At 39.5% G+C, this 288,358-nt stretch overlaps 1 protein-coding gene and 3 long non-coding RNA genes across 5 annotated transcripts in view; all 4 read left to right on the top strand.

The window, feature by feature from the left end:
• On the top strand, positions 23,647-27,759 carry LOC110398473. The gene is made up of 3 exons (XR_002438403.1): positions 23,647-23,678; positions 24,095-24,235; positions 25,056-27,759. It is a non-coding gene; the product is annotated as an uncharacterized LOC110398473 (long non-coding RNA).
• On the top strand, positions 72,902-211,447 carry FAT4 (FAT atypical cadherin 4). The gene is made up of 17 exons (XM_021395427.1): positions 72,902-78,181; positions 144,583-144,714; positions 148,574-148,835; positions 150,790-151,140; positions 155,789-156,711; positions 157,450-157,624; positions 171,519-171,699; positions 175,377-175,627; positions 178,473-182,822; positions 190,622-190,726; positions 191,670-191,977; positions 195,690-195,775; positions 197,142-197,321; positions 198,192-198,316; positions 199,432-199,649; positions 204,186-204,447; positions 208,067-211,447. The coding sequence occupies exons 1-17, from the start codon at positions 72,902-72,904 to the stop codon at positions 209,941-209,943; spliced, it is 15,066 nt and encodes a 5,021-aa protein (XP_021251102.1). The 3' UTR covers positions 209,944-211,447.
• Positions 234,710-236,972, top strand: LOC110398980. The gene is made up of 4 exons (XR_002438789.1): positions 234,710-234,859; positions 235,725-236,035; positions 236,348-236,370; positions 236,569-236,972. It is a non-coding gene; the product is annotated as an uncharacterized LOC110398980 (long non-coding RNA).
• LOC110398824 overlaps positions 272,158-288,358 on the top strand; it is a 122,389-nt gene continuing 106,188 nt past the window's right edge. Inside the window, exons 1-4 of one of the 2 annotated variants that reach the window (XR_002438648.1) lie at positions 272,158-272,302; positions 274,103-274,169; positions 274,391-274,578; positions 281,462-282,093. This is a non-coding gene — a long non-coding RNA (uncharacterized LOC110398824). Of the gene's footprint in view, positions 272,303-274,102; positions 274,170-274,390; positions 274,579-281,461; positions 282,094-288,358 lie in introns of those variants that run through there. The other variant, XR_002438647.1, reaches the window with a different exon arrangement.

Here is a 288,358-nt window from a genome sequence, read left to right as displayed (position 1 = left end):
AATATAAAAATTGAACAACCTCAGCCTATGTTTTAAAAAGAGAATTAAGTTTTGATAATATGGAAACTTTCCATTTTAAGATAAAGCCCAAACTTCTAGTGCTCATAGTTGGTGAGATTAAAGGAAGTCAGGTCTGAATAAATAAGGTGGAACTTTAAATGGGATTTTAATCAAAGAAAAACAAAATGCCCTTCAGAAGAAAGCCATCTCTCTGATTATTCTCCAGAGCTGCATAGTTACTCTCCCTTTTAACGTGACTGTTCAATTTGGAACAGCCTTGATTTTACAACTGAGAAAACAATGTATAGGAGAGACGTCCCATGAGATGCTGACTTTGTTGACAGGGAAGTATGCCCATGTCCAGTAGATAAACTAAACTGTAAATTAATTTTAACAGAATTGAGATTTCCTGGAAAAAGAAATCTTATCTTTCTCTAACAGAACTTAAAGCACTTTCTCTGCTCTGCATTGGCAATGTCTCTTCTTCCACTTAGCATTGCCCTAGAATAGTTTAACTTTCTGGATAGCCCTTGTTGCCACATTTCTTTATGTGACAGCATTTATGTGATCTTTAACTTTCAAACACATTGCTCTACATTTACTGCTGGATCCTTTCTTTTCTGATCAGCTACCCTGGGAAAGCTATAAACAGTAAATAAACTTCTTTCCTCTTCTTTTCAACATAATAATATTAGTTCTTAATATGATGAAGGAAAAGAAATCGCACATCTGTGATATAAGCTACTAAATGATAGTAAATCTAAATAGAAGAAATGCAGGCTGGACATTAGGAAAAATTTCTTCTCCCAAAGAGTAGTGATGAGTTGGCACAGGCTGCCCAGGGAGGTGGTGCAGTCTCCATCCCTCGAGGTGTTCAAGAACCTTGGAGATGTGGCACTGAGGGACATGGTCAGTGGGCATGATGGGGATGGGTTGGGGATTGGATTATGAGTGATCTTAGAGGGCTGTCTGACCTTGATAATGCTATGATTCTATGAAATATTTTAACTAGAGCCCATATTAACAGAACTCCAGCAGCAAGAATTACAAAGCCCATGAAGGACTACTCCTGCCTTTGGAAAAAAGCACCCTCACCCTAAAAAGAAGCCAGTGGCAACTCAGAACATGTATTGACAATAGCTGCATAGCATTGTCAAGTAAAATAACCACAAAAGGCAAGTGATTTTTGCTTACTTGACTCTTTCAATATACTGTACAATTAAGCTGGCTGTTGTATTTTTTAATCTCAGCTAAACAGGTCAAAACATTCAGAGCGGAGAGGCAGAAGTAAAAACTGACCTGAAAAGTATCATATAAATGGAACTAAAAAATGCTGAAGTTAGGAAAATTCGGAGGGAAATGCTAACCAAAATTACATACTACCCTGAGAAGAACAAACAACTATTTTTTTCTCAGTTACCAAAATTCCTCCTCCATGGAGTAGTGCGTGGTTTATATTCCAGGTATTCTCTGTTCACTCACTTCACTACTGAACTAAGGACATTTTGTCTGCAATTTATTTCATACAGGTTGATGACTGAAAGCAACAGTTATGCTGATTGTGACAAATTACTTCATTTGCTTGCAATTGCTGAGGTGGAAGCAGCTGGAAAATAAATGTAACAGCAAGGATTTTCCAAGTAAGTGGCAAAAACTTGCACACGTCAGTGCATGATAGTTCACCTGCAAGGTGGTAGTAGTGGACAAACCTCTACCCAAAACGCTGACTGTAGCTATTGAAAGGAAATGTCATGCTAAAGAAGAAAACGAGGTGTGGAAAGTAAAGGCTGAGATTCTCTTGGAAGTCCTAGTTCTTCCGAGGGCTGTGTTTGAAGTGGCCAGCTTGTAAGTACTGTTTGGAGTGATGTGCTGAGATGTCATAAAATCACTTTTTTATTTGGAATAATTGCACTTTTCCCACAAAAATGACAATGTTTTTAATGCAGCAGGAGAACATACATGCCAGACTAGAGCAAGCCAAAATCAGCAAAAGCCCATGTACCACTTCCTCTGAGAAGGCCAAGACATTGCCTCTCATAACCTCATCAACATCAATCTCTTTGAAAGCGTATCTATTTTCTTTTTTGAAACCCTAAGCTCATTTCAAGCACTGTCTTATAGGGACATTAGGACATACCCAAGGTAACTGTGCTGCACTGCCTTAATGGAGATCCCAAGGTGCTGTTTTCTGTTCTGCTGCTTGATTCTTCAGTTCCTCACTTCTGTACACTGATATTAGTTACACAACACATACATTGATTGCTAGGTGTTTCACAGTAACGCTTTTTGCATATGGGTAGAAATTACATCTGTGCTCAACCTCCTGACCCAAATCCATAGTCCTGACCTGAGTTTCGTCCAACGGGAAAAATGTTTGTGTAATAAAGATATGTCTGACCTCAGATCTTAATCTGGAGAGACATGAATCAGAAGTCAGGGCTCTGGAATGACAAGAACTAACTCATATTCTCATGTCTGGCAACTGCTTGCCCTGTGACCTGAGGGACTCATTTCTTCCCTGTGTGCCTTATTTTCTCCACGTAAACAGAGGTAATGCTTACCTTCACAAAAGCAATTTGAGGTTGATCTCTAAAGTCTGCTATGCACATTCATAACTGTCTGGGAAAGTTTTTACTTTGATTCTCAGAGAATGACCTGGATAGCAACTTCTACATTATTTTGAGGTACCTACGTGTACCAGTTCAAATCAGCCCACTGCTAATACAAATCTGATTAGGTTTCTGAGGACCTCTGTATATTCGTTGCCCATTGATGGGCACTACAATTAGGTTGCAAATACAGAAATAGGCTCATATTTGGATCTCCTGCCATAGTTTCACTGTTACAAGGAATTTCTACACCAGTCACCCCATTGCCAGCAAGGCAGAAATGTTGGGGAAGGAGGAGAAGGGAAAGAATATCTTACCAAATACAATTTGGTAACAGCCCTGATACATCTCCCTGCACCCAACTGCTGGAGCCCTTGGGGCAGACCCTCTCCTCCATCACCAGATCTGCTAAGAAAAGCCCTGAAAGAGTCTTCATGATGCCAGGCTAGGTGGGCACCACCCTCCATGGGTACACATTTGCTGTGACCACTACACCCACTTCAGCTCAGTCTTGCCCTCCACCACATGTATCCTACATGTATATCTTTCAAAATTCATATGTCTTTACCCAGGGAAGTATTGTTCTGCCGGCAGAGAGCTGGACTGATGTCTGCAGCCTCTTTTGTGGGTTGGCTGCTGGTGACATGTCCTGTCACAGCTGTGTTCATACAGCTAACCTCATCTGAGTCACTGACCCCAGGCTGGGTGGACAGGATGCAAGGCCTTCATTACAGGAACTTGGTCAGCTGCAGACACTGTCTTTCTTCTTTCTCAGACTTTGAAGTGGTTTTGTGGTCGTACCAAAGCTGTTTAGTCAGTATAGCTTCCCTGCCAGGCAGCAAAATAGTTATTGGGATCAGGGATGGAGTGTCAAACAGACAGAAAATGTAATTGTGCATTAATTTGGAAATTTTATATTCATCTATGCATCTTCCTGTGGGGTGAGAAGCCTCTTAAAATTCAGTTTGGACAGCCACCATCTTCAGCCATTACCATTCTGATCTTTGGGGCCTGAACTGCCCTGGGTGTCTGTGCCCTGGGAAATAGGGCAGAGCTGAGCCACAGAGTGCAGCTGGAGAATATGGACTGCCAGCACAGGTGGCACAAGCTGCTCCTCAGTTGTGTGCAGTCTCCTCTGCAACACAGGAGACCTGTACTTCCATTTACTACTTCAGTTTACTAAAACCAGTTCTGGCTGTGGAGATCACCTCTTCCTAGGTTTCACTAAATTACAGATGTCATTGTTTTACAGGTTCACTGCTTCCTGTTTGAGAGACATCTGAAAATGCAAACAAATAGGACAGATTCTGCAAAAGGTTTTCTACATATGCACATTTCTATCAAAGTCATGAGGCTTATGCAAATCAGGAAAAAGTAACAAAACTCATCTGGAAAAACATTTTTCTAACGCTAAATGCTCTTTGAGTTTAAAGCAGTCCTTTCAGGGGATCCATTTTGTATGCCCCCTGCCTCAGTAGATCTTTGGTCTTAAGTTGAGATAGATCTCTATAATTTACAGGGCCTTTCATTGAACAGGACACAGTCACCTGAAACCTCGTCAGGGGATTCAGACCCTGGTTGCTGGGGGAAAAACAGAAAAAAAAGAAAAAAGCTTTCTGGGGTAGGTGTGTTGAGCAATATTGGTGTGTTTCATTATGGGGTCTTCCTGGTTCATAACTCCAGATCATTCATTTTGTGAAAGTTTCTGACAAGAGGAAAGAGAAAAAAAAAAAAAAAGGAATGTAATAAAGCTGCCTGATCAAAACACTGAAAACAGTACTTGCAAAGCAAGACAGAGTTTTAATATGAGGAAAGTCACCATCTTCCTGGCCCTTCATCTGGATGCAAGGTACCACCTGTATCTGTAAAATTAATATTTATTTGTGATATTGTATTGCTTAAGTCATGAACCAGAAATGCTATGTTACTTCTTAGCAACTACACATAGAACCACCGAGTTTTTTGTCACTGCAAAATGTGGATTTTAAAGGCTCGAATTAAAAAAGATGACAATGCATCATCTTCATTCCAGATCCAAATCTCTTTTAACTCAATCATTCTGATACCTTAAAGGTTAAAGTAATGACCTTTTGTGTTATGTAGCTGATTAGTAGGTGTTTCTGCCACATTTAATCAGTGTTTTGATATAGATTTACATGTGAGAAAGTTGGACTTTGTGAATGAAAAGGCTTTGACTGTATTCATTCACCACCAGAAGATCCTATTGGACTAAGAAGTACATACTCAGAAGATTATGACTGATTTTAAGGACAGTCGGAGTTTTGCACATCATTTTTTTCCTTCTCGATTTGGCTTTTCTCTGCTTTCTTTTCCACTCCCTTGGTTCATTAGTCTTACCTTTTCCCTCTTCTCTCCTTGCCATTCCTCACTATGTGCTGCCTTCTGAGGTTTTCCCATTTGACAACTGAAAAAGAATAAGGAGAAAATAGTTTTGCTGTAATTTCTGACAGTACAAGTACAAGCCAAAAGGTGATAAGGCTTCAAATAACAGCCACCGGTGTCTGTCAGATTTTCATTTCTCTTGATTTGGGAGTAAAAAGAAATCAAATTGCCCGATGTTTCAACATTCTCACAAAGACCACAAGTGAAGAGAGGCATTAAGGAAGAGTGGCATGGCCACAGCCCTGCCTGTGATGCAGTAAATCACAGGGGCTGAGGCTGACAACATGCTGAAGTACAGCACTGAGCTGAGCTAGTGGGGCAGGTGACAAAATGCTCCTTACTATCTCTGAAGTTTAAGTATTCTTCTTCATCTCAGAAGTCTTCATGATGAGAGATATCTCTTAGGGACATCATTTATTCTGATGTGAAATTTAATTCTGCCCAGGGAGGTGGTGGAGTCACCTTTCCAGGAGGTGTTCAAGAACTGTGGAGATGTGGTGCTGAGGGACACGACCTGTGGGCGTGGTGGGGATGGGCTGGCGGTTGGACCAGATGATCTTAGAGATCTTCTCGAACCTTAATGATTCTGTGATTCTATTATTACTCCCACTCTGCTGATTTCAATCAATTCACACTAAAGAATAAAATCCTTGAAGATTTAAAACACTAGATAAATTAAAAGATACGAAAGCTTCTTCGGTAGGCAAAAATGGGATCCTAGGAATTCTGAGTGTTTTTTTCTGATGTACAAATGAATATAATGCCTGTTAAAATTCAGCATTCTGGAGGTTAAAGTCTTCTGCCTGCCTGCTGGAAGAGGAAGCAGCCTGGAAAACCTTTCACACAGCTCTACCACTGCTGGTCTTCAGCTGGAAAGGAGCACTTCTGAGCATGACAGAGCTGCTTTATGAAGTGGCACAGCCTGGCAATATCTGTGTTTGAACAGCAGCATTTCTCAAGCAGTGCTGTTGTGGGGAACCAGTGTCCATTTGGTTGAGATCCAAGGTCCAACATCAGGGCAGAACCCTGCTGATAGTGAACCTGCCTGTCTTCCCAGCACCTTTGTGTGAGGCTTGGTTCAGTGTTAGTGCTGCTTTAAATAGGAGATTTCAGCAATGGCTTTTTGCTTGTTTTAGGTGTCTGAAGACAGCTCTTGTAGAATTTGAGTGCTGATCCAGGTCCCTGCCCAGGTACCACTCTGACCTTCATTCAGAAGCATCACTTGCTCTCATAGTATCTCTCTCCCTCCCCCAGCCTGGACTTTCTCTACAGGCAAATGCTGCTGGGCTTAAAACCATCCCTGCCCTGCAGCTGGTCTTCCTGTCACAGCCAACTTCTTGGTGCTGGGTGTTGCAGCACAACGGTGGGGAATTATTTAATATAAAACCACAGACTGAAAATGAATTCTTTTCAAGCCAAGGAGACTACTCTCCTTCAAACAGGACTTGGAATCGTAAATAGTGTCACTTGTCTTTATAGAAAAGATGACACTCAGTTAATAGGGTGGCAAAGTTCATCCACTACCCTATAATTAAAAAACAAGGGGAAAGATGAACCACATGAAAGGGTTTCCCACTGTGGCAAATTCTGTGGATAATAACATTTTCATTCTGTTGTAAAAAGCAACTGCTTTGGCTGTAAATCCTCCAGCAAGGGTAATGAGCAATATAATTGGCCTTTCATTTGTTTTGTAGTCTGATGCTCAATCTTTCCTGAAAATAAAAGCACAATGCCCGGACTGCTTGATCAATTGATCCAAAATATATCTTAAAGAAACAGCTTTGCTTCCGCTACAGTACCTAATTTCAGCTGTGTAATTAAGGCAATAACATTTGCATTTCTGAGGAATGCATCTTTTGGTCTGCACAAAAAAATATAATCTCCATGATTTATTTCTTATCTTTATTCTCTGATGGCTCACTTTTCATATCTTTCTGTACACTGACCTTCAATAATAACAATAACAACACCACCAATAATAATAATTATTATCATATAATAATAGTTATTATTACTACTATTACTATTGCTATTGTTAAATTGAATGTCACAAATCCCCTCCCACTATAAATTTTGATGGCAGGGACAAAATTCTTGCCTCATCTGCCAGCAGCCTCTTAGCACATGACTATGGATGAAGAGCACTTCAGAGCAGATAGCTGCTTCCTAATAGGCTCAACTTTTAAATTTCTTTTGCACCTTTGTTAACAGTTGTATGTTTTTTCTTTGTGGAACAGGAATATAGCAAGCATACAACTTTTTTTTTTTTTTTCATAAAGTATAATGAAAAAGACTCCCCCATTTCCTCCCATTTCCTCCTGTGATTAATTGAAACACAGTCCTCTAAGCTTCCACTAATTTGTTTTGAAGCTAGCCATTTCCTCACACAGTTGCAAAAGATGGAAGCTGTTGACAGGAAGCTGCTAATGCTTTTCTCTCTTCCATTGCTACATGCCAGTTAAACCCCCAGCTTCTCTCCTCTATCTCTTTACAGCTATCTCTAAGCTACCATGGACAAGATCCACTAGGCTCAACTACACATCCATTTGACCTGTGGGAGGCTTGGTTTTCTTTCTGTGTAACTGTTTGATGACAGGCTGTGAATGTAAACACTGAGATGGAGGGAGTAAGGAGTGCAGTGTTCAGCATTTAGGGTTATCACTTACCATGCTGCTTCAGGGGTCAGTTTTTTCCATCCTTTCCTGCCCTATGCAATCAAACAGTGGGCAGCTGCTGCCAAGCAGGAGGGTAGTACAACTGCATGGACATGAAGCAGGTAGCATGGACTCTGTTGTTCAACTTGCTTAAAAATACTGCAGGGCATGTTTAGTTGGGGTTCAGGGCAGCAGTTAGATGGTCTGGTGTGGAGGCAGGAGTTGGACTTGATGATCCTTATAGGTCAGTTCCAACTTGGGATATTCTATGATTCTGTGATAGGGAATAATTCTACTGGGGCATTGATTGGGAGATTAATGCTTTCCTTTAATATGTGCATGGCAGTACACTCGCTAAAACTATTTGCTTCTTGAAGGCCACGCATGACTGGATTGCTCAGACAAAGCTCCTGTTCTCTTATTTTGGCACTACAGTTAGATTAACTTCATCTGAGTCATTCGCATTCTCCATGCGTCATGCTCTGTGTATACTTGCTGGCAGTTTTACATCCTAGGACAGTTGTGTCACAACTTTCCATACTTTTTTTTCCCCATTTTCAAATGTAGACATTTTCTTTTGGGGCCCAAATCCCAGTTTCTGTTGGTTTATTGTTGTCCCTAGGTTTTGGCTGGTTTGATATGAGGCTTTTGCACCATCCTGCTGGGCCTGGGGAAGCTCAGCTACAACTGATCTGGTACTTGACTGATGTACCATGTTCTGTTTCATAAGCTTTCCACACAGCTGACCATAAAATTAAACCTACACTTCTAAAGCTTTCAGACAGCTGTAAGAATCCCCATTATGCCCATTTATTTGCCGTATGGTTTTTTTAAATTGTGTTTTATTTTATTTTTTGTGTTGGTCTAGTGCTTTGCATCTCAATGTTGCCATTAGTGAAACATAAAAGGGGCATCTACGGACCACATGAGCAGGGAGACGTAGACACCAGGCTCTGAAACATGTTTTTTTTCCTGCTTTTGTTTCCACTGGCATTGGTAGTGTTCATAGCTCAATAGAATCTGTAAGAAAATGTCTTCAAAGTGCAGTTCTGTTGCTGCTTGACTGCATTTGTCTGTGGGTTTTTTGGCTGTCACTGAAGCATTGACTCAAGAATCACTGAAAACTAACATTAAATTCTAATGAGCAAGACTTTACCAAGCAGGTATTTAAACAAAGAAAAACAAAAACTACTTTTCTCTCCGCTCCAGCTGCTTTTGATCCCATTGAATACTGCCAGTTAGGTTAGAGTCATGCATGACATTTGCCATTTCTGATTTGCTGACATCACCTACTTCACCATACTACATGCTATGCATCTTCAATGGTTTTACAAAAACGAATTAAAATTCATTGAAGGATTGCTGTCTGGCATGTAGTAGTATTATTCTCACTTGCAGTTGGGAAAACCAAGGCAAAATATTTGTTTACAATTAGAATTTTTGCTTTTGGCAAATATGAACATTTCAACAGGGGAATAAACATAGCCAGTAGAGCATATTCAGCCTACTGATTCCAATACAAGTTTGACACTAAAACGTAGACTTCTACTTAGTATAGGCTGTGCTTTTATGTATATAAATATGCAAGGGGTACAAATGTTTTGTAGGCTCACAGTGATATCCAGACTTTGAGGCAGGCCAAGCCTGACCTCCTTGCCTTCCTGCTTTCTAAAGTACACTTTTCACTGTACATGTGTGTCCTTGTTTCCTTCCAATTCCTCCACACAGGGCCTCAGCAGCTCCACCACGAGTGATTCCAGAGGGAAAGGGTCCAGCCTCTTTCTAGGCATTTTCATAAGCACGTTTTCCTCAGTATTGAAACACCATATGCAGTAACTGTTGCATTAGGAAATCCACTGTAGTCCATGGATCCATGCATCTCCCAGATTCCTTCAATATCCAAAAGGCTCCTCAGGATTGTGTTTAGCATTGTACTGAAAACTTTTTTTCCCAAGATATCTTTGCCCTAGAGGAGAATAATCAAGAAAAACACTAGATCTCTTGGCAAAGATCAAGTTTGTGTATCAGAAATGTCATTATACCACTTAATGGTAAGAATATTCTTGTTATATATAAAATAACCACACCAGGCACCACAGTATCACTATTTCATTGTGTTTAGCACAATTTTTTCCACTATATTGTCATAAATAAGACAATATACTCATTGAGAGTGGCATCACTATAGTAAGAAATTGAGTGAAGCTACATTTTGCTTTTAAGCTTCTATACAAGTACAACTGGGGCACAATATTAAATGACAAAGTGGAAAAGTTCCTTTTTAATTTAGTCTCTTTACCCGATAGAAAGCAGTTATTTTCCTTGGACAACAATTCTTTGATAATATCTGTCTGTATCCAACTATCTGATAAGCTGGGAGCTGGAGATCCAATGTCACCTTTTATTTTATTTATTTATTATTCTGTTAGCAATACAGGGATCTGGGGATGCAGTTACTCACAATTTGAACTGTTTTTATTAATATGGATTTTATGCATTAATTAGGGTGCTACAAGGGCATAGCATTTTGAATAGACTGCTAAAAGCTCTGTTAGAGTGTTCAAGAATTAACTGGGCTAACATGCACTTCTTGTCTCCATAGAAATCAGTGGTTACCTCATTGCTTATAACAAAATCTGGGTCTGTTCAGCCTGGGGAAAAGAAGACTGAAGGAGGATCTGATTGATGTTTATAAATATTTAAAGGAAGGTGGGAGGCAAATGAATGAGGCCAGGCTCTTCTTGGTGGTGCGTAGCAATAGCACAAGAAGCAATGGCTTAAAATTTGAACATAGGAAGTTCCATAAAAATATGCGAAAGAACTTCTTTGTGGTAAGGGTGACGGAGAACTGGAACAGACTGCCCAAAGAGTTTGTGGAGTCTCCTATTTCCTATGGAGATATCGAACACTCGTCTGGCTGCCTACATGTGCAACCTGTTATAAGGAACGTACTTTAACACTGGGGTTGGACTTGGTGGTCTCTTGAGGTCCCTTCCAACACCTGCAGTTCTGTGATTCTGTGAAAACTTTGTGAAATGCCTTGGACTGGGATTTTGAGATGCATCACAAATGATTTTGAGATGCCTTCTGGGTAGGGCTGTTCACCTGCCTGTATTTTAGAATGTTTAATGTTCTGCTTTAAATTCAACCTTGCTACTTCAAAAGCAAAAGGCCTGGGAAGGCGATTTAAATAAATAATGACCAGTCATTTACTGTTATTGAGGGGAGATTGTTACATATTTTAAAACTGAAGGGTTTAGGCAGTGAAACTATTATACTAACAGTAGATAATAATGAAACTATTGTAATTACGACAACATCACCATTTAAGACTATTTTTGCTACTGCGTGTATATAAATCATAATGTTTTCCAGAGATCACCTGTGTAGCTTCTTATGCTATGACTTGACGAGATCTTGCCTTTCCTTGATGATCACACACTGATTTACAATTATCTACCATATTTAAACTTTAACTTTAAAAAGGCTACCAGGAACACCTACGAGCATGCCCTCTCAATGCCTTTTTATCAAACCAAATCAGCATGAAGGAGGAATCGCAGGAATCCTGCTCTCGGCTTTGCTAGCCATTAAAGCTTGACCTGTGACTCTGTAGCATTCCTCACGTCTCCTCTGCAGTCATTCCTTTGCTGCCACAGAAACTACCCGTTATTGCTGGTAGTAATGGCCTACTGCTTTGATTGCCTGCCTTGCTATAGGGGAAAATTATGCACACCGCTTCAGCACAACTACAAAAAGAATACTTAGTGTTTTTCTAAGCCTCTTTTGAGGTTATTAGTCTGGTCACTAACAAAAAATTTCTCCTAATTTCATCATTATTTCCGTTCTTTTAAATATTAAATGTTAAACCATTTCAAATATTAAAAATAAATAAATAAATACTTCCATTCCTGAATAGTGAATCTTTGTCCTTCAAATTTGATTCAAAGGTTTATTCCCAAGCTTGTCCTTTATCTTGTGCCATATTTTCACAAAATTGTGCATTATACTTTTAGTATCCTTCATATGGTTGCATGGACATTTACATATTCATTTAATGAATTATTTATTTCATACACATTCTTTTTTTCACTAATCATTTAAGGTACTCTAGAAATACATTTCATGAACAGAACCTTATAAATGCTACTGAGTTATAAACCAAAACAAGTTATATAATAAATGGAACCTCAGTAGCGCCAAGATTTTATTTTCTGCTTTGCACAAGCGAAGTTTTTCTAGTTAATAAAGAGCAAACACACACACAGCGCACCTAGCTCCTGCAACATAAATTTAATTTCCTTGGAGCTAAATAAAGACCTAACAAAACTGTTCTTGTTACAATTCTGATCTTCAAAGGAGTTTATTTATTTCCTTTTATAGGTCTGGACAGCCTTGAGCTTTCTATGTTTAGATTAAATCAGCTCCAGAATCCTCCTGTTCTTTTTTTGCTGTAAACAACACTGAAATATGAATGATAATTTAAGATTAAAGCTGAACCTTCTGGATCAGTGGGATTAAGTGAGAAGATATTGCCAAGACAAAGGAGCAGCCCTGCTCTATACTCCCACAGTCTGTACCCATGCAGGTCTCTGTCCCTGGGCAAACCACTGGAAAGAAACACCACAGTGCCCTGTTTACTCATTGGAATGAATATCTGTTCAGCCTGCTCTTATGTCTCTGCCAGAGGAAGTCTTTGGAGCAGGAACTGCCTTTTTGTGGCTCTTGGTGAGGTTTCTGTTGTTGTGGTGGTATCACAGACTCATAGAATGGCCTGAATTGAAAAGGACCATAATGGTCATCTAGTTTCAACCCCCCTGCTGTGTGCAGGGTTGCCAACAACTAGACCAGGCTGCCCAGAGCCATGTCCAGCCTGGCCTTGAACACCTCCAGGGATGGGGCATCCACAACCTCCCTGGGCAACCTGTTTCAATGCATCACCACCCTCTGTGTGAAAAACTTCCTCCTAATATCTAACCTAAACCTCACCAGTCTTAGTTTAAAACCTTTCCCCCTTGTCCTTGTGGTACTGAGAACAAGTATGAGCGTGTCAGTGTAATCCTAACTCCACGTCTCAGCATCATCCTCCCAGCTGGTGAAGTGGCTGTCACTAGAATGCATAAAGTCACTGGGCACAGTACTGGTCCTGATCCCACACATGCACATGCTGGGGAATCTGTACGATCCAGTCAATAAGCCCCTTCATTTTTCTGTCTCTCTTCAAACCAGGAGATCTGGCTGCACCTCCAAATTGCCAACATTTTGACAAAGATATTTTTGTCCACTTCTTTCTCTTTTGTAAATATTTTCTCACACCTGCAGGTTTGTAAAACACATAATCACTGCATCAAGATGAAATTTTGACTAGACACTAGTATTCCTAGTCTTTTCTTCAAAGAATTTAAAAAAAATGTTTACTGAACCTGTAAGATGTCCACAACAACAAAAAAAGCCAGTATTTTTCCTAAAAATACTATTTTGTTATGCTGATGCTGAGACTGAGCAAGAGAAAGGAAGACAATATTATCTTTGGCAAGAGTGACAATGAAGGTCTGGTGGAGCCGTGATGAAGCATGATGTTCTAAGGACACTGGAAGTAATGTAGCAAGGGGGAATATAGTCTTTGAGGTCAGTAGGTATAGAAGGGAAGCTAGCACCAGAGCACTCATTTCCATTGCCACTAAAAGCTCAACTGTTTACCTAAAGCAGACCATTTGGCTAGACTGCTTGCAAACTTGGTTTTCACGATTTAGTAGAAAATGTTACTCAAAGCAATGCTATTTCCAAAGCCTATTATTATACTGATTGTTCCTGTGAAGTCACTTGAGAGACTAGCTGAGATTGTCTTTGATGGATGAGCAATGGTTTGTAATCCAGGACCTACGTTCCCTCTCAGGTCTGAAAACCTCAGTAGCAAAATATCCCTGGAAGCTGTTGCAGATTAATATTAGAAAGGAAATTACAGTATAACACAATATTATGATCTATACTGCAATATCCTCATATTGCCACTGCTGGTTGTTAGGATATTGCCATTGCTGTTTCTTCCAGTGAGGAATAATTGTCTGGACCAAGCTGCTGCCTTTATATCTCAGATACAAACTCCCACTATAAGATCACCCTTATGTAGTCCTAGAATTTTCCAGCCCACTCCCAGACTCCCAAGGCAGAACATCATTTTCCATGACCAACTCCCCAGTAAAACTGTATAGCTGAATACACATGGAAAGCAACCACTTGAAAGGGTGTGAGCAGGACTAAGAGGTGACTGCTGTACCTTGCAGTGAAGTAATGAAAAGAGAAATTTTTTTGCCTACGTCTCTTGTTAGTGCTGTGTGCAGAACTTGAAACGACATATGTGCACATTCTCTTGGCTCATATGGGGAACACCCATCCTGCATGTACATGAAGTGGTGCACTGGGGAGTAAAGGAAAACCTCACTATCTGCCCAGCCCTAGTCCCAGCTGGAGGGAAGAGTGTCATTCTGAGGACCCATATCCTCCTGTGGTAATGATGGTTCAGCAGGGGGCTGCCATGGCAGTGCACATTCCCCGACGAGTGGATCTCTAGGACGTATCAGAAAGCTTTTGACCTTGGATATCCCTCTGCTGATTACTCCTCCAGTGTGGTCCGAATACTGGCACAGACTCAGCGTGTTTGCTGATACAAATATGTCCCCTCATGAGTACAAAAGAGCAAGTAGAGCAGACCACACGCCCTTTGGCACATACGCTGGCTGCTATCTCCCACGCTTGGCTGTGCAGAAAAGTGCCTTGGCATTCCTGCAGCGGCTGAAGCAAGGCCAGGGTGTGGGCAGCCTGCATCATAACACCCGGCTCAAGACTTCTCCCTTGCCAGGAACAGAAACAAAATAATCACGTTTAAATAAATCCCTGGTGGAACACAGGTCATGCAAAATGACCTGCTCGCATGCTTTCATTAAATCACTTTTCATACAAGTAAAATAACTCGATAATAAATAAGCAGGATTGCTAGCAGTTAACACAAAGTAAAACAATGTTTATCAGGAAAGCTAAGATCAACTATGCACTAAACTCTCATTAGGAAAAATGAAGAGGGAATTTACTATTTCTTTTGAAGTGAGGATTGGTTATATATGCATTCGGTTATTTTTGGAACGTGTTCTGGTAAACACAAGATAAGCTGCATTAATTTATACTGGATAGCTGTTTAGCTGTTAAATAAATATTCCAATTAAAATGAGATGAAGTCTGGTGAAAACATGCCCTACACAGACTTCATACAGAGCCCTGTCAGTGGGAACTGTCTGCCATTGCGCTGTGATGAAAACTGGTCAGAAGAAACAGAAAACTCACACTAAGACTATGCCTTGTTGAGAGTTCTCTGCTTAAGAGAGCAGGTTAATGAGGACCTTGGTAGTATTTCAGGACCTAAAGAGAACATAATGCCCACTGAATAGTTTTTAAGTTATTTATAAAGTGTGTTAAAAAGGAACTAATTCTCCTTAGATTATACCACTGTGTAAAGAATTCTGTTCCCTAAAAGCCCAAAGACATTTCTTTTAATGAAAGTGATGATTAATTTATATAGGCAGAATCAATTTAAAACACTTTCATTTCCATTTGTCGTTATTACTGTCACAAGTAGCTGATCTTCTGCAGTATTAAAAAGCCAATAAAGGAGAACATCTCCACCAAGTTTGTCACTAATTTATACCATTATATTGAACATGTTTTGCAGGTTGTCTGCTTGTTAATCTCTTCTTGTAATTGCAGAAATAGTTGTATCTGCCCCTCTTTGCACAGTACTTTCAGATCCAATAGTGAAAGGACCGTAAAAGCATTAATTATCATCTTACTAATGGCAAGCATATTAAAAATGTCTTCAAATATTGCATGAAGGAAATGTCTCCAAATCTGAATGTAATTTTTATTGCATCCTGTTCAAATTATGCAGGCAATAATGTATCTGTAATAAAGCTGAAACACACTACTCTTTTTATATTAGATGTAATTTTGCAATTCGTTCCACAGGATAGCTCAAGAGAAAAGAGAGACCAATAAAAGTATTTAGCAGTTTCATCTCTAGAGTTGATGACAGTTCAAACATTGCTAATCTGAATTTACAACTATCTCCTGAGACTACAGACTGGACACGACGATGCTGCACCTTTCCTGGAGAGGTCTTCTACTTCTACCCACCCCACCAGAACCTTGCCCGATGCTGGGGGCTGTGGAAGTCATGCACCCCCTGGTGAAATGGACCGCTTTCTTTTCATAGGGCTGAAGAGCAGGAAAAGTTGGATGCAGATTGGAAACTTTTCTGAAAGACAAATTTAGTTATAAGGAAGGTTTCAATGTGATAACTCAGAGGAGGAAATCATATCAGTGTGAGCAAGAGCTAGAATAAACAAGTCACTACAAATACTTCTTTCCTCTTTAATAAATATTTGACTAAGGTCATCAGCCTCATGTGAAGTGGACTCATATTTGACAATGCAGCCCATTCCTCCCTCTTAGAGCTGAAAAATGGCTTTGCTTGTTTTAAAAGTCAGAGCTGGCAAATATGTTTGCACATGTTTTTTTTTGTCCTGTACATCAGCAAGCTATCAGGAGCTGTTATTATCAGGTGTATTATTAAAATCTAACAACATGGTCTTTATTCTCTTTAATTAAAGCTAATCAGATACATTTCTCCTTCTGTCCCAGTCCACCATTTAAAACTCTTTCTGGAAAGTAATGCTAGTAACAGCACCCAGAGCCACATAACCATGAGAGACAGACAAACCAACTATTGGCACCTTACAGCTCTGCCACAATGACATGCTCCTCACCAATGATCCCAAAGAGTTTAGATGATACACCCCTCCATCTGATTTGTCTCAAAGAGTTCTTTTTGTCCATGATCCTTTCAGAAAAAAAGCATGGCAATGCTTTCTCAAATTTTGCAAGTTGTCCATAATTGTACCATGTTCTGCTCTGCTGTTTAAATCACAGAGCAGCTGATAGCTTACGAGGAAACTGTTGGGACTCCTGGTAGCTAGAAACTACAGCAGCTTTGTTTTCCTGACAGTGCTACTGGTGCACTCATTTCTAAAACCATTATCTTTAATACAGTTTTCTGCATAGTCAAGTATTTCACAGAAAATGCGGCAAACTTTTTCTAACTCTATATATGAGGGAAGCAGAGACACACATTTAGTCCTAAGGGCCAAAGAAAATGTGGCACAAATTGTTTAGCTGTCCAGAAGCCAATGTGTTTAGTAATTTTCTCATCTCAAACTGAGTCCTGTACGTTAGCCATAAAAAGGGTTCAGACATCTCCAGAGTTTGCAGCTTAAAAAGCTACCACCATTCATTATAGCAGAGTAGAAGGCACTACAGTCTAGCGGGAATCTGAGATGAAATTATCATGTCCTAAAATGTGCTTGGTGTCACAGCCACTACCCTGCCATATGCAGCAATTCCCATTGACTTAGGCTTTTCAATGGGTGTTGATGTTCGCAAATCTCCAGCCGCCCTAGGCCAGTCATGGGAACCAAGTAGGCAAACTCCCAAAATGTGAAAGAGTATCTGAAAATATACAACTGCCAACTTTCACCAGGTAGTGTGTACCATAGACACTGGAATATTATACTTATGGCCTCCAACTGATGGCAGGATGCCCACAACTGTGCTATTTTGCTGCTTGAGCCGCCAATAATAAACATATTGAAAAATGAAAACCAGTGAAGTTGTTGAGAGAGAGGTATGGACTTAGATTTCTTTTAAATAAACTCAAAATACACATTAGGATCAACTTCTACAACACCATGACACATGCATGGAGTTGAATTCTTCAGAGAAACAAGATTTATCAAGCATTCTTCTGCTGTTATATTTCTTCTCATATAATTTTTAATCTTATTCTCAGTATGTTCCTGTGCAACCAAAAACAAGAGCCTTTCTGTCACTAATCTAGTGACCATAAATTCTCAGACCATATTAAAAGTTTGTGTGACCTCACGGATAAAGTGTTCGCTTCACATTTTGAAGTCCATAAATTCAAATACTGTTAATAGTCTCCCTCGATGAGATGTCTCATAGCTTATTTTCAGCAGCGTAATTGAACGCTAGGTCAGTTAATTATTACTGAATTTCTCCAGCAACAACAAAAAAGGAAAGCTATCCACTAAAAACAACTTACAAAGTAATACTTACAAAATGATTAGCAATTTAAACAGTCCAATTAAATGATGCAATTAAATTTAAGTAGATTCTTCACTAGAGTAATTTTCTGTACTCATAACTGTATAAAACTCTTCTAAGGCTTTTTTGTGAACTGGGAATTCTGAAGCACTTCTGTGAACATGTGTGCTATAACTGGGGCTCACATGTTTGTGTCTGATGAAAGAATTTAGGTATGGGAATTCATAAACGCGCATATGGGTGATTTCGGTCAGAAAGAGTGATCCATTCTCTCTAATATTATCTCGTTTACCTTATTGACAGACATAACACAGGTCTATCCTGAGTTTATTTGAAAGAATTGCCCTGTTCTATACCATAAGAGCAAATTACACATTGCTTTGAACCAATATTTCTAGAAGACAAGAAAACATGACACAAATAAAAATAGGTCTGCATCACTCTAATATTTTACATGGAAATACTTTGCTTCTTTTGTCTTGCGAGGCCATATGCTTGTTTCTCAGGGCTCAATGGTGATGCTCTTTCTTTACATTGAATAACACTTGACACGATTAAAAAAACGCAGGGAAAAGATTATGATAAAAGTACAGCCATGTGTTAGTAGATTAGTCTGGACCTTTTGGATATATTTTAGGATATTAAGGAGATACATCATTATTAATTGTGCTTTATTCCCTAATGACTTTTTTGTTTATAAGTGTTGGATAGATACCATGATGCCAGACAGCATGGCAGTGACTAACTGAGCCTCTCCTTGGAAAGCTTGCCCAGGGGAGCCAAGCATGACCTGCCTAGCCACTGGCTGCAATTTCTGGGAGACCCAGAGGAGGCTCTGCCTTCACTATCAGGTGTGTGCCAAGAGCAAGCAGAAAGCTGGGGAGCGAGGTCTGCCATTGTTCCAGAGGACTGTGGCTCTGCTGGCAATGCATGGGAGTGGAAAGGATGTGATGCTTTTGCTGTCCTCCCCTTGAGAGGAGCTGTAGGCCATCATGAGGCCTCCCCTCAGCCTCATCTTCTCTGGGCTGAACAAACCAAGGGTCCTCAGCCACTCCTCACATATCTTGCCCTGCAGACCCTTCCCCATCTTCATAGCCATCCTTTGGCACTCAAAACTACACACAGTGGTTGAGATGAAGACGCACCTGCACAGAGCAGAGTGGAGTGATGCCTCTGTCTCCATACTGCCACAGGGAAGAGATTTACTTCATTTTTTCTTCTTCCAATTGGTAGCATGCCTGTCATATTAGCCCATAAAAAATCATAATCATGCACTCAGCAAAACTCCTGTATAAAAGCATAGAGTCTTCTATTTAAAATGTCGGTTTTGATGTGCTAAATCTATACTAACATGTCAAAATTTAAAATTAAAAAAAAAAGTAAGTAAGGTCACATGTAAAAAAAGCAAGCACATTCTTTCCAGAGACAACTTTCAAGCTAAACTTTGAACCATTTTTCTGGAAGCTCACTTCACTGCATTTCTCACATACTAAGCACTAAGGTGAAAAATGTGTTTTAATTATTTTGTATGGGTTAAGTAAAAAGACTTTAAACTTTCTCTCTACTATCTACAGACAGTAATACACAAAATTACTGTTATATAATATGCAGTAAGAGAAACAGCACTAGCAGTATGGGGCTCAAACCCAGCATGGGCTTCAGCACTGAGAGGAGAAGACATCAACTTTTCCACGTTGAAGTAACCCCACAAGGCAAGGTTTGTGTAAATTACTTGTACATGTGTCTTGCAAATTACAGATGTTAGTAGCAGATATAAATAGAGGAGAGAAAGCAGCAGTTAGCACTAGTAATTGTCAATTCTGTTGATTGTTCCACAGGGGAGGATTTACTTTCCCAATCTGTGATCTCATTAAAAAAATGTGAAAATACTCAGTTGTTATCTCTATCATATGCAATAATGGCAGAGGCAGGAAAGACAGTTGCTGTAAGGTCTGCTTTTTCTTGTCTGAGGCAAAAGTGGATCTGTGTTGCAGTCTTAGTTTACCCTCGTGAAGGGCTTCAAACAGAGGACCTCCCTCCAAATTGCTGGTTAGCATGGCAGTCTGGATTGATCTTATGCATACAGAAGAGTACAAAAAAAAAACACTTTAAAATTGATCAGCGATGAAGAATTCATCAGGCTGAGCTGTGCTATAGAGATACTGAGTTTTTTATTTGTGATCCAGAATAACAGCAGGGAAATACAGACAGCCCAAGGACAGTGAATGGCTCTTCAGAGTGCTCTCTTGGAAGGCAAGAGCTTTTTTTGCATACCTCTGTAAACCGCCATATGCAAATCTGCAGTCAGTAAAGGCAACTTCAGCGTTACATTTTCACTGCAAATCTTAAAGCGCCTTTTATATTCCCAGAGGTATCGGACACATCCTGTGCATTTGATGAAAATTCATTTAGTTTGTGAGTTAACAAGCTTTCTTATCTTTTAGACGTAATTAATATGTACTTTTATCAACAACTAAGTTATTTGCAAAATCCACACACTCGCAAATTTTAATTTACAGCACACTATTTATCAAATAAATTTTCTTTCTCCCTTTTGTGAATGAGTGCCATATGATTGCTTTTTTGTCCAGAACAAGTTTTAAGTGGCAGAAATTAGAGATGACATGCTAATAGCTGAACAGAACAGTGCATTAGAATATAAGCTGGGAAAAATTACTCACCTGGCTGCCTAAGAGGGCAGTCAGCTAAGAAAATGATATTTTTTATTTTCATCCTTTTATTTTATTCTTTTTGTTTTTGTTCTCTAAATCACAATTCAAAGAGATTAAAGGAAGAAATTTTAGAAAACTTGGAACACAAGCATATTGTGTTCCATATATTACATATAATATAATACAATACATATAATATAATATATGTACAATATAATACATATATTCTGTACATATATGTACAGAAACCTTTTAAAATTCTTCTGTGTTTTTTTGATCTTGATATGGATGATCATGACTGGAGTTATAGAATTTGTCAGCCATTTGAATAAAGAAGAAACATAACCTGAGAAAAATATCCTGGCCTTTGTCCCCCCAGCTCCAGAAAATGCAAGTAAAATCCAGAGCAGCTGCACTGTGTTATGAAGTACAAATCTCAATATTAGTCCTATCAAAACCAGTTATTATACTCCTCTATCAAACTATGGCTAAGATTATGGCTCTCCGAGAATAAATTTATTTGCCATTTTGCATAATCTTTGTTTATTTGTGAATTCAGTATAAATCCGGTGAATGACTTCAAATAAAATAATTATGAAAAGTTAATTAGACCAAGCAGTTGAAAAGAGCAATTATCACCCCATGGCTCTCTGCAAAAAAAAAAAAGATGCATTTTTATCTTTGGAAAATACAGAAAAATAGCAGTAAATTGGGGTTTCTAGCATATCTACCACACAAGGAAAGAGCATTCTGAAAAAAATACGCTGCAATGAAAAGAATAACTGCACATAGACTCTCATGTGGTAGCTCTACTTCATTGTAGATGTTATTTACTCTGCATCCAGTAGTATTTTTGCCAGCCAATAAAAGCAAAGAAAAAGTTAACAGGTTGGTGTGGGATGCAATAAATGGAACCTACGAAAAAATTGCTTGTGAAAAATGAGCAGTTACTTACCATATTCATATGAATAAGATTATAGATGTTAAGTTTGATTCCAGATAAAAACTTTGCTTTAAAAACATTGAAGTGAATAAATGAAAGGCATTAAGAATGCCTTCTGACTGCAGTCAGAAGTAGAATCAACTTCTTTATGACTTTCATCAACTTTTAACCTTCAGTTTCCCATTTCCTATATTTCTGTCACGAAACAAATACCAACTTCATGGTCACTTATATGTAACAAAACTGACAACCTTTGGCATGTACTACTACAGGAAAAAGGAAACAGGTTCTTAACTCCTTAAGAACTGAGCCATCAACACCCTATGAAAACACAAAGAATAGTTAAATATGAAGGAAGAGTAAAAATGAAAAACAAGCATGGAGACAGAGAGAAGTCAATCTTGCAAGGCAATGAATCCACTTCAGAAAGAGGAGAACCTATGAAGTCTCACGTGGCTGGAGGCAATGCTAAAACAACAGCAAGGCCATAGGAAAGGAGAAACAAAACAAAACAATTAAACCCAGTGCTTTATATTTTGACCTTCCTTTAATCCAGTAACATGCCAATCATCAGCAACATTGTTTTTAAAAGATGCAGGAAAACTTTAAAATCTGATGTGCATTGATAAGCAACAACCCTTGAAAATAAGCCTGAACTAACAGTTTAAAGCTAAAGAATAGCAGGGCCCAAATTAAAATTCTGGAAAGGTTGTAAGGTTAGGTCAATGAGTTTACCGGCACCTAGAAAACGTGCAGCTTTCAGATATCTGTTGCAACACAAAAAGTCCATAGAACACGATACCATACTCTTCCTGAGAGACTGAAAAAGAGGCTTCCACCTACTCCTCCACAAGGTTTCAGATGTTGTATTTAGTGATGATTTTTTGCAGAATGGGTGAACAATCTTATGAAGAACAAAATTCCTGAGAGCTGCAACCTTTACACTAATATAGAAATATCCTCTTTCCATTTGCTTCCCTTCTACACAAAAAAGACTCAGGGACAAAGCAGGGGAAGGGGTTGCCATTGCTGCTGGAGTTTTCCTGCCTTTGTAGAGATGCTTTGACAAGAGACGTCATGCTCTCCTGATGTTTTTGTAGCCTGCAATTTCTCCCATTGCTCTGCTTCTTCACATCAGCCTAGAAATCTAGGAAAAAATGTACATCCTGATATAAATGCAAGAGGGCCTTGAATCAAGCTTCTGATGACAAATGCTTGAATTGCTGCATCTGGCTCCATTCGGGTTCATGTGGGTATCAGAGACTGTTTCTAGGTCCTTGAAATTCTTATCTGCTTGTCTGCCCTGTGTGAGAGCACAGCTGCAAATGACACAGAAGATAATTCATTGCAACTGTAAAATCAATGTAAAGCCATAATGTAAGGCTGTTTTACTAATATGGGTATTGCTCTAGAGGTCTTCTAGAGGTGACAAATAGACTGTACTGAAACAGCTCAGAAGCCCTTGGGTTTGTGTATTACCTCTCATTATGTAAAATTAGCAAACCTAACAGTAAATCACTCCATTCTGATCCCTGGGCTGGGTAGATATACACCATAAGCACATCTGAATCCAGCATTCTCCTGGATTTGTCAAATAACTCTTTCAGGGATATTACTTGTGGCAGCAAAAGTTAAAAGAATTCGATGTTTGAAACCTATAACAGTTGTCTATCTCTCTATTCTCCTGTTGCATCATCATGGAGAAGGGCGCTGTGCATTCAGAGGATAGAGGGGAGGCAGGAGTTGGACTCAACGATTCTCATGGGTCCTTCCAACTCGGGATATTCTTTGTTGTATGATAACTGCAAGACCTGATTTCTTTTAATATTTTTTCAGAAAAACCATGAAGTTTTATTTCAACGGGACCACAAAATCTATTAAACATAAAGTTCTCTTAAACTAAGACTACCACCTGTTAAAAAACAAAATAGCCCCAAAACCTGAGAAACTCCACACTAGAAACTAACAGAGGAGAAAAAAATAAATACAAAACCAAGAAACCCATTCTGTTCTTGTAGCAGAAACGCTAATTCACAGCTTGAACCAGTGACTGAGCACCTGGTGGGAAGGCAGGGCCAACCCAGGGGAATTCAGGTGCATGCAATGCATCTGAGTGATCGGAAGGGGTGGATCCTGGCTCCACCGCTTCCCAGACCTCATTTAAGGGTTAGCAGTGGAGGTGAAGGTATTTTGCTGGAAATCCCTGTATACCTGAGGTATTCCAGGAGTAAGCACATTTTTCCTTTAGTTTCTGTGTCTATGGCTGCTGCATTTGAGAATAACCTTACTTGCTGCAGCCTAAAATTTTGCTACTTTGCTATCATTGTTGCATTTTCCATCATGTTACAGCTCTGAACTATCCTTTTAAGACTTTTAATTCCCACCCACCATCCTAGGTGAAGGCTGTATGGTCTGGAGTCACCTTGCAGATGTTGTAATATGTGTATAGTGTACTTAGGATAGGTAAGAAAAGAATAATGCTTACCTGTGAGGATGAGGTAGAGTGAATGGAGAAGCTCTAGTATGCAGTTATGATTAGAGGGGTTGGATGCCAAGGTGAATTTCTTTTTCTTTAATAAGAAAATCTGAAAAAAGAGGGCTTACATGAAGTAACTTTATTTTTGTTCTTCTTTCTCTTAAAAGAACTGGTTTTAAAAGATTTCATTCTCACAATCGTATATTGAAGAAATACCATTTTATCTACTGCGAGCTTCTTTTATGGCTACCTTCAAGGAAAAAAAAAACTACAAAGGAAAGATGAAGAACAGTTGTAGCAAAAGCAAGGTAAGACTAGTAAGTTGTGTAACTCTCCAAATTTTCTTATTGATTTGTGCTAGAAGATAAATTTCTCTTGTGCATAGTCCGAGGACTGTTCCACATATGCATTCAGTGTATGTTTAAACTACCATAACTATTTTTGGGCTATACAGTAGTTAAGGTTGCAGCTGAGAAGTAAGAAGTTAAATGCAGGATTTAATTGATATAGAGATAAGTTATAATATTTCCCTATTGTTCTACTACTCATTCTAGTCTGTCTCTTGATGCTATGATATTAAGTAACAAAGCAGCTTCTGTAAACCAGTATGTAGGCTCAAAGAAATACAAGAAAACAAAGCAGTTATTGTATATGTAAATATCTGGTTTTTATATTCTGAGCATAGTAAATGTTTTTTCTCTGATCTGAATATGAGTATAGAATAAAAAGAAAAATGTTAAAAAGGGCTATTTCATTAGAGCTGTATTTTCTCATAAAGCTTTCATACAAACATACCAGAAATTCATTGAAGTTCAAATACAGTACAATTGTGAACAGAGTGACTAAATTACAATTTAAAATGTGAGCCATCTGTACTGCATTGTGAGTTATAGTACTGTGCTGGGAAAATTGATGATGAGCTTTGTATTAAGTAATAAAATGAATTCTACTGAAGCTCTGCCTATCTTCTAGTCCCTTCAACATTTGCTATTAGTAGAGTATTCCCCTTGGCCTTGTCTAACTCTTATTAGAATATTGCACTTGCATGGCTCCATAATGGCTTCAGAGGCCTTACAGAAGTGAAATGTAATGCATTTTACCTTATGTATCCATTTCCTAAATTCACAGCTGAAACAAAAAGAACATAAAAAACACAGAGCTCATGAACTTGGAGGTGAAAACTTCAAATGAAGAAAACAAATCAGGCTGGAGACTCTTCAAAACAAACAAGTTCCTACCATATTTTCACTCTTACTCTTGCAGCAAATACATGACAGTGTAACAGCTGAACTTAAGTCTCTGGGAGTTTCTGGTACTTTGGTAACCTTTGGTGCTTTTTGACCTTGAGAGAAAGGCATAGGAACTGTACCAGGAAAGGATAGCAGACTATGTAATCCAACAGATTAAACTCATTTGCTGTGGTTTCCTTAAGCAGAAGAAATTATAACTTCCCTATTAAAACCAACATACAGCAACACTTCTGCTTTCCCTGTCTTCAAGATCATAACGCCCTTGAAGACCAGTGGGATCAGTGTGGCTGTTTGAAGGTTATGTTGTGGATGCTGCAAATACCCTTCCTTACAGAGGCTTTTTTCCAGAAGTGACCAAGAAGAATGTGCTTGCCTACAGCTATCACTAATGGGCTACAAAACTTTAATCTTGAGGAGGAAATACTTTCAATTTGCTTCTTTGTCAGATCATAGCATGCTCCTCTTACTCATTTTGCTTGGTGCCAGAGCAGAGTATTGTAATTTGATGTAATGGGGGTCCAGTGGTATGTTGATGGGCAATACTGTATGGTAGTTTCCTGCTACCACTTGATCCTGCTGCAATTTGTACAGCCGATGGGTTTCAGCAGAGTTTCAAGCTAATTTCAGGAGACTGGGGTAGAAGGGAGGCGAACCAAAGGACCATCAAGGGCTCTAGTAGGGAGAGAGGAATTATTAAATGGGAGCATTCTCTGAAAGGAGTGATCAAAAACTTGTAAAAAAGGGGGATATGCCTTCTATGCATTCTAAGAAAGAAGTAGAAAAGTAAAAACAACTTAGGCATTCTGAGCTATGCAGTTCCAACTCTTGTTAAATCAGAAATGTGGTCTAAATGGGTACTTAGCAGAGTAGTTCAACCCAACTTCTCTCTGCTGAATTTTGCCTGTAAAACTGACTATAAGAAGAATTTATCTTGTTCTCTGAAGAGACAAAGAGGGAAACTCTCAATTGTTTTATACTGTATGTGTTTTGGAGGTGTGAGCTTCCTGAAGGAACAATGTTTCTTCCTGGACCGTGACATTAATAATAAACAAAAACCCCACCTAGCTTATTCTCACTTAAATTCCTGAAAAACTAATTGCATTTAGAAGAAGACTTAGATTCATTTGGATAGCTGATGTCAGCATAGTTTAAAAACTAAAACATAATAGTTGTAACTCTTGAGAACACGTCACAGCAGAGCACTATAGGAAAGGGAACTAAGCTAACTCAAACAGGAATGACAATTTTCTTTTGTCCAATATTGCTTAAGATAAATAGTTACTGCTTTTAAACATAATTATTCAAGGCTAAGTTACCTTACCTTATTTTAAGGGAAATTCAGACTGTTCTGAGAGTATAGTAATTTGGTGCAATCCAAAGTTCACCAAGGCTGCCCTGAGAGATCCCTGTTGTTGTATCCATCAGGGCTCCTTTCTTCTAATTCTTTCTGAAAGGAAATATTTTTACAGGCTATTGTAAAGCTTCATAAAGCTAAGTGTTTTCTTTAAAATAAATATTGAAGACATAGGAAACTGGTGCAGAATTTAAACTCTGGATCAAATCTGTGTTATGAAATAGTTACAGGGAAGTCTTGAAGAATTAAGAAATACAACATGAAAACTGTGACAGCAATCCTAGGTGACTGGTTCTGTCTCAGCTGTGGATACGTCTGGCTAAAAACTTGTTCTCAATTCAAAACTTGTGCAAAAGATAAATGATTACACGAGCAAGTTCTGAGTACACTGAGTAAAATTAGTCATGAGCAGAGCTTCACTGAACAAGAAAATTGACATAAAATATTACAGGTCTATAAAATCTACTAAGAGTAATGCATTTCTAGTGTAGTTTCAGTGGTGTTACTGATAACAGGCAACTCCAGTATTTCTCACTCTGAGAGAATTCCTGTGGTATATATTTGTTGAGGACCATGATCCTATGTGCCTGAGTAGCCATGCTGCTACTCAAAACAGGGAGACTCCTAAAAAGTACTTTTGGAGTGGATTTGTAAATAAAATATGTGCTTTACAGAAAAATTAAAGTGTATTTCTACTGAAAAGCTCAAGTAGGTAACTCATGGTAGTCAAAACAACAAACCACGTAGACCCACAAGTTGTGGGAAGGAGTATAATAGTTATTGCTTCCTAATTCTGGAGTATTGTGTTGGCATGAGTGTATGGGTTTGGTAGTTTATTTTTATCAGTTGCACCTGATGATTCATCCTCTTGTATGCATTACAAATATTTAAGTGACTATTTCCTTATGCATGAGTAAACATTTCCTAGGACTGGGTGCGTGGAGTAAGTCCCACTAATGCTATTTATTTTGCTACAGCAGTGCTAATCTGCAATTTATCCATTCTTAGACATGTGCTACAGAACATTATTATTAAACTGAGAATGTTAATTAAAAATACATTGAACTGGCTGTTCTAAATCCTCTTTCCTATTTTAAATGAATAAGGGAACTTGATGCTGTTCTTCATTGTGAAATATGGAGGTAGAGCAATTTTTAATGAAATGTACTGTTTGTTTTGAAGAAATATACTTTCCATATCTCATTGAGATTATCATACATAGTTTGAATAATAAATAATGCATATTCCAACTAAGCTGAAGAACTGTTGGCAGATGGAAACTTGATTAGTAAGACATCTTTGTTTTTTTCTACTTAGACCATAATTGTTATCTGAGCAGGGTCTCTATATGATATACTTAGTTAGTTCTCATGTTTCAACAGGTTTTTTTGTGCAGAAGTTGGAATGCAATATAGCTTTACTTGATAGGAAGCATCTTCCAAAATTAGCATGGTCTGTTCTTTCTATGTTAAATACACATCATAATATTAAATAATAAGGAGATCACTTAAAAAAGAAATGGAAGGGAAGAGAACTCATAAGGCCAGCTCATGAACTCAATTCATATGATCTTTTTTACAAATCTCATAGAAATGCAGGTAACAGATAAATGAAGATATTTAGCCTACTGTCTAGGTTTAAAATTATTTCCTATATCCTGGTTAGGTTTTTTTATATATGCCTCTATTACATCTTCCTGTGGAGTGCACTCAGAGCTGGAACATTCATCTGTAATGCAGTGCTGTTATACCAATTTTTGATTGAGGTCATTATTGCACCTGCATGGGGAGACTGAGACATCAAAGGCAACACATGAAAGGGAGAAAAAACAGTAAATTTAGGGATTTGATTATTTGTGTAAATTATCATAGATACGGCACCTCTCTTTGATGTAGCTGGCACAGCAAAAGGTGGGGAGGTCACACTTAAAATATAAACTGCTTTCCACCTCTTCCATGGTCCTCCTCCGGAACAAGGTTTTGGTGCAATGCAGTCCCACTGGCTTTCATTTTTCCCCCTTTTCAAAGTTTCCCTGCACAGTAGCTGCTCATCCATTACTCAGTGGCTCTGCTGGTGAGAGCAGTATCAGAAGGATGTTGCTGTAAATACCAGTCTCCCTTTTGGTTACTGATATCTTCAAATATATTTTTATCAGAGGGTACTTCTATAAAACTGTAATCCGCCTCTTGATATTTTTAAAATCAATCTAGAAATGTTGCAAATGGAAGTGATGAGTTTTGAAATGCAGATCCTCACTGGAGAAAAGCAATCCCAAGGAGGGGTGCGCTCACCTGTGCTGATTGAACCTGGGGGATACAAGCAGGGCTCATTGTGCTGAGGTGTAGCCTCATGCTCAGTGTAGCTGAGATTCCTTTGATTCCTAATCTCAGCCATAGTAGATCAGGAATGTTTTGTGTTAATAAATAGTAAAGTTTACTAGTGTTCAGAAACTTTAAATAAAAAGCATTTATTTTAATCATACTTGATATATAGCACTAGATCACTTGTTTAAGCTCATTAGCTGCTATAGTGTTATAGGGATACTGTTATAATTTCCACCAAGGAGTGTGGAGCTTTGTATAAAGATCTTCCACATGCCACCATAGGATTCATTCCCTGACTTAATAAGTTCATTGCAAATGGTTGAGTTGTAATGCTTGGATCTCGTGTATGGCATGAAGCACGCATGGCAAAAACAAGTCTGTTATGGGAAACTTGTTGAGCAATGATTCCATATTACAACTCAGGCACACTTTGTGCTCATTCCTGCAAACTCCTACTTGTAAAAGTGACTTTGAAATTAGGAGAATTTGTTTAGTGAAACGCCTCTGACATCAGTATTTTAAAGCTGTGATGCTATTCTTGCATCACAGTTTTTTCTTTTTGTGTAATGAAATGTAAGTTGTTTTTTAACTAAAAAGCATTTTTCAAATACATAATTTTAAGGCTTTTCTCTCCAAGGCCCTTCTTACATTTCTGCTCATGGTATAATGATGTAAGTACCTTAGAGCTGTGAATGTGAAGGAATGAAGATATTCCTCAAGTGGAGATTCTTGGCACTTTAGTCATTATTATTTTGTCACTACTATTCAGTAGGTACCAGTGAAATACTAATAATCCCTTTGGGAAGCAGTATTTCTAAGCTCAATTGTTTAACAATTGAAAAAAAAATGCATATATGAACAGGCAAATTACCCACAGGATATCCCAAAGTAATTTATCCCGTGGGGCTGTTGAGTGGATTAATTAGTAATGGTTGGTGAAATAGTCACAACTAATGTACTTTATTAGCTTGAATTTTTTTCCCTCCCTCTCCCCATGAAATTGCCTGCAGAAGCCTACAGATTTTTAAAAACGTGTGTAATTGGAATAACAGTCCATCTGGATTTAAAATGGTTATCCAGCAAAGCAACCTTCCTGTCTGCTCTGTTGCATAGAGATTGTGCAGACTGCAGTCCCAAAATGCTGCTGAAAATGTATTCCTTCATTTCTTGCCCTGCCTTCTTAGTTAGGCACTTAGCTGCAGGAGCGCATCTGAGTTAATAACATCTCTGAGTGCGCCTGGCTCCAGGACATGCTAGCATATTGCTCTCTCTATGAAAGAGGATGGTTGTTCACTCAACCTGCAGAATCTGCTGTATACTGTTCTAATCCCTTTCTTGCCCACTTTTTTTTGTTAGTGGGGAGTAATGATGAACGTTAATAGCCTGTTAGTCCTCCCCTATGGAGCAAAACAGATGATCTTTCAGATCAAACTATTAACAATTTAGACATCCTGTAAAGTTATGGTCTAAAAACCAGAATTCCAGGTGGCTGTGAGAGGAAACTGCAATTTCCTATCCCATAATAATGCGTTATTACTTTAAAAAAAAATACTTCAAATGCATCCTGAAGCATAGAAAATTATCCTGTCTTGAATAAAGATGAAGCACAAAACATGTACAATAAAACAGGAAATGTGTTCTTTGAGTACCGTGTTTCATGAATTTTTGGTTCAGTGAAAAAACTAGATTTTCTGCATTTCTACATCAGTATTAATTGTGCTGACTAATACAGCTTAGGATGTACACAGAAGCCTGTGGGGCTTTGGAAGATAAAATGTCAAGTACTTTTCTTTATAGGAATGGGGTATTTGTGCTAAAGTGTGGTAATAAGAAAACAGCTACACCTACATCACTGATATCGTATTTCAAAGCAATAAACTGGGACTCTGTGGTGTTCATTACACTTGAAGTCTCATGTGGTGGAGGAACATTAAATAATATGCATGAAAGCAGACCAATCACCATCATTTTGGAGAAAATGATCCCTTGATGACTCAGGAAGGACCTGGGCTCTTTAGCACTTATGGGCAGGTGGTGTGTTGTGGGGGGATTAAAGTTCCCCAGTGAGTCAACTGCTCAGGATTAACTTTTAAATTCCATGAAAATTACACCTAGAAGTGTGATACAGTGTGAGTGCTTATTTCTGGCAAAGTCATTTATTCCCACATGGGCATATCATTAAAGGCAAGATCCAGGATGGAAATGGTACCAGCAGCAAGAAAACTGCCTCAAATATGCTCTTTTTCCCCACCCTGGGAAAGTGGCAATGAATTCACAGATTTGAAAACTTTTTTTGTCAAAAAATATCCTATTTATATTTTCTTAATCCTGTGATAAATAGGTTCAGAAAGCCTATCAGAACACGAAAGTGATGAAGTCTTAGAACATCTGTATGCGTAGCGAGAGCACCGCTTTTCAGCAGCAGTCTTGCAGGAGGAGATGGAGGGTGTGAGCCTCCCCACAATCACAGCTGTGGGATTTATTCCAGCAGAGGCTCCGTGGTTCTGTGTGGAGATCTGTCTTATCACAGCCAGGTTTAAATTGGCAGTGCTGTTTGTGACAAGGTCCCTCAGCCTTTCTGGAGGGGGGATGCTGGGTCTCCAAATACTCCCTGCTTTGAGGCTGTCAATCTGCTGCTGTTCTACAATGCGCTGATTAGTTTTGATGGATGAATTGTTTTGGAAATAGCATAATACATCAGTGAGCCTCATAGACCTGATTATCTTTGTTCCCCACTGGCAGTGTTCTATCGGAGAGGAGTGAGGCTGAATGACCAGCCCATGCCACAGCTCACCCCACTGCACCAATCTGGGGGGGCCAGCAATATCAAAGGATATGGCAGATTTTATTACCAGTACTCCAGGTAGCAGCTTTTGAAATATCTGGGGACTGCTGCATATGAATGACTAGAAACGATTACCTTTTCCTACTAGTATTTCCACTAATTATTTTCAATCAGTTTCTCTAATAAGGAAAATCACAAAAGGGAAATGAAAACAAAAGCATATGCTCTGTGCTAGGTAAAGCTCCTCAGCTGTAAAAAGGGTAGTTTGAATTGTTAGACCATTTCTTTCTTTCTCTCTTTTTTTTTTCTGTTTACGCAAAAGTATAAAAGAAAACATGACAAAGGAGCCGAACTAATAATTGTTTTTATGTCAGCGCTGTAGAGACAAAATCCTTCCTGAAAACCCCGAGGCAGGCTGCAGGGACAGAGCATGGCCACTTCGTGTCTGCTACTTCAGCCCCGGAGCTGGCGGAGCAGCTGTTACCTACAGCATCCACGAGGGAGCCTGTCTCAGCTCATTGTTTTGCATAAACACAAAAGGTCTTTTCCTCAAATCTCCCCTCAAAGGCAGCCTTGTAAAGGCTGGCAAGAAGCCTACCTTCCACTGACTAGGGCTCTTTGTGGGACTCCTTTCTGCTCTGCTGCAGATACGCTTTTACAGCGCTGCAACGTTGCTTGTGGAGTACATTCAGGAAGGCAGCTCAACCAAGATGCTTTGTATAAGTGCTGCTAACTGCAGCAAAGCAGTTGGATTGTAGGTAGACCTGCGTGCAACAGCAAGAGACAGGGACTGGTCCATTTTACAGCCCTTCCCCTGGTGGCTGCACACTTCTGGGTGGATATGCACAGTTTGCCCTGTCGTGGCAGTTTAGAGGTGCGTGAGCATCCTATGGATGCTTCTCTGTTCAAAAAGCTACTTTTCTGAAGGCTAATTCATGCTTATGCTATGTAGGATCACAAAAATGGGAAGGGGTTATGTTCAAGGCCAGGTTGGATGGGGCCCTGTGCAGCCTGATCCAGTGCCCTGCCCAAAGCAGGGGGTTGGAACAGGATGTTCTTTAAGGCCCTTCCAGCCTAAGCCATTCTATGAAAATAGGCCTTCTGTTTATTCCTTGCTTATATCTATGTGCAATAAAACCACATCCAGTTCCGCTTTTCTTACACTCAGAACAGAAATCTACCAGAAAGCAATGCCTGCTTTCCAAGATAGTAGGAATCAAATTATTTTTGAGTGATTGTAACTTTCTCTCAACCCTGCAGTTTTCCCCTGGTGAAGACTCTGGCTCACCAGCAGCACATGGCAGGCTGTGCTGTGCTCTGCACGGCTCCCTCAATGTCTGTGCTATCAGGCTCACTGAGAATTTTTTCCAAGAGATTCTGGTTAGCTGCAGCTCTCTTCCCAGCTCACTGCTGCCCTGTCCTAGGGGATAGTTTTGTGAGGGTCTCCTGCAGCTACTCTGATGCTCAGGATTGAAAAAAAATCAAATATTATCTATTGCTTTTTTTCCCTCCTCTAGAACTCTCTATTCCAAAGAAGTGCAACCAGATAAATGGATTTTTAAGCACCTTGTCCTTGTTAGAGCAAATATTAAAATGCTGATGTTTTCAGCAGAGTTGTAGTTTTGATTTTTCCACTAGCTGTACAGCATTGGCCAGATGGCCACCACTGGGCAATCAACAGGCTTGATATTTCTGCTCAGGTCTGGTGTCATGAATTTGCTTCCCTATGATTCCTCTAATCATGATGGCTTCAGGATGGCCAGATCTGTTTAACACTTGGCAAAAATGATGGTCATCACTCATTTATTTCATGAAATGAGTCTGCTTGGCAATTTGAGGAAGAAGAGCAGGTTGGGGAAAGAAATAGAAGTGCTGCTGCTGTAGTGTTCCCCAGAGCAGTCCTGGCTCTGGAGTCTGGCCAGCTGGGGACTATAAGGCCCATCTCCCACACAAGGACCAGTCCCTAGGGCAGCACCTTCACCAGGGGCGTGCCACTGCCTTCTCACATTACTCTATTTGTGACCATGTCTCAGGGCTGCTATCTGAAAAAACCTAGGGTAGATGTATCCGGTTAATCTGATAGCATGTCAAAATACTTCTGTGTATGAGATAATTATCTGCAGGCTTCCTACGAATGCTCCGTGAGAAGAATGGCAGCCTTGTTCAGAGAAAATGCCGGGATAAAACAGTGCCTTTCGAAGCAGGTAATCTTCAGAAACATACTTTGATAGACCAACAATTAGAAATGAGCTGCAGAAGAGCACCCACAAACAAGAATCTGCATGCCGGAACTGTGAAAAGCAGCCAGCTGCTCTATGTAAAAAACAATGTATACTCCTTGTGCCCCTTGCAGCTATGTCCTCTCTCACCAGGTGAGCCCATGAGCTGATGTAATCAGAAATGATGTCTTGAGGGGCTGTTTTAGGCAGAGCAAAGAAGGATGATGGGTGGTTGGGCTGCCTCTTCTTACATCTACCAAGTGCCTTCAATCTTATAGTTTTCATTTCTTGTAAATATATTTAACCTACATACTGAGCTAAAATTTTCTATTCCAGTTGTCAACATTCTGAGTTTCTTACTTGCTACTTATTCCAACAGAAACAGTTCAGGATGTTCAGGTTAGATACTAGGAAAAACTTCTTCTCCGAAACTGTGGTTAGGTAATGGAACAGGCTGCCCACAGAGGTGGTGGTCACCGTCGTTGGAGGTGTTCACTGGAGGAGGTACTGAGGGACATAGGTTACTGGGCAACATTGGAGGTAGGTGGATGATTGGGCTAGATGATCTGAGAGGTCTTTTCCAACCTTAATGATTCTATGACTGTAATCTTAATGAGAAACTGCAGCATTTTTCTGCATTTAATTATTTTATTAATTATTTTCCCCAATACTCTTTGGGGGAAAAAAAAGACAAAGTTCTCCCATTTGGGGGATGGAAATTTGTATTTCTAGAAGGAGTGATATCTTAATCACATAAGTTTCCTGACATGGTATACTTTTTTGGTATGACAGCATAAATAGTATTATACTATTATTTTCAATGTAGCATCATTTATAGCAGTTCAATAAATAGTATTACTTCATTTCCATTCAGGCCACTTCTCTTCTTTCATTTTGGCCCCTTATTGACAAAGACATGCAGGGAAATGCCACATATAAGAACTGTAAATTGGAAATAAGACCTTGCTGTAAGACACTGTTTCAAACATGACTTTCTGCATTTAAACCTCAAACTCATATTTTACGTGACCTTTTCCCTATGCAAATTGTTAACAGAGCACCAACAGTAAGGATAAAAAAAGATTAAAATTTTAAATATTTTCCTTCAGGAACTCCCTGTAAATCAGAGACTGCCTTGTAGGCATCTCAGAATTGCCCATTGTAGGTTTACGTGCACTTCTGTCTTCTGTCAGAGACTGGGTATGATGAAGCAGAACCAGGATGACGATTGTGTTAACTTTATTTTTTAGTTCATTTTGAACTGGAATGGAAACACAAGATAATCCTCATGTTAGTGAGAAATTAGGTAAACTGAATTGGATTTAAACTCTGGTTTCTTTTTTGTTTGTTTGTTTTTCCTACCGCCTCCTGTTTTTTTTTTTTTTTTTTTAATTAACAAAGACAAGTAGGATGATGACACTTATGTGTCACTAGAGTATACTCCAGTGAATCCAGAGGGAAGATGTTTCAGCATCAAATGTACTGCTGAGGGGCAAAAAGCACACGGCAGTGAAGAAGCTTATTTTCAAACTAAAAACAACCGTTCCTTTGGGTGCTTGAGGAGCAATTCTTCACATGGGAGAAGAGCATCTATGTGGTGTTCTAGAGATACTTATTAATAACGTATTGTAAGCCTAAATCCCCTATGATTCTCATATCTGTTTTATTAAAGATGAAATGTCTGAGACAAGGGACAGCAAATAAAGACTCTTTTATATATCATATGCACTGGAAGTTTCAGATAGTCTGGCTTAGATGCAGCTTTTTCTTTGTAAGGAGAGCTTTCAGTATATGGCTGAGAGGATTAAAAAAAAATTACATCTTTCCCATGTTGTTCTGGATTGTCTGTACTTCCTTTTCATTACCACAATCACCTAATTACTCCCTGTCCATGTGTGTTTCCTCTTTACCCCCCACCCCACCATCTCCCTGCTGCATCCTTTCTGGGTTTCCCCCTCCATTTGTTTTCTGCTTCAGCCCTACTCCTGGGCCTACCGATCCCAACGTCCTTGTCCTAATTTCTTTTCCAGACTGAACTCATTTCCTTTCTTGGCCATATTTCTCCTGACCTGTTCCAAGCTTCCTTTGCACCTGCCCAGAGCTCTTTTCCTGCCAAACCCCAAATACAGTAATTGTGCTGTGGAAGTCTTTTAACGAGGCCAAATAGTGGAAGATGCAGAAAAATGACAGTGTTGTGCACTGCATAGCTCTGCATTTACCCAGCTTCTAGTGATCAAGGTATGGGTGCCACTGAACACCGTATCAGCTAGTGGATACCATGCATCTCAAAAACAATGTATCTGAGTATAAAAGGGCAGATGCAGTATCTTAGAAAATTCATGTAGTTCAGTTGCAGTAATAAAATATGTGATCCCAGATGTGGATTTGATCCCTGGAGAAGGAAGATAGTAAGAGATGATGATACAAAACGCACTGTTTCTTGTTTGTTCTCAGTGCAATAAACTTCCAGAGCTTCATTTTGCAATATGACCATATTGCTGGCATGTCTGTGCTTTATCCCGCAGAAAAAGAAAATATTATCTCAGTCTACTCTGTTTAGTTCTGAGCAGGAATTCTTCAGTTTACACTGCCCATTTTTGTTTCTTGTCTCATGCTTGGAACTCTGGTTTCTTTACTCACTTGAGTGTAAAAATCCCCTAAAGGTCAGTCAAAGAGTAAGCATTAACAAACATAGATCTAAACAGGTCTTGTAAAGGTTTATACCTCAGAGCTTCTCCTGCTTTAAAATTAGGTTGTGCGGTGCTTCCTGCATTACTTCCAAAAATAAAAGCAACGTAGGAAACAAGTTACTATTGGAGGTTTCTTCATAGTATTAAAACTGGGAGAGGCATCTGTGGTCAGAGGTTAGCTTTTGTTTTAAATCTAGCTGAGCTAACAGAAAAGACATACAGAAAATGGCCCTTCCCTCCCCCCCCTCCACACTGTGCTGTGTATGTCATCTAAGTACTGGTGATGGCTGCAGATGGTAATGTATGTTGCAGCCATGGTGTCTCAGGCTATGATCTTGCCACATATTAAAGTAATGGAGCATTCAGGCCTGGTCTGTACTTGAGAAACTTCCAAAGAAAACCTAAGTGTTATAATAAGTGACACTGGTGATTTAAGAGGTGACACTTTCTCCTCTGTATTAATCTTAAGCCAATGCCTCAGCATGATGCTAAAGAAAATTATTTCTAGAGGTGTTATGCTTTGGAAGAGATGCAAAATGGTGATCCGTTGCTCATGTCTTTACTTCCTTTCATTTTATGATACCCTATGTGGAAGTTTTGTTCCTTAAAAAGCAAAAGCAGCTTAGAGACCATTGTATTTATGCAGCATCGAGTTTCATGCTTGTGTTAGGTCTTTGAAGTGCATTAGAGTAATATTATTTTCTTATGACATGTCACACTTACTAAATGAGGTTGCCACTGGCTCTTGGTGATCTTTAATAAAATAGGGAAAAATGTCATTAAGACTAACTTGGAGAAGACATCTAGTCGGTATCTAATCGCCCTTGCAAACCCTACATTTTATTTAGCAAGCTGAAGTTTTAAACCATAGATCTCGTCTTATTTTCCTTGGATATTTATATGTGCATACCATGCTTTTGAATGCAAGTAGGTACCAATTCACACAAGTAGTTATTTTGTCTGCATGCACATAAATGTTCTTACTGCACTGCTGCTTCAAGATGCATCTGATGGTTCTGTCTGGAAATGCATCCTATCACACTGCACGTATCTATAGGCAGATAACAAATAGTTGGGAAAAGCACAAGTAGGCATTTGCAGAAGGAGACCAACAATGGCTCTCTGGTGGTTTCTGTAAGATACAGATGAGGGAAACTGTAAGAGATCCTAATTGATTGTGGCAGAGAGATCTAGACAGTGTGAGAAATAAAAGGTAGTAATAAGCCAAGTATTTATTTCCCACTCAAAAGAATGACATGTACTACTACTGGAAAATACGGGATGACAGAATCAGGTAAACATTGATTCCACCCTCATTTCCAGCTGTTTCATAAAATCTCACATGGTTGCTTTCAGTATTTCCCTGCTCCCCAAATACATGTTGAAATTGATAGAATATCTCCTGTTGGACTGCACGTGTCCTGTAAATTCCCTCTACTATATCAACACCTCTCAGCGATGAAGATCAGCTGTACCATATCCCAGATGGTTATAGACTAGCCAGTATCTTGCTCAAAACTCATTGTTCTTCTTGGCGCTTGAAGGTCAGCGGATGTTTCTGAGATTGCTTTCTCTCCCTCCAATTACAGATGACCAATTCTCTTCCAGCCTTGGAAGTCCTCACTTCCTCTGGGCTAGAAGCCCAAAAACCTATAGTGAAGAAAATCTTATGGTATAAAACCACTGTGGACTGAAGTCTTTGTGTGCTTCATATTGATGAGACTTTATAGAACATCAGCGTTTCAGTGGGCTACAATCACAGAATAGGACAGTGTGAAGAGCACTTGCAGAGGCAGCTGCAAGATTAGAAAAGAAAAAGAAAAAAGAAAAAAGAAAAAGGAAAAAGAAAAGGAAAAAGAAAAGGAAAAAGAAAAGCAGTGCTTCATAGAAGATTAATCAATCAGCAGGTAGTAATTACAACTGTTATATATAGATGCAGGCTGTGTAAAATGAAGTCATGGAAATCAAGATTGCAACTTCTGTGTTTTTATTGTGGCTGGAAAAGGGTTTTTAAATTGCACTGTTTCGAAAGAAAGAAACCCTCCTGTTTTTAACACATTTTCTTTCTGAAACTTCTTTTTCTGAAAATGATTTCACCTCCGTATGTCATAGACATTCCTCAGCAAAGATGTATGATAATATTAAAACATGCACGTGAAACATGGGCTGTGATACATGTTTGAATATAATACAAGTTAATGCTCTCAGCCACCATGCAGAACTACAAGGATATTTTGAGATACATGGTCAGCATCAGCTGTGGCTTTGCCAGAAATCCAGCATGCGAACAACACCTTACTACTTTGTCCCAGGAGCAAAGGGCAAATCCCCATCTAGTTTCCTTGATAAATTCTATTGACTCCAACATTATGATGTGTTGTTGCCGACACAGGTCCACATTCTGGTGCACTCACTGTAGAAGAGTAAGAATCCAACCCTTGTATGGCATACTTGTACTCCTTACTGCCCTTATTTCTCTTAGAGTGAAAGAAGAAAATGTTGGGCAAAAATTGAGCCTGACTACTGTGATAGCAGATGGACATGGTTAGACAGTAAAATAGATGTAGTATGTGTTACACTTAATAGCTAAAAATGTTATGACACATTTTTTCTGCCTTGCTGCTTTAATCACAAAGACTTTATGCAATGAAAGTGGCATATTGAGTTCCAACCAGATCAAACAGCAACTTCAACAGTTAATATAAAACAAAATGTGGTGTAAAATGTTTTATGGCTTTCAAGATAACACGATAGCTACGTTTACAGCAGAAAAAAAAAAAAAAAAGAAAGAAAGAGAAAGATCCTACCTATGAACTGATTGCTAAAGCCAAGAAAATTCCTGATCACTTTTAAGGCAATTTCAGATATTCATGTCAACCCCCATTATCCTGTTTCTTATTCTGTAGGAAATTCCACTTACATCATTGACTTCCTGCTGCTGTGGAAAATAGACATTGCTAATGTCTTAGAGTTAGAATTAGCCCTGATCTGTCTTGTTCTCCAGTCCTCAGCTATGTCAGTTTAATTACCAGAAATGATCAGTGCAGTCTTTTAGTTTTTCCTCCTTTCTTTCCCCAGCATTTCTCCTCTATTAAACAAAATTGACTTTTTGCAAGCTAGAGTAAAAGTAGGATTTAAAAATCCTACTGAGCCTAAAAGCTATAGCAGGGACAGGGAATCCCAAAACTGCCAGGAAAGCCCTTGGTTTCTACTATTGAGAAGTACTGCGACACTCCCCTTCAGAGCTTTAAGGCGCAGTAGCAATACCGGCGTTATCAGAGCCATGGGGAAGCAGATGTTTCTCACAACTTCAGCCAAAACACAGCCATGTGTGTGAGATTAGGATTGTTGCTGCTGAAAATCAAAGCACCTGATAGGACCTGTCCATTTTTCTGTCTTCTGACAGTTTCCAGAGGTGCCACACTGTTGATAGGCTGGTGGGAAGTTTCTGCTGGTTAAGGATGCAACTATGACCTTCAGTGGACAAGTTTAGGAGTAGATTTTTTTTCTTAGAAGACATGCAGCTGAGACATTGGAGTGTTCAAAGTATATTGAACTCACACAGGTATATTCAAGTCTTGTGCTTCATCCTCTCTTCTCAGTCTCACTGCTCACAACAAAACGTATTTGTTGCTTGAGTCTGACAAGCATAAGAAACAGAGAAAAGGGTATGATCCCTACAGTACTGGCAGTCATGCATGCTTTTTACTGTGTTTCATATATTCATAATGTTATCAGGGATATTATCTTAAGGTAATACAACATCAGAGGCAGCTGATCCTCTTACCTCTTTGACTGTTGAGAAGTGATTCAGAGCCTTAAGTGGCAAATATAAATATTATTTTCCCTGAGAGTACTTGCTTTTCATGTTGTACATTCACTTCCCCACAATACACTTCGGGAAGGCAATAGCTTCATAACTTAGTTCTGGAATGACTGTTGTTGTGCTTTGTATTTTTTTTTAAAGGAACATTTGACAAGTGAGGGCACTTCCACGGGAGGAGGGTGTGTCACGCCTATCCATTCTCACTCTCTTTTTCAGTTTCTTTTTCAGCTGTCTTGCCAGAAGCTCATTCCAAGGGCTGAGCCTTCCAGTCCAGGCTTCGTTCTTGTTTGCTCAGATTATTTTGCTGAGAAATGCCCTTCTGTGATGCCAAAGGAGAAGGAAACAAAGCAGGAGATTTGATTAATGAGCCGCCCGTTGACGTGGGGATGTGTGAGCAGATTAGGCACAACAGCTAAACTTGGATGCTCAGAGAGCTTCTCAAAGCATGAGTATATTTGCATGTGCTTCATTCTCTAGAATGGCATCTTAATTCAAGCTCTTAGATGCAGCTCATTAATAGTGAAACTGGGAGGGTTTGCCATTTGTCAGTTTACATGGGTAATAATTAGCCATTAGAGTGTGGACATATTTTTTGTAATTAACTTAGTGTCAGAATTTCTCTGTTCATTATCTGTGGAAAACACTCACAAAACAATCAACATCCATTTCACTGGAAGTGCTATCCAATGTCCTTGCTTTCTTCAAGCTATTTCCTTCTGATATTCTCCCAATTGCTGCTACTGCTTGCTATCTCCTTTCCTAACACGCTTTGGAGAGATTGAGGATGGTGTAAATTTGAGGTTTTCCTTTGTATAATCTCTGTGAGCACCCCTGAATACTTACCAAAACTCATTCAGTGCAAAGTTATGACACATAACTTTACTAATCTAGCAGCAGTGTTTATAGTCATACCTAGAGGCTTAGCATACCTCTCTCTATACTCCCGAAGCGAAAAAGACAGTGAAGCAAGGCATTAAACAAGGCATTAAACTGGCCCTGTTGTTTAGCCCTACCAAGATGCAAATGTTGGTTAGTGGTCATGGATAACTCTGCTGGCCCGATGCACCCTGCCCTGCTGATATTATCCTACAGAACACGCAAAGGTTAGCACCTTCTGAAAGTGAATGGTGGAGACAGGGCACTGGTTCAGAGCGCTCTCCTTGTTTGATCCTGGGGGAAATAAAGCTTTGTTTGCAAGTCAAGGGTGATGCACTGCATGCGTTTTCTCCTGTACCCTTTGATTCTCAAGGGAAGAGAATTTAACACACTAAATTCAGCTTTTCAGACTGTTGTTGAGAAACAAAGGAGGAAGTGGGTCATTTGATGCGCTGATTGCAGACAAACACTCAGGGAGCTTCTCCTTCCAGTGAAGCACTTTTCACATCCCCAGGAATCAGGTATTACAAACATTCAAGAGTCTGAAAGACAACGGAATTGATCCCACTCCCCAAGTTTACTCTTCTCACTCCCCATTCACCGACTGGAAATAGGCAGATGGCTAGGCAGTGGAAAAATACTCATCTCTGCAGGGACAGATCGTCATAGCAATAGACAGACTTTTACTCCCACACTAGGCAAATCCATCCTGCGTATGATCACTTCATTACTGAATAACAAGAATTTTACCAGGAAATGGACTTAGTGATGGACAAGTCAGAAATGCACTGAGGGAAAGTTTAGTTGACCTAAAGGATATTTTTTACTGCCAAATCAGAAGCAAGCTAAGGAAAAACTCTCATGAGGAACTGAGTGTCAGTGTTTCTTGCTCTGGGGTCCCAGGGGTGCCCTGTGCACTGATGAGTGAGATGCCGGGGGGTGGTGGGGGGGAAGGAAGGGAAGGAGCATGCACCCTGAGCTTTCACAGCAGTGATCTCCCTTCCTTCAGTCATTCACAATCACATGCCTTTCCTAGGCATCACCTAAAGACAAAGTGCACACAGAGAGAATCACACAAAGAGTGTAACTTCTAGTTTTCACAGCCCCATCCACAAGAAGATTAATGTTTTCTTTCAAGGTTTCTCAAGAACTGTTGGGTATACACACACTAGAGCCACCTATAAAGGAAGAGCAGAGGTCCCTCTATCATCTTGCTCTCACTCCTCTCTGTCCCCACCCTTTCAAGCCACCTGCTCAGTCCAGAGATTGTCCCCAAATGCTCATAAAGGAAAGCCACCAAGGAGACTTGGAGCTGCTCCTATGTAACAGCTAGAGAGAAAGGCAGAATATAGGGATGTTTTTGCTTTCAGGTGAACATATTACCGCTTTATAAAATCAAATGAAGTCTTTAATAGATCTCATCCCCCCTCATTTAAGCAACAGGCTGTTACTGGCATTAATGCTGTCAGTAACTGTAAAAAGCTTGCCCAGCATAACACACATTGGCTCACAGGAGTCACAGGGGCTGAATGTAATGGTCCATCAACTCTAATTTTCTGTAAAAGTGGTTGGTATGAAGTGCATTAGAGGAGGAAGTTAAAAAATCCACGTCACACAGCTATTTGCTTGAACTGCTCTCCCAGAAGGCATTTTTTTTTCCTGCGTGAGTACTCTGAAATGCACCAGTTTCCTTCTTTTCCTGGTAGTCTCTAGGGTAGGGAGATAATGTTATTTTTGAAAAGTTCTGATCATTCTTTCAATAAAAATAAACTGATTTTTTTTTTCAATTGTGCTAAACTTCTCAAAATGTCTTGAGGTGATGAATTCCAACAGTCACTGTGTGGTCTTTGGTCCCCTTTAGAACATGGCGAACACAAACCTCACATCCCCTGAACGCCCATCAGTTTTTTTTATTTTGTATAGAATAGGCCAGCCTAGCTAGTCCTTTTATTTCCTTCTTTATTCTGCTCGGCTACATGTTTTCTTTCAGTTGTCTCCTCTCTAAAGCACAGTGGACAATCTCCTCTGTCGCTCAGAGCAGCTGTCCCCAGCCCTGCACACTCACGCAAGGGCCATTTGTGGGCTGGCCCAAAGCCACTCGTCCTGCTGTAAGATATGTTCCCATCTCCTTGAACATACAGCAATTGCTTTAAAATCAGAGGCTTGCACTTGCTTGCTTCAAAGGAGCAATTTCTTGGCTGCCTCATTTCTAACCCTGTTCTCCCAGCCAGCCTGACATTTGAAAAGAAACTTCACTTTAATTGTGGTTTTTGAGGTGAGTAACAGATAGGTTATTTTGTAAAAAAAAAAAAAAAAAAAAAAAAAAAAGCAGAGAAGACCATAAAGCTGTAGAAAAGTTTTCCCATTTATTGCAGAACACCTTGTATTCCTGTTAGTGCGAAGACTAAAAGACACAAAGACACTCTTTCCCTATAATCAGGTTACAGCATCACAATATGGCTCTCTTTATAGGGGTCATTAGGTCTTTTATTTGGGGAAGAGAGTTCTTTCCGTAGCTTTGGTGAATTAACTCTTTTGTTTGTAGCAGAAGGTTCTTCCCTCAAGCAAGCTTTTTTTAGGCTCTACAAAGCAGTCTCAACTGCCTGGAACTTGCATATTTATTTTACTCTCTTTGTTTGCAGAAAAAAAACCTTATTTTTCTGAAGAAAAAATTACAGAAACTTCATACTATCTCAAGTGTCCTTCTTTAGATATTGGTCTGCTGTTTATACGCCAGTAGCCCTTGGAAAAAAAGGCTGGAATAGCTACTGCAATATTCAAACAGTGTGAAACTCTACAGGAAGGCCAGCAATGAAAACTCTCTGGTATTCATTACCTAACCTAAATTCTGCGCGGCAAAGAGAATGTGTTCGAATTTCTATTCAGTAAAGCATCAATTCAAAAAAAAGGAATGCTTTTCAAAGTAAATCTTGTCTTCATTCAGTGGAGTGGAGTGTATATTGGCTAATGTTACAGGGATTTTTTTTTTTTTCTGATTTACAGCTTCTTTCCACAACCCTAGCTCCCATCAGAGCGCAGCAGCTGCTGGCAGCACTCTGCAACAAGGATTACTGGAGACTGACATATGTACATGTATAGAGAAGGCCCTTACTATGGCTTTCCATGGGGAAATAGGCAAAAGAATGTTGCTGGTACCAGCATCTATATCCACTAGCTTTTCATGTCCAAAGAACTCTTCTTCTAAAAGCGTTGCTGAATTGAAAAATGTTAAAGTTCTTCCTGGTTGAGGTTTTTATGTCTGCTCCAATTAACACTATGGAAAAAAAACAACACATGAAGTTTTTTATTTCGGGGCTCATTTGTTACTGAAACCATGTTTCCCCATGAAGCCAAATGAAGCAACTCCTTTCCGAAAAGAAACAACACTATGATTTAGCCAACAGAAGAGGTGTTTGGAAAGAACTGCAGTGACCTTCATTCAGGCAGCAGCCTCCAGTAGGGAAACAAATGAATCACCTTGCTGGTGCATGACTTTATGACAATTAGTAGATTTTACCATTGCCCCAGATGTTATCTACAAAGGGAATAGCATCTCATTGTGTCATACCCAGAGGGTATAAAGCTAGCTCATGCCATTGATGTGTACTCACTGCAGGGAACAGGAAGAGATCCAAGGTGTTAGACTCTTTGCCTGTGCTCTGCTGTTGCAGCGTTGGTAGGAGAACCCAATGGCATCAGAAGCTGAGATTGGGTGCCCAGAGGGACATTGTGAGGGAGGGCAGTTTCACAGTCACTCCACTAGCCCCACAAAGGTGAGAAGAGCAGCAAACCAAGCACTCTGAGCAGGGCAAAGAGAATATCAGCAGGTTCAAATCCTGGAGATTTGAGGGCAGGAGAGCCAGCCAATACTGGCTAGTGCTCTCCATTGCTCATCTCCCCATTTACAGTAACAGAACCAGCCAAAGAGGAAATGCAAGAGTCCTTTCCAGGGAATGTCACTCTTCTGATTCCCTCCTTTTCCCTGCTTCCTGCTGTCCACTCCTGCATATAGTATTTTATCTGGTGACTTTCACCTGCTCCAAAAGATACCGAATGCTTTCACTGCTGTGAAGTGCCAGGGCTGGATCAAAGATGGCAATCAAAAGTCTACCAGCACCTATTACATATATTATATTGTTCAGTAGAGGGTAAAAAAAAAGGGGGGCTAAATATGTCCAAAAGAAGATGGGAAAGGCAAATTGAAGAGACTACCTATTTATTGAAGAACTGAAGATCTTCAGTTTTTAAACAGGCACTCCTAAGCGTCCTCTACACCAGAGCAAGATGATGTAGCTTTAGTGGTTGGTCACAATTTCCTGTCCATATATAAAAAAAAATATAGGCATTGGAAGAACATGGATAACTGGAATGTAGAACCTTCTCTCTTTTCACTGACAGTACTTGTCACAAGTATTTTTTTTTTAAATTTTAATAATATATTGAATAATTGACAGTAGTACATATAATACAATGTTTAAAAATGATTCCTGAGAAATTAAAAAATAATTAACTAGTAAGAAGTGATGTAATTCAGGCCTCATTATTTTCTCTGAGAGGAAGATGCCCTATCCAGGCTCCTAATTTTGAACCCAATCTTTTGATCTTGCTTCCTCTCAATAATGGGTTTTGCTAGCAAACTATATTAATTATTATGTCATAAACTGAACAACCCAAAGAAAACAGATCAGATCCATACTGGCAGCAGAAAATAAACAAAAAAGCCATGGCAACACAACAGAAAAAGAAATGGGCTGCTCTTCAAAAGTCCTTTCAAAACCGATATGGCCACATTGTGCTCATTCAGTAACCTTTTAAAGAACAATCCTTTTTTGCCAAACGTTATTTTGGCAAGAAAACTTAGGGAATAAGTTAATAAATCTAGCAACATCTAAGAGTCTTTTGAAGAGTATTTGCTCCCACTTGCATCTCCTCCTTATCCCGTTTTTCCAATTTTAATTTCTGACTTCTGCTTGTTTCACGTAATAAATAATAGGGTTAATCGGTAGCATGCTATGAGACCTTGGTACAGCATCAGGCTCTGTGAGAGGCTGACTCAGATGTCTGCTGGGTGGAGAATGCCTATCCCAATTGCTGGCAGCCCATCAAAGCCTGTGAGCCTGTCCCCTCTGCGGTGCGCACGTATCTGCTGGTGGAAGAGCTGCAGCGGGGACGGGAGTGCACATGTTGCAGAGATAAAGCCCCCGTGCTGATCTCTTCTCCCCCTCTGTAGCATGACAGCAATTGTAGTGGCTTTTCATCTATGAAGACACACTTGTATCATTTATTTATAATTCTTTTGATATATCATAATATGTCAAACACAAGTCACTGCATCTGGAGTCATCCAAGAAATTGAACTTCAGAGTGCAACCAAGCATGAAATTAATCAGTCAGCGCAGAGAGCTTGCACAAGTACCAGAACAGAGATGAGGAAGCTTCCTCCCCCAACTCCTAGAGTTTGAATAAAGTCAAGATCACCACCTTCTCAATTCATAAACACACCGATCTTCATACTGGTAAAAAAAATGACACTAAGACGTAATGCCAGCCCTTATAAAGCACATAAGAATAACCATTTCTCCTTAACATAACTGCCAGAGAAAAATCAACTTTAAAGATGTCTTTGGATTTACAAATGTTTTGCCTAAGTTTTGCTGATGTCAGTGACAAAAGCAAGGCTGTGGGTGGAGGTAGCCAGACTTGAGCCTGGTAGGGAGGGAGAATGGAGAGGAATTGCCTGCCTGGATGTCATTTTATCACCAGCACCAATGAACAGCCCCAGGCTGAGCAGGACTGTTCCCACTTTGCTTCTGGTCTATGGTCCAATCTTTTTACACCTTGCAGTTACATAGAAGTTGTTTGAAGACAGAAGTTATCTCAGGATTATTAGGTCTCCTTTCCATAGCCCCAATTCTTGAAACTTGGTTAGAACTCAGAAAGAGGGAATTTAATCTACTTCTTCACCTGAAAAATGTCAAGTCAAGCCAAAGGAAAATTAATACTTTTACCTTCACAGCTACTGTCTTCTTTCTCAGTGAGACAGCTTTACTGTTCCAGACCATTGGTTTTATTATATTTACTTGTTTCCTCAAACTCATTCATTACCACAAGTAACCTCAGGTTTACCTCTCGATGATCACAAAACAAACTATCAGAATACCTGGGGAAAACAAATGTTCTGGAATTACCATGCTTCCAGTGAAATATTTGTAGGGGCCGTATTTACCATTTTTTTGTAGGCAGGGATCTGGAAAAAAAAGCTAACCACTCTTATAAATTTTTATTAACCTATCCATCACCTGAGTTTAAGTAATAAAAATAAAATGATGATAGCATTTAGTAGTGGTGAACCACTTCTTTATGCAAATAGTCATAGATTCTGACTTGTGTATAGCTTCCTTACCAACTAATGTGCACGCTCAAGTCAAATGGTGCAACAGGCCACTTGTGAGCTCACCTTTTTGTGCTGACTTAAAATCATGTGTACTTCACCTGACCGTGGTTGAAATTAATTACCATTAGTTCAAAAGTTCTGGCTCTGCAATATGCCCTATTACCATTTACTTTTCTATGTTATTAAGCTTTACACTATCAGCTATTTTTTTTTTTTCTTTATGAAAGCGTAGAAGCAAGTATTTCTTTCTCAGGCCCAGGCCAGCTGATTTCCTTTTCTAGGGAATGTACAAAATTTGGTGACCCTAATTAAGACAGAATAGCTGTGGCTACAAAGTAGACAATTTCTGATAACAGCTTCTTCAGTATCTTGCTGTCTATAGCATGAACACAAGATCCATAGCTTTTATCACAATATCAGATACATTTGCTAATAGCCAAACAAAATAATAACCCTAAGCCTGAAAATAATACGTATACTAGCAACTCTACAAAGTGTTACACTGACTGCAGACAAATACTTGATGTTTTGTTTGAGTTACAAAACAAAACAGTTGTGTTAAAATAAGAACTGCATTGATTCTGATACTTCATTTTTAGATACTCCTTTGATATTTGGAGCCACGTACTTCTAAAAACAAAGAAGAGAGGTAAACTAGAAAGAAGCTGGCCAATAACTTCCCAGACTTCATCTTTAAAATAGACTTTCTGCAGCTAGGTGACAAACAATTTATTGTCTGACTGGATTATGCAGATGTTCAAAATATCACGAGGGATTTTTGGTTCCACAGAGTCCCGCAAAGCTTTTTGGGTTCACCTCCACAGTTCTGGGGTTTGGCCAGCCTGGCTCTCTTGGCCTTTTTGATGTTCATATGCTCTGTTGAGCTTCCTGGGATTTGCATCTTCCTGATTAGGAAATCTAAGAACTTTCCCAAGCCTGGTGATTCCTGGCTGAATGAACCAGTGTTACTTCATCCCCTCAAACCCAAGAGCTGCCCCAGCCTCAGCAGCCAGCACTGACCTCAGGGGGCTGTCTGAGAGCTGCTGATGGACTGGATATGTACAGGAAAAATAATAATAATTAAAAAAAAAGGATGCTGTGTAAGGAGTGAAACAGTGACAAGTAGGTGACATCTGAGCAAACACAGCAGAGGACAGAATAATGCATGTTTATAGAGCTGTTCTTTGGGATTTTTTCAGGCAAAGGCATTTTTCACACCTCCTTGTTCGTACTTCCAGATTTTCTTTGTCATCTCTGCCTGAGCTTCCTGTATGTGCTACACCTTGTCCTGCCACCCCTTGATTTGAACTAGAGAGAAGGTTCAGCCATGCCCCACAGCAGCAAATGCCAGAAAATACTCCTAAAAAGAGGAGCCTGGCAGCGTGTGAGACACTTTTCCCAGCACTGGTGGTAGTTGCTGCAGTTCTCAAAGGAGAGTGAAAACATTCCTTGTTTGGAGACTGAACTGTGCTGAGTCTTCAAGACAGGGATCAGAGCTTCCTTGGTTGCAGTTTCTGAGATTTACAGGGAAGGCAAAACATGTAAATGGTAAGAAACAACAAGAAGAGTTGAATCCTAATTTATAGCGTGAGGTCTGCATGGGGATCATCTGTCTGGAAAGCAAAAGACTTCTGAAGTGTTTTGCAGGAACATAAGCTTTTAGCACATCTCCTCTTTCTTCCAGCAAGCCTGATCGCAGTGTGCAGGTAGTGGCACAACTTCTTTTCACCAAAAAGGACAGAGGAGTAAAAATACACCAGCTGTGACTATCTGAAGAAAAGCCCTATTGATTTACACTGAAACGCAGCTGTTACTTGCTGGCTGTAGTCAGTAAAGCTAAAGCAATAGGACGTGGTCCTAAAACACTGCAGGGTACTTTAACTGCTTGCAAAGCTCCTTGTTCTGTTACAAGCCCCCATGGACAATGCAAGGCTGTAGGAAGAAAGCACACCCTAGTGTCACCCCTCTGCATTTACACTAGCTGAAAGTGTAGGGGCTCCGTGTGCTGGGAGGGCATGGTGGGATCAGATGCAGAAAGGTGGGGAAAGGAGCACTGCTGAGTGTAAGCGGTGCTTTAGCAAACTCTTGGCAATGAGGGACAGTGCTCGGGCACTGAAAGGTGTGGGAATTGAAGGGTGTCCCCATGAGGCTGAGATTTTGGTGATATGTAGGTGTTTCAGCTTGCAGATTCCAGCTCAGCGACAGCTGACTTGTGGAATATCATAGAATCACAGAATCGTGAAGGTTGGACAAGACCACTAAGATCATCCAGACCAACCATCAACCCATCTCCACTACGTCCACTAAACCATGTACCTCAGTGCCTCATCTCCATGTTTCCTGAACACCTCCAGGGACGATGGGTGACTCCACCACCTCCCTGGGCAGCCTCACCACACTTTCTGAGAAGAAATTTTTCCTAACATCCAACCTGAACCTCCCTTGGTGCAGCTTAAGGCCATTCCCTCTAGTTCTATCACTGTTACCTGGGAGAAGAGGCTGACTCCCACCTTGTCACAACCTCCTTTCAGGCAGTTGTAGAAAGCAGTAAGGTATCCCCTGAGCCTCCTCCAGACAGAACAGCCACAGCTCCCTGAGCCACTTCCCTTAAGACTTGTGCTCCAGATCCCTCATAGCTCTGTTGCCCTTCTCTGGACACACTCCAGGGCCTCAATGTCTTTCTTGTAATGAAGGGTCTAAAACTGAACACAGTACTAGAAGCGTGGCCTGTCTGGCTGAATATCTGGTGTTAAACTGCTGCTTTGAATTTCACTGGGGATGTGATATGTAATTTCTACATGCAATTCTGGGGGTTCCCAAGTCCTGTGAAACACGTAGGAGTATGGAGTAACGTGTGTCAGAGATAGAAGGGAATATTTCCTGAGTGCTAGTTTTCAGTTCTGTGTAAAACAAACACTTTTTTCTTTAGCACTTCTCTCAACTCCGTTTTTGAATTTGTTTTATATCTCCCTCCATTTTTGCTCCAGCTTCAGTCTGCTGGCTGTGTTCTTTGCCAAGCCAGCCCAACACTTGCATGAGCTCCATTAGCTATACGCTCCTTTATGGGCAAAAATACATGTTTTTCTGTGCTGAGCTTTGTTTGCCAAATCTAGGCTTGTTTTCATAGATAATGACTTCCTTTTTGTCTTTCTCTTTCTGTGTCCCTTTTTCCACAAGTGGTCTTTTCAAAATGTGATGTGACTCTCATTCATCAGCTTTATAAACCCAGCATAGTATGGCTGATGTTATATGAAAATTCACGCATGTAGAGGCAGTAAGTAAAAAAAAATCTTCCATTTTTCTCAGGTACTGAGGATACCCCTGTGCCATTCAGAGTCAACTTCTTTTTCTACCTGAAACCATTAATTTTAATAGTGGTATATATCGCATAACAAATAAAAATGTCTTTTTTTCAAGATGTCATTTTTCATCTTGAAGGGCAAGATTCTCTCATTCTTGCTCAGAGCCACTTTTAATTTGGAAGTATATTTGTATGCAGTGCTATAAAACACGTGAAATCAAAATAGAAAAAAGGGAAAGTTAAATTTGTTATCATTTTAGTTCAGAAAGTACACAGGAGCTCTAGCCTGTTTTTCCTCCTAGTAATTAAAAACTATTTTGGAGGAATTCAAAAAATATACTTTTGGGCTAATGTTCATAGAATCATAGAATATCCCAAGTTGGAAGTTGGATTATCATTATGGGACCCATAAGGGTAATCAAGTCCAACTCACGGATCTACTGCCCCCAAATTAGATCATTTGCCTAGTTCTCCTTCCATCAGACTTCGGATACCTGAATGCATTCATTCTCAGAGTACCCAGATGCTGCTCCCCCTGGTGGTCATCATAGTCATTTTTTCAGCGTTGTGTCTGTATGCTAGATACGGAATTGTTGCCAGTGAGCTCTTGGTAAACTGACTTTTGCCATTTTATCAGCACTCAGCTTTGCAGCTGCAGCCAGCAAAGGTTTAATTTTGGAAATGAATTTTCTGAGAAGGGCGTTAGTTAAGGACCCCCTGATAATGCTGGGAAAATTTTACATGGGGGCAGGAATTATTCCTTCTCAATGTGCTGTGGTTTCTAGAGATGGGTCCCCAGCAGAACACAGGGGAAGTTTGGGTCTAAGCATTACAAGAGCATCTATGGTGCACAGGGGGCTATGAGGTTTCAGCTGGTTATATTATACTCCTGTCTATTGATACTCTCTGATAGCATCTGGGATTTCTGAACACTACAGGGACTTTTGTAAATGAAGTCGCCTCAATGATGTTTGTCCTAGACTGAGCGCACCGAGGCAGACAACTGATAAGGGACCTACAAGCTTGACATCAATACACAGTTGCTCTGTCATAACAATACAACAGCTACCTCAGCCTCTAGGTTACGACTCCTCAGAAATAAGGAATGCTCATTAATGTGGAAGATAGAAGCAGTTTCCTAGAAAGGAAAGCCTCTGCAGGCAGCTGCAATGTAGAGGGCAGGCGTTTACAATGATGGCATTGTTTAGAACCTATTGACGTCTGCAAACAAAAATCTATTTCACTCTAAGAAAAAAAACTCACAACTGTGTTGTTCTTCCGCTCCAAACAGAGCCGACAGAGATTCAGCAAAGCTACCTACCTCCATACATAAAAAAAGATTATGTTTCTAAAGGCATTAATATGAGTGCCACAGGTTTACTTCTAGATAATTTCTTCTCCACCAATAGATGTGTGCCCAGTAATTCTTGGCAAATATCAGAAGTAACACAGGGCCAGAGCTGTAGACATATTTTTCAGCAGTGTCTGTTGCAGGATGCCACGGTATCTTTCCACTTTGAAATATTAATAATTAGATTTAAATGAAAATATTTCTTTGAAATATCATCATCATCATATGTTTCTGATATTAAAATTAAAGTTTTGTAGGCAGTAGATGAAGCCATTTATTTAAAGAACTTCTACCTAGCACTAAGTAGTCTGACATATAGACAAATATCTCTAGTATATAGACACAGACACAGACACACAGATAGGCAATCCTGACTCAAGAGCTTTTCATTTTTTTCTTTCATTTCTGAAAATCAGAGCCTGAAAGACCTGCAAGCCAAGCAAGAATTTCTCGGAGCCATCATTTTTATTTGTAATTATTCTTTCTAATACAACAACAGAGATCACAGCCGTAGTCTTTGGGCCATATCCTGTACTTGCTTAGTGCCTAATATAATTCTGCCAGGGGATTTTTATGTTACCCTGTATTTTGGATCCCTTATTATGAAGAAGGTAGAGAACAATTTACGTTTCATTACTGCAAATTTTGTAGCTGAATGTGTGACAGATATAACCCACTGTGGTATGTACTGCATTCAGACAGACTGGAAGACTCAGGGCATTTGTGAAGGTATATGATTTCTTGGCCCTTTTGTGTCACAGTCTGGGACAATGCTGACCGGTACATATAATGTCTTAGGGAAGTTTCTGCCAGGAGAACAATTATGGGTCAACAGCTCAGCCCTCACTTCTCTGATAGCCCTCTCCAGAACCTAAAGGAAACACGTTTGGGAGGCCACATACTGACATTTCAAATGCTATAACTTAGGTAAGCTCATGTTTCCCTCTCACCCAAAAAATTATATAGATGGAAGAAAATCCTTGACAGCCGCTGGTTGTATGTCAGCATGTCCAGTATGTTTAACACTTGTTAAACAAAGAGGTAGATGTAAGATGAATGCTGTTTTGTTTTTATGCCAGAGCTATAAATAAGAACAAATATGAAAAGAAAAAGTATTATGATATTCTTTCACTTTTTTGTCCCTGAGGATTTTTCATTGGATGTTCTCAAATGAGAACCAAAAAAAACCAAACAAACAAACAAACAAAAAAACAAAAAAAAGAGAGAGAAAACAAACAAACAAAAAACAGAAAATACTTTTAATCTCATCCTTTACTTTTAGTCCTTCTGTTTGGTTAATTATGGAGTTTTATAGACTGCTGTAGACAAATCATGCTTCCTTTTATGAAAAAAACAGGGAAAGAAGAACTGCACCAGGTGGGTGCTGAGTGTGGGGCTTCTCCCCCCACAGATCCTCCCCTACCTGCCACTCTGAGCAAAACATTTCAATGTGAGTCTGCTCCATCAAATGCTCGGAAAGAACCAAGCTGTAAAACCAATGACATGGAAGTGGCTCAGTGCTTTTCCACCATTTTCTGTCGCTTAGTAAGAATCTCAATGCCAATGGGCATCAAAAACTCTATAAACGGGGAAGACTTGTAGCAGAAGTTCAAATGCGAATCAGTCTTCTGTTGGCTCTCCCAGAAAAACTTTATTTTTTCCTTCTCTGGGAGTGTTCATGGGTAGGAAAAAGAATGATTATCATGATGGTAACATCACACTGGGAGACCCTTATAGCATGTTTGTCAGCAAATTTGGATATGAAAACACCTAATCACTCTGCTCTTTCAGCCTCTTCTCACCTGACAGCTGAGATGGTCTCCCCTGCTACATTCACAACATACACCTCAGCCAACTATACATTATTAAAGAGCTCTGGATAAACATAGGCTACTGCAGTCTCTGGCTGCACAAAAGACGTTATGGAGCTGAAGCTCAGTTACAGTAGACACCTCCTTTTGTTTCTGCCCCCTGTCTGAATGAAAAGGAAACTGTAAATTTTGATAGAGCTACATCTGGGATCTAGGAGTGTAACCATGCAGGATTTCCCATTTTTAATGAGGGGTTTTTCATGTCTTCTCTGACCATAAATAAATCTAATCTTGACAGATTAGATTATTGCGCTCTTAAATGCTATCAGATAATTTCATTAATCAACTCTAAGTCACAAGAAAGGAGGTGAGGATGTGCAGCCCAGTAACTTAAATGGTATATATGCAGGAAGGAGATGATAGGAGGAGTCCTTTAAGCTTTAGATATCCCACTCTTTAGCCTCAGAGACTGACTCATCAGACTCAATGATCGAGCGTAATTGCTGCATTTTGTTTGGCTTTTGAACAAGCAGTCAGTGCGTTGGCAGTGGAGAAGCCAATGTACTTGGCTGCCAGTGAGAGGATGAAGCTGCAGTATCAGAACCTCTTCAGGAAAAAAGCACACGTGCATCGATATAGCTGGCTCTCCTACAAGAACCACCAGGACAAAGAAATAAGAGAACAAACACAAATAGGTTTGTCTCGGTCTCTGTCTGGAAGACTGTTAGAAATGACTGAATTTTATCATTATCTGTTACTAACTCCTCATGGACAGTGGGGAAAGCATTGCAGGAGAAACATAGCTGAAGGTGTCAGTCGAGAAGAACAGCTCAGAGAGTCAGGGCAACTCTAATTACAAGAACTTGATCTCATCTGGAGATAATTCTTGCTTTCAGCCTTTCAACCCCCCAGCTCAGAAGGGGAATCAGTACATGCTGCTTTGTGTACTCCAGGCTGTATCTCTCTTCTATGGGTGACATATGAGTTAAGGTACACCAAATTTTGTCTGGCATTTGCTTCAGAATTAAGCATGCTGCTTTTTTATTAACTGTCATAGAAATTTAATACTGACTTGCAAATTTTTGTAATTATAAGAACCTACTGGATACATGCATAAGGTGAAATCCTGGGATTTTTTCCATTAATTTAAATAAATACAAGATGGACCTTGATTCAGAAGAAAAAAGATGAAGATGATATCTCCTTAGGAATTTCCCTGTCTTTTGAAACCTTTCCTCTATCTCATAGTATTTCACATGTGAAAATACACAAAATCTTATAGCAAGCCCTCAACTTATTTAATCATATCTACCTTTTTTTTCTTTTTTAACTTGTTATAATTTGACATATGGAAATGCTTGGAAAAGGAAGAATCTCCATAAGTTCAGTGTTGCTGCAAATTTTCTGCACCTAAGAAACAATGGTATAAATATGCCAGTCAAATTCACACTCAAATAATATCTGGTATTCTGCTACACTGAAACATGCAACACTCTCATTCCTCTCTAGTCACAGTACAGACATTGATTTTGTGTTATCCTTACAGCCTTTACTATCAAATGTAATTTGTTTTCCAGATTCTGAAGCCAGATGCTATTCTCTTGAAAAACATTTGATGTATGTAAGTGTAACAGCCAATCGTACTAAACATTTCATGAATTCCTGTGTTCCAGTGTAGCTTTGACAAGGTTTTACTAATTAAGAAAATCTGTTTTGCCCAAGGAAGAAGAAAAGGTCATCAATATTAATAATAGCAAGATCTTTTTCTCATAATCTGAATCTCATATTTCATAATAAGTATCATAAAACGATCTATCTATTCTTTGGAGAATAGAAAAAAAATCAGTTTTAGCAGGCATCCACTGAGCAAAGATAGATGAGTGCGCTGCAGGCTATACTGAGCAAAGTATTTGTTGTCAAAAGTGGGCATATGGCAGCGCAGGCTTTCAGATAGGATTTCAGGCTCTAAGAGGAATGATCAGAAAGCTCTGCTCTAAAACACCAGTTAACATGTAGCTAGCATGGAATATAACAGGGCTTTTCATTTCTGTGATGTTGCATTCCCAAGAATCTTGGAAATCAAGAAGAAATTTGTCTCAACAGAATTAACTCCTGATGAAATTGGAGGGAAGACGTTGATGTCCAATTAGCAGACATGGAGAGGTGAGAGCCATGTAGAAGAATGAAAGTGCACTGTCCCACAGCACAGAATCTGTGTCAGGAGGAGTGAGACATGCTCGCATTTGGCTGAGCTACAGGTTTGATGTCCGCAATGCAGAGCATCCATGGGGTATTTCATGGTCTCTGGTTTTTTCTTTCTAGTAAAAAAGGGGTGAATTTAGTCTAAAGTAAGCCATTACAAATCCAAAGATAACAGGAGGATCAAAATTAAAGATTGCAAACTACTGTTCAAGTAATCAGTTACAATTTTTTTTCTACATTTTGTCATCACTCCATATATATTGTATTTCCTCCAGAATATTGCATTTAATGCTGGTTAGAAAGCTGGTGCGCACACGTTGTGCTTGCTACAGGATTTAATTGTGCCTCGTGGATTCCCTTCTGTCAGTGTTTAGTTAGATATCGATCCACATAACTGGAGGACCTTTTTATTGATTTTTTAAAAATAATTGATCTATAAACAGATATTTGAAGAAAAACACACTAGGCAAGAAGCACTTTCATCTTTCAAAATTCTGCAAGTAGCAAGTCTTACTATCAATCTATAGCTATCTTGGACTACGTCTTTTATTGATGGACAAAATTGAATATTATTTCAAGGAGTTAAATGAAATCATAGGATCACTGAATCATTAAGTTTGGAAAAGACCACTAAGATCATCCAGTCCACCCACCATGAACATCCATCCCCACCATGAACACTGACCATGTCCCGCAGTGCCACACCTCCGTGCTTCTTGAACTCCTCCAGGGATGGTGACTCCACCACTTCCCTGGGCAGCCTGTGACAGCATTACCAGTGCATTCTTCAGAAAAGAAGTTTTTTCCTGACATCTAGTATCTTGATATCCTAATATCCAATGGCCTGACTCTTAGATGAGCAGCTGTATGCAAAAGGAACTAAGCTTACGATTAAGTCTTAACTGATATTGATGAGAAACTGAGTCAGCAGAGGTTGTTTAAGATGTAAGTTACAGTACATGTCGAGTCCACTAAAATAAAGAGTTTCTCTGGTTGTTTCTGTTTTATAATACACTCCATTACTTTTGTGGGGCACAACAGGTGCTGGGGAGATTATTCAGCCTAGGGCAAAAATTCCTAATCATAGGGCTGCTCTTTCGATGGCACAGACTTGATTACCCAAATGTCATGGGGACACTGAATATGTTTGCATAATTAGGACCCTGGCTAATGGTAGAGCTTTTAAGTGTAATTAATAACTTTCTGGGGATATTACTATTTTGAAAAATGGTAGATTGTGGTAATTGAACTTCAGAAAACTGTAGTAGAACTAACAAGAGCTGGCATGAAATTATTAGGGAGTTATGTGAAATAGCAATTAAGAAATACAAAGTTATCCTTCTTTTTTGAGGTTATTACAGAAGCATATCAGCAGGAAACTTCCAGTCACATGATACGTTAAATTCAATAGAAAGTATAAAAGAAAAATTACATTTAAAAGATTGAAAAAACCCCGCTCCACAAAGATGGAGAAAGGTGGCTTTGTATCCAGTGCGGGCTGGAAACATAGTCCAGCTTTTCACCTGCTCAAATCTGAGCAGGCAGCTAGGAGGAATTTACATAGATGCTCCAAGAAAATACTGAGGGTATTAGTTTCTGCAAAATCCTTAACTTTTTTTTCCCCCTTTTTAGAAAATAACAGAGAGCTACTGTACCCTGCTGAGACCAACATCTGTGCAGACAATTAAACCCTTTTAGACCTCGAGCAGGGGAAACTCAGAGGAACCAGCCCTTTTCTACTGCATCCTCTGAAGGATTACAGATAAATAAAAGATTTTGCAAGCATCTAGCCATATACATAATTACAAAGAGGTCCTGCTGATTTATTTTTAAATAAATTTGGTTAACAATGAAGTTTTATTTCCTGAAAAAATACTTACTGATATTGGCACTTGGGTCTGAAATGCAGCTCTAACGTCTTTGTTGTGTACTCCCTTTGGAAGGAGGCCAGATCTCAGGTAACAGAATGAGCGGCTGAAGAAATCCTTGGGCTTGGTTCTTCAAATTTCACAGGAAGTAATTTCTCAAAACTTGCTTCATGATGATATGACGCCACAAACTCATTAGATGACATTCTGGTTTTCTTCTCCAAGTCTTTTCAATCATTTAGCTAGGGTTGGACAAATGATGCAGAATATTTCTGCAGCTTACATTTATACCTGGGAACGTAGTTATGAAGGAGGCTCCAAGCAAGGGGGGATGCCAGTGTGTCATGGGTAGCTTGAAGGTGTTGTGAGTTCAGTCCCTGCTCTGAAGGACTTAAAACTTAAATGAACAAAGTGAGCAAGGAAACTGAAATGAAGAGCTCTGCAAAACGAAGACGAATGAAAAAGACACATTTGTAGATACCATTTTAATGGCACTTTCTGGGGGAAAATGCTTCTGCTGAAATTATTCTGACCCAGGGCTGTGTATTAACAGTGTTAACCACTGTACTTTCCCTAGTGCACTTACCACTCTGCAGGAGCAAAAGCTCATACATTTAACAATGAATGTTAGGTTCTGAGAAATCACCACCAGGAACTCAGGTTCCCAGGATAAGAAAAAAAGAAAGAAGAGGACAGAAAAAAAGAAATGAAGAAAGAAGGGGACAGGCACTGTAGCCTGTAGTTGTGACAGAACAAGGGGAACTGGTTTCAAACTGAAAGAGGGGAGATTTAGACTGGATATAAGGAAGAAGTTTTTTACAGTAAGAGTGGCGAGGCACTGGAACAGGTTGCCCAGAGAGGTGGTGAATACCTCATCCCTTAAGGAATTCAAGGTCAGGCTGGATGGGGCTCTGAGCACCTGATGTAGCTGTAGGTGCCCTGTTCATTGCGTGGGAGTTGGACTAGATGGCCTAGATCCCTTCCAACTCAAACAATTCTATGCTTCTATGAAAACAGATTGGTTGGCTGTGGTTATCCCTCCCCGCATCCACCCTCAGCTTTGTCACAGGTGTGAACACACTACCTCTGGGGACAGGCAGCAGGTGAGTGCTTCTCATGTGGTGATTTCAGCAGTGCTTTGCTTTGCTCTGATAGATGGAGGGAGTGCTAAGAAAAAATACACCATGGTAAATACGTCCCCCTTCAATGTGATGATAACACATGATGGATGTGCTTCCTGTCGCAGAGAGGACACCTGAAGAAACTTGACCTGTTGAAGCTTAGCCCCTGGCACATAATAGAGTAAAAGAAGAAGATGTCTCTTATGTCACCTTGTTGTTTTGTTTTTTTTTTTTTTTTTTTTTTTTAATGCCCTGTACTCATGACACAATATTAGGAAACAAGTGTTCTGCTGTTTTTAAATTGTCAAAAACTGTACATTTCAGAAATCTATCAGGGAAGTTGTAAAGTAAATTTGAAGGTAAAACATAAGATTATTAATGTTTGGGTAGGTCCCCCATGCACTCTGTCGTGTTAGAAGGACAGTGCATGTTCTGGAGCATGGCTGGCCTCTGCCTGAAAACCCAAGCTGCGCAGGAAGGCTGCATGGGAAGAATGTAGCAGAAATGCTAAGACAAGCCTTGAACCAGTGCTTGAGCACCTGGTGGGAAGGCGGGACCAGCCCAGGAGAGCTCAGGTGCATGCAATGTTTCCGAATGACCAGAAGGGGGGGGGAACCAGGATCCACCCCTTCCCAGACCTCATTTAAGAGTTGGCCGTGGAGGTAAGGAAAGTCTCATGTGTACCTGAGGTTTTCTGAAGGTAAGTAGTATCCTTCGTTTATTTCTGTGTCCTTGGTAGTTGCGTTTGAGCAAATCATCATTTGCTGCAGCCTAGGACCTTGCTATTCTGCTGTCATTGCTGTGCTTTCAATTGTGTTACAGCTTACAAACAGGGAGGCAAATGCTCCTTTCTGACAGCGTGGTTATGCTTTGAATTTGACTTATACTCCAAGTCTGGCCTGATGAGCTATGGCACCAAGATATAAACAGTGCTGGTTTCAAGAGCCATCAAAATGGCAGCAATGAAAATATTTATTTCAGTGTGTAAACATGTACTTTTCTAATAATTACTGTGTATTCCACACATAGTGCATGCCTAACCATCTATGCTTCAAGAGAGGACTCCATTGGTTGGGACCTTTTGCTTTGGGGTATACTTAGTACAAAATAAATGGCCTGTGCACAGGCCACAGCTCACCACTGCAGTATTAGCTTCCACTAGCTTTTGCCAGTGCTGAGCAGGCAGTGGAGGCAAACTTGTCTCCTCTATCTGGTTCCAGAACCTGATGTACTCAGGAAGCATAATGGGGGAAGATGGAAAAAATGAGAACAAGAGTAACAGTTACATCATAAGTAGGGACTTTCATTCTCATTACTCCCAAATTAAATTGAGTAGTCAACTGTAAAACAGAAGATGGGTCAGATGTAATGGACAGTGGCTCTTCTAAATGGTTAATTAGTCCTTGAGAAATAGAAATAGCTTGGCCTCAAATACAACTAACATATAAACAAAAAACAACAAAAGAACATATTGCTAACCTGGGTGATCCTATATTATAGCAAAAACTTAAAGGCAACATTTTGTCTAGGATAATGCAGAATATGTACAGCAGTCTGTAAATAAAGTATTCCTTTATGATTATTGAGGCAGAAATGTTGATGACTACCACTACAAGAGCATTTGAAATAATGAATGGGGGCAAAAATATTATGTACTGGGATCATTCTTCCTCTTCTGAGTTTCTGCTTCTGTTGCTGCTGCATTCTTTGATCACCCAGCCTCAGCACCCAGACTTTGTTGTTCCACCTAGACAAGTTTCAGCTCATACTTCATGAAGTGGGAGACATCTGAGCCACAGGATTGACACACAGAAGGGACTTGAGTCCCCATCAAAATGCTGCCGTTTCACTGCTATTGATTGACAAAGGTGGCACTGTTTAATCTAGGGAGAAAGAACATGCATATGCGTATCAGCCCAGGTATTGCTTGGTTGTGACCAATCAATGCTGAGATGAGCTATGAGTCTGAGCCCCTATGGTCACTGGCTGGGTGCTGGGGCCAGTGCCCTGGATTTTGTTGCAAAATCCTCAGAGGATTTCAAGACTCAGCTAGTGGCTATTTCTTGGTGCTAGTGAGTTAGTGTGATGCAAATCCTTGGATGCAAAATCAGCATATCCCAGCAAAAATCACAGTGATAAACAAAAGTGGGGCAAATGATCACATCCACCCACCTTTTGCACTTAGTATCAACCAAGAATTTATCTCCTGGTTTAAAGAAAAAAAAATAGCATGACAAATGAGCTGATTTAATATCAACACCGTTGAGTGCTATGCTGGAGTAGCCTTTATTTCAGTGCTTCATAGACGATGATCCATCCTATAACTAGCAGATAAGGCCTCACAGACCATTAATTTTTAGCGGATGTGTCTCTTCCAGTACTACAGTAATGTTCAGCAGGAAGGTGGACTCACTGCGTAAAACAGATTTCTTTATGATATTCTAATGTTAAAGGTTATATGGAAACCCAATGTTTTGAGGGGAAATCCTTGTTTGCAACAAATACTGCACTTAAACCTTGTGACTAGCAGGCCTCACTTCTAAGTGACTCACCACAAAATGTAGCAGAACATGCTGTTTTCCCATAACCTGAGAGTAAGGATGCACCCCAGCTTGCTGCTGTCCCTATTGCCCAAGCAGAATCACAGATGTACTGGGCTGAAGCAAAGTCAGGGTGCTCATTCTTTCTACCCTATTCCTGATACTAATTTGGCCAAGTGTTTTTGTGAGACTAAATAGATGATTTAAAAGCTTTGTTGGACGGATTCAGCCCCTGTAACCTTTCAAAACAATGCAGACAGGAAGCTTTCTTTTTGGCCCTAGCAAATAAGAGATTCCAGAAGAAAAAAAAAAATGGAGCAGAAGGAAAAAGTGAAACAAGTAACTTAAGTTTATACTGAAATATATATATATATATTTGATGTCAATGCCTCCATATTACTGGGCTAAATTTCTGATTTTGTAGTTCTACCATATTGTTTTATCTTGCATTGTTGCTTTTTGTTTGTTTTTAGATGGCAATGATACACATTTCCACGCCATAAGAAATACTATAACTTCATAGAATTTGTAGGAAAAAAGTACTTTGTAATTAGTTCTGTAGTTACCAACAACCCTTAGTAATTTTTTCCCTAGTAAATACTTTCTGCAGATTTTATATAAAGACTTTGTATTTGCTAGACTTTTTTGCTTACTGTAGTTCACTAACTTCATCATGAAATGTATTTGTCTCATATTCAGTTTTGTAACATTCTGCATCCAAATGGTTTGGCACAGAACTCATATGAGGTCAAAGTCAACCAAGTAAAAATATTGTTGAAGTGCATTGCATAGGCGTTATGTGCCTCGAGACTACTCAGTATGACGGAGGAGTAAGCAGTCTCTAATTTTTTTTTCTGTAATCGTCTCTACACCCTAATAGACATGACTTAATGAAAAGGAAATCTTCTGTTTGAGGTCTTAAAACTAAGGCAAAACTAGCTTGTGTACATTAAGTCATGATAAGGGCACCTCTCCACTCAAGTTCATGTTATATTGTGTGCACTGGTGTGCTCATATATATATGCAGACATGTATATGAACATCTTGAACACATTTCAGGACGAAGTTCTTATTTTGCTCAACTCCAGATTAACCTATCATCTAGGTATTACCAAGTTCTGCTTGTGCTCCTGAGAGCAGACTGCATATAGAATCATAGATTCACTAAGGCGGGAATAGACCTCTAAGTTCATCCAGTCCAGCTGCCAACTCATTCTATCCATACCCACTAGTTATGTCCCTCAGTGCCACATCTCCATGGTTCTTGAACACCTCCAGGGATGGTGACTCCACCCTCCCTGAGCAGCCCATTCCAGTACCTGAACGCTCTTTCTGAGAAGATTTTCCTAATATCCAACCATGTCAGTTGAATATCAGCCATGGCTGGATATTAGCCTATGTATTTCTCTGCAGATGACTATCTCAGGAGTTATGTGCAGCCCTGCCAGGAGGATAGGAATCTGGGACACCAGGGGATATGTGGCCACTGGACTGTTGGCAGTGTGACCACCACTTGCCTCCCAGCTCTGCATTGTTGCCATGCTCATGGGTAGTAAAGCTCCTGGCATGGTGCACCCATGCATGAACACTGCAGCTGCTTCCTAAGCCATAAGTAACCATTCCTCATTCATTGACACCCTCTGTAAGTACCGACTTCCATTTTCAGTTCCCATTTAGCACTTAGTTATAACTTACCTCAGAGTAATACAGGTACCTAAGGATCCCTTCATAATACATTAGAATTTTAGTATTACTGGCTCTTTTGTAAAAATAAAATTCTACCTTAGTGATTTAATCAATAAAACTCTGTGATCTGTTTCACCTTCTCTACAGCCTGAAGGCTCCAAGGTTTCTCTTTTTACTGTAAAAAGCCTTCATAGTAAATCATTATATCATACTAGAAGTAGAGGTGTAAAAGTCATGTTCCGTGTTATTTTGAGCCTGATTTAATTCTGCGATCTCTTTTTTTTTATTGAGTGTGAAATAGAACATTTTGCTGTAAGGGAATGTAGGACAAAGCCTATACAACACTTGCATCTCATACTACTTTGTGCAGAGCCTATGTGCATCACAGATTTTTGAAGGTGTTAAAAAGTAATAATGTGGGAGGGTTTTCTGTTTGTTTTTTTTTCTCCTATAGCGAACACACATTTTTTTTTTTAATGTTATGAGGATTCTGTTTTTTTACGTAAATTCACCTCCTGCTGTTTCTTCACTGATTATTACCTACTAGTAATTTGGGTTGGGCAGATAACAACCAAGTATCCCAATGATGAGCCTGGGAAGTTAATTAGGTGGGACTGAGCCTTGTACTACTGTTATCTGTCGCTCTATAAATAGCTTAATAGGAGTTCATTTATTCAGGTTTATAAGCAGCTGTAAGGAAAGCTCTGTAGGAGGGGTTCACAGAGTCAGATTGTTCCATGACTTTCATGCTTTCTCTGCAATGCCTGATCAGGGGATTGCTGGGAAGCGGGAGCTGCTTTTGGATGGTGCTGTCAGTGCTGCAATTGCTGTGGAGACATATCTTCAAAGTATATAAATATATGTCAAAGATTTTATTTTTTTTTACTACTTGCCAGGCTTCTTTCCAACTTTTTTCCTTTATCCTGTAATTACTTCTATGCTGAAATAGCTGCCAATTGTAGTTCCAATCTGTCTCAAAATTTCTTTCTTTTGAACTCAAATCATTTTAATATGAATGGATTTTCTGTTTCAAGAACCGCATTTGAAATGTTACAGGTATGTTATTTCTCTTCCTTGAGCAAATGGCATCATGGCAAGTGTCACTGAAGTAACACTTAGTGTCAGGAGGACTATTAACAAAGCTGCCGGGCTCCAAAGGACAGATTTAACTTTCAGATTTGGTGGTTTGCTGGGCGGTTGTACTAGATGATAGCCTATGCTTCAGGTTTAAAACTATCTTTTTATTAAGAAGAGGGAGTAAAGGTCCAGCAGCTCTGCAGTAACTGATTACAGACTACAAATTATTGATGAAATATATGGGATTCAAGACAAATAGTTTATTTTCTCAGTATCTGACTGTCAGTGGTTGCATTCCACTACTAAACTCATCACACAAGAAAACTGTATCCAAAGCCTGTAATACACATTTGAAGGGATAATATATATATAATATATATATAATGATAACGAGATGCTCTCATTCTTGTTCTTTAAATCAGATAACAAAGCTAAATGAGCAATGAGAAGTTCTCCGAGTGTTCACACAAATTATGGAATAAGAAGGTTGAAATTCTGGGACACTAGCAAAATTAATTACTAGTTATTTAATTAGTTAGCAATGCTATCTGCTCATGGCTTAGGCAACAGTAAGAGTAATAATGCTAATTCCTAGCTGAACTCTACCATCTGGTGAGTACCCAGGGAATTACAGTTTCAATATGAAAACTAGTATATTTTTCAGTCTAAAATTGCTGAGAATATTGATGTTTTCTGTAAGTGGCATGCTATGAATGAAATACTGCTAAAGCTTTTCTGTAACTTACACTTTCTGTTATGAATATTCCAAGCACTAACAATAATATGTACAGATCCTAACTTCTAACTAGTTCAGTGCAAGTTTTACAGTGGGGGGGAAAAAGTGATACAAACCTTCAGTTGTTATTTAGACCTTTAAAATCTTGTGACAAGGAAAATACTGGAAGGAAAAAAAACAAGAAAACAAGATAGGAAAGCAGCACTACTAATCACCTGTAGAATTCCCTTTTTTTTTTCTCCTGGTCAGATCAAGTATCCTTGGGGAGTGATAAAGTGGAGTGTTTGTTTAATGTTTTTTTCTATGATTGCTTGTGTTTTATTTTTGTTTGTTTTTCCTTCCCTGTTCAGAAGCTACACTTCATAAGGTTAGAGCTTTGAGGAGAATGGTGCTGAATTCTGCTCCTCAGTTGTAGAGGATGTCCTAAAACACCTTTAAAAATGTGCCAGCTGCTGGCTAGCACACAAGCTATTAACAGCAACAACAAATAAATACAATTTAAAATTAAGAAAAAAAAAAGCAATGATCACCATGTACAGTGAAGATCTCTGCTAAGGACTCTGGCTGTTAAAAGGAAACATTCTTTTGCAGATCTTGCAAAATAAAATGACTGGGTTCAAACCAACGTATTCCTAGGCTATAAAGCTTGTCTGAAAAAATGCTTTTATTTTTCCAAACACACCTTGTCTATTAAGAGCTAAATATCAAAAGACCTATTCAGCTCTCATTAGTGTGAATGAAAAAGCACCTGAGAATTGAATTGGACTCAGAAGGGCTTATCCTGCTGTCTCTGCTGAGGGTGCCATGATCCTCAGTAACACATCATGAATTATTCCAGCATAAAAATCTTCAGTATCAGAGCAAGTAAGCCTTGAAGGAAGATTAAACAAGGTATCTCTAAACAAGGCCCTGGAGGTACTCAAGGCCAGGCTGGATGGGGCTCTGAGCAACCTGATCTAGCTGTGGATGTCTCTGTTCATTGCAGGGGAGTTGGACTAGATCATCTTTAAAGATCCCTTCTAACTCTAAGAATTCTATGATTCTATGAAGGCTCCATGATGAATTACCCATGTGTTGTTTTTGGCTTTTTTTTTTTGGTGAGCAGGCTTTGCTTACAGTGACAAGTGAGCCATTGCAAGCTCCACTGCAGCCTTGGCTGGACACAGATGCTATCCTTTGTGTAAGGCAGAGGAGATGGCGGTGGCTGGGTAAGGGAATGAAGGAAACACTGACTTCTGTGAGGGTTTTTGCATCCAGTAAGAAGTGGGTGTGAACAGTTAAGAATAAGAACTTTGCACATGTCTGCAGGAATTCCCAGGTTGCATCAGTTTCCAAAAAAGACTTTTCTCCATTGGGCCCCATGGATGTGTTTACAAAAGGCTCTGAGTGGAGCCAGTAATGCCAACCTGGGTCCCAGGGAGCCAAGGGTACCTCTGTTCTCTAGGAATAGTAGCAATTATATATACTCACATCCATGAGTTCTAACAATTTATTTCAGCTGATAACATGTGGACCTCAGGAGTGATCACATTGAGATGAATGACATCTGAAAGTCTCTGTGAAAGGAGGCTCTTGTAGAAACTGTAGATTATCTGCAGTGATGCTACTGCCTCACTTGCTCTTGTCTATATGTTGCCTTGTGTGAGTTCTGGCTCATGGAGAGCAAAATGACAATCATGCGAAGGTTGGACTCGGTAGCTACTAATTTAAATCAACATTGTTCTGACTCTGTGACTGACAAACATCTTCCTGAGAGAAATATAGTATATTAATATGCTATTATAATATATGTGTTAATATACATTTGTATTTCAGTTAGGGGCAAAATGGTGTTTCAAATTCGGATGCAGTTAGTCAAAGGAAGCAACAGCAAAGTCTCAGGAGAAGAACTGAAAAGGATTTGGTTTAATCATTTAATGAACTGATGCTGAATTCTCTTAAGGAAGAGCTATCTCAGATGAGGCAGAGAAGTAGCATGAGCAAATCCATTTTTCAGGTGAAAAGCTAGGAAAGCATTCTAGGAAATCATAAAAAAAAATCAAGAATCAGGAGAGAAAAGGCGGGAAGTGTTTGTCCTTGGCAATTGGACATTTAAAACAAAAACAAAAACAAAAAACCTCAACAATTAATAGAAACCAGATTTGCTATCAAATTTTGTAGTGGGAAATTCACTATGTTATTATAGGACTTAGAATTTCTGATCACCATACTGGGTTAGGGCCTGAAATAGCACTGGGGAGAAACAGATTCCAAGAAGTGCCTGTGACAGAGAAATCTGAAACCTGACCTCTCAGTCTTTGTGGATGTCCACAATTCTCAAGCAGCTTGGTTGTCGTAGTACCTTCCATAAAGTCCTGCCAAAACACAGAAGTATCACTTCTGAGGGGTTTTATAGGCCAATTAAACAAGCTGGCATGGTCTGGCATTAAGGCATGGAACATAAGTTTTAACAACAACAAAAAAATAATTATTACATGTTGTTTTATGTGAGTAATGGCAAGATTAGTCCTGAGGTAAAAGCTCCTGGAAAAACTTACACTCTAACACTGCCGAGAAAAACATTTGTTTGCTTCAAACACAAGGCAGAAGGATATATAACAAAAACCAATATTTACAGTGCAAGTCAAGAACTATAAACTCTCATCTTGGTTGCAAAATGATACTGCTTCACATAGCACATGGAACTGCAGTTAGTCACAACTGGAAATCTACCCCTCACTGCCTGAAACCTCTTCCTCCCACGAAATCAACAAAATTAATTCTCTACAGAAGTGGTCATTGCTATAGAAAGCTTGCAGGCTTTGTCCCTGTTTAAGGCAATGTGCCAGCACAACACAAGGAGTGTGGTGCTGGGTGGCTGCGGTGCTGGGGCACTGTGTCGGATGGATGGTGACTGAGTCTACTGCCCTGGTCCAGCCCTAGTGAAAGGAGTGCAGACAACCAATTGAATATAAACTCCCTTGTTTAGTGATAGTTTAGAAGCCTACGCAACACTAAGATTATAGGATAGCATGACTTGAAGTGTCTGTATGTTGATATGATACATGAGTTTTTACAATTCTGCCAGGAAAAAACCCAACATTTCTGACAGCTTTCAGTGATCTGAAAGACATCTTCCATTCTTGGTAGCTATGTTACATTCAATACGCAATTTGTCTCTTTTCCCAGAATCTGATGATTAGGTACACTAATATCAGCAACGATACTACTGTGGATTCTATGCACTTTAAACAAATGTGGAAAAAAAAGAATATTAGGATAACTCTCTGTGTGCAGGACCTGAAATGTTCATTTTAAGGAAGTCCTTATTCATACCGGTTAAGTACTAAGAGACAGGCAAACTGTGCATTTAGTAAGGCTGGAGAAGGCATGCTGGTTAGGCTGCTGTCTATCATACAGCCACAGAAGGCTCACATGCTGTGCAAGAGCAGAATTTGAGCAATGAATGCCAGGTTGCTTCCTAAGATATTTTAAAATAGGCTTTATCTAAGAAACAAACAAGAAATTGCATAAAAGCTCTGTTTGTTAACCATTTTGCAGAAGCCGTTTTTGTAAAAAGAGTTCTTTACAGTATTTAACTTAGGTTACAGTATTTAACTCATGTGGGATATTAGGAAAAATTTATTCTCAGAAAGAGTGGTGATGCCTTGGCGCAGGCTGCCCAGGGAGGTGTTGGAATCACCATCCCTGGAGGCGTTCAAGAAACATGGAGATGTGGCACTGAGGGATGTGGTCAGTGTGCATGGTGGGGATGGGTTAGAGGTTAGACTCGATGATCTTAGAGGTCTTTTCCAACATTAACGATGCTACAATTCCTATTCCACATGAATCTTGATAGAAGAGCCCTGCTGAGAGAGACTAACTGAAGTGAAATGATAGTCCTAAAAATAATTGTAAATAGTGAGGGTTGATGAGGTATCCTTGTCCTGCCGGGGTGTTTCTAGTGGCTCTCCCAGGAGCCATTCTTGGTCAAATACTGCACTGGATCTTTACCAGCAGTCTGGGAGGAAATGGAATTCATTTTGATAAAAAATGTCAGCCAACAGAAAAATGCATGGTATAGCAAAATGATATGTCAGTTATCCATTTCTAATGCTTTTTAATCAAAGTATAGCCTGTACCATATGAAAATGGAAAAATAACTGGTAATATTCCCATAAGAGCTGCATTCCTGGTTATCTTTACATACTGGAAATCTGAACTTGGAGAAACACACGTTTTAATATCAGGTAAAATTGCTTGTATAGGAGTAGGGAGTGTAGGTCACACTGACAGGGAAGCTGTTGGTGTATCTTTGGGTCAGCCTGAGAATGAAAAAGATATCTGCCTCATTTCCTGGCTACAAAACTCCACAGCGCAGTGCTAACGTTAAGAAAATGGATTCAATTGCTACATGCAGGAGTACAGGAAAATCTTCCTGAAGCCATGTGGTGAGAGTTCCTGTATATATCATGGCAGTGAAACTAGTGAGACTGGGAGCTACATCCAGGAAAAACCCAGGCAGTCCCCTGGACAGCGTCCAGCTCTGCAGGAGCAGCATCATGCAGGCAGGGACGTCCTTCTGCAAAGGGCTCTGACATCTTCCATAAATGGAGCCACAGCCCGCAGGTGATAGAAATGTGCAGCTGCCTGCGAGGGATAGGGAAAATGCCAAATGTCATGTCCTGCATTGCTCAGGAGTGTGGGAATCAAACAGGCAGAGGTTTTGTGGTCTTGAATCATAGAATCATTAAGGTTGGAAAAGACCACTAAGATAAAGTCCAACTGTCACCCCATCCCTACCATGCCCACTAACCACGTCCCTCAGTGCCACATCTCTACATTTCATGAACACCTCCAGGGATGATGACCCCATCACCTTCCTGGGCAGCCCATTCCAGCACATCACCACTCTGAGAAGCTTTTCCTAATATCCAACCTGAACCTTCCCTGGCACAGTGTGAGACCATTCCATCTCGTCCTATCACTGTTACCTGGGAGAAGAGGCAGACCCCACCATGCCACAACCTCCTTTCAAATAGTTGTAGAGAGACATAAGGTCTCCTCTGAACCTTCTCCTGAACTGTTGTTCAGACTGAACAATCCTAGTTTTCTCAGCTATTTCCCATATGACTTGTGCTCCAGACCCTTGACAGCTTTGTTGCCCTTCTCAGAATGTGCACCAGTGCTCCTTCAGTGCAGCAAGTAGAGAACACAGAAAGCAGCCCACCAGGTTTGCTGAATTCCTGATTGCTTTCTGTTCTGGCTACAGAACACAGTTCCGTTCCTCTTGCAATGTCTTATTCTAGGCCTGAGACCTCCTAGGACTCTGTGTGATAATAGCTACATATCCAATTTTTGTTTAGTTGACACAGGAAGAAAACATGCTTATAAACCTATAACATGTCAACCCAAAATATGAGTGGTTCTTACTTCATTCATCGGCCCTCCACATGCTTCCACACTGCCTGTGCCTTCTGGCACAACACTTCAGCGATGTCAGTGGCTACTTTGGGCAAGACAGCGCTGGGAGCACTGTAAGCACAGCAGTGCTGATCTGTTGTCACCATGAGGGCATTGATAAGTATTTGCAGTGCTGAGATTAGATTGCTTTTCTGTATCTGGAGGTGAGAGCCTGTGGAAGTGGTGGGCTGCGTTATCAACAGAATTGCAGACAACATGAAAAATGCAAAATGACCTTTTCTTCACTTTATTTCTGTATTTACGAATTGCTAGCGGGTTCCTCATGACCACTGCTTTCAAGGCAGGATAGGGGACCTTGGTGCAGCTGGTTTTGTTCCCCCTGCGTCAGGCCTGGCTGCAGGAGGGTACTGAGCGTCACCCTGTGGCTGCCTGGCAGGGTTTCCTCTCTGCCTTTCTGCTTCTGTTGTGACCTGTCTTTTTACCAGCAGAGTGCGTGTTGCATTCACATCCATACGAACAAACTGATCGTTTATCAAGAAGTGCAATCAGGGGTAGTGACAGGAAGGAGCTGATCCCAGGGAATCTATGATACTGTTGCATTAACTCATTTAGAGCATGGCTTGCTGACACTGTTTTCAATGGCTTGATTTCCTAGCCATTAAAGTAACTTTTTGATAAAATAATAATAATAATAATAATAAACTAAAATTGTTATTGTTACAATATCTGGTAACTTTGAATACGTATGAAATAGCAGCCATGGCTCAGAATATGGTACAGCTGTTTTAAGGACGTAATCAAAATTTTCTGCCTGAAGTTGTTTTGAAAGTCAGTTTTAGAAGTTTGTGCAATTTCCTGCATTTTAATTACAAAAGCACTATCTGAATCCTGTGAAGTGGAATTTGGATGTACTGAATCACTTTGGGAATATAGCACAGTTCTTCCGTGGCCATGGCGGCTCAGCTCTAGGGATACACCGGGGTATCAGTTGCTTTATTCTCATGCACGAGTTACGAAGCGTTTATCGTTTACGTTAACATAATGTTTGCTACTTGTTTTGCTACCGGGTAAAACAGCATAAACCCGGTGCTGTGAAACTCGCCATCTAGATACTCCCCTGTTCCTCAGTGAGCGCTGCAGCCAGGGGCCGCCCTGCGCCTGCGAACGGAGCTCGGCGTCGGGGAGCGGCGCCGTCCGGCGGCAGGGTGGGCACCAGGGGGCGCTCCGGGACCGCGGTTGCGGCGCTGTGGCCGCGGGGCCCCATCGCGGCGCCGCTCCGCTGGGCCGGGGTGCGCGGCTGAGGGTTTTGCCGGGGAGGAAGGATAGGAGCCCGCTGAAGTTTGTTTCGAGATCTTCATTGAAAATAAAGAAATAAGCAGAATTTTAAAAGAAACGAAAAGTTTAAAAAGTTAAATAATCACGCGAAGTTAGGCGATAACGATAAAAATAAGAACGCAGGCGTCCCAAGGGTCGCCCCCTTCCCGCGGGGCTCCGGCGGCCGCGAGCAGCGGGACACAGCGGACGCCTCCTCACGCAGAGCCGTCGGAGCCCCACCTGCCCCAGGTGCGCGGCGGGCGGGCGGGCTGCGGGGCGGGGCGGGGCTCGGGGCGGTGCGAGGCGGGGCTCGGGGCGGGCACTGGGGCGGCGCGGCCAATGGGAGGCCGGGGGGGAGCCCGGCCGGGCGTCAAGAGGGACGGGATCAATGAGCGCCGCGCAAAGTTGGGGCCGGGCGGCGGTGGGCTCCGCGATCGTGGATTACAAACTCAGCGGTGGAGGAGAAGGAAGCGGCGGCGCTCGGTGGCGTCTCCCGGGCTGGGCATGGTGGCGGGGTGGCGGCGGCCGCTGAGGCGCGGCGGAGCACGGGGCCCCCGACGGCGCGGCGGCGGCTGCTGAACGGCGATGCGGTGCGGAGTCCCCGGCCGCCCCCCGGCCCCCGAGCGGCGGCGGGCGCAGGACGAGCGGCGCGGCCCTTGAGCGCGACGGACGGACGGCCGATCGGGTCCCTCCCCGGCGGGGCAGGGCGAGCGGAGCCTCGGCGGGACAGCGGGAGGGAGGGGCCGGAGCGAGGAGGCTGCGGGAGGCGGCCCCCGGCCAGGGGGCACCGTTGAAAGCGGCGGCGGCGGCGCCGGGCCCCTCCGCGGAAGCGGCCCCCGGGTCGCTATGGGCCGCCCCGCCGCCGCCCGCCGGGCCCTGCCGCCCCTGCTGCTGTCGCTGCTGCTGCCGCTGCTGCCGCTGGGCGCCGCCGCCGAGCCCCGGCAGGTCTTCCAGGTGCTGGAGGAGCAGCCGGCCGGCACCTGGGTGGGCACCATAGCCACCCGGCCCGGCTTCACCTACCGACTGAGCGAGCACCACGCCCTCTTCTCCATCAACGCCACCTCGGGTGCCCTGCACACCCGCGCCTCCATCGATCGCGAGAGCCTGGCCAGCGACGTGGTGGACCTGGTGGTGCTCTCCAGCCAGCCCACCTACCCCAGCGAGGTGCGGGTCCTGGTGCTCGACCTCAATGACAACGCGCCCGTCTTCCCCGACCCCTCCATCGTGGTGACTTTCAAGGAGGACACGGGCAGCGGGCGGCAGCTCATCCTGGACACGGCCACCGACGCTGACAGCGGCACCAATGGTGTGGACCACAGCTCCTACCGCATTGTGTCTGGCAACGAGGAGGGACGTTTCTGCCTCAACATCACCCTCAATCCTAGTGGCGAAGGTGCTTTCTTGCATCTGGTCTCGAAGGGCGGGCTGGATCGGGAGGCCACCCCCAGCTACCAGCTGCTGGTGCAGGTGGAGGACAAGGGCGAGCCCCGGCGGCGCGGGTACCTGCAGGTCAATGTTACCGTGCAGGACATCAATGACAACCCACCCATCTTCAGTCAGACTCTTTATCAGGCACGCGTGCCCGAGGATGCACCTGTTGGGGCCAGTGTTCTGCAGGTGGCAGCGGCTGATGCTGATGAAGGTACCAACGCTGACATCCGCTACCGCCTGGAGGGAGGCGACGGTGGTGGTGGGGAGGGGGCCAGCAGCCTCCCATTCGAGGTGGACCCTGAGAGTGGGGTGATCCGCATCCGGGAGCACCTGGACTATGAGCTGCGCCAGCAGTACTCACTGACAGTGCAGGCCACAGACCGTGGGGTGCCTGCACTGAGCGGCCGGGCTGAGGCCCTCATCCGCCTGCTGGATGTCAACGACAATGAGCCCCGGGTGAAGTTCCGCTACTTCCCAGCCACCTCCCGCTTTGCCTCTGTGGATGAGAATGCGGCACCTGGCACTGTGGTGGCCTTGCTGACGGTGAGCGATGCTGACTCCCCCGCTGCCAATGGGAACATCTCTGTGTCAATCTTGGCAGGCAACGAGCAGCGGCACTTCGAGGTGCACAGCAGTAAGGTACCCAACCTCAGCCTGATCAAGGTGGCGGCTGCGCTGGACCGGGAGCGCATCCCTGCCTATAACCTTACGGTGGCGGTGGCTGATAACTATGGGGCCTCACCACCACCCCCGGGCTTCCCCACCTCTTCCCTTTCCCCTGATGGGGTGGTGGCAACTCCTGTGAGCCGCTCTTCAGTGGCTAGCCTGGTGATCTTTGTGAACGACATCAATGACCACCCACCTGTCTTTGAACAGTCAGTGTACAGGGTGAACATCAGCGAAGAGGTGCCTCTGGGCAGCTACGTGCGGGGCTTGAGCGCGACAGACCGTGACTCGGGCCTCAACGCCAACCTCAGATACAGCATTGTCTCAGGCAATGAGCTGGGCTGGTTCCACATCAGTGAGCACAGTGGGCTGGTCACCACAGCTGGTCCTGGGGGTGGCACTGCTGGGCATGCTGGGGGTGCATCCATCACCAGTGGGCTGGACCGAGAGACCACTTCCCAGGTGGTGCTCAACATCAGTGCACGTGACCAGGGGGTGCAGCCCAAATTTTCCTATGCGCAGTTGGTGGTGACCATCCTGGACGTCAATGACAACAAGCCTCGCTTCAGCCAACCTGAGGGCTACCAGGTTTCCTTGGCTGAAAACTCCCCATCGGGAACTGAGCTGCTGGTCCTGAGTGCTGTGGATGGGGATCTGGGGGACAATGGGACCATTCGTTTCTCCCTTCAGGAGGCTGAGCCGGCAGTGGTGGCAGTTGGCTCCTCTTCAGTGGCCCCTCGGCAGGTCTTCCGTTTGGATCCTGTGTCAGGCAAGCTCAGCACCATCTCACAGCTGGACAGGGAGGAGCAGGCTCACTTTTCCCTGCAGGTCCTAGCCACTGATTTGGGTTCTCCTCCCCTTTCTTCGGTAGCCCGTGTTAACGTGAGTCTTTTGGATGTGAATGACAATAGCCCTGTTTTTTATCCTGTCCAGTATTTTGCTCATATCCAAGAGAATGAGCCAGCTGGAACCTATGTAACTACAGTGTCTGCCACTGACCCTGATCTGGGGCCCAATGGGACCGTCAAGTACAGCATCTCAGCTGGGGATACATCCAGGTTCCAGGTCCATGGCAAGACAGGGGTCATCACTACAAAAATAGCCCTTGACAGGGAAGAGAAAACCGCTTACCAGTTGCAGGTTGTGGCCACTGATGGTGGCCATCTTCAGTCTCAGAACCAAGCCATTGTCACCATCACTGTCTTGGACACTCAGGACAATCCACCTGTTTTCAACCAGGGCATGTACGGTTTTGTTGTTTTTGAAAATGTTGCCCTAGGTTACCATGTAGGTACTGTTTTCGCTTCTACTAAGGACCTCAATACCAACATCAGTTACGTTATTACAGCAGGTGACCAAAGGGGTGTGTTTGCCATCAACAGAGTGACAGGGCAGATCACCACAGCCAGTATTATTGATAGGGAAGAGCAAGCATTTTACCAGCTGAAAGTGGTGGCTAGTGGTGGGGCAGTAACTGGAGACACTATAGTTAATATTACTGTCAAAGATTTAAATGACAATTCCCCACACTTTATTCATGCAGTGGAAAGTGTAAATGTGGTTGAAAACTGGAAAGCTGGTCATACCATATTCCAAGCCAAAGCTCTGGATCCTGATGAAGGTGTTAATGGCATGGTCCTTTACAGCCTTAAGCAAAACCCAAAGGGCTTGTTTTCAATCAACGAACAAACAGGTGCCATAAGCTTAATAGGGCAGCTGGACATAAATGCTGGGACTTACCAGGTTGAAATCCTGGCCTCGGATATGGGTGTGCCACAGCTGTCCTCTACTTTCATCCTGACTGTCTCTGTCCATGATGTAAATGATAACCCTCCTGTGTTTGACCAGCTTTCCTATGAAATTACAATTTTGGAGTCAGAGCCTGTGAATTCACGGTTCTTTAAGGTACAGGCTTCTGACAAAGATTCGGGAGTGAATGGTGAAATAGCTTACAGTATAATTGAAGGAAATGCTGGGGATGCCTTTGGCATTTTCCCAGATGGTCAGCTGTACATAAAGAGTGAACTGGACCGTGAGCTTCAAGAAAGATATGTTTTACTCGTTGTTGCCTCTGATAGAGCAGTAGAACCGCTCAACGCTACTGTGAACATCACAGTAATTCTGGAGGATGTAAATGATAACAGGCCATTGTTCAACAGTACAAACTATGTGTTCTATTTTGAAGAGGAACAGAGTGGTGGTTCCTATGTGGGTAAAATAAATGCTGTAGACAAAGATTTTGGGCCGAATGGTGAAGTCAGGTATTCATTTGAGCATATGCAACCAGATTTTGAGCTGAACACAATAACTGGGGAAATAAGAAGTACTCATCAGTTTGACAGGGAAGCTCTTATGAGACAGCGAGGAGCTGCAGTATTTAGTCTTACAGTAATAGCAACAGATCAGGGGTTGCCAAAGCCTCTAAAGGATCAGGCAACTGTACAGATCTACATGAAAGACATCAATGATAATGCTCCCAAGTTTTTGAAAGATCTCTACCAAGCTACCATATCAGAATTGGCAGCAAATTTGACACAGGTTCTGAGAATTTCTGCTTCAGATGTTGATGAAGGGACTAATGGATTGATTCACTATTCCGTGATCAAGGGAAATGAAGAAAAGAAGTTTGCAATAGATAGTAGCACAGGCCAAGTGACTTTAGTAGGCAAGCTAGATCATGAAGCTACTGCATCGTATTCACTTGTCATCCAAGCAGTAGACTCTGGTGCAGTTTCCCTAAGTTCCACTTGTGCATTGAGCATTGATGTATTGGATGAGAATGACAACAGTCCTTCCTTCCCTAAATCAACCTTGTCAGTGGATGTCTTGGAAAACATGAGAGTTGGTGAACTTGTTTCCTCAGTCACTGCCACTGACTCTGATTCAGGTGACAATGCTGACCTCCATTATAGCATTACAGGGACAAACAATCACGGGACCTTTAGCATCAGTCCCAACACTGGTAGTATTTTTCTTACAAAGAAACTGGACTTTGAGACGCAATCTTTGTATAAGCTAAATATAACAGCAAAAGACCAAGGAAGACCACCAAGGTCATCTACGATGTCAGTGGTAATATACGTTAGGGATTTTAATGACAACCCTCCTAATTTTCCTCCAGGTGACATTTTTAAATCTATTATTGAGAACATTCCTGTTGGTAGTTCTGTCATTTCTGTGACTGCTAATGATTCAGATGCGGATATTAATGGGCAGTTAACTTATGCAATCATTCAACAGACGCCAAGAGGTAATCATTTCCGTATAGACGAAGTCAGAGGGACAATATTTACCAATGCTGAAATAGATCGGGAGTTTGCTAATCTCTTTGAATTAACAGTAAAAGCCACTGATCAGGCTGTTCCTGTGGAGTCCAGGCGGTTTGCTTTGAAGAACGTGACTATTTTAGTGATGGATCAAAATGACAATGTTCCTGTGTTCATATCGCAAAATGCTCTAGCAGCTGACCCTTCAGTCATGATTGGTTCAATCCTAACAACAATTGTTGCGGCAGATCCTGATGAAGGAGCCAATGGAGAGGTGGAATATGAAATAATCAATGGAGATACCAAAACATTCATTGTGGATCGCTACAGTGGAGACCTAAGAGTAGCATCAGCTTTGGTGCCTTCTCAGCTCATATACAATCTCATAGTTTCTGCTACAGATCTTGGCTCTGAAAGAAGGAAATCTACCACTGAGATGACTATAATTCTACAAGGTGTTGATGGGCCTATATTCACGCAGCCAAAATATATAACCATCTTAAAAGAGGGTGAGCCTATTGGGACGAATGTGATATCTATTGAAGCAGCCAGTCCACGGGGTTCTGAGGCCCAGGTGGAATATTACATTGTGTCCGTCCGATGCGAAGATAAGAGTCTGGGGCGCCTCTTCACCATTGGACGCCATACTGGTGTCATCCAGACTGCTGCCATTTTGGACAGGGAGCAAGGAGTGCGTCTCTACTTGGTGGATGTTTATGCCATTGAAAAATCATCTATTTTGCCCCGCACGCAACGAGCAGAGGTAAAGCTTTTATTCAGTAATTATTTGTGTGTTTGCTTTCTAAACAAGCTGTTTCATGTACTTGCTGTTACTTGAGTGTTCTGTGAATACCAGTGTCAGCAGAAGACCTGGACTTTTAAGTCTGCTGATTGATTAAGGGTAACTTTTCAACCAGTATGCTTCAAACTGTTTTCCTCAAAGCTACCTCTAGAAACTTGAGAGGGGCTCAGGCAAAGTGCTTAAATTTGGAACTAAAGGCACAATGTTGGCCAAATACCTTCTGAATAAAAAATGCTATAAGTCCTAGAAGCTTTAATCACAAGCATATCATGAGTTTTGCAAAGCTTCTCGTTTTAGCAATCATAAATTAAGCCTTTCTATTCTTGAGTGAGTTACAACTGAACGTCCTTCATTGCAGTCATCGTGTCAGCATTTGAGGATTGGCCAGTAGGGGATTGCTCTCTGAACAGTTCATTTAGTGTCTCCGGTCTGGACATGCTTGTTCTCCCGCTGTGTGCTGTTCCTGGTGAAGTCTCAGATAGATCTCCTATCTACCGTTACTTCTTTACCCGTACAGATGAGCGTGAAATGGTCTTGTTTCTGTTCTGTTCTATGACGGGCTTTAAAAGTGTAACAGTTTAGGAGGCAACTTTCCTTATCAGAAAGCAGCTTGCTTTGGTGTTGACTGAAGGATCTTTAAATGTTCTCTGAATGACTAGTTTGAGCAGCAAAGGGTGCAAAGTAGATCTGAGACATCAGCTGTGAAGTGCAAATATTTTAATTGCCCCTGAGTATGCTAATTGGGCCACAGAGCTGAAAGCTTACACCATTATTTCTGTCTTCTGTATGAAGACAGAGAAGCCTGTTGTGAAAGGAGGCCTTGTGTTTGTGTTAGCTTGCACCATGTTCTGGAGCTGCCTTCTGCACTTTGCTGTGAGTCATTGAACTTTCAGTCGCTGAAAGTTTGGGGCTGACACCGCTCAGTAGGTCAGCCAGCAGGGAATGCTGGAAGTGCACTGGTTCAGTCATTTCCCCTGCTGGCTAAGCGCATTACCTCAGCATTGTGCAGCCTCCTGTGTCCCAGGCAGTACCCCCATCTCTATTTCCACTAGAGAATTACACCTTTGTATGAGCCACTGAGGATACTGTGGTATCTTGGAGGGTTTTATGTTTATTTATTTATTTTTATTTTAGCAGATGGGGTATTTCAAATTCTTACTTGGCGTCTGTAGCTTTTCCTCTTAATTGCTACTTTTGTTCTTGTTAAAGTATGGTCTGTGTAGATATATAACCTAACTTTTCTATACTGACAATGATTGATGCTCTACAAAGCATTGCTGTTAGGCAGGGAATTTGAGCAGATTCCAAACTCACATTTCTCAGTGTGTGTGAGAGAGTTTATCTAAACACGTGTGCTGTTTGCTGTTGGTGGTTATGTTCTGAAGAGTAACAGTGTATCTGAACATGACCAGTTTTAGTTGTGATGCTGGTTTAAATAATGCATGCTATTTCTATGAGAAGATTCCTATCATATGGTTCTATGTACCCCTGCTAAAAATTCATAAAAGTTAACAGCAAAAACTGATAAAAGTTGAATTGTTAAGTCATGTACTTTCTTAAGTTGCTTTAAGGGTTAAGCCTTTGTCAGTGAGTATTTGGGTCACAGTCCTGTGACTGAAGAGGTTCTTGACAGAAGAAAGGCTTACAGGAGGCCCCATGGTTGCTATAGGCTCTTACGTTGTAAAAGTATTTAATATGAATATTTGGTGAGCAGTGAAGAGAACAACTATTAAAACTTTAAACAAATTTTACATTGTTGAATACAAACCACTCCTGAAATCAGAAACAAATGTTTTATTCTGTGAAGAATATTGAGAGCAATGGTTTGGAGCTAGGATTTCATATTATTAGTTACATCTTTATAGCTTCTTAAATGCTTCTTCTCCCAAACATGATTAGCTTACAGTGCTTCTTTAGAAATATTTATAAATTATAATCGGCTATCAACCTTAAAAAATATAACCATATGCAGTATTTCTCTCGACTGACTTCATTTATTTGGAATGGCTTTTGCTATCCCACACTTGAACAAGAAGTACTACAGTAAAATTCTTTGCACAGGCTGACTGTTGGTGGGTGCTGAATAAGCAATGCAGCTTTTCTCTGTGTTGCTTTTGGATGATAACTTTTTGGTTCGAAAAGTGTGCACTTCTTACAGTCTTAGTTTACTGCTAGGTTTCTGTTGTAAGAAGCAGCCAGTACTAAAGTACATGAATGCCGTCTTTGAGAACACAAAGCACACTTATGCTGAAGTCTTTAGAACGCGTATCAAGAAGAATTTCTTCATGGAGAGGGTGGCCAGGTATGGAATGGACTGCCGTGGGAGGTGATGGAATCCCCATCCCTGGAGATAATTTAACAAATTTCATGTGGTGCTTAGGAAGACTTGTAGTGATGGTTGGACTTGATCTTAAAGCCTTTTTTAAAGTAGATAATTCTATGACTTAAGAGTCTGTGGATTTTGTAGCACTTAAATTTCATATTTGTGTATGATTCGGTGCTCATTCTTTCTATATGGAAGAATGCAGGTTGAGATAATGCTTAAGCTCAAATGCCAAATAGTTTGAGTTTTTGTAATGAAAACACAAGTGTTCATTCCATTGTATTTTACAGTTAGATTGTGTAATTTTGGATAGTTGTTATTGAATTTGAAGGCTGTTTTTTTTTTTTTTTTAATAATTTTGACAGCCTATTTCTGTGTAGTCTACAGGGACAAACCAGGCTATTTGACACTGTATGAAAGTGCTCTGTGATCATTTTTTTTTTTTCCCCCCACTTGTATTAATCGGTAAGTGTTGCACTGTTCTTCTCTGGGAGAAAAATAATGCAGGTGTCCTGAAGGGAACCCTTTCTTTTATCATTTTGTGTCTTTTTACATACTTCAGCTGGAAATACAAACAAAAACCCAGTTGCTTAGCACCTAGCTGTTTTTCTTTTTTTTCAGCATAAAATCTCTTAACCTCTTTAGGCAGGGGGGGAGGACTTCACCATCATGATCCTATAGTTAATATAGAATGGCTAATGCATATTGGTATCACTTGGAAAGCTCATGACTTTATTCAGTCTTGCCTTCTAAAACAACAACTATATGCTGTATGATATATTGGGTGATCATATGTTGTACTGTGTGTCTGGGGTGGCAGTAATGTGAGGAACCTAGGGACAGTTCTCTGTCATCTGTGCCACATTACTAGGGATTAAATAGAATAAGGCAGAATCTCTAGTCTGAATGTTTAATCCTTAACTGGGCAGCTCCTTTGGGAGGAACAGTGGGCTTTTGAGGGACCAGTGGTGCCAGTGTGTCTATTGCGTGTGACAAATTAGAAAGTAACAGAGTGCTGAAGTACTTGGTTCTGTTAATCTTTTATGTACTTAAAGTAGCTTCAAAGGAAGGGAGAAAAAGGTATAAATGAGGAAGGTGTGTGAACTTTATAGATATGGTGATGAAATTGAAGATGGAAGTACTTGGAGAGGACTGCAGGGCAGATCAGTGTTCCTAGTATCGCCTTTTATCTGTGGATGTTAACATGCTCTTAGAAGAGGTATGAGTGTCTTCATTTACTGGTGGAACACAAGACTTTCAGTTTTCTATTGCATTTGTACATTTGTAGCTTCCTCTTGTGTTTTTTTTTTTTTTTGTAATTAAAAACTGTTATGAAGCATCAGCTTCCACATCAGGGGAGGCTTTAACCCCCAGATCCACAGTCTGGAAGGAAATGTTTGCAAGATACGGGGATTTCAGACGACACAGACTGCTGGCATGGTAAAGGTCTGGAAACTAGTGGAGACAGGCAGAGTGAATAGCCCTCTCTCCGTGGAAAGAAAATCATAACACATTTTACATTGACTCTGTGTGAACTCCTGCCATAGCCATAAAACCATAATTGCATGGTGTAATGAGTTGGTGTGCAACTTTTTGACTCAGCCCAGCTTAGGTCCTCTGGCTTAGCCATCTTCCTGTCACTCCAGTACCGCGTGGGTCCTTGCTGGTCCCAGGAGTGAGGTGTAGGAGTTCAGAGCTGAAATATTCTACATAGTCTTTATCTGGCATGTCTTTTATTTACCAGTGCAAATAGGAACAATGGAGTACTCCTTGTATTCATACTATTTATAAATCGTTTTATTCTTTAATGATACATGGCATGTTAATTGTAGCTTGACAAAGGAAACTACTTACGAAGCATTTGAGTAAACAATGAAAGTCTGCCTTCTTGACCCTGTTCCAAAGCCATTTTTTTTCCTAGCGCTAGTACTGATTCTGAGAAATGTGTAATTAAAGGTATCGCTGTCATTTGCACTCATCTGAAAAGGGATCTATATGCTCTCCTCAAACTAGTGTGAGATGAATGTGACTTATGCTGAAAACAGTTCCAAACCAATTAGTGGGTTTCAGTTCAAAGTTATCCTTTCTTAATTTCTCTCATTTCTTTAATGATTCTGTCTTGCTACGTTTTCTCAATATCTAGAATTTCTTATTTCTTTGCTATTTTTGCAGCTTTGGGGCATTTTTACATGTGAGGTCACTCTTAATTTTTATGTTAAAAATCACTAGACTTTAAAAACAACATTCTTTATTATGGAAAATATTATTTTTCATGTGTCCGTAATGCAAACACTAGAAATAATGGCTGAAAACCAATGTGAAATGTTCTTGTGTTTATTTTTGCTAAGTGTTAAATTCTTCATACAGATCTCTACACGATTCTTAGGTTCCATTGATGTTAATAAGCCAGTCCTTTTCCATGTAAAATGATATTCCCTAACCTTCTGGAGTGCAGGTTTCTTTCTGTGTGTTGGTGTTATGTGAAGCAATCAGTGGCTGTTTGTTAGGAGGACTTCAGAACTTGCTCGCTGAAGCATTCATTCCCTCTTGGTCTCTCCAGCTCTCATCCTTAGCTTTGCTGTGGTAAGACCACGTTGTTGTTGGCTCCTTCAGTCTTTGTTTTTGTCTCTGCCTGTTTCCTGAGCGTATCTTGAACTTGGAGGCAGCAAATGCCACACCTCATCAGAGGATGCGTGTATCCTTTTGAGTGATGGAAAGAAGGTCCAGACATTTTAGTGGCCTTTTTTTTTTGTCATCTTCATTGGCTGAATGTTGCTAAAACACCACTCTAGGGGTCATTCCCTTCCTCTCCTCCCCCAGTTAAAGAAATGCCTGTTTTATTTCTAACAAAGCATCTCCTGAGCATGACATAGTTATAGTATTGTAGTTTGTTTTAACTGTGTCTAGACTAGGGAGTAGCATTACTCTTAAGTCAGTTTGGTTTGTTACCCATGTAATTATGTCTGTGCAAAACCTGTGTGTGGACAAGGCCAAATACTCTAGGGTTCTAATTAGAAACAAAATTTACTGTGAATAAAATTGAAGTAAAACAAAGGCTTTTCCTAACACATAGTCAGGAAAAGTGATGCCAGATCAGTATGGTACATCATATGATTTGTTTCAGTAAATTTATAGCCTTACTTCACTGTGCCAAGAAAAATACCAGATATGTTAGGGAAACCGTGTCTTTGTTTTATTATGATGTTTCTCTCTATTCTAATAAATCTTGTATTTAATTAGACCACTCTAGTCTAGACTGTCACTGAGCTTTGTTTTTGTAGTGATGTATTTTTGTTTACTCCCTCAGAGTGATAACATACCAAAAGGACAGTAGAACAGATGGAAACTGATATCTGTGATTATACTGTAAAAATACATATAGTCACATTAGTTAATGCAAAGCAATTTTGAAGAGCCTACTATGAAGTGGTAATTTATGTGCCAACAGCTATGCAAAAAGTAATGAAAACAAGTATTTGCCTTACTATTTCATATTCTGCAGTCTTCATATGTGCACACTGTAAGCAGGCTATTGTTTGTATTGACATAATAATCTTGAATAGTAAAGTTCTTCTATATTTAGTGCCGACATCCAGCTTTACAGACAGGCAGGCGTGCTTTTGTTGTGTGCTGAAAACATGCAACAGCCTTTGAGGTTCACACAGATGGAAGGAGCTTCAGGGACTCAATCTTGTGGAGCAGAGCATCTTCTCGCGGTGCGTCACCTTTCTCCTCTCTCTGTCCTGTAGCTTGGAGGTGGCATTCCCTGGCCAGGTTGGGGGTCCGTGCAGTAACCAAGCAAGGGAAACTAACTCCTCAGAGCCCCATGAGGTCTGTCTGAAGAGGGAATGTTGAAGAGCGTCTTGGAGAGAACTTGAGAGAACTAACAGAGAAGGTCCTCATAAAGCTTGCCTTTTGCTGGTGCCCAGGAAATGAACAAGGTCTATTCACAGGATCATAGAATCATTAAGGTTGGAAAGACCACTAGGATCATCCAGTCCAACTGCTAACCCATGCCTGAGACCACTCTAGACCATGTCACTCAGTGCTACATCTACCCTTTCCTTAAACACCTCCAGGGATGGTGACTCCATCACCTCCCTGGGCAACCTGTTCCAATACTTCACCGCTCTTTCTGAGAAGCAATTTTTCCTAATTTCCAACCTGAACCTCCCCTGGTGCAACTTAAGGCCACTACCTCCTGTCTTATTGGCCACCCCTGCAGGTTGTTCATGCATTGGATGACATTCATATTCTGTTCCCTGTGATTGCCATGGTGGAATCATCTCTGGGGGTCAGATTTGTCTGTGTCCCTGTGGATGGTGTGTTTATTATCCTCTGCTCAAGCTGTAACATGAAGGAAGGATTTTTCTCACAGATCTGTGTTAAGTAAAACAAATGGAAATAATTTTGAGATGTGCCATGTGGCCAATATGTGAAGTATCATCCATGTTAACTTGGAACTAACAACCTTGACTTCAAATATCCACATTTTCCAGTCTCTTGGCTAGGTGTACTTCTCTAAATATCCATGCACATGCGTGTGTCAAAATAATTCTCTCTTCAGCCACTCTGTTGGATGTGTGTAGAAAACAACCCAGCTGAGTCGAGCAACACTGTAGTTTTCTCTCTTGCATCCACCTGTACTGTTTTTGGTTCTCATAATGTACCCGTCTGGACTTCTGTTGAGCACGAGCCAAGCCTCAAGTTGTCCTAATAAGCACAGATGTATCTTAAAGGTGAGGGAACATAGCACTGTGACTTGGTTGTGTTTGTTTCTCCTCTTTATCTTACTTCCCATATGAGTTTCCTAAAAACCAAGAAGGACACAAGATATGCAGTGAAGTTTCAGAGTAAAGTTACTGTATTTTGTCTTTGTTAGGGCGCAAGTGGGCCTGTGTTGTAGTACAGTATGTCCCTGGTAAACTGAGCTTGACAGATTTGGATAAATAGAAGGCATATGAGAGAACAATAAAGCTCTTGCTTCAAGGATTGGCATTGATAGATGTCTTCAGGGCATCTGGTGCCTACTTCTCCCAAAGGTCAAGTGCTCCTTCCTCCCTGGGAGCTGTATCACAGAGCTCAGCCTCCTGTGCCTCATGTGCTTCAGGGGCACATCTGTACCTTCTTACCTCTGCTGGGCTGGTTTCTGGAAAGCTTCTGTGCAATTTAATCCTGTGAACTGATGAGCTGGAGATGTTCTGTGTTGCACAAGTTGCTTTTGACTCATTTCCAGACCCTGAGTTGGACATATATGTTTATGAGATAGCCTATTAGTACAGAGTGTAAGTATCACCCCTCACTGATGGGAAGGAGGAGTGGTTCTTCATCCCTGTCCCCACTTGCGAGGGCACAGCAGGGCCAACGCAGGTCACAGCGGCACTGTGGAAGGTTCAGCCTTTGGGATCCAGGTCTGAAATCCTGCCAAGTGCTTTCTGCTAGGCCACAGGTGTAGAGTTGCTCTGAGCTGATACACAGCTTTGCTCTGATACTGCTGCTCATGTGCTTTTCATGTCTGCTGTGAAGTGAGGAGTGAACAAAGGGCAATTCTCTTCCAGCAAATTGTGGTAGCGAGTGGTAATTTTAGTTTTAAGGCTTTTCCCTTAAGGATTCATTTGCAGCTATATTCACTTTAAATGCTTTTGAAGCCATTTTGAGATGATTTGTCTCAAATATGCATGAGAAAAATATTAACTTAGGATTTCAAGCAGAGGCTTCCTATCTACACATCTTTGGGCTTTTAACTGAATAATGCGCAAGTTTGGGCTTTGGTAATTGCGACATTTCTTGAAATATACTTCAGGAGAAAAGTATTAATTTGAAGAATGCTTATATACTGTATTTAACCTACCCAAATTATTGTCTCCTTTTAAACCTGTGCACAAACCCTATATACTGTTTGTCCCAAATTAATTTATGTAGTAGTCAATACTAGACAGTGCTGAATTAAGTTCCACAATAATAATTAATTATCAAAATAAGAATTTGGTGTGTAGCATCCTATAACAGCTGGAGAAAGAAAGTACTAATCTCATATTATAGTACATATATATATAAATATTATTTTCAATTTCAAACTAGAGGTGTGGGTTTGCCACAGGCACTGTATATGGGAAAGTATGTAATTTTTGTTTCCCTTACAATGTACCAGGACGTAAATTGTTCCTTGGAGAGCTCAAGAGAGAGCAGAGCTAAGGTGAGGGCTTTTCATGTCAACTCCTTTTGGGTCATTTTGGTAAATGAAGAGAATTCTGCTGAAATAGTTCAGAGGAATATATAAGATGCCTGAACTATGGAATGTGTCTGCAGTATATGTGCTTAAAGCTTGTATTTTCCATAGGGGGTTTCTCATATCATATTATACTCTAGGATTCCTGGTGTTTTTCCCCATTTCACATTCTTTATTCCTTTCAAATCTTTTTAATCCATCAAAATGTCATGCTGTCTGAAATATGGAGACATGTAGCAATTACAAGGCTGTTCAGAAACAGAAGGCAAACTCTGTGGTTTATTGCACTCTTATTCTTTAGAGACCTATATTTTTGTTTGTGTGTTTATTTAAATGAGGTGGGTTTTTTTGTTGCTGTTGTTGTTTTTGTGAGCATGATTCTATTCCCTTTGGAAGCAGCTTAATAAAGTCTTTATGCCTGTCTGGTTTGAGGGGGAAAAAAAATTGGGCCTTTATGATTTTGGTGAACAAATTAATGAAAATCTTAATTTTAACCCCAGCAGGGTCATATCAGATCATCTGGAATCTTAATTATGGTGGTGGTGATCTTAGATGAAGATTTTCTTTCCAGTGTTTTTTCTCTCTAACAATTCTCTTAACTCACACACTTATAGCTTTCAAGGATTCAGCTTTTATTTTGTTTTTACTTATAAATTTCTTAACACCAAATAATTCCCGTGATCAGCACTGAAGGTTGTGTGTTTTTTTTTTTAATCATCTGTTTATTGCTCTGTGCTGTGTTATCAAGTGAGGTTTCGGTTACTCACAATAATGTTAAGTGATCATGTTGATCTTGTAATTAATTAAACACAAGCAATGATGCCTTATTATTTTAAGCCCTGCAACTGACAGATTCAGATGTCTGCCCGAGCTGTGCACTGGTGGAGAGAGGAGGAAGTGGGAGTGAACGTTTTCTCTGCAGGGCAGGATGATGTTGAGTAGGAGAAAGCTGCACACATGCCTGCCAAAACACTTGGATCAGACAGACTAAGGGAACACAGATGGCTGAGGCTGATAAAGGTGTCTCTTATTGTTTTTGCTGCTCAGTGCTGTTTTGAGTTTGTGTGTGAGAGAGAGAGAGGTAAGAGGGGAGGAAGAAGACTACACGAGTATGTTTATTTTAATGCATTTTACAGTGTAGGGAAAAACATGTATAAATGCAGTAATCCTGCCATGTCTGAGCTCAGTAGGACGCCATATGCTGGAGCTAAGCCTTTCTTTTAGGTTTCGGTAACAAATGAACAATAACGAGTCCTAAGGGATTTACGCTGCAGTTCTACCACGTCCTGCTGTCTGACCTTTGGTTCTTATCTCCTCGTAGGAAAATCACAATGCAGGGCTGGAAGCAGCCCCAAAGAACTGGACTAAAAGCTGCAGTCGCCCTGCAAGCTCATAACCAACCTGACTGCTAACTCTCCTCTTGCACAGTCCCTCCTTGTTGCCTTAGTCCTTTATTACCATGAGCATTTGCTGTTGCTTGTCTGGGTAAAGTCCAGTTGTTGTTCTGTTGTTTATTTTTTGAGCATTTCTTTTGTTTGTTGTTGTGGAAATTAACCAGCTGTCACTATCTAGTTAGTGCTTTGTCTAACTTTAAAGTTGCTTGCAGAAATCAGTCATTTTCACCAAATACCGTGGTTGTTCCAAGTCCCTTGGATCTGTTACTCCCTTAAGCAACATCCATCAGTGCAGGGCTGAGGAGAAGGGAGTAGAAACAAGGGCTTTTTTTCCACCATCTATTTAAGGAAGTCTTAACTATTTTCATTAAAAGGATTTAAGAAAGATTCTTGTTTTGTAAATGTAATGTTTTCCTGCTCATGACAGCTGGAAAACCGAAAGGATATTCCTACTGGTGAGAAGGAAGGAAAAAACGGGACTTTGTGCTAGGGCAAATGAGTTTCATTTTGAATGTCTTTATCAATTTGCAATCATTAAATTGAGATTGCAGTTTTTTTAATAGAAATTAATATATTCAGTATAGTCCTGAAGTTATACTGTAGATAAGTTAAATGTAAGTGACATAATATATAAGTTATAATGTAGATAACCAAGACTAAACTTTGTCAAAACTGGCTTTATTTTGGCCAGTTGTCTTCTAAATGCTTTTTCTTTCCTTCCTTGATCGCCCCATGTACATGTGTTTTTAAAACAGACATTGAAATACATTTTTGGTGGTGTAAAGCTGCCCAGAACTGATGGAGTGAGACAGTGTTTTGTTCTAAGATTTGCTGCTATAAAATGCATGAGCTTTTATAATTCCTTGAGGTCACACATGTGCAAACAGTTCCTTCTATAAATACAGCATAATGTTATGAATATTAATTGTGGCTACTACTGTACAAATAGAAAAATAAATACAATCCAGATACATTCTCCCTGGAAAAAAAAATAAGTGTGTGAGCATTAGAAGGCAGATTTTCTTCCATGAAAATTCATCATTGTTATTACAGCTTTGGATCTATGAAGGACTTATGAGCATAGGAATCTGGGCTTTATAAAAGGGATACTTAAGAAAAGCCTTTTTTTTTTTTTTAGTTATGCTAAGTTTTTCAATCCTTTTTTCAGTTAATGAAATAGTGCTTCGTTTATATTGATATACTCAAGCAGAAAATGAGGCCCCAAATAAATCTGAAAGACCTTCTAAAATCTTAAAATCTATATTGAAAGTAACACCAGGGTAAACACCAGAGATCTAGCAAAAACTTGCTTTTGCCAAGGAAATAAGGACAACAAGACATTCTGCAGTCTGTAATTAATGTTTGTAACTCTGTATAAAGCAATGTAAGACAACGGTATTAACACATTGTCCTCAATTAAAAGAACTAGTGAGAAGTTACAGTGTGAAAGAGGCTATTGGACAACTTTATGGAGCACAGTTCTATATAAACAGCCATTAGGAAGCCGATTAAACTCTAGAAATTCATTTTTAGGCATATGCCTTGGTTATTGTTTATGCAATTTTAAAAATAAATGGAGCTTTATCTAGTGCTTGCTGTTGAAGAAATAGTTTTCTTATGGGGGGAAGATTCTGATTAAAAAATGCATTTATTGAGAAACTTGAGTGTTTGCATGCATAAAGATCTTACATTGGAGACAGTGACCAGCAAAGACTCTTAGCACGCTTGAGAGTAGGGTGGCAGTTGAATTCTGTGTTCCTCTTCCCCCCCCCCCCCCCCCCCGGCCCTGTGTTCAACTGCAAATGAAAATGTATGAAATGGGCTGTGTATTCAGTTCTTCGGAAATGTTTAACAAAGTTCACATGGCATTTTCTCTTTAGAAGAAGCTCAGTTTATTACCAGTTCCATTTTAATTTTCAATCTGGAAAGTTTTTACTGAAAATAAAGAATTGTTTCAGTATGCTGAAAGATACTATCTTTCTCCACTGCTTCAAAATACATTTTAATGGTAACAAATCTGTGTGGCTGTGTACTTCTCCATTAAAAAAAAATAAAACTCTAGTATTTAGAATAAAGGATTCTGAAACAGGGAAACATTGCCTTAGGATTTCCTCTGTGACATCCACAGACATTGATTAATTGCGTCAGTCAGCGTGGCTCTCTTTTTAAAAAGAAAAAGCTTAATGATTAACTAATTTCTTTTTCTGTCCCTCCTACTGAGCATATAAAAGGCTTATAGAAGAATGTAGAAATGAGGCAGTTAGAGTTGTTGTTGTGCACAATAGAAACACAGCTGAATATTTCCCAATGCGCTATATATAACCAGAAACATTAATTTCCATGTGATAGATGTCAAGATCTGAATATAATGTGTGCTCCAAGTCATTGAATGTTTTCTGGAGAGGAAAAAAACCAACTCTTTTTTCCTGGGGTGTGGATAAAGCATCACCTCTATTGAACGATATAACATTGGTTGTTTTTATGCGTGTTACACCATCGCATCTGAAAATTGAGGATTTGTTAAGTTTTTACCAATTCAAAGCCAAGTGACATTGCTCTGGCTTGGCATTTCTAAATGCTTGGTGAAAGGTAGTGAGACTGGAGACATGTCTGTTGTGAACGTGTAAATTCTTTTGTTGGTGTACCTGGGGATATAAGGCATTTGTTCCATAAATAAGGGGATCATAATACAGTTGGCAATGGCTTTCATCTTTCATGTGAGATTCCGTGTAGTTGGTGACTGCCAGACATGGTGGTAGCATGGTGAAGCATAATTAAGCATCTCTTGAATTATGTCCTCATAGTATTCGTAGTAATTATAGCATAGCATAGTAATTATGTTTTCAAACTAATGGATGAAATCTGTGCATATGCTTTTGAAAAATATATTCTTGGTATTTGTTATATTTTGATATTTTCCTTCTTCTCTGTCTTTCTAAACTGGTATTTGGCTAGTATAGCGATATATGGGATAGTGAGAAGTTTTAAGTGTTTTAAGAAATAATTAGCTTTTATATCATACAAATCTTCTCCTATGTCATGTAAGAGTGCCTCCTTTGTGTGATGGAGCTGGTGGAATAGAGGTAGACTCGGGAAGGAACAGGACGGTGAGAGTTGAAGAAGATCAGTAAATCCTGCACAAATTGGATTGAACAGGAACAGCCCGAGATATGTAATAGATGCAGAGCTTTTTTAGATACTATGTTATGTGGGGCACCACTGTTTTTTCTCCATTGTGATCAGTTGCATTTCTCTGTTCTAAATCTCTGTCAAGACCCCTGATTTATGATTTACATTCTGGGATGTAGTTTGCTCTTCTGGGGAAGAATTTTCCTTGTATTAGCTGGTAGCGCTTTGGAAATAGTAGGGATTTTTTATTCTTCACGTGGCTAGGAAAAGAACAATTGTAGCAAATGTAGCAAATACCACAGTATTTAAAATACAGAAGTTTATGCAATTTTTGGTAAGCTAACAGATGTTCTTTTGATCGATGTGAAAGTTACAGCAGCGTAGTTTCAAGGTGGTTACTTTAGTTTATATATTTTGAAAGTCACATCCTTCATAAAACTACCTTATTAATGTTATATTATGGGTTTACATTATCGGTGTCTGTCAGTAGCATGCAGTTCAATGTTCTTAATGTAATCAATCCCCTAAAGTCATTTTCCTCCTAATAATCAGTGTTAGCTTGCTAGGTGCAAGTTTATGTTCACCTAAGTGTTTGAAATTTAGTGTTACCTTTATGGATGCTAGAATTAGTTCTGTTACGATATGTGAATAGTGTTGTCAGGAAAATTTATGACTTTAAGTCCAAGTATCCTTTTGAGGGAGTGTTGTTTGTGTTACAGGCTGATAGGCTCTGTCTGGCTCCATTGGCTTTCTGAAAGGTTAGTGGGCTGGTGGCATGATGGGGTGATGATCTGGGGATCTTAGCTCAAGGATTGAATTTCTTTTGAGAATGTAAATCCTGATCCAGACTTCTTTGCATTTATTGTGATGGTGGCATGATTTTCTGATGGTAACTTTCACTGGAATTTTACGAGCCTACATGTTCCTTTCCAAATAGACAATTTAAGCAAATAGATGGCAGGTAGGTATCTAACGGGGGCTACTCATTGCTGTCCTCATTCACTGTCTTGGCACAGACAGTTGTATCAGCACACTGTAAAGTGGCTTAGGAAACAGATCCTGCTGAAAAATAGTCCCAAAATAATTATTTTTCAACTGAGTCAATTTTTCTAATCCATGTTACAGCCTAGTGATGCAGCTTATGCTGGTGGGCAGTGAGGGACTGAGGTTGAAACACTGGGGATGGAGAAGGGAGATTAGCAGTGATGTAAACCAAGGTAGCTTCCAAAAATTTTATCATTTTGATTATTTTTTCCCTCACAGAGTGTTTTGATACTATTGAGAGTTTTGTATCTAACTCCAGGCATTTGTATCCAAGCATTTAATAGATGAGCATCTGGGCATCTTTTGGAACTTGATCCCTGTCCTGTGTGTATGGGAAAGCATGTGTTTCATTAACTGCATGTAATTGGAGCCTTAGAAGACAACATCATTTACTCTCCAATGTTCTATTTTCTAAGTTCTCATCTATATAATCTACTTTATTTTTAATAAAATCCTGTTTTCTGTCCTTATATCCTTTTTTTTTTTTTAATACATGCTTATCTTTTTCTGGCTTTCGCAAATAGACAAATTTTTAAAAATGATGCAGAACATGGTCAACTTTTTGATTTAACTGCTTTTATTTTGAAGCTGAAAATGCTAGAAGTCATGTTTTAACAATGGCTTGCAGAAAGTCTGCCAAAAAAAAAATAACGAAACTATCTAAGGATTTAGTTAGTAGTGAAAATGTTCCTTCATTCCAAATGCAGACTGTCCTGGGTGAATAATGGATTACAGGAATGAGTGGAATGAAGGAATGCAGCTGGATCCTGCAGCTCCAGAAGCTGAAGTTGGCCAAAGCCAGGGTGTCTGTCAGTGGTCACTGAGGAGGAGCACTTGGCAAACTGCAAAATGATCATCCCTAGGCAGAGAGGTTATTGAGCCTCTGGTACAGGAGGAAGATGAGCACACATTTCCCTCTCCCTGAGTATAAAGCCTTTGCTCTGTGAGGTAGGAGAGCTGGAGAGAGATATTCATGGCAAAGTGTTACTAAATGGGGTGATGCATTGTGCGTATCAGCTTTCCAAGGGAAGAGGTGAATCCCCGCTTGATCTAGCCATCTTTGCTCTATTTTTTTGCTACCTTCTCTACTCTGCTACAAATCCTGTAGCCCACATCTCTAGAGCATTGTCTTGGGAGGTTGGACAGGCAGGTTGTGGACTCGCTGCACGTGTGTACATTGATGCTGTGGTGTGAAGGAGGCTTGTCCCAAGGGCTTCCCTGATGCCTGTCACTTCTTTGGTCTTATGAACTACTTACTTGAGCACTTAGCCAAAGTAAAATCATTGCAAGATAACTCCTGAGGTAAGAATTCAGGTCTTAACTCAGAGGAACACTTAAAAAATTGAGAAGAAAGATGCTGTCTTTTCTTGCACTTTAGTTTTTTGTCATTGTCCGCATCTACGAGTACTTTCCTCTTCTGTTAATTTCTGAATGTAAATTTAATATTTACACATATATATGTGTGTGTGTTTTAGTGTGTAGTCATTTGTATTTAATGTTTTTATTTAACACTTCTTCCTGCTCTGTTATTGGCAGCAGCATTTGATTCATTTCTGTGGTTAATTCTTATCCTTTCCAAGCTCATGGAACCTTTAAAGAAGAAGAAAGAAATCCAAATAATAATAGTAGCATTCAAGTTCCTTTATCTTCATTTTGTTCCAGTGCAGTGGTGGATATTCCAAATTCTCCATGGTAATAGAGAAGTATTTCAGAAGTAAATATCTTGCCAGATCTTTGCATTTTCATTACAATTATTGCTAAGGAGAAAGCGTACTTTATCAGACGTAGGCTTTGTAGCACTAGAACATAGATGTTTAAAGCTGATGCAAATTAGTGTTCTTTCATTGTGAGTTTAATGCTGAAGTAGTGCAATTTTTTTTTTTAAGAACCAAAGATCTTTTCTAAGAAAGAATTCACTGGCATCTCTTTGGTACGCAAGCAGTGCAATGCATCCCTGCGGTTTCTTACAGGCCTAACAGAAAGATCTTCTTTACTCTGCCTATTTTGTTGCTTGTGGATTATGTGCATTAGCTGTTATCCCATTATATGGTACATTCGTAACTGCTCTGTTCAAGGTCTGAAGTAACCAGGTTGGGACTGTGTACAGTCCCACTAACATGAAAAGAGTACAGGCTAAAAAACTAGTGTTTGGCTACTGGGAAGACAAATAAGGAACCAAAGATTTCTACTTTAATTGGTTCAACATTTCTTTCTTCTTTTATCTTTACCTTCCTGACCGCTGTCCTTAGGCGGTTGTCTCCCTTCTTTCATTTTGCATGTCATATCTGACCTAAGCCAAGAACAGTTTGTTGCTCCTGAAGGCTATGCCTGGTTTTACAATAGCTTTTCTATACTGCAAGTCTGACATAAACAAGGGAGCATCATGAAGCTTATCAAAGAACTAGTTCCAGTTCCATTCTGTGAGGGAAAGGTGGTTCCTGAAGCAGTCCTGGGGAGCCTGACTGCCACAGTGCAAAGCAGGTGCAGTGCTCTCCCTGCCGGAGCAGCTCTCAGCATGGTGAGCACAGTCATGTTGCACTAACAAGTTCATTTCTTTTCCTGCAGTAGTCTTGTAGTTTCATTTTGTTTCATTCCACTAATTTAATCCCATTGTTGATGTTCTATTTAGGACTGAACTTAGAATTAGCAATTAGAGTATTTAACTATTTTAGTACCCAGCTTTTCTACTTGACAATTTATGAGATAAATACACTATCCTTTCAAACAAAATAACTTCATGGGTTTTTTTGTTTGTTTGTTTTAATATAAGCCTAATTATATTAAAATAGTTTTTGTTGAGTAAACGGTAAGAAAGAGTGCAGAACTGTCTTTGTCTGGGCTAATTATTGTATGCTTCAAATTATGGATATTCGTCAAGTCAACCCAGGAAAAAAGTAATCTAATGAAAAATCGTGTTCAAAGCCTTTCGTCTGTGTTGAGATTATATACATAAGGCAGTCAGAAAGCACTCACCTTCGTTTACTGACATTTAAGAAATTAAGTAGCTTGGTGCTACACTTAGAACTGTTACAGTTACTTAAGACTTGTTAAATTACTGTTTGATATGTCTATAGGAAGATTAATTCTGGAGAAGTTGCATATATAGCTGATTTGATATTTAAGACTTAGGTAATTGAATACCTAAATGATTATTAGCAGTGAAACTTTTGTTAAAGAGTAATGGTAGTCATAATTAGCATCATAAATTCACTGTATAGTATGGTATGATATCTCATTGAAAGTTTTTCCATCCACTAAATTTTTCCTGTAAGGCAGTGGGGGTTTGTGAGAATTGGGTAGATGGAGGATCTAGCCACACAGTTAATGGCTGACAAGTGGAATAAAGCAAGGAGAGTGCATAGAATTGTATGCACTTAGATCAATTCCTTTTGGGCAACTTTTCATTAGACTTCACTATGGTTTGATGAGCATTCCTAGTAACATAAGAATATGCATATAGAATGGCAAGAAGTAAGTATTAAACGGTGTCATGTAATTGTAAGGGTTGGACCTAGATCAGAACATTGCAGTCAAGTGCACTGTGTCCTTATAACAGCTATGCAAACAGAATAATACATAAGTAAATGGAAAGGAGTTATTTCTCTCCTTATGAGCGTCCCACATTTATGAATTTCCATATCAATGGATTTTTGAGACATTCTTTTTATGTAGATACATTGAAGATTTCAGACCAAATAGTGGTAACAGTTGCCAGATATCTTAGGCACAGCTGCATACAGTACTATTGTGCAGAGGACAAGCAAGGTACAGACGTAATGCACCTGTCATCAACTTATAAGAGATTTGTATGACTCTGGAGGTTGTCTGTCTGCTATGCTAGTGAAGAGGATAACATGCCTTTCTGTGGATAACATATAGATATCTCTTGAAAGTGTTTCTGTCTGTTCTTTATACTGTTATCCTGACAGCTTTCTACCACAGCCAGGAAAATTTAACACAAGGGCAGAAAAATGCTGCTAGAGGGAAGGATCAGCATCTCATCAAGGTTTGAGATATTAGGCATCCATCCCATTCTAGACTCTGTCATGCTATGAAGCTTACTCAATCTGTGCCATGACAGTTCCCTCAAAACATCTCGGAAATATTAGTTACCTGCTGGTTTAGATTAATGAACTTTACTAATTAATATCTGCCAGGTTTGGAGAGATGATGCTGTTTACTTTCTCTGAGAAGTAAGTCACAGAGCAGTAAGGCCACTGCCTAAGCCAGCACACAAAACATCTGCATCTGCGAGGTTGGCTGGGGACTGGTCTGTAAAGGTCAGGGTAACACATAGCCATGCTAAAGGCCATTTTATCCCCCTGCTGTTGGAAAGAGAGATCATTTGTGTGCTTTCTACTGTGTTAATATCACTGCCAGGGTTGAAATGATGCCTTATGGCATCAGCAGTGTTGGTGCCTTGGTGAATGAGTGTGTTCAGAAAGCTGAATCACATACCCTTCTAATTAATAAAAGATGATGTTGTGTGGATGTTACTATCTTCAGTGGTTTGTCGGTGTTGATAAACTGCATTTTTTGATGAAACTTGATAAAGTATTTGTCCTCATCCTCATCCTTCATTACTATGAAATGTAGAGGTTAATCTTGATGTTTCTTCTATTTCAGTTAAAGTTTTGTCTTAAACCATAACATATAAAAACAAATGCTTGGTTTGGAGGTCTTTTTTTTCCCTCATGTGAGATCGATCTTACTGTTTTCAGAACCATAGTTCAGTGTTTTTCTTGTGAGGTGCATGAGAGCACTCATTTCTTAGAGGCAATTGAGTTTTTTCTTATTTAGCTTGATACTGACAAGGTTTCTTTTAAAAAAGTAATGCCCTTAGAAGGTCATTTGACTTTTGAGGGTTGTTCACTTTGTTAGCCCAAACACTAAAACCTTGTGTCCTTGGGTTCTGATTACTGACACTTTGATAAAGTCATTTGAAGTTCTGCAGACTGAATTTTCCACCTTTTCTAATGTTTCTATGGTCACAGGGAAGCGACCTGTATTCAATCTTTTAAATGCAAATCTTTGAGAAGTTACTGTGCGATTTTGTGTACCAGACTTCTTCATGGGTTACAAAGTGCTTTTTTTAAACAGCTACAGCAGTGTCTTTTCTCTTTCTTTTCTATTTTCCTCCTCTCTTTCTCTCTCCTTATGTGACAGCAATTGACTAAACTTGGGTCTTTTAGGGTAACAAAAGACTGAGAAAAATCTTAAAGGTTTTTATTGCTCTACTTTTTTGGCTGGGCCAGAACAGACAAAGGCCTTTCCACTTGATTAGATAATAAGGCTAACGTAGGCTTTGAGTGAAAAATATCTTTACATTCTCTTCTTCTTTCTCTTCCAACCCCCAAAGAAAGAAAGGGAGGGGGGAGATGGAAATAAAAAGAAAGACATGCTTAATCAGCCACAATTAAATCTTTCATGGCAAACTCACTTTGGAGAAATAAACGCATTTTGTATTGCCTAACAACTCGAGTGAACATTTACAACACGTGAGAACTGGGCGGAAGAAAAGTTATGGTCATCTCTTTGGTTCACAAGAACCAGGGAAGGCAGATCATTGACTTGATTTTCATGGGAAGATTGACTCTGGAGTGCTCGCAGATTCAGGAGCAGAGCAAGCTGGTATTGACAACAACTGTGATTCAGGGAGGGGAGCGTTGATTGTGCCATGGCTTGATGGGGAAAAACAAGGGAAGACCTAAAACAAAGTGCAGAAAGGGAACAGTGGTTGCAGTGTCCTGGGGATGGCGGGGCAGCTTCTAGTCAGTGCTGGGATAAGTGTAGCTTCTTGACTTGAGAAATATTAGCATAATTAAAGAGGCTGCCCTTACGGGAGAAATAGTTTGCTCTTAAGCTGAAGAAGTTGTACCATGCTTCCCTGCTGCATACTGTGATAGGCTGCAGGAGATGCTCTTGCAGAGGACAGCTCATGCAAAAAAAATGTAGAAATCCAAATGTGCTTTTCTGAGGTAGCCTGTAGGCATAATAGGAAAAGAGTCACATCTAAAGGAGTTTTTAATTATTATTTTAAAGACATATTTTCTGACACGTGTTCTGTATGTAGACTATGAGTAAAAACACTCTGAACACTGAGATGTGCTCACATAGGTTCATCAGTCCACTTATTACCCACCTGCATAGGTTCTGGCTTTTGTCTCACCTGGGCAATGAGACTGCCCCTTGTTTATGCTGGAAATGCAGATAAGCAAGCTATCTTCTCATATGTTCCCCTGTGAGGGAACTGCGCACCCCATCCTCTGCTCATTGTGTAGCTCTGCTGCCTCTGCCACGCATATGGCAGGCACTTTCCTCTTCCCCCTCCCCTCCACTCATGTGTACTTATTCCCAGAATGGTCACAACCCTATTCACTCGCCACAAGACTTCAGAACATCATTTGTCTCCTTTTACCAATTAATCTCTTGTCTTTCTCATCTCTCCCTCTACCTCTGAATCCATTGTTTCCTATTCTTACGAGTGCCAGCAGCCCTACCTCCAGCCAAGTTTCCTTCCAGTGCAGAGTGAGGGTTTTCCAAGTTTCTCTCTAAGAAGGTTTTGGTCCCTTTTGAGTATCATATGCAGGATACACAATTGTTACTCTAAGTTAATTTTTTTTAAGTTAAGAGGGCTGCACTTAGAGTGAAGTGGCAGTTGTGATAAACTACATTACAGTCTACATGAGCTAGTAAAACAGCTTAAATGAAACAAATATGCTCGTTGTATGTGATCTTTAAGCTCGAGGAAAAGTGGTAAGAGCCAAACCAAAGAAGACTGACCCTTAATGGCTGCCTGAGAGAATGCTCTTGCCATTGTTAAGGTTATTACCATGTTGCTTCAAATCCCCCAAAGTAGTTAGCACTGAGCCCATACTCTCATCTGGGCTCCACAAGATGGATGATTCTCATTGCATCCACCTGAAGCCCTTGCCCTTCTTGGAGCTTCAGGCCTTTTTGTGTAGCGCAGTCCGGAAAGTTTCACCACAGTGTGTGGAAAAATCTCCTCCTAGAAGTTCAGAACCAGAATTATGATGAAGCTGAAAGAACAGGTTCTGCTTGTTTGGGCCTTCTGGAGTACAGAACAGGAACAGAGATGATGGATGGTGGCTGAGTTATTCCTTCCCATCTTTGTGGCCAGAGGAAAGGTGACCAGGTGACCAGCTCAGTGCCATCAGCTTTTGTCTGACTAGTGAGTAAGTAGTAGGATTTTTATATATTTATCTGTATTGATTGAAGCCTTTATTGGTGTGCATAGCCACACTGTCAGTGATTGTGTCTTCAAAGGTGACAGCAATTCATTACATCTTCCTAGCCTTGTAGCCGGACTTTTACCACTTATTTTGAATCCCACATAGTGAGCTTATAAATATGCATCAATATATGAAAACATATGATGTTTGTCTGTTTAATTTAGGTATATATATGATGTTTCTGTGACTTTGTTTCGGAATTTATTCCGTCTTCCATCTGGCATGTGCTGCTTCATTTTTCTCTCACTGCAATACTTTTAACTGTTGCATTCTTTTGTCTGTTTTTTTTCTTCTCATTAATTACTAGCTGGTTTTATGCAACTCCTTAAAAAAAAAAAAGTTTTTTTAAATCTCTTCTAAAATTCATCAACTGAATTTTCCTTTTTAAAAGGCTGGAAGTGCTGTTCATGCATGTAACTCAATTTACAAGTTGCTCTGTATTTGAGCTGTTCTGTGCAATGGAATATAGCAGTTATGCAAAGTAAAGTCCTCAGTTTTTGATGCTGTCTGAAAGCAAGCCAACCCACGCTCCCTAGCCTCCAAAAAACCCTGGGGTTAGTGCTGCACAAAGATCACCCTAGGAAGCAGCTGAGTTTTTTTTACCACTGCTTTTTATCTGAATCCCCGCTTTGCTTGAGCTTTAGAAGTCAAATGAGCAGAAGAAATGCAGCAGATAATTTGAGATGTGTGTGGGAAGAATGGAAGCTGAGAGATGGGCTTTCTTAAGCCTTCACTCAGTTCCTGCCTTCAAGAAGAGAAAGCAGGGAGATTATTCTTCCTGTCTGTATTTCTGCAGCAAAGTAATCGTTCTGGGGATGCCCATGTGAAAAGATACTTATTTCACATTATCTTTGTATTAAATGGTAAGCGGGGGGGGAGCAGAAGTAGGCAACTGTTTTGGATAAGTTGAAGTGCTTTATTTCATAATTATGAATGGCATCACTAAAATCAGGCAAGTGCAGAGCCAAAGGTGCCTTAGTTGCCCCATTTCTGTCCGTGGCGACGCAACTTCCATGGCCCCATTCCTGTGTGCAGGATGTGCTGCTCCCTGTCACCCAAGAGATCAGGTGCTGTCCTCAGCTTAGACCTGCGGTGCTTTAATCCACTTGTCCTGTGGAGCACTTCCAGTTGTAACTGTCCTAATCTAGGATTTTATCCCCTTGCCCAGGAGATGATCCGGTTTTAGCAACAGCAGCTGCACATCCTAGCACACCCATGCTGTCAGGTCGCTGCTGCCTGCAGCGCTCCTTTAGCTGCTTCTTACTACCTGGCAGCTCTGTGCCCCTCTAAACAGAAGGGAAGAATGGGCTGAAAAAGGAACATCAGGTCATGAGAAGGTGACATTCGAGCACCCAGGGAGAGCTACATGTTATTGCTATGCATTCAAGCAAAAAAAATTGATTTTCATTGAATTTGGAGCTATTGTATTTACATGTCAAATTGTGGGGCAATATGTTGCCAATGAACAAGTGTGGTGTAGCAAAATCACATTAAATGCATCAATATATATGTAAAGAGCTAAAAGCACAAAAATAAGAAACTTTTTACTAAGTGACAGTTGCCTGAAGAAATACCTTTTTAATGCCAAAGCTGCTTTGTTGCTTTATAGCTGCTACCTGATGCATTTCTTGTAGTTCGTTCATTTCTGTACTAGTACAAAAAAGTGAGCACAAAAGCGTTTTCATTGCCAGCCCTTACTGGTGGCCTTTCTGCACAGTTTCTGCACCCCAAACTTTCTGACTGCTTGGGAAGGCTGGGGATTTTGTATCTCAACCCCTTCTTAACCACTTGCCTGCTGAAAGGGTGGAATCTGATTTATCACTTCCATTGTTTTCATTAAACTAGCCTTTAGGACATCTAGCATCCATCTTCAGCTTTTATTACTGATAGTTTTCCAAAGCTGTTTGACACTTTGAATGGTTATGTAGTGTGTTTCTAATTTTGCTGAAGTTAGTTAAAATCCCATTCCCATTAGTTGGACTAGTATTTCATTATCTTGAAGAGGAAGCTCATTCACTATGTAGTTTCTTAACCTTTTCTGCATGCATTATTTGGAGTAATATCACATTTATACTTGCAATTTGGGGTAGGCAATTTAGATGGTGTAGTTCGTATAAGTTAGCTTTCATTTAAAATGCATGTAACTGATTAAGTGGCTTGGCAGCCAGTCAGAATGATTGCTTAAGTACTGCAACTTCACAGTAATTTTGAAATGGAAAACCAGCCAGTAATTTAGTGATATCATTGAGAAACACAACATTCTTTCAGAGCAAGAAAAAGCTTTGTTTGCAAGGGGAGACGTCCCCCCTTCTTTTGGCCAGTGCTGTCTCATACACTCCTATATTCTGCTTTGTTCCATGCTAAGCACAAATGAATGCCAAGTATTTTCTTTAATCCAGTGCAAACTTTACATTTGCTAAAGCCGTACTAAACATTGAAGCACATCCACCCCAAAATTACAAACTCTCATTTTGTGCTGTGTTAATTTGATTAAGTGGTTATCTCTTCAGGAGGAAGAGCTAAACTTTCTGGGCACTTTAGTATGAAACTGCTAATGTATGTGTACCATCAGGAAACTAACTGATGATGTGGGCTTGCCAGTGGTGATATTTCTCTCTATCTGTAGAAAACAGTACAGGTTATTATCCAGAAAACCCTATCATTTGTGTAGATGATATCATAGACAAAATAAGCAGTGACATGGAAAGATACAGATTCAGAAGTGAGTCTTCTGAGTCTTGCTCCCATGCTGTTGCCCGTGTTATAGATATTTCCATTTCTATTATCTTTTTTTTTTTTCTAAAGGGATGACTTAGACCAGTGGAGTGTAGTTCTGTGTTGGTTAGAGAATTGCTGCTTTAGCTTAACAAAAGACACGTTATGCTTCTGCAGTACTACTTCAATTGCCTACTATTCATTTTCAAAACTAAAGTGATCCACTGTCAGGTTTGTGCATACTCCCATGCTTGATCCTCATACAGTAGTTGCAAAGTTTCCCCATAAAAACTGCATACAAATTTATATCATAGGGGAGGTGTTTTCTTAAAAACAGACAAGGAGAAGCTAAAAAGCATTACTTGTTCCAATTTTCTTCGTAGAAAAGCTGACTGAGTCATGTAGACTGAGTCACGTAAATCATCTCTTAGGTGCTGTAGTCTGGAAGGATGCATCAGCATACAGCAATGTAAAGATCCACACACTTTAAAGAAGCGTATAAGCTTCCTTTAAAGCATATAGATTCTAACAAAGGAAGCATTTCTGCTAGCGCGGCTGTGACTGTGCTTTTAGATTTCGTACAGTACAGGCTGTGACTGTGAGCTTTTAGATTTCATACAGTACAGCTTTTAGGTCTTGTCGTTCCTGCAAAAGTTAGTGTGTCTGAAGTTGGCACAGGCAAGCAGGTATCGGTCAGCCTGCTTTCCCCATGTGCTGCTAGTATCCCAGCTGCATCCTGTGATTGACATACTTGCATCCGGGCAGCAGCAGCCCCGCTGTTTTTGCTGCCTTGGGTTTTCTGTCCCCAGCGGTTTGCCACGTGCTCTCCTCGGCGGGAGCTCTCCTTGCCACTGTGTCTGGCTTTGGGCATCTGCAGAGCTTTGCTGAATACTACTCGGTGTGGTTTGGTCTGTATGATTTGGTGTGCGCTGCCTTCAATTGCATGTGTCCAGGGCATTAAAAACACATTTCTGCTTCGCCCTGCAAATGAGTGTGTCTCCACACAGTTTGCCAAAAAAAAAAAAAAAAAGGTATTGGATGGGGATATTTGAGATGTTGTAGAAATCACAGCTTTGAGCTTTTGATGCTTATCAAGAACAGATTGCTGTCAAGAAGATTTCTTGATAGTGTAAACTGTTAAGATACTCACAGTAATGTTAAATCAGGAAAAATGCCAAAATCACACAACGAGAAGATGACTTATGCAAGAATTGGTTTATTGAGCCCAAATCTTCCAGCAGATGCTTTTCCTGTGGTCAGGGATATTCTGAGGCATCATCCTGAGACCTGAAGCTTCAGGGAAGCTGGCTTCCCCAGCAAGGCAGGCTGCATCTGCATATGCTGCTGGTGTTAGAAGTACTGAATAGAGTCATGGAGTAGCTTGTTAAGAGGGAAATTTACTTTGTAATGCAGAAAGAAATGGGAGAAGAAAGCTACTTTAATGACTGACAGCTCACAAGTCAAAAGTACTAAGAGAGTCATTGACTAAGCATGGACCAAGGAGTTTCTTTTGTAGTGACTTGTGGCAAAAAAACGTGGCAGTAAAATCTTTCTATTAATTTCTCTTTTTTAAAAACAACAAACAAAAACAGTCCTGCTTATAATATTGAGTATCTCTGCAACAGGACTGTCATTCTTCTTCCCGGTAGTAAAATGAAATGCTGAGCCCCTTCCCTGTCTAATGTTATTTCTCACATGGCGACATTCAAAAACCCATTGACAAGCTGCAAATGATGTGTGAAGCAAGCTCCAGGATTAAATTTATAACCTTCCCCAGGAGGAAAGAATTTGGAGACAGGAATGAACTGAGGATAGTAAAACAAAAGGGCACAATGGAGGTGGATCAGGAGGACTCATATTCGTATTTACCTAATGAGAAATACCAGCCCGTCTTAGTTTATGTGGTGTCCTGGGGGTTTTACGTACAGGTATGTAGAACATTGCTTTATAGGTCCTTCTCGCAGGTTTTTACAGCTCTCACTAATGAGAAACTACATGTCTCTCTCTCTCCAGCTTTCCAGCTGGGATTTGAATGTGCGATAAATAAGATATAAACGGTAGAAAACTGAGGGCTTATGCCCTGCGGGTATGTTTGCATCTTGGGTTTCAACAGCCTTCCTCCTGGGGGGGTTGTCACTTACTACCAAGTTTGTTGTTGAATGGGTGTGAATAGGCTTTGGGGGCCTTTAGATGCTGTTAAATCGCTCATGTTAATGAAGTGCTGGAGCTAGGGACCTCCTCCCTGCAGTAATCAAAGAAACGGTGAGTCCCCTCACATATCTATAAGATTATTTCCTTTCATCTGCCAGTACTAGTTTCTTTTGAAGTCATTTAATCTTTGCTCCACATAAATCAAGGAAAGCCATTTTAAGTAGCTCAGTGGGCAAAGGGGAGTCCTGTGACCCGGCTTTGGCAAACACTGACCTGGATGCAGGTGCTAGGCCAATCACCTTGATGTCTAGCCCTGATGAGGCAGTGGTGGGTCAGAACCATAGGATATACTGAGCTGGAAGGGACCCACAAGGATCATCAAACCCAACTCCTGGCTCCACACAGGACCACCACCCAAAATTCAAACCCTACATCTGAGAGAATTGTCAAAATGCAGAGTGGGTGCTCAGCCTTCAGTTGAAGTGCACGTGCTGTTGTTGGAGCAGAGTTCAGCCATGCCTGTAAGCGCACAGGGCACCAAGTCCCGCAGAGGGAACAGTGGTTGGATAGTAGGCAGCTTCCTGGCCTGCATGCAGGCATTGCTCAGCAAACTCCGGTGCTTGTTTTTGTTTCCTGAAAGTATGTTTATTAAAAAAAATAAAATCAGGATTCCACTGCCAACAATGCAGAGACCTCCTGTATAAAGCCTGGACAAATTCCTATGGCCAAATTAAGACCTATGTTGGGAATGAGAGGTCGGAACCTTACGTCATTACTCTGTCCAATGTTGCATTACGCCAAGATGATCAATTACTGTCCCCTTCACAACTAGTGGTGGATTGTCAGTGCTGTGCCTTCTAGATTTCAGAGCCCTGTATTGCATTTTGTGTGCATTCATTTTTAAGGTAATTATTACTTTATTCTCTTTGTGTTGCTTTATGTTTTTGACACATCTGCTCCTTCCGTATGGGGCATTTTTTAAGGAAAGAACATAGTTTAGAAAGACCAGGCATGAATTCTTTTAGGAATTTGAGACAGAAAATATTTGGCAAGGTTCTTCATTAGATATCCTCTGGAAGTATGCTAGTTCAAGAGTACAGATGAAGTATATCCTTCAGGATGAGGAAAATACTTCAGTAATAGCCAAATAGCCTTTTGTATATAAGAATGAAGTTGTGGTTTTTAATTGCATAGCATCAATCCTTGCTTGTCTTTCCAGCCCTTCTCTCCACTCTCAGCACTCAGTTCAGGTCCCAGGCGTTCCCCCAGCAGGAGACAACAAACGATCGACAGAACCTGGCCAGTTGAATTATGGGAAAATAAGCAACCACACATTGTCTTCTGCCATTTCCCCAGATGCAGAAGAGTTCCTTATATATCTAATAAAACAAGGACTTATCCTGGTCCCTACGGACCCCAGCCCATGTGGGTCCTGTCCTTGTTTCTTGCTGGCCCCTTTGGGGGAGCATGGCTGTGACCACCAGAGGTGCAGTGGTGGAAAGGCTTGGGGTGATGTCTTAGTCATCTATCTAGCTAGATTTGTGCAAACAGCTCTACTTGCTACATTTCAGGGAAAGGAGCTTGTATCTGAATATCTGCTCTCATGAGTGTTATTTCCTGAAAAGAAGCTGAGTTATTGCTGAGCCTGTTTTTCCTCCTTAAAGAAAGAGGCAAGACATATGTGTGCAATCTCGACACAGTTTATTGTATTGGAAAAAAGTACCTTTTTTTTTTAAAAAAAAAAAAACATCAGCACTGCCTTAATCACATTTGATGTCTTTTTTAATCAAATATTAAAATATCCTTAGCTTTTGTGGGTGACCCATCGCCTGCCCTTCTTAATACTCTGTTGGCAGAAGCCCTGGTGGGCTGGCCCCTACTCCTAGTTCTCAGAAGCTGGTGGTTTCTAGAGACCTGCCACCTGGCCAGCGTCTCTAAGTTGTGACCTGAAGGTGAGAGGTTGTGGCCCAATCCCCAGCTCTCTGCAGCATCCTGTCCTTCAGCAGGGATGCTTTTGTGGGGAAAGAGTGGTGTCAACAGGTGACATCTTACAGATACAAATTAAAGCATGGGAAGAGAAGTTACCCTGCAGTGGAATACTCCTAGCAGGAAGACAGCTGAAGACTGTTTTTCTTCAACACTGCTTGGCACTCTGCAGCAGTGGGGTCCTACACCCCAAATATTTTTCCTGTAGTCATCATCAGACGCTGACTGTGACATTTCAGTTGTTTGCTGAATGTCATGTCTAAGAAGTCTTGTTCCTCTTGAGTAACAGGCTTGTGTCAAACGAGATCTTCCCCTAGCAAGGTGCTGCTCAGTGCAAATAACAGAATTTTCTCCTAAATGAGACAAATTCATCCATGAATTCACCAGGAATTGTATACTGATTAACCTTTTTTTGAAAAATAAATGCTTTCCAGAATGGGTGAAAACTTCAGATTTCATGAATGGTTAATTCAGCTGCTCCTTAACGTGTAGCTGCATTTTATTTCTTTGTCATTGTTCACCTTTTTGTATTCACATCATATTGGAACACTGTGTGTCATCTTGTGCTTTTGACCTGTAATATCCATTAAGTGCTACCGTAGGGCCCTTGCAGCAGAGAGCAGGCAGATTCCTCAGGCTGTTCCGTTCAGGTTTCGGTGTTGTTGCACCTGTTGCTATTGTCTAGCCCTGAAGAAGGAGATGGCCAAAGCAGATGGAGATCACAGCCATCTGGGGATATTGCAGTGGCCAGCTGGGACAGTCCCTCAGGGCTGACTGAGTTCCTTGTGCTTGGATGCCTGAACTTCTTAAGTTCAGGCAGGCTTTGTTTTTCCTCACTGGGTCTTGTAGTTCTCTTCGGTAGGTAGCCACTAGAAACAAGAGCAGGGAAGTGGAGGCTCTTGTGCAGAGGTTATCTCGGGTGGTTTTCAGATGATCACAGAAGGGGAGCATGCCAGAAAGTTGAATCATTGCTACTGGGTCATAGTGAAGACTTGACTTTTCAGGATACTTTTGTGTCACAAATAATGCCTGCAGCTTGGATGCCAGGCTCTGAAATGTCTCATCGGTGATCCTCTGGTGCTTTGATGAGGGAAAATGTCTTTTTAAGCTGTAGGGACTGGTTAGCTGTGTCTTAGAAAAATAAATTCCAAGTGGTCTTTGTTAACCACCAAATTATAGGATATTGTGGCATAAAATAGTAGTTCATTTTGGCTGCACATTTTTGTTCTGAAACCAGCAGGAGGAGGAAATGCTGATATGGGTGTATACATAGGAGGAAGATTTATCAAAGAAACATACATTTACACACCCACTTTTTTTTAAATTTATGGTCAGTAAATGATAGGCTTCCAGTCCTTGTTTTTGAATGTGAAGTAAATTTCTAACAAAATTATTTATATACACATCCCTTTCAAATATATAGAACACCACCAGCTCAGTGTGAGACCTCAGTGTCCAGTCTGAAGAGGGAACTTCAGACACAGCCTCCAGGCTTTCCAGAAGCATGAGATGAGTTAAGCATTTCATTATTGCATGTCACTTTCTTGCTGCCTGTTTTAGACTGTATTGATTGCAACACTCTTTGCAAATACAAGTTATGCAGTTAGCTTGGTGTTATTTTCTTCAAACAAACAAACAAATCCAGGAAAAACAGAATTATAGAGTCTGCAGTCCTAACACACTAGAGAGCAAATGAAGTATTTTTCCCAGACAGAGCAAAATTGGAGGTATAAAATGCTTGTTCTTTAATGTTAGACTTACTAGACACATAGTATTTATATTTTTAACTTTCTGAGACAGTCAGAATGTAGGTTTCAAAGTAAATAAATGTGTATGCATGTTTGCATAGCCTTCCTTCTTCAGGGACGTTCTTCCTGTTTCCTTTTCAGGGTTTCTCCTAAAATTAGTTTCTTTCTTACAGTAAACACAATTGGTTACTTTTAAATAATATAGAATATATGGGAACAATGTTACTAGTTTTAATCGTCTTGCAGTATGTCTGAATTATGCTGGTGGCAATTAGTTGGTACCACTTCTTGTTTTACATGGTGTTGTTTCCGCTGACCAAACCACCTCCTGAAGGGCTTTGTTTATAGCTGTGCTGAATGATCCGTAATTCTGAAGAAATGTTTCTTTCTTTAGGCTTTGTAACCAACCGATAAATTTTTATGGGCAGCTATGATTAGTTTTGTTGTTCCCATTAGTCTAAAGATTTGCAACAATTTCTCCCCTCCCTTCTGCCTCACCTGCATGCATGTGCACGTCCCTTCTGTGTCCTCTGCAACCCTCCAAGGGAGGGGACTACACACACCAGGTGCCCATCCAGCATCCCTGTCCCACCTGCTGGGCCAACAAGCACATTGTGGTCTCTAGCTGCTGAGACTTCCACCTGGAGCTACTTAAAATATGGTTGTAATTCTTCATGCACACGTACTCCGTCATTCTTTTTAAAAATGTACTCCTTGTTATGGAAAGAAAAAAAATGGGTGAAAGAACAAAGTACTTGGAAGAAAACCCAGTCATCTTTCAGCTTGCTGATGCTGTTTTTTGCTATGTTGCAGCAGGAGCAGCAGAGGGAGCACAAGTTAACACATGATTTTTTTACCAAGAGCTGTGCTGTCATTGCTGATGACATTTTGCTTGATGGATAAAGAATGGAAAAGCCCCAACCTAGGGAGTTTTCCAGAGGACAGGAATATAATGTCTTTGTGATTAAACATGGATGGACAGCAAGACACCGTATCCTGTACCTGTTTCTGTTTTAAATGTTAGGTTGTGGTCTCAGTGAAGCCCTGGGTTGTACAGTGTCAATACATGGGCCACACTGCTGTGACCAGTGTCACCGGGTCACTTTTGTCATTGTCTCTACCTTTAGGCCAGCAATGAGCTGAACTTCAGCTTGACAGGGTCTCTTGATTTTCTGTCTTTAAAGCAAAGTCCCCAGTAGGGTCAAAGAGGAGAGGTTTCTCCCTCTTTATTAATAGAGTGTTAATAAACTGCAAGCTTTAAGCTTTCATTTCAAATTAGAGATTGCCAAGAGCCAATCTTTGTTGAATTATTAAGCAGAAGTAAAGGTTATTGAGACTTGTGCAGATCAATGGCTGGAGACCCAAAGCTAGAACTTCAGAATGTGCAAGGAACAGCAACTGTTTTTGGTCTTGGAGATTAGAAAGAGTAGAGATTTCTTTGTGCAGAAAAAGAGAACTGCTTGTGTAATTTCACAAATTCACCCTTTGCGCCTTACTGCTTTATTCAACGTTCAACTTTGTTTCTGAGGCTGCTGCTGACTGTATAACAGAGATAGGCAAAAGGCTGCTGAGAAATAAAAGGTTATCTGAGCAGGTCAGGGAGTGAATTCATTGTTTTCCAGGAATGCTTTTTTAAACACTGAATTGTGTAATGCTCAGAGCTGCAGCATAGAATTTCAGTGCACAGGTGGTGACCTGTATTATTCATCACCTATGAAGTTAATTACCAACTCCGTAGGTTTTTAATGTAATTTACTTGATAGCTGCTTTTAAACACCTTCTGGAAACAGCTGCTTACTCTCCTTGATGTTGCTTCTTGTGTTTCTGAGAAGTTTCCCAAACAGATCTTACTCAGAGTTTTCCCTCAGATTTCTCCAGGCACCAGCTTGCCCCTATGCCCCTGTGCCAGGCTTCAAAACTCTGTGCAGTCTGTGTGTCAGAGCACCGGCCACCTTCTGTGCCCAGTAAGAGAGGATGAACTGATGAATAGTGTGAGACTTCAAGCCCAGAGGCCACCGTAATGATCAACTTGAGCTCCAGCATCCACTGGACACCTCTAAGGTGGCTTATTCAAATACCTCTCTAAAAGGTATCCGATCTTTTCTAAAATGCTGTAACTCCAGCACAAGTACAAAATCTTGGCCTATTTTTTCTCCTTTCAGTGGTGGTAGTTTTTCTTATGCAGTCTCATAAGGAGTTGTAACAGGATGAGATGCAGTTACTGACTCATTTATGTGAAGAAACAGCTGATAAAAAGGGCTAGAGTCTAATGTGAGCTTTTATTGTTATGTATCTGATAGAAAACGTGGTTGCCTATTGCAGTGTGTCTTTTAAATGACTGTCGTTTATCAGAAGCAGGGAAATAGAGATGAGAAGCCACAAGAAGAGGTCACCATGGTCACCGCAGTTATCAATGATGAATGAAAAGTTGGCTTTATCCAGTGTTGGTACTTTCACATTTTAAGAGTATTAGGTGGATATAGTTTAAGGAAAACCCCTCAATGCTGATTTTCGAGAGGTGGATTTTTTTTCCTTATAGCAATGTTGGCTATATTTCTGCCCTAAATATGAAAATAATTTATCACATGCCTTGGTTAAGCTTCAGCCAGCTGTTTTATATTGTAGAACTGATCTTATTTCACCAGCAGGAGAGCTCAGGAGTGATATAAGTAGAACCCAAAGTGCAAGCAAATATAGAGTCTGGTGTCATTTGTATACATCCGGCACTGGCTGTTGTTGCTTCTAACCTTTCCTGTTTATTTAAAATAAAAGTTGAATATTGATCTGTGGTGTTTCTGTGTGAGTGAGCTTTGAAAGTAGTTCTTCATGTGTGCCTCTGTCTTACCAATATCCTGTGTGGGGAGAGAAAAATGTATGTTCGTAATGGAAAACTGAAATCATTGTAATTTGTGAATAAGTGGTGTTTTTTTTTTTTTTTTTTTTTTTGAGATAGGCAGTATGAAAAACCACACCAATATATGAGCATAGCTGCATGTACTGATGTACAAAAAATTCAGAGCTTCAGGACAGGACTTAAACAGATGTCCATGCAACTGAAATCTCTCTACAAAATATTGGGCAGACACAGTTTACAGTTTGACTGTATTTTCCTTCTTTCTAATTCTTTTTCTCCATGAGGATTCAGGTTTGTTATAAGTTTGCATAAGTTTGTCAAGTGCCCAGCTGTTAGGAGGTAGTGAGCTGCTGCAAAAAAATAGTCAGGAAGTGAACAATCACACATGTAGTAGATCCATTTCTTCATGTTATTAGATCCAGAGTATAGCTTACTTTATTAGAATCCCATATTGAGTTTGTAAATTGTCTGTGAGGCTGTTGATCCTCTTTCCAAAGTCATTTTCCTGAGTCTCGAGGGACATGCTATCAAGGTGAGCATAGGCCTACTTGGTCAATCAGAGCAGCACTTGCAGCAGCCCATTATTATTATTTAATGTTACAGAGAAGTATGTAAGGAGCTAGCAACTTGCTTCATCTCCAAAAGTTATGGAAGGAGGTGGTTCTCTGCACAGTTGATGGAGCTGTACCGTAAAGTTCCCTACCAAAAAGCATTGTGCAGTTAACAGCTCATATAGACTCAAGAGGAGATTGGGTAGAAACCACATCCTGCTTGAAAAGTTCTGAGGCTGAACATGGCTGGAAGGTAGAGAAGTACGAAGGCAATTATCCTTATGTCTGCCCAATTTTTGGTGTTTTTTTTTTTCATGGTTTTAGACTTGCTTTTTCAGCCCCAAGTTGTGGAGAAAAACCGAAGCAAAGCAAACAAACAACAAACAAACACAAAAGAACCAATAAAATATATTTTACTAAAGAAGATTTTCTGTACATGATCTTCAAATATCATGTCTTTCATAAATAACTGTATTAGAATTGAAGCTGGACTCTTGCTTGCAGCCCTGTTGGAGGTCTGAGCCAGTGGACCTTTGGTCTCACCCAAAATGATCATTCTCATCCTGTTACATAGGGAAGATGTAAAAGATAAGAAGACACAAGTACAACCTGACAAGACATTTAAATCATTCACGTTACTTCTAGGGCATCTATAAGGCCAAAGAGTTTTTTTAAGTTTGTAGCTATTTAAAGTAATAACAAAATCAGTGCTTCTCAGGGATGTTCAGATAATTATTTTTAGGCTGTTTGTATTGAAACAGAAACGCCTTTCATACCTGGTACTGGAAGGAGACCATCTTTGTGCTCACCACCTACATGATAGGGAAGGGAGGACTGAGAGGAGATGTGCCAGACCTCAGAAACACACGTGGTTCCTGCAGCTCTGGCTCTTTGTTGGACAAAGAACTAAGTGGCTATTGCTATATATCCAGTGGGAGGGATCACTTACCAGGACAGCTTTTTAATAGCAAACTTAGTAATGCCTAGTAAGGGCATGTCCAGGGAGTTTTTTAGTATACATTTCATAGAGTGGTTACAGAAGTGTCTATCTGGAACACCACAGGTACAGTTGATCCTCTCCTTGGGCATGATGATGAACTAACTAGTCAATTTCCAGATTTTTCCAGGCTTGTTTTTTCTGTGTTTGTGGCATGGGACAGAGGAACTTGGCAATGTTTTTGGAACTGCTAATCCTAGCAAGGTTGAATAACGCAGACATACCAAAATTTTAGGCCAAACCAAAATATAGTAAAATTTAACAGATAGCAATTCAAGCAGAATTGCTGAAGATAGGGACAAATGTATTCTGAAGTGGCAAATGATTTAAGGAGTTTATGAATGTATGGCTGTCAATGGTAGGAAGTGTTTGTATTACTTATTTACCTTTTCTACCTGCTAACTATTAGTCCTGTAAAGTTTCCTACTATTTTTAAAAATGAACAAATGCAAGATTTTTTTTTTTCCCTCCCTTTCTTTTTTTGACTAGATTTGCCAGGAATGAATCCCTCACTTTGTCTTTCTCCAGCAAAAATCTCCCCGAGATGTTCTGGGGGTCTCCCAGTGAGCGTGGTTTCTCTGCAAACCAGGGCCTTGCATTTTTTCTGGTGAGAACAAGAGCTGCCAAAAACAATACTGGGCTGAGCCTTCAGACTCCTTTCTTATCCATAGCTGCCTTCTTGTGCATCCCATTTTCAGCAAAAAGGATGTGTTTCACAGCGTCAGGAAGGGCAGTGTTTTTCCGGCCCCTCTGTTCTTAATCTTTTTTTGTCAGTATTTCTGTTAGTAGTGAAAGCTTTGCAGAAATAAATATTTCGGTGTTCATTTACAATTCTTCAGCTGCTGCTTAGCATGGATGAAAGAAGGGGGTGTGATTTGTGGGGCTGTGGGTGTGTGACCAAAAGGCACTGTTTCAAATTCTGCACAGAAGCCAGCTAGCTGGCTGCCTTTCTAAGGGCGTCTCTTTGGATGTAAATACACACCGAGGGCTGATAAAATATTGATGTAGTAGAGCACATCACCTGGAGAGGTCAAAGTGAGGATAAATAAATGATAGGCTCTTGGAAGCAGTTGTCATTAAGTAAAGGTTGAGAGGACTACAATTTTTGTCCAGCTAACCTGAGGTTTCTTATAGAATCTGTGGAATATGGGGTGGGAGATCTCTGATCTCCAGTTGACAGGGTTTGGTCTATTTTACTTAAAGGCATTATACGAATGTGTAGATTAAAATTTTTATTCTGTAGTGTCAGAACTTTCTTTTAGCATATTGTATTTTGGACATACATACAGATGTGTATACATGCATAGGTAAATACATCAAATAGATTTACACCCCTCCAAAAAAAACCTCAATGAAAATAGTGAGATAGGAAAGTAGGATGTAATTACTCCTCTATAAATTTTACTTCAAAGTCTTTAAAGTCTCCATTTCTTAGCTTAAAATTGGAAGGAGCTATCCTCCTTTGTATATAAGCATTTGTCATCTAAAATAGTTTTAATAGTTTCAGTCTTTAGTAATACAGAAAGGTTGTGTTTTTTTTTTTCTTCTTGACTGTTTTGTCATGGATGTAACTATTGATTTTAAGATTTGAAGCTTACTGACTTTTTTGTAATGTCCTTTACAGGTGGTATGCCAAAATAGATAAATACTATTCTCTGAACTTTTCAGATGATAATCTGTCTACCTGAGACAGATTTCATGAGAAAAGTGATGGGGGTAATTAGAATGAAGGACAGACTTAGAGAAATGGGAGACATTTGTTATTAAGAGCCCTATAAAAATATTTCCTTCTGTAAACACAGCTGCCATATGAAATGTTATTTTAAAATATATAGTGAACGTCATATAAATGTCTAATTGACAGCTGAGATATTGCAGAATGTAGTCTGTGTGTGTAGGTCAGGAAAAGAAAGTGATAATTCAGGGACAAGTGTTTCTGACACAAGTCACAAATCCAGATTTCATGTATGCTTTTTGCTTACAAATTTAGATAATGTGTGTCTTTTCTTATGGGACTTAAATCTTCAAGGAGTTTCAGCTTCATCAAAAGCCTGTTTCAAGCAGTGCACTTTACTGGCCATGCCTGGCACGGAAGCCTTCAGATGGCCATGTGTAGATGGCAGCATTTACCTTCTGTACTTTCTTCTTAAGTGACTTCAGACGATAGGGATGATTAGTTTCTCAGTGCTGAAAATAAATCATATCCACAAAAAATCAATTAAGGATAAAGAATAATTGCTTGTTTTCCTAAGTCAGCAGAATGGCTAAAATAAATAGAGTAGATGAGTGGCATGAAAGAACACAGAACTTTTATACTATTCTGAAGGCTGCACTGTGTTGGTGAGAAAGACACAATCCTGCTGCATGGGGATGGAATTTTCTCTATTGGGAGAGGGCTAGAAGTAGTGGCTGCCTTTGAGAGATAGGCTATTTGGGCTGGAAAGGGAATGGCCATTGTTCTCAAGTCCTGATCAGAAGCTTGGGATGTTGCCTGGTGGCTTGCCTCTCCCCTTCCCCAAAACCAGGCTCACTGCTGGTTTGCATCTCATTTAGGTCTCTTGTTCAATTAAAAAATAATGGAAAAAAAAAAAAAAAAGGATGCTCTCAAAGTTATTTTCATGTATTTGAGAATTGAGTGTTTTTTTTTACTAAATGGTTTATTACTTGAAAGCTTTGAGGTCTAACATGAATAACAAATGTGAACAATACAGGAATTCTTAAAGATCTGTCTGTAGGATTTTTCTTATTTATTTAAGAGCATTTTAAGTAATTGTGTGTGGAGGAATTAGGGGAAAAAGTCTTTCTATGAAGTCTAGCTTTTGGACAAATAAGATACAGTTTTTGACAAGCAAACAACATATGGCAGAGAATTACAATTGCTGGAAAGCACCATAGGGTGCAGCCTTTTTCATTTAGCAGCACTGGGAGAACTTCTAAGGACAACTTCCAGATAGTGTTGTTACTTGCTATTGACCTAGTGTTTTTTCCCTTGGCTTTGTAGCACGGTTATAGTTTGTTAAACTCTTGCTGTTATTACCACCATCACCTTACATAAGCAATCCACTGCAGGCATCTCATGAGCAGCATATCGTGTGCTGCTGAACAGGCTGCCTGGTACATGGGGTGCTGTGTGCTGGTTGTAGGGACACCTGTAGCTCTGTAGGCTCAGCCTTAGCTGAGGACAACAGTTAGCTCAAATGACGAAACATGTTCAGTGTGTGCTAGCTAGAATCACAACTCCACGTTCTACCTTTTTGGCAAACTCAGATTAAGACTGCACACCATAAACTCCCTCTGCCCCAAAGAGTTTGCGATATAAATGAAATCATCAGGGTAGAGTGCACTGAGGAAAGCAAAAAGGAAATACCCGAGACGGGGGAAAAAAAATCTTTACATTATTATTGTTGACTCATATTTCTGGCTATTCTATTAAATATAAAATGATATGTGAATGAAAACAATACCTGGAAACCCCACGGTGTCCAAAAGTAAGAGGACTCACACTGTACAGGGCCTTAGTATTAGGTTAGAAGAGTCCATGACTTTGCAAGTTCTGTTGCCATAAGGATTGGCAGTGAAGCATAGTAAAGTAATAAAAGGGCAAGGCATGGAGCCAAATACTTCTGTTCGTAATTGTGGTGGTGATGTGCAGAGCAGCAGGAAGAGCAAATCAAATGCAGATGGTTTTTTGTATGAAGTCTTGACTTTTATTGGTGATAGTGCTCAAGGTAGTGTTTACACTGAAATAGTGCTAAATAAAAACTTGTGTTATATAGTATTTAAAAGTATCCTACGTATCATGGATAGTGTCACACTGCAGTCCAAAGCTTCATTTCAATTCAAAATCCCTCCATTTTCTCACTCTCATTGCTACCAGGATGGCCTTATCAGCTGTTTGTAGCAACTGGTCAACTCAGCTGTTCCCCAGGCTGTTAGGTATCACAGGAGATAGGGCTGGGAGGAACAGTATGTTTGTGTGCATGTTTTCCAGCATGGAGGCAGGATGTGGTGTGCCTTCATTGCTCTTGGCAGTGGCTTGCTCTGCACCTTTCCATTTTCCCAGCCTCTCTCTGCCAGCCCTGAAGCATTTCCCCAAGTTTCTAACCAAAATTCCTTTTATTGCAGCTTGAGTTCTCAGGTTTTTTGCACACGCAGAACAGTTTATTCTTTCTCTTCATGTGTTAAAGTTATTTCCATATCTTCTCCACATGCCTTTTTTTCTTTTTCGAGTCTAAATCTGAGTTCTTTCAATTCCATTCAGTTTGTGTGTTACGTTTAATGGCTGTGGTTATTGGTGCTCCCCTTTTCTGTTCTCTTTCCTTTGGATTCACACCACTATGGAGTTGCAGTACTGAATTTTGGTCAGAGTGCTCTAGCTAAGGTGAGTCCCTGACTAGCAGAACAGAAGGACTTTTTCCCATGACATATGCATGGCACTCTTCTTTTTATGTCCTGGCATGTTTTTTGCTTTTTCTACAACTGGGGCATGTTATTGGCTTCTGTTCAGATGGGAGGACTGGAAAGACCCCCCCCCTTCTAATAAAAAAGATGTGACATCTGTGACTTTACCCCTATGTGGATCGTCTGTTGTTCCATCACCGCAGAAAATTAGGTCTGACACAGTTGTCTTTCTGTTCTTAATCTATCTTCTAGGTGTCTGTGAACCCTTTCTTTGGTTATTTAGGTGTCATCTCTCTCCTTTTGCTTTTCCCTATTAAAAAGTCTCCTACATAAAATCTTATGCTGATGGCTTGGGCATAAGCAATTAGTCCTTCTTCCTCCCTTCTCTTGTTTTTGCCTTAGGAGTGCTTAATCATGACACAGAAACAGTGCAGAGAATGGCTGCTTTCACATGATAAACCGCCAATACCTCACCTGTTGGAATTGTACATTGAAAGATTACTTGTAAAACATCAGAATGTATTGACTGGGCAGAGCTGTAATTGGGCTTTGCCCACAGCATTGGTTGCTGTATTGCTCCTGCTAGCTCAGGAAAGATATTAAAGCATGCGAAGAATGGCAATACAAATTAAGAAAAGATTTCAGGTAGAGAATAAAACCAATAAAGATAGCCTAAGGGAGCTAGTTAATTGGTTAGAAGTCAGATGCATTTGAATGGTTAGAATCCAGGCATGTTAGTATTTAATCAGCCTTTTTATGTACAGAGGCCAACATACATATTGATGGCCATGAAATGAATAACAGTGGAGAGGTTAGGAAGGGACAGTGCCCTGAGTCAGCGGAAGGAAACAGGCGGGTAGACTTTTGGAAGAAACGTGCCATCAGTGACACCACCACTGCCCCATGCAGCTAGGAGAAGAGAAGTTGGATTATGGATGAGGCCAGAAGCATTGATTTGGGTGTTTTTTTTCCTTCTCTGTTCCCTAAGGAAGCAGTAGGCCCTAGAAATCCCACGTTGCAGCGTGCAAGTACATGAGCATTCAGCCAAGGAAAGCAGTATTAGTCTGACCCACAGTCGTGTTAACTCAGCCCATTTATCAACTGTGCACTTGCATTTTGAGTGAATTACAAACAACAGAAGAGATCTCTAAGGCATTTTCCAAAGAAGTAGGTTACATTCACAAGTAGCGGTTACACCCCGAGGGTATGTACTGCTACTGCTTCAGTAGGATGAGGACACAGATGGCACAAACTGCACGTCTGACAAAATATTTGAACCTCCTCCACTTGGTTCAGATGCAGTTAGCAGAGCCAAGGCTGAAACTGAGATAAAAGCTCTCATTACCAGCCCTGAAATAAGTATCGGTCGTGGGCACCCGGAGGGGAGCAGCAGCTCTTGCAGGATTCTGCTCTGCATGAAGCTGGCAGAGGGGAATAAGCACGCGCTGTCTCTTAAATACTGAATGTATTTTACACTGTGTTTGATGTGGTCTTGCTGAGATGTTATGTAGGCTCTGGGGACTTTCTGTAGCTTTCGGCTTCGAGGTTTCTCCTTTTTCAGAACTCCCACTGAAATGGCCCAGGTGTTGTCCATCCTTCCTGCTGACATCCCCCTGCTACTAGCCAAGGTTTGCTCTGAACCAAGGGTCAGTTTTACACCTACAGAACACTTCTTCTCTAAAATGGGAATGCTAATAGGGCTAATGCTATCAGCTCTCTTAGGTTTAAAGTCTGGAGCTTTTCTATACCTGAGCATTGACTTTTTGTTTTGAGCAGACTTTCTATCTAACTGAACATTTTTATTAAGGTCTTTGTTTGTAAAACAGCGTGACTAGTCAATGAATCTTTATTATGAAGCTCTCCAATGAAGATTTTCTAAGAAGTTCCTGGAAAGTGGCCATTCTTGTTGCACACAAATCTTTTTGTATTTGAAAACATAAAGTCCAGTTTTACGACCCGAATCTTTTTTAAGTTGAACTTTTGTGCAGTGGATTGATAGCTTAGCTCACTCAGTGGATTCATACCCACCACACAAGCTTAATAGTTTTTCTTTTTTCACTTGACTTGAGCAGGTTGTTAGTTGATCCCTGTTTTTAAGGTTATTGCTGAGCAGAGTCGCACAAGTGCTGCACGCAAAGGCTTAAGTGCAGATTCCGTAATCACTGAGTCACAGGTGTACTCATTTGTTCTTATTTTAATAATTTGTATTGTTTAGTTGGTAGGGATTGATTTGTTTTCTTTTTCCCTTTTTCTTCTCTCCTCCTCCTCTTCTCCTCCTCCTGTTCTCCTTCTCCTCTTCTCCTCTTCTCCTTCTCCTCTAAAAAAAAAAAAAAACAAAACCCAAACAACTATGCCTTGTAAGCACAAGTATTTTTCAACAATGTCTGCAGTGAGGCTGGGTCTCTCTGAAGCGCTTTCCTGAACCAGCTGGATTTTAAGGCTATCTGTTAGCCAGCGCAGTAACAACATGCTTTTCTCTTGTGCATCAGCCCTGCAAAAGTTATCTAGGTTACTGGAGCATTTGGCACATGGCAAGCATTATCTGGCAGAATGTCAAAAGATGCACACAAATTTTGTTGCTGTGGTGCATAAGTTGTTCAAGTAAGGTTTTATGCAGCCAGGAAAAAATACGTGGTTTGAAGTTCTTAGTCACCTTTTCTGAGTCATATTTTACAGAAACAAGATTGTATCATAGCTATTGTACAGGGTTAGACAATTCAAAGGGACACGTGGTAACAGTAAAATAAATCCTTTCTGTTGGCCTTATGTTGTTACATAGTTGCTGTTATCTGTTTTGAGCAGAGTACGAGCATAATGGCCGCTTTATGGCGTAGCTATTGAAGGCAATAGGATTTACGCCAGAAGGAATTTTAGTGTAATTTAATTATGATTTCAATACCAGGAAATAAGCTGAAGTTTGGAAACAATATTGCAGTGCTACTCTGTTTCTCTGTTGTTTGATAATGTCATTTGTCAAAGTGGTTATCGAATTTGTGGTGTTTACAGAGTTGGTCTTAATAAGATGCACATGTAAACATACCAACAAATCAAAGGATCTGACTTGTCTTTATACATAAATTAGACAATTTATAAGCTGCTATGGTATAAAGCATGTATGGTGCAGAAAGTTTAATTATACAGTACCGGTGAGGTTAGTTACTGTATTGTATAAAAATTAGGGCAGAATTTAATATGCTTTCTCTGGTGATTTCATTAGCTCAGAAATGTATTTGTAATGTTGTAGCTGTATTTTGTCCTGTGTTAGAGCTTTAAATACTGGAAAACATGGTTCACAGTATACTTAGTGAATCTATAAATAATGTTGTTTCAATAAACACATAATGTTCTAAGCACAAGAAGTTTAAAGTTCATTCAACTCTTACTTAAATGCAGTGGATAAATGTAACTTTGAAACAACTTTGCCTGAAAAAAATCTTGAAGAATATACAAGTTATGATAACATGTTTGATAAGTGGCTTTCTAATGCTAATGTTAGTCCTTGGTAATTTTATCATAGAATCATAGAATCGTTTGGGTTGGAAGGGACCCTTAAAAGGCCATCTGATCCAACTCTTCTGCAATGAACAGGGACACCTACAGCTACATCAGGTACTCGGAGCCCCTCCAGCCTGACCTTGACTGTCTCCAAGAACAAGGCATGTCCATAGAAAATTGATTTCAAATTACTATTTGCATTTTTTTCATGACAAGTACATGTTTATCACTCTGAGGAAGTGTTGGGGCAGCAACTATGGATTTACCAGAGATACCAATAGGGCTTTCAGGCCTTGGCTGTGCATCCCCCATGGTCTGCATGTGGGGATACGTGAGATTCCCGGCTCCCTAAAGTGCTGCCCAAATGGGTGTTTGATCAGTAGGGGAACTTCAGCGAGCTGGACAACAAGAGCAGGGACTCTTTGGGCCCCTCTGCCTGGCCGCTCACCACAGAGCTGTATGCTTCTGGGCTTGGGGACTTGTGAAGTCCCATAGGAAGTTGTATTCTGCTCTTTCGTTTTCGTTGCTCTCTTGTTTTTCTCTTTGTGATGGTTAAGGATCAAGATGGGAAAAACTTTAAAACTATCATATGGTATAATTATCAAAGGCATCAATTTTGTTGCATTGCCATGGCTCTACATGAAAGATACTGTTCTCCAAAGTCAAAAGATCATGGGGGAAATATTTACTTTGTTGTGGGCCAGACCTACACTGCAGAGCTCATGAAGGGGTCATTTTCTTGCAGCTGGGCCTTTTTGGCCTGGACAGGGTCAGCAGGGGAGAAGCAGATCTGTGGCAGTGCCACCTGTGAAAGGAGACAGCTTGGGGCCACCCTCTTGTCCAACTTCAACTTCAGTATCCAGCACAGAGAAATGCAAGGATTCCCCATGCTTTTCTGACCCTTTTTCAGCCATACAACCAGAGTACTTGCAGAGGTGTTCTGGCTTCACTTGTATACATACAGAAAAGCTGTTCAGAAACCCATCTGCTGTGATTTGAAATTACTGCAAAAAAAAAATCAGCAAGAATAGTACTACCAGTAGTAACCAAGAGCAAGAAGAAAAAAGTCAGCCAGAAGTAACTGTACATATACTCCATTGTCTATAAACATGACTATTTTGGTGATTAGTGAGATAGGTTTACTCCTAATCTTTTCTGCATTTATCCAGCAGTAACTGGACATTTTGAGACTTACTGTGATGTAAGCTAAATTTACTATTTGTTTAGTTGCATTCATATATTGTTTGTACAATATATCGTTCTTTGTTTTTTTTTTTTTCTGTCTCAGGCATGGCATCCAAGATTCTCCAGATTCTCATTAACTCATTAGATGTACATTTTCCTTTTGTCTGCATTTTTCTCCTTTGAAATGAATAGAGCAAAAAAGGCCTTGTTTAGTCATAGTTTGCATAGTGTTTGTTACTTGATTTAACAAATTATGACCAGATGTATTTCTACGTAACTTATTTCTGGGTCCTGAACTTGTTTTCTTTCAAAGTTAGCAGCAGTTGCTAAATGTTTCCTCTAATAAATAACTTTGGGTGCTGATATATCAGTAATAGGGTATTAAGCAGCTTTTCGTTTGCAAAAACCTTCTGCTGTTGTCCTTCTCAGCAAGTCATCTTCATAAATTGGATGAGAAAGCTGAAGTTTCCTTTCTGGGGGCAAAATAGGTCTTTATTTCTCAACAGTTATATTCAATAAATTGACAATCATATAACTCTTGAGAATGAGTGTTCTGTAAGGTTCAGGCTGGGACTGAACTTCTTGCGGTCTGATGCCTGTTTACTTTTGGAATTCATCTTTTTTAATAAGCAGGAAAGTGGTCATCCAGGACTAAAAACAGAATTCTCAGATGAAAGATTAGACTAAACATGCATCTTTTCCTGTGGAGTTGAACTGCCTGTAAGATTCCAGTTCTACGTCTCTAGGGTGCCACTGGATGAAGCAGAAACTGCCTCATGTTGGGGCTCTGAGTGTAAATGCATGCTTGTTGGTGTTGTAGGTGGCTGGTTCTTCTCAATTCACCCCCCTTTGTCATGTTCAGTATATAAAATAGGCTAGAAAATGTGTAGCACTGAGCATTTGTGTGATTGAAAGTGAATTGTGATCCCAGTACATCGGCAAGTTGCATGTTGATTTGAGTGGTGGAGGAGGCTGGCAGGACAGAAACTTCCCATGCAAATCTTCAGTACTTGCCAACGCATGCTAGCTCGTTAAAGTGAGCCTATGGCACAGGACAGCTAAAAGAATTAATTTAAACTTGTTTGTGCAGAAATACAAACCCCTCAAATCTGTCAAAATTAGTGAGAAGAATAAGAAAAATTGCACTTCTGTCTAGACTGCTAGAACTGTCTAGAGCTGCTAGACTGCCTAGTTTGCTGGAGTCTGCCTCATGTCAATGAATGCTTTAGAAGACCTATTCCTTTCTCCTAGTTGAAGTATTTGCATTTTATAGACTTTTATTTTTTATGCGGCAGAAGGGGTTTCATTTAACAATGCAGTCTACCACCACTTCCGTGATTTTTGTGAAATGATGTTCTTAGGCCACCATAAAACTCTGAACTTGTTAGCAGCATGGCACAGAAATAGAGGAGCGATGAGCATTCACAACAGGGCCCAGCCTGCAAACAGACAACACAACTTCATGCTCAAGTTCAGAAGCGCCAAAATGGGGCAGAGAGGCTGGGCAACCTCATCCAAACCTTGCTGTTTGATAACAGTCATAGGAATTCATTTCAAAGCAATGAATCTGCAGAAAAAAAAGTCTCACAGCAAGGAAAGAATATGCTAACTTGAAAAATTACGGCTCAGTGGTGCAGTCTTGTTTCCTGCAAGCTCAGTGCTCTTGCCTTCCCTGTTGTCAGTGCCAGCTCCAGTTCCAGGAGCTGGCCTCCTCTGGTGCCTAGTCAGCTTAGAACTTCTGAACAGACACAAAATATCCACCACAGTACACAAGTTTATCCAACTGGCTGCACCTTGGCCTATCTCCATGCCCCTGGTCCTTTCCAGTCACTGGGAAAGGCCAGCCAACATGGAGGCTGCTTCCAGCTCATAGTTTGCAAGGCAGGAAGCGGAGATGTTAACAACTCATTTTTCCAGTATTTGGCTTGCAATGCGCCCTCCCCTCAATAAAATAAAATAAAAAAATCCTGCAGCTTTAACCTACTGAGGCACTGGCAAGTGCCCACAGATAACTTGCTCATGCAAGTAAGTGCTGGAGTCCCTCAGGATTTGTTTAGGGGTAACTTTAACTGTTTTAGAGAACAAAATGTCAATGCAGTCAGCAGTTACCATCATCATAAAAATTTCCCCTTCATTTCTTTTTACTGCTATTCCTGTGACCTGAATTACTGTGTGTGTAACCTGTAACATTCTCCTTGCAGCACACTGTGAACAGTTGCAGCACTTTGCAGAGGGACATATGCTCACTTTGGGGATTTACCAGCACCTGGCTGGAGAGTGTGCATGGAACACTGGGCTTCAAGAAGGAAGAAAGTTGTTGCATGTTCTTTTGCGATACCTATGTAAGAAATATGTTTGCAAAAATGCACAGGCAATAGACACCACAAAGATATTCTCAATTTCAGCAATCTGTATTTCATTGTTTTAGGAAATGTCTTCTCATTTTGAGCCAAAATATTGGTCAGCAAGCAGCACACAGCAGGGCATGTAACTGATTAATGCAGCATCACTGAGATTTTTCTTCAGGGAAAGTCACAGCCCACCCCAATGGCCAGAAGGTAGGGTTAGTCTGACTAGCAATCTTACCGTTCCCAAGGCTTGGGGGAGGGGGAAGAAACACAGGATTAATGCTATCTTCCTTGTAAGACTTAATTTTGGACATCTCTCCCTTGAGTTTGAGCAGAGTATTTTAGCACATAGTTGGAAACATTTGTGTGTGTTGTGTAGGTCAGTCAATCATCAATTTTGCTCTTTATCACACCTGCACTATAAATCTTCTCATGATTTAATATTCATTTATTCAACTGTTGAAGAAAAATGAGACCTTTTCAGTATTAGCAGATTGCAAAATAATGGTGGGATACAATTTATTCATTTGAATTTATTATTCCATAACTTGCCATAAAGATCAAATGCATTTTAATTCAATAACATATAAAGTGTCTTTTAAGCTTCAAATTTATTTGAATTTTATCTGTGAAGAAAGCAAATTAAACTCCAACTGTATAACTTAATTCCATATTGCATCTTGCTAGGCAGAAGTAATCCTTCTACTGATTTCAAAGCTCTTGTTATTATCTCTGTAATGTGGGATTTATGGTTTCAAATGTCATTTAGATGTCCAAGAAAAAATGAAAGGCAACACGTACTCCACTCTATTCTGTACTTTTTGAGGACTTCATTTCATTCAAATTTTCAGTCTTTAATACACCTGATTTTGATAGCTAGGCTTGCAAGAGAGATTGTGTTATACACTGATGGTTGTGACTCACTGAATGCTGAATTCAGGAGGAATTTGCAGGAATATTTATTGTCTTCACTTTGTTTTTGTTCGATAACACAGCGGCAGTGGGTAGAAGAAACGGTATCTGGATTTAATGTTTGCTATAAAACAGAATAATTCAAGTAGAGTGCATCCACAGGAGGGCCACAAGAATGATCCCGGGGATGGAACGTGGCCCCTACTAGGACAGGCTGAGAAAGCTGGGATTGTTCATCCTGGGGGAGAGAAGGCTCTGGGGAGACCTGAGAGCAGCCTTTCAAGAGGGACTATAAGATAGAAGGGGACAGACTCTTTAGCAGGGTCTATTGTGATAGGACATGGGGAAATGGTTTCAAACTAAAAGATGAGAGATTTAGATTGGATTTAAGGAAGAAGTTTTTTACAATAAGGGTAGTGAAGCACTGGCATAGGTTTCCCAGAGAGGTGGCAGATGCCCCATCTTTGGAGACACTTAAGGTCAGGCTGGATGGGGCTCCAAGCACCTGATGTAGCTGTAGGTGTCAGTGTTCATTGCAGGGGAGTTGGATCAGATGGCGTTTAAGGGTCCCTTCCAACTCGAACATTTCTATGATTCTATACTAGTTTAAGCCAGTGTCTATTATACAGTTGGTGGTGGGATCTGATAAGATGTTGGATGTTGCTCAGGAGACCACAAATACAGTTGTTAGTGCCTCAACTGAGCTAGTTCTCATTGATTTCTTGCCTTACTTCCATTTATTTTAAATTACATTTGTCCATACAAGAACTGATAAAAATCATGCAAAAACTGAAAAACATTTAATCTATTCTGAGGTTCTGCATGCCTGTATGATGCATATTTACTTAATAAATGACATAAAGGTCCAATAGTATATAGAAATATTTTTCTAAAAATAGGAAATTGTGACAAAATGTGATCTGTTCAGTTTTATATGTGTTTGAGGAGAGGGGGAACTGTAAGATTATTTGACTATGTTGGTCATTAGTGTAGCAATAGACAGTGAATAAACTTTGAGCCTGTAGCAGTACATTTCCATTGTAGTTTTATAGATATAAAGTTTAAAGTTGCTTTTTAAATAGTAATGATTATTTTCTCACCTTTCTGCTGAATGCAAACTAGTTTCTCAAATTGTCATCGTATTTTTTTGATGATATACCTTAGAATTCCAAAATAGAAATACACTTAATCTCACCATCCTCTGAAGTATTTTCAGTATTAATATTTTTAGGGCCACTACTGTTTTGACTTATCTTATCTGTAAAGCATTAATGTACTGTGAAAAATCATGTTTTTTATTTTTTTATTTTATGTAGTATCTTTAGTTATGACCTTCAGTCATAACTATAATAACTACACTATGTGAGGTGTTACTGCTGTCCAGATGCAGTCAACTGTATCCATTCTGGTTAGACTGCAGTAAAACTTGGGTAAGTAAAGGAGTAGGAATTAAATATTGTGCTTAGAGTGTCATTGTATCTTCAGCTCTTTCCAGAGGCTCATCAGGAACTACTTTAACCAGTTAACTTAACTTCAGTCTTGGCTGTCTGTTTCCATCCCCTTCTTATGGTCTTTTCGTTTCATTCATCTTCAATAGCAAAGGTTTGTATTGACACAAATGGCCATGACATCCGGCCTTTGAGTTAAACTAATTAATTCCTATGCCTGTGTCTGGAAAGAAGCATGGAATATGATTTTATTTCGTATAAAAAAATTAAAAAGCAATCTAGAGACTTCTAATCAATCATCATTGAATTTTTCTCCCTTTGTGAATGCTGAGTGATATGAAGAGGGCTAATGGATGTGGCTCTTGTTATCAATGATAGAATGAGATTTGCCAGCTAAATTGCTACTAAGAGCCTCATTATAGGAGTTAAGAAGAAATCATATTACATATACATAAAGTGATTTATTTTTTCCTAAATAATTTTTTCCTTCTCAGGAGACTGAGAAGTTTGCAATACATTCTGAACTGTGTACAGCTGCACCCCAAGCCAGCCCCACACCCTGGATACCCCCATCAGGGCAATGCCCCTTGTGTGGCAGTGAGCATCCTGCAGCCATGCCCACCTTGTTACCCGCTCACTCCCTTCATGGCACGTCTAAAGGGAGCTTCTGCTTCCCTTCTGTAATTTGTTCATGGGCACCTTAGATGGAGCTTGTTCAAAAATTGTTGTTATTCTTTATTTATGAATGCTAATATTGTTTTTTCAAACAGTGTATTTCTAGTTACATATTTTCATCTATTGAATATTTTATAGCAGAGCTTCCCCATCTCTACTTCCCATGAAATTTCTTGTAATCAGAGAAAAAAAACACCCTATTAAACACACTAGAATGTCTTTGAGGCATGATGCTTTCCTGGTTGCCCTATCATCAAATGTTCAATATGAAGTTACACTGCTAATTATATTGTCACCACTACCACTGAGCTAGCAGAGCCTTTGAGTTGCTGCCGTTGTGTAATTTGTCAGAACTATTTACCTGCCTCATTTTCTTTCTTTCCACTGATTGATTACTTTCTCAGGAATTTTTAATGATTATTATTAGACTTTTAGCTAGAAAATCAAATAATTTTTATCTGAAAGTTTTGCACCAGTATTCTTCTATGCTATGCTGAAAAAAAATAATGTCATGCAAATTAAACTGGACTGAGATTTAGAATTTTTGGTGATCAGGGATAGAGTACAAAAAGAGGGGGAAATGTAGCATTATTTGCTAGACCTCTCCATGATGTCCAGGTTTGTTGTAATTTTTCTACTGAGAGTCGATACATGACTTTGACTGGTCTCATAAATTATGAGAACTGCTCTGAAAGTAATGCCTCCTGTTTTATTATGTTGGCTCCTGATGTCAGAGGCGGATGTTAGTGGTATGGCAGCAGAGGTTGAACCTTCCCAACCATATTCCATTATATATTGTTGCCATGGTACAAATGGCAGCAGAGGGGCAGTCTGACAGAATGGCATCTCACATGGAAGTGCGTTTGAAGCAAAGGTGCGCAGCTGAATTCCTCCATGCAGAAAAAGTGGAACCCAGTCACATTCACAAAAGCCTGCTGAATGCTTCTGGAGACCAACCAGTGGATGTGAGTGCAATGAGGCAGTGGGTGGTGTGTTTCAGAAGTGGTGACAATGACATGAAAGACAAACCATGTTCTGGATGGCCATGCAGATTTTTATGAGCACAGCATGAAGGCTCTTGTTCATTGCTGTTGAAAATGCATAGTTAATGGTGATGACTGTGTTCAAAAATAATGGTTGGTAGCTGAGAATTTGCTCTATCAAATAGTGTTATTGTGCTCTTTGTTGTAGTTTCCTTGGAAATAAATAGGAGACATTACTTTCAGAGCAACCTATGTAATTTTGGCTGCACTATCTTTGTTCTCCTACCCTTTAATATAATGCAATCATTTAACTGTAAACCATTCAATTTTTGTTCTCAAAATACTTTTTTTCTTGATTGTTTGTGAAACTATTGAAATGCTCCAATTGTGGAAATACAATGAATGATCATTCTCTAATCTGTTCCATATGTCTAGCGGGCAAGTTTGTACATCCAGAGAGTAGAACTTCTTGTTTCAGTTAAAAACCAGCAAGACTGATTCTGTTACAGTTTAATATACAAGATCACTTAGAAAAAAATACTTGCATTTCTTAAAACTTACAGCATGCCACAGCATAAACACTCTACTAAAAACATGGCATATACTCTCATGAGTAACGGCAAAGCAAAACAAAGGATAAAGGCAAATAAATTGGCCATCATTCAGTATTTCTCAGAAATAATTATATCTTTTAATCATGTATTCATAAAGATGCTTAAATGCCATGAATAGTTCCGACTTTTTTTTTTGTAACATTTGAATGTTCATTCTGAATTTTTATTTTTTTCTGAATATGTTGGAGCACTTATTGTGCCCTAAGAAGTGAATTGCTGATTCTGTGCGCTGCTAAAATTCTTCCCATACATTTTAAAGAATTCAGAGGCTTGTGGTAATAACCAGTGATGGGGAACTTTCAAAGGATCAAGGATTCGGCATGGTCAAGATAATCATTGAAAAACTCAAGTGCTATAACACAAGAAATAGCTGAGTTGCTATAGTTGGGATATCTGACTGAAACCTGAGCAAGTAAAGACTCTTTGGTTTGACTTGTGCCTGAAATACCATGAGAACAGTTCTTTTGTGGTGTTTCTGCTTCCTGCCACACTAAAATTAAGATATGCAGAAATACCAAAATATCTCTTTCTTCTTCTTTTCCTTTTTTTCTTTTTTTTCCTTCTTTAAAGTTTACTAAGATTATCAAACCTCAAAGTTAGTTTCCCTTTGATTGAAGGGAAGCTTTGATTTGGTCATTCTTTGCCTGGAGTAACCTAGCTAGCCTTACTAGCAGCTGTGTGTTGTGTAATTGTCAAGTGCTGGTGATATTTCTGACTCGGTAACGAGGGCTTGACTAGGGCTAGGCCACAAAACCACATTCTTCTAATGTCCTTTGGCAGCAAGCGACTGTGAAGGGTTTTCAGGTCAGTTGTGGTGTGTTCCAGAAGGAGGCTGCAGGGCAGCAAAGACCTTCATGGTTTAACCTCTGTCCTCTCCACTCAAGCTGCATAGAACTGTTCAATGCTAAAGCTAGGAAAGAGAGAAACATTTCAGTCAACTCTTTGAGAACGGTATTAACCACAGAAATTCCTGAATAAGTTCACTCTGTTCTTCTGTTTTATTTATATATGTATTTATTTATATATATATTTATATATGTTTATATATATATGTCTACGATCTCTTTTTGCTCTTCCTGCAAGGTGTTGCCTTTGAACGTGTTGAAGTCAGTAAGAGGTGCAAATTCTTTGGTAGTGGAGGAGAGAGTTGTAATACAACACTTCAATACTGGGACAGAATACGGACTATTAAAAGGTCCCAGTATTGGCTCTGGAGGTCACAGAGTGTAAATATATAAGTTTGTTTTATTTCTACATGTAAGGAAAGATGTAGCAGATCTACAGAAACCAATAAAAGTCAATCTCTGATTTTGTACTTGGACAAAACAGACACTTCATATTCTTTATTAAGGTGACTAAGAGTGAGACATAAGCACGCTTTTCCATCTATTCTAGCTATTTCTGTGAATGCCTGTTTTTTTTATGCATTATTTTTCTTCAGTGTGTAAGATCATGTATAGAAGTATTGAAATTGGTTCTTAATCCTTGATTTTCTATATCAAATCCAAAGTCACGTAACTGAATGAGAAAATTTAAAAGAAGAGAATGGAAAACAAAATTTGTAATTGAACTGAAAAATGTATAAACTGAGTTTCATCCTCCTTTCCACATTTCCAGGCCAAAAATTGTGGTGTTCAGCCTTTTGAAATTTCTGCAGATGAGAGCATGCATTTATAAGCAACTTCGAACATTCCCAGTTTGCTGGAGATCCAAAACAGTTGTCTTTATTCAAGAAGGGTCTTATCACAAAACCTCATCACTAGAATCAGCAAATTATTAAGGAGAGATAATGTAGAGGAGTTGAACATTATTGGGCAGAAAAATGAAGCTGAGGCATATGGGACTTTTTGTGCAAGTGTGTAAGTTGCACCAATATGCCGTGCAGCAGTTTACTGTTAGCAGGGACTTTCTTGATAATTAAAATAGATGTCATGATTAACCAGAAAGATAACTGGGACAAGATTTGCATGAAGATACAGCTGTTTAAACAAAGATACTGATATTTGGGAGAAAAGTGAATTAGGAGGGCTGATGTGTCCAAAAGATTGAAGTTCTTGGCTTGACCTCAATTCTGATGAGGTCAACTAGAGAATGCAACATAACTTTGTTTCTAAGATGCAGATTGGTAAAGAGAACTAAAACAAGGACCTGCTAACTAAATCAAGGACTAAAGGTAGTTTCCCCAAACCTGTGGCCACACAGAGTTAGTTAGCCTTATCATTTTCAAGGCTCTCAGTGAGCCTGTAAGACTTTTGGGGCAGGAGTCAAAGAATGGCAGTGGAGTCCAGGGGCTTACCTTTGTAAGCAGTCCTCCCACAGATGTGCATTTTGATGTCCTTTTCCCAACCTGTTAGTGCAAATAGACTTGTTTCCTCTGGGAGAGGAGAGGGTCCTTTCCCTTCTCTTCTTAGCTGTCTGACCCCACGGTGGAGTAATGCTCCCATTGTGTTTGGTGACTTGGGGGACGTGGCCCTGTTGTGCCGCACAAAAAGCAGCCAGGGGACTTGAAAGCATGTGTTCCCATGTTGGAGCAGCCAACCAGCTCTGGTTTGCCTGCTGTCATAGCCGTTGTAAAGCTCCCAATCACAGATGGTTGGAGACTGTTGTCTTGGTCTCACAAATAAAAAACACATTTCTATGCTTCTCCTAATCTGATTAGGCTCATGCTTTGTCTCTTTCCTTGGCAAATTTCCTTGAGACTAAGGATGAAGCTGGAGGAATCTAAATTTAATCTGTTTTAGCCTTTCCAGGACTAATTGTTGCCCCCCAAATGTTCCAGAGTATAACTACCACTATAAATATAAGCAACATATAACTGTGTATTTTTTTTCTTTTCAAAAGTGCCCAAGTTTTATTTGAATACAAGTCATAAGCATCTTGTAAGCGTTTCAGGAGACATACTGACCAGATTCATTTGTCTTCTTCACAGATCTTGGTGACTGGTGAAGGAATCTTTCCCTTCCCACTCCTCTTCCTGCTCAAACAGATGAGGGGAGACCTCCTTTTACAATGTCCAATCCTCTCTGTCACTTGCCAGCACTCCCACTTGCCCCTGATCATCCTTGTCATGTAATTATTAATGTACATGCTACCTGGCCAAAGAGTCACTCACATGGACAGACAATCTCATTTAAAGGATGCATTCCTACGTCTTATGTGATGCATGCTTGTTTGAGCAGACCGCAAAGGCTTTTGCAGCCACAAGAGCAGGGATATGCTTATCTGTAGTGTAAAGCGGAGAGGTCTGGATTTTCTGTCACTGAGCAAACTCAACAAACCTCCTTGTGATCCCCTGGGTGCCCAGGAACCTGTCTGCTGGCAGAGCAGATCCCACAGCCAAACCTGTGATTGTCAGGTGGGCCTGCTAGGCCCCACTGAGAAGGTTCCAAGAGGGGCAGTCTGACGGAATGGCATCTGATGTGGAAGTGCATATGAAGCAAATGGATGGCATTGAATTCCTCCATGCGGGAAGAATGGCACCCATTGACATTCACTGATGCTTGCTGAGCATTGATGGAAACCAGCCAGTGGATGTGAGCACAGTGAGGCAGTGGGTGGTCTGTTTCAGCAGTGGTGACAGCAAGGTGAAAGACAAGCCATGTTCAAGATGGCCTTGCAGATTTGTATGAGCGTGACATGCAGGCTCTTGTTCATCGCTGTTGAAAATGCATAGTTAATGGTGATGACTATGTTGAAAAATAATGGTTGGTAGCTGAGAATTTGCTCTATCAAACAGTATTATTGTTTTTTGTGTGTGTGTGTTGTAGTTTCCATGGGAATAAATAGGAGGCACTACTTTCAGAGCAGCCTACTTATTTGGAGTTTCTAGCCCAGCAGCAGCTTGTTAGCGGCCTGATGATACTGCGAGTGAAAAGCTTCGGGGCATTTCTAGAAAAAGTCCTGTTTTTCTGAATGGGACACTAGAAAATAACACTTTTTTACCAAAATCAATTCAGACTTGTGTAGTGTTTCTTCTCCAAAAAGTGCCACTGTTAAAACTCTAGAAACTGCATGACATGAGCATTAGGCCCTATAGTTTTAATTCCTCTCCACTCTAGGAACAGTAATTTTTTTAAAAAGCACCAATCTGTGGTTTCTTAAGTGACTATAGCAATCCTGTTTGTACCATGTCTTCAGGTAGGGAGAAGTTTGGGAAACCTTCAGTGATGGAGTGAATTTAACCTATTGTTCTGACAATTGAATGTGTCTCATAGTTATTAAATAGCACACCTGTAAGTTTAATTAGCTGATTTATTTAATTTATAGGTGCGATATTCACATCATTGAATTGCTAATACTTGCTTTTTCTATCTTTATGCTTTTTTTCTTTGCTTTTTTTTTTTCTGGCAAGCACTGAAATGTTCTTACCAACTCAATCCATTTATTATTAAATGGCAGTAGACCTCATTTAATTAAATGCAAAGTAATAAACTAAATGGTTCCCAAATGTATAGTGTTTTGAGTATTTAACCAAGAAAAAAATAAAAAGAAAAACCTCACTGGGAAGTGTTTGCCAAATGTTTGTATTGTTTTGGCAGGTATTTGGAATGGGTTTTGTAACTAGAAGTAGTGCTAGATGCAGAAGAATTAACAACTCCATGAGAAAATCACCACTTTTACCTTGGGAGATGACACAGGCCCACATGTGTGCATGTGTCCCTGCATCCATAGGTAGGCAGTGAAACGATGGGTGTGGGACAGAAGAAAAGCTCTGCTCTGCCTGCCCTCCTCCTCCTGCACAGTGCCCTGAAGCAATTGTACCTCTCGACATGTTTTTAGAGCAAACGTGTCTTTCTGGCACACGTGGTACTCTCATGGTGCTCAGCAGGGAAGAGTTTTTCCATTGTGAGCAGATTGCAGGTTGTGCCCTGTGCACTCAGTGAGTGTCAGCTAACCAAATGTATTTGTTGTGTGTGCATACATCTGTCCATACAAATACACACTCACACTTAAAATTCTTAGCACCAGCCCAGCCTTGTGTTGGTCCCACCAGGCTGCTGTTTTTCTGGGCAGACCTGGGAGATGTCCTAGTATATTAGCTGGTCCTACTGAATCATGGCTCAGAATAACTTTTTTGAACAATCTCTTTTTTTTTTTTTTTACGTTTTCTTCTTTTTTTTTTCTTTAACAGTAGGAATATTAACTTAGCTACACATGTTACTCATTTAGCAGTACTTACAAAATAACCTGTATTTCATTATGGTTTTGGTGGTGAAGGGTGAAAAAAACATGGCTGCTCATAGCTTTCCTTATCGCTTTTCTTCCTTGTACCAATTTGATGTTTATCTCTCAGTTATTGTGAAGTTGGATTATTTCGGTTTTCCATGTATACGACTGTGTGTTTTGATGTGTGTTTTAAAATCAGCAGGCTGTTGCTTTCTTAAATTATCCAAGGTTTGAGTATCGCATTCCATAGCCCAGTCTTAATTCCCTCTGTTACATGTGAGACTGTGCCTCTTTTTGATGAGCAGTAAATTACGTAGCACTTAAACAATTGCTTAGACAATATTGATTTCAGGAGAAGCGGGAGCAGCAACACAGCTTGCTTTGTCTTTAGAAAAACAATTTTTCCATTCCAGCTTTTTAACTGGCAGATTCAGACAGGATCGCCAGTCTGTCCCCCTGCACTCAGTGAGCCTTGCAGACGTTTTGGGATAGGGAGCAGGGCTATGTGTGTCCTGTCCTTGCTCATGGCCATTTGCACAGGGCTGTCTTGGGCTGCCGAGTGTCGGGGACATCGCGTGGCACGGCATTGACAGGAGTAGAAGCTTTTGCTTGAGGAATAACTTCAGTCATGGTTGCGTGCAGATAGCATACCCAAGCAGTAAATAATTGAAACATAGCCTTAACTGTTTGCTTTAACTTGCCCTTTCTCAAGTAAAGCTGCAGTGATGCTTAGATTTGAATATCTGAGCCTTCCTCTCCCAGTGCCCTGAGCTGCTTAACCCATTATGACACATCTTTGCCTGGGCTGAGTTGGCAAGGTACCCAAGTACACAGGCAGCTTGGCTGGAGGAGGGGCAGTTTGGGCAGCCCAGAGTGCTTCATTGTGATTTCTGAGCAGGAAGCCCATGCTGTCGCTGAGCAGCTGGGATGAGTGCCTGGACCCAGTGTTTATTTCATTAAGTGGAGTATCAGAATACCATTTGTGTCATCCTTGGTGATTTATGGTATGCACGCTAGGATTAAGTGCTACAAATAATAGTTTCTGAAGTTAATTTCTGTGTACTGCTTTAGTGTTTATTCATCTGTTTCCGTGAACATGTGGAGGGATACAATTTATCAGCCACATGTGTTTACTCATGGGCAAATGAACACAGTTTCTCATGTCGCTGGTTTTAATGAAAGCTCTGCTCAGGTACTGGTGCACTCAGCACGAACAGATAAATCATACTGCACATCCACTAAAAGCAGTATTTGCAACTCTTTCACAGGAACGTACCGCTTCTTTTTAGTTGTTGTCTCATCTGGGCTCCAAGGAAGGGCTAGCTGTAACCACAGCAGGTAATGCACTCCCAGACAATGCCTTATTGTCTGCCTAGGCAAGCACATGCTGCTCTCAGAGACCTTACATACCTATTTAGAATCAAGATTAAATTACCAACCTTTCTGGCATTTTTATGTAGAATGTTCTTTATTCTGGTCTTCTCATAGCTAAAGTATGAGTCACTTGCAAACCATACTAGATTTTGGCTATGCTGCATGATGAAGTGTTCTGGATGCAGTGAAACATTTAATCAAGACTCCAGGCAGAGCAATTCCCAGTGGTCACCTTAAAAAGGATAGAGAAAGAAGAAATAAATTATGGCACCTTTTCTTTGCAGCATTAAGATTAGTGTTTGTTAGGGACAGCACAAGGAAGTGACATTGTTTTAGCCTTAAGTAACAATGTAAGCAGAATTCTGCCTAGTTTTTCTGATAGTGGGTGTTAAATCTCTGAGCTGTACAAGCACTCTGATCTCCCAGTGTTTTCTAGGAGATACTGGTGCTTTATAAAAGTGAGTTGGTTGTAAAACATCAAATTGCCTTACTAAACTGTACTTTACAGTATGACTTCACCTCAAGGAAAGTTATGTGGTGTTAATATAATGGAATTGGAGCCCATGGATTGAAATTACCTGGGAAATTACAGCATTACTTATAAATCTGATTCATCATGTTTATGTGCACATTTATTTAATGTAGAAAATGAAATTTTAATAAAATGTGTTGAGACCTACATTTCCAAACAATATTTAGGCTGGTAATCAGTAATAACTCCTGGGAAAGTGGAAATATTGCTAGAGATTGGCTCAAAAGGTTATCTTTTGCTGTGTCCGTATTTGATCTCCATGGTCTGCATTAGGGTGATTGGAGTGGGCGATCACAGCCTGTGACAGCTTACACATCTCCTCTTTCCTTAAAGTACTCTTTAAAAATGGACCTTTGGGCTTTAACATCTAGATCCAGCCTTGTACCTTGATCTCCTTCTGTGGAGAGATCCCAAGTGTATAGCTTGGCACATCCATTTATTGCCTAAGCGCTTATCCCCGTCACCTAGAATTAGAGACTAGAAGAAGTTCCCTTTATATTCACTACATTGATTTTTTTTTCAAAGATGCTACCCCAAAACTCAAAGATCAAGTGGCTTCTGCTGCCCTCTGGACATTTCAACTTCTCTTTTTTTCCAGCATTGCCTCTTTAGAGTTTCCATATTTTTTGCTAAGCCTCAGTGTTCCCACCATTAGTACTGGGATTCTTAACAAGTTTATATTTCTATTTAACAGGCTTGCTCTGCAGCACAATAGCTTAATGGGATTTTTTATTGTACTAGCATGTACTGGTATTGTTTGCCTCCTGGAAAATGGAATATTCAGATGCCTCATTCGTCCTCTAAGTAAAAGCCTCATCCCAAGGCATTTTCTGGAACGTGAGCTTTCCATCCTGTTGTGGAAATCGTAAATATATAGAGCTGTAGTTCAGATTTGCCATCTTCCTGAGTCTTGGTATTATTCGTTATTCAAGTAATTTTAGAAGAGTTTATTTTTTCTCCCCCAGACTTGCTGTTTCCCAGCATTTTCTCTCTCTTCAGGCTGTAGCATTGTTCCCACAGAAGTGTGAGTTACATGCCACTACTATATCTTTCCTACTCGATGTAACGAGGCATTCTGCAACAGTGAGGCCTGAGGTACCTCTCTCACCCGTGGTCACCTTTAGTTAAAGCTGGAAAACTGGTTCAGCATAGCCAATAATTTTTTATCATGGTCAAAGTCATTTTTTTTAGAGAATTCCTAGGATGGAGCTTTTTTCTTTTTTCTCTTTTTTTCTTTTTTCTTCTTTTTTCTTTTTTCTTTTTTCTTTTTTCTTTTTTCTTTTTTCTTTTTTCTTTTTTCTTTTTTCTTTTTTCTTTTTTCATTTTCTTTTTTCTTTTTTCTTTTTTCTTTTTTTCTTTTTTTCCCCTCCTTTTCTCCCTGGAAATCCATTTTTGCTTGCTAATAGACTGATACTTAATCTGTTTCTTTGCCTTCACAGTTTGGAGGAAGCACATGCACTGTTCCTGCAAACACTTAGTATAACCATAACTTCACTGATGTGAATAGCCAATAAGATTACATGTCAATACAAAAGGAATCTACACATACATGTATTTTTCAGGATTAGTGAGCCATTTCTTCGTGGATGAACAAAAGGCCAAAGTGATGGAGGCAGGAGTAACTAGTGTTGGCTATGTTCTTGTGTTAGTTGCATGCACGTGATAAATTGGCAATCTAATTTTTCTTTTTTTTTTTATTATTTATGATAATATTTGCCAGGAGGTGGGGAACAGAATCCTTTACTTTCATTCTGCTAAAATTATTTATGCACTACAGCAGTCTCCATCAAAGAAGAACAGGCTCCTTATGTTTTTTAATATGAAGGATTCTATAATAGCTTAAGCATAAGCACAAGTCTTCAGGGCAATGTGTGCCAATACTGTCTTTAGATTAGGTTGTATCCCTTGAGCATTGATTCATGATACAGCGAATATCATGGCTGCAAGTGAAGGAAAGAAGAATGACTCAACAATATATAAATTGAAAGAAAAGCTGTTGCCTTTCCCCTCTGTTTGATCTTTAATCAAATAGCTGTCACGTTTGAAGAAGTATTGAAGGTGTGAGACATCTGGGACTTCCTTTCTTCTTAGATCTCTTTCTAGCCAGAGATCTCAGATGGAGCATGGAATGTGGATGGGATGGCTGAAAGTGACTGCATGTGGTTTGGGGCTCCCAGTGAACCTTGCTGCTGCCACATGAGCTAATTCGTTTTCTGTGGCACCATTTTCCCCCTTATTTTCATTGGATAGATGGAAGAACTTCAGAAAAAAAAATCTGTCTATAAACCCTCCTCACCTTGAAATAAAAGAAAAACAAATGTTAATAAGCGCAATAAAACAGAGGGATATATTCTGGCCAAATGAGTCCACTGGTTTATAGAAGGCGTTATGATCGGATAGAATTTGGCATGTTGCCTTCTAGTGCAATGTTTTATTTTACATACATTTGTAGCTCATAAACCCAGCATGTTTGGTCACTAGAATAATTTCTTGTTCCAGAATAAAACTCTCATATTAAGCTTTTTATGTAAAGCATGGAATTTGTCTAGCCTGTTCTATAGTGATTGTCTGGGGGACTAGTGTTTTTGAAGTGGATTAATTCTTTTGCTCTAAGAAATGAAACTTGGCCATCTAGCAACTGTTTCTTAATTCAACATATTTTCAGTAAGAACAGATTTTTCAAATGCAGACTCTATTTAATAGCACCCAGATACTCATTTTGTTTGACAAAAAACCCTCAAGTTTTCTATCATAATTTTTTCCTTGCCCCCAGAATTGTTTCTAAAACTGCACTAAGTGGAGACTTTACAGTACAGTATCCCTCTTGTAGAGCTTCTTTCTCATAGACTCTTCATAAATGCCCTCAGTTAATTCAAAGAATGAATCTTCTACTATTTTCAAAGTAAAAACCACATTTAAAAATCAACAAAATCAATGTGTTTCATGTGGAGTTAACTGTGTTCAGGTTAATGCCCTAAACACTTAAATAATGTATGCTTTATGAATTGACGTTCTCGTTTGATTCTTTATGTATGTTAACACTGGAGACTTATCTGAATTTTTACTCTCCTTATATCTGCATTTAAATAAACAAATCAAGTAAAATCAATTTAAGGTAAATGCACTGTACCTCATACAGACAAAAACCTTACTGCTTCATACTCCCACAAGACGTGATTTGTTCTGAATTTCTTTACGGAGAATAACCTCAAGAGCACCAATTTGAGCAGCATAAAAGAATCCCAATAAGATTAAGGTAATTAATACTTCCTCTGCTTTGCAGATGTGAGACAGCAGGATGCAGCAATTAGGTTGTCACAGATGAGGATAGGTTGGCCATCTGCAATAGGCAGGGGCATTGCACTGTTGCAAGGTTACTATGCCTGGAGAAGGAGACATTTGATTCAGACACAGGGAAATTTGTGACAATTTGACTTCCTGCTATTACTAATCTCTGTGTTTTATTCCATGTTTGTATTTTGGCATCCTAGATTAATACAGGTTGAATGGAACAAATCCAATAAATAAAAAAAAAAAAAACGCAAAGACAATTTGCACAGAAGTTGATATGTAAAATTACTGTGTTAATTTTCCAATGCACAGTAAATAAGCAACCTGTATCATTCCTTCCAGCTACCTGAAAGAAAGTTGTAGAGAGGTGGGATCAGTCTCTTCTGCTAAGTAACAGGGATAGGATGAGAGGGGATGGCCTCAAGTTGTGCTAGGGGAGGTTCAAATTGGGTATTAGGAAAAATTTGTTCTCTGAAACTGTGGTTGGGCACTGGCACAGGCTGCCCGGGGAGATGGAGTCACCCTCCCTGGAGGTGTTCAAGAAACATGGAGATGTGTCCTGAAGGACATGGTTAGTTGGCATGGTGGGATGGGTAGATGGTTAGACAAGATGATCTTGGATATCTTTTCCAACTTTCATGATTCTATGATTCTATGTTTTTCTGCTAAATAAACTGAAGGAAGGCTTTAATTTTCAGGGTTTTTTTTCCAAGATGTATTAAATGTGTGAGGGGACACATTATACTGGAATTTATAGAAATTTAGAGTAATTTTTTGGAGATTTACAGGGACAGACACAAATAGAACAAAACTTGTCTGATTTTTTTCCATTTCTTCCTTAAAATTAAAGCAAGACAATATTTTGAATCTATTTATCAGTTTTCCATCACATTTGTGAAAGATTTAGAAGTCATTGTGACTAAATAGTTACAGTGTTCAGCAGAAATTCATGGAGCAAAACATGTATCAGTGCCTGGACCAGCAGGGAGAGCCATTCAGAGAGCTGAAAGGCATGAACGTGAGTAAACAGGCTGGAGTCCTTTTCCTGCTGCTGTATTTTACTATATTTGGGTCCTTATTTTATTAGAGATAAGAAGCTTTGGTTCCTGTATCCAAGTTTACTGATGATGGAAATCAGAGGTGTGTCTGAAAGATGGCAAGCTCCAAGAGGTTTTTGCTCAGGGTCTGTCCAGAGTAAAGTACACTGAGAAGCCCAAGGGCTGTTTTCAGGTGACTGGTTTGTGCCTGTCTTGCATACTCGAGGTGTTGACTGATGGCTGTGGGGTCATGCAGGAACAAACATTCCCCATGTTGGCTAGAGCTGGAGGAGGAGAGGAGAAAGGGGGCAGTGGTTGTCACTTCTACAATCTTATAGGCATCTCCACCTAGGAGTTCCCTCTTGTTCCAGGAGCTAATATGTGAACAAATTCCTGAGTTCATTTCTGTGGCATATTTCAGCTTTTGAGGCTTTTGGTCTTCTGAACTGAGTATTTATCCTTGTACTTGCTATTGTTGCTGGAGAATGTTTTTGCCATGGCTGAATATGACAGAACAGCACGCCTTATGTAGAGCTTTCTGAACACGATGCCTGGGGTGCAGGTGACCTTCTTGTCTTGCATTTGTTAAGTCTGAGGCAGATTTGCACAGTTATTAATTGGTAGCATATGATATTAATCAAACCATGTATTTTAAGAGCTGAGTGATGCACACTGGTATCTTTATGCATATGTAATGTGGAACTAGAAAGAGGCATTTAGCTGCAGAGAGATTTGGCTTAGACACTGATATTTTTTTCTCCTTCTCAGTAAAGATGTGATAAGACATGTTGAAGCCTTCCTGTACCCTGAGGCACTAAAAGACTCTGGTCATGATTGTCTTATCAGCTTCTACCTGGGGTCTGGACTTCTGAAATAATTTCAAAGTGAAATTAATTTCTGAAACACTTATTAAATGTTAAGTGAAGTTTTTGTAACTGGGCATATGGCACAGGGCTGCTAATGAGACCTAACCAACAGTGAATTACGACACCATATGCATTATCTAAGTTCTGTGGATTAACAGTAATTACAGTGTAAAGACTTGTTAAAAATATTTAGGTATCTTTCTAAAAATTTCTCTCATTGTTTGAAGGTTTCTTTTCCAAAATCTAAAGCACACATTCAGTATAAAATACAATGTCTTTTTCTACTTAAAAACTGATTTTTCAGGATAAGCCTAATTCTGTAAAATATATCATTTTTAGTTCTATTTTTCAATCCTGCAGAATCCAGCTTTGTAATGTATTTGTCTCATGAACCCTATCCATCTCTATTCTTGGATTCTTACTATTTTACATTATGCAAGCTGTAGGCAACGCAGAGCTCCTAACCCCCAACCCCAGAAGTTTTCCTATTTCTTTCATATGATTTTTATGAAGGCCAGTCTCTCATTAAAAATAAATGGTTTCTGGTGGTGAAATGTCACTAGTAGCTGAAATGTTGAAGCTGTACATGACATACATGTTATTAATAAATAATTGCAGAGCTGTGCAGCTGCTTTAGCTTGAAACTGTACCTGATGAAATGCAATACTTTCACCAGAGTAGTGTGTTTTGCCATGGCAGTTCAGGTGCAGGACCTATTTGACAGGTGACAAAATCCTTCATCTGTCACTTCTTCTGTGTGTCTCCCCTTTCCATGATTAATTGTCACCCAGATGCAGCAGTCACCATAAAAACCAACATGGGCTAGTTTATCCTCTGAGAATTTGCCTGGTTATTTGTTTGAACCATTGCTTGTGATGCTGTGATCAGCACTTCTTGTACTTCTATTGTCATAGATTTAAATTTGGTAACAAAACATCTGGGTTACTTTGTCTCAGTCCATGAGGCCTTTCATGTACCATTTGTGAATGATCAAAGGAATGATATATGGTATAAATAATGGCCTCCTATAAAAGGCCATTGAAGACCTGTAGGCCCAGTGTTTTGTCTGCACTTCCTGCAGATCTCCCTAATGTTAATGTAGTATATCCTCTGTTTTTAAAGATGTGTCGCTTCTCTTTAATGCTGTGGAAAAGTTCTGGCAGTGAGAATAACCTACTGTGGGCATAAATACCAAACACAAACTTTAAAACAAACAGACAAAAAAAGCACGACAGAGCAATTTACGTACATGAGATAATTGATGGACATGGGATGCAGCCACTGAAAGCACGGTGAAAGATGCAGCAAGCAAGCCTGGGTGCCTCACTTGTTCTACAGAGAACCAAGCTTCTGTCATTAAAAAAGTTATCTTTGAGATTGCCCCGGTGATTAAGTCAGCATGGTTTGGCAGTTACTGATCTGTATGAAAAGTGGAGGGTGAAAAAACATTATGACAGGTGACTAGAAACAGTGAAAATCATAGGCTTCAGATCACCAGAGATGTCTGCATTGATTGCATCCAGAGCAGACCTGTATGTTTTCAAGCAAGTACAGGGAAATCCTTTGCGGACAATGGCATGGCAAGTACATGCAGGAATGGGCTTCCTTCAGCATGCTCTTTTCTCTTTAGAAGGTCTTCAGTGTTGGGTGACTATTTAATATTTTGAATCCAAAACTAACCATTCCCCTCCCGCCCCCTCCCCCCCCCCAAAAAAAAAAAAAAAGTAAAGCGTCTGTGTCCTCTCTTTCATTTTTTCTTTTCTTGGAATATTGCAAGTCATACACAGCAACCAGGGAAAATCAAGCTCTACAGCTTTTTGAATTAGCATAATTAGAGCTGTGAGAGAGCTCAACAATCTTGTGCATGAAAAAAGCTATGATAGAATAGATGAGTGGACAGTGAGGTAGACTGAGAACTGGCTGACTGGCAAAACTCGGAAGGTTGTGGTCAGAGGCACAGAGTCTGGTTGGGAGGTAGTGAGCAGTGTTCCTCAGGGGTCAGTACCAGGTCTGGTCGTCTTTAACATCTTTATCAGTGACCTGGATGAAGGGATAGAATGCATCCTCAGCAAGTTTGCTGATGATACAAAGATGGGAGGAGCTGCTGACACACCAGAAGGCTGTGCTACCATTCAGAGAGACCTGGGCAGGCTGAATAGTTGGGCAGAGAGGAACCTGATGAGGTTCAACAAGGGCAATTGTAGAGTCCTACACCTGGGTAGGAATAACTGCAGCGTCAGTACACATTAGGGGCTGACCTGCTGGAAAGGAGCTCTGCAGAGAAAGACCTAATTGTTCTGGTGGACAGCAGGTTGGCCATGAGCCAGCAGTGTGCCCTTGTGGCCAAGAAGGCCAGTGGTATTCTGAGGTACATTAAAAAGAGCATGACCAGCAGATCAAGGGAGGTTCTCCCCCTCTACTCTGCCCTGGTGAGGTCACATCTGGAGTACTGTGTCCAGTTCTGGGCTCCGCAGTTCAAGAAAGACAGGGAACTTCCAGAGAGCCCAGCGGAGGGTAACCAATATGATGAGGAGCCTGGAGTATTTCCCTTGTGAAGAAAGGCTTAGAGACCTGGGACTCTTCAGCCTGGAAAAGAGAGGACAGAGAGAGATCTTATCAATGCTTATAAATATCTAAAGGGCAGAAGTCAAGTGGATGGAATGGGGCTCTTTTCAGCAGTGTCAGGTGACAGAACAAGGGGCAGGAGCACAAACTGGAACACAGAAAGTTCCATCTGAAGATAAGAAAAACTTTTCTGTGAGGGTGACAGAGCACTGAAACACATACAGAAAGTAAAGTGAAACTCACTTCCCAGAGATCTTGTGGAGTCTCCATCTCTGGAGGTATTCAAGACCTGTCTGGACACTTTCCTGTGCAACCTGTCATAGGGAACCTGCTTTAGAAGGGGACTGGATTAGATTTTATCCAGAGATCCCTTCCAACCCCTATGATTCTGTTATTCTATGTGATTCTGTGAAATAATGCACAATCTTACTATCCTTATACTACTATAAACTATCCGTATTACTTGGAAAAACATACATGTATAGTAGGTGAAAAAAATGTTTGTTTAGGTATGCGTAGGCAAGAAGAGTAGATGGTAGTAGTTGCTCCTAAAGTAACACTTGTTTGCAATCAGAGGAGAGCTTTGAGAGAAAAACAGAATTTTATTTTTTTAAAATATAAAGTGCAAGGGTGTTTTTTCCTCCCTCAAAACTGAGAGTTGCCAATACATAAACATTTCAGAGAGGATTTTACACCACCTCATCTTTATGTCAAGCAGCATTTAATGGTTGAATGATCCCCTGCCCTGGGACTTGGCAGCTGTCCTCCAGGGGCTGACTTCAGGGATTACAGTGACAGTCTATCAGTGGGTCTTTTCCAATATAAACTAGGCTCGAGCCATTTAAAATCAGTTGCTATCAACAAGTTAAATTGTCTTTATTTATGTTAGAAGCTTTCCTATAAGTATTTTATAATAGTGTGGAATTTTAATATCCGGAGGGGTTGTTCCTGTTGTCACTGTTATTTGGCAATGTTCTAATTCATGCGATTAGGCACAATTTACCTGATTTCTTTCAAAATTATGTGATTTGTAACATTCTAATCAACGTCTAACTCGCAGTGCTCACACAACTTTTTCTGATTCCTCTCTTTATAGGTGGAAATAACACTTCAAGATATCAACGACAACCCGCCAGTATTCCCCACAGATATGCTTGATCTGATTGTAGAAGAGAATATAGGAGATGGATCTAAGATAATGCAGCTGACAGCCATGGATGCTGATGAGGTAGGAGCATCATTTCATGTACAAGTAATGCTATTCTGGAGAAGCAAATTTTAATTGTTCCTTTATTCCCTGCTTGAGGGTTTGGGGAACCATTGTGCCACCCAGTTCTTTGTGCTGCATCTGCACCCTTTGCCAGGCTGTGTTCAGTGCCTGCCATGCGGCCCCACATAGGCGCACACAGGCATGACAAAGGCCCTGTTAACTGAAGGCTGCTCACTGGCTTGTGTGAGAGTTAATTTCTCATAACATGTCCTAATGAGAAGTGGCACTGATGATAAAAAACCACCCCCTGTTTTGGTTCTAGATGGTGTTGTTTTCAGCAGTCTCATCGCATACCGTACTTGCTGACTTGGCAACAGTACTGGGCTGCCCAGTTTGTTGCAGAGATGTACTGACACCCAGTTTAAGACCAGAACTTTAGATCTAAGTTAATCCCAGTTTTGAGGTTTGCAATAAAACTCATATGAGATAAGCCTTGTAGAACAAGAAAATTCTAATGCTTGCTCATGCTTTCACCGGATAACTTTATACTGTTATCCTCTCCTGAAGGAAAGTCTTATTTCACCAGAGAAAGGAAATAAAATATGCTAAAACATCTGCTCCATACATGGACCTGTTCACACAGCATTTTTGCTTGCATAGATGTATTTCTGTGAGGACACTGCAACTAAGGTGCTGCTGAGGAACTAACAAAAGTCTTCTGAGCGACTGATGTTAAACAGTTGGACTGTTGGCCTAATGAGGGTTACTGGAGTCTCTTGTATGTGTCAGACAAATATATCCAAATGTAATGTATTCATTCCTTATGGAAAGTAAGTTATGAGAGAGTTAATCATATTGTTCCATTCACTTGAACTTATTTGCTTTCCACTAGGGAAAAGCCTAAAAAGTCAGTATGAGCATGAAAAGAAGATTGTGTTGTCATTAAAATATAGGGTTACGCTTAACAACAACAAGCAATTCCTTCATTCAAAGAGTAAGGTAATTGAGCCCTCTCAGGAGAATTTTATTTCCAGTCATTTTTGTGTTACTTTGGCTAGTCCTTCTGTGATTGCTAATTGATGTATTTAATCTTGCTACTACATACGGATGCCAAGAAGACCAGTGGTATCCTGGGGTGCATTAAAAAGACTGTGGCCAGCAGGTCGAGGGAGGTGATCCTCCCCCTCTCCTCTGCCCTGGTGAGGCCATATCTGGAGTACTGTGCCCAGTTCTGGGCTCCTCATTTCAAGAAAGATAGGGAACTTCTAGAGACAATGGGAATGGGCACAAACTGGAACATGGGAAGTTCCATCTGAAGAGGAAAAAATTTTCTTTACTGTAAGGGTGAAAAAGCACTGGAACAGGTTGCCCAGAGAGGCTATAGAATCTCCTTCTCTGGAGATACTCAAAACCTACCTGGATACTTTCCTGTGCGACCTACACCAAGGAATCTGCTTTAGAAGGGGATTGGACTAGATCACCTCCAGAGATCCCTTCCAACACCTACAATTCTGTGATTCTGTGACTGGTATAAATTATTAAGAACTTTTTTTCTGATGAACAGACAAAAGTTGACTTTGGAAAAGTGCATATCCATTACAAAAAATGCACGTCTTATAATGTGTATCTTAAAATTAGAAAGAAGTAAATGTTAAATGGCCACTTTCTGCTGAGATATGCAAACTGATATCTGAGATTTTAGCAATATATTATGCTCTACGCTCTTCTGTGTCAACTCCTGCTGTGTTATGTGTTTCTGTCTTCTTTCTTCACATGCGTAACCCACATATGCAGCTCAGTAAATGCCTGAGCATTCTGCCTTTGCTACGTGCATAGATGCTTTCAGAGCTAAGGGTTTAGCTTCAAGAGGATAACAGAACCTTTAAAACTTGTGATTGAAGTCTGTACAAGATTCCCTCATTGATAGTTTTGAGGCATCACATTTCAGCCCCTTGTATGTTAACATAAGGACGTTTTAGAGATCTGAGAAAAGATGGAAAGACAGTCTGTAAGTGCTAAATGGTACCTGAGGCTTTAGCAATTGCAACAGCTTCTAGCAGTTTGCAAGATTTTTTTCAGATTGTTGTTGACAGGAAATTTCTATACAGCTTTTTAATGTGTTATACCTTATAATTTCTTGTTAATAGTGTGTATTTTGCTTTGTTTCTCACCTAATTCTCACCTAATGTAAAGTTACTAATTTGATTAGGCCATCATCACATGTAGCTCTGTTTTCACTGTGCTCTGTTGGTAGAAGGCTGCCCAGCCAAAAAACAGTAGAGAATGTGGTCACCTCTGAAATCTTAAATTCCCATCATCTGTTTTTATTAAACTGCACAATTACAGGAAAACATATTACATACCTCAAGTACACCTGAGCACACAGAGTCTGTGTACGCTGAAGCACTGTGTGCAGCTGTTCCAGTCCAGGCACCTGGAGAAAGGGGTTTTCTTTCAAAATGTCATTTTATCAGTTGGCTGAATCTGACTCTTTGAAGCAACACTCCAGAGAATAGGTTTGGCATAAGGCACTGTCATAAGGCCAGGTAGTGAATGCTTTTCTCTCATGTCACAGGTACGAATGGGTGCTTATCTCTGTTAATTTGCTTTTTTAGCTGTCTGAAATAGCTGTAATTTCTTTCTCCCTGATCTCTTTGATCAGGCTGACCTGTGGTGCCCACACAAAAGGCATGGGGGAAATGGCCAGCTGCTCACCAAAAGGTATAGCTAAGTATTGGCTTTGTGGAGAAATGTGCCGGACTGGTTGCAACCCCTGGCACAACAGTGCTGACAACATCTTCACTCTGAGCAGGCCATCCTCAGGAGGTGACTGAAGGTGGAACCCAGGTAGTGGCTCTTTTTTTGGGAAGCATCAGAGCTGTGCTCCATAAGGCTGAATGATTTTCTCGCTACCGCTTGTGATACAGGCAGGATAAGGTGTCTTTTCACAACAGTTGTGATGGGGCAGAGCTAAGGCAAGATGCATTGTATCAATTTTGGAGTAGAAAGGTTCTTTTTTTCCAACTTTTAATTTCAAATTTTAAGGAAAAAAGAAAAAAAACTTCAATTTTTTTCTATGTGAAATTACTTTTTTGTCATTTTCTTTTTAGCCAAAATGTTCAAAATGCTTATGAATCCTTTATTTTTTTCCAAGGTCAAATGAGAAATTGTGTTTGACCCCTAGAGGAAATGTTTTTGGCTTCTGGGGACTGGCAGCACAACCCAAGAGATCAGAACTGCGCTGTTAGTGACACATGACTTGTCACTACGGGGCTGGCTACTCATAGAGATGAATGCATCCTGACGCATGAAGGGCCCTTTGGGGTGCTGCTGCATAGCACCCGTGCAAACACTGCTCCCAGGAGTTTCCCCTGACCTGGGGCTGTTTGAGCTGGTGCTTGCTGCCCTGATCTCAATCCTTGTATCCATCCAATCCTCCTCCTCCTCCTGACAGGGAGGGCAGAGCTGTGTCTGCAGGCAGGATATTCATTTAATTTAACCTTCCAACATAAAATACTAATAAGCACTGATCACTACTAAGTGGAAAGGTGTTACATTGCCTGGTAATGCTGGCTTGAAGTTAAAACAGGTATCAGGGCTTTGTGGTCTTGGCTGGATGTGATTCTTTTATGACCAGTGGAGCAAAAAAGTATCAAAGCAATCTTGTCACTTCACGTCTCATAAATAAAAACTGTGTGCGTGTGCATCTGTATAGGGGGACTGAAAAAGAGGCTGAGCAGGAAGGCTGTTTATTAAAGGAAGCTGTTCTGAAAGTATTTGCCAAGTGCAGTTACTGGAACGGTTCTTGTCTTACTTAAAATTATGATGTGGTTTTCCTGGCAAATAACTTGATTTGACCACTTCTGTTTTTACTTAGGGAGCCAATGCCCTTGTCACATACACTATTATCAGTGGTGCGGATGATAGCTTCCATGTTGACCCCGAGTCAGGAGACCTGATAGCCACCAAGCGCCTGGACCGGGAGCGCCGCTCCAAGTACTCCCTGCTGGTTCGTGCTGACGATGGCCTGCAGTCCTCCGACATGAGGATAAACATCACTGTCAGTGACGTTAATGACCACATCCCCAAGTTCTCCAAACCAGTGTATTCCTTTGACATTCCAGAAGATGCCACTCCAGGTAAATAGGAAATGGCCCCAAAGTGACAGAAGTTTTCTTTTTATCTGTCTAGAGGTACTTGAGAGGGAGAGGGCAGGAAACCTATCTGATTTGTCCAGTGGGCAGCTCTTGGACACAATGGAGAGGCAGAGGGAATCATGTCATGCTGAAACTCTGCTTGCTAACTTGTGCACTAGTGGAGTAACATTTCTTTTAGAGAAACACAGACATGTTTGCCACTGCTAGAAAAAACAGCCTAATACATAGTTGCAGAATAGGAATTATGCATATATCCCAATGGAAAATTCTGAGTGCTCCTACTTAAAATAAATTAATAAAATAAACAAGAAAAGAAATAAGTGGAAAAACATACAGGATGGAAAGACTATACTCTTGTGGCGATGCTAGTCATCTTCAGTGAATATGACTCATAATACTTAATACATTGAGGGTAGGATCACAAGACTGGTGACCATTGAACTGCCTATAATTTATACATTGGTTCTGACATATGCTCAATTTCTAACCTTAACATCATGTTTTCTTAATCTCATCTTCAACTCCTGGCTCTGACAATGTTTTCTTTGAAAAATGTAACCTTTAGATAGCTAACTCTGATTCCGAGAATTAATAGCCGATCTCCTGAGTTGCTGTTTTCCTTTTTTAAAACTTGTTTCTTTTGTGAGAATGTTTTAGTGTTTATAAGCTAGGTTTTAAGCTAGAAACTATTTAGACCCAACTTTTCAAAAGCTGTGCTATATTTTGTTAAGTTTCCAAGATGGGAAATGACTGTTTCTCTCAATAAATAGTTTCCAATACTTTATACAGAGTGCTAGAATAAAAGCAATATCTGCTTTATTAGTAACGGAAGGAACTTAGAAACTTTTTCTTAAATGTGAATAAAACAAAGGAGATATAATTTACATGTTGATAACTTTGAAGCTTGTATTAGGGCTTAGACCCATGAGTAATGGAGGCTTAGCTTGAGACAACCAAGATTATCCCCATGCCTCCATCTTCTGCAATGTGTCCCACAGTGATGGTCTGAAAATTCGGTGGTGTGTTTTGTTAAAGGCAATATACTACAGTCAGAGAGTCCTTTTGACCAATAAACATGCAGTCAGAAATGTTAGAGTATTAGGTAATCAAATGTATGGAAATGGTACGGGGGTATTCACTGGGTTAAACAGCTGTAGCAGTATTCTTCATCCTGATGATAAGCAGTTTTTGTTGTCGCATTGCTTGAAAACAATTCACTGTGCTAGAACAAATATAATTCATTTGGTTCCAGGAAAAAGAATTTAAATGATTAACTTTCTTGGAAATGAGCTGATCTTAATTATAATTACTGTTCAATATACTAAATAGTGAGACTGAATTTCCAAGATAGGTCAGTCATGTGAATGCAGCTATGTAGAAATGAAAACAATGGCAGAAATCAGAGCTGAATTTCAAAAAGCTCTGAAGAATCAACCCCTGTGAGGTTTCTGGTTTTCTAACCACAGTCACTCTGTTCAGGCACTTTTTTCAAAAACTGCAGCTAGGATCGTTGGTATGTCCTGACATTTCAGTTTCTGCATTTAAAGGAATTGTATAGAAGTTTTCAGAACCTGTATTTGTCTGTGGGGAGAAAAGGGCCCTTTCAGTAGCAGAAAGAAAATACATAAAAATTGTTTTTGCCACGGTTGATACCTCATCTGGACATGTTCCCATTTAAAGATAAAAACAAATATTGCTGACCATTTCTTGTTTGTATTTTTTAATAGCCCTTGAAAATCAACATCATACTGGTGGTTGTTGCTGTCAGCTTTAAAAAATCTTTTGAAGAAGTTAAGCATACAGTGCTGAGGGTTGAATATTTTTACAAGGGATTGCTTTTACCCTGCAGAGGTGCTTGACAATGATCTCGCTCTTAACGCATTGGTGATGTGCCTGTTGCTAGTGACTTACTTTACTCTCTTCTCATACTGTGCAGGCTCCTTAGTGGCAGCCATTCTAGCCACTGATGATGACTCCGGTATAAATGGAGAAATCACATACACCGTGAGTGAAGATGATGAAGAGGGTATGTTCTTCCTGAACCCTGTTACAGGAGTCTTCAACTTGACCCGCGCACTAGACTACGAAGCACAGCAATATTACATTCTGACTGTCCGTGCGGAAGATGGAGGAGGCCAATTTACTACCATCAGAGTGTACTTCAATATACTGGACATAAATGACAACCCACCGCTGTTCAGCATGACCTCATATAGTACATCTTTGATGGAGAACTTGGCTCCAGGATCGGCTATTCTCAACTTCAGTGTCACTGATGCAGATGACGGTAGGCATTTACTAATATTCTGATGATAAATGCATATCTCACATAAGCAACATATTAGAAGGCCTAGCAGAAAAGACTAATTGGGGCTATCCTTAGGACACCATCATGTGATTACATTTACTGTATTCTGTGTATGTAGAGGTTATTTTTCTCGTATTTCACATTAGGTTTAAGAGGGTGGCAATGAATTGCAAAGCTTTATTTTATCTAGAGCATGTTACACTGTCAAGCACCAGGAAAGAAATCACGTTCAGCTGCATGTTTAAGTTAGACCTAAGTGTTCTTTCAGATTCATTTTTTGTTTAATTTTATAATATATCCTAAGTAAGTTTCTGCAGTTAAGAGGTTTCATCTCCAATTATCACAGTGCATATTCTGAAATGTACTGTAACTTTTAAGTATATCATTAAGAGAGCTGTGATCTACAAGGAACTGATAGCCGAGAATTTAAAAAAAAATAGCAAAACGAGATCACAGGAAATTTTCTCTTTAAATGAGCTTTAATCTTGGGATTATTTATGACATCTAGAAAGTATTAACGTGTCAGAGTGCAAAAGATACAATCTTCATCGCTTACTTAAGCATTTTTTCCGTATAATTTTTGTCCAAACAAGAATCATTGCAGAATTTGGTCATAAAATACATAAAAATGATTCCATAGCATGTTAAGTGTCCACAGACATTACTCAGGATGGCTTAATATTATATGAATAATAAAATTATTCATAGCACTCATGCTGACTTTCCAGGTGAAGGATATTTTGTGACATGTTAGGCAGGCTTGTCCCCTCTCAGCTCCAGAGGCTCAGGAAAGACCATAGAAATGTCTTACACTGAAACATGCGCTTCAAGAGCAGAGCACTCACATGCTTCACGGAATCCCAATTTGTTCATGTATAACAACTGAGCTCATCAATATGGTTCAGCGAAATAATTTTTTCTTCAGGAAATACTAGGTTGTCCAAATTACAATCATTTTTGTGGGAACATCCAAGTGCTGATGGATAGTACTTTCTGTGGTAAAGATTGTGCAACTATTTTTGAGATCAAATTGAGAAAGGGAGAGCAAAAAGAGGTTTCATAAGATAAGTCAACAAGTCAGAAATTACAATTTCATGATACTGGCTATTCTTTTATGGGTATTTCTTTCTCTACTCTTGTTAAAGATTTTATTTTTATGTAAGCTAAATGTAAATTGGAAGAGGAACTTTTACTTTACATATCCAGGGAAGTGATTGCTTCTTCAGACTTGCGGAGAAATGGCTTTGTGTCTCATCTGTCTTCTCTCATAGTTAATCTTTTCTGTCCAAATATTCTTGTCTGTGTCACCATATACAGTGGGAAGAAACTAAAAAATGAAAAAAAACTAAAAAATATACAAGCTCTAACAACTGAAACAGGAAGAAAAAAAAATGCTTAAAAAAGTTAGCAGTATGATGCTTGGTTTCAAACATTTTTGAAAGTTAGTTCCAGTTATCCGTTATGGATCTGCTTTCCTTTTCCTCATACATTAATTTCCATCTGTAAAATGGATGTGAACTGTCATAACACTGACATACAATTTTACATTCATCATGTGCTGTTAGGAAGGAAGCAAATGAGTATTAGAAGAGCAATTCAATGAAAAGTCAGACAGATATCCTGCCTCTTCTATTTTCTGGCACACTGACTTTTTAATAGGTTGGATTTAAGATTAGTAGGGCAGAAATTTCATTCCAAGGTCATACCAGGCTTAGTTACCCAGTAGGACTGGAACTTCAGCAAATGTTATCATCTGTTGGTATTTTTGTTTCAAGTCCAAACCTTTTTATCCTGTGTTTTCTTGTATTTGGGTAAAGTACAGAAATAACCATTACTGTACTGCTCTGCATGTGATTTGCAGACAATGCACACAAATGTAATTTCATTGATTATTTGTGCTACATGATTTCAAAGTTCAAAAGAGCTGTTGAAAGACATTGCTTTCCAGTGATGTATACCTGTTGTTTTAGGATGAACACTGGTAAAGGACAAAACCCTCTGTAATAGTGAAACAGCTCCACTGTTGTTTTCTTGTTTGACACCCCTTGGGGAAACAACTGCTGTTTGTGTCAGCTTGAACCATACAGATACATAGTAAATATTGGTTAAAGCTCTTGATCAATCAATGAACAATAAAAAACTCAGTATTAAATTCATTTTGAGATTCAGTTTTTTGTGTTGATTTTCCAAATCTAACTAGGAGAAAAAAAATGTTTATTTACAAGACAAAGTACACATTTGTCAATTTATTAAGATATCCCCCATGGGAAAAATATGTGGGATTTCCTAGTTAAAATTTATAACGTACCTATGGACTATAGGTATTTGTATTTAAGGAGAAGTAAAAAATGTAGGATTTGCTGACTACTCAGCACCAAATATTCTGTTCGTGAACTGCACCCTGTTTGCAAGGACTAACACCTAGTCCCCGACCATCCTGACGCGTGCACACACCAATATGGTGAGCGGCAAAATGGCGTTTATTGCATCGTTACAAAGTCTTATATATCCTTCCTTATCTCCCTTATCTCTTTGTTCGCTTCGTCTACGCCCACAAGCTCTGGGCAGGGGAGGTCCTAGCGCATCCCAGCCCGTACCTTCGGTTGCCACCTACTACAGGATTTTATTATTTTTATTTTGTCTCAGTAAATAAATAGAAATAGAAACAAGACTCTTAAAAAAGCATAATGTGAATTGCTAGCTTCATGTCTGAGCTCTCACTCAGTTTTACTGTATTAACCCTGAAAACAAATAAACCCAAAGCTCAGCAAAGAGGATGCCCTTACATTCTCCATAAGAAAATCCCAGCTCCTAACCTGGAGAGAGGATGAACAAGGAGCATAATTCCAGATTTGTGTGCTTTTTGAAACAGTAGTTCATTAAGCAGCAGTCCTGGCTCCAGAACTGGCTTCCATAATTAGGAAAATTTACTTCTGCTTCAGGAGAATGACAATTCAATCTATATAAGCATTAGCAGCATCGAGACTTATGAGAATACAGGACAAAGAATGAAAAGGTGGATGGAGGTGGGAAGAACAAGTAGTTAATTTAATAGGGACAAACACCACCATAGCAAACAATGGATAAAAAGAGTATTTAAATTTAGTAAAAAATAATTTTCATCTAAAGGATCTAATTCCTACCCATTTCTGAAGTCAGTTGCCAAAATATTGAATTGCCAGGAAGTACTTTACTGAAATCAGAAGACTTCTGTTCATATAATTAATCATTTTGAAGTACATCTGAACAGAAAATAGAATAGTGTTACGTTTTCACATTACTTCACTTGAGCAAAATAATGTAGAAACACTAATATCTGGCATATAAATGTATTAATTTCTTTAATTGCATTAAAATAATTTGTCTTTCATGTTTGGCTCTGTTTACTTTATAATTATGCCCATACAAAAGAAGAGGAGAGAGAGAGAGGTGCCAATTAGAGTAGCCACTGGGGGAAAGGCAAGTAGAACTAGAGTTCCTGAGTCCGAGCATAATAAACAGCAGCAATTAATAAATCAAATATGGTAACGATGTTGTAATCAAAGCAATTTAGTTGGAGGGAAAAAAGCTGCTGAGTAAAAATGACCAAATGCACAGCAAAGTAATAATCTGCTTAAGCAGACAGCTTGGTTTCTTTGCATGTAAAAGTGAGTTTGAGAGGTAAATAAGTAGCGAAAAGTCTGTTACTCTGCTAATCCTAAATCATAGTCTTCATAATGCAAAACAAGAAAACAAATCAATGTGAATTAAAATATTAATGAGATAAATACTTACTATATATATATATATAAGGGCATATATATACACATGTGTATATAAATGAAAGAAGTCTTATTTCTATTTCCATTAGGTATTCCAACAATTAGCTGTTTAGAGTGACCTCTGATGTTGAGGTGGCAATATACATTGTTTGCTATATGGCATATTTAGGGCCTTTTCATAGCCTTGTCAAGACTCAGAATGCATTTCCCATCCAAAATTATAAATCACTCCCTTGACCATAATTGCTAGTTATATTTCAGTCATAAGATGAAGGCTATTCATCTGGTATTTTTGAACACTTCCTTGTATGGTAAGCATACCTCTCCACAGTATTCACTCTTGGCCTCCTCCATCTAGGCATGGGAGATTCTGGTTTTGTTTTTTTTTTTCAATTGGATGGAAAAATTCATGAAATAATTACGTCAATGATAATGTTGCTGACTAGAAATGGGGAGAATGGAGCAAAAAAGCTGTTCTGTAAGCAGCAGAACTATTGAGGCTTTAAGTCCTTTCTCCAAAACTATTGCAGATGTGACAAATTGTGCGTGTTCTTACGGCAGTTCTTGCTGAAAGAAGTACAGGGATGAGATCTGCTGGCCTTTCCCTCAGTGGCTGCTCTAATTAGCAACATCCTTCCCTGTCCCTCTTCAGCTTCTGTCAAAATTTAATTATTTCCACGGCTTATGTTCCTCTGTGAATCTCAGCTGAAATTAACTGTTGGATTCAAAAATTATGATGGGGTAGCTGAATGGGCGGCACGTTTGTATGCTCCTCATTTCCATAAGGAAATGAGGCTAGAAGCATCTATATCTAGGTCAGTGGGATTAAGGCACACTTTCTTACCTACTGTCTTCTGACCCCCCAGGCTCCAATTCGCAGCTGTCCTTCAGCATCGCCTCCGGGGACAGTGCGGGGCACTTTGGCATTGACAACACCGGGGTGCTGAGCATCCAACAGCCTTTGGATCGGGAAAGCCAGTCTTTCTATAGCCTTGTTGTGCAAGTCCATGACATGGCCCCTCTCCCTGCCTCCAGGTACACAAGCACAGCTCAAGTTTCTATTATTCTGCTGGACGTGAACGACAGCCCTCCTAGCTTTATCTCTCCGAAGCTGACCTACATCCCAGAAAACACACCAATAGACACAATGGTGTTCAAGGCACAGGCAACTGACCCTGACAGCGGTCCAAACAGCTACATCGAGTACAGTCTGCTTAGGCCTCTGGGCAATAAATTCAGCATTGGCACTATTGATGGTGAGGTCAGGCTGATCGGGGAGCTTGACAGAGAAGCTGTGTCCAACTACACGTTGACTGTGGTGGCTACGGACAAGGGCCAGCCATCCCTTTCTTCATCTACAGATGTGATAGTCATAGTCCTTGACATTAATGATAACAACCCTCTTTTTACACAAAAGCTTTATAGGGTAGAGTTGGAGGAAAACACTTTGACAGGGACAGATTTAATCCAGGTGCTTGCTACGGATGGAGATGAGGGTACAAATGGGCAGGTCCGCTATTCCATTGTGAGTGGAGATACTAGTAACGAGTTTCGCATCGATTCTGTGACGGGGGTGATAACGGTTGCTAAGCCTTTGGACAGAGAGAAGAAACCCTCCTATACGCTGACTGTTCAGTCCTCTGATCGTGGAAGCAGCCCAAGGACTGACACCACAACAGTCAATATTGTTCTGAAAGACGTTAATGATTACGTTCCCACATTTGAGCTTTCTCCCTACTCTGTGAATGTCCCTGAGAATTTAGAGACGCTTCCCAAAGTCATTCTTCAGGTGAGTACACTCAACAAATAGACACGTATTTGCTACTATTACTAGTATGCCTTGAGTTATTTTATTAATGTATCTCTACCATTGAAAAAAAAAGACAAAATTGAAAAATTACCTTTTGGCCATAATCTAACAAGCAATAGTTGTTGTTTTGTTTTCCTTTTTGTATTTCTTTTTGCTTGCTTTTTACCAAAATTTTATATTAGGCTTTGAAGTGGGTTTTATGTCATTTCTCCCCCTGTACATCTATCTTTCCACATACTCTAGGACTTTAAGAATTTGCTCTATTCTCTCAGCTCAGTCTTAAGTTCCATGCAACAAATCTCTCAATCTGATCATTGCCTAGGTAGGGTGAGGCTCTGTTCCAAACGCTGAAAGATCACTAAATGGATTGAGATGGCAGGACATGCGTGTTCTTTGATACTGAGCTCAGCCTATACCAAGTCATCTGTGGTTTTCACTGTGTTCCAGTGCCATCCTTACAGTATTTAAAGTTGAGAAAAATATGTAATTAACTATTTTAAAATTTTCAAGCAATGCGTTTTTATCCATCTCCACTGTTTTAAATCATTTTACCGTTACAGCTAGTTTATAATAGCCCTTACAGTACTGGGATAAGTTCAATCCATTAATTAGGATTAATGTCATAGAGAATATTTTCTCTACCCCAATAAAATTGTACAGACCCTGCACTTATTGGTTACTGATATTTCTTCTCATGCCTTTATGTTGCTTTTGTAGGTTGTAGCAAGAGATGATGATCAAGGCCTAAACAGCAAGCTTACCTATGTTCTTGTGGGTGGTAATGAAGAAGGAGCCTTTATTCTCTCAGCCAGCGGGGAGCTGCGCTTGGTGCAGAGCCTGGACCGAGAGACGAAGGAGCAGTATGTTTTACTGATCACCGCTGCAGACTCAGGTAAAGCAAATGTGCAGTCTCTTCTGGTTAAATCTTGTGTCACTTGACAGCGTTGCAATCCTGATGTAAAAAAATACTTTCTTGATAGTCTGAAATTAGAGCACGTGGAGATTTGTACCCAAGTTTCAGTTTAGCTCTCTAGGGTGAAAGCTGGGCTCACATGATGGCAAAGGGAGTTCATGTTCTTGAAATCAAGATTTTTATCCTTATGTATTAGTAGATCTCGCTACAGATTTTAGGTGGTTGGTTTATTTCCACCATAGTAGTGAGTGATCCTGCCAGGGTCATGAGAGCCTCATAAATAGCAATAAAAGCCAGTTTAATGTTGTCATCAGAAATGTGCAGACAGTCCAAATCAATGGCCAGAAAAGAGCTATGGATTACACAGTTAATCTTACTGAAATGTTACCCCTTAAGAGAAATGACAATTTAGATTTCAGCATTTAAATTTTCTGCTTTTCCTACCATCCAGTTTTAGGTTTGCTCCAAAATCCCTAATGTATTCTAAGTTCCCTCAGTTTAAAACACAGACATGAATTCTTATTATGAAGTTTAATTACACTTTGACTACAGGTGTCTGAGCATAAAATTTTGGTTGCAGATTTGGATATGAATATTAGTAACAGAGATATTCTGCATCATATTCTGGACTGATCTCCAGTCCCCCAGAATCTGATGGGTTGTAATTTACTGCAGAACTTGTTCTTACTTTCTAATAATAAAAATAGAAGCAAACCCAACTTGTTGACAAGTGGTACAGTTTTGTTTTCTACTGTATTGTGCACAGTATCTTATGTCAGTGACAGTATCTGTGACTTACATTTTCCTATTGCAGCAGTGCTCAGGTATTTCACAGTCTGAGCACAGCTGAAACTGTGAAATATAATTTTAGGACTTGGCATATCATTTGTCTTGTGCTTTGGCTGGAGATACTATGCCACATTGTATTTTTTTACACTGGCTTTCCATTACTGTATAGCTGCAAAGTGCACACTTGTGACTTGGACATGCTTGGGCTTGAACAAGGTTATGTTACTTCAGAAGCTGGATACATCAGAGAAAGCAGATCCTTGGTGCCTGTTTACTCTCCCACTCAAAGTTGGCAGGTCTAGGAATTGACTAGGATTCTGTAGAACTTAGCTCTGCATACGAAATACGTGGAGTCTGAATTCATAAGGCATGTGTCAAGTGGCAAACAATGATTATCCTTCTCAGAAAAGGTAGCAAGAAATCAGTTTTACCCTCTGCCTAGCACCATGTGTAAGGCAAAAGTTTGACGATAGCATAATCTTTTCCTAAACTAATTCCTAAGAAATGTGAAATCCAGAATTTTTATCCAACCGTGGCAAATGAAAATATTTATGTGTATTTGAAGACTTCTGAGTTTCAGCAAGTCCAGGGGAGGATTTAATGCATGAATTATACATGGGACCCTTGTCTTCAGTGGCTGACAACAATAGCAACGTGTATCATTTGTTCCTATCTTTAAGCACATATACATTATGCTGAGTAAGCATTATTTGAAGCTGTTTTTTGGGTTTTTTTTTGTTTTTTTGTTTGTTTTTTTTAGTAATTTTCCATGGTCTCAGCATCTCAAGATGTTTCTTCCTCTTATCAGTATAAAAAGATGCTAGCAGAAGTGTTCAGAAACAGATGCTAAATAGTGACTTTAAGTTAAAGGTAACTGTTTAGTGCATTTAAGTTTCCATCTGGACAGTCAGTATGATTTGCTATAGCTTTTAGCCAAATAATGTTAGATGATATCTTTTGATGGGACTAGAAACTTTCTCTAAATTCATACCATCAAAGAAAACATTTAAAACTAAGTTAGCCGTGATTTATCTAAATAAAACATCACGGAAAAATCTGCTCCTGCAGAAGTTGATGCCCAATTTTCCCTTGATTTCATGGAAGTAGTAAGTGGACTGTAGTCATAACAGGTTCTCAGAGAAGAAATTCTATGGGACCCCGTTATGTTTAAATTAGTCATACTGAGTTCAGCAGTCCAGGTAGTAAAGAACACTGATAGATAATTTGTTTAAGGCCTCTTCAAGAATGATGTTTGTCACAGTAATGTGGGACAAAAGACCAAGCTAGAGACTATGGGTTTTCTGTTGAGCTGTGTCTTAAGTTTTATATTACTGTGTGTTACATTATCGTATATGGAATGCACAAGAATTACTGTAGACATCTGGCAGCTGAAATAAAAAAAAAATAAAAAATGATGGGGGAAGAAGCCTTTCATAAAAGTGATGTAGCTTATGAGAAGAAGAATGTATTATTTTAAGATACACGAATGCTACTGGTAGGGGTATGTGATGGATATCCAGGTCATAACATGCTGAACTTTGCTAGGTATTTCTGGCTGTACTACCAGAAAGATGGCAATGACATATCTTGAAATGGGTAAGAAATGCATTCAAATATTCTGTTTTTGAGCAGCTGATAAATGTTTATAAAAGAAATTCTCACTGGCACGTCCAATTCTTTGCCTAATGTAACTATGTCTTTCTAGTATCTTAGCTTGTATTTGTTTGATAATGCTTCTATTCTTAGAAAGAAGGATCTTGCATAGAGTCGATTCAACCAGCAATGAATGAAAAACAGGTAGTGCTGCAGTGTACAAAATCAGTGACTGCCAAAATGTTGAAGAGCAGACATGTCTAAAATCATCTACATCCATAGTATCTCTGAAAATAAATCAAGGGCGAGGTTTGCACTTCGAGTGCAGGTTTTATTAGCTGTAATAAACAGTCTTTTGGTTCACCTTTAGCAGGCAAACAATAGTCTTGCCATATATGGTGCGCCTTATTTAGTTTCTTTTCCAGATAAATATCATGGTAGGTGTCCAGATGCAGTTAGCTCTGAAGATGTCTGGGTAGTACATCAAGGGCAAAATTCTGTCTGTCCAAACTATTTCCCATTTTTTGTAGGACCTGCATCTCAGGTTTCTTTACGCTCCATTGACTAATTTAGAACATTAGAGGACGATACTCTACTCCTACAGAAATCTGTGCCAACTCTTCCCTTTGTTTCAAAGAAGCAGACACAATACATGCTCGGAAGCACATTTTGACTTAAGAACTGATGGATTTTCAACTTGTTTTTGTATGTCTTTCTGATCTCCCTGTACATAATCAAGAATTTCTTAGTTATGTTTATTTTCAGTTCATTTATTTGTGTCTGTGGCTCTTACAGTGTTTTTGTAGTAGTCTATGGAGAATTTGATGGAAGACTGAATTATTTTTGTCTGGAAGTGTCAGCCCAATGTACTGAAAACAGTCTGTGGCCTCAGAAAGCATAGCCCCTTTGCTCATGGCCATCACTTCATCCCCCTGTATGTCATGGGTTTTATAGCACATTTTGTCAGTGCAACCCCAAGACTATTTGTAGCAGATGAAGGATTACGATATGGCAAGACGTCAGCCTGCATATGCAAAGCATAGCATCAGCTGGGCCGCATGGGATCAGGTGCCCATGCTGGCTGAGGAGTCTGTGCTTCATCATGCTGTGCAGGCATACTCTCCCAGAGCCCAGATTTCAGTCCTGGGCACATGAGAAAAGTTGTTGAGTTGCTGAGTTTTAAGAGTTGAGCCAAGCTGCTCATAAGCATGCTCTGCAGGTGAGAATGGGACCACTGGCAGGACCATGTGCACCAGAGTTGGCAATTGGGCAGTTTTCGGAAAAACGCTTTCTCAAGCAGAAGTCAGAGTCATGACATTTGCACCATACTGGCTCTGACCCAGCTATTATTTAACCCTGCCTGCTATCTTCTACACAGTCCTCAAGATAGATCTTGGATCTACAGAGAGCAGTATCAAAACCCAATAAAACATTTTCTGGTGCTTGGTTCAGTGGCAGATGACACAGTAATTTGTGGCCATGCAGCCTGGTTCATGCTCAGTTTCCCTGAGGCAATATCCAAAAAGATTCATGATTTCAGCCTCTTTCGTCACTTTTTGGATTTCCTCCTTGCTTAGTCTCAGACAGTTGACTATTGCTCTAAGCAGTAGGATTTTACAAAGAGGCACAAAGCATCCCTCACTAGGAACATTCAGCATCTTCCAGAGCTGTACAACTGTGGCTTTGTTTGAGAAACAAAGCATAATTCAGCCCCAGAGTTCACCCATCCCAATTTAGAGCCCCTCTTGCAGCACACGATGTAGACCAGAGTGTGTGAATTATAAATATGACAGGCAAAATGATGGACTGTGGAATAACATGATAGTGTTTAGATTGCAGATGCTCCCCCAAAATATCTGCTAACATAAACACCAAGAACCTACGTGAAACGATTTGAATGAGTCTTAACGGGTCTGTTTCTAACACATAAATCATCTGTTTTGCTTTGCTATAATCTTCTTCATGGCAAAATGGTTGGGAAAAGAGACTTTCTCAATTATTTTTTTCCCCCATCTGTTGAGGACCCAGCAATGAGTAAACATTCAGTCCTGGCAGCCTGACAAGAAGTGGTGCAGCCTCTTTTATCATCTATAGCTTTAACTCTTTGAGCCATTTTCTGGAGAAAATGTTAGCATTCCAACAGTCCTCCTCCTTTTATTTATTGGTCGGAGGGAGGTAGAGTAGCACATCTGGAAACCTGCTAGCTGCCCAGGACTACTGTTTAAATAAACAGCAACCACCATATCTTGCTTTGGTTGGACAGAGCAGCATGTTGCCACAATAAAGCCACAATCAAAATGTGATGTTTCCAATTAGAATCTATGTTGCTGTGGGTTTTTAAATTATTTTCATAAAATAACCTATTTACCAATTTAGAAAAAATAGTTCTGAAAGGCATGAACCAGTGGACAGATTAATATATTTAGTTAGCTGATTGTCGTATAGCTTCCTGGCCTGTGTCAAAAAGCAACCATATGTTTTTTCTTTACAGAATGTTGGCCCTTAACTTATGCATTCTTTCCTCAAGAATGCAGGAGGGCAACCAAACATAGAGGTTATATCCTTCTCAGGAATTCTCATTTGACATATGCTTTTGGTTCACTTCAATCTTAAAATCAAATTAAGTCTGACAATATAGTTGTATTGTTCTTCTTACTCTTTCTTTTGACACATTTTGAGATATTTCCTGGTCTGTGATGACAAGTAAAGGATGACTGTATTTTTGTGTTAGAAAAACTGCAGCCTCTTTATTTTCTGGTGATGGAAAGAGGGTCTTGAGGGTTAACATTATGTGAGATTTATACGACTGGGCTTAGAGACATTTATACTCATCCTGTTTTTTTAGCATACAGTGTTTCTACTTAACAGGCAGTTTGCAGTGTGAAAAGATGTTGCTTTAAAAGAATGAGCGGTGTTTTTAAAACAAATTCAGCTATTATTAAATCCTGTTACTGTCAAAACAAACAAACAACTCACAAATTTCCTTTAGAAATGGCCAGTTTTTCATGCATTCCATATTATGTCTAAATATACACATCACTTCAGCCATGGGTGAGTTAAATGAAGCTGACGTATACTTACCTTGGTGCTGAGCAGTTTACATAATTAATACTCTCTTGTAGGATCTGTTTTATGCTACAGCTATTTCAAAACGAATGTTGGTTTCTATCCCACCCCCATTTATTTCCGTGCTGTTAGGGAAGCACTTCCTCATGCCAGCACTATCTACTTGAGTCTTGTTTTGCTATTTTACTAGTTGTTTTTTTTTTTTTTTTTACTGGTACAAAATCTATTGTTTTAGTAGTTCTGCATTATTTTTTTAATTTTTTTTTCTAAATCACATGAGAGAACTGGCAACAGGCTCATTAGTGAGCTTGCAGCATTTATGTTGTGTTACCATTGTTTAAAATCAGGAGACAGGAGAGTCAGTAGTGGCATTTTGTAGATTTGGGAAGCTAATAGCAAGATCCTACCATTTCACAGAGCCTAGAAACTGTTGGCAATGTTCTAATTTTTGTCTAGAAGTCAACAGGCTCACAAAGCTGTTTAGGCAGCTGGATTATGGCAAAGTCAGTCAGATGTCCCGTAGAGATTAATTGCCAAGAAAGAGACTGTATCCATGTCTATATTATGTGGCACATTTACTCCTCAAAGGAGGTTAAGTTTTAGCGCATCCCTTTAGAAGACTTTCCTGTAAGATGTGTAATCCAGCCCTAGAATACCATTTGAGGGATTTAGTCTTCTATCTGTAGTTAAACCTTCATTATTAGATCACTATTTTTGAAATAGTTCATCAAGAGCCCCTAGGCTGAATCCAAGCTTTTATGTTCTCTGGGGTGAGATGTGGGAGAGACATGTATTCAGATTGGCAAAGGGGTCAGACTCGCCAGAGTAAACTAAAATATCTATGAAAAGACGGAAAGTTACTTTTTCACTTAGGTTAAAATCATGGGCAGAGCTTCAGCTTTGAGACCAGCTCCAAACTGATGGTGGATTTTATTTGGACAAGGCAAGCAGGGTTACAAATATATAATAAAATATTCATCCTCTTTAGTTTAGGAATACTTTTTCTACTTTTAGAAAAATGCTCAATTTAATGTACCTCTTCATTCAAACATTTCTTGTGTAATTCCTTTTCTCCTGTGTTGAGATTGTGGAGAATCCAGCAAGCCATTTACAGGTTTATTTCAAATGAGATAATCTGTTTCTAGCTGAAAGTTGTTGCGTTAACTGTTCTCTGTTTCACTGTGTGCTCCTTTAGATTGAGATAGAGTTAATTTTCTTCTTTTAGTTCATCAAAAATAGTGGTGAGAATTGTTGTGTCACTGAACATAGTTTTATGCCCTGTAGAAAGATTGAATAAGGAGTGTGGATGATGTTCTTGCTTACACTATCAGTTTATTGCACCACTAATGCAGGAAACTCAAATATCCAATATTTCAGTGTTTTCTCATCATACAGAATTTCTTATTGGAAAAATATTTGTAATATATTTGTATATTTATTTCTAAAAATAGTAATGGAGAAAAATAGAAATAAATGTCTAAAAATACCAGCTTTGCCAATCATAGATGTGCTCTAAAGTGGCAAAGCTGGTTTCTACTTCTTCTTAAAGGATTAATCTAATAAAAGCAATTGGAATAATCATTAATGCAGGATTACAAATTTATTTATGACTTAAGCCGCCTTCAGTGGTGACTGGTTTTTTTTTGGTTTGGTTTGGTTTGGTTTTTTACAATTATTTCTAGATGTGGTGTTACTAATTTCAGAGGGGAAAAGCTGATATATATGTTTGGAAAAAGTTTCAAATTTATTTAAACAATAATAAGAGAGGATATAAGGATTCATGTGTAGGATTTAGTAGTCAATAAAAAATTTCAATGAAAAAAGAGCTGTCAATTCATACATTTTGAGGTTATTACAGTTCCTCTCTGATCTGTTCAATCATTCATCTTGCTACAATTAGCTTAGAAGTCTTAAGTGAATTAACTTAAAATGATTGTCCTTTTGCTTATATCACTTTTAAATGAAATTCTACTGCAAATGTGCTGGAGTTTGCTGCATGTAAGTTGTTTTGCAAAAGAGTAAGAAGTAGTCATTATGCTATTCAAGGAAAAACGTTCAGCCTTTAATAAATACTAATACTTTTCCAGTTATGGTGATCTTAAACTGTTTTCTAAATCAGATGTCACACCTTGTAAATGGAAAGTCTGCTAGCTGATTCTTCAATAACAAAGCTATAATTTCAGAAAGCCTTAATTACAAGGATAAAATGAGTAAAACTTGTTCATATGACCTGAATACTTTTCCCACTGGTTAATCTTTGCTATTTATAAAGGGTGTTTTTAAAGCATAATTCAAAATAATGCATTACAGGAATTTCTCTGTGGGATATTCAAGAGTTACAAGCAGTCAAAATTTGATTTAGTCAGCAGTCCCTTCAGGAGCCAGCTTTTCTGGTTTTTTATTTTAGGGTTTTTTTTTTCTATTTACAGCAGTAATTTACAACAAGGATAAGTTATTCAATGGCTTTAAGAAAATATATATTTTTAAATCTTTATGCATTTTTTTAAGTTATTCTTTGATCTAGCTGCAGTCACCAGAGTCTTTGGTGGCGCACACTGCCATGCCTCTATCCTTGGACACTGTGTATACTGTGGACATGTGGAGATGCTCCCTTACAGGCAGTCACTTGTCAGGTCTTGTTATGAGCATTATGTCCAGCTGTAAGAAATTGGCCTTAAAGATTCTTCTTGTGAAACTTCCTTGGAAAAAGGCAATTTTTTTGTTCTGGATTTAAATGCAGTTCTGGCTGAGAGATCTTTGATAGTTGCACACGTCTTTCCTAAGCCCCTTCTCCAGTGACCTGTGCCTGAGACATTAACAGATTGCCAGTGTGTGTTGAGGGTTCTAAAGCACATGAGATAAAACACTTCGGCCTTGGAAGGAGGACAAAACCTGACAGCCATGAGTTGCCTACTGACATCTGCTTGTATCAGCAGCCCGACATCCAGCTTATGCTGTGCTCAGTGCAGCCAGAATCTTGTAAAAATAACTACTTCTGTTGCTCATTTACGTATGCACTCTCTTTTGTGTTCCAGGTAAATTAATTTAAACTCATCCGTGTTTCCAGTCAAGCTTCTTGTGCACTAAAAGTTAAATGCGTAATGCAAGTTAGTTGCATTTTAACTTAATCTATCTCCATTTTAAAAACTCCTTGCTTCTGCAAGGCTCAGAATGCTCTATCTGCATATCAAAACATTAAGAATGATTGACTGCTTTATTATGAGAAAGGCCTTATTTGCTTAAGTGATAAAGTTAGTGCTCTGTAATAATGCATACAACTTCTAGCCCTGGCACTGAGTGTTTGACTGCAGAAGTGAAATCCGCTTTGTTGCAAAGCAACACATTTCAGTGATGCAAAAATTCCATTTCTGTTAAATTGCTTTCCAATTTTCAGGATAATGATGTGTTTAATTTACCACAAAACATGGTAAATTGCCTGCTGTGTGTGTTTTGATTAGTCTTTTAGATTAATTTTATTTAATTTTAATCCCTTTTTAAAAAAATTTTAGTTAATTGTATCTATAGTGTTCTACTTAAGTTCAGTGTTAGTTTTCTAGTACTTAATTTTGATATTTTAATTCTGGCAAAAACTTTGAGTTCCTAGTTTCTGAAAGGAATTATAGTTTTACTATCTGTTGTAGTAACCACTGCACAGACAAGACTGAGGAACCATTAAAACTTCAAACAATATGTGGATAATGTGCTGAACACATTCTCCTATTTCTAATTTTTGTTGTAAGCCATCCAGTACCACACAGCTGGGATGATTTCCAATAGCATAACCTTTTTTTTAAATGTTTTTGAAGCATCTCAATGGCTTTGCGAGTTTCCTTCAGATGTTTTCTTTTGCACCTCCATCCCACTAACTGCCGTGACCATTCTCCCATATTCATGCTGGAGTCTGGCTGTGGTGTGGAGACCTGAACATGTTCTCTCTTCTCTTGGAAGGTAGGAGCAAAAAGTTGAAGGGACCAGCTCTGATTTCTACACTGACACATTTTTGGCGTCATCCTCTTTTTGTGGCTATCAGCCACAGATGAGCTCTAGTGTAGGGGGGACCTTCATGATGATCCCTGCCAGTCCTGCCTTCCTGAAGCAGGCAGAAGAGGAGGGACATAGAAAAGAGGCTGAGCTGCTGCCTGCCTGCCCCACAGTCTCCTGGTGCCACGTCACTGGCACCTCCCCAGATGTTCTCTGCAGAGAGGGACACTGCATCCCACAGCCAGCCTAGGCCAAGGTGGCCTCTCATAACCTTGTCCTGCAACTTGTTTTCCACCATGGGCCTCCAAGGAGCAGGTTCCCAAGGTCTGCTCCTTCTCTTCATCCCCAGACACATGTTTACTTAGCAGATGTAAGCAAAAAGCTTTAATTTTTGGAAGAACATCCGTGGGAAGCAATTTTATTCCTGAACTCTGCGTTGCTATTTTGACACTCTCCCAGGTTAATCTTCATTTCAACAATGACATGTGGACATTTGTGGGGCTCTCTGCTTAATGTATATGTACAGCTGTCACCTTGAAAATAAACTGTTCTGTTCATAAAAACAGACCACAGAGCACAGATATTGAAAATTCAAAATGATATTAATAATATATTAATTTTGTCTTCTAAGTTTTAAAGGTTTGATGTTCACTGAACAATCAATATGATCTCTCCCATTTATTTCCCCGAGTTAACTTCGCATTCTCTGGCTATTAATCATTTGATGGCTGCTTCATTTCCCTATCTGTCTTGAAAATGGTTTTTCAATGTGGATGTTTTAAGCCTTTGTGAGAGACTGTGTTTTGGAACATAAAAAACTATTAGTATAGCTCTAGAGAAATGCTCTAAGAGATGTCTGACAGAAATAATTACTACTTCTGCTGCAAAATAGTTCAAAATATTATGAAAGTTTGGTTGAAATTTTTCTGCAAGTTCAGTAAAAGTAAGGCATATGTTTGTGGCACTCAGAGCTGTTTGTAGGAGAATGCAGAGTCTTGTGTACTATGTACAACAATTTTATGTAGATTGTAAACAAGTCTGGTTTATCAAAAATAGGTTTGGGGCATCTCAAGTGTAAGATTAATGCAACAGAATTTACACAAATTTAACTACACTTATTTATGTGAAATGTTAAGCACAATGTGAAAAGCACATGCACAAGAAGGATAATGGTCCAGCATAATTAGAATAACTGACTTGAGTAAGATTTGCTATTGAAGCAAAACTAAGAAATTTGGGAACTCAGCCCAACCGTGGAAAGTACTTCTTTTACCACAAATATGACATCTACATTTTATGAAACCTACTTATTACCAGGGGCCAAATTCTGTGGTCCTTATGCAAGCAGAACTTTCACTGGAAGTTCACCGAGAATGGTAGAGTTTGGCCCCAAGCTATTTCTTTTCCATTCAAAATTACTTCATTTGTAATTTCCTCTTCTTATATTTCTCAGTAACTGCAGAAATGTGAGCTAGTCATTTAATTTCAAGTGAATACAAGCTTTGAGAACTCTGTGAAATTGCAACTTTATCTTTCAGCATAACAGAATAAAGGAATAAATTTGTGGACGTGATGTTTTACTTAGAGAGGAAAAAAGACATATTTGGATAACTGTGTAGACAGGAAACCAATGTAGATGCGTGAGTTTTTCCGTCTAAGAAAAATGAGAATGATTTTTGGTTTTGAACCGAAAAGCAGTGGCTTTGGATGTTACAAACAGCTGAATTAATATTGGACTTCTGGGATATTTCTCGAGCCACAGGCTAGCACTGAATGAGATCTGAGTTGCTTATATTACCCTAGCTAATTTTATTAGTATGCTCAACCTTGGCTGGTATTTTCATTTCTCTAAGGCTAAAACAAATGTATCTACACTGTGCTGTAGCCTGCCTTCTAGACACACCCAGTGGGGAGGTAATGGCCATCAAGTGTCTTACAAAGAGCCAATTTCTGCCATTCTGATTCACGCAAGTGCTCTTATTTTGACAAGTGTGATGCATCAGTAAGGAATATTTGGATAGATAACACATATGGAGTCAGTCCAAATTGATAGAGTACTGGGCTAATACAAAATCTTCCCTGTATTAGCGTACTCTTCCCATAGGAATACTCTTCTCATTCCTCCATGCTGATGGCAAGCCTTATGAGTACAGCCAGCATGGCACCAAGCTCCAGCTCCTTCTTACACCAAAGCATGTGCTTGAGCTCATCCCATCATGCCACCATTGGGTTATGTCTAATGGTGCCTTCTTGAGCAGCTTCTGCTGCAGTTGTTTTTGTGAAGAAACTGACAGATTGAATTTTCCAGCATTGGCTCTTTGCGTGAGCAAATGGATTTAAGACAATGAGTTTCAAATCTTCGCTGCAGCTTAGCTTTCTTTTCCAGGCTGAATTGCATTACTAATGCTCTTTGAATGGGACTTAGCCGAGGTTAATTTCTGAGTTATGCATAAATTGTTTAATCACCTGTGAAACTTAACAACTTTCTACTTTTCATTTCATTAGCTGTGAGATGGATGTGGATTAAATGTGTTTGGAAGGCCAGAGCTTGATGACACATGCAGTGAATGCCACTGAGGACTCCGTTTCATTTAATGCAGTAATAATAAACACTCCATGGGCAGTATTTCAGCAATCAGGAATGCTTTTGCAGCCTTTTTTATCTATAAGCGTTTGGCTAGATGACAATATTGAAAAGAAGAAGAAAAAAAAAGAGTGAAAAATGAGTCAAACTTAGTGCCTTAATGTATCCTTCCTGACTGAAAGTATATTAATTGGCAGAGTGAATTACCTCAGAAGGGAGCAGAGAAAGGGCTCCATTGTGTGCGGCCATGGCGGAAAACCTCTCCTCTGGCTCATGTCTTCCCTCTCAGCATCGTGATCTGACCTGTCCTGTTGGTGGGCTTCAAAGGGAGCCTGGCAAGATTTATAGCTCATCTCCTTTGGAAGCTCCTTCCTTTGGTCTGTTTGCATGTTACATCAAGTTACTTGGAAGTATTCTGTGATGAGAAACCTCCTTCCTCTGCAGAAGCTGCTCTCAACTCCTTCCTGAGAAGCTGTGATACTCCTTCAGCCTGCAAGGGTTAAAAGTAGGGAAAATGGGTCATTAGTTGCTTTTTTCTACAGAAGCTCAGTGTCTGGAGCCCTTGCCAGGACCATGTGAGATGCAAGAGCAGAGCCTGCCTCCTTCCCAGCCCCAAGAGGCCGAGGCCTAGCAGTGACCTCGTGCAGCAGCGACCCAACCGTCTGCTGTGATGGAGGGATTAGGATGGTCACAAGGGGCTGCCTGTATTTTATCAAGTGACAGCTCAGTCTAATAAACTTGCTTTTCAGCAAGGGCTTGAATCAGTCTCCGGGGTGCTGGCCCAAAGCATTTCATTAACGTTGCTTTTTCCCCGCTCCAGCAAATGGTGAATTATTGTATCTCTTTGAGACTGAGGGGGAAAGGGATGAAATCTTAGGTAAATCAGGCATGGTCACCATTTGTCTTTGTGCTGTACCTTGTGAGTTTTGTGCTTTTTTCTGTCTCCCTCTCAGTTTTGCTACGTATTCAAAGAAAAGCAGGATCCCATTTTTTCGGGGACCCTCAGTGAAGAATTTGGTTAGCAGAAGGTGTGCTGATTCTTGGCTCGATATAAATGCAATAAACTGGCAAAGCCATCAAGAACTTACAAAGATTTTCGGTGTCTTAAGATTTGACAAAAGAAAAGTTTAAAGAGAATCAGTACTGAGAGACTGCATGTGAATATGCATGCTATCTCTTACTTGTTTGCACACATCAGAGTTAAATATTAGAATGAGAAGAAAAATTGTAGGTTAAATAAGTTTGATCTGTTTTCCTGTAGGTGAGTATCACATCACAATGAGTACAGTGCTGCTATAGGTGGGTGCTTCTAGAGAGAAACCAAGCCTGCATAAGTCTGGAAACTGTGCAACCTTCTTACCCTTTGGAGAAGGTCTTCCTAGGTCAGGGTGTGACCGGCAGTGGAAGTGCTGTGTGAAAGGCTGGGGTTTGCCGCTGTTTCCACTCTATTTGTTCTGCGGATAAGAAAACTGTGGGCTGTAGTCTTCACGGCTGTCAGCATGCCACCTTTGAACAACTTCTCAAAGGCAACCACATATTCAAATTGATCCTAATTGTTACAGGAAGGCTTCTGAATGCTTCCAAGACCATCTTTTTCCACTGAGCTTGTATTACAAAAATTGTTGGAATTAGATGAAGCAAGTATAAAAAAACAACTTTTTTTTTTTACTTTCACAACTTGTACTTTATGTCAAGATGCCTTTGAAGCAAATCTTACCCTGTCCTATATGTCTCATTGTCTTTCTTGCTCTGTGTACTGTGACATGTTCAAGCATCAGTCTTTAAATTGGGGATGGCAGACCTCAGATTAACACTGTGGTATTTGTAACCTCTAGCGTTCTGTATCCTGCTTTCCCGCAGGATCTCCTGCCCTCACTGGCACTGGAACCATCGCTGTCACTGTGGATGATGTCAACGACAATGTCCCCGCATTCGCCTTTAATGTGTATTCTGCCACTGTTCCTGAGGATGCACTTACAGGGACAGATATTTTGCTAGTAAACTCCTCAGATGCTGATGCTTCTAGAAATGCTGTTATTAGGTAAGTCGTTTAGCACTGCTGAATGCAGTCCCACCTCATGCCTCACCTGAAGACTTTTTTTTAGCAATGTCCATAATCAACATGACATAAAGCTTTAGGTTACAAAAGGATATTAGTGCCTACATTCTTTCAGCAATTCTGAACTTTACTTTTCTTTTTAGAAATTTATTAAAGATGAGAAGAGTTTCAGTCTTGTTTTTAATTTTCTAATAAGTTAAAAGCAAACTGGAGTTTAATTTAAACCTCACCGTTGTTAATAGGCTAGATTTTTTCTTCTTAGTAGGCGTAGACAAAAAATAAAAAATAAACCCTTAAACTCTATATAATATAATAAATGGATTAAGCACATAAGGTTATACTCTCCACATACACATTTCCTGCATAAAGAAGCATGATATAGGCTGTGAACAGTCTGTGTTACTGACTAGCCTTAGTTTGTGTATCCTTTGGAAATGCTTTAAACCTTATATATAGCATAGCAATTAGAACTGAGGCGCTGTAATTAAGGATAATTTAATTTTCACTTAAAGTTGCCATGTTCCATGAGTAAATCTACAATCAATTAATGTGTTCGGTTTAGAGCCCAGTTTATGGAAAGAAAATTGCACAATGCCAGAAGTGAGATGTATCCTCTTTGGAAAAAAAATAATAAGTTAGAATTTGGCATTTTTGTTTTAAATACCAACTAGTTTGCATATCTCAATTGATGCAGCTCTATTTCTTAACTGTTTTCTGGGTTGAACACTGGCCACGACCAGTCCATGAACAAGAATAACGAAGATGCTAAGTGGCAGTGACAAGCTCGAGATTATCCACTGTGAACTGATTTATTGGTAATGGAATAAAAAGCAGATTCTTATAAGTCATTAATCACAATAACATGTAGGTTATCTCTTCAAAATTAACCTTTATTACTGGAAACACCTGTTTCTGTGTTTCCAAAACTGTAAGTCAGAATATAATAGTAGTTTATTTATTTACTATCTCAGTTCATTCTTCAAAGTGCGTAAGAGTATCACTGTTCTCATAAATGAAAAAAAAAAGAGAGAAAAGGAAATAAAGTAAAGCAGAACTGTGTTATAGCAAAACAAGTGTGTACGATATACTGTAATATTTTCTTTCCCACTAGCTAAAACCCAGAAATAAGAACTTTATGTTTTGTCATCTTTAAATATTTGAAAAGTCTCCCAGATTACCATTTATTAAACTGTGAAACAATAAAACTTTTAATTCAGTTCACTCACACTCAGAGCAACTTATTTGTGGAAAGCTTTCTTAGGAAAAAGACTGCCATGCAAAGCGTGAATTATTGAATATTCGCATCCCATAACCAAAAATTATCAGTGTGCTCTCAGATTTCTTTAATGTATTTGGATTGCTTTGATATTTCTGCTATTATTCTTTGTCATTCACTAATTATCTCAAGTAGATTTGTTGCTTTTTTTTTTCAGAAGTAGCTATTTTTAATTTGTTTTGAGGTTTTGTTTTGCACTTTTTAAACTCAGGCATATACTTTGTTTTTCTTTGGCAGAATTTGTCCAGATTTAGAATTTCAAATAATACAAATCTTAAAAGATGTCTGGTGTTACAAATCTTTTAAGTATTGGAGGGACCAGAATACCTAAATGCTTCTTGTCAGAGGTGCTGAGCACTCAAAATACCTTTTCAGTCTTGTTAGACCTCATTCCAAAACCAAATCCTTGATTTCTATAGATGGTATATAAAATTCTGTGTGAAGATATTCTTAAAAAGAAAAAAATAAAGACTTAATTCTGCAAAAGGTAGCTAATCTTCTGCAAAACTGTTACAATTCCATATATGCCAAATCTTTTTCTCTTATTTCTGGTGATAGCCTGTTACTGGGGGGCTAATGAGGTTCTTGTAATGCATGCTTTAGTGTTGTTGAAGTATTGTAGTATAGATAAGAATCAGCACAGAGTAGTCAAAAGACTGGATTTTGAGCACTTCAGTCGCATTTCTTTTATACTGGTTGTTACCATTACAAAGTTTGGGGTTTTTATCTTTTGACATGGTTTAGAATTTTTTTGTAAATATGGACGCTTACATTGTCCACTTGGTTTCCTTGTAGTTGTACTCACATATAACTCAGAATATCCTATGGCAAATGCAATTTGTCTTTATTTTTTTGTAAAGTGTCTTTCAAGGTGTCTTTCCCAAGCTGTGACGAGTCATTCTGTGTACATGGGGCTACATGATAGAGAGACTCTTCTGTGGCATCTCATAGTGTTAAAACACTGCAAATCACAGATGAAATGTGTCCATACTGCTGGTATTTACAGAGATTTAAGTGGTGTTTTAAGCTTTGCACATTCTTTCCACTCTAGATGCACATTTCTTTGGCTAGAGAACAATTACATATGGCCATCATATTGAATTATAATTAAGCAATTAAAGTGTGCTCCTGGCATTCTGTAGAGATTAATGACTGAACATGAGAGGTTGCCACAACTTATTAGACAGACTGGCTATCAATCCTCTAGGAATAGCTTCTGGCCTGTGTTGTTATTTCTGTCATATCCTGCTTAGATTTGGAGAAGATGAAGATGTGAATTTTACTCTTCTTCACAATAGTGGATTTCTCCTGAATCTTTTTGTAGAAGTGTGTGCTACAAAACAAAGTTGCTACTGTACTATAACAGGCTTCTCTGAAGAAGCAATGTTAATCACAGTTGTGTTTTGATTTTATAAGGACTGTAACACTTTTTCATTTTAGCCAGTTTTTGTTTCCTTTTTTTTTTCCTAGAAATGCTATAAATTGAATTAATAGAAATGTAATGTTAACCAATTACCTTTAAAAATACAGCCTAGTGTTCCAGGTGTCTTTGAGATTCATTTTGTACTAAAAGTAGGTATACAGACATTCAAGGAGCAAAGACAAATTCACTACACTACCAAGTCAGAGGTGCAGGTTCATTACAGTGAGGTGTAGTAGGCACACAATCAATTCCTACCACAATTTTACACACTCCACCAAACACACAAACGTGCACGTATGTACACACCAGTTGTCAAATTCTGCTCCTCGTTCACTGTTATTAGGATAGCTCTGTGGTTATGGATTTGTTGTAATTTACTATGAATTAAAATTGAAATCTAGAATAGCAAAACAGTATCAGGAAAATATGAATTATAAAATTCCATATTATTTTGGAATTTTTATTTATTTTTATTATTAAAATTATTAATTATTATTAAATTATTTATAAATTTATTTTTATCATCCTTTTATTTCTGAAAGTAGTATTATTTCTAATTATATTCTGCAGTTTCAGTTAAGAGCATGTCAGCCTTTTGGAGTAACACTTCATGCATTAGCCCACAGAAATCAGTAGAAAAGGCTGCCTATAGCAGGTCGCTTGCAGTTTTGAGAGAATGCCCAGCTGTATACAAAGGTTCAGTCTGCAACTCATTTGTCAGAAATCTATCTGTGTTAAGCAGCTACATTTGGAAATCCCCAGAAATGCCATTTATGAGAAGTCTTAAAATATGGAAGAGAAAGAAAGTGAAGACAGATGGATAGATGGAAGAAAATCCTAGTATCGATATCCATCAGCATGGTGGTCTGAAGAGTATAAAAAATGTTATTATCTGAAGTCAGCAGGCTGCCTTATGAAATACTAATTGAAATTTTCTTCCTCATTTTTTCTTTTAAACAGCTATAGGCTTACTGGTGGCAATTCTCAATTCACAATCAACCCATCAACAGGACAGATCATCACCAGCGCTCTACTTGATCGAGAGACAAGAGAGAACTACACGTTGGTTGTTGTGGCAAGTGACGGGGGCTACCCTAGGGCTCTTTCCAGTTCTACCAGTGTGCTTGTTGCTGTTGCTGATGTGAATGACAACCCTCCCAAATTTCAACACCATCCCTATGTCACTCATGTTCCATCGCCTACTACTTCAGGTAACCTTACCAGTGGCGACACTTACGATAGCTTAGGATACTTCAGATAGCATTAACATCATACTAAATGCAAAGCCATGTCACAAAAAATGTTCCTGATATATTCCTCTACAGCTGTTTGCCAAATTTTTGTCTTTGTGTTGCATAGAAGTAAGTAATGGCAAAGGCCTGATATATGACCTACATATTAGTAATTTTTTTCAGTTTATTTCTTTTACCTAAATCCAATTTATACTCCTGCAGCTCTATAAAGAAGACAGCATGAATGAGCACCGAGCTTTAAATCTGAAAGAAAGACAAACAGATGGTCAAATTAAATTATTTTGTTGGGAAGGCAATGGCCTCTTTTTTCCTCTTTGAGTATCTTTCTGTATATAGATATTCTTTTGCTGTCTTGAGCAATTCTTAAAGAGCGTTGTGTTGACACCTTCTGAAAAGACTTCTATATTTTCTATATAAGATGTTAACTATGTTGCCTTTCTTTGAGCCAAGTTGTGAAGTAAAGTAAAACTAAGCTGCAGCCTTCCATTTGTTGAAACTGCACATAAGTTGAAGTTATTTCACTCGCAGAAATTAATTTCTGATTCAGTTTATGTTTAAACAAACCTGATAAATAAAGAAACTAGAAATGGGTAAGTCATAAATACTAGCATTTCCTATTGCAGAATTGGCATTGCAGGGAGAAAGAAAGAAAACATATATTTGCATGGCAATAGGGAGAATATATCAAAGGATTCTACTTTTGAGACTTTTCCAAGATTTAAAAGAGATTAATATTGGGACCTCTACTATCTTGAAATAGTAAAAGGTTTTTAAAGAGGATCCCTGTGTTACCACACATTCACCAAACTGCAGTCATAGTAGTTGGCTGGGGAAGTCAACATTCTCCATTCTCATATGCATTTGCATACATGGATATGTGATTCCAACAGAGAGGATTCCAAGGCAACTGTTTTACGAAACAGATTTTCTTTCAAAAGAAAAAAAAAAGTTTTATTTCTTTGTCTTGGAGTTGTCTTTCTAAATTTTAAACAATTGCAAATACTTCTCCTTTTTATGGAAGAATGAATTTGTTTATATTTCTTTCCTGTTTCCAGAACAGCATAATGAAAGTGTATTATTATTGCATTGGTGAATCTTTGTGTATTCTGACTGGGGTATAGCGCCTTTGTGTGGTTCTTTTCTTGATTGTTTCTTTAAATGTGATTATGATGAGCATACGTGCTATTAATTGAAGTGTTCTGGGAATACTGTTTTTGGAGTTTGTATGACCCTTTATAACTAGAAATGCATAGAAAGCCTAAGCCATGTTTACTCTTTTTAACTTAGCAAAAAGCTTGAGATACATGCACTTTTTATTTACAAATTCCTCAGCTGATAGATTGTTTTCATTTAAAAGGAAATGTTCATATCTTTTCAAATTATTTTGAAAGGCTATTGACAATTACTACCAGTCATGGCAACTATTAAAACAAAACAAATCAAAAAAAAACAAACCCTCAAAAATTTTTCAAGACTTTTGCTTTTATTCCAACCACAGAATTTGTATTGTGCAGTATGAAAGAAAATAAAGCTTAATTTCTCGTAGATTTAGTCAAGACTACAAATGGGAACAAGTAATAATAGTAAGTAATAGTAATCTTTTATTACCTGAAGCAAAAATTAATATTTTATGTCTCATTTCTCACAAGGAATTTGAATATTGTACTTGCCTAAATATTCCTCCTCTGGAGTACATGTCATTGCACTTATTGCACATGACAGATAGTGACATGAAATATAGTTTTAGAGGGACACTGCCAAAGTCATTCCTGCCTGCAACTGATTTTGCCTTAAGAGGCAGAAAACGTGACTTTTGTACAGAAGTGGCATTTTCTAAGTTTAAATAGCAGTAAAACATCAACACAGTATTCTGCAAATTGATTGAACAGTGTCAAAATTGAAAGATCTGCCACATGTTAGATCTGTAAACTTCAGTGCAAAAGGACACCCTGGATTCTCCATGCAAACAGAGATCCTAATGCCCATGTGGTGGAACTTACTGGGAAAAGTAAATTTGAAAGACCCAAAACATAATTTATCAATGTTATTGTTCTAGTGTGCGATAGGTTATTATTTCTATGTGATTTTACCCGTATCTCCCATGACCAACATGCTTTTAAAAATGTGGTCCAATTAGTTACTTTCTTCTAAATAATCTTACAGGTTACTGGGGACAGCATCTAGGAAATAGGAGGAAAAACTTTAAAGGGAGAGAGTCATGAGGGTAAATGTCCACTCGTGCTGCCTGTTCACATACAACTTTGATAGTTGTAGAATTACAGTGTTAGGGTTTTGTTGTGCTATTTTGTATTGTTTTATTTTGGGGTGTTTCTTTTTATTTGTTGTTTTTTTGTTCGTTTGTTATTAATGTGGATAAACTATGAGCAACTCCAAAAAAATAATGTATTAGTTACTTTCAATTTCCCTTGATTTATGGCTTTCATAATGTGAATGTTCTAGAAATGGAACGCTGGACTTTCAAAGAATTGCAGGTTCAGGTGCCAGTGTACATAGCCACTGACATCTGTACAGTGCATTTCCCTGAATGCAATGACCTGGTTTTCAGACCCATGCTTTTTGACCACATGCATGTTTCATGGGCTCACAAGCTTACCTTCTTGAACAGCACATCTTGTGTAAAAGAAGTTCATTTTCAGAGCAGTATGACAAAGAGCATGCTCCTCAAGGAAGAATACCAGAGGGGATACCCTTACACATATTTCTGAGTGAAAAAACTGGCGTGGTGTTTTCTACAATCAGTGCATTCATTCATGAACTGCTTGGTCTTTGTTCTCCATTTCAGGTTCGTTTGTGTTTGCAGTGACTGTCACTGACGCAGATGCCGGCTCCAACGCAGAGCTCCATTATTCCCTCGTGGGGAAAAACTCAGAGAAATTCCACATTGATCCAGCAAGGGGGGCAATCCTGGCTGCCAATGAGCTGGCAGGAGAGTCTGAAGTCACCATTTCTGTCCACGTGAAGGATGGCGGCCGGTACCCTAAGACAGACTCTACAACTGTCACCGTGAGGTTTGTGAACAGAGCAGAATTTCCTCGAGTTGAAGCCGAACAGGATACTTTCACTTTTCCTGAAAACCAAGCGGTCGGGACACTTGTCACCACCATTTCTGGGTCTTCAGCCAGAGGAGGCTCCTTGTCCTACTATATTGCCAGTGGGAACCTGGGCAACACCTTCGTAGTGGATCAGGTAACAGGACAGCTTTCTGTCGGACAGGCTTTGGATTTTGAAGCTATACAGAAATACGTGGTTTGGATTGAGGCCAGAGATACAGGCTTTCCTCCCTTTTCCTCATATAAGAAATTGGAAGTAACGGTGGTAGATGTCAATGATAATGCACCGGAGTTTGAGCAAGATCCCTTCATTGCTGAAATAGTGGAGAATCTGTCCCCACGGAAGTTACTGACGGTGGCTGCTGTTGACAGGGACAGTGGTCTAAATGGACAGTTGATTTATGAAATAATTGAGGGTAATACAGAAAATAGTTTTGTGATCAATAGAGCCACTGGTGAGATCAGAAGTGTCAGGCCTTTGGACAGGGAGAAACTGTCTCGTTACACACTAACCATAAAAGCTTCAGATAGAGGCACCCCACTCCAGAGCACAACCGTCAAAGTTATCATTAATGTTTTAGATGAAAATGACAACGCCCCAAGATTTTCCCAGATATTTAGTGCTTCTGTGCCTGAAAATGCACCTCTGGGTTTTACAGTAACCCGAGTCACAACTTCAGATGAAGACATCGGCGTGAATGCAATCAGCAGGTACTCCATAAGGGATACAAGTCTCCCGTTTATCATAAACCCAAGCACTGGGGATATCACAGTCAGCAGACTGCTAAACAGGGAAGATACGGATCGCTACAGGATCAGAGTCTCTGCACATGACTCTGGCTGGACAGTGAGCACAGACGTCACCATATTTGTCACTGATGTCAATGACAACGCTCCACGATTTACAAAGCCATCCTATTATTTGGAGTGCCCTGAGCTCCCTGGGATTGGGTTGAAAGTCACCCAAGTTTCAGCCACTGATCCCGATGAAGGATCTAACGGTCAAGTCTTCTACTTCATAAAATCTCAATCTGAGTTCTTCCGTATCAATGCAACCACAGGGGAAATTTTCAACAAACAGTATTTAAGGTACCAAAACTCAAGCGGTTCAAGCAACGTCAACATAAACAGGCACAGCTTCATTGTTACTTCTTCAGACCGTGGCAGTCCTCCATTGCTGAGTGAGACAACTGTCACAATTAACATAGTCGACAGCAACGACAATGCACCGCTCTTCCTTGCTCCTAAATATTTTACGCCTGTTACTAAGAATGTGAGAGCTGGCACAAACTTAATTAAAGTTACTGCAGTGGACGACAAAGACTTTGGTTTGAATTCTGAAGTGGAATACTTTATTTCTGATGAAAGCAAAACTAATAAATTCCGACTGGACAGGAGTACAGGCTGGATTTCTGTGTCATCTTCACTAATGGCTGATTTGAACAAAAATTTTCTGTTTAAAGTAAAAGCAAAGGATAAAGGTAATCCTCCACTGTCATCCGAGGTAGCTGTTGAAATAGTTGTAACAGAGGAAAACTACCATACACCTGAGTTTTCTCAAAGCCATATGAGCATTACTATCCCAGAGAGTCACTCTGTTGGAGCAGTGATCAGGACGGTTTCAGCCCGAGACAGAGATGCCGCTATGAATGGATTAATCAGATATAATATTTCCTCTGGAAATGAGGCTGGCAACTTTGCTATCAACACAACTACTGGTACCCTGACACTAGCAAAACCACTTGACTTTGAATTATGCCAAAAGCATGAGCTAATTGTTACTGCCACAGATGGAGGATGGGTGTCCAGAACAGGCTTCTGCAGTGTCACCATTAATGTCATTGACGTGAATGATAATTCTCCAGCATTCAGCCCTGAGGACTACTTTCCCAATGTATTAGAAAATGCCCCAAGTGGGACAACAGTTATTCGTTTAAATGCCAGTGATGCTGACTCTGGACCTAATGCTGTGATTGCATATGCTATTCAGTCCTCAGATAGTGACCTCTTTGTCATTGACCCCAATACAGGAACAATCACTACCCAAGGATTTTTGGATTATGAAACAAAGCAAAGTTACCATCTAACAATAAAGGCTTTTAATGTTCCAGATGAAGAGAGGTGCAGCTTTGCCAGTGTCAACATCCAGTTAGAAGGGACTAATGAATATGTGCCCCGTTTTGTGTCCAAGCTTTATTATTTTGAAGTGTCTGAGGCAGCCTCCAAAGGTACCATTGTGGGTGAAGTTTTTGCAAGCGATCGTGATATGGGAACTGATGGAGAAGTTCACTACCTTATCTTTGGCAATAGCAGAAAGAAGGGCTTCCAGATAGATGAAAAAAGTGGCCAAATCTATGTTTCAGGACCTCTTGACAGAGAAAAAGAAGAACGAATCTCTTTGAAAGTTCTTGCAAAAAATTTTGGAAGCATTCGAGGTGCAGATATAGATGAAGTAACTGTTAATATCACTGTACTGGATGCCAACGATCCTCCTGTATTCACTTTAGGAACCTACAGCATACAAATCAGTGAGGGCGTTCCTCCAGGCACCCATGTCACATTTGTGAGTGCCTTTGATTCAGATTCTGTCCCTAGCTGGAGCAGGTTTTCCTATTTCATTGGGTCTGGCAATGACAACAGTGCCTTTTCCATCAACCCACAGACAGGACAGGTCACTGTCACTGCAGAACTGGATCGAGAAACTCTGCCTGTGTACAATTTGTCTGTGCTGGCCATTGATTCAGGAACACCATCTGCAACAGGCAGTGCCTCTTTATTGGTAACTTTGGAGGACATCAATGACAACGGCCCTACCTTGTCCACCCGCCAGGGAGAAGTCATGGAGAATAATCGTGCGGGAACTCTTGTGATGACACTTCAGTCATCAGATCCCGATCTCCCTCCAAACCAAGGTCCCTTTACATACTACTTACTCAGCACTGGCCCTGCAACCAGTTACTTCAGCCTTAGCACTGCCGGTGTCCTGACCACAACAAGGGAGATCGACAGGGAGCAAATCAGTGATTTCTACCTGTCAGTGATTACAAGAGACTCTGGCATTCCTCAGATGTCTTCCACAGGAACTGTGCAGATAAAGGTAATAGACCAAAATGACAACCCATCTCAGCCCAGAACGGTGGAAATCTATGTTCACTATTACGGCAACCTCTTCCCAGGAGGAATTTTGGGCAATGTGAAGCCACAGGACCCAGATGTGTTAGACAGCTTCCAGTGCTCCCTCACCTCAGGAGTCACCAGCCTCTTCAGTATTCCTGGGGGCACCTGCGAGCTGCACTCACAGGCCAGGTCCACGGATGGGGTGTTTGACCTGGCTGTGCTCAGCAGTGACGGCCTGCATGGGGCCGTCACGAGCAGCGTCCGCATTTTCTTTGCGGGTTTTGGCAATGCCACCATTGACAATAGCATCCTTCTCCGCTTGAGTGTCCACACTGTGCGGGATTTTCTTACGAACCACTACCTCCATTTCCTGCGCATTGCCAGCTCGCAGCTGACAGGGCTGGGCACTGCCGTGCAGCTCTATGGGCTGTATGAGGAGAGCAACCAGACCTTCCTGATGGCGGCTGTCAAGCGCAGCAGCAACCAGTACGTGAACCCCAGTGGTGTGGCCACCTTCTTTGAGAGCATCAAAGACATCCTCTTCCGGCAGAGCGGTGTGCGGATTGAGTCTGTGGATCACAACTCATGCCTGCAGAGCCCGTGCCAGAATGGAGGGAGCTGCATGAGGAGGCTGGCTGTAGGCCCGGCCTTGAAGAGCCACGAGAGCATCCCTGTCATCATCATGGCCAACGAGCCCCTCCGGCCCTTCATGTGCAGGTGCATGCCAGGGTATGAAGGCAGCTTGTGTGAGATCGACATTGACGAATGCCTCCCTTCGCCGTGCCACAACGATGGTACCTGCCTCAACTTGGTGGGGGGCTTCTCATGCAGTTGCCCAGATGGCTTTACTGGCATGGCCTGCGAGAGGGACGTCAACGAGTGCCTTTCCAACCCGTGCAAAAATGGGGCCGCCTGCCAGAACTTCCCGGGAACCTTCAACTGTATTTGCAAAACTGGGTATACAGGTACACTTTTACTTCTTTTCATCTCAGTCAAGAGAATGGGAAAGAGGGCAGAAATGTACCTTTTAAGTAAAAAATACATTCCAGCCTCAATTATCTGAATACGAGCATTCCCAGCAGGTGAAGGAGTCATGAAAAAGACCACTTTTGTAGTTATGAAAACTGAGAAGACCAGGTGCCCACAGTGTTATTTTATTTTAGCTGTCCTCTAGCAAATCTCTCTTACTTGATTTGCATTAGAACAGAAGGATTTTACCAGAGCTATTTTAATTTATTAAATATGTAGAAATCATTTCCAGTGTTTAAGTATGACCTTTTCTGTTCTTGTTATTGTTGTGCATATTGTGGTAGCATTTTGATTCTGTTAGGCGTGTGCCAAGCAAGAAAATTAGCCTCTGCCCCAAATTGCTTATGGTCATACGATATTGAAAACAGATGAAGGATACGGGAAAAAAAACAAAACTCAGGCAAAATGATCAAGCATGTATATGTTGTCCCTTTGCCATTTATTCTTTTCATTAACAGAAATGGCAACAGCATTCCTACCTCTTCTGAATATTTTTTTTTCCAATATTTGTTTCACATTATCCCTAGAAAAGCAGACTGATGCTTTCATTATGACAAGACTCTAATCTGTGTTGTTATGTGGGAAGGACATGTATTTTATTTGTAATCATCAAAGGGCATATTTATTAATTAAATTAAATGAAATTCCTGGCTCAGTCCTCCTGTAAAGAGTCTGGATGCTTTCAGTTGTTCTAAGAGAAAAATCACCAGATCTAGATGGCAACTTCTCTTAAGCTGCTACAGCTACTGTAGCATATAGGGTTAGGGGTTGGATGAAAATACAGAGATGTCCTCAAAAGGAGAAGAAAACAACTTGGTTGTCATTACTAATTATGCCATCAAAACTTTGGCCCACTGAATTTGTCTGCTTGGAATTATTCTAGCATGACTGTCTTCCAACCTTAATCTTCTTTTATTGCTCAGGCTGAGGTTTGGGAAAACAGCTGTACTTGAAATCACCTGTAAATTTTAAGTTCACGTACATACTTGTTTTGTTCTGATCTGGCATAATCTGAGTGTGATTGGATCTTCCTCCATCTGTGGTTCCTGTGTGCATTGAAAAGTTGCGTATTTGCTGTGATGTACTCTACATGAGGAGCAGTAATGCTTTATTAAATTTGAGGAGCATTCAAGAAAAAATCATTTTTTGAAAATACTAAAAAACTCAAAAACACTTACCAAAGTATGTCTATAATATACATCTTATGTAGGAAAAATGTCTCTTTAGAAGCTTAATGTGTTAGAAGCTGATACAATCTCATACATTCTGATGGGTTTCCCCTCACCATATTTCAGGTGTCTGTCATGCGGGTGGCTATGGCTGTGGGAGAGGGTTGGAGCACAAGTCAGTGGAGATCTACTCTCTTCTGACAGTAGAGCTTTGTCATGGTATTATCTAAGGGTCTGCGTCCGTGACAAGGGGGACAGACCCGAAAGAAAAAAAAACGAGAAAAGAGGAAGGAAAAAAAATTGCCGGCGAGTAGGGGCCGGCCCCCCCCGAGGGGTCCGGCGGCTAAAGCGGCAGAGAAGCCGCGGAGCCGCAACCTGGGAAAACCAAAGGGAAGAGGAGGACCCGTAGACGGATCTAACACAAAAACAGCGGCACCGATCTGAGGAAGAACAACTAATTTTACTAAATATATCAAAATGAGGCTAGTAGAATTATGATAGAGGGTTTACAGGCTGAAAATCTTACACAGTAAACTGCAGGAGGACCACGTGCTTTCTCCGCCGGGCTGGAAAAAACAGACCCCCGTCTCCCACGCGGCTTCACCACCCCCTCTAACGCAAAGACCCCTGGGGAGTGCATCTCCTCCCCTACCCCTCAGAGGGCCACACCAAAAAAGGTAGTTTGCAGTAACCAGGGGATTAACTCTTTAACTTCCCGTACCTTACATGATGTAATGATGTGGAATACCGACAACAAAAAATCACAAAACCATAACAAGCTTCAAGAGAGGCCCAGGTCACACTCCAAAAGATTTGATCAAAGAATGACCTCCTAATCTTTATAATTTCTGGATGACAGTTTCTCAAAACAGAAAGAAATAGGAACTTTGCTATTGCATGTTGGTACAAGGTTACATCTAGTGTGGCTTACTACTGCAGTGAAGCACCACAGTTACAAAATGTGCGTATCCCCACAGGGCTTCCGTCTTCTTGTGCATAACCTTTGGATAAAATGCTAGTTTTTGCATTCTGTCTTTCTCTCATGTATTCACTGTGTGTTTTAAAAAAACATTAGGACATCACATTCAGATATTCCTATCGTGCTTCAAGCACCCTAAGTACAAAACAGCAAAAGAAATTAAAACATTTTTGTCTAGCTGAATATTACAGGTCTGAACAATTTTAACCATTGCTTATGGCCACTATTTAGAAATGTAACAGAGACTCAGTAGAGAAGTTAAAGCTTCCGTTACCTCTTCTAAGGAATATTTCTGTATCTCAAATGCCTTAGGGCAGCCCGGGTAGGCGCAGCTGTGCTCATGATGATGTGACAATTGGAGCTTGGCGCCACTGTCCCCAAAACTTGTTTGGAAATAGTGGAGTACTCAGGATATTATTTTAAGCCAGATTAGTACTGGAGATGTTGCATACTTTTTTGCAAAGGAGAAAATTAATTGATTTTGAATAAAGGCATGGCTACTTTGTTTAAGACACAGCTACAGCAGCTGATACACATTTGGACAAGATCTCTTGATGTAAAGGATGCTGATGTGATCTTCTGTGGGAACCTCACAAATGTACTACCGAGCCTCAGGACAGGAACAATTATTGTGAATTGACAAGCAGTTCTAATTAAGTTTAAAATACAGGAGTTTATTTTATGTTATATTATTACATCAGATTGGTTTGCCAGCAACATGGCAAAATAGTTCCAGGGAACATATCCCCTGTAACTCTTTTGGTTATTAGCACCAGAGGTTAAATGGACATATGTTTGATGTTGCCACTAAGCAAAACACTTCATTAACTCTAGCAGCATACTGTAGTATTTGCCTTTAGCCTATAATTTGAAGCATTAAAGAAATGTCCAGGTCATTTTTTTTTTAGTATTAAAGTTTAATGTTCAAGCCTTATGTCAGCTAAAAATAAAGCTCTACACATGATAAACTCTTGGAAAAAAACAAACAAACAAAAAAAATAATGTTTTAACTAAGAAAGTATGATGACAGACTGTTACAGTTTGAAGTGTTGGATTTCTTTCATGCCATGAATTAAATCTGGCATCTGATATGAGCTTCCTCTAAACTACTTGTCAACACAAATAATTTTAAAATAGAATACCACTGAGGCAGACGTTTATGTTTGGGAGTCAGATCTTTTTAAAATCAGTTGGCTGTTGTAGATTCAAGAAGTATTTAAGTGTCTTGAGATTAATTGGTCAGGACAGGAAACAAACGGCACTGAAGTATGTAATTAAAAACCAACATATCTTTGGAGCTGAATATCAGTGGAGTTTATTAGATCACAATTAATAATCGGTATATTTTTAGTTTTTATGTCTGCAGAAGCATATTTGAAATGCAGCAAATTTAATATACAATAGGTTCTGCAGATATCAGAATACAGATTGTTCTGAGATTGCTTGTTGTAGAGACTGTTGCGTCATTATTATACTACCAACAGAAAGATTGTACAGCTGTTTGAGATTTTAATCCTGATTCATACATGATTAAAGATAGTAGTAGTGAATGTATAAATAAAGCTTGAAACTGTTTCTTTATGAATACAATCCCTGAGTGCCTCAACAAAAAAGAGACAGCCAAAATAGCAGATTTTTAATTCAGTGTATCGTATACGTAGCCTTGTTGCTTCTCTTGGAATGAAAGTATAGTTGGTAAAAAACAAAAATAAAATAGTAACACAGCGCTGCATACAAGTAGAAAGCTGTATTTTCGTAGATAGATGTTGTTCGCTGTAAATTCAAGTACTTGAACTGTAGACCGTTACAATGGCTTACCTGAAAACTCAGAGTCTTTCTTTTATTTGATTTATTATGTTTTGTCAGCTGCATTTCACTTCATCACACTGCAAAGGTAATTTGGTTCATTTCACTGAATAGGATTATGAAGAGTGATTACCTAAGAGCAATATCATTAGTGTTTAAACAATCTGTTATAATTACGTCTCTTAATGATGATCAGGTTTTGCTTTTAAAATAATAATATTCTAGAAGGAATATATTTTGTGATTTACAGTAGTTGTCAGCAGTTGTCTTCCTTTGAACCTTTCATTTTCAGTTTTCCAGGACTCCTTAAGATGAAGGAATGTAGGTTTGTGAAATTGTTTCAAATGCAAGATTAAAATAATAGAAGAACCCTTTTAAAAGATGGTCATAAGGAACCACAAAAACTAAAACTCTCAAATCAGCTGAAATCTAACCCAAGAGCATTCACTTCATATCTGTTCCTGTTACATTCTTCAATTAAAAGAAAATTATTCTCAGGAAGTTTGATTTTTGTATAAGCCCATGCATGTGATATCATCAGCTTGAGGTGATGAATGATAAATGCTGAATGCTGTCTGTTATCAATTATCCAGTGTTATACAAAAACTCACATTCTTCAAGAAATGTCTTTGTGACACAAAGATGGATACCCTGAATTTTTCAGTATTTCAGTTGAGACAAAATCTACGAACTCAGCTAACTGCATCATTTACCTAAGCTGGAGTGCTACTGGAGGCAGGCTGGGTTTGGAGTCTCTTTGGTTCATGAAACATTGACTGAGATGTTTCCTTCCCCTCACTGGATTTGATACCCTGAAATACATAGGTTTCTCCAAAAGTAATGCCTCCTATTTATTTCCATGGAAACTATAACAGATACAAAGAGCACGGTAACTCTGATTGAGCAAATTCTCAGTTACAAAACAGTTTTCCAACCCAAACAGTGACCACCATTAGCTGTGCATTTTTGCTAATGGTGAACAAGAGCTTTCATGCTGTAGTTGTACAAATCTGCACCAGCAGAGGTAACCTACTGTCACCACTGCTGAAATGCACCACCCACCGCCTCACTATGCTCACGTGCACTGGTTGGTTTCACTTCGCAGAGATAACAGAGTGAAAAATAGGAATATAGAAGAAATATAGTTTGGATTAAAAGGGAAGCACAAGAGTGTACAATTTGGACACTGGTGGACCATCCAAAACTCAGGATGGTCAGGGGTCTGGAGCACCTCTCCTATGAAGAGAGTCTGAGAGAGTTGTGGTTGTTCATCCTGAAGAAGAGAAGGCTTTGGGGGAGACTATATAGCATCCTTCCAGTACCTGAACAGGGCATACAGGACAGCAGGAGAGGAACTTTTCATCAGGGAGTACAGTGATGAGACAAGGGGTAATGGCTTTAATCTAAAAGAGGGGAGATTTAGATTAAATGTCAGGAAGAAATTCTTCACAGTGAGGGTTGTGAGGCCCTGGCACAGGTTCCACAGATGGAGCATCTCCATCTGTGCATCTCCAAGGTGCTCAAATCCAGGTTGGATGGGGCCCTGGGCAGCCTGATCTAGTGGGTGGTGTTCCTGCCCATGGCTGAGGCTTAGAACTGGGTGATCTTTAAGGTCCCTTCCAGCCCAAAGCAGTTTATGATTCTATGAGCTTGCTTTATCAATGTCTTATGTTTTAAATGCTTGTATGGAACAGCCATAGTGACAAACTGGAATAGCATTCCTAAGTTATGTTTTTGTTCTGCTGATATCTGGCTTTTGCTTCCTAGGATAAGCATGTTTTCCCAGGCCTTTAGCACTTCGGAGAATCACAGAGAATAGCCAAAGTTTCTTTTTCATTTTAAATAAATATTACTTTTATTAGCTCTGATGAATTGTTTAATCAGAGTATTTGTCTTCCCCTGTGTCAAAACAGTTGGAATAAATGCAAACACACTTTTATTAGTTTTTTGCATTATTCAAACAGTTGTTAAATATGAAAAAGATGTTGTTGTTCACTAGTTAAAATATGTGCAGCTAAAATAAACATCTATTTTCTGTTCCTGACTCAGCAAATATGCCAGCTTTAAAGAGAGCTGACAAAAGGAAGGGCACTTAAGACATATTTCAAAAGACTGAGTAAACTCTGTTAACTGCATTAGATTTTTTTTTTAAACTAAGAAATGTCATTGAACTAATTTAAGTGTCTTTACCTCGTTCTTGCTATGTGTTCTCCTTGATAAGTCAAAGATGGATGCTGTGTCATAATTCTTCAATAAATAAAACAGCAAAATCTAACATAAAAAATTAGTTCATCCTTCAGTCATGCCCATTAGACAATAAAAAAATAAATACCCCCAGAGTGTAATTAGATACAGACACTGGAAATGTTTCCTGGATTTGTGGTGAATCTGTGAGTTGCATGTTAACAATAGGACTCCTCTAATGCTCCATTTCCATCCTGCTTGCAGTCATACAGGGAGGGCTCCTGCTCGCATGGGAGAACAGCCTCAATCTTCTTTAGCTTAAACAGAAAAGTTCTGTGAAAGAACGTGTTCTAATTAGGGGACCAAAGCTGTGAAACAATGACAACACTAGCAGAGTTAATAGTAGCACAATCCTATTTATCTACAATTTTAGAAGCTAGCAGTCTCCCGAAGCATGAGAACTTTATATTGTCCATTTCTGTCATGTGCCAAGTAAGAATTACAAGATATAAGTATCACAAAAGTATGGACATCCTCTATGCAAGTTCATATTGTTATTTTAACTTAAACATACTTTATATTTGTATAGTGCAACGAATAGAATGATTCATTATTAGTGTGATAAGAAGCATATGCAAATCTTACCCTTTGCTAAGTATCTGCAGTTATCCTTGCCTAGATGAAGTTCGAGGAAAGATCAGGAAGAAATATGGCTGATTTTTCAAATTATTTACAGAGAAATGTGAGCGGGAAGTGCAACAGTACTTTGTTTTTGCTAAATAGGTAGTGAAGGCTAGCACTGCTGGCAGAAACCAAGGCAGGTACCAAGAGTGGCATTTAGTTGGAGTATTGCCAAACTGGTAAAAGCTAAGCAATGAAAAAACAAGAAGTGAAGACAAACACTTTTGTACTTAATGTTTCCAGACAAAGAAAATTTTACCTTTGTACAAAGAATCCCCTTGCCAGTATTCAGCATCTGTTAAAATCGTCACTTCTTCTCTTGGTTCTCTTCCTTGCTGAAATGAATTATGTGATTTCAGTTTATTCTCTGGTGAATAATATCTACCACATGTGACAATGCCTGCTTGGAAAAGGTCTGCACCCAGGGTAACATATTTTAGCTTTGGAGGACTCTGGTCCCTCTGAGTCAGGAAGGAGGTTGTAATTGATGAGGAAAAATAAGAAAAATCACATAATGTACAATAGCAGCCTGTGTTCACCCTGCTGTGTTCATACAGGTTCCAGCAAGGGCTGTCGCAATCCTTGATCCCTTTCTTGATCCCCTTCACAATGAGTGCATTACATTCAATAGGAAAAAAACCCTTTTTGTTTTAATTCAGCTTCTCATTTCATTTCATGATCTCTCTGGTTATAGGCACCAGTTAATAAAAAGAAATGTACTACCTATATGAGAAAGTTACAACAGAACACTTGAAAATTTCTCTCTGTTGGTCAGGCCCATGACGGGGTTGGGAGCAACACTGATGTTTTCTCTCAAAGCCCCACACGTCCCTCCTTTTGTTGTTTAAATATATCCTGACTTGGCTATTGATCTGGTTACTCTGACCTGGAAATTGCTCTTGTTTCATAATGGCAGGGAAAACGTGTGACTCCACTGTCAATTACTGTGAATGCAACCCCTGTTTTAACGGTGGGTCCTGCCAGAGCGGGTTGGAGGGGTACTACTGCCATTGCCCCTTTGGTGAGTATGCTACTCCTCTTCCTTATCTTCCCTTTCCCTATTAATAATTCTCAAATGAGCTATTTATGTTTACGTTTTGAAACTGATGAGTATGTACATGGATCCCTGTCCTCATTACAAGAACTTGACTCAATCAGAACAGCTTTATTAGTCCGCACAAGTGCTTGGCCTTTCAGTTTATTGCATGCTAATGAAATTTTGAGTTCCAAAACCAGGATACAATTCTGAGAATTAGAGAAGCATGTAGGACTGCCAAAATAGTTTAATAACTGTTAGAATTTAATTGTCTTGAATTTGTTTTGTGGAATGAACCCAATAAAGACATAAGACAACACAAATATTTAAGACACTGTGATATAATTGCATCTAGATTGATTCTGAATGCAAGTTCATACAGAATTGTCATTGTTCATACAGAAAAGCATGAAAGTAAATGTAATGGATTAAGGAAAAAAAACACAAGCAACAGACAAGCTCAAGATATCATCTATAATATTTTAAAGCTGCTGAAACCCTCAGTACACACTTGTAAATAGCTTGAAGTACATTTTTCTACTAACATTTAGAATAACTATTTTATTTTCCTTGTTTTACATTTCCTTCGAGTTTATTCATTTCTTATATTTGTAACTGTAGTCCATAGTAAATGCAACTAGTATTCATAAATTGTTTTCTTATTGTCACTGCACTTAAAAAAAATCAAGGGAAATTATATGACAGAGATCTCTAGCTGTTGTTTGTGACTTAGTTTTTAAGCTTAAGTAAACAAACTTCAGCACACACCTATGTCGTTTAGAACCCTTCTGCTCGCAATGCATATTTTTAATCATATGTTTGAAGCCTTTTAGAGAGCCTGTCTAAAGCAAATCAATACTTTGTTTCTGGGATTATGCGTGATGAGGAAAAAGCTATCTGCTACTAGATCTTATTTTTGGTTTTGCAGGTGTTTTTGGGAATCATTGTGAACTGAACAGTTATGGATTTGAAGAGTTGTCGTATATGGAGTTTCCCAGTATGGATCCAAACAATAATTATATCTATATAAAGTTTGCCACTATAAAAAGGAATGCTTTAATGTTATATAACTACGATAACCAAACTGGAGAGCGGGCAGAATTTCTGGCTCTGGAAATAACAGAAGGAAGGCTGAGATTCTCCTATAATCTTGGCAGCGGCACATACAAGCTTACCACAGCTAAGAAGGTGTCTGATGGACAATTTCACACAGTTATTGCCCGGAGGGCTGGAATGGTAAGAAATGCTAAAATGGGAATTTAAGACAAGTTCAGCCAAGTGACTTTGGCTTCCACATGAACTCACAGGAACATAAAATTAGTAACATTGCATTTGCTAGCAAAACCTCCAACTTTGGATAAAAAACTCCCTCATTTCTTTCTTATTCCAACTGACTCAAGGACCTGTAATGTTTTGTTTAGTATGATGATAATAAAAAATAATTAAAGAAACATGTGCAATGCCTCACACTCTAAATGTGAAAAATGAGAACCAGGAATAATTAGTGAAATAAATTACCACATATGAGGCTAATTAACTGATGCAGATTACGGGAATTATATGAAGGAATACTAATTAACCATAATAACAAACAAACAAAAAAACCTCAAAATAATTTACCTTAACGTTTGGATAGCAGAAGTGGGCAAATTTAAAATTCCATATCTGACCTTCATAAGCTAGTTTAGAAATTTTGCAAATCTCATCAAAATAAAAGCCTTTTTTTTTTTCTTCTGTAGCACAAATGCAGAGCGTTCAAAAGTGCTACACTGAGAGGGATGTTGTGAGGAAAAATAGGCGAGTTACTTCCTGTGTGCTCCCACCAGAGGGAAGGAATTCTGCCAAAAACTGGACAGGGACAATCGATTGCCATATGCCTGGTGCCTTGACCCTTCTGCCTTTTTCTTTTTCCTCAGTAAATGTTTTCTATTCCTCTTCTCTCGTTTTTAATAATATTTTCAAAACAGAACATAAACCAAATGCTCTTTGAGTTCAAGCCAAGCTTTTTGACTCCATAGTGTTTGAGTTAGCAATGAAACCAAATATATTTGCCATCCATGATCAGTAACTATTGCCCAGCAGCTCCCTTTTCAGGAAGATATGGCCAGCATATATGGAATCTCATATTCTTCCCATGTTTGAAATTAAAGTCACATAAGAATAATATATGGATGGAGCTCCACATTTTGTTTTGTATTTCAGGCCAGAAGAGATGGAGGGAATGAAAGAATAAACTGTTCTACCCGGTGTGACTCCTCCTGAGTCCTCTTAGAGATTTCCTTTCACTAACGGCTGCAGCAGTCATTGCTGCTAAGATAGTTTCTGTAGTTTGAAGCTACTCTGTTCGCAGTGCCCTGCTGCAAGGCTTCATGTCCAGGGGGAGAAGTCCATAAGCACAAATGTCCCAGGAATATCAGAGGGCTACACTAGCTCATGGTCCATCGGTCTGTATGGTCAGGGTTGTCTCCTGACCTTTATGCACAGCACTTTTCTCTTTTCTTCTGAAGAGTCGTGAGCCAGAAACTGCATGTCAGCTGCATATTGCAACACTCAATTTCCTTTCTTTCACTTGTTGAAGGGGGGAATGGCTTAGTCTTCAGCTAAATTTGGACATCCAATTTGTGCACGTAGGAGTTGTATATCCAAATAAGATGAAGGATAATTGCGACGTTGAGTAATGATGTTGTTTTAATGTGTTTAATATCAGATACTTAACAATTTGCCTCACAGCTTCCCAAAGGTTGTGCTCAAAAATGCACCTAGGTCTTAAAAGACATCACATCCACATTTTAGCTACTAAATTAGTGTGTTACATCTGTTGATATTAATTATGGCTTAGTATAGATCCCACCTAAAAAATTGCAGAAAATAAATGAGATACACTTAAAAAAATAAAGCGGGAAAATGTTTTACTTGTGGATATGCCAGAGGGCTGGACTACAGAAGAGAGAGCATAAAAAATGCTATATAAAGAAAATTTCATTTACGAATGCTTCAGACTGAGAGCATTTAAGACAACCTATACTTTTGCATGATTTTTGTTTAAACTATCTCATTAATGTCAGCTGTTTACAAACAGAGTATGTAAGCAGAATTGCCTTTGTCTTAGATATTTCTGCTGCAGGAAAAATGTCTCCCAGGTGTCCAAAACTGTATAAAATAGCCCCCCTTCAGGATTCCAAATCTGTCATTTCCTATAGCACAGTGGGATTTTATCGGAAACTGGTAAAATCGTTAAGTTGTCAGTCCTGAGATATAGCAGAATGACAGGATAGAAAGCCTCATAATGCGGCAAGGTAACTGTAGAGTAATGCTTAAGTAACAAGCAGGAACATTTGACTAACATTAGAAAATAAATTGTATGAACTCTGGTCCAAGTAAAATATATTCTCAAATATCTAGCCCTTCAGCTGGGTTTGCAACTTGGCTTTCACAGTGCATAGCGATGTAAGTTAGAGAGATTACACTGATTGAGCTAAGAACAAAAAACTCATTTCATTTTTTGTTGTTGAAACTCTGAAGGAAAATATGTACACGTATGATGGCATACAGACCAATCAGCTTATTATTCTTTCTATGAATTGTTTCATTTATACAGGGCAGATAATCTACTTTGGAACTGCAGACTGATGTTTCTCAGGAGAAGCAGTTTTCTTATTACGTACGGAAAGAAATTCAAGATAGGCTTTTATTAAAAAAAGCAAATTGAACAATTTAGGCACACTGTAGGACGTGATTTAAGGCTGGGAGCTATGAATGTGTTTGGTCACTACAGTGTGTCAGCTTGCACTATGTATTTGGAAATACAATGGAGAATCTGTGGGGATTCCAACAAAATGTTGTTAGTGAACTTAGATACAGGCAGGAGAAAGAAGCTTTGCACTATATTGACATCCTGATAGCTCTTGCTGTTTGCTCAGCTCCTGTAGAGTAACCTAAACCCAAGTAGAAATCGAGTCTTTTTGAAAAGTAATGTTTGATTTCAATTTGCCGTAAAACTGTACCACACATCTAGTGGAAACATGAGGAGCTGATATGTACAGCTCGGAGATTGTGTTTATTTTTCTGAAAATTTGATTTAAGGAATAACTAACCTTCAGGACTTTCTTTGCAATGCATCTGTTATTAATAAATCACTGTGAGGAAAATTCTCTGCTAAATGAGGAATAAAATAAAAACTCCTTTTAAAATTAGCAGGAGTTGTTTCCTGGTTTTAGTGAAAGCTCTTTTTGGAATTTTAGTACAGAAATTAGAAAATAAAAATGCCGTGAGTTGCTTTAGTGTAAATGATGTGTAGAAAGATGGCTTCATTGTCTTGGGGTTGATGACTTTGAGATACCAATAAATTAAAGAGGAAGACTGCTGTAAGTGCTGATGATGCCCACTGCTTCTCTGGATGTCATCTTGGTCCCACTGACCAAGAGATGTCCACAAGTTTCACCATTATTGATGTAGTCCACTTGGGTTATTACTGTTAACTAATAATCTTAGAGTTTGCACACCCAGTTTTTGCAAGGCACTTTTCATCCACTTCAGGCAATGTGTTTAGTGTCATGGTCAGGCCCCTGAAGGAATGCTCTTTATGTTTGGAGGGAGCAACTCTCTGTTCAAATGAAAAGCAGGATATAATATCAGCCAAAAGAACTGCAGCTTCAAGAAGGAAAGCAAGCAAATGTGGAAGAATCCAAAGCTGAAAAGTTTGCATTTCACTGGCTCTGTATGAACTTGTCAGTTAACTCCCTCTCCATTATTATCCTCATTTCAGTGTTCACATGTGGTGATGCTGAAAGGAGTTGGTCAGTGTCTCTGAAGCACCTTTTGATACTGAGTGGCGTAATGTATAAGTGCTCCATTCTAGCTGAGTTCTTTATATATATTATAAGCATTTAATGTGGTTGGAAATATTCCCTTGAAGTATTCAACATATCTTTGTATGTGGCTTTTGCAGGCAGCATCACTGACAGTGGATTCCTGCTCTGAGGATCAGGAGCCAGGCTATTGCACTGTTAGCAATGTGGCAGTTTCCACTGACTGGTAAATAATTCTTCATTTTGTGGGGTTTAGTTCTGTAAAATGGAAAATAAACCACCTGCTAAAATTAGAGAAGCTTGGAATAATGATTACATGTCCTTAGCCCAGTCTCAGGGAAGGGATAGATGCCTAAGTTGCACTCCTTCAGGAGGCCTAAAATTTAATTCTCTGAAGTGTCATTGCCTTCCATCCTTGTAGAAGCAGATTACATTCTCTCCATGCCCAGTTGCTTGCCAACTCAGGCTATATTCCCATGTCCATGGGGTTTATTCATGACAAGGAATTTATTCAAAAATCCCCGATTCTCAGCTCCATCTCTGTCCCCAGGGTGTGGGTGAACATAAGAAGCCCACATCATAAGGTAGTCCACACTGTAGTGTAAATGAGGATAAGATTTTTTAATTAATGGTATGGGATTTCACATCAAAATCTAGACAAAGTTAGCCATCAGAATATTAGACATTCGTGATTACTGGCAAGTTGTAAATCTTAATTAGAAAATGAAACAGAAATGTATTTGTTGTTATCAAATTGCTCTTAAATATACTGTAATACTCTTGGACAGTTCAAAATTCTACAAAATTTAGTGCTACAAGTATTTAGCAAAGCCTCTTCTACTTTTACTTGAGGAATCTGTCTTGCCAAAAGCAGGCTTAGACTCAAAATGCTGTTACTTTAGAAGTGCCTACATTTCATTCCAATATTGCTCACTCTGGGCTTTGATTTTTTTTTTTAAATGTACCCATAATTTCTTGTGAAGGTGTAAGAAACACACCTGCTTTCCTAATAGGAAAAAAAAAAAAGAATAATTACTTGAACAAATTTTTAGATTTCAGATGTCTTTTTTTTTTTCAGCTTTCATTTCTTTGACATTGGCCAGTACAGAGATCAAACATTCTTTCTTTTCCATACCATAACTAACTCAGAAGCTTTTCTGTCACTTCTTTAGATCCTCCTTAAAGATAGCAATAACTTTAATTCCCATCATTGTTGCTACTTTCTTACAATTATCACAATCATATTTCCTAACACAGATGGTTTCTGCACTAGTATAGCAGTTATATATTTGTAAAATAATGAATCCACCTTCCAGCTGTTTAAATATCATCTATAATTTAAGCCATAATTGAGTGAAAATCCCTATTCATTTTGATTGCAAGCACGTTGCTCAGTTAAGTGAACAGAAGTTTGACATTCAATAACAGCATGAATTTACATGTCATAGAGGCATCGCTCTCTTTCCCCTTCAAAACATACAATATGAATTTTGGAAGTAGAACTTTAGTCACAGACCTTAGCTGACTACTCCTTTGTTGTCATTGCTATTTTATGTCTGATGTCGTTAAACCTTTTTTCCTCTCTTTTATAGGACCCTTGATGTACAACCAAATCGACTTACCGTTGGTGGTATCAGGTCTGTTGAGCCTATCCTTCAAAGGAGAGGACAGGTGGAAAGCCACGATTTTGTGGGCTGTATAATGGAGTTTGCAGTCAACGGACGTCCCCTGGAGCCCAGCCAGGCTTTGGCAGCTCAAGGAATCTTAGATCAGTATGTCTGCTATATATGGTATCGAATCAACAGTATTTATGATATAGGAAGCCAGCATAAAACTCAGGCACCAGTCCTGACACTTTTAGTTATTTCTTGAAAAAAATGACTGTAGAATTTATTATAAAGTGTGAAAAAATTAAGAAGAAATGAATTTGGGTGAGAGATCCACAGAAGATTACAGAAACTTTGAAAAAGCAACATCATTACATTTCTGTTGCCAATTACTATTATTAATGCTGCTTTGCAGGCTGAAATAGAGTAGCCCTGTTTCTTTATAAATTCCACCTGGGTTTGACTGTACTCCTATGGTTCACTAAACCTCTACTCCCTCTTATTTCTTTTTAATTCACAATGTCTGTTCTATCACTTTGCCTCTCAAGTATCACTGAATTTCCCTCATATCATCTGAGTGATCTTTCAGAAATGAGCAACTATTTGATTCTGTTGTTTTTCTGTCTTGCTGTTTGAAGCCACAGTTGTAGCAACAATGTCAGTCTTAGGTCCAGATTTGGTAGTTCACCCTTCCTCTTTTCACCCCCAGTCTTCACTGTTCTTTGTGAAAGATGTGAGGTCTCCAGAGGTCTGCAGTGCAAAAAACACCTGGAAGAGAGTGTCTTCTTCTCTTGCATAGCAGATAATAGGAGTTTCACTGTCTGTGAATTCCCTTCTCTTTATTAAGGCTGTTATAACTTGATGCTGAAAGTTGGGATCTGTTTAGAACCATCAGCCGTCTGAGAGAAAAGCACCTCAATTTTTGCATCTCTAGAAGGGAAGAAAAGGATTATCATTCAACCGTGTGATCCTCTCCAGCTGCTCCACTTGTTTGTACACACATTCCTCAGTATCTGCTGTTCTGCTTTGTTTCAGATGTCCTCGATTAGAAGGCGCTTGTACCACTACCCCCTGCCAACATGGTGGCACCTGCATTGATCACTGGTCATGGCAGCAGTGCCAATGCAAAGATGGACTGACAGGAGACCATTGTGAAAAATGTAGGGTTTTGCTCTCATTCTTTTTCATCTACACCTAACTGTATGGTTATAAAGTTTCTTTTCAGGGGAACAGGATAATGAATTTTATGAAATAATGAAAACAAGCAGCCTGCTCACCTATTAAATAATCATGAAGGGAAAGTCCACAATGGACTGTTGTCCTTTCATGAGTTAAAAATAACATCAAGTTATATATATATGTTTCCTTGTCTTCATAGCACATTTCAGGTAACTTACACTCATTTAAAACTACTGCTTCCAATCAGGTGTAATCAGTAACCAAAATAAAGCTATTCAAAAGGAGGCATTTGTCTGCTGTGGGGAGGTAAGAGAGTAAGGGAGAAGGCTTCCCTTTGCATAAATACAGTGTGCACATGCTTATGGCTTCTCTGAACTGTAGGCCTTTTTATCTAATGATCATCAAGTTATATGCATGAATGTATGGCATTTGTAAGTAAATGCAAGCCACTTACGCTGTGGGATTATTAACTTGAGTATGGATTGCTCTATAAATCAGTACAGGATGGTCTAGGAGAGCAAAGCAATTGATTTCCATATTGTTGTAGTATAATGACTGAGTTTTGTTTTCTTACATGTCCCACTATTGTTTAGCTGATTTATATGCTTTTATTATGCCCGTTTACTAAAGAATTTTGCCATAATTTTAACAGCATTTAGTAGTCAATGCTCTGCGATTTTTATTCTTTTATGCCCTAACAAATGGAAAGTCATCATCTCTGCCCTGAAGAGCTTGGAGTTCTATATATCATGAAACCCTGTTTGCAGTAATGGAAATAGTAACATCCCTGGGAAGGAATTACAGTTCTGAGAGCCAAATTTTTTCCCCTACTCCCTCACTCGTTCCCTAGCGAGTTTTAATTTACTATTGACTGATACCAGCAGTAAATTACTAGCACACTCCCACTCTCAAACTCACATTCTGGTTCAAGCCAGAGAACAGAGGGGGGTGAAATTGCCATTCACTCCTGCACTCCCCACTGACCTGCTCTGAACTTGATCTCCTCCCTGAAGAAAATGGTTGTTATCAGGCAGATCATCACTGTACTATATCTGCAACCAGCTGCATACTCAATACTTCCCTGTCCTTGTCCCAGATATTACTGCTGACACTGCCTTATCACTGGAAGGCAAAGGACGACTTGACTACCACATGAGCCCAAATAAGAAGCGTGAATACATGATGAGACACAGTGCTAGAGGTGCCAGCCCAGGGCCACTGAATGTGAACAGCTTGGAAGTGAAGTTCAGAACAAGAAGCGAGAATGGGATTTTAGTTCACATCCAGGAAAGCAGCAACTTCACTACTGTGAAGGTAAGATTGCAGCTAATGCTGAGTTTGATTTGATTGGACTGCCTCTTGTACAGTGATCAAAATCATATTTTTCCATTACTCTTGCCATTTCCTTTGTAAAATATTAGGTCTTTAACTAAGGCTAGGCACTGCGCCAGTATCATTCATCTTCTCAACAATTCCCTTGCTATTTTCCAAGGTATCAGAAGATCTTGATGGCTTTGTATCTAAGCAGTTTTGTCTAGACTCCAAATAGTGACTGTTTTAAGGCAGAGGGAATGGTACTCATTGCCGTATTTGTTATCATCATGAAGTTGCAATTTACAGAGCAAATAATTTCATTATTGCCCTTTAATCTTCTGATTTTTCAGACCTTGAACCGGGATCCTCCTTAAGCTAGCAAACAACAGCCAAAAAGTTTTCATGAATTCCTACTGATGTGGCTTGTGCTTATCAAACTAGGAAGTAAGGGATAACTTGAATTCATGAGGTTACCCACAGAGCAATGTCAATATCAAATTGTTTTGAGATATGTGGCTGAATTAATGCTTCAAATGCCACACAGTTTTCTTTCCCAAGAGTTTATTGCTGCAGAAGTTACCTTCCTCAAGAGAAAGCGATGGTTCAGTTCCCGGCTATGACTCAGTCCATTTACTCATAACTCTAAATGAGTACAGCAGTGATGCTGGCAAGCCCCTTCATTGGGTTGGTGTAAGCTCCAAGTTTCCTTGACTGCTGTAAGGCTTTCCAACTTTTTTTTTCCCTGACTTTAAAAGAAACCCATACAGAAATTCACACTTTCTAAGCTTCAGCCCCATTGATATTGTCCACCTGCCCAGTTCCTGTGCAGATCAGAGGTACAGAGCTCTCCCCTCCTCCATCTGCTTTTAAGAAGCAAGTCTGCACAGGCATACACTTATAACCGATCATTTGATACGAAGTTTCTGCCACAGTCATATTCTCTGGTAAGATCTAATTATTTTGTATTCTGGAGGAAAACAAACAAAAACAAGGAGACAAACCAGACAAAAAGAAAAACAACAAATACTACCTTTTTTCTCCCTACACAAATTCATTATACTAGCTCTACAATCTTTAATTAAAAAAAAAGAAAAAAAGAGAATTGTCTTTCCTACATGAAAGCATTAGTGGTGTGTTTATGCAAACACTCTTATTGTTGTTAGTTTTGGTGAAGTTATATAAATGAGCAGAGTGTTGCATCCCATCCCCAGCTGTTCAAGGGCAAAGAACTCAAGTTTGCTTGGTAACAGGTCCTTTAAGGAAGGACGGGTAACTTCACTGAACTGATTATTACCAGAAAGTTCTCAGATGATGGTAGTTAATAAAACAGAAGATCTTTTTCACTGTACTTAGGGTTAAGCTCCACCACTCACACCCAGTGTAGGTTTCATGATGAGGGCTTCCCATGGTGGTGGCCCAAAATATCAGTAAAGCTAGCCCACACATCAGTCTCCCTGGCATCTCAGCCCACTCCCTGTGCAGTAAATGAGATTTGGGGATTTCTATTTACAACTCTTTTGACCAGCTTCAAAACAGACATTTTCATAACTTGATTTTTGGATATTTTAATATGCTTGTTTTCCAAGATGTAAGCATTTGGAGGAAACCTGCATGTGGTTTTAATATTAAATTATGCTAGTGAAAAGCTGTAAGATCTGTGACTACCTCCATGCCTCCACATTTTTCCTCATGCAGTCAACTGGTTTTGTTACAGCTGGTATTGGGATAAAATTAGAGAAATGATAATAAATCAGACCCACTGAGATTGCAAGCAGCTGATTATTTAAATGATGGATGTGGCCTCCCCCTCTAGAACCTCAAGCTTTGAGAAAAGAGGTCTTATTTGTGTTATAAAGGGCTCCTTAATCCAGGAAAAATGTAAGAACTAGCAGATGAAATTAAACAATAGTCAAAATCAGATGTAAAATGCCACCTCAAAAAAGCACAAAAAGGAAAATGCTAGGAGTCTTCTTACTAGTAAAGCTCATTGTCACAGCATATTTTTTAACGAGTAAAGCATACTGCGACTAATTCAGTTAGAAGTAAGGAGATAAAAACAGCAGGCTAAAGGTGAAGTTACCTGTCCCATTTTAGCTTAAAATCTCATCTGAAATCAGATTAGATTAACATAATTGCATCTCTAAGAATTGTATGAGTGGAGAATGTGGATTATATATTGCCCATATATGCTAACATATGCACATATCAAGTTACAGGAATAAATCAGAACATAGCTCATTTCAGTGGTGTGTTACACAGCGAGCTATAAATCTGAACAGGCTAGTACTCAGATTTAAAGCAAATAAGAAGTAATTTGCTCAGTAAAGGAGATTCAGAATGTTAGTAAAGTTGGATCAACCTTGTAGTTAGAAAGTTTGCTTTAGTAGCTCATTCTTTTCAGTATATCCCACTTGTCAGTTGCTCAGCCATTTAAATAAAAACTAAAAATGAGTGTTATTCAATATTGTCAGCATTGACATTTGTTTCAAATTTAGAAGTATGTTGTGCTTCAAGGAACCAAGAAGAACATTCCTTATTTTTTCCTGGTTAAAGAAGTCATGGACCAGTCTTGTCTCTGGAAATTTTATTTTTCTAAATACTTCTGGTATAATATTTATAGACATTGGTCACATGCCGTTTTAAAGAAATGAAGTAGCACTTCAAAGTCATAAATCAGTATGGTGGGTAAATAATTATACAGTTCTTCTCTAATGTGGAATTAGAAGACACAGGTCTATGCTTAATATTCTCATAAGCTTAGAGGATACTGTTTGATATAGTATATTCCTTTGTGTTTTCATAAAGACCCAAACACACAACAGTGCTTTCATATAGCATATAGACCAAATAAAACGAACAAACCATAAAGACCAAATAAAATGAACGAACCCATGAAAGCTTGTAAACATAAATAAATGTATATATTCCATGCAGTTAGTCTTTTCATAAATATTTTTCATTGTGGCAAATGGTGTTTAATATGTTATGATCATCTGCATGACTGCGTTTCCAAATATGGGTTTTTCTTCAGCCTGTGTCATAGTTTAGATGTGTGCCACCTGTATTTGCCAACACCAAAAGCATCCTATCTTTGAGGGGGGATCTTCATCAAACTACGTTTTTGTATAGTCCAAATTATGTTTGTTATAAGCAAAGTTCATGTATATATTAACCACTGTTTTTCTTGATCCAAATGGACTACGTACTAGATACATTCAGTTCAGGCTGCTGCCAGAACATGCACGTGGTCTTACAGCCATCTTAAAGCTGATCTGTATGAAGAAAGTCCTCAGCTTGCATCATGAAAAAAAAGTAAATCCAGAGCATTTAACAGTTTCTAGAAACCAGAAGAGCATTCTTGTATTGGGTGTGTCACCTCACAGTTCTTCCCAGGTGAATGTTATGTTTCCTGGGATGAACAAGCAAGGCTTAGAGAGCTTTCAACAAACCTGTGGCTCTGACCTCTCCTATACAATGCTCGTGCATGTTCTACACGCTCCTGCTGTGCATCACAGCAAGGAACGCAGAAGAGAAAGGAATGGTCTTGTGATGAATGTGCAAAGTAACAGAGTATGGAAGGGAATCTGCAACAAGTTGCAGAGCCACCCTATGAACTATATTTTTTATTTCTGACACCCTACATAAAGCTTACAAGTTGATACAACGCTCAGGAGATCAGCTGACTTACCCAGGTCCTACGTAGCATTTGAGAATTTTCTGGGCTTGGTTATGGATTTTTTTTCACTCTTTTATCTTAAATGTAAAGTTTGCACTAATCTCTCTTTGGGATGGCTTAATACTCAACTCATAAGAGGTTTAAAATTCTGCATCTCATGAGCATAGCATCATCTGTTGAGGAAAAGCCAAAAAGTTTTTCAGAGACTTCAATAGTACATTTTTTTTCTAATAGCTCACAAGTTTAAAATGAGTTTACTTAAGTAAGCACCATTTGAAAATTCACACAAAACAATAGACTTCGCAGCCCTTTAGTAAGATTTCTAAAATAGAAATATATTTCTGCAGAATGCAGTTTAGCAGCAGAACCAGTTAGGAAATTGGAATCTTGCTCAAATTCTGTCATACATTTTCCTACTGTGTCATAACTAGATGCAAGTTTTTGAGGCAAGGACAACATCTGTTTATTCTGCAAAGCATTTTCTCTGCTTGCTTTGACAGGGAAGGAAGAGTCTGTCTTTTATTGGTTGAAATATTTTGTTGTGTGCATGCCCTACTGCTAGCTTCTCAATAGGTTTTCCTCTTACGAGAGTATCCAAAGAATAAGTGGATGGCAACTGTATATTTTCTACAGATGTAGCAATGAATCTAATTGGAGCCTAGTACTAAATAAAGAATGCATTTTTGGTACCAAACAGTTGTTTGGGGAAAAATACATCCATACTTTTTACTACAACCAAAGCCATGTGTTATTGTAGCTGTACTGGATAGGCATAATATTGTTTATGTGTATGTGGGTGCAAAAAGTTGAGTCTGTAACTATCATTTTAAAGCTATGCATTTTGCTTTTTTTCCGATCAGATAAGAGGTGGGAAAGTGCATTACATATCCGATGCTGGAATTGCTGGGAAAGTGGAAAGAAACATCCCAGAAGTGTACACGGCAGATGGGCAGTGGCATTCTATACTCATTGAGAAGAATGGCTCTACCACTATCCTGTCTGTTGACAAGACTCATAGCCGAGACATTCTCCATGTCACACAAGATTTTGGTGGACTAAACGTTCTTACAATATCTTTGGGAGGTATCCCACCAAACCAACCTTTCAAGAGCACAGTTGCAGGTAATTCTTTTTTCTTTTCTTTTCAATATAGTGCACATGAGCACATTTGAGCAGATAAAGGGTGTCTGCTTGCTTAAAGGTTGCAGAAAGTACTGTAATTCTATATCAGTAACTAATATAGTTCTACGCTTTGCCAGGAAAGCTGTAATTTGAAAGGATAAGAGTTGCAATTTTTTGTTCCTCTAGCACAAACTTGTTGTTTTCAAAAAACAGCATTCCATCTGCAGGGCATTTTGGAGGCAGGGGGTGGGTTTGCTTGATTGTCTGCAAGTGCATTGTTACAAATTTGTTATGCTAATAGAGAAGAAAGGATCTATTCTTAACCTGGGTCAGAATCTGGAAAATCAAGGCAAACGTACTCAGGCAAAAATTCTAAATGAGAACACTCTCTCTGTAGGGGTTTAGTAAATACTCTAGGATTTAGCCTGTTATTAATGTGATTAAAATATTTTCTGAAACTCCATCGTCCTCCTCCTTTACCCTCCTGTCAAATGAAGAATAGATTTATTTTTTTTTCTGAACAACAGACAATACGGACAATAAAGAACCACTCTGACCAGCTCATAAGGAGTAAATCAGTCTTAAGAGTTGAAGCAATGTCTTAGACCCTGGCAAAAGAAATAAATAACATATACTTGATATTATTCCCCCAGTAATAAGTAAAGATGGAAGTGATTTTTTGCTAGAAACTGTGAGATATTCCAGACAATGCAGGAATAGATTTCACAAGGTTTTTATGTTGAAAAATTGTCCTGACTTCAAGAAATGTGACCAGATAAAGCAACTTTGAAAGGTGCAAATTAACGCTTCACACTTGTGTATTGTGAACTTGTTTGAAATGTGGTATGAAATAATGTGAACACTATGCTTACTTTTACCCTTTTTACACATACATTTTATGAGCGCTGTCTGCATGGAAAAGCCAAAGAGGCTTTAGGAAAGCTGGAACAAAGAAAATTGAGGACACTAGCTTCTCACCCACCTCCTGATAATGGCAGCAGACAAATTATGAATGTCTGGCTTCCATTAGGAATGCACAATCCAAAATCTCATGTTCAAATAATTTTATTTTTTTTTTTTAATACTGGATTGTATTGTGTACAACATATCAAGGATTTACAAGGGGGAGATATAAAACTCTGCATGAACTCAGATGGTCAAAAAATATCTGGAGCAATGTGAATCACTGTTAAAGGCAGACAAAAACATACACGGGTGACAATTCCAGGGCTGTGAAGCTGGTATATCCAATATTGTTTTCAAACCCGGGTAGACGTGATGAAATCCCAGTTGCTGTGTATCACGTCGCTGCTGAAAGGGACCACCAAGCATGAGGCAAGCTAATCCTCCATTTTGGTTGGTCTCCCACCTGAACTTAAATCCTCAATTTCCTCTTTTTTCGGGAATGTAAAAACAGGAGAAAATGAAAATTTAAGTAATGCTGAAACAAAATCAGCTCTTTCAGAATGTGTGTAATATAGAAGTAGCAAGCATGCAAAACTTAGAAGAACTTTTATGTCCCTTTACACCATATGAGTTACATCTCTCAGCAAAACATATTTGACATTGGTTCCCAATCATGTTTTATTTCTGACATCAGAGAGCATTCAAATTTTTACATTAACATCCTTTGAAGGTTATAAATTCACAACAGAACTTAATAAGCTTGAGAATATTTGATATTTCAAGGCAGAGTCAATATTCTTGATGTTTATCTCTGCATTAGCCATTTTTATGGAGACGTCCACAATTATTCATTGTCTTACTATTTGTAATGGTTATTCTTCCATTCCAACAATATGTTTGCAGAAATTTAACCTATGAAGCTAATGATGCATGGGATATTTGCTCCATTTTATTGTTTCATTCAAGCGTGATGCTTCATAACAGAGTAGAAGCACTTTCTTGCTCCTTGTAGATTATATCTCTTGCATAATATCTGATAAATTTCATCTTTAGTATTGTCTTCCTGTAAACCTGGCACTATGCATGGCGCCTGAAGAGCCATCCCTCAGAAGTTAAGGAGAAATAAATGTGTCTCTTACAGTAATTATGCATGTCATACCAGGTAGCATAATTTACAAACGACCCCGTGCATGCCATTTTGTCACAGCTCTGAGCAAAGGTCAGCATTAGGTTACACTCTCCTAAAACCCTTGCAGAAAGGAGTAAGTCTATGGAACACAAAGAATTGTTAGGCTAGCAAAAGACCTCACACAGAACTGCACGAAGGCGAGAGATAATCCATCTCTGTGGGCTCTCACAACTCTGAAACTCTGTATCACCCCTAATTGGGTAGGAGTACAGCCAAGCTGTGGGAAGTTTGGGAAGAGCTTTCCTTAGCTTCAGAGGCATATGAGTTATTGCCATGAGCAACTCCTTCTTAGCACAGCAGGACAGGATACTGCACTGAATCTCTGCAGGCAACTTCAGAAAGGGGGACCTGGAAAGAATGGAAGCAAAGGGAAATCATATGTAATGTTTTGTGCTAGCACAGCCATGCCAGATGTGAACAGGTTTCTCTATGTGTGGATGATAAGAAGTTACAGAAACATGGGAAAATTAGGAATGGAAAACATTCTAGTATATTGAGTGAAATCATTAGAGGGAATATTTGTTCAAAATCGTTTGAAAGACATTAAAACCATTAGAATAGGTGTTTCCCTATAGTAACCATTCAAATTTTGGTTTATTTACTGAACGGTGGAGCTTTTCATATAGCTTCAATGGAATGGGACCAGGAATTGACAATTAATTGAGTTACTTTAACAATATATTTTTAGGAAATATGATGTTTCTATAAAATCCAAAGATCTTCACATTGCTTAGTATTTTGGCAAAATGGTTACTTAAATATTTTTGAAAAATAATTTTACTTCAAGGGGAAACTGCATTACACTAAAAATCTGAGAATATATCTTTCAGACTTCCTTTGATGAGCCTATTTGTAAGGAAGGGAAAGGTACAGGCACAAAAGTATCAATTTGCATTGCAAACCTCAGATCTGATCCACTCAGTGAAGGACAAAGCATTTTTTCATTCTATTTTGTATTGCATTTTCTTCTTGATTTGAACTTTATTGCCAATTTCCAAGCTTGTGGTACATATTTCCTAATCAGGCAGTAGTTCCCCCTCCTGTGCAGCCTATAATTCTTAAAAGCCAGGTCAATTTTTCAAATTGTATTCAGGCTTCTGCTTGCGTTTGCCTGTTCTTACAAATGTAATGAAAGCAATGGGAGTACAAAATGTTTTGTAGGGCTTCTAGAAAATACGGTGTGCGTATTTCAGCATCTTAATTGCAATTTTGGATACATTTATTCACCTGAGAATACTTCTATTTCTTTGAAATCTTAGTATTGAAGTTAAAAGCCACAGCTTCTGAATTCTGTTTTGGGAGACTTAAAAAAGAAATAATACTTTTGGCAAGATATCTTGTTATCATTTATATAAGTGCCATGTATCTTGTTTTTATTCTCCCTTTCTATGCACAGCTTGTGAAAATCATTTGTCTTAAAAGGTGCAGGTATGAAAGTTACATCAAAAGCTCCAGTCATAAACAGCTTTTACTTAACCTTGTTCTGCTTAGAAATCCCAAAGTGACTGCTGCTTTCTCTCTTAGGCTTTGACGGCTGCATTTCCTACATCAAGTATGGCGGGGAAAGCCTCCCCTTCTCTGGGAAGCACAGCCTGGCCACCCTTTCCAAAACAGACCCTTCAGTCAAGATGGGCTGCCGTGGCCCCAACGTCTGTGCCAGTAGTCCCTGCTGGGGTGAGCTGATGTGCATCAACCAATGGTACACTTACCAGTGTGTCCCACCAGGCGCTTGTGCCTCCAGCCCCTGCCAAAATGGCGGCAGCTGCGAGCCCGGGCCACAGGCCAGCTTCACCTGCAGCTGCCCTGAGTCATACATGGGACAGAGGTGTGAGACAGTGGTGGCATGCCTGGGGGTCTCCTGTGGCCCCGGTCATGTCTGCAGAGTGGGGCCCAATAGTGGCTATGTGTGCCTGCCATCCCCACACCCTGCCGAGCTGTCCCTGCCCCTCTGGGCTGTGCCGGCGATTGTGGGCGGTTGCGCGACAGTGCTAGCACTGCTGGTCCTCAGCCTCATTCTCTGCAACCAGTGCCGGGGGAAGAAGTCAAAGGCCCCAAAGCAGGAGAAGAAAACAAAGGAGAAGAAGAAGAAAGGGAGTGAGAATGTGGCTTTTGATGACCCTGACAACATCCCACCTTATGGTGATGACATGACGGTCAGGAAGCAGCCTGAGGGGAATCCCAAACCTGATATCATAGAAAGAGAAAACCCCTATCTCATCTATGATGAGACTGACATTCCGCATGCCACGGAGACCATTCCCAGTGCCCCACTGGCTTCGCCTGAGCCTGAGATCGAGCACTATGACATTGACAATGCCAGCAGCATCGCCCCCTCAGATGCCGATATCATCCAGCACTACAAGCAGTTTCGGAGCCATACACCCAAGTTTTCCATCCAGAGGCACAGCCCACTGGGCTTTGCACGGCAGTCCCCAATGCCGCTGGGAGCTAGCAGCCTGACTTACCAGCCTTCCTATGGGCAGGGCTTGAGGACAACGTCTTTAAGCCACTCAGCCTGCCCTACTCCTAACCCCCTGTCTCGGCATAGCCCCGCACCTTTCTCCAAGTCATCGACTTTCTACAGGCACAGTCCAGCCCGGGAGCTGCACCTCTCCATACGGGAAGGGAGCCCACTGGAGATGCACAATGATGTCTGCCAGCCCGGCATTTTCAACTATGCCACTCGGCTGGGGAGGAGAAGTAAGAGTCCACAGACCATGGCGAGCCATGGTTCCCGGCCGGGCAGCCGCCTGAAGCAGCCCATCGGTCAGATCCCCCTGGAGACAGCCCCTCCAGTGGGACTGTCCATCGAAGAGGTGGAGAGACTGAACACCCCACGCCCCAGAAACCCCAGCATCTGTAGTGCTGACCACGGCCGATCCTCTTCTGAGGAGGACTGCAGAAGGCCCCTGTCCCGGACAAGGAACCCGGCTGATGGTATTCCCGCACCCGAGTCCTCCTCTGACAGTGACTCCCACGAGTCCTTCACATGCTCAGAGATGGAGTATGACAGGGATAAGCCCATTGCATACACGTCCAGGATGCCCAAGTTATCCCAGGTCAATGAATCTGATGCAGATGATGAGGACAACTATGGGGTGAGGCTGAAGCCCCGGCGGTACCCTGGCCGTCGTGGGGAGGGAGGGCCCGTGGGAGCACAGGCAGCTGGCACTGGGGACAACTCCCTGCCCGTGAAGCTGGGGCAGCAGGCAGGAAGCTTCAACTGGGACAACCTCTTGAACTGGGGCCCAGGCTTTGGGCATTATGTGGACGTTTTCAAGGATTTGGCATCACTTCCCGAAAAAACAATGGCAGCAGCAGCAGCAGCAGCTAGTGAAGACAGCAAAGGTGGTACAACAAAGCCTGTTTCCAAGGAGGGGGAAGCAGAACAGTATGTATAGGCTTTGTCTCTGGTGTTGCCGCAGTGCAAGGCCATGGAACAGTCAGACTTTTGTATGGTTGTAGAGAAGGAAAGGTCAGCATTTGCACCCCAGGCCAGTTTGGTTGGAGGAGACTTTAAAAATAATAACCATTATGCTGCTGAAAGAGACTTAAAACATTTTTAATTTAATTATGCTTGGATGAATTTATTTCTCCTGCATGCATTGTATTTGGAAACGATATTTGGCATGCAGTTTTTGAAAAGGGTTTCCTATTTACCATTGTTTGGTTTGTGATTCTTAAATTAATAATGCTTTGTTCTGAAAATGAACTAATTTTTTTTTAATTGTGAAGGATGTGTATATTGTATCCAGCTACTAATGTGTTTTATGATGCAAAAGTATTGAGGATTTAATTTTCCTTAAGAAGTGCATGGAAGAAGGATGATGAATGAAGGAATTACAGTAGCAAGTTGTCTCAGAAAACGTAGTCGCTATATCCTGCAGTTGCTCAAACGTAAGGATTGTGGAAGAAATCAGCTTGAGTAATTGCTGGCAACAGTGCTGTAAGTCATATTCCATACAAGAGGTGCTAGAGGCAGCTCAAGCTGGTCAGCACTTTAGGATTTATTTTCAGCTTGTTAATTTGTTTGTTTGGGGGCTTTTCTGTCTTCTTTTGGGGATTTTTTTAATTTTTTTTTTTTTTGACAAAGTTGTGTGAGAGCTTCTGAATCTCTATGAAATATTTGGGGATGCTAAACCCTGGTCCCTGCCTGCCCCCCTCCGTGCTTCCAGTGGGAGGGGAGTGCTTGGTGTCAGGAAAGAACTCCATTTCCACATCTCTTGGCCTTGCAACACGGCTGTGCAGCTGCTGCAGCCCATGTTTCTCCCCATCTTTCATTTTCCATGTGTAGTCTGGAAAGGTAGTAATTAACACTTCCTCACCTGCCTCATGGCTGTGTTGTGAGGACTAATTAGTTAACTCATCCGAAGTGCTTAGGCATTATGAAGCACTATAATAAGTATTATCGTAATTATAATTAAAGCACTGCCTAGCCTTTGTGACCCTGGAGTGGCATTTTCTGCATTATATGATTTTCTATGATGAAAACTTTGAAGAATTATTTATTGTATAGAAAATTACTGCACTCTAGCATTTTGGAGCGGATATGAGGGAAAACTACTTGTAGACTCATTAAAGTAGCTTACTGTTTGTCCCAAATTCCCTAAAGTTTTATGTTAAGTAGAACTTCACAAAGTCCTTACATCTTCATGCAAATCTGATGAACCTATCGTACTGTGTAAAAACTTCCAAATTTTTTTTTTTTTACCTAAGCTGTGTTTTTATATCAATATTTTCCTATGCTGAATAATTTTCTTACTTTCAGGGAAGGTAAGAAAAATACTTTTTTTACATTTGTTACTTATGTAACATCCATATTTTTCACATTTTGATAAAATTGTAACATACTGTATGCTTTCTACCTGTAAATGCCAATAATAGAATTAAAATATTTATTTAAAATCTTTAGTGGGCAATATTGGAATCATTTGACCTTTTCTCTCTCTATTTTTTACTCCCTGATCTTCACTTATATTAACGTTTTTTCAGAAAATGGACTTTAAGAAGCAAGTTAGTAGTGTAAAAATACACATTCAGAGTTCAGTCGTGGTGAAGGCAGCACAAGTATCACTGTGGAAATTAAATTCTTCTCTCTGCAGAGGAGCAGCATGAGCCCTGCGTGCTTCTTGAGGTATGACCAAGTCTCGTGTGGCTGTTCCTTACCAAGTAACAAATTTTACCAAGGATGAGAGAAGCAGTCCACCTATCCACCTTACATGTTACTAGTGACCTTGATTTGTTCAAAAAGTAGCAGGTTTCACCTTTCTCAGGGAGATGGAGAGGAGCTATTGTTGGGGCACTGTGACATTGCTGGACCTGAGATCATGTCAAGTAGCACCGAGTCTCCTTTCAGATGACGAAACTGTATTTTAGTCCATAGAGGACTATTAGTAGCAACTGGTCTTACATTTGTTAACCAAGACTTCCAATTCTATTCAAATCAGAATCTTTCCAGTATGTATATAGCTGGAAGTGAGAGAACAAGATTCAGCTTTAAGAAAGCAGCAGCTGAACAATAAATAGTTGCATTTTTGTATATTTATAAAAGACTAAATCAGCTTAGACAACTTTTGGAGAATGCAAACAGTGACAAAGTTTACAGGCAAGAGGTGAGTTACAATTTTTATTGATGGTATTTTGTTTGAAGAACTTAAAAGATTGACAACATTTCTTATTTGTTACTTATTTGTTTTGGTTTTTTGTTAGCTTATCTTGGAACCGGCAAGGAGGAATTGACACTCTCTTTAGCTGAAAATGCTGCCAACTTCATCTTGCTCCACAATGGTGAAAAGATAGTAGGGCAAAGTAGCACACATTTATATATAAGTAATTTCTTCTGAAATAACATGAGATCCACAAATGATTTCTGAGTTTGAGTAGCTGCTGTAATTAAACATCTGTTAAAAAGCTGTATGTTTAGTTTGAATATTATCCTTTAATGCAGACTGTACCACATCCAAGCAGTGAGTTTAATAACTCATGAAAACTTTAACAAGTGAAATCTGTTAAATATAACACCAAACATACTGAGAACTGCATTATGCCAGTTAAATATTCTGAGATTATTAAAAAAAAAAAAATGAAAATAATATGCAATGTGGCCTTACACAAAATTTGTCATACCTTTAAATGCAGTTTGCAGCATATTGAGTTGTAGTGCATTCTAAATGTTGACACTTTCTATGATAAAGAAAATTATGTATTTTGCTTATTTCCTTGTTTCCCCATTTCTTAAAAGCACAGATATGTTTTTGATACAGAAATGTATTCATTTCCGTCTCAGTTCCTTCATTATGAGAATCAGAAAAAGGGTCCAAGTGACTCATGTGAAACAATCATCCCAAACTATTGTGAGGAATGAGCTGCATAATTCCCCTGCTTCATCGTTTGAACTGCATGGTCCTGTTTCAAAATCTAGGACATTATAAATCACATATCAGGAAAGGAAAACAGTCTGCATTGTTCACTTCCCAGGAGCCTTCCAATATATCTTATGTCAGCAATAAGGCTTTAATTGACCAGCCTTTCTAAAGTCAAACAAGATTGTAATGTGGTTACAGTTGCACTCTAGCTTGACTGTTTGTGGGACATGGTTGCTGCTTTCTGCCAATCAGCTGGGCCGAGCAAGACCTCTTAATGGATGTTGTACATACGTTATTCTCGGTATAACATCTCCACATTTGCAAGATTAAAAACTTGTTATTCAAGCATACTTTAAATATTCTTACATCTAAGATGCTTAAGCAATTTCTAAATGATAATAATAATAAAAAAAGATTTAGTACTGAAATACTCTTTTGTAAAATTGAAAAACAGAGTGGCTACACTGTAAAAAGTGTATAACATAACTCTTGTGGGTAAGGAAAATTACTGCTTATATCTCCCTATTTCTCCTCGTTAATCACTCTTCTGAAGACTGAGTTAAATGAAATCATTCCTCTACTTTCTTCAACTCTTAGTCTTTTTCAATAATGTCCTTCCCATGTCTCCCCATAAAGCTCTGAGAGTGTGCTCAGTGTTGGTGATGGAGCACTCTGTGCAGCCAGCCTTGTGGGAAGCCAGGACAGGACAGAGCACCTCTTTTGCACAGGACTGTGAGCCCCCCCAAGCATGGGGGCCCAGGACTGGCTGCCATCACAGCTTCACATAAACTAACGTGGGCTGAGGCATGGAGATTTGTTTGGTTTTCTGCCTAGATTCTCAGGGAGATGTAGAATTACTGTGTTTATATTTCCACTGCTTATTCTCACTAGCAGCTTGCAAAGACACACTCTGGTTTCTTTCCCATGGGAGGAGCTGTGTCACTGTCCTCCTTCTTCTACAGAATTAGAGTTGATCTGTCATTGGTGTCTCAGATGGGGATGCTTTCTCATAATGACTAATCAGATAAGGATAGACAGGATAGACAGGAGTATGTCAGATTTACTTGGCACTTTCTTTTATACATGTGAAAATGAAATCACGATAGTCTTGAAATTCTGTAATTTCTGGTGTGGCCCCAAACTATTAAAAGATGTGAAATCTAGATTTGCCTGATTCAAAACCTTCAAATATTTTTCATCTGTTGTGTAACTTAAGAAAACCCACAAAAATAACAGGTACAATACTTGAACAAGTAACCTATAATCCTACATCCTTCTAGTGAAAACATACCATGTCAACAAGTTGGCTATGAGTTGAGTATGACTGCAACCAACAACTCAGAAAGTATTGGTGAGCAGTGTGAAATCCAGCTTGTGATGTAATATTCCAGCTTGGAAATGAGAAGTCTTGGGGTAAGGAGGGGTGGGAATTCTCATTCAAAAAAGGAATATGGAACCAAACATATCTTAGAAGTGTACAGCAAAAGGACTAGAACTGCCAGTGGCAGAAAGGTAAATTACTGTTGGATATAAGGAAAATTATTCTGGCAATGGGAATGGCTAGGTGCTGCAAGAGTGCTTGCTCAGTGGTATTGTCCCTGGAAATATCTGAAACTTACTTGAGCAACATGCCAGGAAACTTCATTCAACTTCATAGCTGGTGTTACTTTGTCCAGGGAATTAGTCCACATGACTTTTAAATGTCTCTTCCAACTTCCTGTGATTCCAGGTAAGTCCAACACTCATCAATTCCCCTTCTGATTGTTATAGAAAGACAGGTAAGACATAGTGGCCTGGGTCACCAGCCATCCTTTAGTACCAAAATATTTGAAGATCTGTCCATCGGAGGCACAAATGAGGAGTACAAATGACTCTTTTGTACAAGGTAGTACATGAGGAGTACCTTGAGACCAGATATATTTTTTGCCATCCAACACCTGTTGGTGATAATCTGAAGTGCCGTTGAGATGACAGGATAGACTGTGTGCTTTTACTGTACGTAATGATCACCTCCTGTGCCACTTTGAGAGTAATGTCTTTTTTACTGTATTGTGGATTATATTTCTTAAGCATAAAATTCAAACTATAATATTATCCTTTGGTGTATTTTAAAATGTTGTCATGTAAAAGGCACTTTCTTAGCAGAAATCTATAGGAGGTTCCTAATTAATCTTTTCTGTTGAAATTTGGGCGGGAGAATGAGGAGAAAAAGAGGAATCGGTAAAGAAGTTGCCATTTTTTAAGTAGAACTGAAGGAAGAGGAAAGTGAACAGGTTGATCTCCCTGTTTTCTCTTGTGAGTGTTCTACTGTTCACTCTTTTATCCTCTTCCATGTCCACCTATGTAGTCTTTTAACAATCTTTCCTGTGTTCTTCGAAGTCAGTGCTTTGTTCGTTCCAATATCCTCACTTTGGTTTCCTGTAAATAGCAGTGAATGAAGGTGACTGATAGCATGTAATCAGGTTGTTGGTGATCATCACTGCCTTGTTTCAAATATTTGGATATTTGCACACAATTTGCCTTTCCTATACTTTGTATGAATATCATGTTCATTAAGTCAAGCCTTATACAACCCCTACAGTAAACCAGTCCATTTGGGTCCCTAGCCATTTTTATAGCCTTCTCTTTTCCCAAGTGACCTCCAGATTTCAGCATCCTGCTGTATGGGGATGGTCGTCAGTAGACAGAGTGTTTATAAGTTGGATATTGTGTTATAAGTACCTTTTATCTCTGTAAGAGGCCTTCACAAAGTAAATTCTCCACAGAATCACTCTTCCATTTTATGGCCATGTGCATTTCATTTAGGAGCATGTACAAAAATAAAAAAATAATAATATTGTAATAGTAGCAGGCGCATTTCTCAACAACTTCTAAACGTAGATGGAAGAGTCCATAAAAGCAATGCCAAAAGGTTTGGCAACCTGCTAAAACAAAACCACAGGGCATTTCAGTTGATTGCATTCTCCGCTGGGGAGAAAATACTGGCAAGCATGTCTACCACTAATGATGAAAACTGCTTGACATCTAAGCAGCTAATGGTGAAACACTGTGAGCAGAGCCTGCCTAGAGCCAGCCTGCATGAGGTGTCTGTCAGACTTTGCAGGTCTCACCTGGGATCCACTTCTAAGAGCACCCAGGACCAGAGGCTCTTAAAAGCACACTTCATGATTTTCAGGAGCCTTAACTTGGGGCCCCAGTCACTAGGAATGCTATCTTGCGCCTCTTAACCAATGCCAAAGGCTAGTCCCCAGGGGTGACTCTGAGGTGATTCCGCATGAATCAATGAATTCTGTTATTCTAATTTGCCATTTATTGATGAGGAAAAAGGTGGCTCTCAATCTGTCGTTCCGAGGAAGTGTTAAGTTTTGCAGGACACAATTTGCTGAAGTTTCCACCAACTTGGCTTGAGCTCCTTGAGCCTTTTGTCAGCTCAGCACTTGTGAAGGGCTGTTTATGCCAATACCCTCTACAGTGCCATATGCAAGTCAAATAGTGGCATGTTCTATCCTTTCTTTGTGGTTGTTAAGGATCACACTGTGGCTTCATGCAGCTCTGCATCACCCCATCTTGCACAATATTCCTGCTTCTTTGCTTTCAGTACAGGGTAAAATGAGTGTCCAGAAGAATGCTGTTTTTTTTCTCTTTCTTACAATTGGAAAGCACAGCTAGTGATAAGTGGAGAATGAGGATAAATTGGTCCTCCTTCCCACCAGTAAATAAGAATGCTAATGTCAATGCATGTAATTTTAACCTAAATCTTAGAAGGAGGATTTTAGGGAAGAAGTGTCAGCTAGAAGAAAACAGTGATAAAAGCCCCATATCCTAACATTTGTTCCAGATTCGGGACAAAGCAACAGCATTCCAGTTAAAAGCTGAGATCATTACAGTCTTTCTAGACTTCTGCCAGGCTCCATGGATGGCGTGCAGTATTTCAGATATCTCATGTTTTGTGTCTACTGCTGTGTTAAGATTGTCAAGAGAAGAAAAGAAGATAGCTCTGGGCTGAATCATAAAGCAGATTCTCATCACTGAAGATGAGAAACTTCAGAGTGAAAAGATCTGCCAGGTTGAAAAACCAGTGAAAGAAATCCAGGTTGCAGCAGCAGAGCAGAGATGGCCATGATGGAATGAAAATTCCACTTATCCTCCCAAGATTCTCAGTACTCCCTGAGCACTCTCATTTCCACAGTCGGCATGCACAAGGCAGCAGTTCAGGTGTGTGTGTTCAGCAACTCTTTTGTAGACCAAAAAAAATGAACTGAAACTGTCTCTACAAAGGAGAACATTTCTACTCACACATACATAAGCTTATGTGTACGCATAGCAACATATGTACACATTCATGAACATGCTTTCCATATGCCAATTAATACCTTGAAAATTCCCTGGCAAGACTCCATGATTGGAAAATGGATTAACAACCTCTCTCCAGCCCTGAGTAAGAATTAAAAAAAAAAAAAAAAAAAAAGGCAACAAGCCACTGTTCAGCAGAATTCTCTGTATTCTTTTAAAATACCATGACTTTTCTGTGTAGCCCATTAGAAAAGGAGCACAGAAGATAAATAGGTCCCTGTATTTATGTTTGTTAGTTTATTTCCCTTGAGTCTTTTAAAAGCTAGAGCCTGATTTAGCAATTAGTGTTTGTACTTGCATATCTTCTGCAATTAGCTACTACAGCAAATTAGGGAATAAGAGATTAACATTAATATAAAAACCAAACATAAATATAAAATAAAACATACCTGATGAAAAATGGATGTTGTTGAGTCATTCAAAAAACACACTTTCATGTTAATGACCAACAATAATTCCAAATATACGTAATAATTTCCTTTAAAATACAATTCCCTCTTAATAATGCAAATCTTTATTAAAACACTTTGTTAAGCCTTGGCAAAGATGTTATGTGATAGCGTTGTGTGACAGGAGGCTGATTTTAAGCAAGAGTAGTGAGCTGTGATACAGAAACACATCCTCGGCATCAGAACACTTGGAACAGCCTCCTGTCCCAACCGCAGCTGCTTGTTGCAGTTTTGCTGTGGCAGCATTCATAGCTGCCTGTGAATATTCTTTTTCTGCCTTAACTTTATTTGCCTAGGCAGTTTGTAACAGCCTGGAGATTTATTTACAAACAAGAAGATGCTTTTGGAATGAATCACCAATTGGCATTTCAATCTCCACTGAAATGTTTTTGTTACCAAGAAAAAGGGCAGGCCAAAGCTTCCCATCTTCTTCATGTTCTTTTCACCCTTGCCCTCATCCTTGTTCTTTAAGACCTTTCTGGCTGAAGAGGTTAGCAAATGATACTTTGAGAGGGAAGGGAAGATGCACCTTTATTTGAGATGTAATTAAAGCTGAAAGCACTTAAAGGTAACAACAGGGAAGAATGCAATCCTTAAAAAACTGACAATTAATGTTACAAGTCTCCAAACTCTTGGAACGCTCCAGCATTTAAGCCATTTTTTTTTTATGAATATGTAGAAAACTCTGGCATCTAGAAATTCTAGAAAACTCTGGAATGCCACAAGAAAGTCAAACAACCAGATTATTGAATCCATAGCAATCACATTTTTATTACAATTACTCAGAATCTACAGTGGATATCTTAATGTCCGTGTATGAGGTGCACTAACACCACCACGAGATCGCTTGCATCACCACAGGCAGAAAACAGCCTTAATGTTAGGCCCCTGAAGATGACAATTATTCCTTTTTTTTTCCTGAAGGAACATTCCTGGTAAGTGCCAGTAATGCTTGAAACTTGTCCTCTCAATATCAGTAGGAAATGACTTTTCAGCTAGGGCAAACCATGTGCTATTATTGTTGTCTGGGGCTTTTCCAACCCTATTACATTTATGGTCTTTCTGTTTTTTTAAAATCATTTGCAGCTTAAGTCATGTGAAAGAGGTGAGAAATATTCTCATTATTTCAACGTAACGTTGTTTTTTTTTAAATAAACTTTTTAGTTGCAGTAAGAAGTAGTTTGCTATGAGGGAAATTTTGGATTACTTTAAATAATATGCATTTTGACTTCTTTTCCTAGTGTTAAAAGAGGTTCTGTTCTTGTTTTCCTGTCCTTCTTAGAACCCACTTGATTTTTTCAGTGTTATTTTTGCTCACAGGCTCTTAGCATTACAACCGGTGGCAGTTTTCTATTAAGCTAATTCTGCAGATTGTTTCCCTTAAGTGAAACCTGTCAATACTGCTCAGCAGATTGCGGTGAAGGGGGCCCTTCTTTTCGGTTGATTTGAGTACTCTTACTGAATAATTGTATCTGACAAGTTTCTGAAGCTTTGTCAAAGTTTCCTTCGCCTTCCGATTTGGGTTGCTTCTGTTTTAATTTTAAGATGTCCCTGGATGGTTGTCAAGGGAAATGAATTTGGCTGTTTTGTTTTAAGTGACATTCAATACTCTGAAAAAAAAAAAAAAAAAAAAAAAAAAAAAGAAGTGGAGTATGACAAGTTTGTAATTTTGTCAATTTTTCTTTTTCCATTTATGAAATGGCTAGACATGCATGTATCTAACTCTTCTACTGGTGCAGTACACCATGTCCTGGATTTTTAACAGCATTTTTCTACAGCTGGTTTAGGAGTACAGGCTTGGGGCTTTTTTTTTTTAAATGCTTATAAATGAACTTTATGACTTTTGTAGAGTAGGAAGAGTACTTAACCTGGCAAATGTCAGTGACAAGAGAAGAACTGTAGTATACAGAGCAGATAAGAGAGCATCTTCCAAATGGTCTCATCAGCATTTCTCTGCCTTCTGTCAGCAGACACTGTCGCTTTGTGAAAAAACAAAGCTATAGAGTCTATAAAATCTGAAAAAAAAGTAATATGGAAAACCATAGTGTTTGTGCACAGCACACAACAGGTTACAAAGCTAGCATCTGCTCTTAGTAAGCATTTCTAATGAGACCAAATAGCACAGGCTCCTGGGTGTAGCTGCCTCCTGTGCTTTGCTCTGAGGACTTGGTAAAATGGGCACCTCTCCACTGAAAGCATGGGCATGCTGCTGAGTTTAGCAGCTCAAGGGCTGACTCTTGGTGGGTAGTTAAGAACAGGACAGTGTCTGCACATTTGCGAGCGCATTTCTGTCCCCCTTGGTGACATGCGTGTAGTGTTCTGTGCTGGGTATTCTGGGCACAGCGTGTTAGCTGAATTGGATCCTCCTCTTGTAGGTGTGCACAGGCTGTCTTCCTACCAATGCACTGAGATAACAGATGCACAAAATGTTGTCAAGCTCCCACATCAGCAATTACCGTGGCACAGTTCAGATGCATGAGGCATTTCCCTGCTAATTAACTAGCACCATTACCCACATGCAATGGTTCACCATTGACTGTGGCAATTAGGCAGTGCTGATGTGCCAGCTGCTGCAGGCATGGACAGCATGCATCATCCCAGTACCTACAGGCTGCTGTATTTCAGAGTTAACACAGCACATGTTCAGTGGTACTTCTGAGGCAGTGAGTCAGAAAAGATGCAATATGGCAGCAGATGAGCTTGCAAGCAAGCTGAGAAGCAGCACATCAGGGGAAATCTCTGCCTTTTGAACCCATGTTCTGACACTCATGGTAATTGTTGGTTTGAACAACATGCTTCAGACGCTTAAAAAGCAGCTGACTTGGCAAAGGCACAGCATCCACATCTGCAGCTTTACCTTTTCACCTGGCTGCCAGACATTTTGTGTGTTAATTGCACTCTCTGTTGCTATAAAGGTGTAGTGGAGCTTACATAGCATCTTTTTCAAAATAAAACTCACCAAAATGCACAAAACTCTGTGTTTCTGTAGACTTGTGTTTTATTCAACATTCGTCTGCTCAGTCCTTAATTTATTTTGAAAGTTGATATTCATGCCTGAACTGATTTATATCCACTGTGTCTCTGTTCCCAGTCTCAGTGGGAAGATGGCAATAAGCAGCTACTCCTGACAAGGCACACTGAGAGATTAGGAAAAACTTATTCTACAAAAGTGGTCAGGTACTAGAACCAGGGAGGTGGTGGTCACCATCCCTGGAAGCATTCAAGAAATGTGGAGGTGTGGCACTGAGAGACATGGTTCAGTGAGCAATATTGGTGGGAGGTGGACATTGGGCTAGATGATCTTAGAGGTCTTTTCCAACCTTAATGATTATATGATTCTCTGGTTTCCAAGGCTACAAATGAAACTGAGTTCCCAAGTTGCACACACCACTGGTCCACTAATGCTATGGGTTTTCACTGAGTGGCAGGGGGGATTATATAGATGAAGGACTTAGAGTCTACGTTACATGTATGCTATGCTAAATGGCTGTTGACTACCATGGCATGATGGTAACTCTTAAGCCTCAGCTCTGGGTCTGGTGTCCACCATATGATGTTTGCTGTCTTCTAATATTCCCATTGCTTCACAGTGTCCACTGAAGTGGCTCCTATCTTGCAGAAGTACAAGGAAGAGATTAATCCTTCCTACTCCCTTGCTCTGTATTTTGTACACCTACAGCTGCAGGACATCTGCTGAGGCAGAAGATTCTACATAAATAAGATGTTAATGTAAAAAATGTTATTTACTTTACCTAAAATGAGAGTGTTAAGGAAATGTCTAAGAGGCTGTGTATCTTCCCTGTGACAGCTGGACAGAGGCTTCTAAACAAAAAGCAGCAGGCAACCTAGTATTTTCAAGGGGTCCTTTACATTTTCTGTAAACTGTGGGAAGAAAATCTTTTCAGGTTCCTTTCCATAGTTCTTTTTCGTCTTAATTGCTCTATTGTACTTTCCTTGCTCCTTGCTCTGGTGGGATCCTTTTCCTGCTTACTGAGGCTTAACAAATTGTTGGGAGGGTCACACACAACTTTCATATGACCTCACATGCCAGAGCAAACACATATGGAAGAGAAATATCCTTGTCCATCTTGGAAAGACACCAGAGCTCAACTGAGCATTTTCTTTTGCTTGTCTTTCTTCTAGATCCAATCTGATGTGGCCATATTCAGCCATTGCAATGATTTGGATTTTTAGGTTTTTTTACTTGACCTCAGGTAGAGGCTTGTTTTGAGCATGCTGCACATCCAGGGACTTAGGCCACACAACCCACTGGACAAAAACTGGCACAAAGGAAGTTGTCTCTGAACATCAGGAAGCAATTCTGTGCTATGTGGGTGATGGAGCACTGGCACAGATTGCCCAGAAAGGTTTTGGGGTCTCCTTCTTGAAGATCTTCAAAAACCTGGACATGTTTCTAGGCACCCTGCTGTGAGTCACATTGCTTTAGCAGGAAGGTTGAACCAAGAGATGATCTTCAGAAGTCTCATCCAACCTCAGCTAATGCCATTTTCAGAAGACACAGATAATATGAACAATCATCACAATGAGGTTTAGCAGGCCACACGATCAGCAAAAGGACCCCAGCCAATTTCCTGGCTATGAGATCACTAAAAGCAACAGCTTCTGAGTGCTTACAGCCAATGCCAAGTGGAGAGGGAGTAAAAGAGCGAGCAGTTCTGTGCTGCCACAGCTGCAGCTTCAGCAAAAACACTGTGCCACCATCTTCACTGTGCTGCAGGAAAACTTGTCAGTGACCTAGATATTCAGGGTCCTTTTTTACTGATGATAATGATCTCCCATCTTGACATGATTAACACACAAGGACCTGCCTACTGATAATAATCTCTTTTGTTAGAAAGAAAAGAGTCTTCCATGTTTGCCAGACTTAGCACTGATATGGTAAAGGCAGCTAGAGGGGGAAAACATGCTGTGTCAGCAGCATAACACGAACAAATCAAACCCTCAAATTATTTGTGGTTGAATGTTTGTTCCATGACTCTTTTGTCACTCAGCCTCCCTTCATCATGTCTTCTTTTTTCCCTTGCTAAACTACTTTGACACATTTTCCGTTCTATTCATCACTGGAAACTGCTGCTGTGGTAGGACAGTGCATTCTTTCCTCTTTCTCCCTGATTTCTGACATCTGTAACAAGCCATAGTGCTTTTGGCGTTCCCTGACCACTCCCATGCTCCCTGACATACCTTCTGCTGGAGCTGTAAGCTAGCCCTCTGTACCTACTTTTTCAGCACAGAATTAAAGCAAAATGAGATGACAATCACATGCAAAGCTGGGAAGTCTCCTCCTGTTGGGGTAATGTGTGAGGGTCTGATGAGAATATACTATGTTCCAAGAGAGTGTTTTCTTACTTATACAAAGCCTGATCATTTCCAAAGTATGTCATTGCCATGTGTTCAGATCTTATACAAGATCCCAACACAACATTCCTGCTCTGAACATTTCCAGCTACTCCTTCGGCACTCAGGCTAAGCTCCCACCTTGGCAGTGAGTAAGGGCATTGCTTTTACAGGCTTATTCAGCCAGGAAGGAACAAGCCTTCCAGGTAAATGGCAGAAAGCTTAGCATCTGATAATAGACAACCAATACTTTGGACAGGTTTTTCCTTAGAATGCTATTAAACAGCAAATGAATTTCTCAGCCATGCTCTGGGGTCACTGAATATTTTATATTGGTTATTTACTTACTGTGTACCACTATAAGACATCAGCCATCAGGCAATGTAAGGACATGGCACTAAACTGTAACTGTGGAAGGGCCTCCAGTAGCAAGCTTCCTCTGCTTGTAACAAAAGACAGCAAACAAGCTGTTTGCCTTCAGGTGCTTTAAGGAATGTGTCTTTATGTTACTTGCTGATCCTTGTTTAAATCTTCCCACCAGGTCTGTGCTGAAAGACACACCAGTTTTTGCAAATGTCTCTTGGTCTCTCATCAGTCTTGCAAAACTGGCTGATGTATTTCTTTGGGTACAGGTTGGTGCTATTTCTCTGAAAGGTATTGTAAAAAGAACTCTAACAAACACTGCACTCTAGGTTTGTACATAGAAGGCAACGTCCATGTACAAAATGGACATAGGAATACTTTTATTTTGTTGATAGATACAGATATATATCAAATGCCACTGCTTTTTACTTTAATGAAATTCTGATTATTCCACTAGCCATCCTGTACCATCTGAGCTGAAATCCTTCGTAGGCTGAAAAAGAAACACAACAGAAGTTATACTGGGTTTAGTGGAAGAATGCAGCTTCAAGTGCCAAGACTCCCTTCTTTTTTCAAGTCACACACAAAAAATGCTGCAGAAGCTTTCTTGAATATATCCAGCGAGTTAGATTTTCCCTTGGCCAGTGGAAATCAAGAACAAAGGAAGAAATACACATAGGCCATGTTTTGTAGCCAAATGCTCTGGTCATCCACTAACCAAAAATGTTGAAATAGCTAAGTAAATGAATTTTTCTGATGCAGAACTACATGAAAGGCTGCCTTGAGGAGCTCCCCACCACAGACTTGCCACTTTCTGTTTTTTTCCCCTAAGGACGTCAGCTTTGGTTTACCCTCTCCTCTCTTTTCCCCACTTAAAAGGTGCCACATTCTTGCTGAAATCTCCATTCCCAGAGCAAAGGAAATTATTAGTTCCCCAAACTTAAAAATGACCAGATCTTCCTCATCTGAACCTCATTTCAATAATTAGTAGGAGGATGTACCCCTCCTTGACAGAGCAAATCTCACCTAAAAGAACTGGAGCTATAAGTGTTCTACAGGGACACTCTTCTGGTTTCTCCTCAAGTGCAGAATTACTCTTCATACTCTGTGCTCCAAATTCTAGATAAAGACAGTGATATGTGAGCAGCATTTAAACCCATTTCCTATCTCCACAATATACAAAGAACGGAAGTAACTGATCTGCACTTTCTTGTTCAGTTTTTCCTAGCTTCTGATGACTTTTTCCACTTGTTTATACTGCATTTCTTTGAACAGTTTATGTGATCTGTACGTGGCTGATCAATTATAGCTAGAAGCTGTAAATCTGTGGGAAAAACCCCTAGAGAAAATGCAGCACTTAGCACACTGCTGAGGGAGGCACACCCAAATGAAGATTTAACCCTCTCTTCTCCACAGAAAATCCCCAGTGTGCTTAGCATTGCTTGACTGGGCAATGAAAAGAAGTTACGTTGTGATGACGGCATCTCATGTGACTGTTCCCCACTTTTCCCCTTGCTAATTAAAGGCATATTTATTTGGTTTCATTCATGCTAAGTTGGGTTAGAGCTGTGTAGGGGTATATGAATTTTGAGCCATTTCTGAAGGGCTGGTACCACAAGCATTAACTTTGCCTGCTTCCCAAGGTACCTAAGGCTTTGGTAAGAGAACTCTTATCTGCTCTGAGAATCTTAAGTCTTCAGTTTACACATGTGGTATCTCAGAGTTTCTGATGACAGAAGGTAGTGATGACTCCCTTTCAGGCTGTTGGAGCAGCCCCATTTTAGCTTTGCGCTCTGTCCTCATGGCCTATAAATAGCATTTCATAAAGCAGGTCTCTTCTGTGTCTTACTAGTCCCTTGAATAAACTTTTTTTTTCTACAAAGAGATAAAGGTAAGCCAACATCTAATGATTTCAAAATATGGAGTTATCAGGACTCACTTGTTTATATTTTGGTTTCAGAAGAAAGGGGAAACAGTAGAGTGCTGTCAAAGTGGCTTATTGCTATAACTTGTTGGAAGAGTCTACTGACATTTATATTTTGAATGAGTTTGTTGAAGTAAAGATAGACTTCTGATGGATTAACTGGGAGCAAAAACTTGATCTTACAATAGCAAAAAATAGCATAGTATTCTTGCTATCTGCACATTGTCTTTACAAGAGAGGTCATCTTTGTGTTGCTGGGTGGTTCTTTTCTTGGAGGGGAAAGGTTGTTTTTAATACTGAATGATAAAAAGACCCTGAAAAAATAAATAATCTTGCTGAGACTGGAGGGGGGAGGAGGGGACTGCCCTCAGGAAAGCATTGTGTTTCCAAGGCTTTACTCCTTCAACAGCCTGGCTCTGGAGTCATGACTGTGTGTTTATTATTGTATTATTGTTGTATATATTAATAGTCTGACCAGTAAAACTCCACCAGCATCATTTCAGAAAATGCAAGTGAGAGAAAATAGCAATGAACCATCCAAAATAGTACTTGCTGAAGCTATTTTCAGCTGTCAAGGAGCTAGCAAGCTTCAGTGAGCTTGCTCATATGGCCTATGGCCCCTTTGTTTTCCTTCTTTCCTTTCTGTTTTGTGATATTCTCCTATCAGTGTGGCATATGTTGGCAGCACAACAAACCACAGAATATTTTTGAGGAGGGAGAGATATTTAAGCTAAAATTTTATTCTAGATTCACCAACAGACTTGATAAGGGTCTGAGATTGTGGCTGAGATGGGAACAGAAACCTGAGAGCTATTGCTTTCAAATTCCCAGCACTAAGTTGTGGTCACTTCTGAGACTGCATAAAATAACTGAATTGATTTAATCATCTACAGTAGATTCAGAACAGTTTCTGTATGGTCTGTCAGTCCAAAGGGTGCAGGCAAAACATCCATTTGGTTCTGGGTTAATGCTGCATCGCTCAATGGGAAGCCTTTCCTCCCAGTCCTTCCTTGTGGCTTTCTACAACAGCAGGCCTTTTCTTGTCATCCTTTTGCTTTCCTTCTTGATTAATTACACTCAGATCCTGGGTTGGTCAGAGCTCTGACCCAGTCAAAGCACACTGAATTTCCATAGGTCAGTTTTTGAAGTACTAACAAGGTAGAAAACATCCTTTTCAGTGCATAGAAGCTTGTATTAATCATAAGTGAAGGGTGTGCATGTCAGTCTCCCTCCTGTTCTCCCTGCCCACTCAGGATTTTTCCTCCAGACTTTCTCCTAGCAATATTTTGTGGTTAACTCAGTTGTCATAAATGCTATGCTGTCCCCTCACAGACTCTTGGAGACTCTTGTGTTGTCTGAGTCACTTCAGTGGACTAAATTGTAGAATCATAGAATGGCTTGGGCTAGAAGGGATTTCAAAGGTCATTTAGTTTCAACCCCACTGCCATGGGCAGGTTTGCCAACCACTAGATCAAGGATGCCCAGGGCCCCATCTAGCTTCCCCTTGAACACCTCCAGGGATAGAGCATCCACAATCTCTCTGGGCAGCATGTGCCAGAACTTCACCACTTTCCCTGTGACAAACTTACCCTTGATGTCTAATCTAAGTTTCTTCTCTTTTAGTTTAAAACCATTTCCTCCTGTCCTGTCACTATCTACCCATGTAGAATCATAGAATCGCTTGGGTTGGAAGGGGACTGCAGCCCTTTCAGCAGCTTGCCATCACCCACAGCAATCCCTATGCTAGACATCTGCTCTGAATTTGTCCACTTGCTTGATGGAGCTTTTCCCTCTCTCCAGCCCAGGTGGCAGGGGCGATGGAGAGCAGGGCTGCAGGGCTGCATGGGCACTCAAAGTGATGCAGAGGGGGAGGCAGGGAGCAACTGTACCGGTGTAGGTGATCCACCTTGGACTTGCAGCCTTGTTAGGTAAAATATGTCTTAACAGAAGATTATATTATTTCTCCCAGAAAACAGGGAGAGCTCAGCCTGAGTCTGCATTCCCTTTAGTTTTCAATTAGTGAAACTATGCTGGCCTTGCCAGATCTATTTCTGATTTATATAGAGATAACTAAGATCAGAATCAGACGTTTTGAAGTCCATTGTGTTTACAGGCATGCATCAGTCCTGCAGAAAGAGCTAGGTGGTACCTCACCATTCTAGGCCACACAATGCTATGACGTCCCACACACTGCTCCCCACCCACCATCCTGCAGCACAGCCAGCCCTGCCAGCATCCTGGGCACCACCACGAGGCTCACCGTGCCTTTGTTGCACAGGTAAGGAAAAGCCATCAGCAGAATTGCTCTCTGTTTTGAGGGGCGGCCTTTCCACAAGCAGAACTACGTGTTCAGTGAAATGCAGCTTGCTGATAAATCACTTGCAATGGTGCTGAAGGCCGGCATTGCCATGGTTGTTTATACTCCGTTACAGCACGGCTGCTACAGAATGCACTGCTGGGCCTTCAGGCCCTATTTCTCAGAATGAAACGTTCACTCAGCAGCTGAGCTTGTTTTTGTAATTAATAACATTTAAAGTGACAGAGGCTTAGCTTCTCCTTATGACTTTTCTTTCAATGCCCGTGACACTGCAAAGATTCACTGACTTCTTTCAGTCAGTGCCAGTTAACTACAGCCTAGCGTTGCTGAGGTTTGCCGTTCTTCAGTCTTTTTTACACCTGCACTAATTTCATTTTAATCAAGTAGGAAACCAGTTGAGCCTGGAGGGGGCTGAGGAGCTGAAAGCAGAGTGAGTCAGTGAGACAGGCCCATGCAGCATGCCTTATGGCAGCCCCCACACCTCTCTGCTGACCCACAGATCTGAACACAGGCAATTCTCAAACACACCTCTGCAGTGCCTCATCCGTCTATGCACCAAGTAACCAAGAGCAGGACCTGATCTGCAAGCTGAGCTTTTCCAAGACAACAAAATAAAGCCAGAGCGGAGTTAACTAACATCATTCAAAATGCTTTAGTATGTTAAGAACAAAATGTTGGCTGTTCTGCATCTGTGCTGAATCAATAATGTCAGAAAAAATAAACTGATTTGAAGGAAATAAGAAGAGATACTTTTTTAAGAAAAACAGAATACCAAATATTATTCTTTTATTCTGAACATGTATGTTTTTTAAATAGGTGGACATTCTATAAAGAGATATATATACTGATACATAAATGCACATATACAATCATAGAATCATCTGAGTTGGAAGGGACCCTTAAAGGTCATCTAGTCCAACTCATAGGGACATCTACAGCTAGATCAGGTTGCTCAGAGCCCTGTCCAGCCTGACCTTGAATGTCTCCAGGGACAAGGCATTCACCACTTCTCTGGGCAACTAGCTCCAGTGCCTCACCACCCTTATTATAAACAGATGCTTCCTTATATCCAATCTAAATCTCCCCTCTAAATATTCTCTGCAGCCCTAAGCTTGATTCTCAGGCATTTGGAGTGGTTGAAGGTTCCAGCATCACTGAAATGCAGCAAGAAAACTGTTCCAGAGCCTTTCCCAACAGAACATGGTCTTAACAGTATCAGAAATTCTTCATGAAAGCATAGTCCCAAACTGACCTTTTAAGGAAACTTGTGATGATTCAGGTAAGACTGGAATGAATATCTCAGCTTTCAAGCATCATTTATTTCTAGAAACAAACCTAATACAAAACCTTGTGAAAAATTACTCAAGGTTTTACCAAGTGCAATTGCAACACATTTGTATGCAGTACTGTTGTCTTCTGCACTTAGGATCCAGTGGAGGAGGTGGAGAGAAATTAGAATGTGTTGTACTGATTTCATGGTCTGAGCCATAGTTACCCATTTTGGTGTCTGCTCCGTTGTATTTTAATCACTCCACCAAACCACAGGGCTGTGATTCAGCTGGGAAAACAGGGAGTTTGTTCTCAGTGACATTTTGGGTAGCCTTAAAGCTGCCTTTCGCCAGTCTCAGCTGCATGAGCTCACAGCTAGCCTGCCCCAGAATTTGCGTTACAGCTGTTCACCGTATGTGCCCTGACCCTCCAGCTGATCCCAAATTTGTCTTAATCCTGCTGCTCCTTCTAAGCGTGTCTGTGTCAATCAAAATATGAGATGTGAAATGTAGTATCATGACATTACAACATTAGAAAAATAAAAAAGGCAGGGAATTAGATTTAGGGCTTGGTCTGATTGATCCTGGCAGAGGGGCTCTGGTTTTGCGGGCTTACAGATGGACTGGTATAACATCTCACTGAGTCTTCATTATTGTTGCATTTCCAGGCTTGGGCAAAAAACTGCTCAGACTTCAGGTTCTCAGTGTAGTGTGCTGATGAACATGAGGTTGATGATGACCTTAACAATGATTTCTTTTCAAGTTTAATTTCAGTTCAGATTTATTGTTCTTCCTGACTAATTTGAAAAGTAGGGAGGGTCATGGTTGGGTCTGGAGGCAGTGAAGACTCCTGTGAGGGCCTCTGTTAAAAGGTGAGCTCATAGATGCAATGCCTTGCCACTGCACATCGGGCACGTGAAGCCGTATGTAGCCAACTCCAGCTATGAAGGCTAAGAACTCAGTGATGGATGCAAATGTTTGTATTCTGCTAGACTGGCACTGCAACTGGGAAGAAATAGATCCAAAGATTTCAGGAGCACTTCAAAGGATGGGTCAGTGCATGAATGGCTGCTGCTGCTTTGATGTTCATAGAAAGAGCTTTAAAGAAAACAAGCAAAACAGGAGAAAAGAGCAGAAGAGACAAAACCTGTCAGTAGCTCAAATGCTCCTAGCTCTCAAGGAAGGTATAAGGTGCCAACTGCCACTCTTGCTTCTGAGCCAGCTCATCATTTTCTTCTCTTGAGGTTTTCCATGGATCACTCTAAAATAGTATTTTCAATGAATCCCAAGCCTAGTAAAAATAATTATTTATGGTTTAGCCCATAATTATAAGTCAACACTTGAATTCTAAACAGGAAAAATGACTGTGATGTGTTGGGGAAAACAACTGCATCCTACATCAAACTCAGTAAAATATATAGGTAGATCTGAGAACATATTTTTCTGGTAATTTATAGTCAGTTTGGTAATCCTTGGCGGAAGGTCTCTGGGCTTATCAGCTTCAAAAAGGGCTGAGATCCCACTGAAGGTTACTTACTGGTGAGAAAACTCAGATTGAGTGTGCTCTCCTGTTTTGCAAGACAAGACAATACAGGCAAAAATAGATGCTGCTCTCATGGGGAATATTTTATAAGTACTTTATTAATATTTTTACATTATTAATTAAGTTTTGATATTCAGTGCCAGATTCCAGAAACTGATTGCTGCTGGATATTTTGAGCACCTGGCAATTAGGAAAAGTATGTGGCAAATTCTTCCTCACTGTGAATCCAGCAAGCCTATTGATTTCAGCAAAGCTAGCTTGGCTTATGCTACATGTGTGTGTAAGTATATGGGACTTCTTCAAGCTATGTGATGAGCTATCACAAGGCTGATATCCTCTTACCCTTTTTTGAACGTATTTGTCTCCATATTAAATGCAGTTAGGTTTTTACCACTCTTATTCCTTTACAGTGAGCAAATTTAATGTGAGAATTTCTGGAAGACATTAAGTATGGCCTTCCACACTGCCACTCTGACAGACACCTCGGTAACAGCACAGCCACATTCTGTTGTGGCTTAAATGGTATTTGCTCTTTTTTGTACTCTGATCTCATCCTAGTTTGCCTGTGATGCTCAAATAACATTGGCCTAATTAAAATCAGGCAAATATTTTGAGTCATGTGTAATAGGTAATATAAAGTACATACGTAGTGAGTTAACTAAACATCTAAGCTTCAGATCAATAAAGGTTTTCTTGTGGCATTAACTTGCCAATAGATGGAGACCAATGACTCCTGCCAGTCCTGTCGCAACTGTCTGTCAGATGCTGCATGGGTAGTGCTGGCCTTTTGATAACAATTATTCAAGCACAGAATCCTTAGAACGTGGTGGGTTTTTCTTTTTTGTTTTAGCTTTCTTTAGGATGTGTGCGTAGCTTTGATTTGCATGGGAAAATTGTCCTAAGTGATAAGAGAGGGAGATAGAGCAACAGTGATTTTTTGTGATACTTCTCTAAGAGTGACCCAATCTAATCTCTGTTTGGTTATGGCAGCTGGATTATTATAAAACACTGGCAAATTGGGTCTCCGGCCTTACAAACCGAACACAAATATTTAACCTGGCAAAGGTTTTTTCATTAACAATCCCTCAACAGTCTAAGAGAAAGTAGGTCTTTAAATACTTTCATACTGATAAAACAGTCATGTGCCAAGCTTCCGGCACTGCTTAAGGCCAGAAAAGAGTTCTCTGTAGTCAGGATTATCTCTTCAGAAATGGAGCCAGAAGAGTTTTGGTCCTGTGTGTATGCTGAGAAAGAGCCCACCTAAATTTCTTCTTCTATTCCTTCTTCTGAATTTGAGAAGTGAAAAGTAAATGCAAATAATTTTCAATTTCTATCTAACTTTCTGTGCTCAGCATATCCAGGTTTTAAAACATTGTAAAGAGAGGAGATGGCTCCGGGGCCATCCACTGGAAGAGCAGGTACAGGAAGAATTATTTCACTTCTGGAAGAAAGGTGCTAATAATGCTAATACCTACAAAGTATATGACTGTAAATTGCAGCATAACATTATAAATCCCTTCTTCCTGTATTCCATACATATGTTTCATTGGGAATTTTCCTCTTCTAGTTTTAAATAGCTGTTTGCTGATATTTCTCTTTTTCAAAAAATCCATGAATCACAGTGGCAGGACTTTTGAAAACTTGAAACAGAAAATACACATACAAGCACACATATGTGTATTTGTAGGTTGTAATAAATATGTGGAACTCATTCTTAGAAGTTGTTGTCAGTATAAAGAATCTGACAAGCATTGAGAAAGTTTAGGCATTTTTATAATGCTATATCTGTGCTATGCAGAATTAATAAATGAAGTAGTATTAAAAAGGGGAAAAAAAAGAAATCCTCGTGCTTTGTGCCATAAACTAACCATTGAGACACTGCGCTTTCCCTGGGGACCTTTTTTTCCTCCTTATGTTCTCTTTTGAGACCTCTCTCACTGTCTCTTATCTGAGAGAAAGGATAAAGTGAATCACCACTCTGAATCAGTATGGGAATTTCTATGCTTATATTTCAGTTTCTCCCACTCACCAGCCCCCTGATTTGGATGAGGGTGGAAGAGCCTACACCCAGATACAGCTCTAGTGGAAGTTTCCACAGTGTCCTGCCATGTTCACTGCAATGTCTAAGGCACCGGGTTTTGTTTACATTGGGTATTGAAAAACAATTGCTTAATGGTAGGGGAAGTCTTTCCTCAGATTTCTGTGGGGGTTCTTTTAACAATGTTGACTGCTGAACTATTACGAAAAGAATTTACTACTGTGAATAAAACATCACATCTCTTCTTCTTCCCTAAAACTGTAGTCTGAACATGGGCTCTGTTTTCAGGCTTCTCACCTGCCACCTTGCTGGGTGGAGAGGGACAAGAGCCAGGCAGTGCGGTACTGGCCCTTCAACAACAAGACCTGCAAATCCCAGACAGAGGGAGGACAGACAGTTTGATCCCCTCAGATGTCAGGTGTGAGAAGAATAACCTCCCTTGTCAGACCATGTAGTTTTTAGCTTGGATTGATTCATCATCCACATCCCCCAGACACTTGTAGCAGCACAGTGAAGGGGACAGCTGGGTGGAAACAAGTGGCGGGGACTTTGCTGTGAACTGTATGAGCCCTCAGTTGCTTCAGGCTAAATGCATACCAACACAGCACAGAAATAAAGTTACCATCTTTATAGTTAACATCTATTTTCATTAGAAGTATTTATTAAAAAACTATGGCCTTCTAACCCACTTTGAAAGGGGTTTTGTTTGACCTTCAAAGCCTGTAAATTGCATGGGTTTGTATTTAGCCAAGGCTCCCATCCTTATTTCCCAATATGCCTGAGATCCTGCTCACAAGCAAGGCTAGTCTTACCAGTCCTAACAAGCCAATATTTTCTTACTGCCCATCAGGAACTGCACTGTCAGTATATCTCTGTGTAGCTCCTCAGCCTTTATCTCTAGCCACCCCAACCTGTCTGGAACTGCTGCTTTGTGCATGGACCAGCCATGCCTTCACCAAATGACTGGAGTAAGGGATTGAAACCATAGATCTGCCCTCCAGGCCTGTAGCCTGACATCTGCTTTATAGAGCTGCACTTGGACTTGAGTAAAGAGCTCCATGCAAAGGGTAAGAGCCCAGATTTCCATGGCTCGGTGCCAAAACACTACTGTGATATAAACTCCTGGTGCTAAGCTTAGAGGGCTTTGAGAAGAGCATTGCAATACATGGTTAGTGGCGGCTGGTGGCACAGGCATTCAGCTGACTCCTGAAGATCTGTCATCAATTGCACTACTGCTTTTGACTGTGAGAAAGCAGACTGAAAGGGCTGAGGTTCCCAAGGTTCCAAAATCAGGAGTTCCGGGAAGGAAGGAGGATAAATTATTTTAGATGTTTCATGTACTAGATGGGAGGTTCCCAGCTAATGAGTAAAAAGAGAAAGTGGACACAATTAACTTATTTTTCTGAAAGGAAAAATACCCCTGTTGGCTTTATTCACCCCTCTAAAAGCCAGCTCAAGCCTATTAATTAAAGCAGCATGAAGGTATCTTTGCACACTAATGAATAAAGGATTTAGAATACTGGACTGAGTTCAGGATGTACAAGCTTTGGAATGTGGCATGGCCAAATTTAAAACAGGTCTGTGCGCTGAAATGTAGACAGACAGGAATTCTGCTGCTGCTAGATCCATCTGGCTGGACCCTTGCCACCCCCTGCCCAGACAGGCCGGGGATGTGCCCATGACAGGAGTGCCTGAATTAGTGTCAGAGAGAGGACTCATGGCCCCAAGCACAGCACTCATGAGTGGCTGAAATTGGAAGTGGCCATGTCAAGATGGTTTCCAGTTTGGGCAGAGGAAGAATGCACATGCTGTCTGTGCATGGCTTATTTAAGCAAGATGTGGGTCTGACTCTATGTCAATATTGACAGGGAGAGGGTTAAAAAAGGAATTCTTCCTAGGGAAAGTGAGAAAGGGAAGTCACCTGCAGCTTATTCCTGCTGATGGGCCTGCTGAGCAACCTGAAAAACTGCACCTGAGGGGTTACAAAGTAGAGTCAGGAAGAGTTTGGAAGTGGGATGCTTGTGCTTTTGTAAAGAATAATGGAATTAAGTGTTTTTTTTCTTCTTGTTTCTTGCTTTTTTTCTATGCTATGAATTTTCTTAAACTCTAGCATTTTCACCCTACTTTATCACCTTTCAGAATTTTTTCTTTCTCTCTTTTTTTTTTTTTTTTTCTTTCTTTGTTTCTTCTAATAGATTATTAGAAAAAAACAACTTTTTTTTCCTTTGTAATTTGGATAAGGAGATCTTTAAAAGGGGAGCACAACTGTTCAGGCTTATACGATACTTGAGCTAAGCATGTCTGTCAGTTACTGAGGCAGTCTAAACAAAATAACTGTTAAGGTACTGTCCTTAAATTAATAACTAAGAAGGTAGTTTACAACCGTTTATCTTGCTCTGTGTTCATTTCTGATGGTTGTAAATAACTAGATGAACAACAGATATCTTGCTATGTCTTAAAATTTGACTAAGCTCTTAAAAATTACATGGATCTTATGTCTACCTCTTCATATTGCAGTTTATCTCCTATCCTTATGCTTAAACTAACAACTGACTTGGATTGGAATGAAACATTTCAAGTATCTTTAAGCACAGCTGTTTTTTAGAGATATAGATGGGGATGTACCTGGCTAAGGCTCCTGTAGTAGCAGATTCTTAGCAGTTGAATAATTCCTATTTGAATACAAACCTGCAGAGAGAAGCTGGGGAAGAAAGGGTAGCGTACATGTGATTAGTGGGCAGTTTCTCTCACATTTCTGCCAAATTTCATTGCATTAATTAGATGCATCAGTCAGAAGTTCGCTTGAAAATCAGTCCCCTGAAGCATGTCTGAGGAGTAAGATCATGGAGGAAGAAATGTGAAAGGGTTTCTTTGTCTGCTGTTGAGCAGTAGTAGAGGCTGTGCCTAACCTTCTTGTAAGAGCAGTTGTAGTTATAGTTACTCAAAATGTTTTTCTCTAACTGGGAGAGACCTATACAGCCCAAATGCTGTTTTGGTAGACAAAGAAAATATTTGGCTGTGTTTCATATGGTGAACACTGTTGCCAGTCTAAGATAGAGAATTTCTCTAGAGAAAAGAAACTTATCATTTATTGATGCTGATTATTTTCTGAAAGGATTTAAGAAATCTGTTTATACATGGGCTGGTGGTGATATAATTTTGTCTGATGTCTGAGAAGAAGCACAATTTCTTTCTTTGTTTACTCAGATATGAAGGTCTGGAAGGTATACAAATAAAGCACAGAGCCATATAGTAAAGAAACAACAGGAACAGCCTTGCTTTGATCAAGAATAAAACTTCATGTTTTGACATTTGGAGTATAAAACCAATGTGAAATCCTAACAAATATCAGTGCAATGGATCACTAATCAATACAGACTGGAGAAGTCCAGGAAAGTGCTCCAGAGCAGCAGGTACAACCCCTGTTGGAAGGAAATGGAGAAGTAAATCGAAGCAAATGCAGAAGACTCGGCTGTTGGGTAAATTGAAGACAATCCTTCTACAAACCTAATCCCAAGGTATATGATTGCTACTGTGATATACAAGGGGAAACATTCTCCCCACATGACTGAAATCAGAAGCTGATTGTTATTGTGTAAGGCAGAATCTCCTTTTTTTTTTTTTGTTTTTTTTTTTTGTCTGTCTTCAGGTTCTCTTAATGTCTATTAGTATTACAACAGCTATTTTTCTGAGCTCTAGCACTAAGGTCGGGATGAAAAGGAAAGTCAATCTCAAACATAACTTTTCTATGCCTATCTTTAATATCTCTTTTTTTTTTTTTTTTTTACATTGTTATGTAATTTGCTCCTTTTGTGTGGCACCCTGTTCAGCACTGCTCCTGTATGAATTTCAGGTAAGCAATAACACGATGAGAACATAATAAACTAACAGATATGGAAAATGCACTGTTAATATTTAGTAAATATGAGTCATAAGGATTGGATTTTGTGAGGGGAAAGAAGATGATTGATGGAAGCCTAGGGCGAGAATACTTTTAAAAATACTGGCTCAATATCTGTTGCACTCTTAATTAAATCCTGATCCCTCCTAGACTTACACATATGTCTAAGTGTCATTGAAGCCAAAGCACTTTAAGAAGACTGTTCAACATGCGACTGCTAGCATTGCTCAAGTTCCTGCTGGAGCTGCTCAAGTTAAATATGTTAACAAGGATCTGAAGAATTACGTTTCAATAGTTGCATTGTTTTAGTGGATTCTTTAGTGTCATAATTAAATGTGTATCCTGCAGTGGGAAAAGCAATACTGAAGCTGTCTTATTCAAACTGGCACCTTCCATCTCCAGTAGTGTATAGATATGAGAGAGAGTAAAACAAAGAATGAGAAAGTTTGTTTTTTATTGTTACAGAAACAGGGACACACTAAGCACATGAAGGAAGAGTCCGTAGCTAAATTGTAGAGAGTAAGAAACCAATAAATTGTTGGTAGTTTAGAAGTCTGTGCTAGTAATAGTGAAATTGATGAAACTTTGAAACTAATAAATCATTTATGTATATTAATGATGCTTTAAGTCTACAATTGCTATAAAGTTTAGTTTAACCTTTATTTTGTTTCTGTCCTTCACCTACAGTTTTCACATCCACTGTTCAGCCTGCTTGCTGGAAATGATTTATGGGTATTTAAATCTGATAGATGTATTTTTAATGTGTTGGGAAGATAAAATACTATCTTGTATCAATCATATTACAGGCTGTGGCAAAATTACATACATCTTTGCAGAGCAAGAATGAGTTCCCTGATATTCTGGGAGTATGGAATCCTTTTGTTGCTATTAACTTACTACTTGGTAATTTTGATTTACCTTTTCTTCCTTCCAACCTCCTTCTGGGGAAAGAATGGCTGCTGTATTTTTCATCTTTATGGAGCTTTAGATGCAGAGAGAGAGAGAATGCCAAGGAAGAAAGATTTGAAGATCAGACAAAGTTAATTGTATGAATGAAGAAATGATATGCTCTTCTTAAAGAGAGCGCTCTGAAGGCAATACATTTTTTTTCCTGAATTATATTTAGTAATTTGCTAAGCACATTTTCATGATACATGCTCCTTCTCAAATACTATTGCACTAATTTAAGATGCATGTGCATTGAATGCACAACTAAATAGTGACTAAATTGAAGAAAACATTTTTGACTGACTCAAAGTGCACAAACTTCATTTACTGGCTCCATGCAGTGGCTTTTCTTTATATTTGCTTATTTGAGCCAAACGCTTCTGAGCACTGATGTTGAAAATGCTAAGGGCTCAGGATCAGCTGTATACAGGGAAAATATCCTGCTCTGGAATTTGGGCCTTATCAGTTCTCATTGGCAAATATTGGTGAGCATAGACAATTCCCTTTATCTTATCCAGCCTCCTTCAATACTGCCTGTTTTTTCTCTTGGTATTTCTTCAGACTACAGCTGTTCTTGCTGTCAGTATGAGCTGGTTGTCATTGCTAAGAACTCTAATATAAGCAGTGTTCATGTTCATGCCCATGCTGAAGACCTGTAGACTTCTCTGGTTACCCGTATAATTGCAAAACTCTTCTGCATTGTTCTAATAACCAGCTAGTGGCTTCTTACCTCATGAAAGTATGCATTCACTATGATATTCAAATTTAAAATATTATAACAGACAAATCTTTCAACACTGACTTTTTTTTTTCCAATTCTTTTTTTTTTCTTTAATGCCGTACTGGGAAAATAATGTTTTATTACCCTGGTGTGTAATTTCCTAAACAGTATATTAATAGGACAAATGCCAATAAGCTAGAATGTTACACAAACAAGGATGCTATAAATTATGTGTGGACTATTTACATAAAAACTTCAGTTTGAGAATGTAGACAGTAACTCATTGTTAAGTATTTTACAGCATTTTCAGTAGAACAGAGGAAGGTAAAAGAGTGAATCCCCCTCTTATAATGTAGAAAGCAAGATTTACTGCACGGTCAGCCAAATTTTGCACAGTCTTGAACAGTAAACCATAAAGCGACTGAAGATGTAGTTCTTTGATACAACATTCATCTACCATAATCCAGTAAGGCTAATTGACTAGTTATCTTTATCATTATAAATTGATGTTTATGGATTTAACTCCAGTGACCGGAGAAAGTAGTTTTGTAGGATATTGGGTATTTCTTGTTCAATATTACCAAAGTTATGTATGTACATCAGAAGGGAAGAAATTGTATTCACCTTTCTGATAATTTTAGATTGCGCTTGGATCTCTGCTACTAATGTTTCTCAAGTTTGGCGAAGTTGGACTGCAATGAGCTCAGGTCTGAAGGTTGCCTCCCTTGCACTCAAGAGGGATGCAGCTAGGCAGAAGCAATTTATGAAACTCTTTATGTATAAAAATGCTTCCTTCTCCTACTTACCAGTGTCTTGCTCTTGGTTTGGCTGACCCTGAGAGGTTAACTGAACAAGTCTGGTGTAAGGATTTCAACTGTGTGACCTGATACTGCTGTTCCTCAAAACTCGGGCGCAAATCTGAAGAGCAAGGCTGCTTATAGGGCAAATTATTTATGTACTTGCCTGCCAGTGTAACTAGAAAGTGTAAGCAACACATCAGGAAGCTGGCAGAGCTTGTGTAGTGTTGCATTTTATCTCTATCTGGCTTACTCAGAGTCGGTTATTGAATGTTGTACTAGGTGAATAACGGAGCTCGGGCTGTAACGCAGAAGGCCCTTCCCCATATGCTTGCTATTGGTTCACCTACTTTACTTGAACCCATGTCGTAAGAAGGAGAGGCTGTCCTTCTTTGTTTTCGTAACAAAGGGCACAACAACTCCGTGAATGGCCTTTCGGAAGTGACGGGTCAGAAGCGGGATATTCAATATGATTGGCCAGGAGCCCGCGTGAGCTTCTGGAACAGTCTAGTAAAAAGATAAGAAATACTATATAGTTCTGTAGCTTTTACCAATAAATGCCATTTTGCTGCATATCATATTGATACTGAGTGTGGTATTTGGCCAGGACCGGGTTTTGGTTCTCTACGTGCAAGAAAAATACTAAAAGGGTCACCTTTTAGTAATTTTATCCGGTAACAATTGAATGTCTCTGACAAAGCCTTCCTCACTGTAGTGGGCATTTTGAGAGGGCACTGTTTTAGCAGTTCTCTACATTGTAAAAGCTAAAGTGACTTAAAAAAAAAAAATCTGAAGGAGTAAGGCTGCATTGGCAGAGGACTTTGGGCTGAAATTTAGCATGAATTTTTCTAATGAATGAAGAATGTTTATTAATTTCAGTTTTGTTGCTGCTTAGTATGTTGTTCTCAAGTATGTAACTGTGTATTACAGATGAAATATAACAGAAAAGCAACAGCACCTTTCTGTACAAAATAGAGATACTGTTTGTATATCCTCTGTTTTCTCTTACCTGTCATTATTGTGTCAAGTTCATAATAAAACAAACACAGGTGTGATCAGTTGCATCTACTGTATCAGGAGAGAGAAAAGAACAAAAGCTTTCAGTGCAAGACTTCCATTTATGATGAAAAGTTTGAAACTTGTGACAATCTGACATGTTACAGCTACCCTTTCTCTTCAGCAGCATGGCCACAAGCAACCCAAAAAAATGAGTCTAAATGCTACAGAGGGAAATGTTGCTTGAATGTTCTTGAAGAGAGGGGAATGCCATCTTCCTCAGCTGTTCTTCTATAGTTTTTTATTATTATTATTCTCTTTGCTTAAACTGAATAAGCCTAAAAATTTCAGAAACAGCTTCCAAGGACTCCTGATATTAAGTGAAGTGGTCTGAAGTTTCTAATGATTCCATTTTAAAATCCATTAAAACCATCTCTAACATCTACCTCCACCCCTAAAAATGGTATATTCTTTGACATCACTCCTATTCAATATAATTTTCAAAGATCTTGCAGAAATAACAAAATTTTAAAGGAATGTAGCAATACACTTTTAAGACAACTCTTAAAATTGAGACTTTATCCAGATTAAATTTTAACAAAAACCTTCTCAGAATCTCTCTTCTTATATGAAATAGAGTGGCTGGGGAACTCCCTGTCTGTATTGTTTCTAGCCTGAATTTAGATTTCCAATGTCTTTGTAGTGACTAGATTACATCCACAGTTGCATTCAATAATTTCTAGATTTATAACTTGGAAAAAGTGATCTACAGGATGAAGTCCCAGTTCAATTTGTTTTTATGGTGAAAACATTGCAACACATGTGAATAGCATTTCAAACAAATTAGTTGCATTAATTATATAATATTCAGAATCATGTTTTCACTTTGTTCTTTGAAAGTAGATTTTTAAATTTTATTTTCCTCCTAATAGCTTTGTCAGAATTAAACACACAAACTATCACACGTGTAACTGTAACTTTTGCACTACAGGAGAGACTTGTGTGTGTATATGTATATAAAAAATATGTATGCAATAAAGCAAAATCAACAAATTATATTGAACAAGTGACTGACTAAATATTGTTGTTTGTATGTTTATGCACATATGTTTTGATCCTGGGAGTGATTAGGTTTATGTCAAGCTGACTGGAAAACTCATGAGGGCTGACTCCTGCTGAAGGCATGCGTAGGAAGGAAAGGACAACCAAATTCCATAGAGACACTTTTTATAATGTTAGTCAGAATTGATGCTCTAGTGATCCCTCATCACATTTTTCTTCCAGAATGAATCCTAGTTTTGGCCGCTCTTTTGTGGTATGCCATCTTGATTTAATGTAGAAAGTGTTTGAGCTCTTGGATATGACCATAAAGCTTTTTACCTTAGTTTAAGGTTTTAAATTTTATCTCAGTAATAAGTGTTTACATTTCATTACAGCTGAATGGGACTTCTTGAGTATAAATCATTGCAATTGTTTTTACTTCCTCAGTAGATGCATCAACTCCAACTAGCTCCACATTGTTCAAGTGGAGGCATAGGACGAGAGAGAAAACTGTTGACTTGAGTCTCAGACATAAATACAAAGCCATGCTCTTAAGGATAAACTTTAGTCAGGGTTAATCCCAATTTAAATTTAAGTCTGGCTTTCGCCAGCACTTCAGTACGGTTTTAAGTATAGCTGTTGTAAATACAATTCTTGAAGAACAAATCACTTTGAATGACATTTCCCCTGGTTTATTCCCTGAAGTTCATTGTCCCAGCTCTAACAAAATATGACTACTTCTAACAGACTAATATATTTCTTTTAAAGTGGAAAGCATACGTAGGCACAACTGTATTTAATTAGATCCCAACTGGCACATCTTGCTGCACTCTGTCTGGGGTGAAACTTCCTCATATTGGCAGCCTTGATAGAGGATGTCCTCCTCTACAAGTACATCTATGTTTGATTTAGCATACTTCTGCATGTGCTTTTCTTCTAGGCTATGACTTCTTCATCCAAGATTTTTTCAGTATTTTATAGCTGTGTCAGGCAGTCTCATAAAAAGATATTGCACCTCCTTACTAATGATTCCTTTCCTATGCCCTTCAATCATTAGAGCTGCAACAATGCCTCTGCTGTTAAAATGTCTGCATGAATCTCTCTTGTTGTTACCAGTTTTTCTGTCAAAGGAATTAGACCTTAGTCTACTTTTTTTCTTCAGGAAAACAGTTACAGTAATTCAGTGGATGCATAGTAACTTCATTAACATTTTATGTAGAGTTAACACTTTCTACGCTTTTTGGAAACGCTAGTGAGTTTCATGTAAGCAAAAGTAGCTCTTCTTTTGGAAATGTCTCTTACCTTGATGAGTACTGTTTGCTATTGAATTTTGACCCTCATCGTAAAACCTTACAAAAAACTATAATGTTTATATAAGACAAAATACTTGTGCTAATCTCTTTGTTCCTGTACTCAGTAGTTAAATTCAGAAGGCCAGATGAAGATGACAGATTTTAGGCAGTGACTTCTCTAAATGCTGAGTCTTTTAGATTATCACACTCAGAGTGAAGGTTCTGTTAAACTCCAGAACGTACTAGCAATAGTTCTTCATCCTCGTTACTTCCATGTCACTGGAACAGGTTGCCTAGTGATGCAGTTGGTGCCCCATCTCTAGAGACTTTCAAGACAAGGATGGATCAGGTCCTGGGCAACCTGATCTAGCTGTGCATGCCCCGTTTCATTGCAGAGGAGATGGACCAGATGGCCTTCAGAGGTCCCTTCCAACTCTCAGGATTCTATGATCCTATGATTAAAAATTTTAGCTCCTTTTCACGTGTAGATTTCATTTCTAGAGCTCTTTCTCCTTTTAAGGTAACAGCCTATTTATTTGTTTATTTGTTGTCTCTCTCTAGGTGTTGGTTTTTTTCTTTTTTCTTTTGTGGAGACTCAATAGATAAGATTTGCTTAATACTGTAGTGTCTAAAGAGTACAATATACATATTTCCATATATTTTTCTTCTTTCTCCTCCATCAGATATGTGTAATCATATTTAGCAAACTTAATTTCTTAATATTGTTATTAGTTCAAATGACTTGATTTGAGTATACATGCAAATAAATGTATACAGTGTTTATCTGTTTAGAGGCTTCAGATTCTAAAACAAGACCTCACTTTAAGTAAATAACTTCAAAACCAAATCTTCCATGGATATTGACCAAAGATAGTGCTTTGCTTCTGTATTTTCTAATGGACGCTGTATTTGTTCAACTTGACCACATTCTAACATCTTTTTTCAGTAGCACACATGATGTGCAAGCTTAAGTAAAAATCCTGCCTGGTTGTAATTCAGTACTATTTCAAGATTCTTAATATTTGTTGGGTGACAATTATGGATCATTATATCAACTAGAAAACTCCAAACATAGCATACTGAGTTAATAATATTAACAAATTTAAAAGGTAACATTTGCATGTACTTCCATTTTTCTGTTTAAGCATTCTAGTACTAAGCTTAACAAGGTAATTTAACCTCTCAGCTTCCTTTTCCTTTCACATTTTACTAAAAGCAACCATCTCTTTAATAAAGAAACTTTATCTGTTTTCTCCCTTCCTAATGGTTATAATAACTACATACATTTTTATGTATATAATAATATATAATTGCTATGAGATCAAAGCAATGTGTGGTCTACTTAATTCAAATCAGAGATCCAGGAAAAAGACACGAGATGGTCAGAAACTCTTAAAACAAATGAGTTTTAAGCTCTATGAAGTTAAAGCTTTAAAGAGAGTTTACTATAATATTTTAAAATTGCAGCAGATATTTTCTCCAGATATCCTAAATCTCATCCTAAAAGAATCCGAAGCAGCAGCTTTGCTATTGAGAGGCAGAGCTCATATTTTCAAAATGTGCCCCAGCGAGCACAGGGTTACTAGCAGAGCTCCAGATGTTGGTGCATTTCTGGGCATGTGAGCAATTTAAAGTTAAGCTCTGCTTATACTGGAAGACCTACTCCCAGCCTCTTGTGGAAGGCTGAAGTCTGAGTTTTGTCCACCTCAATCTCATGGTGGGACCATTCAGAATGCTGAAATGACTTTCTGCTGCCATGGGGACATGAAAAACTTGTGGAGAGATCCAACTACAAGAGCTAATACCTAATATATTGACTGTCATTGATGTGGCAAACAAACATTTAGAAACATGAAATTTCAGAGTATTTTCAAATATCTCAGATTTTCTTCAGTTCTCTTCTGTAACATCAAAGATACTATAAGCAGGTTTTCTCTGTTTGGCTTTGATTTCAGAATTATACTTGCATGTGTTCACTGTTGAAGATTTTAGCTCTCTGAACTAAAAATACTTCTATTACATTTTTGGATTATCAGAAAAGAGCAGGTTAGGTGGTAGATTTTTACTGCACAAGAATTAAAACAGCACCAAATTTCAAGACTGTCCTTATCACAATTTGCCATGACGATCAATTTGCAGTCTGTTAGGTTACTACTTAGCTGTGGCATGGCTGATGATTGAGTTCTGTTGCTTGTAAGACTGAGAACATTTCCAAGTCTGCACAAAACCCACAGCACAAAATCAAGTCAGTTGGCTAGAGTGAAAGGTTATTACAAACAATTTTGGGTGATTAACTTGCTTAATAAAAATACTGTTAAACACCATTATTATTTTTCCTTTTTCCTTTCAAGACCGTGCTAACAGAGCCTCTCAGCCTCTAATGTCATGCAAACTGTAGTTTGTATTCACAGAAGTGATCTTAATTCTACCAGGCTGGAATATAATTCAATAGAAAAGGAGACCAGCTTTGAGCTTTGGATATTTCATACAAACTTCCAGTAATATGTATTTTCTGTGGCTTGCTCTCATTTTATTTTAAGATCTCTGTTTTTGTTTTCTTCGTCCCTCCCTCTTTGTTTCCTTATCAATGTTGGTTGTGTAGTTACTGTATTCTCATGTGCATTATTGGGATCTGTGGAAAAATTCAACTAAATATAGCATAGGTATTGTGTGTTTTAACGTGACGCTCCATTTTCTTCTCATACTTGATCAGGCTTTAGTTTTAATTTAGAAACCTAATATTTATGTGTTAATAACTTTATTTCATTTTGGTGAGAAACATGCTGAGACCACTGCGGTCTTGTCCACTGCTCAGTCCGACTGCTGTTCATGTTTGTGCTCCTTTCCAACATGTTCCCCTTCTTTTTTTCCCAAGAGATAGAAACTGTGTTCTTAGCCACCCAGTGTGACCAGTGGCAGATGTACAGTGCTTTGAGCACCAGAGTCGCAGCAGTGGTAATCTGGACACGTCAGTGTCAGTTCACTAGTATTTACAGGTGCTCTCTGTAATCTCCTGTTGTGATAGGCAGTGTTGTCTTCACTGGTGGTATTCAAGAAGACATTGGTTTTTTTTCTTCCTACTGCTCCTGTCAGCTCAGTGGATGAAGGAGGCATCCAGGAGAAGAAGCCAAGAGAGACAGAAGGAAGATGTGATAGTAGAGCCAAATGTTTCCACTCCCATTTGCTGCTTTCTAGCTGGCCTCCAAAAACCATCCTGTGAGGGGGTGCTTCTTCATGTGAGCTGAGGCTGTCTTCACTAACTGGTAAGTCTGCACCTGTTTCCTCAGGCATTCAATCAGGGGACATTTGTGTTCAGCTCTCATTTTGGGTTCACTGCAAATGATTGTGTCAAATCGGTTTGAGCATACTCCTGTGTTCCTTGGAGCCTTAGAGCCAGTTTCATCCAGCAGATCCCCAAATGCTCCAGCTTTCGTCCTTGCCCTTTCATAAGATCAAGTATAAGATTAAATGCCCATATTGCTCATGCAAGATGTTACTCTCTACCACTTCTTCTGTGGATTGCTTTACTTATGTTGCGTGGATGCTGGCTGTAATGCCTCAGTTTGTGAAAGAATATGTTCTCTGCAACTTAGACTATTAATAGTAGGATGGCCAAGTGAGCAGCACTTAGCTAATTGGGTTAACTGGTCTGCCAGCAACTCAGAAATGTCCACAAAAATGGTGCAATTAATTTGTTTAAAAAAGGAGACATCTCTTTATGATTTTGAAGTGTTTCTGATACCACATGGATCTTGAGCAAGCTTCTGAAAATGGCATTACCAGATGAATATAACTCGCAAAATTAACAGGATTCAACTGCAACCTTTATGAATCTCTGCAATTAGTATCTCTGGAAAAAGATGCAACAAATTCATTTTGGAAGAGTCTATCTATATACACATTATCATGAGCGTTTTCTTTTTAGTACATACAACACTAAGCTCCAACTATTGCGAACAACCTAATTCAGCAGGCCATGTGATATTCATAAGGAACAGAGAAAAGAAAAGATTTAGTAGTTTCAGTACTTGGCAGTATATTTTGTTCCAATGCAGAATTTAAGCTGCTTGAGTTAAATTCAAACAAAGCTAGACAGAAGAATAAAGAAATCGTGCTGACTTTCACAGCCAGGCGGAGGAATCATTTCTGGAAACTCACAAAAGGGTGAAATATTCTCTTTCTCTCAATGCTTTCTTTAGAATGAGTAAGATCCAATTTGTGGGGTTCCTCTGAGGTAGTTCAGAACAAGAAGATGTCTTTCTTGATCATGTGAGTGGTTGCCAGGTACTGATTGCCAGCAAGCAGTCTTGTTAGAATTATTAACAGGGTTTTTTAGAAAGAATGGTGCACTTTCAAACATGATTCCAACTGTGAACACGCAAACAGGTTTTCTAGTTCCTCCCGCAACCTAAGTTTCCTACAAGTTGCTTTATAAGCATTTTTCTCCAGTCTTTTGTGCAGTATTAGATGAATTTCCAAAGTCAGCTTTTCTAGTGCATCAATCTCACTACATCTATTTTCAGGTTTTTTAATCAGACTGAATCCAAGTTATCTGCTAGTGAATCAGAGAGAATAATAACTTGTGAAGGCATCAACACCACTAGACCATAACCTGGAGGGTGCATTAGTATGTTATAGATGTACCAGAGTGTAAAGGATGAAAATGTGAGTGCAGTACAGAACATTCAGAAGAGAAATTACAGCTGAGCAATAAGTTCTTGCTGTTTCAAAACACCTTTACTTTGGTAACTGGATGTGGACAACCACACAGGAAAGAATAGTCTGAGCAGCTCTTTTCTCTTTTCGTTGCTTGCTTTGTCTGACTTCCTTGGCTCTGCTCTACATGTAAAAAAAAAAAAAAAAAAGTTTTGCAGAAAGGAATGGAGGAGAAGTTTAGAAGTTTTATGGTAACCCTTGGTAATCCTCCAATCAACCTACCATGAAAGTATGGAATAAAGAGCAGGTTTGGTCTCAGTCTTTCTTATTCTTCCTACTGACAGCATATCTATTCTTCCTTGTCAGAGCAGGAAGTAGTCATGGCAAAGATTTGGGTGAAGGATTTCCAGCAAAGCGGACAGATACCATTTTCAATCAGTTGTTGGTAAAGAAATATTTTGAGAGCTTGCTAAACTCCTCAGCTCCCATGCACTGTTAAACTCACTTGAAATTAGTAACTTTTCAGTAATGGCTGGCAGCTGACAAACTTCTATAAAGATGAAGTAACTAAGAAATGAGGGAAAAGCTCACATCAGAACATAATGGCATTATAATTTGCACAAGAACATTAGTCAGAGAGGAAATTATTACTAAATGCTACAAGAGAGTCCTATAACAAAGGAATCTTATGGGAGGAAATGTTCAGGGTTTTTTATGGTCTGTTCTCTATTTCAGTGCCTGATGTAACAGCTAGCTCTAATGTGCGCAGTCAAGGTCATTCAGCAGAATTTGAGCCAGCAGCCATTTGTTCCAACAGTCCTTTATTTCTTCTCAGGTCTTACTGAATTCCTAAAAGATTTTCTTCCCATTGTTTAACAGAGGCTGTGTGAGGTCTAGAAGTTGTCTTCTTTTATTGCCTTTTTTATAATTTCTTATTCTCTGCTTTCAATACCCCTACACACTTCAGTTTCTCCCACAGATGCTATGTGTGAAATCGCTGTCCTGAAAGGATAAATGTTGTAGACATGCATGCAATTTTTTGACTTTCTTTTCACTGCTTTATGCATCTTCAAAAGTTAATCTCCTCCTCTGGAATTTCTCAAGTGGGCTCCAAAATCAGAGCAACTTTCTCTGACTGAAATTTTCTCAAGCCAAGAAAATTGCCTAGAAGATGGGAAGTATTTTGCCTCCTACTTGTGTCTCTCCACACCTGTGAAGGCTTACAGTATTTTTGTTAGTTGTAGTATTTGGACCAGTTTCAGACAATTCAGCATTATCGCCTTTCTGAGACATGCTGAACCTTCAGATTGCATTGCCTTATTTTGCCGAGTAAAAAATTGAACTTAGCATATGCGAATTTTGTAAAAATTCCTCTCACTTAGGCTTGTCACTGCCAGTTTTTGGAGGCATCTGAACACAGCAGTATGTCATCTTGGAAACCTGCCAACGATCCTAAAACCAGACCAGCAGTTGTAAATTTAGCCTAGAGTGGGGCTCTTCCTAAGGCAGGACAAAGGGAGCTAGAGGATGCTCAAGCACCAAAGCCAGGGATGCTGGGAATATGGCTTCTTGCCTATATACATGGTGAGCAGCGAGGGCTTCCTAGATGAGTCTACCGGGAACCACACGAGAACCATGTGGGAAAGAGTGACAGCAGGCTGTTGCAGTCTGAATTCACACCCCTGGTGTGTGCCTATGTAGTTGTATGCTATTATAAAGAAGCAATATTTCTAAACATTTTTGAGATATCTGGATCAAATGTATCAATCCAAGTTCTTTCAAAGAATGGATTGCACTACAGTAACTCTGTTCATGCAGCAAATGTGTATTTTCATTGCTAGCCGCTGAGATTAAATGTTGCCAGTCTTTTCCTATTCCCTGATTATTATACAGCTTTATCTGAGCTAAATTAGAGAGTGATGTTATCCAAGTGGAGATTGGAGTCCTGGCTAGAAAAATGATTACAACTTTTCAGGCTAAATCAGATCACCCCAATCCTTAATCCAGAATTTTAAACCAGATAACACTGTTCAATTTTCACTTTCCCTGGAAATGGCCATGTAATTAAGGGATCTTTCTGTCTTCTGACATCCTAAGCACCTACACATGGAAAATAGGTATTTTATAAAAGTATTTTTCCTATATCTAAAATTAACTACACCTGTTCTTATTCAGAAAAGTAAGTGCCATTAAATCATGAAATTGCTTATGATAAAACCAAAGAAAGTGCAAGTGAAAATGTAAACATGATGAAGACTTGGTGGTGCCAAAATCAAAGCTTATATTACATGAGCTGATAGCTAGCTGGAAGTCAGAAATAAGATACATTAAATTAAACAGTTTGAGATTAATCTTTTGCAATCTGGCAGAGCTTGAATTAAAACAAATTTCAAATAATGTCAACATCATTTTAATTCTCCTTCCCTTACACTCTCTTTCATTCCCCAGCTTCATACACATGCTTTTACTTGAATTGCAAACTAGAGAACGGACTTTTAGCTGGTAGCCATTGGACCCGTATTCATGTGGCCCAGGTTTTCCAGACATTGGGAAGCATAGTATTTTAACAGAAAATTCCCCAAGTCACCTGGAAAAGGAATAGGCCTTTCTGTCATTTGCCAGCCATACCACTTTCTGAACAGATTAATTGAAGTTATTCAGGTTTGTTATTTATCTCAATTTGTAGGCAAAAAGCTGTTTGATATTTGAAATTCAAGTTTGCATCAAGGTTGTCACTCCTGTGTATCACTTTACAAAAAATCTTTGTTGCAGTTTTGCTGTAAAGAGCTGCATGCCAAGCAAAATTGAATAGTGTTTGGATTTAATATTAAAGCAAGAGCAGATAATACAGAAAATAAAAATCACTCTCCTGTTGTGTAAGATATACATATATGGCTCTATTCACTTGAAAATCTGTTCTCGTTGATCTTAGTCTGACTCTCAGCAGGGTTTCCTTGGTCAAGGAGGCTAAAATTGATTCAAGGCCCAAAGCTGTTCAACTCAGTGTTGACAAAACCTAAAATCCAGCGTTCTTGTGTCAACACGCTCTGACTTTCTTGGATCTTCAAACCACATTTTGCTGTATGACCAAAAATGGAAGGTGGATTGCAATGAGAAACATATGGCTGAGAATGGAATTTCAGATTGGGGGAGAAGAAAGGAGGAGGAGGACGGAGATTGAAAGGGAAAGAGCAGAGGAGAGGAGAAAATGAAAAGAGAAATTAAATGTAGGCTTCTCTATTTGGGAGAATAAAAACAACGCATCAAACTCTTCTGGTGACCTTACATGGGAACCTGATAAAGCTTTGTTTATATGACTTCTCGCTCTTTCATTTATTTCCTTTTGCTGTTATTTCTATAGTATGCTAGGGATTAGATTTAGGGATAAAGTGGAAAGCTACAAATTTTGATTTACCTGCTTTCCAAAGTATTCCAAGAGGGTGTGCAGTATTTTTGAAAGCAGGAGCAGTGTAACGGCAGGAAAAGATTTTTAAATGAAGAAGTTTGGCTATGACTCTGTAGTTTGAGGCTATTCACAGAAATGTCTGAAACAAAAACCCATCCAATTAGTTCATAATTAGAGCTGACTGTACGACAACAACAGTTCTGCAATGTGGCAACTTGTGAGGTCCAGAAATTTGGTTTTGTTCAAGTATGGCCTTCTCTACCGGGAATTTAAAAATTCCCACTTTTCACTCTGACATGGAAAAAACTGGGGGCTTTTTTTTTTTTTTTTGCAAAACACTAATGTATTTTTGAAGGGAAGGGGAACAGACTTTCAGTGAGCTGTACTTTGTAAAGCTCAGTTAGTACATGGGGCAGTACATGGGTAGAATCGCACCCAGTGCCTGCCCATACTTGCAGGGAGCCCCCAGTTGTCCCTAAGAGTGCTGATAGCTCTTGCTGTTAGATTGTGTGGTTCCTCAACAAGGTCCCAGAAAACCCACTGGTCCTTGGTGGCATGACTGAATGGCCATGAGGTGCAGCATGCGACCAAATGTAAGTCAGGTTTGGGAAGGTAAAAACGCGTGGGCTGAAAGACACCAGCCCCATAAGGACCTTCAGGTTAGTCTGCTGATGACCCTCAGGAGCTGAGAAACCAGCAAGGTGATGAAGTGACTGCAGCTGGGGGCAAAGACAAGCGGGACTGCAGGGAACTAAGCACACAAGTGAATTCTGCTGTCTATTCAAATGACAAAGATCTCGTTTTATCTTGTATAGCTGCTGTTATTTTGTGTTAGGTAAACTTATTTTTATAAGGACAACAGAAACCAGAACATTTTTGGCTGGACTGAGGCATTCTGCCTCTTGCTGTAGCTTTCCAAACTGCATCAGACACAGACAAAGGGCAAACAATAGCAAATAAAAGAGGCATTCACACCATATTCCCAGCTATTAAAAATGACAGTACAATGAATATGCTACAATTACACGGATTTAGACACAATAACACTTGAAAGCCCTAATCACATTTCTTATTTTGGTGTAATTCCCAGTGGACATCATTAGAGTGATGGCTCAGAGGTAACATTTCTAACTCAGTGGCTTCTTTTGGACCCTGCTTCTAAATTCACTGTTGTCCAACACTGCTGTTATCTAAACAGGTAACAAAGTTCACCTTGATTTCACTGAGTGGTGAGAATTGAGCTAATTATAAGTGACTCTTGATGCATCAGCTAGATTTTAAGGGTAGAAGAGAAAATCGGGTTACTACTGACAGATGCTTCTTCACAGGCCTAAAGAGACTTTTTCATTTGTAAAGGCTGTAGTTAAGCACCAATATAGTCTGTGCAAAAATTTTGAACAGGAAACTGGAATATTCCTTTTGTAAATAGTCATGCTAGATTCAATAAACACACTTCAGATTTTGATTTTAAAAAATTATCTTGATATACCACTGGCCAAAGTTTTATGAATCTTTGCTGTTATATACAAATGGGTATCTTGGAGCATTGTACATTTGTTTAATTTTCAAAAAAAGACAACCCCCCTTCATCTGTTTTGGACCATCTATTAAATACTACACAGTACAGACTGCTTTAAAAATAGCATAAGCTAAACATTGATGGTTTTTAATAAACCAGATTTAAACACTGAGTAAGTTTAATAAAGCAGATACTTAAGACAGGCATAATGAAAGGTGAAAGTTTGTTTTCTTTTTATTTAATTTCTTAACCTCTACTCTTCAATCCTATGTTTGGCTTGGGGTTTAAAATAAATTATTCTCTTAAATGAAGTAATAAGAGAACTAGAGTGAGGAGCCGACCTGTGCAAGGAAATTTATTGCAAAGCAGACAGAAAAAAGTTCCTATATTAACTACAAAACAGTAAGTGCTAAGACCTTAATAACTTTATTGCAATGAAAATGTTTTTCATAGAGTCAAAACAGATTAGTTGCAAGAAAAAATATTTAGCTCTTCTACTTTGTGCCAAATGGTGAAAATTTCAGTTAATCTAAATAGATTTATGACTTTCATCATCGTCTGCTCCCTCTGATGATTTGGCACCTTTCTGCTGAAACCAAACACCTTGAGACAGCACTCAGACTATGAAGAAAAGTGATCACATGTGCCCTGCTGCCCTCTCCTAGTATCATGTCCCTCATCTCCCTCCAGCTTCTGAGCAGCATGGGTCAGTGCAACCTCCACGCTCTCATGCATCCCTGAGAGCTGGTTTGGAGGAGGCATGGGTTAATGGCTGCCTGTGCTCTTGCGTCCACCCCTGTGGGACTATGCCTACTTGCTACGTGGTGCCAGGCCATGAGAGAGCAGCCTGGGTGAGAATCATGGAACCATAGGATCGTTAAGATTGAAAAAGTCCACTAAGATCATAGAGTCCAAACATCAAATGAACTAGAAGAGAGGTGTCAGTAAGCAGCAGTTGTGGCAAAGGTCCTCTGCAGCACCATCCAGGACCACATCTGCTTAGCAGTACTTACTATTTCTTTTGAAAGAGTATTCTCTAATTGCCTTCTTCCCAGATTACTACAATTTAGGCAGTTATATGACTTAAAATTTTATGAAGCATTGCCACCATTTGCATTAGTAAATTTTGCAGCTCCTCCTGAATTTTTGCCAGTGCTATCAGACCTCAGTAAATGCAGAGAATTTTCCCCAAAACTTCTGTCCATATTGAAAATAGTCTTGTGCTCTGAATATTTCAATCAGAACAGTTTCTGGTAAAAATGCAGTTTCAACTTAAAGTAGAGAAGAAATAATTTTCAGCTATCATTTTACTAATTCTTGAAAGAAATACATGTATGAATTCTGACTTAAACTCATCTGTATGGGAGCAATAGCAAAAAGGCTTTATTATTCATAAGAAAAAATGTAAATATTTTGTGAAGAAGCTCTTTAGAGAAAAGGTATTGCAAAGTCACAAAGCTTATAAACAATTTAATCTTGCCACATGTCACATGAAGGAAAAGGAGAATTTTGTTGTTGTATTCAGTCAAGCTCCCATTTGGATTTATTTATGACATCTATGAATTTTTAATAGCGAGGGCCTCTTTATACTACATAATTTTGCAAGTTAGATGATAACACAGTAGCAATATATTACTTTAAACTGTTACAAGTATGTTGTTAATTTATTTATCCTATTTACATTATATGTAAGTATGGAAATGGAAGTTTTCCTAATTATGACATTCAAATTAGGGCCATTGGCATTAATGGAAAGAGTTGATGACAGTCTTCATGGGTGACTCTGAGCTGTTGACTGGGAAAGATGCTTGGCAGATGTGGTTTTTGCTTTATGGAAAAGAAATTTTACAATTTGGGTTTCCTGTCCAATTTTAAGAATGTTGTTTTGCTAAAACAGTGGAGGTAAGAAACAGCTCTGTTGACGAAGATGTCAGTGAGGCTAATTAGCCAAGCTGTCCAATACAGTTTTCTAATCAACGTATTATTTTTAGATTCTCTTAATCATTCTCATACTTGTCTATTGTTCAGATCAAACATTCCTGATGGGCAAAAAAAAAAAACCCAACATATTCTATAAGTTCTACGTAACGTTCCCTAAATAATCTCTCATTTACTTGGGTCTAAAAGTTACAGATACATGTAAAGAAAAGGACTTGTACATCTTTGTCAGTAAGACAGTCCATACAACTTGAATTTCTCAGTTTTTGTGTTCTTTCAAGTAGATAGATATGTAGCTCTTCTCTCAGATATCCTATGCAAGGTCAGGATTCAGTGCCTAATGATCTGAAAATAATTTTTAGTCAAGCTTTTGAAAATGATAGGCAACAACTTTAAAAACATTTACCTTTAGCTGTAATTTGGCTGAAAGTTGCATTTTTTTCTTGTGTGTGTGAAAAACTGTTTTCCTACTATTAACCATGTGCTCCAAACATCTTGATATTTTAAAGTAGGAGCATGTGTTTTTGAGACATCATTACTTCTCCTGAGACATTTCACCTGTTCACTGTGCTATTCTGAATTCAAGAAAATAATTTACAGTAACTGTTCTCATGAAACAGAGGAAGAACCTCGCTTTAAGAAAGATAAACATGCCTGTCAAACCTCCGTGAGAAGGACAAGGGATGGCTTTATTCTCAGTATGCGAGTTGAAGAGCAAATGGACTGACCCCAGAGAATACAGAGCCACTTGGAGCTGTGAACAAGAAATTGGTGTTCCTTCCCATTAATGCTGTGCTCAGAAGAAATTTTATGTTTTTCCAGCCATAATTTTGATAGGTAACTCTGGGAAATTCTGGTTAGAAGACAGCAGCGGCTTAGGGAGTTTTGTTTCATTTTTTAGTAGCTCACTGTAACAAAAATCTTAATGCATTAGGGAGTGTGTCTTGCTGAGAGGAAAATTTTCTGGAGCTGTGAAAATGCAAAAGCCCTGTATAATATCACTGTATGACTTCAGACGTACTCCTGACAAGACTAGCTGTGATAGCATGCAGAGATGAATTTCAAGTGAGTGTTTATACAAGATAATCTCATTGTCGGACATCAGAAGGATGTGAGTCCCTTCCCCAGCCATGCACCAGCTCCCATCCTCCTCCAAGCAGGATCCCGTGCATCATTCTGTGTAAGCTTTGCTCTCTGCAGGTGGAAGAGATATTTCTGCCACTCCAGCTACCACCTCTTAACTGAGCATAGTGTCATTAAATAATGCGGCTGCACAGCCCAAAGTGGTTATACATTGAAAAGACTTAGGGTGGAACCATAGATACTGTCCCGTGTACTATGTTCAGTACTTGGAAGCAAGGCTCCCTCTCCCTTGGTGTCCTTCTTTTGAATAACTCCTCTGAGTGTCCACATTTGCCCCTGCAAGGACTTTACTGAGTGGGCATCTCAAGGAGGTGAGAGCTGAGTTTGGTGCAAGCATACTCAGCTTTGTGCCAGGGATAGTTAATCACTTCAAATTACACCAGGAGAGATTCAGGTTAGGTATTAGAAAAATTTAATCTCAGAGAGAGTGGTGAGGCATTGGAACAGGCTGCCCAGGGAGGTGGTGGACTCGCTGTCCCTGGAGCTGTTCAAGAACTGTGAAGATGTGGCACTGATAGACATGGTTAGTGGGCATGGTGGAGATGGGTTGACAGTTGGACTGGATGATCTTAAGGTCTTTTCCAACCTTAACAATTCTGTGATTATATCACAGATATATCACTGTGCCAGGGCTAGGTACTGTCATGAGCATGCTGAGCCCTGTTCTGGAGCTAGGGGCTGTCAGCCCTAAGTGGCTGACTCTCTGGGGTTCTCCTGAGAACTAGGGCACTGTGGGCTCCATTGGAGGGATGCTGTGTGTGCAGCAGGGGTTGCTCATCCTTCCTGAGGATGTTGAAATATTCCATCTCCAGGTCAGTATAGATAGGATATAAATGTCTTCCTTGTCTTCATGTTATGGGAATGGGGGTTTGCAATGGCAGCCTAGGGCACATGAATTATAACTGAGTTCTACTTCAGAAAATGTATGTTGCCTTAATGCTGGTCAGATAAGTTAGTCATTCATTTTCTGGATTTTTTTAATTTAAATACCTTTAATTGAAGTTTATTCTACCTGGAAATAGCACAAAAACAATGATTCTCTTATGGTGATGTATATAGCAGTTTTGCTTATCATAAACTGTGCATCAGTTGAACAGGGGATCCTGACCCTTCAGTTTTTGAAGAGGAGGCAATTGGGCTGATCTGATTAAAGTATTATGAAACACAATGAGGTCAAGACTGAGAAACTGAGAAGTAATTTTCCTCCTAGTTGTATGAGAAACCTACAGTTTGTGTTAAAACTTTTGATTTCTTTTTTTTTCCTCTTAGAAGAAGTTGACTTAGTATTCAATGCCTATATAAAGAACTTGGTCATCCTGCAAAGCACAGAAAGAGATGTTGCAAATTTGGACTACTCATGTCACTTAGCCTTACACCTCTCTAAGGGCTGCTCTGAGCTGCTTTGAGAGCTGCTAGGAAAGAAGTGAAGCGGCTGCTTGCTCCAGCTGCACTTTTCCTCGGTGGTGACACAATGCTGTGTTTCTCACACAGCTGGGATGTGGCAGGGGAACTGGTTGAGTGCACAGCTGTGCTGGCTCAGTGCTGAGCTGTGAGGGTCACACTTCACGGTCTCCTCTTTGCTGCCAGGGGGAATCATCACCTAGTGTACCTCGTGGAGGGACTGGAGGCAGCCCACAGCAAGCTGGCTGTGCAGGATGCTAACCTAATGCACCAATTCCAGCTGATACTGGTTTTCAGAGATGCACTGCATGCTGTATGCACACTTTTTAGTAGCCTCGTATGTTTCATGCAACAGCATCGGTACACATGGCTGCCTGTCTTCTTTAGTTTTGCCCTCTGTCCACCTCCTCTTTGAACCTCATGTTTTCTGTTCTCTCTCTTTTTTTTTTTCTTTTCTTAGAATGCTAAGTTTGTGGTGGGCATAATGAAATGAGTTAAAAGGCTTCAAATTAAATAAGTTGACAAACCTTGAAGAAAGCCAATCAGGAAATAGCAACAGCTCTTATAAGAGAGCATGAGAGAGAGGGAGACTGGGAGAATATTTCTGCCTGTGTGTGTGTGCAAATGGAAATCCTATGCCCCAAAACAAAATCAAATAATTCTAAATACTTTGGATTGATGCAATGCATTCGTGAATTCTAATACCTTTTCCTGGGAAAAAGAAAAAAAACACTTATTTGTTCATAGGAGCAGATAGAAGTAAAGCACTTATTAGGAAGAGAATTAATTTCTGCGTTGGTATTTCGTACATTTAAAAGTTGTATTGCAATGTGGATCTGTGAATGAGCTACCATGCATACCTATTAACTTGATGTAAGAGCGTACGGAAGAAATAAGGGCAATGTATGCAACCTGGTAACTACATTGCTTTAGCTCTCCTCTGAGTTTAGTAATGCAGCAACCATGAAGAAATCTTTCCAGCCACAGCTTGCCTTTATTTTACAAGTTGATCTCATTTCACTTGCTCATGTGACTTCCAGAAAAGTTAAATCTGCAGAGGCTTCCTCTCACTTCATTTTGTCCTGAACTTAAAATAGTCAAAAACCTTTTATATAGCTTGCAACAGAAAACAGCCATGGTGGCTTTCAACCAATTACATCATGATTATGCGGTAATCTGTGTTTTCTCTGTGTTCAGAAATGTATTTTTTTGCCACAAGTGTCTGTTACAGTAGATTTATGGAAGAAAAAGGGACACACTTTCTGCTTTGTAAACTGAATATTTTATTATATTAGGGGCTTGCCAAAGTTCTCCTAATATATTTTGTGTCAGAGTGTTGTGGGAAACAGTATGAAATGGAATAGATTTCTTACTTTCTCATCATTATGAATCTCTGAAGAAAAGTCTGGAGTAGCCTCCATCAGCTTATTCTCAGTACAACACTAAACATCTACTTAAGAATAAAAATCTTTGATAAAATTACTGTATTCCTTTAGTTCTCCATTATTAATGTATTGCAATGCATTGCTTGAAATGTTATAATTGTTGTTACTGAGGTGCATTTTTAATCATTTGTGTATATGTACTTCTGCTGGAGATCTTCAGAGTTCTTTACAAAGACTGCCATACATTTATTTATTCCTCATTTATAAAATACGCATTATATAATGTATGTTATATAATATCTACTGGACATATAATGGTTGCTTTGACAGTAGTGTCTCCTATTTTATAATGATGGTCCGTAACATCAGAGGCGGATGTTGGTGGTATGGCAGTAGAGGTTGAACCTTCGCACCGGTATTCCATTACATGTAGTTGCCATGTGACAGACAGCAGCAGAGGGGCAGTCTGACACAATGGCATCTGATGTGGAACTGTGTATGAAGAAAAGAGGTGTCATTGAATTTCTCCATGTGGAAAAAATGGCATCTGCTGACATTCATTGACACTTATGAACATTGATGGAGACCAACCAGTGCATGTGAGCGCAGTGAGGTGGTGGATGGTGCATTTCAGCAGTGGTGAGAGCAACAGTGGGTAACCTTTGCTGATGCAGATTTGTATGAACACAGTATACAGGCTCTTGTTCGTTATTGGTAAAAACATATAACTAATGGTGAAGACTGTGTTGAAAAATAGAGCTTTGTAGCTGAGAATTTGCTCTATCAAGTAGTGTTATTGTGCTCTTTGTATCTGTTATGGTTTCCATGAAAATAAATAGGAGGCATTATGTTCAGAGTTACCTATATATTATACATCTTATATTAGTTTAAAGTTTCAAAAAGCCCAACAGACTGGAAATCTGAGAAAACTAAACAAATGACTTCCCAAAGCCAGAGAATAACTGTGTGGCAATGTTAAGAATAAAGTCAAGAACTGTGATTCTTGGGCTTTCTCAAAGCGTTAAGTAGTAGCTTTCAATTCTACTTTAGCCTTTTATAAATGCTTGTTTTGGAGAGTGAATGCATAAAGAAACTTCATTAAGGAAGTCATCTTCAGCTCGCCAAATCTGAAGCACTTTCAATTGAAAGAACCACCTTACATTTGCTCCTTTAGAGACCTGGTAATGATAAGGAGAAGTAGGTGAATGGGTGGGATAAGCCAGTATGTCTTTCATGAGAGGACGGTTGTTATCTTGCTGTTCTCTCCTTCCCCTGCTCTTCTCCAGCTTTCAGTCTCCTAATGACGTTGGTCATAGAATCATAGAATCATAGAATTAGCTAGGTTGGAAAAGAACTACAAGATCACCTAGTCCAACCATCCACCTATCACCAACAACCCCACTAAACCATGTCTCCCAACGCTATATCTAAACGTTTCTTGAACATCTCCAGGGACGGTGACTCCACCACCTCCCTGGGCAGCCTGTTCCAACGTCTGACCACTCTTTCAGAAAAGTAGTATTTCCTAATGTCCAGCCTAAATCTCCCCTGGCGCAACTTGAAGCCATTCCCCCTCGTCCTGTCACTATGGTCACTGACCATAAGAGAAATAAAAGGTCATTTTCTTCATATAAAATAGGAAACGCTTTCTAAGGCTAAGATGAAGGGAAAGGAAAATTGACTATTCAGACTTTGCTCATCTTTGCTCCTACTGTTATGGATTATCTGACAAATTTCAGGTATATTTGCAGCTAGTCTCATACCTGAGAGTAGGTTGCTCATTTTAGTTCATATAAAAATCTGAGGTTTCAGAAACTGACTTCTAGACTGAGTAGTAAAGTACAGATTGCTGAAAATATATTTTGTTATGAAAATCAAGCCTTAAACAAAATACTGTCAATTTACGGGATGGAGGAGCAGTTGCTCCACTAAAAGGAGGAGTCAGAGCATATTTCAAAAGAGAAATAGTTGTAACGTTCATTATAGGACCTGAGATTTTTGGTTCACTTTAGGTCTTGGCTTTCTGCTCATGCCTCTCCTCATCTTTCTTCTTCCTAAGTAAGGCTAAAAAAAAGCCTTTTTAATACTGAGTATACTAGCACTCACTCAGTATGGTTGTGGCAAAAATCCTTTCATGAATGACTTCAGAGCTCACAGATTCTTGTTCTTAAACAGCAAAGAGTTATAAAACAGACTGTAGCAATAGCAAATAAGACAACATTCACATGTTTAGAGACCAAGACTCTTTTAATCTACTTGGTATTGAAATAATATTTACCTGTTGTACACACGTAAATGTCTGAACCTTGGACACTTTGAGGTGTTTTGCCATAACAGCTCATTCCCTCACAAAGATCAAATGTATTAATTCCATCAATGTGTGGAAAGTGATAAAAGTAATTAATCTGTCTTACAACAAATGAGGTTGTTAACCTACAGCAAGGTAATATTTTTGAACACTATTCTGTGTTCTAAGTTTCCTTTTCTCCATCATACCATTCCACCTATTTAGACCCACTCATCCAGAAGATCTGGCTGTTTTGCAGCCTACATCAGCTACCTCTGAAATGTTTCTAAAACAACCAATTCATATATCAGAGCATTTAGCTGTAGGTGGATCCCATGTGAACCTGATCCCAATAGAGGTCCAACAGATGAATAAAAATAATGTAAATATATGACATACTATTTACAGTGTATTTCAGAGGGGAAAGAGGCCTCTGAGTTTCTGAGACTGGGAGACAGATCATATTTCATTTAAATGAATACTTTAATTCCTTACTTGTATAGATAATCTTGGGAAAACCTCATATTCTGAGCTTTATTTCAAGTTCAATTTAATTATTCATACGATTATTTTTCTTTCCTAGGTCCCACCTTTCTTTATTCCGTAGTCTGACCATAAGTACTATATTTAATATGCTTGTACTTATGGACCAAGCAAAACACATTTAATTGTGACCTTATTTTGTGTATGGCAATCAAATTTCAATAAATATAAAGAATTAATCTGTTACACATTTATGTAAGCATAGAAATGCACAGCTTCCTTCATGTTTCACACCCTTTGAACTCCAACTTGGCTTTAGTGACTTTTTTTCCAACTTAAAACCTTGTTTGCCAAGATTCAAACAGAATGAATTTTTATTGCACAGTTATAAACCATTGGTGGGGGGGAGGATTATATAATGGAAAAAAGCTGAAATGGCCTTAACTCTAAACGTGCAAATAGCATACAGCACCCATTAGGTAGAAAAAAAATCTCACTAAAATTTTCATCAACACACTCTTATAATGCTTCATAATATACCCAGGGTGCATTTAATGGGTGGAATCCATGAGCATAATTAAGGAATAATGACCAATGGAGTAGAGATTTCCCTCCAGTTAATTAATAGCTAGGATAAAATGTTTGGTGAAACCACCAAGCCTAATCTTCATACATCATTAGCTGCCAGGAAATGCCGAACCCAAATATCATCATTATGAATACAAGCTGTGAAAATCTAAAGATGTAAATAAAGCTAATTAATATTTTTATATATTGGAAATGTAGCTGTGGAACAGTTCTTTGCCTTTGATACCTGTTTCTGTTCATGGGTCAGGTCTTCTCAATGGCTGCAGATGACTCAGCTGTGGGAGCCAAGTGGAAGAAAAGTGTGATGTTGGTCCCACAGCATGTTGGTTTATGGCATGGGGAAGGACCTATGGATGAGTCCGAGATTTTGCTGATGGTGATCATGAAAGAAGGTATAAAACAGGCAAGGACATTAGGCATGGGAAAATATGTATGCTATGATTATTAGGCTCAGTGTTAACTATGAACAGAAAGATCACACTAAAATATCTAGTCTAAAGGTCAGTTTCCAGTGTTGAATTCAAGCTCAAGTGTCGTTTGTTGGTGCCTTGATAATGCTTTTCTGCAAGTGAAAATATTCTACTTATCACTCTTGTGGTGATCCTTTTGAGCAAGCTCACCAGGTGCAGGTGGTGGGTGCAAGCAGAATGAGGACATTTTGGAAAAGAGAAAGGGGAGAACATTGGAGTCCTGATGACATTCAGCACTTAGACTCTGGTAGCTAGATGAGCATCCTGATGCTCTTAGCTGTATTAGAGGAGGAGAGGATAAAAATCCTGAGGGGAATGTCAGCTTTATAACACCTAGGCAGAAAATGCTGGAAGATTTTTGATCTCTGGTAACAATGATTTGGATAAGTTTCCAATTTTTTTCTTTTTGAGCCAAGTCCTTTACTAGTTGCTTCTTTGCATACTGGGATGGAGTTCTCAATGATTATTTATCCCAGAGCACAGTTTCCAGTATTTTTTAGTACAACATGTAGAGTTTTATCTTCCACTGTTCCTATGATTTAAACTGAAATAACATCTGTCCGCGATATAAAGTCCAGAGTGGTCACTGATCCTGGTGAGAGATGAAGTGTTAGAAAAGACTGACTAAAAAGATATAAAAGAGAAAAAAAAATTCTGTACCAGTAACACCACAAAGGTCTTGCTACTCTCACGATACTCTTAGACTGTCAGAGTCAGTCTAAAAAAATATACAGTAAGTTTTCGCTTACTGTTAAGATTTACAAGAGTACTGTTCATGAAAGAAAAAATGTACATTTTAGGAAAAGAACCAGGTATCTCCTATCGTAGGAAACTATTTTCCTTTGGTGGGAGATGACTGTTTTCATTTACAGATGTATAATAATGAAGAGAAACAAATACCATTCATTATAATTTTCTTGAATCAACAATCAGAGTCTGTTTAAAAGTCAAGTGTTCAGCAGTACATGAATTAACTTGACAGAATTAGGAAAGTACTATGGAAACCGGAAAATGCACTACATAAAGCTAACTCTGTTTTCGCAATTCATAATCCGATGCATTTGTATATTTTTAATACATAAATGAATCATTGTGTAATCAGTGTAAATCATTTATAAGTACTGGGAGCTGTAGTATGTAGAGCATGAAGTGTATGGAGCCAGAGAAAAAGCTTTGAAGAAACACTAATGTTAATGTGACAACTGGGAAGTTATCACACGTATTAACTGCCTATAATACAGGAAAAAATGAACTGTTACAAAAGGGACATTTATTATTGTACTTCATTTTTTAAAGCTTTTTAAAGATAGTATTCATTTCCTCATGTTTTTGTGTAAGTTGTGTAAGTTTGTGTAATCATGAATCTGTGCTCTAATTTGAGAGCAAGCAAAACTTTTGATGCTTTTAGCTAAACATCTGTTTTTCTATTATTATTTTTCTATTATCACTCCATGAAGAGGACAGCAAAGTGCTCTCATCTCAGAGATGAGAGGTAATTTCACAATAATTTTGCTGGAATTTGATCTCTAATTAAGTAAAAATACATTTGTAGTATGCCTTTGTTGTGAATATTTCAAAATGAATTTCTTCAGTTTTCACAGATATTGTGTTTTAAATACCTAATGCTTGCCATGTTCTAAGGGACAGTGACCAGGAAAATAGGAACTTAAGGTTTTATTCTTTAAAATAAATCATGAAGGAGCCTTAGCTGTTGAGAATATTCAGCAAGCAAATATCCAAAGGCCTCAACATCTGGGAAATAAAAGTCATGGCAAACTCTCTTAGGGATATAATGTGCAAAGCCTTTTCCTTATTCAACAAATATCTCCTAATCTGAAATAATGGAAGCTTTACCTCCCTGTCATTGTCCAGTAAGTCTGAATTGCTCTTTTTTTGTAACAAAACTGATTTTTTTTTTTAACAGGCCATTCAGACACTTTAAGAAAATACAAACAAACAAGCAAAAAACCCACGACACTAAACATAGATGCAGCTATCTGACACAAGGATGGATCCTCACTAAGTTTTGACAGGAGAATACCCAGAAGCAAAAAAATTGGGTCGTACTCAGTAAAACAAACTGGTTTTGCATGTTGCAGAAGAAGCAAACTTACAGTTTGAAACAGAAGAAAAGAAGTAACAGATTAAGGAACAGATAGAGGGTGGGATCTCATCAAAGGAAGGAAGAAGACACAGGATAGAAATTGGTAAGATTTGTAGTAAAGGCCAAGCAGAATGGAGAAGGAATAATTGCTTCATAAAGTTCACTGATCAATTATCCTGCTTGAGGGCTTTCAGATGGTCCCTTTTAATATTGCATTCCTTCTTTTCCTTGGATAACCAAGGTCTGCTTTTCATAGACTGCAATGCCTTTTGTTTGACATCTACAAAAAAAAAAAAAAGGAATCAGTTTGCATGGATAAGTAAACAGGAACATGTACACTGAATTGCTTTTAGGTGAACTTAGTCATGAAATTTGTCCTGGCAAAATTATGGTGCTTTAGTCATATAGCCTGTTAAAGGCTTACCTGTTGGGTTTCATGAAAGTGCTCTTTCAAAAACCTTGTAATCTTGGTTAAATTCCTAATTCACACAAAGACCAACCACTTTCTCTGGCTTTTGGCAAAGCATGAAGTACCAGTATTCATTTCCAGGCCAGGGATATTGGAAACTTCATTGTTAAATCTTAATTAAAAAAAAAAAAAAAAAACTTAGTTGTTTCAAGCTTAAAAAAAAAAAAAAAAAAGTCAAGGAAATATTGGAATATTGGTTCAAATTATAACCCATTTTTGGCAATTAATCATAATTCCAAGATCATAATTTCAGTGTCCATCATGACTATAAAAAGCTGTCTTACTGTAATGAAAACTTGTGCTAGATTTTTCTAGGGTGTAGATACAAATACAGGCTTCTCACTTGTTCCTTCTAAAGAGTGTAAAGAACAAGGAGACTAGTTCCACTGGCTAATTTAGAACTAAGTTTTCCACAGTAGACAGCTGCTGAAAAGGAACCGCCTACCTGTTCACTGACCAGAAATCAGGTTAATCAACGAGCTGTATTCATTTACCCTAATATAAACCTGCCTAATCTCCATCTGTAAATGTAGGTTGTCCAAAAATCCCTTTTCTAGTAAAGATTTTTGGTTGGAAGGGGATTACCATATGACAGGGCCATCCTATGGTAAGTAGGAGAAAATTTCAAAGGCAAACTTCTCATTAGAGTCTTGGCAAGGAAAACAGGAACAGCCTCTGCCAAGCATCCTATTTCCAAGGGTGCCTAGTATCCTGCGCAGAAACCTAGTGAAACTCTCGATACCTTAATGAGCTAAAGAGGCTGTTTAAAAAAAAAAAATAAAGCAGTGTTTATAACATGTGCATTATGCCAGAGACCAAAATGAATCCATTTGTTCTCACTCGATGCAAAGGATAAAGAGGGAATTCATGAAAGCAAAATAAAAGAAATTACCTCAGCCTTACAAGTTTTTTTTTTTGTTTCAAATGTTTTTATATGCCTTATCAATTAATTACCATAAAGTAATGTTTATCTGAGTTGCATTTCAGTGGCAGCTCTGGCTCCTTATGATTTCACTCCAGAATAAACGTTTAGGACTTTTCGACCAAAATGTCAGAATATACCATTTCCATTAAAAAAAACAAAACCATAAAAGTCACGTAAACAGCTTTTACAGACTCTGAAGTCACCTACAGATGATTCTGTAAGCAGACCAAAGGACACAAGAGCCCTGCCAGGACATAAATCTCACCAGCGGATTGGCTGGTGACCTTCACCACAGCTGTGGTATGTGTCTGTAAACCACCATCCTATGGTATTGTGGCAGCAAGTGTCCCAGCCCACCCCTCTGCTCCCAGCTTCCTCACCAGGGCAGCAGCCTAAGCAGTGACTGGGGACATATCCCACCCCTGTTGAGGAGAGGGAAAGGCTTCTGGGAGCTCAGGAGTGCTGAGGAAGGCAGTTCTCCAGGGAATTCCTTTCTTCTTTTCTCTCCGAAAGGATTTTTAAACTATTTTTAATTTTAAAAAAAATATTTTGTTTTGTGTCTTTATTTGATGTTATCTGTATTTGTTTTATGTATTATTCTATACATAATATAGTATATATGCAATATATATTTACATATTTTATTTATATATATTATATATAAATATACCTATATTTATATATTCTTATATATTTTTTTCCATTGTTTTACATTGGTTACAGAATGTAAAAACACTTAGAAATGCAAAGGTTACTCTCAAAAAGCAATATATTTGTAGCAACAGACCTTGTATATGTGATTTAATATCTATATGCACACATATTGCACAACGTAACTTACTATTTAGCTGCTGCTCACACTGTCAGTGACGTGCTGACTACGTCTTCAATGTCATCCTCCTGAGTAGTTTCATAACCTATCTGCAAATATCTCTCTGTAATGAAAAAAGCCTCATCCCAAGCAGCCCTGAGTGTCGTTATACCAAAAGTGATTGGTGAATTCCCTGAGTGAGCTCTGGTGAGTTATGCTGGCATGATGCTCTAGGGTTCTGTTGCCAGTGACCCTGCCAAACATGTACTAGTTGCCTAAGACTGTGTGGTTTAAAGTCTGGAATATTCATGTTAAACCAGCTAGTGCTTTGAATCAGCGTGCAAGGTTGTTGGTTTTGCAATCAGAAAATTAGGACCAGTATGCTTCCATTAGATCTCAATGGCTATGCAATTATTTTGTAAGAAGGATCTCTGACAGAAGCATGCAGGGGACCCTTGTGCCTAAGAAATCACCTCCAAGTGAATCTAAAATTATCTAGCAATAGTTCTCAGGTAGATTTCTTGTTTAGGATTGATTTGCTTTGATGGAAGTGTGTCATGAAACATTCCATAAGCCACGCTCCAGTAGAAAACAGGATTGTACTCTTTCTTATAGTTCATTCAAGGTTTTTTGAAGTAAAGTTGCAAGGACGTAAAAAATGGACTCACCAACCTTGTCTAGTCTCTCCATTTCCTTCTACTCCTGCTAATGCAATGCTAAAGGTCTGAAACCATTAACTTTCCACATCCTTCAGGGGGATTAATTGTAACACTGCATGGGAAGTAAAAAAAAAAAAAGAAGAAGAAGAAAAAGAATCTGAACATAATCTTTTGTTGCTCCTTTATGCACTTTTTATTACTTAAATTGCAGCACTGGTTTTATACTGCTGGTATGAAAGCTCTTTCCCCACTGCAACAATTTCAAATCTGTCTTCACCAGTTTAGTTTAGATGATAGCTACAGGCTTCTCCTTATTTTTCCTCTTCTATACATCCCTTGTGCCCACGTTGTAGCTTTAGGAAAAAAAGCCCATTACTTTTGTTGTCCTTTTAGTTAAAAACTCCTGCTAGATGAGTGCTGCTCCTAAGAAATCAACTGTGGGCATTTCTCATATAGCTGCTCACAAATGCTTGCTGTGCCCGGAAGTTATCAGGCAGCCACTGAGCAGCATTGCCCTTTTGAGTCAAAGAAGGTGTTTGCTGACATAAAACACTTTGTTGCTGTGCAGCATGTCACTCCTTGTGCTAAAGAGCCCTCTTGCAGAGGGCTGTGCTTGGGATTTGCTCTGGAATGCCACCAGTGCCACACAGATGACCATTTGCACAGGGCATGTCAATCGCAAGCGGACAAAACTCTGGTGGTCTGAGTCTGTTTAAAGCCTTAGGTCAGACTTTCCATCTGTAAACATTCTCTTGTGTGTTTATGTTTTTCTGCAGTGTGATTTATTGGAGGTGAAAAAACACTGTATACTAACGTTTTTTAAGCTGACTGATTAATTGTTGTTGATAGAAGAATATGCTCATCAGCAGTAACTCAGAAGATCAGCACATAACACTGTATTATTAAGTTCATCTTCAAGACATACTCTTTAGTTAAATGTCAGAAAAGCAGTAGTAGATTTTTTTTACCTTTTGTAAAAAATCGATTTCTTAATTATGTTGTTGCTGTTTTAAAATGTGTCTCCAGATCAGATGAGTATCTCTATTACATTTCTCTCTGGAAGAAATCGTAGACCTGTATTGCACAAAACTGGTGTTTGTTCACAGATTTTCAGTCTGAAGAGAGCTTTCTTTTGGGAGATGGGAGTCATTCCTAGGTCTTCACTCTAGCCATCAGGCATATAATGAGTCTAGCATAAGATGTTTAAACTTTGAACTGTAGTTACACTTCCAGTAAAATAATACTTTTGCTTGTAACACGCAGTAAAAGCTCCATGTTTGTTTTAAAGTCAAATCTACCACTATATAGCAAACTAGTTTTAGTACACGTACAGCCACAATGTGCTTCCATGTGCAAGACAGTTTGTAGGCTGCAGCAAAGTCTGTAGAGTGAGCTGCATGGCTTGGGCACAGCTGAGTGCTTTATTCCTAAACCAGAGGTGGGTCACACAGCTGTCGGTCAGACACAAGAGACATCTGAGGCCCTGCCTTGTGCCTGTGCTCCCCTGCCCCAGGGCTGGACAGCCAGTTCGTATGGAACAAACTGCACCACCTCCAGTGTGATGTTTTTTTTCACCTTCCACAAATGCAGAACTTTCTAACTTAGTAGATAACTCAAATGTGGAGCAGGCAGCATCATTGTTGTTCTTTCCTACACAGTTCAAGCTAATCTCCGAGCACATAAATGTAATGAAAAGCTAATACAGGAATAAGATTCCTTTAGGCGTATCTAGCAGCCTAGTATTTGCTAGTAAAAATGAAATCATGTCAAAAGATTTTTCAGAAATCTAAAATCAGTAATTGTTTTTTAATGGTTAATCTCCTACTTTGGAAAAATATTACTCTAAACATTTTTTTAAAATCAATTTGTAGACAGGAGTGTGTTAGTTGTTTTATGATGTGCAATCTGATCACAGGTACACACACTTTATGGCACTGCAGTCAAACATAAGAACCATCCAACATCAAAAGCAAAAACCTCTCTGACTTTTACAGCTACACTGCTCAAAAGAAACTATTTTGTTCCTGGACCTGAAGTAGCAAGCAGGCATGAAATGCCATATTGTTTAATAATGCATTTCAAACCTTTCACAGGGGGAATCCAAGAGAAAAACTACCTCTGAGCAGCCTGAAATCACTGGCTGCCAACTGATGACATCTGTACTTCCCGTGATGCTCTGAAATTCCTGGCTCATGAGGTTTTGTAAAGAATAAATTAATAAACCAAACGCAATAATTTTATATCTCAGTGCAGTCTCTTCATATTAAAAGCAGTGAGCAGAAGCTTCAGCATTGCAGCTGTTTCTGAGGAGAACTTACTCCGATCCACACTCAGCCCTGTATTTGAATTGGTTAATGCCTCCAGATTCAAGCTTTTGTGCCATGGCAAGGAAGACATTCCCTAGGTGACCTGATCTTGCATTCTTTTAGCATATGAATTTTTCAGTCTTGAGATATTCTTTACTAGTGACCTGCAGGTTTGGGGCCCAAATCAAAATTTTCAGCACAGTCAACCTAGCTCCAAGTATTATAGCTCTTTTTTTTTTTTTTTATTCATGACTTTCAAATAGCTACAGGGAAATCCAGTATATAACTATCATTTTCCACTTTCTGCTACAATTTTTTTATCTTTCTGTGTTTGTTTTTATGGTAGAATAGTTTCTGGTTTGAATTTTATCTAGCATAAAGCTGCCTAAAGGAGTAGACCTAGATACTATTCTATTATTCCTTTCAGATTTTGGCTGAAACTGAAACATGGAGGAAAACCAATTGTCCTCCTTTTTCCTGTTCTAAAAGATAAGTGTGACATGAAGCACATGCCTCTCTTAAATACTCTTGCATGTGCCTAGCATTTTAGGTCAATAAACCCAAGACTGGAACAAGGTTGAGGAAAGTATTATGGATTAAGAATTTGCCAAATTCCAGGCAAAGGTTTCTTTGTTCCTCCAGAGGGGTTTATTCATACATATTCCTCCTCTTTTTTATGTGTCTGCTTTTCTGTGTTCAGCTGCTAGATACTAACAGAATGCAGCCATTCTTATTCTGCCCTTGTACCTTCTCCATGCACTTCATCCTTGGCAACACAAACATTAAAAAGATGTAGATATGGACATTAATATCGAGTCTCTTTTTCTACACTGGAGGATGCCATCATTTCTGTGCTTCTGGGGCTCTCAGAACACCAGAACTTCCTGTTTCTTTGTTGTCTCTTACATACACATTGTCTTCAATTGAAATCTGAGCTTTTAAACTCTTGAGAAGCATTTCCTATCAGTGGAGTTGTCAAACTTGCTCTTCTCTGCAGTGCTTTAGGCCAATGCTCATCTTGGGCCCCGTGCCCATCGCTGGTGTGACCCCACGTGTTATCCCATGATGGGCTGAGGGACAAAGCAGCCTGGGTGCAACCCAACTCACCCAATGAAGGAGGCAACTACAAAGAGGTGGAATCAAGTGCAACCAGATGAGAAGCAATTAATTAAAAAAAAAAAAAAAAGGTCTTTCACGCTGACTGTTCTCATTAGGTGCTACTCCACGTCTTGAGAAAAAAACTGTATACAAATGAAGAAAGCCCTTCTGCACTTCACGTTGTCCCTCACATTATAAATTTCTTTTATTTTTTTCTGCCTTGGTGAAAATCTGTCTTCAAAGAGAGGCTGAATAAGAGTGTGTATTTATTGTGGCCTCTTGGAAAGCAGCCATTTTCTATTTGAAGTGAATTGTGTTATCTGAGCAGAATCAGTCCAGTTAGTATTTGCTGGTTTTCCTTTCCTACCTGCCTGGGGATACCAGGAACATGCACACCAGACATTCCTATGTCTCCCTTCATCAGCTAACAGCTGATCCACGCTTTTTTAAGAGAAGACACACAGAAATTAGCCCGTGATTTCAGCCAGCCAAACCAAACTGTATTACTATCAGACAGCTGTAATTTCTTAGCTGGCTTTTAAATCACATCCCCTTTCTGCTGCTCCATTTCCAAGCACCCCATTTTCTTTTTCCTCTACTAGTTTGATTTCTGTCTCCTGGAAGAGAGACTGGGGTCATACAGGCTGCAGAAGCTGTGCTCAAGGAGAAGAGAGCTCCAGGACAATGGAGCAAGGAATGTTCAGCTGAAGACTGGCTTGGCTTTGCCTTCCAGCGACTCCACTCCTGGGGATTTTCTGTTACTAAATAATGCTCTTAATGAGATTTAAGCCCCTAATAAAAATAATTAAATTAACTCTGTCAAAAGGTTGTTTTCATTTCTGACAGTAAGATGGGAGATTAACAATCAATTGATTGCGTGCCCCCTTCTCTCACCCCTTTAAAAATTGTTGTAAGTATAGATTTTAAGGGATATGAGAGAGGTGAGAAATGAAAATTATGGAAAGACTGGGACCTTATTATAGGTCTGAAGCACAGCCTGAAGCTTACCATAGGAAAAGCTGAATGGCCAGCACTGGCAGTCAAAGCTGCTTGCCTCGTGCACTTCCTCATGGTTTGGCTTAGCTCCTCTTCCCCCATATTTTTGCCTTTCCTCAGCCTTTACAGCAATATTATTTTGCTTGTCCACTAGTGACATTTCAGTTAAACAATTTCTCCTTGATTTCAGACTCATGAGGTGTTTGAGGATTAGTGTGCTGGAGGCAAGGACTTGCACAGCCTTATCCATGTGGAAACTTTAGAGAGTAAATAACTCTACATGAACCAGTCATAGAGGGATCAAAAACAAGAACAAGCCTAAGGAAGTAAGAAATTCCTCTACACAAAGGTGAGGAAAGTGAAATAGACTACTCTGAAAGAAGTCATCTGCCCTAAGGCTTAGATGCCAGTTTAACAGCTGGGCAATAGTATAGACCATTGCCTTATTCTAAATCCCAACTCCAGAGAAGACGTGTACCGCTATCACATAATGCCATGACCAGTGTGCTGACCTTGCTGTCCAAGGAAAAACTTCATCTCCTGGCCCCATATTCTAGAAGACTGAAGATTTCATTCCATGAAAGGTAGGGGGCATCTCCAGCAGGTCTTTAATGTGACTTAGTAGCCAAAGCTGAAATTCCAGCCTTCAAACTACAAGGTGAACTGCTTTAGTCCTAGAGACCTCTGCAATCCAGATGGGATTTGGTTTTGGAGGGGTTGGACTCAATGATCCTTGTGGGTCCTTTTCAATTCAGAATATTCTATGATTCTATGATGGCAAGCTCAAGTTATGACTTTGCCTTTCAAGTATTTGGTAACTCTGTAACTTAAATTATCCTGCCTGAATTAGTGTACAAACATATACCTACATATGCGGGTGAATCTACCATATTAGACTTCAAACAAAATATAGAAATGCTCATTATTCTCTTTTAATATACCTCCCAAGAAGAGGTGAAAGTGGTAACTTACTAATACCTTTTACCCTAAGGTGAAAATTTCTCTCCTTCAGCAGTAAGGCTCAACACAGGCAGTTACGCTTTAAGGAGGCTCTTGTAAGTAATGAACACCTGGAAGGAGGGTTGTGTTAGAGTCTGCTCAGCAGGTGGAATTCAGATACCAAAGGAAGCATTTCTAGCTATTAAGTGCTACATGGGACTGGAAATAAATAACCCAAGAAAGATAACTTGCTGTAGAATACTGAGGCAATAGAAAGCCCTAACAGAAGAGAAGGAGGATGAAATAAAAGGCTTCAGCTGTGCTTCACTTTTTAATAACAACAGAATGAAAACAAGTTCTTAACAATAGTGTTGTTTGTAACAGCTGGTTAGATCAGTGCCTTTCTTGTTCCACATATGGTGTATAAGAGAACTAAAGTGAGCTTAGAAGAGGAACTGAAGCTCAGGATGAAGTTTCTCTGACTCATGTACTGCATTAATGTCTAGGTAAAGTTCTTATTTTCTTTTATTAATTTACCTCTTTAATAGATAGGAGGTTATTATTTTAACTGCCTAATGTAAGCATCTCTTTCTGCATGTCTCCTGGAGTAAGTAGAAGGAAATGCGGTCCCTGTGCTTTGTTACAGCTTATAGTGAGGAGTTCAGGTCTGTAAATTCTAAAATAGGTACTCTGGAATGTGGGTGTGATCCACACATCTGCATAAGAGATCTTAGAAGAGGGAGAACACCAGAGAGAACTGCTAACGTTTTCTTTATTGTAATGTTTAGTGTAGTGTGCTTGTATTATCAGTTGTTCTGTCACAGATAAAGGCTTCACTTCTTTCTTATGTCTTTCAAGATGTGTATGTTGTTTGAGAGACAGAATTCAAATTTCTTTTATATCCTCAGTATTTCATGTTGAAAAATAGCAGGTGCTTGCAGTATAGAGGGTGCCTGGATGCTTAAGTGAAAGCTGTGAATCTTTATGTGGTGGTCAGACAGCTGTAAGTTTATTACTGTGACAGATGTGACAGCCAAAATTACTCTGTGCACCTAGATCCTGATTCTGCAACGTCTGTCTTCTCTGCTTAGCTCAGAACCTTTTCCTCCATGGGGAGAACATGATGAATTGTATGTTTTTTAACTGCTAAAAGGCATTAAAGTATATGGGTCCTATTTTGCATTTAAAAAAAAAAAATTAAAAATAATAATGATCTGGCCCTGAGATTTCTTGTATGTTTTCTTTGGCCATAATATAAAGAAAGCAAATGAAATTAATTTCTGAGAGGAAATAACATTACATCTGCTGAGAAGAAAGGTAGTTGCATACACTCCAACCAGCTTTCTCAAATCTAATTATCTCAGCAATAATAATTACAGTCTTAATGGACATGTCTTGCTTCTGGTCATTTTGTAAAAATATTTAATAACACTGTTCTTTGAAGAATCTTCTGAATAACTTTATTATCATAATTAGTACTGCCTGCTGATTATTTAGCTGCTCTTTGAAGAGTTCCTCTCCTGTGCCATTTCTTAGAGCTGGGGAATTTCTTCGTGAAGCAAGCATATGAGATTTGACACTTACTTAACAAATGGCTAGAAGTGCTACAGGTACTTTTGCCAGCTGTTTTCTAAAGGTGTCCCCTGTAAAAAGTAATTCTGAGCTGATTCTGATTTTGCTTGCAACAATCATCTAGTGGTATAAGTCCATCAGAACCAGTCAACTCATCTCACTGGTTGAGTTCAGAATAAAAACAACTGTGGTGTTTTGTTTTTTTTTTTTTTTTAGCTTTTCCTGTTTCTGATAGGAATGGCATGTTCTTCAGTCAAACATAAAATGACCAATTAGTGGAATTACTGACTGAAATGCTTCGGTATGCTCATTCGTGTTAGTAACTTGCAGATATAAATGAAGGAAAATTTCTTCAAGCATATTTAATACCTGTTAGAGTTTCTCAGACGCTGCCGAGAGAGTGAGCATAGTACATTTAATAGTCTCTCTTGTCGCTGGCATTTGCAAATAGTTATTTCCTTGAAAGTTCATGTCCCCTTCCTGGTAATGGCTGGGTTGCCCCAAGGCATTGGTGTTCTCAGTTATTAACAGCTGAGGTCTGATTTCTGTTCACGGGTATGCCAGAGTGCAGTGTTTGCCTGGGCACACAGTTAGTTCTGCCTATAATAGGTCCTTCGCACATATCAGTTACCTACTGAAATGGAGGAATGGCAAAGACACAGAAATAACTTCATGTGCATGCTTCTAAAAACTGTACTGGCACTCTGAAGAATGAACGTTTGTATTCATTCCAGGTTTTCTTGCAACCTACATAGCACTGGCTGGGCAAGCAGAAGTTCTGAGTCGCACTGCGCCTCCCATGTAAGTAACCCTTGGGTATGAGGCTTGGGGATGAAGCATGTAGCTTTGCTCTCTAGCAGCCTGTTGAGTTTTAAATAAACACAGAGGAATAAATCATGCATAAATCATTTAGGAATATCTAAATATTAAGATTTCAGTTCCTTCAACTCTTGTATTGTTTTTTTTATTTTTCTCTATTCTGAAATGCATACTTAAACTACATACATTTCTAATTAATCTAGGCCAGTGAAGGCAAACTTCTGGCAAAGAACACCAATGTTATCACAGCCCCCTGCTCACTGGCTTCTCATCGTCCTTCCTGCATCCTGGCCCTGCAGGAAAGCATGATATACCTGGGGTTGTTGGGGAAGGGAAGCTTCTTGGTATGAAATGCAGTGGTACGAAATTAATGGTGGAGGCTTCTCATCAGGTAGGTAAAATCCACTCAGAGGAAACTCTCTTAGCTGAAACTCTTTCAGAGGTGAGCGTGACCTGGTCAGAATTCCTGGTCCTGCTGTATCTGTAAGACTTAAAGGCTGTCCTCAGAACATGGGGACACTGTTGAGGAACCCTGCCCCTCTTCCTCCCATCAGTCCAGGGCAGCTCTTGTGAAGTCATGGAGGAGGGCTTATATTTGGCTGTGAGAGTGCATTGGCAACAAAGCAGGGAGTGCCGTAACTACATAAACCAAAGAAAATGATCATACTCGAGATCCAGGTAGCCCTAACTCTTGTCTCTCATGGCAGCAAGTTCTCTTACTTTCAGCATATCCTTTAGTTTAGAAGGACTTCCCAGAGCAGTCTCTTTCATAAGTGGGTATTTCTATACCTGATGGAGACGTGTCATAATATCTTCTGTTTATCTGTAGCTAAAAAAGTGAGTGTATTAAATTATTCAGTAGCAGCTAGGATAGAGAGTTCCATTTTGTCTTTATTAAATCACATACCACGGAAAGTTTAAACCATTTTAGCAAAACAGCGAATCAAAGTTCAGAGCTGTTGCAAACTCCACTGATTTCAGCTGAGTTATATCACTTTCATGAGAGTTGAATTATTTGTGAAAGCAAACTCTTTGAGGCTATTATTGTGGTAAGAGGAATGGAATCCCACATTATTTTGTATATGGTATAGTATCTGTTTTTTTCTACTTTAAGTCCTGTTCTTTACAAAAGTCTTTAGTCTAATTGGCTTCAGAGAAGAATTTGCCCACACTTATCAAAACTTTAAGAAGAGCAGATAGGAAAAAAGCCAATTATTTAGACTTCTAGTGGACCAAAATAATGAGAATATAAAAGGCAAAAAGATTAACCCAAACTCTCTAGCACTTTAAGGTCTCAAAAAACAAGATTAAGACTTTGACAAGCATCCAAGTAATAAACCCATGGAACCAAAATACACAATTTTAATAAGTTTACTGCAAGGAAACACAAGAGTTGATGGGCACTGATGCTAAATTGGAGGAAAAAAAAAAACTCAGCAGCCTTTTGTGTTTGTGGACTTTTAAAAATAATCTGTCCAGACATAATGTGATGATACAGTTTGTTTCTCTAATGCCAGTGCTTAGGGAGGTGCTGTTGGAAGGTTAAAGAAGAAAAATGCTCCCAGCTTCCTACCCGGTTGCACCAAGAAATATGCAGATCCTGTGCTTTTCTCCTTATTGGATAAGGCAAACACAGAGTGGGAGGTGCAGATCTGTTTGACTGGAGTGTCCTAACTGAAGTCACAGAGGACCAAGGCTCAGTGAGCTGCTGGTGAGACATTGACCAGTGTCCCTGTCCTAGGAGAGGGAGAAAGCTCCAGATCCACTCAAAGCAGGGTAGACCCTCGTGTGTAGGAGGCATGTCTACAAGGCAGAAGATGGAGCAGTGCACACAGAGCAATAACCTGCTGTTAATGTGCTGTATGCTCGCCTGTCAGGCTCATGCTGCAAATGGAGAATGTGCCTCACTGAGATTTATTTAACAACTGCTTTCAGATGCAAACCTAGTCAAAAAAACAAATGCTGGTCAGACACCTGAACTTCATCAGTATCTTTTTTTTTTTTTTTTTCCAGCAATGCTGTTCCAGGGTTTTGGTTAAAATCATAGCTATTCACCCTGCAGATCTCATTGGATAAGAGAGACTATTATAATTCTGAAAACCAGTAGAGCTGTTCACAAATGCTGAATGTGGTATTCTTTTGCAAATCCCCTGGATACTCATTGGGGATAATAAATTGAGCTTTACTTGGGAATTTCTGCTGGCATCTAAGGACTGTCAGAAAATAATGCTCTAGAAATTTTGACATGGTAATGAATGTCAGATAGGCATAGTTTTGAACATAGTGCTTGCTTCCAAGGCACTGTATTTGTGGTTAATTTTCAGAGTGGAATGTTGTTTAACATGCCTTCTTTTTATCAAGCTGAGAAGTGGTTGATCTGTTGTTTGCTTTTTCTTAAATTGTAGGTCCTGCGTCCATTTTATGTAATGAAACAAAAGGAATCAGATTGTCTTTCTCTTCCTTGCAGCCTTTCTTTGTTCTTCCTGCTGCCTCTAAGAACCTGGCCATGAGATTCAAGTAGACAAAGGAGCTGAGTTTTTTTCATCCTATTATTGCAACAAACATAACAAAATACACTTTTCTTCCTACCCACTCCCCCATTACTTGCTTTGTCACATTTATATTTACTTTAGGAATAAACCAGATTGGAGAACTTAGAAAAGAGGGACCTATTCAGACTCAAGTGACACACCACTGAACATGGCATCACATTTTCCTATAAATTTATATTTAGCCTCTGTACTTGAATATCCCACTTAAGTTATATGGGTAGCACAAACCGACAAAGGTGTTAACCGATTGATTGGCATAGCAGAGTAACTTCTATTTCATCCATGTTCTCCACCAGCTCTACATTTTCCATGCAGCCAGGCTGCCAATTCTCACACCTAGCGGGTGAGCCCCTTATTTCGTCTTGCTTGAGCAAAATTCCATTGGCATTTCCAAACTGATGCTTGCACCCAGGTATTTCCTAGCTCACTAGGCAAGGGACTGGAAGGTGAAGGAGGTCCACATGGCACAGTCATGCTTACCAGTTATTCTTGGAGGTGCTTCTCACAGGCTTTACAAACAGTCTCAGTGCTCCTTGACAGTCATAGCCTTTTGATTGCTCGATTTCATCTCCATTTTAGTTCCTACTGTTTTTACTAATTATTGTAAAAGGGGTGGCAAAGAAGCATGGATTCCCTTTTCTATCATGTCTCCAGCCTCACTGGGATCACCCTCATGGGTTATTTCCAGGCACTGTTACCAGCGCAGCTTTTTGAATAATGTTTTCCTCATCAAAATTATTCAGTGAAAATCCTGGCGGCATCTAGCATTGCCTGCATGTGAGGCGGCTTACACTGGAGCTAATGGTTCAGAAGAAAGAGGGCAATATTCTGTCTGTGCAAATTTGTTTTAGCAGTACTAAGTGGTATAGTCTGGAATAGGCCTGCTATATGCATGGACTACCATGGATGTACAGCATGATTGCAGATTATTAAGTTAAAATATCTGTGTTCTATTCCTGTGAAAAGAATTTTCCATCTTGGCAGCTCAGATATTTTAGGGGCACACCTGTGTATCCCATCACAACTTTATGCAGCAGCAACAGGAGGGATGGCCCATTTCAGGATCACTGCCACACCATCCAGGCAGTTCTAGTTCATTGACTTGGGGATAAGGAACTGAGCTGGTCAGAGGAAGGGTACAACAGACAGGCCAAAAGGGTTGCAATTTTGTCTGCATCAGCCCACTGGAGAAGTCTGATATAAAAACTTTCAGGTGCATAAATGTATGAGTTTGGCAAAGCCTGAAAAAGACAGACTGATAAATGACTCATCTAGGCCATAGTCTCAAGAGGTTTTAAAGTATCAATGGAATTAGGGGGTTAAAAATGTACTTCCACCTGCCTTATAGTATCTGAGAGACACAGGACAAGAATTCAATTTTTGGTAATTTTTCCTGTGTGCTGAGAGACAGCTTCTACCTAAAATGATGAACCCTGTACATAGTCTTTTCTGAGCATAAACTTAGAGAGACTACAATATAGTCTGACTTGTACATGTGAAAATCATTTCTAAAGTGAATTTTCCAGATGCAAATTCAATCATCTGTTTAGCCAGGTGTGAGAATCTATCAGCTGTATATGCAGGTGTCAATGCCTGAAAAATGATCCAGTTTACTCCTCCGTAAAGAGTTCTGCATCACCTACGTCTGTCTTAAGCTGGGTTTTGAGGATTTAAGTGGAATTTGAATAGGGTTTTCTGTGCTAAAGGCCCTTTGCATAGGACAAATGTTTCACAAAGTATATGCACAGATGGGCAAATTTGGCGGCCCATAAGTGAGGCTGGGCTGCCAGCCCAAATCGATAATCTTGCCCCAGATGTGTCTCCTCCTAAAATGTGTCTAGCTCTTGTCAGGCTCATTAGAGAGGGGTGGTTTTGGCTAGTTTGCCCCCTTTTTTTTTTTTGAGTGAAAACATAGTGTTTCTCAGTGTATTATCAACATTCCCAAACTCAAATATTTAATAACCTATGCTATCTAATACCTGACTTGGCTTTGCACTGGAAACAATTGCTTGCAAAGTGTTTATCTATTGAGTGAGAATGATTAAAAGAAAATATAAAGTTCTTCATATACTATTTTTGGGCAACAAAATGACCTTGTTACTATTTTAAATATTTCAGTATAATTTATATTAGCTATAATGCCATCACTAAGGCTGCTTGAAAATTAAGTGTCATTCTTGGCTTGAAACATTGGGTGTGTTGTGGGACTGAATGCCATGTGCCAGAAAAAAATTAAAACCAAAACCATGGTCAAATACCTACATTTACAGAGAGAGCAAGCAACGTGGTCTTGAACAACACAGCTATTTGGACAAACAGCCATGCCTACATCTGGGGAAATCTTAAAGTGCCCCTCAATCTCAATAGCTGCTAAGCTATGGTGAGGAGAATAGTGGCAAGATGACAAAGCCCTACCTAGTCTTTGTGAAGATGTCATCTTTCTGCCAGGCAACACAGGATATGGTAGAAAGCTCTGGCGAGAGGATGGGAGCTCACTGTTGTTTATGTCCCCATGTATCAAAATACAGTGATCATCTCCCCTCTAAGAGGAGACTGAACTGTCCACCTTCTACTGATTTTTTTTTTTTTTCCTCACTGAAATGTCTCTACCCATTTAGTTCTTGTCTTTACTTCTTCCATTGCAAGCCAGTTTTTGTCGAATGTGGATAACATTATATGCACCATGCCAGACAAGGCCTGTCTAAGTCATGAATGCTTCCTTATCTCTGCTAGAAATCCCTCCCCAGTTATATCTCAGGAGAGCATTTTGACTTTTTCACAGCTGCCTCACACTGATGGTTTCACGATCCTCCTGCGCTCCACTAAGACGATGTGAATGTTGTGGGATTTGGCAGTGCTTCCTAGCTTCTGGGTCCAAGTGCAGGTCCTGGACACATCCCAGCTCTGCACTGGGATAGGATCTGGATGTGTACTTGAGACCTTTTCCTCCTACCTGTCCATACCATAGTTTCCATGGAACTAAATGCAGAAATGCTGGCCAAAAGACAGCTTCAGTACAGTACATTTTGGCCTGTCTAGATAATCAGTGAACAGGATCTTGGAAAACACTGCAGCTTATATCAGTTGTTTAGACACTACACATACAGTGCATGTTTTTTTTTTTTTCTTTTCAGCTTTAACTCAGGTGTTTATAACAGATTCCATTCTTCTCAGCTGATCCTGTTTGACATTGCCTTTTCTCTCTCACAACACCTACATGACATAATGAGATTCTGTCATTGCTTTTACTACAAAAGAGCAAAATTCTATCTTTTCCTTCCATTTAGCCTATTCATCCCCTGGGCATCTCCTGCTTTGTCTGTGAATTTTCCTTCTTTGAGGCTTCCTGAAGAACCATCTGCTAAAATTATTTTTTGTACTTCCATGTAACCTGGTTGGTCTAAATTTTGAATAAACCTACCAGCAATTTCTTCATACGCTATCAAATTTCAGCTACTTCTGTTGCTTTAGTATGCAATCTAGTCTGAAATTGTATAGCTGACTGTCTTCTTTGGATGCTAACCCTTCATACTCCTCTGCAGATGATACTGCTTGAAAGGATTTCTAAATCCAGTCCATCCAAAGATTTCCCTGTGCTTTTAGAGCATCTACACAAAATCTTACTACTTTTGCATTATCTTCAAAACCTGAGGCAATGAGGACACTAGGAAGTACAGTGCACTGTTAAAATGCTCATGTTCTTAATGAGCAAATTGACCTGTTCTTGGAGCTGATCCCTTTACCGACTTCCAGTGCCAAGTCTAAAATTAGAACATAAATCCTTTGAGTGAGAGATGTATTGCATCATATTTGGAAGTGAGATACATTTGGTTTCCAATGTGTCATCCTAAAAAGCATACCTAATCACTTATAAATGTCTATTGCTGTTGACAATTGTTTTCTTACAGACTTATTCCACAAAAGCATAATTCTGGTTTGTTTTTTTTTTTTCCAAATAATCTCTGAAACGATGTTTCTGTAGTTTTACAGTTGTCTCTCTTTTTAGGAAACTGGTGAAGCTTTAACTCTTTAGTATACACAAAAGTCTGGTGATTCTGAGATTTATGATGCTAACCAATTAAAAACAATACCTCTGGTGGTACAAAAATATTCAGAGGTTTTAGGAAAATAATAGTCTCTGTCAATATGTGTCAAACTGGTTTTAATAAGTTAAATTTCCCTTAAATAAAGCTTTAGTTATAAAGTAGTTCTGCCTTTTACCTTTGAAAACTATCTGGGAAATATTTTTCTCTTGTGTTCACATCTTTGCTATCAAAAAGGCTTGTGAAATATTGCAAGAGATTTTTTCAGGGTGCTCCAAGCATGTAAAATCTCTCAGAAAAGCTCTAGATTCATCACATCACCAGCGTGCTTAGACACTTGAGAGTAATGTAAGATCTGAGCTGGTCTGCCATGACATCACAGATTTTTTTTTATTTTTTCCTTTACCTTCACCTCCTTCAGACATTTTACCTCTCTAAAATTTTCTCTAGTGAACACACAGATTTCCAGTACCCTTCATAAAGGTCTTTTATCAAAACTCTCATTAAAGTCAATGGGTGTCCTGTGGCTAACCTGTTCATATAATGCACTTGAAGTCTGGGGCTAAATGTCTAACTGCTAAATATGCCTAGGGTTTTTAAGAGCGTTTTTTAAAACAAAGCTAAAATATTTTGCCAGGAACATAAGAACTTCAGCAAACTTTTTCTTTCTTTCTTTCAGTGATCCTGCCTGGATCAAGCAGGCAACACTAGAGGAGTCTCAGGCTCACACTGCTGGAAGGACTTAATTGCCCTAGGGGACATAAAACAGAATCCAGCTACAAAGTTTTGGTCTCCATCCCAGATACTTAGTCTATTAAATGAGTCAGGAGGTTACGACTGAAAAGAAATAAGCCCCTCAGCAGAAGTGCATTTTGCAATCTGCTCTGTTTGGAAAGGTGCTGATGCAGTCAGGCTGCCAGCATCAGGAGATGGACTGATTGCTGTTGCACCAGATGGGGTAGGGGAGAAAGGAGAGGGAAAATGGGCATTTGCAGGCTCATTGGAGAGGGCAGAAGTTGTGCTTTTCTACGCATTTAGATACTCCTCTAAAACGCTAGTGTATGGTTTCAGCAGGTTGTAACTGAAGGCAGTAACACTTTCTCTAGACATAGGCTATTGAGAGTCTTTGTGATGTGGCTAAGGAGAGTGGGAGGTCTAGTAGCTGGGGGCAGAGGTCTGAGAGCTACTCAGTCACTTTGTCACTTAGGGCAAGTTGTTTGACCTTTCTGCATGTGCTTGCGCCGAGACAGATAAAGTGGCTTGACACCAGACTTTCATGAAATAGCAGAAACTTAATCTGAAATAAACTTCCCTGAGTTCACTGAAGAGGTCACCTATATTATCATGAAATCTCACCTGTGTCAGCTGAGCTAAAAATCTGAAAAAAAAAATCCATCCATTTTCCAAAGTTGGGACTGCCTCTAAACTTTAGTAGACAGAAAATTATTTAAAAGACACAAGCAGCATTTGTGGGCATAGAGTAACTGAATTATAACTCAACATGTGCAGTTGTATATTTTTGGTAGTTAAAATCTGATGACCTATAAATATGCAAATCTAAAATTGGGTGTTTTTGAAAGCAAGGACCTGTATATGTTCTTCAGACTAAGTAGTTTGTGAAACTGTTTTGTGAAACCAGCTCTCTCTGTTATTATTAGACTATTAAACTATCTGTGTCAGCAGAGAGTTTAGCTATTCTGAAAGAAAGTATTGGAGCATTTGAATAACTTGCAGACATAAAAATACTGCAGTACTTGTTTCTCTTTGCTTGCTTGGACAGTTAAGAAAATCATAAATCCTCAAATACCATTCTTGCTTTAAGTGCTTTTCCTCTGCTCTTACTGAAAGGGTAGATATTTATATCGTAGAGCTTTTAGCTGAAACTGCTCACAAGAATTGCACAGATGTGAATTTGAGGTGTCGATGTAGGTAGAAATAACTCCTATAATTCCATTAAAGTTTTCATGAAAGAGGAAGGTTTAGGTTTTTTGTGTGTTTTTGTTTTCCATCTAGAAGAACCAAGTGTTAATTTGTGTGTGTGGTAGTGGTGGTGATGAACATAAAGCACCAAATAAGAAGAATTAAAGGGGAATGCAATTGTTAGACTCAGGAAATAAAGTCTGTTTCCTGAGGGCCCCCCTTTTTAAGTAGCTTTCTCTCATTATTTGCACTTGAATGTATGCCTGATGTTCGCTGTGAGGAGCACAATCAAATGTTTACATTGATAAATGTACTTGCAGCACCTACATACCTTAAAATCAAAACCTCTCATTCTCAAGTATAAACAGCATACTATTTCAGTGGTTGAAACTGGTTCCATATGAATATGCGTATATACCAGACTTACAGAGTTAAGGTCAATTTTAAACCTGCAGTGCTTCTCTACTGGGGCTGCAATTGGAGTAGAGGAGGTAATACAGAAATATCTGTGCTGCTACAGTACAAATAAAAGTGCTACGTATGTATTTAAAAAAAAACATGTGGATAGGGTGAAGGGAAAGTTTTATCTTTGTTTTCAATTTATGCCAGAAGAAATCTTGAAGAAGATGTGCTGTTGTCCCATACCTCCACGTGCTTGCTTTGGGTCTTATTTGCAAACATCAGTATAGCCTCCTCTTTATATTTCATTCCAGTAAACGCACTGAGGAGAAAATACTGAATAGCAGTCATGTATTGCAATTGTGTAATGTAGGCCTGGCTTGTTCTGTTTTATAATGTCATCTGTTCTCCGGATTCCTGCAAAAGCTCTTGGAGTTCTGTTCGTTCTGTCTTCTGCCCCTAGTATGGTTAACTGCACATAGTAAAACAAACAGAAAAACAACAACAACAAAAACAAATTAATAACAGACCAATATCATCAGCACTGTGAATTAAAGAACATGAGATGTTTATGAGTCTTTCTCTGAACATATGACATTTTCCATGAGTTCAAGTAGTCATCAATTACTGTGCAGCTGAAGAACAGAGGTACTGTATATCTTGCAGTATATATCACTGCCTGTTCTGTTTTTTGGTAACGATCCCCATGCTTCTAGCATGAGTTCAAACTCTTTGTCAAGATTGGATAATTGTGTAGGTGATCTTCTCAAATTGTGTGAAAACTCATAAAGAATTAAGTACCTCAGGCACTTCTGCTCACAGCGCATAGGTCACTAGAAGAGATGTGTGTTGGGGAGTCAATGGTTTTCATACCTAAATGCTTATTCCTTAGGCTAAGAAAAGATCAAAGATCAGCTAGTATGGACTTGTAAAACACATAATTAAGCATCTGTTGAATAGTCTGTGTTAAGAAATAAGACTTCAGTTGGTCTGTATATTAATAGTCAAAAGCATAAAATACAACTGCAAGCAAAGACCCAGCCGAGGGATGACCGGTGGAGTAGGGCACAGAATGGCTGGATAGATCCTCTGGAGGTTTTCTTCCCATCCTCATGCTGTAGAGAAAATTTAAATCCAGAAATATTTCTACATCTCTGACTGCTGGGGAAAATTTCCATTGCTCCCAGATAAGTAGTGTTCTGAGAATGACACAGTAAATTTTCCGCAAACTGGGTTACTATAAAGGCCTGTCCCCTGTGCTCAACACCTTCTCTACTGCTGTAGCCAGTCTTTAGTACTAGGGGAGCAAAACGCATTAGGTTTATTCCTCAAGGTAAAATAACTCGACCTCAGTAGACAACTCAGGAATGGGATTCAATTACAGTTGTTGTACAATTGCGTAGCTGTTTGATGTGAGTCACAAGCAATGATGTTTCTTAGAGAGAAAGTGAACAACGGTGATAAATGGAAGGATCTTGTCCTGATCTTAGCACTTACACAGGCTGAAGAAACTCTCCTATAAGCTGATCAAAGTACATTTTAGCAAGTTATCTGATCTTCTGTCAAAGCTCACCCAGCTCCTCAGTGGATCTAAAGTTTAACCTTCACAGCTTTGAAGGTGTCTATTTCAAGGCTTCGGTAGTCTAACTGTAGCTCCTAGCCACTGCATGGCTTTAATAAAACAGTCTTAGCCTTCACTACTAAGGCTGTGTCTGTGTATATAAGATTGTCAAGGCATTTCTTGCTCTCCTTTCATTTCCCTGAGTAACCTGGGTTCCCTTGGCCTCATCTCAAAACAATGTTCTTGTTCTGAAATCTAAATTCTCACTAGTGCTGGGTCCATCCTCCTGTACACAATGTATTTGTAAGGTGCACTAACACTGACCTTTCCATTAATATTCATTTTATAATATATATTTTAGCAAAAGGAGCCACAAATGCAGCAACTTTGTACCAGAAGCTCATGTGGAGGTGATTACCCACAACGTCCAGTAAATCCTCTTCTGAATCATAGCTTCCCAAGACAGTCCACCATTCTGTAAATACAATCTGTTTCCCAAGTGTATTACGTAGCATTTAGTTGATTTAGTGGGGTGTGTTTTTAATACATGATCATATAAACCAGTGAGCCAAACTGTTCCAAGTGGTATTCTGTACTTCTCTCTTGCTACTCCACTAATCATTGTATCAGTTGGAAGTTTTACCAGCAGTCACTTCAGAATATTGTTCTTCTTTTATAAAATTCCTAAATAACAGAGATCAAGGATTAGGTTCTGACAGGCTCATAAAAGAACTATCTTTATTGAATCTATTGTGGTATCTTCTGATGGGTATATCACTGACATTCAAGGTGAATAAAGGACTCAAGACTGCAGAAAAGCTATGGGTGAAACAGCTGGGTGGAACAGGCATGAGCCTATGATTAACAAGGTGGAGGAGAATAATATATTTGTGTATGAATATTTATATTCATGTCTTTTGTTTGGATGAAACACTTCTTGCTTATTGATGTCTCAAAACTAATTGAAAGGTAGGAAAGCTGGATGTTCTAAGAGCATCAGTGATTTTCTCTTTTCTACATGTACAGAGAGGAATCATCCTTCAGGCTTCTAGTTTACCAGCACCTTAAACAGCCCTTTTTGTAACTTTGTGCCAAGTCATGGTGCAGCTGACTCTACAGATATTCTTCCTCTCCTCTTAAAGTGGATGACTATCAAGATAATTTTCTGCCTTGCATACTCAGTGTAGCATTTTAAAGTGTACAAAACTGTCTCAGAGATAACAGATATAGTTAGTCAGCTCCCATGGGCCAAGTCTGGAGTTCTGCTGTGCAGGTATTTTCTAGTTATCCCAAAAATCTGTGGCGACTTTGCTTTCTGTAGCTTTCCGAAATTGAATGAGGGGAAATTTAATGCATTTTAATTCTTTCCTTACTTGGTTAATGGAATGTAAAGTATGAAAAAAAAATCTGCTTGCCAGAATATAGAATCAGGTTTCTAGGAATGGATTAAACAAGAGTTAAATATTTTGTAGCTTTTCAATTATGCAGTTGCAAACAGGTCACTGCGATACTATGCACCAAAATTTGACTACCTGCAGATTTTAGTGCATTGCCAAAACACTGCACCCAACCTCTGTGCTAGCAGCCCTTCCTCGGTGTGTCCTAGGGAAAATTAAGATTACTTTAACTCCCTTTGTTTCAGCCCTTATGGCTGTGATTTCCCCCAGGGGTGCTTGCCTGTCTCCCTCCCGCTGCCTGGTCCCATGCATAGCAGGAGACAATCTCAGCAGTGTCCCATCCAGATATCTCTGACCACCATATCAGAGCTCCCGCCACCCTTTGCTCTGATAATCTGGCCCTAGCGCTTCCTGGACTCCAATGGGAACCTCAGACCAGCACTGGAAGTGCAGCCAGAGCCTGGGGGACCAGGGGACATCAGGCAGCAAGGGAAAACAGAAACAGCATTTCTACTTACAATATTAAATTCAACATTTGGAAGATTCAGTGCTGCTAGCTGACAGAAAATAGTAAATGCTGGAAAAAACTTCTGCAGCCAGACAAAGTGTCTAAATGCATGTTGGTCTCCAAGCTGGTGATGAATGTATCCTAGGCAAGGAAAACTTTTTGGAACGGAAACCTTTTTCAGCTTACTGCAAAAGTGTCTAGCTTACCAGGGTTTCTAATGATTTAATACATTTTGACTATTAAAATTGTAACTTATGTGAAAAGTGTAAAGATATTTTTGGTCTATTGAACTTATTCATTATGTCCACAGAACAGAAAGTAACAACTCAAGAAACAGCTTTTTCTTCAACACTTCTTGGAAATGGAACTAGAACTTATCAGCAACTCCAAATCACCAGGAAATATATGACTAATTGTCTGTCTTGTTTCCTGGAAAACGTGCAAATAATACACATTGGTTGAAATTAACTCCTTATAAACTCAATGTATGCAGGAAAATATGTTGATACAGTAGCTTAATAGTGAGGAGATGGCCAGAAAAATTCATTAAAATTTGTTTGGTATACAAACAGTGTTGATTAATGTTTTTGTCAGGTGAGATTTTGGTGAAGAACTGGTTTTTGGCCTTAGCCGTCTCACTCCAAAAGATCTTTCCCGGCTTCAAACTCTTCCCAGAGACTCAGGGAAGATGGCATATGATGAGAGAGGAGGGGAAAAAAAGTGGTAGAAAGGACAAATGTACGGTCATCAAATATTGTATCTGTGGTCCTTATATGATCCATGTGTCAAGTCAGATATTGCCCAAAACTCCTCCTCCTGGCTCAGTGGTCACACAGGGCCAGCACCTGCATGACTGCACCCCACTTCCAGAAAGAAGTTCGCTTTCATTTCTCTTGGTGAAGCTGTTACTGAGGCTGCAATAATGAAAGGATTAGATGGATATCTGATTGGATATTGTGAAGTCTGTGCAACCAAGCAGAAGGAGGTACTTAATTTGTTTAAACACAAAGACTCATATTCTAAGGGAATCTATAGCACAATCTGTACACAGCCCTAATTCCCCAGTTCCATCTGTGCTTCCACCAGCACAGAGAATTACTGACCCTAGGAATGTCCCAGATGGCAGATAAGGATTCATTTCTGAATTCCTTATTTTATTAACTGTAGAGGGGGCTAAGCCTATTGTTTCAGATTGAGGGGAGAGAATATATTATGGCAATTAAATCAAATTAAAGTATCTTTCACAAGAAAGCTTGCTATTTGAAGATCATGACAGAAGAATACTTCTAATATCTTCTTCTCTTTTGATGTGGCTGACTTGGAAGAAGCATGTGTGTAGAGCTGAAGGAATGAGTTCCATATCAAAAATGGCAGAAGATGAATTAAAAATTGTTGCAATCAGTAGAGGCAAAAAAGGCCAACTCTTTTGTGATATTTCCCTGAGTTTCCTTGATGTCTAATTCTCAAAGCCTAATTTGAATGCATAGTCTTTCTGTATAATTATTGAAGAGACAAAGGCTTCTGTGTATGGACTGTGAATCTTCTGAGGAGGACTTTTTGACCGAATAAGGACCATCAGTTCCTGGTGAGGGTTCACAGGAGATATGAAAAGCTGGAGTGTGAATATCCTGCAAAGTCTTTCAAGGTCTTCAGTTTCATTTTTAGAAAAAATCTAGAAGACAGGTACAATCTGAGATGAAAGGCTTCATTTACTATGACAAACACAAAGGTTATTTCGTCTACAAAATTATATGGAATAGCATATCTGCAACTGTGTGTAGTGAAACGCAA

The sequence above is a fragment of the Numida meleagris genome, chromosome 4 (genome assembly GCF_002078875.1).
Source record: "Numida meleagris isolate 19003 breed g44 Domestic line chromosome 4, NumMel1.0, whole genome shotgun sequence".
Classification (NCBI taxonomy): domain Eukaryota; kingdom Metazoa; phylum Chordata; class Aves; order Galliformes; family Numididae; genus Numida; species Numida meleagris.
The sequence above is the reverse complement of the archived record's forward strand: the minus strand, read 5'-3'. Positions and strand labels throughout refer to the sequence as shown.

What these genes read in the sequence shown, in the direction of transcription:
- FAT4 (XM_021395427.1), top strand. Translation starts at nt 72,902, where the DNA reads ATGGGCCGCCCCGCCGCCGCCCGCCGGGCCCTGCCGCCCCTGCTGCTG. An exon ending in GATCACCGCTGCAGACTCAG is followed by an intron (nt 157,625 to 171,518) that starts GTAAAGCAAATG and finishes GCTTTCCCGCAG; the next exon opens with GATCTCCTGCCCTCACTGGC. An exon ending in AGGAGACCATTGTGAAAAAT is followed by an intron (nt 198,317 to 199,431) that starts GTAGGGTTTTGC and finishes TCCTTGTCCCAG; the next exon opens with ATATTACTGCTGACACTGCC.